General features: G+C 47.8%; 1 protein-coding gene across 3 annotated transcripts; it reads right to left on the bottom strand.

Moving 5' to 3' along the window:
• Positions 1 to 41,809: 41,809 nt before the first annotated feature.
• Positions 41,810 to 276,028, bottom strand: LOC119389207 (laminin subunit gamma-1). 3 transcript variants are annotated; one of them, XM_037656412.1, is made up of 24 exons: positions 275,660 to 276,028; positions 209,250 to 209,380; positions 203,208 to 203,380; positions 166,728 to 166,913; positions 164,426 to 164,543; positions 163,429 to 163,673; positions 160,726 to 160,848; positions 158,342 to 158,644; positions 155,947 to 156,174; positions 152,955 to 153,140; positions 139,815 to 139,944; positions 139,135 to 139,247; positions 134,140 to 134,433; positions 133,629 to 133,766; positions 114,692 to 114,883; positions 113,399 to 113,708; positions 111,744 to 111,881; positions 80,187 to 80,364; positions 78,270 to 78,392; positions 55,044 to 55,158; positions 50,352 to 50,551; positions 47,323 to 47,481; positions 46,169 to 46,268; positions 41,810 to 43,874 (listed from the first exon to the last, which is right to left on the bottom strand). In XM_037656412.1, exons 1-24 carry the CDS (start codon positions 276,011 to 276,013, stop codon positions 43,621 to 43,623), a joined length of 4,491 nt encoding a protein of 1,496 aa, XP_037512340.1. In that variant the 5' UTR covers positions 276,014 to 276,028; the 3' UTR covers positions 41,810 to 43,620. The 3 variants fall into 3 exon arrangements, with proteins under 3 accessions (XP_037512340.1, XP_037512355.1, XP_037512362.1); XM_037656427.1 differs by lacking the exon at positions 152,955 to 153,140; XM_037656434.1 differs by lacking the exons at positions 203,208 to 203,380; positions 209,250 to 209,380; positions 275,660 to 276,028 and adding an exon at positions 175,682 to 175,857.
• Between the last annotated feature and the right edge of the window lie 8,993 nt (positions 276,029 to 285,021).

Here is a 285,021-nt window from a genome sequence, read left to right as displayed (position 1 = left end):
ATGCACTTACGTCCTATGTTATTTCAGGTTAGTTACCTACCTTATGCTGCTTGTGTTAAGAGTGACAATAGATGTTTATTGCGGTGTCGTGCGCACATCATTGTGTGATTGGTGTAAAGCGAGCTACAGGCTTTATTTCGCATATGAGCTGTGTCGTGATCAAATTATTGTTGTTGTTTGCGGGTGATGTTGAATCTAACCCTGGTCCTGAGTCTTGCGCGGTCACCCTTGCTGCTGTTCTTCTGCTGACCCGCGGGTCGCGGGATCGAATCCCGGCCGCGGCGGCTGCTTTTCGATGGAGGCGAGAATGTTTGAGGCCCGTGTACTTAGATTTAGGTGCACGTTAAAGAACCCAGGTGGTCGAAATTTCGGAGCCCTCCACTACGGCGTCTCTATAATCATATCGTGGTTTTTGGGACTTTAAACCCCAGATGTATTATATTATATTGCTGCTGTTCTTGAGATAGTCGCAGAATTGGAGCTGGACAGGAGGCGTACTGGGCGAATTGAGGGCCTTCGGGCTAAGCAGGAAGCTACTGATAATGAAATCAAACTGCTGACCGACAGAGTTAATAGCCTGGAGGCTTCCTCATTTCTCCCGGCGCCGAAGAGCCTGGTGCAGCTAGCTTACCGTTGCGTAACATAGCTGACCAACTAAGCATTATCAATGCGAGGTGCGAAGACACCGAAAATAGGCTTCGACGCCATAACCTGCTCTTCTTCGGCGTTGCTGATGACCACACGGAAGACTGGGCCACCACTGAACAAAAAACAGTGAAATTCTGCTCTGAAAGTCTAGGCGTAACCACAAATACCACGCAGTTCGAGAGGGTTCACAGAATTGGCAAATTCGCTCCAGGTAAACAACGACCCATCAATGCAAAATTAAAATCTTTTAAGGATAAACAAGCTATCTTCGCATCAGCGCACAAACTTAAAGGATCGGCATTCTCAGTTCGTGAAGACTTTTTGCCATCGACTCGTGAGGCAAGAAAAAAATTGGTAGCTTATGCAAGAGCGCAGAACAAACCTTTCAAGTTATCTGTCGATAAACTGCGCATGGGAAGTGTAACCTACACATACTGCAAGGCATCTGACACAGTCGTGTCATGCACCAGATAGCTACAGAAGAAAAAACGCTTACACATGAATAAACCTCGTTCGTCGGTGTTATCGCATCCGCTTTCTTTATCGTTTACAAACATACGCAGTCTTTTGCCTAAACGAGATCTAGTGCGCTCTTTTCTAGAGGACAGTAGCTCCGACATCCTGATACTAACAGAAACATGGCTAAATCTCGATATACTTAACAAATAAGTTCTCGATAATGACAAACAGTACAACATTTACAGGCGCGATCGAACTGGAAAACGTGGTGCTGGCGTCTTGGTTGCTGTTAACAAAAACATTGTATCCTCACTTGTGCATACCAATCGGCACTCGAAATTATTTGGGTTGCTGTTCATCGCCCTCCACTCAAATATTATTAGGCGCTTATTATCGTCCACCGGATGAAGGTCCTTCCTTTGTGGAAGAGCTTAGGGAAAGTCTATCTGAGGCTTCTAAACAGAATCCTGTCAATCACATTTACCTGTTTGGTGATTTTAACTTTCCAAATATTGACTGGCCCCTTTTGTCCTCCTCGTGCAATGCTGCGAAGGACTTTATTAACCTAACCTTGGATTTCAATTTGTTTCAAGTCGTTACGAAACCCACCCGTGGTTCCAACATTCTAGATTTGTTACTAACAAGTGATCCAGATACAGTAGGGCCTATAACCCAAATCGATAGTTTTAGTGATCATAACATGCTACAGCTACAACTTAACATCCCGCTTACTTTTTTGGGAGTTACAGTTAAAGACATTCATGATTACAGTAAGGCTAAGTTTAACGACATAAATGCCGAGTTAGAGGTGTTTTTTAATGAAACGTTTTTGCCCTCCTTCTCGCTCGGTCAATGAAAACTGGATTCTATTCAGAGACAAAATCTCGGTTTTGGTGGACAAGTGTGTTCCTTTAGTTGAAATAACCAATGATAGAGCTAAGCCATGGTTTAACAAAAATCTCAAACAACTAAGAAATAAGAAGAAACGTCTTTACATATCCGCAAAGCGTCTCCAAACTCAGTTTTTCTTGGACAAAATACAGGAACACTTAAATACATATTGTAAGACATTAAAGACATAGACATAAATATTATACCCACGATCTGCCTTCACTATTAAAGTCTAACCCTAAAATGTTCTGAAAAACAATCGCCCCAAATGGCGTGGATAACGACGTTTCCTTACACCGCGATAACCTAACACGACTTTCTGCTCAAGAGTGTGCATCTGAACTCAGTGGTTTCTTTTCATCTGTCTCACTCGGGAAGATCATTCCAACGTGCCAGCTGTTCCCGAAACTGACTTTCGTTTTATGGAGCCGCTTGATATCTCTCTGGATGGCATAATGGGTCTGATTTCCAACCTTAAACTATCTACATCCTGTGGTATTGATAACATAAATTCTAAAGTACTGAGAAATAGCTCTTTGATTTCCGGTCAAATATTATTACACATATTTAGACAGTCATTACCATCTGGACAATTACCGATTTATTGGAAAATTGCTAAGGTTATTCCCGTATTTAAAATGGAAGTCGTCAGTTAGCTGAAAACTATCGTCCCATTTCATTGACAGTATCTGCTGTAAACTTCTAGAGCATATTATTTCATCCCACCTATACAGTCACCTTGAGTCCAATCATTTTTTTTTTCAATAACCAGCATGATTTCCGCACAACCTTGTCATGCGAAACATAAATACTTGAACTAACCACCGACCTACATTTTAACATGGATGAAAACCTTCAAACTGACTGCATCTTTCTGGACTACTCTAAAGCATTTGACCGCGTAACACGTTGTCGCTTATTGTTAAATTATCAGCACTTGGAATTGACAGTCTAACTTTATCATGGATTAGAAATTTTTTATCCTGCCGCCTTCAATTCACAGTTGCAAATGACTTTTCTTCTTCTCTGACTGACGTAATATCTGGTGTACCGCAGGGTAGCGTCCTGGGCCCATTACTATTTTTAATTTACATTAACGACATTAGCGCTAACTTAACCTCCAGTGTAAGGCTCTTTTCCGATGACTGTGTTGTTTATCGGGCTATAAAAATACTGATGATCATCACATCCTTCAAAACGATCTCAACGCTATTAACTGCTGGTGCGATAAATGGCTAATGATACTTAACTCAACTAAAAGCAAGGTAGTTTCATTCAGTCGTAAGCACGCTACAACTAACTTTCCTTATTTATAAAATGCAGCATTGCCTCATGCTTCATCATACACTGATTTAGGCATAAATTTAACTTCTACCCTCTCTTGGAAGGAGCACATAACTACAGCTTGTGCCAAGGCATCTAAAACACTGGGATATTTGCGCCGTAACTTGCGTTATTCTAACTCTAACTTACGTAAATTAGCCTATCAAACCTTCGTGCGCCCACAGCTGGAATTCGCCTCTGCGGTGTGGTCTCTCATCATAAGTACGTCATTAACAAGATAGAGTCAGTACAAATAGGGCAGCTCGATTATAACATTTAACTGCGACCGACGCTCCAGTGTGACTAACCTTAAGCAAGAACTAAGTCTAGAGCCATTAGAAGTCCGTCGCTCTGTTTCACTTTTATGTCTGCTTCATAAATACGTTCATATTCTGCCTCGTCACCAATTACCCATTCACACCCCAACGCCTACATCACGACGTTTACACAACAGCCTGAGCATAGGCGTATTTTTGGAAGGGTTCAAGCTTTTAATTCATCCGCACTACCACGCGCCGTTGCACTATGGAATGATCTTCCCGAAGCCATTGTTATAATCAGTGATCGTAATCGTTTTCGTGAGCAACTAAAAAGACACCTTAATTCACTTGCTTGATATTTACTTGTGGGCTAGCTAGACATTTTGATATTGTGTAACGATTTTCATTTGGACACTGCCTTACTACTTTTGGCCTGTATTGTGCTTTTGTATACATTGCTTGTGCTTAGTTTTCTTTTGTTATTCATTGTTCTGTACCCCCCTCACTCAATGCTTCTTCGGAAACTCTGTGATATATTCTAAATAAATAAATAAATAAATGTTAAATAATACCACATTGCCGAAATTTGGGCAGCTCTGCTACGGCGTGCCTCATAATCATAACGTAGTTTCAGCACTTAAAACCCCACATATTCTCATTGTTAAAAAGCGTAGCTTAAGCACAGAGAGAGAAAGACTGCACACGCACGTAGGTATGGTTAAAAAAACGGGCCAACTGACCGCGTGGATGAACTCAAGACGATGAACTTAAAACGAGCTCGAAACTTCGTCGGCACGGCGTCATTAGCCAGAGCCGCCTTTCGTGGTGTGCTCACAATAACGTGCCCTTTGTACACTGCTTCCCACGTCGTCATTATGTACCTCGGCTACAAGTGCTTCTCGCACACGTAATCAGCCGACTGCAGCAGGCGGTCCTTGCGCGGAATCGCATGGCGCCAAACTTCAGGCGTTCCGCATCTCAGGGTGCAGCAATAAGTGCAAGTCTTGTTCCCAGAGTTACACCGCGGCACAAAACATATTTTGCCCATTTCACGGCTTTCTCACTCGAATAGCATGACCTGCCGTCGCGCAAAAAGAATTAAACGAGAAATAAACGTGGCGACAACTGCTTTGTCACCGTGGCTTTGTCGGAACAGAGGCCGGCGCGCGCCGCTGTGAGACTCCCCAAGCAGCACGCCGGCGTTGGTCCAATCTCGTTCCAACGTCGGCAAACATCGGCAACGACATTGGACCGACGTCGGCATTTCGGTCATGTGCAACTTCTTCCGACGTCGGGCCGGTGTTCATGCCGACGTTGGGCCGACGTCCTACCGTTATGCGTTATGCCGATATGCGGCCGACACCGGGCCGCTGTCGATATGCCGGCAATGGGCCGTCGTATCGCCAATGTAGTTGCCGATGTGTGTCCAGCATCGGGCCGTTCTAGGGCCATGTTGCAGCCAATAAAATGCCATTATTATGCCGATGTTCGCTGAACAACGAATATTGGCTACCAGTGGCTTGCCGATATGCAACCACTATTAATATGGACCTTTCGTTACTGGCATTCTTTTGCCAGTAGGCTCTACAGTACGCCTCGAGAACTTGGCCTTGCAGCTCAGCAGCTCCGTACAAGCTCTGCGGTGCAATTGAAGGCGACAGACTATTGCACGCTCTAGTGTCGAAACGCACTGCACCATGCTTCTAAATCGTCTACTTATACCTTTTTTGCTTGCATTACCCATTCCCCTCCCCACTTGTAGGGCATCAAACTGCGCGAAGTCCAGTTCACCTGCCAGTTTTCCTCCACGTATTCCTTCTCTGTCTTGCTGGCAAGTGCCTCTTATGCTGTTCCATCAAATAGTAGCTAAAAACAGGACTAAAATAACTGCTGGATGCAGATATCCTGCACACAAGCCATTTATAAATGAGGAATACTAGAAGACATTTTAGAAAACTTTATTTATAAAAGTACAAGCCAGACCATTTATTTTCCAGTGCAGTTTTTCAAGTCTTACTGCAGTTAATTAAGCAACACAGCCAAAAGTAGGGGAGGCCCAGCAAGGCTCCATGGGCATAGGGCTGGCCAGGGTTGCAGGGGCAGGGTTGCGACGATGCTGGCTGGCCAGAACCTCACAGGCAGCGGCAGGGGATGAGGTCATGATGGTGGGCTGGCCAGAGTCCTGAAATCAATTATTGGGCTGCTACACTATGAATGCATCTGTGAAGTGCCTCTCCATGCCTCCATTCAGGTCAACAGACTTTGGCAGCCACTTTTTGATGTAGTGCTGTGCTTCTGGCAGATTTTTTTTCCTTTTCCACAAACACCTGCATACAAGAATAGAAATAAAGACCACAAAATAAGTATTAAGCACTGCTGTAGAACACACATGCAAGAAAAGACAACGAAAAACGACTGCAGAAGTCGTATTGCACTATCAAGAACAAATGCCACATGTCCATTATCAAAAGAAATGAACAGCTACTTAAACAGTCCTTGCGAAAATAAAATCTGCCACAGAACAAAATAATCGGCAGTAGGTTTCAATTAAAGTTGGTTGAAACAAGCTTGTTTGATTAATTTAAAGTGGACACAAGGGCTTCATGATTTGGAAGCATACCTTACCGTGTTGCAAGCCAGATGAACAACCCTGCAGCTATTGCTCATGGCTCTATACATTTACACAAAGGGCAACAGAATGCACACAAGTGCACGAACTTTCAACTCTGCGTTATTCACTGGCACACGTCAATACACAACAGGATGACTGATCAGCAGATACAAGAACACAACATGAAAAAATCAATGCAAACTACATTTTTGCACTGACACTTGTGGCTCGATGCAAGGCTCCTCCATGAATCTTATGTATTATCTCCCAACGCCATGGAAGGTGTGCTGCCACACTTTCCAGACTCATTCAACGTGGAAATTTGGGCTAGTTGGTGGGTGTCGAACTTGTGCATCTTGGCAGCGCAGTCGAACGAACACAAGAGAAAGGAACACGTAGACAGGATGGGCGCTAGACATCAACTGAGAATTTATTAACACAAAAACGATGAAATTCTACAGACATGCGCACAACCTTCAAAAAGGTGCAGACGGCATTACTAACACTGATATCTGCAACGTCGCTTCAGACACTATCTCTTTTGCATGCAACGCCAGTGACAGCGTACTCACGCACTTGTCAGCTTCTAAACTTATACAGTATGCTTCGTAGATTTCGCGCGCTTGCTGAGCAGAAAAGCTGCGCAGGATACGGGTGCCCTCAAATCCAGGCGTGCAGGAACACCTACGGCAATGATCTGCCAAATGTCCACCCCCCCCCCCCCCCATGAATTGACAGCTGCGCGATGCTCTCTCACCCTTTCATTAATGCATCGGCCAGTTTGGCCTACATAGCACATTCCACAGGTGAGTGGGATCCTATACACCACACCTACATGGCAATCAATGAATTTAGTGGCGTGCTTTTTTGTGCAGCCAGCCTTCTCAGCCCCATTCACACGACTGAACATGCGTGCGAGCTTGCCAGGTGCCGCAAAAACAACTGAAATGCCGCACTACTCGGCCACCTTCTTGAGGCGATGGGAGAGGTTATGCACGTACGGCACAACCACGGGGCACCCCATTTTGGCGTCCTGCCGGTTGGGGCAAGTGTGTATCCCGTTGTACAGTTCCTTAATCAAGCTTTCGGCAATGGAAGCCAGTAATTCAACGGGGAAGCCAGCCCTGCGTAGGCGGAGCACCTGGAGCTGAAGGCCGCAATTGACCTCATTATCGCAAGACTTTCTGAGAGCAGCGCGCATGCTGTTTTTCGCTATACCCCCTTTCACTATCTTAGAATGGGCCGAATCGTAGCTGAGGACTGGTTTTTTGGTTCTCGGATGGTATCTCCAGCATACCTGACTTTCATGCACACTGAGGCGGAGATCAAGAAACTGCACACATCCTGATTCAGGTAGCTCAAACGTGAATCGGAGCCCTTTGCCACAGGTCTCAAAAATTCTCAGCACTTGTTGCACGACCTCTTCAAAAACCCCCGGCTTCGCTTCCTAAGTAAACGTCTACATATCTAAAGATGTTTCAAATCTTAGCAGAATTCTGCCTTCGCTGCTTGCCTGGACCAGGAAACGTTCATCCACTGAGGACAATTCTGACAAGTCTGGGAAGGTGACGTTTCTTGGGAATTGCCCCATGCCAGAAAATGTGAGGAATGTGTTAGATAATGGTCCGAAGTTTTGCACCGAGTTGGGGGATAACCCTGTTGAACTGCTTTCTGTGGTGAGGAATGTCGCGAATAGAGTGGAGCCCGATGAGCAAAACCGGGTTGTTTCCGAAGGTGTTGACTGCCTTATATCCAGACGTAAGCGTTTCAGGTCCAACTTTCAGGTTCAGGATACCATAAGATTTTTGAAGAAAAATAACTTATCGCTTCTGGTGTCAGACAAAGAGGGTGGATTTGTCGTGCTCTCTACAGATGTGTTCTCAGAAAAGGCTGATTTAGCTGTTAAAAAAATTTTTTGCCCATCAAATGCTCGCGAAAAGAATTAAGGAAGAAAGCTTTGGCTCTTTGTGATGCGATGAGCTTGCAGAATTTGAAGACCATAGGTGGGGCAAAAAAAGACCTCTTAGATATCCGGGTTGTTTCCGAAGGGGCAACTGTTTTGTGTTGTAAGTGAGAGTATAGATGACTTTGGTCTTGTGGCCTTCCAAAATGCTATAGGCTTAAATATTGACAATTTCATGGAAATATTAAGATTTTATCTGTCCTCTACCACCGTTTCTTTTAATGATACTCCTTTCCTTCAAAAGGATGGAATTTGTATTGGATGTTGTATTGCTCCAGTTTTTAGCGATTTATTTTTATCCTTCTGTGACAAGCGTATCTCTGCGTGTATCCAAACAATCTTGTGCTGCTAAGATTTTAAACATCTTTAGATATTCTAAAAAGACAGGGCGTGCAAACACGGAAGCTACATATCTTTAGATATGTAGACGATTACTTAGTAATCTTAAAGGAAGCGAAGCCGGGGGTTTTTGAAGAGGTCGTGCAACAAGTGCCGAGCATTTCTGAGACATGTGGCAAAGGGCTCCGATTCACGTTTGAGCTACCTGGATCAGGATGTGTGCAGTTTCTTGATCTCCGCCTAAGTGTGCATGAAAGTCAGGTATGCTGGAGATACTATCCGAGAACCGAAAAAACCAGTCCTCAGCTATTCGGCCCATTCTAAGATAGTAAAAAGGCGCATAGAGAAAAACAGCATGCGCGCTGCTCTCAGAAAGCCTTGCGATCATGAGGTCAATTGCGGCCATCAGCTCCAGGTGCTCCGCCTACGCAGGGCTGGCTTCCCCGTTGAATTGTTCGCTTCCATTGCCAGAAGCTTGATTAAGGAACTGTACAACGGGATACACTTGCCCCAATCGGCAGGACGCCAAAATGGGGCGCCCCGTGGCTGTGCCGTACGTGCATAACCTCTCCCATCGCCTCAAGAAGGTGCGCGGGAAGGGCGGCATTTCAGTTGTTTTTTCGGCACCTGGCAAGCTCCCACGCATGTGCAGTCGTGTGAATGGGGCTGAGAAGGCTGGCTGCACAAAAAAACCACATCACTAAATTCATTGATTGCCATGTGGGTCTGGTGTATAGGATCCCACTCACCTGTGGAATGTGCTATGTAGGCCAAACTGGCCGATGCATAATGAAAGGTTGAGAGAGCATCGCGCAGCTGTCAATTCATTGGCGGGGGTGGACATTTGGCAGATCACTGCTGTAGGTGTTCCTGCACGCCTGGCTTTGAGGGCACCTGTATCTTGCGCAGCTTTGCTGCTCAGCAAGCGCGCGAAATCTACGAAGCATACTGTATAAGTTTAGAAGCCTTATATATATAAGTATGGAAGCCTGTATACGTTTAGAAGTTTAGAAGTGCGTGAGTACGCCGTCACTGGCGTTGCATGCAAAAGAGATAGAGTATCTGAAGCGACATTGCAGATATTAGTGTTAGTAACGCCATCTGCACCTCTTTGAAGGTTGTGCGCATGTCTGTACAATTTCATCGTTTTTATGTTAATAAGCTCTCAGTTGATGTCTAACGCCCGTCCTGTCTACGCGTTCCTTTCTCTTGTGTTCGTTCGACTGCGCTGCCAAGATGCACAAGTTCCCAAGTCATTCCTTTTGCATTAAATAAACCTCCAAAATTTTTCGTGCTTTTTGAGACCTACATCAATCCAAGACCTTGGTTTCGTTGAGAGGCTTGCAGCTGCATCGTGTGCAGTGTGATAACAAGCGTCCTGGCAACTGGGGCACTCATTTCGCTTATGTATGCTCTTTTTACCCTTGAAGAGTCCATGCCGTAGATGTACAGCAGCACAAACAAGTCCCAAATGATCACTGCCTTGCATGTATGGTGCTGTCTATATGTTTGAAAAACATGCCACTTCAATATTATTTTTGCCAAGCAAGTGCTGTCAACCTAGGAGAAGCAGGGATTTTTTTTTGTCGCAATGTTGACGTTTCGTTTCTACTCCAAGGTCTAGTTAGGCCGCCACATCGGCTATTGCTTGCGCATGTGCACAGTGACAAGTTTGGTTTTGTCTCGAAGGCAGTTTCTGTTTGGTGCGCTAGCAAAAGCTTGTGTCTAATCCGACTTGTAACCAAATCACCTTACCTAGCTTGTATAGTGCTTACAGGCATGAGATTTCAGACATTCGCATGTGAACTATGGTACTGCAAAACAATGCCGTTGCACACAAATGCTACCATGCCTGCATGTTTGGCGTCTTGGAGTGCCCACTTTTATTAGCCTATGAAACATATTTATTCCAATAAACAAGTTTTCATTAATAGCATAGGTTTCTTAATTTTATTGCTCCTCAATAAGCAACGTACCTGTACCCAGTCATGGGCACGTTAGCAGTAAAAAGTAAGTGTTACAGTTACAGCTACCTAAGCCAAAAATGTGACTCTGTTGCAGTTACAGAGTTTCGAAAGGGAACCTTTTACAGTTACTGTGAAAAAGTAACGTTGTAACTTTTCTGTTACTGTATAAAATAATAGATCACAAATCAAATGATAGAATTTATTTAATAACATATGAAGGCATGCGGGTAGTCAAAATTCCAAGAAGTAACTCTGTTACAGTTACAATTACTGTGAAAAAGTAATGTTGTTACATTTCCGTTACTGTATAAGATCGCAAATCAAATGATATATTTTTTAATAACGTATGAAGGCATACGGGCAGTCAAAATTGCACGTGGTAAAAACGTAGACAACGGAAACCTAATTGGGTCCGACACAAGCAATCATTTTGTACGCCTCATACTCGAAGTAGAAAACGTGGTGGAACGACGGCAGTAAGAAGCGCATACGAAGTGCACTGGGGAGTGCATCTCTAGTGGAGACAACATCCATTGTGTCTGTTCCGAATGTTTAAGATGTGTCAGAGTTTGTTCGGAGAGCTTCGCGTCCACTGGGCATACAAACTGTTCTTAAGCCCCGTTACTATACCTCGGAACATGTGTTCGCGAAATCCAAACACCACCCACCTGCGGACAATCATGGGGATGTCATCCAAAAGCACGACACGGGGATTCCGACGCATCGGCGAAACATGCACGAAAGGATTAACGAGGCCTAAAGAACACAAGCGGAATGTTGCTAAAGCAACCCATTCAATGCATTTAAGATGGAGCTTGTTGAACACTGCTGGACGACAGGGCATAGCTTTGACCTAAACAATGCGACGACGCTCGTTTGTGAACGAAGATGGGGGAAAGAACTTCTGGAATCGTGGTTCATTCGCCGTGGCGCATCGGCTTGCAATAACAACCGCGGCCCTCCACTGGACATTTACAAGGACATGTGTGAATGGCGGATTGGTTGACCTCGGCTCAATTTTTTTTCTTTTTTGTTGCCAGTGTATCCTGAGGATGCCACCTCTATAGGAGGTGAAACGTCTGTCATTTTGTTAATAATTGCTGTCACTTCCAAAGAAGTTTTTAAAAATCGCTTCGCTAGTTCATGGTATTTCTGGCTCTTAGCCATTTCGCGTTCGGCTGCTTTCTAGCCACCTGTCAAACACGATTAGCTCAGAACCTCAGACGAAGAATACTGTAAACTAGGCGTCCTAATACTTCACCTGTGCACCAAGAACAGAGCTAGATGCTCAAGTGACAAAGGCGATATATACGCGAAAAAAAAAAATGGACGGAACTTAGCAGCTGTTCAGTTGCAACATGATTGATTTACGACATGTTGCGTTAATGACTGACCTCTGACCTCGGTCTTCTGCACGGAAGATAATCCTCTTAGTGACCCCCTCTCCTAAACTGCGAGGGGCGCCCTATTCAGGAAAGTTGAGAGGTGGAGAGGATATGGTAAAGAAGAAAGTTAGAAAAAGCGAAAGGCCTTTAATGAGAGTTGCTATTGGATAATTTTCTATAAAGACAGAAGTAACTGTAACGGTATTTGCCGTTACAGTTACAACTTCCTCTAACTTAAAAGTAACTAGTTACAGTTACAAGTTACTGAAGAAAGTAACTAGTTAGCAGTAACGCATTACTAGTAACTAGTTACTGTCCAAGACTGACTGTACCTATGGAAAATATTGCCACTTTATAGTCACTCTAAAGAAAAATTTTAGTAATTTTTATTTAAGTCACCCTAAAGATTTGCAATACGCAGTAAAAAATGTCAGTCATGAAAGACCACATATGGGAAAAATGTTCGAGCCTCACAAGGTCACAAACAATTAAGTAGATTAGCCTGACTCCCTAAGAGCAACTTTCTATGCATGAAAAGGGTATTCTAGACAATTGCCGGCACATTTCAAATATCTGTCTGCATGCTTTATTACAGACAAGAAAACAAAGTCGGGCTAGTTGGCCTTGATTCATAATGCGTGGAATTGCACAGCGCGGAATACGGGACGAAACACTTGAAGAAGCACACACGGACAGCGCTGACTCTCAACCGAGCTTTATTGCACACGACACATGCGCAAGAAAAATTACTGATGAGCAAAAGAAAGGAAAAACAAGAAGAACCTCAATCTGTTTACCGTCTGTGCGTGGCTTTCAGGAATTGAACTTATTTATCACTTAAGATGGTAGAAGGGTGGCTGATACACTGTTCCCTATATTTGTTAAAGTTAAGTCCACTTCCGCTCTCATTGCTGACAGGATGACTCAGGACAGATCAGATGGTTTGGCGGTCAAAGTATTTCGGTACGTTGACGATTATCTAGTCCTTTGTGAAGGGAACGATGTCAACAAAAGGATGGGAGATAATCTCGAGATATTTAAAGAGAGCGGAAGTGGACTTAACTTTACGACAGAACTGCCACAGGAATCAATCATTCGGTTTTTAGACCTAAGGCTAACTTTTTACCCGGAGCATGTGGGCTGGCAGTACGTGCCCAGGTCGCAAAAACCTCTATTGCATTACACATCAGCTCATTCCAAAGTCATTAAAGATGGATTAGCTGCATCTTTGGTACGGGCAGCCGTGTCCAAGTCATGTCTACACACGGTGCAGAGCAGTGTTCATGCTCAGATCCAGAGGTTGCAAAAAGTTGGGTTTCCGGATTATGTGGTCACTAGATCCTGTGAGAAGGTGGCAAGATGGATCAAACAATCCAGTAAACGCGAGGACCGAGGGAAAGATACTGAAAGCTGCATCGCCCCGCTGCCCTACGTTCACAAGATGGCGCATAACCTTAAGAATGTAGCATTCAGATATGATGTGAAGGTGGTTTTTACGGCTCCCAAGAAGCTGGGCAGCATTTGCGCGCCTTTTAAGCGCAGAGCAGAAGGCAAAACCAAAAACAAAGGTGAATGTAGTGTGAAACACACAAGCACCTTCATTCCGTGTGCTACAGAAGTAGTATTGGGCGCGAGGCCCACCACTGGAGACACGGGCACTGCGATCGTTGTGACGTGCAGGGTTGGATCACGTGGTTAACGTTGCTTCGGCGAAGAGGAAGTGGACGGTTGAACGCGTTGCTTTTAACCACGATTTCTGGCGTTTTCCCCTTTGAACAGCGTTATTTTGCTCTCACTACATGTGTGCGGACACCTATAGTGACTACAAAATGTGGGACAGCGCAGACAAACTTATCGGCGGCATGGTACTTCATACTGCTCCGTGCCACAGCCCGAGCCTAGTGTGAGCTTTCACTTTCACCATTAGCCTGATTTGCAAGAGCGTGATACCGCTGTCACCTGACATTCCTTTATCGTTATTTCCAGCTCATGGGTTCCTTGCTTATAGAGAATGTCTGTAGAATGAGCCCATGTAGTGTGACTTCATATTTATGTTGCGCTACATGCGAAAACGTGGCCAGCTTCAAACAGTCATTCACGTTCTAAGATTGTTGGGGTTTCGCGTCCCAAAACCCCATACGATTATGAAGGACACCGTAGTGGAGGGCTCCGGAAATTTCGACCACCTCCATGGGCTTTAACGTGCACCTAAATCTAAGTACACCGCCCTCAAATATTGATTCACCTTCTAACAGCAGCCACGAAGCGTCATACTGCTTATCAATGGTTGCAAATGCTGGACACTAGTATTACCACTGGAACATAACACTGCCAACACAGCTATCTGACCTTCTTGGAACCAGTTCATGCTTATGAAGCGCGAAAAAAACAAAAAAACAAAAAACACGGGGACGAAGCAGAGATACACACAGGACAAGCGCTTGTCCTGCGTGTATCTCTCCTTCGACTTGTGTTTTTCGCGCTTTATAAGCATACGATTGCCTCCTAGACCATAGTAAGCCACCCCTTGAAGCATGCTAGTGTATTAAAATGCGCAAAGTAATACGGCCGGATGGTACCTGGTGCATTTACTATCGTAATAGAGCCCATCAGGACCTTATACATTTCGATCGAGATTGGCCCCTTTGTGCAAACTGCAGCGCGCAGTAAATCGTCGAAAATTTTCATCCCGATGTGGCTTGATGGTGGTCGAAAATGCACCGTGTGACAACCGTAGAAAATTCGCGCATTAAGGAGCAACAGATAAATATTAATATCGTGCCGCAGACACCTTGTGCTTATGTAAAATGTTATCTAACTACACAACTCTGAATGAGGCGCGCGCGTGCATAGAGCTATTGTGCGTTTGCCTCCATCTCTGAGCATGTTGGGTCGCTTCCCATAAATAGGAAAAACCGACGCTTAGAATAACAGAGAGCTGAGCTAGTTGGTAAGTATTCATTGTAAAAAGACACGGTGTGCAAACACCCAGGACACCACAAACGCCGATGGCGTTTGCGGTGTCCTGACCTCTTTTTTGTGTCCGTGTTTGCACGCCCTGTCTTTTTACAAGGAGAAACTGCTTGCATCGTGCTTAATAAGGCGATGTGTACTAAAGAGAAATGTCAATTTGATCATGTCTTTCTTTCTCGTGTCAACCACGACCCGTCTTTAGACGCGAACCTACAATGAATGAGGTTACACTGTGGTTACGTTGCACGCATCTCATGCAGCGAAAGTATGTTTTTTTCCATCAAGCACGCGCTAAAGCCCATTAGATGCGGAGTTTCAATTCGAAATAAAAGGGTTCTTCACATTTTACAAAAGCAGCGCGCTTGGCCCCCGTGGCTTCCATATCGGTGGCCGTAGCAGATGACGCCGACAGTCAAGGTGGTGTCTAAGTCATTTTGAGGAACGTATTTTTTTGGAGCAGTTATTTTGCATTTCGTACAGTCAGTGACGAAGCCACAGCAGCATTTTACTGATTTCGTCAAAGGTGAAGCTGAAGCATAATAATAAAAAATAAGGTGCCAAAGCGGCTGCGGGCTGAGCAGCAGAGGGCTGGCGGAGCAATCCAACCTTGCACGTCACACGGGGCCATGGTATGTCCTCACGCCCAATACAAGATCCCTCTGTCAAGCGGCAGCAGTTATATCGGTAGGTGCGCAAATCTCGGATAACGGGAGCACCAGAGGAAATGCGAAAAGAATGACCGATTATCAAACTTAGCAGCTCGTTGCACACAGCATCAATGCAAGCCACTGTTCAACAAGACGGAAGTGATAGATAGGCACAGTAACATGAACAAAAGACTTATCCTAGAGACGTACCACATTAACAAATATAGGGAGCAGTGTATCAGCCAGCCTTCTATCACCTTAAGTGATAAAGAAGTTCAATTCCTGAAAGCCACGCACACGCGGTAAACAGATTGAGGTTCTTCTTGTTTTTCCTTTCTTTTGCTCATCGGTAATTTTTCTTGGGCATGTGTCGTGTGCAATAAACCTCGGTTGAGAGTCAGCGCTGTCCGTGTGTGCTTCCTTCAAGTGTTTCGTCCTGTATTCCGCGCTGTGCAATTCCATACATTATGCATGCTTTATAACACATTTTTTCTTTTTCTTGTGTATTTATCTGCGTTCTTGTCTGCACAATCCTTTCAACTTTCAAGGACTTAAAAAAACCACTTTTGCTCCATGCCTTTCATTAACCTTTTTGAGGTCGTGAGATTTTATGCACATAACGTATCGCAGTTACCTTCGTTTTATGTTCACCATCCTCTGTACAGCTTTTTTTTACATTACATAAACTTGAAAGTTTTTCAGCCACGAGCATTACAAGTGACAGTGTTCCCACTGCCCTTAAGCTTCGCGACTTGCCACTGCAGTCTACTTTAGATCCTAAAGCGACTAGACTTTCTGAGTCCTTGGTTGTTATTGAGCGGAAATTGTTCTTTTTAATGCTTTTAAATTCCCTCAATCGCATGGGAGAAAACTTGTTTTCCTCCTCATTTTACGCTCCCAAGTGTTAGCTGCTCTGCGCATAAGCTTGTTGTCTGAAAATTGGAGGCTATCTTCATCTGGCATTTCAACCGTAAACTCCAGCCCTTGGTGTGTACATGTGAACATTTCGACATTTTCTGTTTTATTCTCTTCTGCAAAACAGTGATATAAAAAAATTAAAATCAACGTAGGGAAACATTTATCTTCTGCAAAGCTATGCTCATGCAGCTGCAGAAAAGCAAATGATGAAGAAAAACCTGTCAAAAAGGAAGCAATCAGCGTGTAGCTGCCTAGGCCACATTTTTGGCTTGAGCCGAATTTTACGAGGTGGATCGGCTTTTTGCAAAGCGAGTTTGGGCATATCGTGGTTTTACCAGGCACATCGACCACACGGCACCTAATTAGTAGCTTATGCTTCAATGTATAGAGCACAGACATCGGTTTCATCAAAACGAAGTGCACGTTACGGTGCGCTGATGTGCATATCACAAAGAGCATTCGTTGACGCATTCTTGCTGGGACGAGGAACACTTGACTATAGCTTGCAGAGTCATAGCAGTACATATGTAAAGTTTATTACACTGCCATAAGAATGGAAAGCCTACAATGCAACCCCAAGTAACAAGACAAGCACCACCACCACAGCTGCTCGTGTAATACATTTACGTACAAGCTTAACCATGTGGTTGCTCACTAAGAGTCACTGCAGAACATTTGTCAGTGCTTGTATGGTACATTAAAATCACCAACTATCATAAATGGTGCATGTTTCTGTTCTCTAACCCAAGCAAAGTGTCTTGAAAATTACCCGCCGAGGTAGCTTGGCACATGAGGCATCGCGCAGCTAAGCTCGAGGGTGCGGGTTCAATTCCCGGCCACAGTGGTCGCATGTCGATAGGGTGCACGTTAAAGGTTAGGTGCACTTAAAGAATCCCAAGTGATCGAAATTAATCGTGAGTGTCCCCTATGATAGGACTCATATCGTATCGCGGTTTTGGCAAGTCGCACTTCAGTGACCATTAACTGTGCTATAACATTTTCAATATCTATTATCACTGTTCTTGGGTTTCACCTGTGACACACTCCCGCACACGAAAGGTGTTGGTGGCTACGTGCCACACGCGATGGGGGGTGGGGGGGTTTCATAACGTATATGACAGGCATGTCATGCTATTCATGTCGTCATCTATCACATTCATCAGGCACTCATGTCCTCGTGTGCCAATTTTCGTATATACCACGTTAGACACATGACCACAACAGCACTGAAATAGGCAGCTAGATATACGGACAGATGGAAATGGCTAAACGTGCCTTTGGTTCGCTAAGAAATGCTTCACATTTATTAAAGAACACAAACAAGTATTTGAAATGTGTCAACAATGTTATTACAAGATCCCTTTCACGTGTGGAAAATCGTACATAGGGTAAACAGGCCGATGTATTAATATTAGGCGAAGAGCATGTGTTGGGGCTAGTTTGAATACCTTACTTATACTTAAAAAGCAACGCTGCAAAGAAACAGACACGGGACAAAACTACACACACTAAGCATTGAATCTGTGTGATTTCGCCCGTGTCCATTTCTACTTTGCCAGCACTGCTTTTGACATACAAGTAGGTGAAGAGGGCGTAAATATGCGACAGGGATGCTTCAGTCACCGGGACACTTGGCATCGCACCGCACACGGTGCAGCTGCAAGCCTATCTTCAACAAAACAAAGGCTTTGAATCGATGCAAGTCTTTTTGAGAATGCCCTCTGCAAATGAAATGAGGAGATGCTGTTAATACCGAGCACTGAGCAGCCTTTCAGTTTGAAGGTTGAGCGCCACTAAGATACAGTGCGGGCAACATTTGCCAAGAGTGTTCTTTAGGCACAATGGGGCAACAGCTCCTTTAAAGGATGGAGTGGGCGGGCTTGAAAAGGGAAAGTGGTTTGTTAGCGTGCGTCTCAAAGCAGCAGCAGGCACCAACACCTTTTAAATGAAGCCACATATCTAAAAATCAGATCCGGCCATTGACTAGGACTTCGTGCACAAGGTCAAGTAAGCCCATTAATCACTGAGCACAACCAACAGCTTTTTGCTTTCACGTTTAATAGCCTGCGGATCACAAATGAAAACACCGGTATGATGTGAAAGTCAATACACACTACAGGCTATCTTATCTCAGCAGAATGGCTGACCCTGCAGCAAGCAAGCAAGCAAGCAATGTCTCTGCGGCATAAAGCACAGGCACTACCCCTCTTGCACAGTGTGCAAGAGGGGTAGTGTACTAAACTTCTCTGAGATGTAGAAAAGTGTACATTGGCCAAACTGGGACATGCATCAATGATAGGTTCAAGGACCATGCAAACATAAAAAATGTGCGTGAAGGTTTCGTTTTCTGGCTCGCCACTGTGCAACTTGTAAGGACTGCTCACCAACTTGGAAAACACTTGTCAGTGAAGGAGTAGTCACACGAATTTTAAAAATTTTTCATTTGTGCTCTAAAAACAAAAAAAACTGGTGTCGAGAACCCTAGAGTATATATAGTGGTGCCTCGAAATGCATTGAGTATAGTTTTAATAGCGCTGCTTTAAAAAATCACTCTGTTTCGATATCGAGGGGGCGGTTTCACAGCGACATGTTAACACAGTCTGGTGTAAGTCTAGGTCATGTGGGGATAGCAACTCACGATGTACAATACTCGAAGACAGCTTATCTTGGCAGTGAAGCAAAGGCTACAGAGGCGAGGCTACCGCACACTCATAGTACTCCGCTAGTATTACGCAGCTTGCAGTCGATTTTAATCTGCTTTTTTTTTCATTATGTCGCAATGCAAGCACCCTCATCCTAGTGGAAAACTTGCAAAATGCGTCTTGATCTCTGAGGCTTTCATTCTGGCGATAGCGGCCGTTCCAGCCCCTACCAAAAAACAGAGGGCAGCACAGGAAAATGAAGGCAAATTTCATGTTATGTTTTGCTTGCTCACAGCGTTAGTGCCTTTACAAAAACATATACATAAAAAATGTGAATCAAAGAGACATTTCAATTGCTCAGTGTATATTTCAGTGTCATGTTTTGGGTATATTTCTTTCTGAGAAATAGAGAGTTTGCGACTGCACAAGGACCAACACATGTCATGAATGCCATTTTTACCTCGAAAAACGGGTGTACAGAATAAGTAGTGCTTCTAAGAAATAAAAAAAGAAGGAGTTTTTGTAAAGTGAGCAATAATATTACCTATGACTCTTTTAGTCTCATAATAAATAAAACAGTATTCGTTGGCACAAGGCTAATGGGAGAATTATCAGTAAAGTTATGTACAATTTCCTGGCGTGCTAGCAGTCATGCGTTTAGGTTCGGTAGAATACACAGCAATGCCAAGAAAAGTTTTCCCCGAGTAAAGTAGAAGCGAAGCTACACTCTATTGTCTGCCATCCGTCTCACGTAAGCAACGATGAGTGAATTTGTTTATCAACTCTGACAGCGATTTTGGCCACATGCAGGATGCAGAGTTTGCAAACACAGCAAACTGAGTTGACTCGTCATCCTAATGCCTATCGTGGTGGCACTAAAGGGCCCCTAAACCGCCTCTGAAAACACAAAAAAAAACAAGTGCATTATTCTGTCTTGGCGTTTCTTATATTTTTGGCACACTTTGTGACGCCAGAACGGTGATTGACGTAACATCATTAGGGTACATACTCTCAACTGGTCTATATACGAGAAATATCAGTTGTGGATTGTCTCCCACCCTGCTTTTCCATGCAGTAGCCCACCCGTGCTTCCTTTGTCTTGCATGATTATCGAGTGTGATCAACTGATTTCACTTAATTTTCTACATTTCTGCCTGCACAAGTGAACATAACAGAGTGTAGCCGACAAGCGTGAGATCCTTATAAACTCAACGCCCGGTGCTGATGTTGTACGCATGCTTTATGAAGAAATATGTGGCGAGAAGATATCGCCTGTAGGAAGGGCGAGACAGTGAAGGCAAGTGAAGGCAAGAAAGAAACCACTCCCTCTTTGAACTCGGAGTCGTTTAGGGGCTCTTTAAATAAACTAAAATATTATAAAATACGTGTTTCCTGCCTTCGATGTTTGGAGTGCCTGAACATTACATGCCAAGGAAATGAAAAATATCCCTTTTGTGATGCCTGAAAATCATGCCAATACTCCTTTAAGAAGAGCAAAACTAGTACGATATGAGAAATCATAGAATCTGAAGCATTCCTAATCATGGCCTCTGTCACATACGCAGATAAAAGCTTGTTTGTTTACACACGGGCAGGTGATGGCACCTCGATTAGACAGCGTATGAACAATCATACCGTATGAAATTCAGAAGTTCAGCGCTGGTTCTTGTCCTCTTGTTTCGCGTGTCTTTTATTTTTTATTTTTTTGCTGCAGTATTTTTAATTATGTACTAACACAGCGCCAGTCTATGTCGTTTGTGTGTCTTCTCTTGTCTTCGTTTCATTGTGCTGCACATGCTCAGTATGTACCAACATGCCCAACTGAATCTAGAGGTGTTTTTTCATTGTGGATTTTGTTTGCCATATCACTTTTAGGCAGCTTTTTAAATGTGAAGCACTTTTTAGCGAACCTTTGGCACTTTGAGCGTTTTTATGTATGTGTCTGTCTGTCCGTCTGTCTGTCTAGCTAGCTAGCCACCTATGTCTGGGTGCTCTCATCATTGCCTCCTTAACTTGGTGTAGACCATAATTGGCATGGGAGGGTAAGAAAATTTGACGAATATGACTGTCGGGTCATGACACAAATAACGTGAAAATCCTATTGTGTACGTCGTCAAACCCTTTCCTCCAGACACGCGTGGCACATAACCGTTTACCATGGGCCGCGGTGTACGGGTTTGCGCCACAGGTGACTGACAGTTTATATATACCCAGGAACAGACATTAGTAATTTAAACGCGAGAACGTTAAGAAAAACCGACATCGGCAGTGTTGACCCGACGAATGGTAGCAATAAAATCAGGATCCCAGCAGGAATCGAACCTAAGCATTCTGTGTGGCAATCAGGTATTCTACCACAGAGCCACGCCATGTCCCTAAACTTGTTAAAAAAAACAGCCTATGCAGGCGTAATGTCTGTGCAACGTCAATTGTCGTTGTGGTGCTCGATGTATGATTTTACAAGAAAGCAATAAGCACTACATATGTACTCCTACGATAGAGGTGTCACATCGGATTAACGTCTGTGGTGCCAATGTTGGCTCCGCTTTTATAGCAGTCTAATAAACATTACATTTGTATTCCTATAATTCAGGAAGCTATATTGAAGCATTGCTCGACACCGGAGAAATACATTAACGAAAGTTACGTATGATATTCGCATGACTGCACCATAAAATGCACTTAGTTTCGATAATACTGATGCATGTACTCTAACGCGATGGCTGCTTTGCACCATAAGTTACCCTTTAAACACCAGTGTTGTCAACGTGCCTGGTAAGCACACAATGTGCACACAGCTACTACACTTACAAAAACACGTCGATCCACCTCGTAACGCTTGGCTCAAAGCCATAAAATACAGCATAGAAGTACTTGCTGACTGCTCCACATGAAACCGATTCCCACAACGCGTGGGATCTGCCGAATTTTGTTGCTTACTGTCTGTGAAACAGACCATGTTGCCTACACCATGTGCTACTTCTCAGATTCCACTCAGACTTCTTGCAAACCATAGTCAAAGGGCAGCGGCTCATGCCAACTAACTTCACACCAGCTGGTTGCCACAAACGCAGCATTTTGATACCATGGTTACACAGGCACGCTAATCTCAGTTACAACAAACCTCAGTTCCCTTAAAGCGTAGTTACATCCAGTGAGACGGAAAGCCTAATCGCAGTTATCCCATTAACTGTGGCAACTACGAACCGAGATCGAACACCTCACTTAAGGAAGCTAATAAGACAGTGGCACCCATATCGGCAGTCGAAGGCAGCGTGGCTGCAACGGAGGTTGAAACGACTTCCTAAAAGTGAGTCAACTGGCCTTTCTCAACAACAGAAATGCTCACATGTGAAACAGTCCGTCAAAGCAAAGCAAACCAAACATGCATGATACCAAACGTATCAAGCAGCGGATTGTCTTGGCTTTCGCATCGACCTCAAGGTGTCTTCGCCTGTGGTTAGAGACCAACCTTTCCTCTTTCATGACCAGTCTGCTTTGGTCAATGCATGTTCCCTTAAGAGGTTGCACGTTTCTCTGCTATTTCAACTTGCTTTATGCCCACCACTGAACACGCTTTTCTCCTGCCTGCACAGTATGAATGGTATTTTAATTCCACTTACATGCAGGAAAACATATCTGGGGCAAACAGGCAGCAACTTAAGTGAACAGCTATGTGAGAACCACAATAATGCGCACAATGCCGTGCAGGGCCATCGTGGCATCTGCTGTTGTGATTGTGGGTGTTCCCTTTTCCGTGATCAGTGTTGCCCTTTGGCCAACCATAGGTACTAATTGCAATATAACTGAGGCTGAAACATTGTGTAATCACACTTCCATAGTGCGAGCGTGATTAGCTGGCCGGAATTTAGGGCACTAGTAGGCACATGCCTGTTTCAATATGATTGTGGTGCCTCGCGAATGTGGTGCTGCATGATAAAAATTGTAAATACAGGATAAGCTCTCATTACAACACACAGACATACAACAGACTTTCATATATAACCGACTGTATACTTCAACCTCAGTTTGGTCAGCCTACTTCATGCAAATTAATTGGCTTTTAAAAACCACATTAGGATGAACTATCAACTACAGCTAACAAAATTAGATATTTCTTTTTTTCTTTAGGTTGTAAAACATACTTTTGCTGCAGTGACAGGGGCTGTCAATAAACTTGACCGTGCCAATATATGCTCGCTTTGCCCTTTGACGGTCATTTTTTCGCCAAATGTGAAACAACACTCACATTTTCTTTTATTGCAGATTTACAATCTTCACAGTCCGACTTCTTTCGAAATAAACTAGCCTTAGTTTTGAAAATGACCACAAAGTGGGAAAAAATATTTTTCGTTGGTACAGATGCAATGTCTATTCACAAACATGTTCCACGGGCTTCGAAAAATGTGTGCACCAGATTACTGTCACCTATGGACTAGTCAGAATCGTCATGCCCTGCACACTTCTGAGAAGATGCCCCTCGGTCAGATTTCAATTTTGAACAGGTTACCCAATTCTGGTCTCTACGGCTAACATCCAATGAATATGATTGCAATTTGGCAGTAGCCTGAATCAAACGATTTAGTGCTTGACTTGTTTGCAGCAGAGTAATCATTGTGCACATCCACAATGTAATCGCAGGATATGTGAGCGTACGCAAGAAAGCGCTATGGTCATGCCCCTGTCAGAAAAACCAAATGAGTCAGGAAATTCTGGTAACTATTCACCTTGTTGCTACCGGGAGGCAATCAATTTTGATGAATGTTAAAGAAAATGCACAAGCATGGCAGCATTGTCTGTATGCATACCAGCGTTTGGCTGTGAGCTGCTGAAACCACAACCCGATGAACCAAAATTCCGACAGTTCCCTCACACTCTGGGAGTCGATGTCATGCGAAGCAGTAGGCGAGTTGCAGCCTATGCCACTTTTTTTATGCTTTGAGCCAAATGTTTAGAGGTGGACGACGTTCTTGTGCACTTTCAGTAGTTATCAGTATATTGGGGGCTTAGCAGTGCCGTCAACTACGCTGGCACCCATAGGGTGCCAGTGTAGTTGTCATGTCGGTACTCATGTTAAAGCACAGATGTCAATTTTATCGAAACGAACTTCATGCTATGGTGCGGTGGTGTGTTTATCATAAGCAGCAGTTGTTCGCGTAGACCTCCGGGGTCACCCAACAGTTGACTATAGCCTCTAGAGTCATAGGACTTCGTATGCAATGTTTATTCCATTGTTATGAAAACGGATAGCCAACACTGCAAGCACGAATAATGCTGCCCCTAAACAACGCCTGTAAAGGATTTTTTTCGATGCAGTTCTAAGCACTGGCATGGATCCATGGTAGAATACTTGACTGCCACACAGAATGCCAGGGGTCGATTCCGGTTTGAAACATGATTTTTATTCTTTGTGTACATCTAATTTTTTGCTCACTGATTTAGCTGCCCACGCTGCCACCAGATTTCCTGCAACACAGGTTCTTCAACACTACCACATTAAGATTTCGAGAATGTGTCATTGCCATCACTGGGTTTATGCAGACTGTGAATAGCTTGTGACTCATAACCACATTCTATGGGCTGCGGTATACGAGTATGCGCCACACATGACTGAGGGAAAGGGTTTCATGATGTATGCAACAAGCATATCACGCTATTCATGTCATGACCTGTTAATAGTGTTTGTCATACACTGTTCTCCCATGCAAATTTTGGTTTGTGTCAAGCATAGCTTGGCAAAAAAGTGGAGATCACTCAGACTCACTCAAGAAATATATGCTGCGCTTAGGGCTCACTCGGACTCAAACTCACCAAAATTTTTCGCCACCGCACTCGCTCCGGCTCAGACTTGCCAAAATATTACTCGCCCGTACTCAGTCAGACTCATGGCTTGATCGGAGTATGAGCCAGTTTGAGTGAATCAGCTTATGGGTGAGTTCTTAGACAGATACATACAGTGCTAAAAAAATTCGCTAAAAAATGATCTGCATTTAAAAAGGAAGCAACTATTGAGAGCTCAACTTTTGAGGGAACCATCACTTGGAGAGATCAGTTTTCATGCGCACGACGAATAGAAACCACCCAAGAGACGAAATGAAACTGGCCACTGTGCACTAGCACGGACATCCGAGCGATAGCCAACACTGGCCTACCAAGCCTACAAATGCAAACCAAAGGTCGACAGCACAAGAAAAAAAAAGTCTTGTATCCTCACAAGATGACAGCACTTGCAGGGCTAAAAAAAAATAAAGAGTTGGAAAACTAGCCTGTTTACCACTATCTCTCAAGAAGGTATATAACAGCTGCATCTTACCGGTACTTACCTATGGAGCAGAAACCTGGAGACTTACAAAGAGGGTTCAACTTAAATTGAGGACGACGCAGCGAGCGATGGAAAGGAAAATGATAGGTGTAACCTTGAGAGACAGGAAGAGAGCAGAGTGGATCAGGGAACAAACGGGGGTTAAGGATATCATAGCTGAAATCAAGAAGAAGCAATGGATATGGGCAGGGCACGTAGCACGTCGGCAGGATAACCGGTGGTCATTAAGGGTAACTGACTGGATTCTAAGAGATGGCAAACACGTGAGGGGGAGACAGAAAATTAGGTGGGTAGATGAGATTAAGAAGTTTGTAGGTATAACGTGGCAGCAGAAAGCACAGGACCGGGTTGATTGGTGGAACATGGGAGAGGTCTTTGCCCTGCAGTGGGCGTAGACAGGCTGATGATGATGATGATGATGGTTTAACCCTTTAAAAATCAGTGACATAAATATCCAGCACTGTTGTGTGTTCACACATTGCAATGATTGTGGTTGTTCACCTGTGTATTCAAATTGTATCATAATCAGCCGCCACAAAGATAAGTGCACTCGAGAAATCATCGAAGCAAAGACCATAATCAAAGAAGGGGCGAAATGTGTCAGCACACCGTCGATAGTGTTGTCAGAAAAAGAAATTATGTTCCTCAATTCGTCACTGCGCTGAAATTGTCACGTGGCCATAAAAGCGATGTATATATGTAGGGCGGATTTTCAATAAAAAACCAGTTGCTAGAGCGCTTCCGTCTGTGTGTCCGTGTGTCTTCCTCTAGCCCGTGTCTACTAGCGCTACCCTTCCAAGTATGAATTTCCAACTCGCAAGAGAAACAGCAGTCCTAAAAGGTTAAATCACTGCTGGCAACTAGGCAACTTTTAGCCGAGCCTCTAGCCATGCCAGTTTTCACGTTATGTGTTGTAGCTTAACGCCATTTTTGTATTGTTTTCCTGTGCTGGTCAGCTGCAGCCCGCAATTGCTCAGACAGTGGCCTCCAGAAAATAAGTGTTTCACTGAGCGACAGGATCAAGATCCTTAACAGAGCTGTGTGACAAGGAAAGCAGGCGGGTGTCGCAGGAACGATGGGACTGTCAAAGCAGGCCGAGAATTCAACTGCGAAGAGCAAAGGAATTGTTACAGGCAAGTCTCGCAGAAAATTCGTCCAATGCGCTTCAGGCTCCGTGACACAGCATACCTAAAGGTTGAGTCAGGACTTCTGATGTGGCTCCAAGATGCATAAGCTTACAACATTCCAATGAATGGAGAATTGTTGTAGAAGTAAGTGGAATAACTAGCTAAGGTCCCCGGACACAATGGTCTGACAATCATCCAAACATTGCTGTAATTTTGCGAGGCGAGGCATGGAGTGAAATTCTTGCAAACCTGAGGTGAATGCAACAGCACCAGTGTGGATGCTGTGCCAGAGTGCATGCTTCTTGTGAGGCACAATGATAAAGGTGTGCTTAATGCCGATGAAAGTGGACTTCTTTTTAGGTGAAACCTCGCACACTCCTTCAGGCAACCACTGTCACAGAAGTGCTCCATGAAGGGTTCGACCAGAAGGGTTTGTTGCCTTATGGACGGCACATGAAAAAAAACTGCTGTTTACTGGGAAGTACAAGCAGCCTACCACCTAGCAGCACATAAATGGCACAGTTGACAGCACTACCAACACAAAGGCGTGGATAAACAAAAACATTTTAACCACCTGGCTGCTGTACTTTGGTAGGCAAAAGATCAGGCAGAAGCTGGTGCTCTTCTTTTTGAACGGGTTCTCAAGTCACAGGAATCTAGCCTATCTAGGAACAATTAAGCTGGCTTACTTTCCCCCAAATACGACATCAGTACTCCTGCCAAATGATCAAGCTATCGCGCCCTCTGTGAAAGCTACCTACCGCATACACCTTGTGGAGTGCCTGTAGCCAAACTCTTCGACATGCAGAGGAATCGGGAATCCAAAAGAATTCCTATCGAAGTGTTAGCAGGCATCTTAAAAAAGCTGAAAACAGGTGTTAAAGGGCCCCTGACAGCAAAATTTTTGTTTCAGACTTTTTTACAGAAATTTGTAGCTTTGTGTCTGGTAATCCTGATATTCAATCATAAATGCTACAATATATCATATAATTAATGCTGGCATAGTTGATTGTGACCATTTTAGCGTCACTTTGAAACGGCTGCCTAAAATCGTAAGCAACTATAGTTGGATACAACTTGAGAAGACAGGAGAAACTCCACCCAGACCGAAGCGCGGCAGCCGATTGCCTCCGCAACTAAAGAAATGGTCCTGCTCATGCACGCGCAGATGTTCTCTGAAGGCGAAGCCACTGGCCGTCCCGCTCAGGACGTCAGTCCCGAGTGCGCGCCCATTGGTGCAGGCTTGTGTTCATCCGTCTTTGAGGAGGAAATGCCACTGACTTCTAAAGTTGTATCCGACTCTAGTGCCTGACCGTGGGGGAGCACCTAAGGTCACATGCGCCCAAGCTGTGGTGACATTGAAAGTGCAGTTTTCAAATCGGGGCTTCGTACACGGTAAGGAATGAAACAATGTGGTTGCTTCGGTATGAGTTGTGCCTGTTAAGTGTGTGTCCCTCACGAAAAAGAAAAGCATTCCTGGCCTAAGCAGCCATAACTGCCTTGAGAGCAGCCCGACAACAAAGCGAGAGGCCCATGCCGGCTGCCAGTCATCGTATTGTGTACGCCCCGCAAATATCCTGTGGCATCGACTATACTCGCTTCACTCGTGGAACGTCACAAAGAGTGGCAATGTCGCGAGGCGCTGCCAAGTAATATGATCACTCACGCTCACTCTAAAACCAAATTAAAATATCTTAAAGGCAATGTACACAACTAACAATCGGTCACAAGTGCCCATCTATACAGGACAATCAAACAACACAAACATGTCGAAGTCTCAGTTTTGATGTCAGGGGTTCTTTGCTAAGAATTGCTTGAGAAGGCCGGTTTCAGGAAAGACAACAACCCTGACAGCGAGGGATTGTTTGACCTGAATGATGAGCCGTAGGACCAGTCAGTGTGGCTTTGATTCAAAGTTAATGACAACTAACAGACAGCAAGGCCAAGGAAAGTATAGGGGGTGTTATTTGTAGTAATTAGAATATAAATGTGAAGAAAGTAAAGTGGACGAAAAGATAACTTGCCGCCGGCAGCGACCGAACCTGCGACCTTCGAATAACGCGTCCGATGCTCTACCACTGAGCTACGGCGGCGGTCATCTTCCCGTCCACTTTATAGGGTATATATGTGGATTGAAACTTAGGAGTGTCAGTCAGCGCCAGTCGCAGCCATGGCGGCGAGTGTGGAACACTCTTTTTTCTGCCTTTTTGGCGTCACGTAGCACGTGATCTATTTACGAGCAGGCAGCTGACCAATAATCCCTCGTATACAACCTGAAGGCATCATGTCTGCCAGAACGAGACCCTCGCTATGAATGAAGGAAAGGAGATTACTTTTAAGGGCTCGTTTTTCTTTGTTAGACACAATATTAATGAGAACTGACAGACAGCAATGCCAAGGAAAGTATAGGGGGTGTTATTTGTAGTAAGTAAAATATAAATGTGAAGAAAGTAAAGTGGTCGAAAAGACAACTTGCCGCCGGCAGAGACCGAACCTACGACCTTCGAATAACGCGTCCGATGCTCTACCACTGAGCTACGGCGGCGGTCATCTCCCCGTCCACTTCATAGGGTATATATGTGGATATATGTGGATCCTGATATTCAACCATAAATGCTACAACGTATCATATAATTAATGCTGGCGTAGTTGATTGTGACCATTTTAGCGTCACTTTGAAACGGCTGCCTAAAATCGTAAGCAACTATAGTTGGATACAACTTGAGAAGACAGGAGAAACCCCACCCAGACCGAAGCGCGGCAGCCGATTGCCTCCGCAACTAAAGAAATGGCCCTGCTCATGCACGTCCACCCATGCATGTGTATATTTTGTGATTCAAGGAGGCATTCAAGCAGAGTGCTTCCCTGACTTAGTCACAATTGACAATCATGTTGTTGACACCGAGCAACAGACAGACAAGGAGGTGCGAGCCATGGCTTAAGATCGTGCTAAGCTTTCATTCGATGGCTATCAAGAAAATGAGCCGCCTGAAGTCAAAGTAACTTCACTGCAATTGATAGACCATAATAAAGAAGTGAAGGAGTACTTTCAGCAGCAGGAAGACGAATGTCACGTTTTCAGTGTTGCCACTGTGAAATACAGCGCAGCGACTGCATCTGCTCTGAAAGTGACCCACAATCTCTTATCACCAAGTCCAGGAATTCAGGTCACTCACAGACCAATTATCTTTGGTCGTGTGTTGCCATTTGACGCTGAATCACTTCAACCCGCACAGGTTACGATCCTGTAGAATTTATTGTGCCCATGATGGCGTGGGTACAAGCAGCAGCACACCACATCAACTTCTCCCACCAAACTTGGAAGTCACGTGCATCACTTTGTGGACCTTTACTTTTTTTTAAGCACAAACTTTAGCAGTGTTCTGATAAAACACAAATGTTTTTTTTCTGAATGAGGAACTGAGGGTCTTGGTTTCTGTTATTAAAGCCACATGAAGCTGACAGACAAAGCAAACATAAGCATTTGGGAAAATTGTGACTGGCAATTTTATGTTTTATTCCTCACATTTGACACCAGTGAATTTTTGGAACGAACTGAAGTGTTGTACTTATTTATAAAGCAATGAAAAAAAAGTGTTAGTAAGCCCACCTTTCATAGCAAATGGATACAAATGTTAGGTGTCACTTTTATTTACTCGTATTGATTTAAGCCACCTCATTACTTGTCACAAAATTATTAAACGTCGCTGCAGATTATATCTGATGCAGCTGACAAGTCACGCGAACCCTGTCTAGCGTACTGGTCTACCACACAGCACTGCCACACGCTGCAATGGGCCGTGCTGCACATAATTACCGTGCTGACGTCACGACAGATTCCAGTAGTTGGCCGAGTTTTAGATGTACAGAAAAGATGTAGTTTTGCAAAAGGGAGCTACACGTGCTCTGCTATGTGCATGCACCATTTGGCTCACACTGTCGATCCACTGCCCAACTTTGACATGTGAGCAGATAAAATTATCCTTAGTGACAAGCATGTATATTGTAGCACGTGGCTCATACTACTAGTCTCTTAGAGGGAAAACGTAGCACAAGGTGGTGAGCATGATCAGAATTGAAATACTAAGGCAGCAGCACAGGGAAGATGGTGACACAAGAATGAATGCCAGCTTACTGCCGGGGAAGATGTGACTAAAGAAAGAATAACAGCATAAAAAAGCATTCTCCTCGTTCTTGTGTACTCAGGTTCACTGTGCTACCACAGTGTAGGGCAAAATTTTTAAAAGATAATTTTTTTTCCTTGCTATTTGGGACGTGTATCCATTTGTGTATATTTTGTGTACTCGTTCTTTTCTGAGAAAGTCGCTTTTTCTGGCTGAAGAACATTTTTGAAAAAATGTACTTTTAGCCAGATTTCGATTAAACTTCTACACTTAAAAGAACGCAACTTTTTAAAGAAAATGATACACACATAAGTTGATACCTCTTTTAGTTACTTAGAAAACGGTTCTTCAACTTGTTAAAAATTGCACAGGAAATATAGAGCTTACCCTGCGCCCTTAATATGAGAACCCAGCGAGCCCATGAACTCATGATCAGTAAAATTTGAAGAACACTAGGCTGAAGCGTGGTGGTGCATTGTGACACCACTTTCTCGCACCAATCACAAGGGACAAAATGTACCGTTTGACAACAACGAACACCAAAAGAGTCTGTTACGTGTGTTTTTCAGGTTCTTTACTGTTCACATCGAATCCACACGGCATTCTTCACTGCACTGTCGAAATTGTGATACTGAAAGTTCTTGCGCGAGAGGCTATCTAATATTGTGGCACTTTTGTAAATGATGCCCGAGACAGAGGGCTGTTGTCATCTAACTGTGCCTTTACGCAAGTTGCAAGTTACGATTACGCAAGTTGCACATGAAATCCCTTAATAGAGCGCCCTACTGTGCACCCTCCGCTCGACATAACAAAGATCGATCATTCGGATCGCACATACGCGACTGATGGCTTAGCCGCAACTCTTCGCCCTACTAACTAGCCCAACACTCGCACATGATGGTGACCAGTTCATTAAAATGCACGTGAACAACAAGAAAACACTCGTAGGGAAGAACAATAACTTATACTCACAAGTTAACGTCAGCTGACTTGCTGTTGCTGATGCGCTGGACAATTCCCGGATGACACAAGCAGGGTTGCCAGGTCTTCGTGAAGAAAGGTCGCCGAAATATCAGAAATATCACGAAATATAGCCAGAGGAGTATTCCACACATAACAAAAGCAAAGAGGCCTTCAAGCCTCTCTAACAAAAGTGCTATTTAGCCGTATTTAGCAGCCAGAAGAAAGGCGATGATGTAATCAACCAGCAAAAATCAAACCCAGCCTGTCGCTCAGCTGGGCGAGTTGGTATGATGGCACAGGGCGGCAACAGAACGGCGCGCTGGCTCTCAAATAGAATTTTATAAAAGTAACACGAAATTGCAAAGTTTCATACAGCGCCAGCTGACAAAACAAGCGAACCACGACTGTGCTAAATACAGGTGTCACAGAGCTCTTTTGATAGCGGTGGGATCAAGACGGTCGCGATCGGCGCGTCGGGATTATCGTGATTTGGCTGGCGTCTTCACCAAACACAACCCGGATTATTTTGGACCGTGTAGCAGCGACCAGTGCCGATCGCAATAAAGAAATTCGATCCGGATAGGCCCGATCACGATCAAAAGACACCGTTACAAAGAATGTTCAACAAAAAGAAAACGCAGGCGATCGATGCAGTCACGTGTAAATCAAGATCAGGTGGCGCGAGAATGCAGCATATATTTTGTTTCATCATGCTGAAGCTCCGGATGGTTGATTTATGCAGCTGCAGTCATCTTGAACTCGACGTATGTGTTAAAAGCCATGAAAGTCACTCTCGTCTAAAGATGCGAACAAGCGCACTTAATTGCAATGGTCTGCTAAGGCTTCGCCATCGTGGGGTTCAACCCTTCACCCCGAAATATTTCTGGCTGCGCCCTTGACAAAGCGACCTAGTTGGTCACATGGCGTGTGTACGTACTTTTCATATCACACTAATACCCTTCCCTTGCGTACAAATGATAAGGCAGCCTGGAAACAACAACGACCAAGAATCCATGGTTTAAGGAACGTGCATATCCATAACAGCCCACCCACTCACGCCCGCAGCCTTCTCTGTTAGCTTAGCCTTAACAAGGTTACGTTTTTTTGACAGCTTAACCGATGAGGAAGACCTTGGATCTGTGCAAGACAGGCCCGTAGCCAGGAATTTTTTTCGGAGGGGGGGGGGGGGCATTTGCTGAAAACCTTGACTGTTTGAGAAAAGCACCTATTTTTATTATTTACTTTTGGTAAAAACACATACTGCACCAAAATCCCCCCCCCCCCCCCCCCGGCTACGGGCCCGGTGCAAGATGTGTGAGATTACTACTGCGTTTTTAGGCTTGACAACCATGCTTCTTTTCGTTGCAACGTTCTCGCGCACTACATCATCACCGTTTTATCTATTTTACCGCGGAGTCAAAATGTCATTACCAAATCAAAACTTAGTATGAAATATGGTCCCTGAGAAAGAGACAGAGAAAAATAAAAATTTGGACAGTTTAGCGAGACCACAGAACTGATACATTGTATTGGAAGGAGGGTTTTGGGCTGCAGTACAAAAGAATTTTTGAGGCAGCCATCTCAAATATATAGATTTTCAGATTTTTCACTGACTTTCACCTGCAGCCCAATGTGTTCTGTGTGTTGATATTGCTCTGCAAATGGTTCTGAAGTTTAAACCAGGAGGCTGACGGCCTGGCAGCAACTACCAATTGAGCCATATAGTTCAAACAAGCAACCATGCCCGATCATTACTCAGTGCACCTCACATTCTCGTGATGTCACAGCCAAACTACATGGTGCAACAATTTTCTCCCAAATTGGCCTCGTACAGTCCTATCATCAAATCCTGGTGGCTCCAAAAGAAATCCCTGAACATGCTAGTGACACCCTTCTGTCTGTTTATGAGTTCCTTCATGCTATTCGCCAGCGAGTTTGTAATATGCAGAGCGCTCAACGCATGGCAACGGCAGCGGCGCGCTATTGGCTGCGCGCACACAGGGACGCCGCTGCGGAGTTCCGCCTAGCAACGGCCGCGCCGCGCTCTCCTTCTCGGGGTGCCTTCCGCGGGAATTTTAAACGGTGAACGCGGCCGCTGGGCCCCGTAGAATTTTCGTCGCCGCTTGTGAAGTGCTACTGCTCTCGCGTTGACCGAATACGCCGTCGTCGCCGTATGGTTCGACTCTGCTTTGTGCATTTTGTTTTGTTATAACGGTGAACACGTTCGCCCATGAACATTTGTGTTGTCGCCACTGTCTTTTGTGCCTTGGCGCTGCAGCAAGACGCGATCGGCCGTTGTGTTCCATTGTGCGTTTACGCTTTTTTTCTTTTTTTAACAGTGAGCACGCTCGCCCTTGAATATCTGTGCTGTCTGCTGTGTCTTTTGAGCCATCGCGTTGTCGCAAGACATAATCGTTGTTGTGTTGGACTGATTGCTTTTGTTTATTTTTTTAACGCTGAACACGCCTTCACCGTGAATATATGTGTTGTCGCCAGTGTTTTTTGTGATCTCGCGTTGTCGCTAAGAAGTGATCACCGTGGGTTCGAGTGTGTCTTGTGTTTTCTTGTTATTATTTTTTTTCGCGGCTGATCTTGCCAACGCATTTCGCAGCCCTGCAACGCCGGTGTTGTACGGCTATGACCACGGAAAGCAGCGCATGTGAGACGCCGGCGCGCCGCGCGATCGAATGCGTTGAAGACAATGACAGTTCATCACCTGACGTTGACGTGCCGCTGCCGTTGCCATGCGTTGAGCGCTCTGCATATTACAAACTCGCGACGTGGTTCGGGCGAACATCACTGATGAACAAGACGCCTGCAGCTGTGTAAAAGATTACGGCTACATCGTGGGTTGTAGACTTCGTGAAGTCAACAGCAAGGTGTGAAAGGTAATACAAAAATGGTGTTTCATAACTTCAAAGTTAACTTGCGGCATCTTCTGTGGTGATTTAAATTCATGCTTTGGGGATAATGTCCAATGATGAGCCGTCTCAATGAGGTCGTATTATGTGTGCACTTGAGCCGTCTCAGTTAGGTCGTATTAGCTGTGCTCGTTCTACTGCCCTAATTGAATTTTGTTTGTATTTCTTTTTTAAATTTGCAATGTCACTCTGGCTCCCAATCTCTGGCCGATGCAACCTTGGGTCCTTGCTGGTTATTGTTTGTAATTTATCTATATTCTGTCAGTCGCGGTGCTGTCAATTCTTTCCAACTGAGCTTCAGTCAATCCTTCTAAGGCGTTATGCATGCCCAGGTGCGTTAATCTTTCTATGCTGGTGCTTTCGGGCAAGCCTAGGGCCTGCTTAAAAGCTTTCCTTACGAAAATATTGATTTTGTCCTTTTCTGTCTTGTTCCATTTAAGACTAAGAATGCTAGCCTCCTTCATTCCGTGATATACTTGTTTGTGATTCTCCTGATCAGCCAGTTGCCTTAGTGACCTTAGTCACTATTTTTATAAGAGCATTGCCGTTAGTTCGCTTCGACTCAATGTTGAGTACAAGGACCCGAACTTGTTCAATGATGGGGATGCCCCCCACGTTTTTCGTGCAAGTCTGTATCTCCTCGCACTCTCTCTCCTTCATGTATCTCTTGGGCCACCTCCTGTTAAGTATGGGTCTGTAAAGGAGTTCTGATTCCTCTGGTCAAAATTCAAGGCTAGTGCCTGTGAGGTAGACTTCCACTTTATCTACCACTTCCTGTAACTTCTGTTCTATTTACCCATCACTGCCTTGCGAGATCCATATGGCAACATCATCCGTGTATACGGAGCGATTGATTCCTTCGATGTCTTCACGTTTTTTCTGACAATCCTGTCATAATGAGATTAAGAGCATGAGCAATATCATGGAGCCCTGAGGTGTAACTAAACTGTCCATGCCCCTCACCTCAGACTCGAGTTCCCCCATGTTGAAGGTAACCTTCCTATTCGTTAGAAAGTATCGGATGTAATTGTATGATATTTCTCCTAGGTTTAAGTTGGTGACCTAAGTGAGGTTTAAGTTGGTGACCTAAGTGAAATGTGCAGGTTTGTGGAATACTTTCGTGAGATCCAACCATAATGTAGATCTGGTTCACATTGCGCTCTGATTGCTCTCATTATTTTCCCATCCTATCGTACCTGCGCCATAACATATGAAAATAACTAGAACACAATTACTTATGTGGCTGCGGCACTTTTTCGATTTTGTTTCGCCAACCGCACGCCACGTATAAGGGGGGCCAAGTGCACACATAATACGACCTAATTGAGAACGGCTGATCATTGGACATTATCCCCAAAGCATGAAGTTAAATTACCACAGAAGATTCCGCAAGTTATTTTTGAAGTTATGAAACACCATTTTTGTATTAAATTTCACACCTTGATGTTGACTTCACGAAGTCTACAACCCACGATGTGTTTGTCTTCAAGCCGTAATCTTCTACACAGCCGCGAAAAAAAATAAAAAAAAAACACAAGGCACACTCGAACCCACGGCGATCACATCTCGCGACAACGCGAGATCACAAAAAACACTGGCGACAACACATATATTCACGTGAAGGCGTGTTCAGCGTTAAAAAATAAACAAAAGCAATCAGTCCAACACAACAACGATTATGTCTTGCGACAACGCGATGGCTCAAAAGACACAGCAGACAGCACAGATATTCAAGGGCGAGCGTGTTCACTGTTAAAAAAAGAAAAAAAGAAACGCACAGTGGAACACAACGGCCGATCGCGTCTTGCTGCAGCGCCAAGGCACGAAAGACAGTGGCGACAACACAAATGTTCATGGGCGAACGTGTTCACCGTTATAACAAAACAAAATGCACAAAGCACAGTCGAACCATACGGCGACGACGGCGTATTCGGTCAACGCGAGAGCAGTAGCACTTCACAAGCGGCGACGAAAATTCTACGGGGCCCAGCGGCCGCGTTCACCGTTTAAAATTCCCGCGGAAGGCACCCCGAGAAGGAGAGCGCGGCGCGGCCGTTGCTAGGCGGAACTCCGCAGCGGCGTCCCTTTGTGCGCGCAAATTATGACAGAAAAGAAACAAAATGAAATGTCCTGCATGTATTGTCTAACAACTTGTACAAAAATCCAATTATAAAAATATGAATGACGTGCAGACAAGCATGGACAGCTTTATGGCACTCACCATGATAGGTCAGCAAAAAATAGTGGAGCTCACTCAGACTCGTTCAAGAAATATATTTTCCTCTGAGGGCTCACTCATACTCAGACTCACCAAAGTTTTCCTCAACCGGACTCACTCGAACTCAGACTCACTGCACTTCTTCTCAACTGGGCTCACTCAGACTCGGATTCATCAACCTATTATTCAGTCAGACTAACTCACACTCAGACTTACGGCTTCACCTGAGGCTGATTGAGTCGACTCATGAGTAAGTTTGCGAAAAATCTACTATTTCGAGCATGGTATCCATGCGCTTTTTTTGGTGTATTCATGTGGGAGGTAGTGGCCAAGCACTACACCAGGGTGGCCAATCCTGCTCTGGTGAGGGAGTGCATTGCTGGCTGTGGTCGCCAGTGAGGCTGCACCCCAGGCCTTTTTACACAATTCCATCATCACGCGGATTTTTTTTTTTTTAATCCGGTTGGGAATTGTCCGGCACCGGGATTCGAACCACGGACCTCTTGCATGCGAAGCTGATGCTCTACCACTACGCCATCGCTGCAACCCTTAACAAGCACAGGACCGGGTTGATTGGCGGAACATGGGAGAGGCCTTTGCCCTGCAGTGGGCGTAGACAGGCTGATGATGATGATGATGATCCATGCGCTTTAACACCAATATCTCACATAATCGGGTGCTCTACAATGCGCCTTTTGATCTTGTACCGTCTAGTACGAGTTATCAGTGTTTTTAAAATCCGGTAAGGACATTTTTAATGAAATACATGACCCGCACAAGATTTTTTTATCAAAAATTTCTTAGGTCTCCACAACACCTGGGAGGAGCTCGTGGAAGCACACAAAGTAAACCAACTCGAGCGACTTAGACTAACTGAAACAGCACGGGCGACACTTCGAAGATTACGCTATCCTGAGGCCGTGCAACAATGTGATGAGAAAAGGCCTATCCAAGCAACAATTCGACAGTACATCTCGGTAGGCCGCATCCCACGAAATATGCATCCTACCTACCATCTAGGAAGAAGAAAATCCAGATGAGAGAAACTGCGACAAGACTACGGCCGAAATCCAGACACAAGATACACTGATGCAGCAAAATATTCAGGAATCCCAGCCAATGCCGTGAGCGTAGTCGACAGTAAAGGAAAAGAGAGAACTGCAGCTAGCACCTTAGCTACGGAAATCGATACGGCTGAAGAAACAGCCATAGCCCTGGCCATCTCAACCTGTGCTGAGGAAGCAATCATACTAACCGATTCACAAGCAGCTTGTCGAAATTTTCAGAAAGGAAGAATTTCCAGGCAAGCCTTAGAAATACTCACAGCTACAGCAAAGAAGAACCTACCAGAAACGTACATCGTTTGGACTCCGGGTCACGATTCCCTGATGGGAAATGAGGCAGCCGACGCTTCCGCCCGAGCTCATGTTTACCGGGCCTTCCCACAGGACGCACTTAGGAGGAAAGATGATGTACCCAAAAAGTACAGCGACATCTTACAGCACTACAGGCTAGACCGAAGAACTTATCCGCCAGCTCACCCCAGTCTAACTAGGGAAGAGGCAGTAACCCTCAAGAAGCTGCAAACAAACACTTACGTTCACGGTATATTACTTCACCGTATCTCACCGATTGAGCACTCGTACATCTGCAAGTACTGTGATGTCCCAGACACTCTATGCCATATGCTATGGGGATGCGTACAAAACCCTAGCACCGCTACACTGACCGAAGAGCAGTGGGAGGCCAAGTTATCGGACCCAGACCTGAAGATTCAGTGAAGCCTGGTTCAACGGGCACGAGAGATGGCGAAGGCCCGCGGCTACCTGGAATAAGGAGGCCGCCCACCTTGGGCGCACAGCGCGCTTGCTCTAAATAAACGTTTATTCTCTCTCTCTCTCTTTCAAAAATTTCTAATGAAAGAGTGCATGGGGACCTCCTGGCACCTCTTCCCCGAACGGACGCGTCTGATCCATAAATATTGAGGTGGTACATGAACTTTAGTGTGCTGAGATACGTGTCAACAGACTTGAGTATAAACATAAGCCCGTATAAGGCTGATACTAATGCTGAAGATGAGTGGATAGGACCATAGGTTGGCAAGAAACAGTGGAGCTCACTCAGACTCACCCGAGAAATATATTTTCCTCTGAGTGTTCAATCGGACTCCGACTCACCAAATATTTTCTCAACTGGACTCACTCAGACTCAGATGCACGAAAATTTTCTTCAACCGGACTCACTGAAACTTACGGCCCAATCTGTGTCTCAGTGGGTCGACTCAGGCATGAGTTTGCTGACCTATGCTCATATAAGTGCAGAAAACGGAATGGTTATATCTTTATTTGTTGTGAAATGGCAAAGGTATGACTGACAGCAACTGCTCAGTAAATGAAAGCTGAGAAGATGGAGCTCAAGAAAAAGGAGCTACAAGCTAAGAAAACAGAACTCGGAAGGAAGCTGGTTTTATTTATCATTTAGAAATGCAGCTTTGAGGCTATCTTGAGCTGCGATCTGTCCTCTTTATGATGATGCCAATATGGAGGCACTGTGCCATGGGAAAGCGGCAGATTTAAATTTCTAGAGCCCAAGTTTCTCATACTTTTTTGATGACAGCACACTAGTGAAATGCTTTTTTCTCAGCTTCTGCTGCTTATTTTGGTCTAATGTTTCACCACGGCGTAAATCATACTTCTTATATACCGATGAGTTGCTGCAGATGTTCACAAATTCAGTGGCGCTTGTAGCCAGCTGCCACATATTATGAAACCACAGCACAGATGACAGTGGCAAACGAACCGTCATGTGGGATTGAGTAGAACAGGTCTTTGATGTCATTCGAAAACCCTGTAGTTGTCATTTGAATACCTTCTTCCAAGAGGCTGGCAACTTCCATTGAATAGTGGACTAGAAAGAAGCCTTTGCTGACAATCAGTTTTACACTAGATTGAATGAAGTTTCCAATTGTCCTTTGCCAGGATTTTTTTTCTGAAGCGATGGCTTGCAAGGGGCAGTCCAGTTTATGGGTCTTCCCAATGAGAGTAAGCCCCAGTGCTCAACAAGGCATCAAACAAATTACACTGAGTGTGCATCGCAGGTGGTGTATGCCATTCCCCTTACGTGTGACAGCTTGTATATTGGACAAGTGAACACCAAATGCATGTAATGAACAATGAAGGAGGCACTTTGGCTCATTGTTGCAACAGATGCAGCGGAAAAGATGAGGGCAGAAGAAATACATCCTGTAAACAAGTTCTTGAAAGAAGAAAGTTCTTATTTAAATTGAGATAACAGACCTAAAGACAGACTGTTGAAGCTTATCATGAAAACTGGTGACAAGTGTATTAGCACGCCATGTCTTTCATTACTGCCAGATGAAGTTGCAGTTTTGGGGAGTGCCCTGTAAAAGTGTGTTGTTTTTGTTGCAATGTCCTTCATTAATTTTTATACTAAAAATATGGACGACCACCAGTCCTTCACTGGGGGCCTTACTGTTTTATTTCATCTCTTTTAAATGCGCCGCCATATTTTTAGTTTCGTGTGGTTTTACGAGATATTCACCTTTAGATATGTTAATCAGCCAATCTTTCATGTTTTCTTCAAGCGATGTTACGCCTTCCTTTTAGCTTTACTTAGATTATTTGTGAAGTGACATCTGGTTTTCCTTTACATGCGGAAAGCTCAGTGAGATTGATCACATGCTATCTTGGGCTGCATCCTTATTAAAGCTATGTTCTTATGTTTGTCGTTTACACGTGCAAGTTTTACAGGTTGGTCACGCGTCCAGTTTCCACAATGAAATATCTCTTCTTAGCTTTCCAGAACGAAACAGTTGGCAGCCTGCGCCCGTGATATAGTGCATGTTCTTGGCTCGTGTCCTCGTCACTTCACTGAAGTTGAATAACGTAAATTTAACACTGTTTCCATCAGCTACTGGCACGAATTGCACAACATTATGTTCGAGGCTATTTGCCACGTGCTCGCTTGTGCCTAATCATAGTGCTCATGATAGTACTTATGTTGAGGTCAAGTGTTTAATAACTCCACGGAATTCATCCGGAGTACCCCCTAACAGTATGCGTTGATATCATACTGCCGTTTTTGCACGAAAAATTTCAGTAGATAGGTTTGCTAGGTGCACGTTTGCCCATTAACGACTTCATTTATAATTTACAGGTTTGACTGCTGCATAGTTCACAGCTGCAACCTCACAATAAAAAGTCACAGTTTCGCCGCAAGGCCGAAGCAATGAATGCGATAGCAAGAAACTAATGCTATACGACGCTCCGGTCAGACCGGCGAATGCACATGAACGCGTAGAAGGAACTGTAGCGCGCGTGACTCAGTTAATACACAAACACGTTGAAAGAACTGCAGTGCGCGTGCGCAGAGCGATCGCGTGACCGGCGGAACGTAGAACGCATCTCTCGCTCCGCTCGTGAAGCCAACTGACCGGAGCGCGAAGGCGCGTCCACTTGGTTTCGCCATCGTTTTGCAACCGAGGTGACCACGTCTCGTCAAAACGCGCTCGTCAAAAACACGAAATCTACGCAGTTCCCTGCACTCTCTCGGGACTCTCCATCTTCGAGGGGCTGAGCGTAAGCGACGCTCAGCTAAAAGAGCCTATTGCTGCCGGATCGTATTGTTTGATCATGTCATCCTTGCGTCTTCGCATAGCCTCTAACAATTCTCACATGTCAATGGCGTAGCCAGGAAGGGGGGAAGGGTGGTTCGGGGTTCAACCACCCCATCCCACGTTTTTCAATTTTGCATGTGTAGATAACACGTGCACGTACAAACATGCATAAAGGGTGGTACATGCATAAAATGCGACGTCGCTCAAGTAACTGCGAAGGCATCGTTGATAGGGTAACAGATGAGCAAGGGGTCCCGTAGCCAGCACGGCTCACAAGCGCTTTCTTCCGGCTCCCATTAAGATGCCCTTACCGGGAATCGAGCCCGCTATACATCGTGGTTCGGCAGAAATGTAGGCGGCGCCTGAGCTCTCTGCTTCGACATCGGTGCGGGAAAGCTTTCCCGCGGGATCGTTGCTGTCGTTTCAAATAAATCTGTAGCTTCAAAACATAAAAGACAGTAGCTCTACGAAACAACGGGTTTAATTGTTCTTTATTAAATGCACACATGACGTTAAAAAAAAAAAATACGCGGCATATTTTTGGGCACTGGTTATCGCTCTGGCATTCAGTACACAGTGGCAGTCTCAGAACAACCAGTACTTTTCATCTTCTACCATGACACTTTGTCTGAGTAGCGAATAAAAAACAACAACAAAAAATTGTATTATGTTCGAAAGGCTATACAAAGAACAAACAAAAATGAGATGCGTCCTACAGTCTAGTAGTCCGGAATGCAATACCAGCTCACCCACCGCTCAGTTCTTCTAATCTCTTAGTACATACTATTGCACTCTGTACACATGATGTTCGCCCGCCCATGGACGCAGAGAATAATAAAAGAGCGGTGGTTCATTTTTATTGCAGCTCGACACATTGTAAAAGCTGCGCGTCGCTTTATGCGCGGCAAGCGCTCGTCGTGGGAAGGAGTCGTTCAGCGCACGACGTGTGGTGGGTGTAAGGCACATAAGAGTTTTGAAATGATTATGCACAGCTCGCGCGGAGTACGACTGCAATAACTTAAAACCCTTCAAATGCAGTTTCTGAAGTGAGGCGAAAAAAAGAAAACAATAACAAAAACGCTTCCACTGGAGACTTCTTTTAAGTATTATAAAAGCACGCAAGAGACGCGACGCGCGTTCTCTAAGCGACTTCAGATGACTGAAAAATGAACGACTTTTGAAGTACGATATAACCTGTAACTGTACAAGAAGAAAAACTTGGTCCACTGCTTTCCTTGAATAAGTTATGTCAACGATGTGTATTCTCCACTGGCCTGAAGAGCTCATTCACAGTGTAAAGAGAAACGCACATTTAAAACATTCATTACATTGCGGGAACTTCATTTCTTTTTTTACTTTTTTTGCTCGTGATTTGCCGATGTAAAAAAGAAACAGAAACAAGATACATTCGTTTACGACACAGACAACGAACTTATGACATTCACAGCTCCCGTAGTGTTCCCATCAACGCGGCTGGGACCGCGGGCGGTCCCTTCAACTACAATCGTTTTTGCTTAAACAGAGAACATCAGACCAAAGAATTACAAGCACCATAATCAAGATCCATTAGCTTTCTCAAACTGCGTATTCACGCAATGCCCTATGAAATAAGAAAAGACTATTTTCCATACTCATTGCGAAGTCCTTCCGTCTTGTTCGTTGGTCGGCAGCGTTCTGTTGTTCATTCCAAAAAACAGTTTCCGTCAAGTACAGACACTTACGTGCGTTTTTTCTTTGTAAGTGGCAGTATTCCCGCTCTTGCTTCGCGAAGTGACCAGGTAAAGCCCTCAATTACAATCGCCGAACGCTCTCGCCATGGCTTACGAATGGTTTACGGATGGTTTACGCCTGTATTCCAACATGCGTAAACCATCCGGTACAAAGTACTAGTTTACAAGTGAGATAAATGATTCGTCGCGTACTGGTCTCTTTTTTGCACCACGAATAGCAACAAAAAACGCAAACTTGATAATGCACTTCGTGGCCAACACTGTTTGTCCCATATCCTTGCCGAAGCTGATTGGTGCCCATAAATTATGTAATGAAGAACGCATTAACATTTTTCAACCCAAATTAGCCGTGACACGGAGGGAAGCGTTGGGAGCACGCAGTTCCGTTGCATGACGCTAGAGGGAGCGAGAGAAACTCAACGCAAACATGCACGTGCGTGACCTGTTCTGAATTACTAATAAAAAGGAAGAGAAAAAAACCACACACACAACGTTTCAAAACGAGTTCCCACTAATGGCGCCCACAACCCTCGTCCCAGTGGATGGACGACACTCATGGCTCCAGCTTGATGCGCCGGAAGCAGCGGTCGGGAAGAGAGTCGCTGATGTCCTTCACGTTGGCCACGTCCCTCTTGAGTTGCTCGATCTGCGCCTCGTAGTCGTGCATCCAGCCCTGCTGCTGCTGGCGCGCTGCGCGAAGCTCTTCCAGCCGCTCGTCCAGGCGCGCCGCCTCGGCCTCGCGCTCAGCCTCCATCAGGCGACGCTCCAGCTGGTCCAGCCGGCCCGGGTCCACGCTGTCCACGTTCGCTGCGCGCACCAACAGACTCGATCGATGTTCTTATCCAAGTGCTACGCACATTGTGCACATTTTAGTGCATCTAAATGTCCTCATAGTTGAGAGTTGTTCAATCATAGCAGTTCCGAAACTGCGTTCCGAAACCCGGACAAGCCATTGGCCGATCCTGTGGGAGTTAACAGATTGTCCCGCCATCTGAGAGCGGCAATACAAAACACTAAAGCGCCACGCCGCCGCTTCCTGCGAGCGCTTCTCGCAAGTTGCTAAACGCTGCACGCAGCGATGGCGTCGTTGCGAGCGTTTATTAGTTTGTTTCTTGTTCAACAGATGACGCGACAATCAGCATACTCCCGCAATTTCGGCCAATGCGTGTCCGGATTCTGATACATGGAGCCTATGGAGAGTTTCGCAACTCGTATGATTAAAGAACTCTGCTCATAGATATGATCCTCTACGAGGGTTGACAGTACTAGTAAATAAATAAATAAATATTGGATGAGGGTGACAGCGTTGGTGGGAAAAACAACGAAGACAGGCAACATTATTCAGCACCAGCCAATATTTCCCGTCATTAAACCAACAATAGCCATCATTACGAATCATCTAGCCCTCTTTAGGCAAAATTAGACAGCTCTGGCGAGTGGTAGTAGTGGGCAGGTAAATACAGCCATTGGAAGCAAGCGAGTGCACCTCCTTAGGGACCGGCCCACATTTTTCATCAAGTATCGAACGTCGCCACAGCCTGTTGTAGAACGCGGGCGGGAGCGGCTCAAGAGAGACTCCTTCGGGAAGACGACGACTCGGGCGCGGTCAACACGCAATGCCAACGCCTCGTCTTTATATATTATGGAAGCGCGGACAATGACGCAAACCTAACCAGTTAACACTGTGAAGACTTGTATCGATGCGTCCTTGAGCTTCGCGTAGTATTCAAGATGCACGATACGCGGATTCATTTGGCACGAAATCAGGTTCGTCGACAAAGTTGATAGGTGATGGGCTCGCCGTGTAAGAAAGTAAGGCGCGAAAACACGGGCCCAAGACACAAACAGGCTTATTTACAGCTCCATATAGTTCCGTCTCCTGAAAAACGAAACGCTTGTAAGTAATAAAGAAAAAACTAATTCTAATTATCCAATGGCAAGGACGAAACAGAATGCACGTACCGCGCGCAGTCATGCGCAGTGCGTGGCTCTTGTGCGACATAAACACTGCTCGAAAAGAAAGAAGGAGCGGCAGACGAGAGGCACAGTTAAAGCTGAAATTTGGGCTAGTTGGTCTTGACTTAAATACATAATATAGCGGAACAAAACAAGGACAGAGAAAGAAGCACACAGGACGACCGCTAGCGCAGTGCGTGGCTCTTGTGCGACATAAACACTGCTCGAAAAGAAAGAAGGAGCGGCAGACGAGAGGCACAGTTAAAGCTGAAATTTGGGCTAGTTGGTCTTGACTTAAATACATAATATAGCGGAACAAAACAAGGACAGAGAAAGAAGCACACAGGACGACCGCTAGCGCAGTGCGTGGCTCTTGTGCGACATAAACACTGCTCGAAAAGAAAGAAGGAGCGGCAGACGAGAGGCACAGTTAAAGCTGAAATTTGGGCTAGTTGGTCTTGACTTAAATACATAATATAGCGGAACAAAACAAGGACAGAGAAAGAAGCACACAGGACGTCCTGTGTGCGGTCGTCCTGTGTGCTTCTTTCTCTGTCCTTGTTTTGTTCCGCTATATTATGTATTTAAGACGAGAGGCGTGAGTGCACGGGGAATAAGATACGGCAAGTCGCCAACCTTGGACACAGAAAGGACGCCGACAAAATAACTGCTTGTGCTAGAGCGCGTTCCGTGGGGTTCATAGTTGTAGAAGATATGTTGGAGGTTCGCCTTTAGGACGCGATAGGATTCCACTCCTCTAGGTTAAAGAAAACAACCCACTCACTAGGTCCCCTTTACGCTGAAAAGACAGCCGTATTGCAGGCAAATGAATGGCAATGACTAAACGAGTCGATAAATTGCAAAGTTCCTTTTAAAACCCGCTGGAGGCAAAATAAGGCGATCTACGGACAGAATCAAGACGCCAGATCTCGGGCTCTGATTGAGCAATCCTTCAAGAAGTATTCGTCAGTAACGTGCAATGTTTGCCAGACTGATTGCTGAGGCATACTGACAAGATGTGGCCTGGTGAGGCCTGATGAAGATGATTATTCGCTCCCGGCCGACGCCGACACTGGAATTTCCGCCACACGCGATTAATTCTATCGTGTTAAACTGAAGCGATTCCATGGTTTTGAGCCACATACCCAGGGCCCTGAGAATGTCGTTGACCGTGGCCATGGCAGCTCTGACCTTGTCCGAGGCCTGCTTTGCACCTGTCCTGGCTTCGTTGGCTTTTTCCAGGGCCTGTCGATGAAGCATTGAACAAGACGAGAGCGTCGTTTTGCTATGTCTAAATACCTTTGGCTTGCAGGTTTGGTATTTTCGTCAACTTGACTTTCTTCACAGCTATATGACAATCACCACACAATGCACTCGAAACAGCACAATCCCCTCCTTGGCTTGGTGCTGGTTTTCATCAGGGTTGAACGAACACAGCCACATTGCGCATTTGCGTTATTTCTACGCGCAAAAAGCTTCACTGGTCATATTAATTACGTCGCGCACAATTACTGACACCGACGATTGAATGAACAAGTGCTAGCACGCCCCGCTGCACTGGCTAGCGCATAGTTCTGAAGAATGTATGAACAAAAATAAAGGTCGCGCAAAGCTTGGCACCGCAAAGCCGGCGATTGGATCCCGCGTGCCTGGCCGAAGAACTACTTGCCACTCTGAATGTGTTCAAATCGCTGTCCCCACCGTCCTTCTCTCCCCTCTCTTAGCTCTGCGAACGCCGGTTATGGGAGGCCAGCTGCGTCGTTACAGGTTGCTAGGCAAGGCCAGGCACGGCGAAACTCGGCTCTGCGCATGCGCGGTCTGCATCAGGCCAGCTGCGGCACGGCGAAACTCGGTTGCACGCGGTGTCTGCGTCGGTAGGCGTGGCTTGACTCCGCGCATGCGCGGCTATGCCAGGTGTCGCCCAGCTTCTGCGCGGCTGGTTCCTAGGCAACGCGAGGCGAGGCTTTTGGCTCACGACAGACATTTTACGTCGAGCAGCTTTGCCCTTAAAAAAAAAAAAAAAAACCTTTTGCCTCGGTTCTTCAGTATGCGTGCAGGAGCATGCACTCTGCTCTCGCGTACACAGTTTGTACCTGACGCATAACTTCCAATGTGCTTACAAGGCACGCAGATACGCCACGCCCACTGACTTGAATAGATGAAAGGGTTTGCATAGACGTAGGTGAGGATCGACTCCTCCGTAACGATACGAACGAGAAATAGCTCTTCTCTGTACACGTTCTGTACTTTCTAAAACGCGTTCGCGCGCCGTGTACACGTAACCCACCGAAGCTCTCACCTCCTTAGCGAGTGCCTCGTCATCACGGGCCTGCTTCTCGAACTCGCGCATGCGCGCATCAGTGTCCTCGACCTTGCGAGCCAGCTCCTCGGCTTCGTCTCCCAACTGGCGCGCCGACGTCTTGGCGTTGTCCGCTTCGTCGCGCACATTGATCGCGTCCTGCAAATGAAAACCGCGTGCATCAGACAGAAAACAGAAAAAGAAGTGTGTCTGCGGAAAAGCCCACAGAAGTAGCTTCAATGGCGCTTTCTTCGCCGACGTCTTTCGCTCCTATGTGCAGACCTCGAGAGCTGGTATGGCGGCGCTGCTGCTGTCGCCCTCTGTTGGGCCAGCGGCGCACTGTCAGGACTGTCGCTTACGTGCGTGTCTGCATGTTTCAGGGCGGCGACGACGTTTGCAGCGGCCGCTGTTCTCCAAGAAGGCAACCTTAGTTGTTGTTTTGTGTGTGTATAAATACAGTGTGCTGACTCCGGTTTAGTTGTGTTTAACTTTTCAACAGCAGAGCTGTTTAGCTGAGCATAGGACGAGTGAACAGAAATTATCATGCACACGCTCTTGTCTTCACCTTCGCTCCCAAACACGGGCGCCGATTTGTCCGGGATGCAATTGCTGGGCGAGAGAACGAGTAGAGAGAGAGAGAGATTCTTGGCGAAGCGGGACTCGAGCCCGCGTACCCGAAGGCGATCGTCTGAACCACTCGGCTGTCCAGGCACGCTAGCAAAGCATAGCATAACCTTGTATAGTATAGTATAGCAACGGGGTGGCAAAGGGAAGTGAGGGTGAAGAAGGAGGGGAGAGTAAAACGCAACATATAAAGAAAGAGAGAAGTGAAAAAACATAGAAAGCAACAGAGAAGCAGAACGGAAGAAATGGAAATAAACGGAGACAAAAAAGACAGTGCAGTCAGGGAGAAAGAAAGGCCTTCCTTCATGTTTGGCACAACTAGTGCGAAGCTGCGTGAATTTTTCGACAGAAATTCGCTCTGTCAGCAACTCAAACATCGAGGCACCCGAGAGACGACCTGTTCGGGCCGCTTATCGCTCGAAACCAAGCTACGAGCTCCCACAGTGAGGAAAAAAGTGAGCCGGAAACGAGAAACAATGGGAGCCGTCTCTCAGACATATGGGTTGCAATGCCAGGCAGAGCAGCGCCAATGAGTTCGTCACGCGTTGTCGTCTCCTGCAACAGTGTCACCAGCTGCCGCGTGGAAATTGCTGCGAGTGCGACCATCGAGTCTTATTCTGCGACTTCTGTAGAATTCAAGGTGCAAAAAAGTATTCCGAAAATAGTTGCTCTTCGATTGGAACAAAGATGTACGCTAGTAATGACGTGTACGCCGTCAGAGAAGAATCGCAGAGTGCTGCAGAGCGGTTTCCAAATAATTGGAAAGTGCATTGCACAGATGAAGACCGTGGGTTACGACGTGCGACTGCAGTGCAGGTGAGCGTTTTATTTTCCAGTGCTCCACAAGCGATGAGCCATCGAACTGTTCCCAACTAAGTGGACACTGCCAATGCGCGCCTGACAGCGCTCGGGCTGGCAAGAAGTCAAGCGTGAAAGCAGAACACGCGGCCAGGCCGTTGTCAGCCTGCTTCTCCCTATTTATTTGTGTACTTGCATGTTCGTGTATACATTTCAAATAAATAATACTGCCGATAAAAAAGCACAAGAGAATGAAGACCTGTTATGGAGCAAGTTGGAGGCGCTGTTTACGCGCAGCACAGCTGCGGCAGAAAGTGGTCTTCCATTTTCGTGCGATTTCTATGGGAACCGGCAGCACTTCACAACTGGAGATTTGCAACGTTTTCACTTCCTTTCGGCGATGCTCCTCTACCTTGGCTGAGCGCCCGGAAGACGACCACTGCTCCGCTGCCAGTTCGGCTCGAAGCAGCAGCACACTCACGAAAGAGCCATCGAATAACTGTCTGAATAATAATAATGGCTGATACGTGGGGTGTCCCAAAACGACACAAATTTCGACCACCTGAGGTTCTGTAACGCGCACCTAAATGTGACTACTCTCCATCGAAATGCGTGGCCAGCAATCGAACCCGCGACCTCGAACTTAGCTGTCTGACGTGCTACTACGGATGGTACAGATCGTAACCCACCCGCGGCCAGCTGTTTCTTCACGAACGTCTCTCATCAATTCCACGCTAGAATTCAGACCAAACAACGTCCTCCTCGGCTTGGTCCAACAAAAAACGGTTCATGTAATACCAGACGTACACACTAAATACTTTCAGCACCTTTGCAGATGTACACAAATGGTACTCGGTTGTCTCGTGGCTAACGCGAGGGCTAAGAACGTATCGTATGCGGGAATAGGTACAGTTTTCTTGTTTGCGGACTTTTGAATGCAAAGTAAAAATTATGATAGCTGCAACCGGCGACAACCTGAAAAGTGCAATAATTCAAGTCACGTATCTACATCACTGCTGAATTGCCGCGTCAGATATTTGTGCGCGCAGCGGGTGGCCAGAGTGATTAGTCTAAATACGCCCTTTTTCACTGTGCATACACTGAGAGCTCGCGCGCAGTAAAACCTTTTACAGTGAAAAGGGTGTCCCCTGTGGGACAATGAAACACCCTTAAGGGTGCAAACGCTTTTAGTATGAACCACTATAGCGGTACGGCAGCGTGCAGATGCACGTAACCCTCAACAGTATTCTTTGCGCACAATTAGAGAGCGCACCTTTCGCGTCCCGCAAGAGATGTCGGCCTGTGTCACATCAGTGCACCCCAGGCTCGCCCCCTCAATTTTGTTCTTTTTTGCTTGGCTTTTACAGTCTGTATAGACTACTTTACGGATGGGTTTAGGTGCCGCCATACTGGACCTTTGCCCTTTCGTACACTCAACTAAACGAACAGTGCGACGGTGAACACATCGTAACAGTCGGACCTGATCAATTCACGACGCGATGAACAAAAAAAATAAGCAAACATTCGTTTCACATAAGCCCAGGGTGGCGACGCGTCTTACGTAAAATAAGTCTAGGAAGCGGCAAGCTCAGCAACAAGTGCGGCACCTTGGAGGCCTGCTCGGCGATCCTCTGTGCCTCCTTTGCGATGTCGCTGGCAGCGTTGGCGTCTGCCTCGGCGTCCTTGAGCGCGCCCCGGGCATCCCGGGTCTTGTTCTCGGCTTCCTCGACGAGCGCCCGGATCTCGGGCACGCGTTGCAGCGCCGCCGATGCCTTGTCCTTGCTGGCCTTGACGTTTTCGTCGAACTCTGCGCCATTCAACGAGAATATTTCAGCGAACCCTCGTGTCATTAGAGAAGCCAGCCGGCCAAGGTATACGAGCACTTGCGAAAGACAAGTTTGGTGATTGCAGTGGGTGCTTGGGCGACATGGAGGTAACCAGGCAGGGAAGAAAAAACTCGCTCGGACGTGCACGGTTAGCGGATATATTTTCATCTACGTTTATAATCCTTTGTTTCGTTTAGGAGTGCGCAAGCGTATATTGCGCGGTGTTTTCTTGTGCTCCGTCAATAAAACTTCTTCGCGGGCTAGTTGGTGTTGTATCCCAGATTTTTAGCGCAAACAGGAAGAAAGAGAACGAACCGGCTGAGAAGAGAAGAAGACAGTGCACAGGGCAAGCGCTAAACAACGACTGGCTTTATTTAGGAAAGAAAACCATGGAAAAGAGATCACCTAAACCGCATGCGCGCAGCCGTAGCATAGCTAATCAATCATCGACCTGAACAGTCTGAACTCGTTGCCGTACAAATGTATGGACGTGTCACTAATACACTCTGTGCCCTAGCTCTTAATATAGAAAGCTTCCAGCAACTCCCTTCCCAATGCAAAAATATCCATGCCAGACCGTACGTGATGTGCGCAATAGGCGTCGTGTATCCCGTACCACTATCATGTTGGAAGACCTACATAGGTCAAACCGGGAGGTGCATCAACGATCGTGCGCGGGAACATGACTTGTCGTTGAAAAATGGTAGTAATGCGCATTGCACAGCCTGCACGTGTGCACCGCGGCTAAGCGAGATTAAGGTTGTGGGCAGGCGTGGTGATACCTTGGGAAGGGAGTTGCTGGAAGCTTTCCATATTAAGAGCAAGGGCACAGAGTGTATTAGTGACACGTTAATACATTTGTACGGCAACGAGTTCAGACTGTTCAGGTCGATGATTGATTAGCTATGCTACGGCTGCGCGCATGCGCTTTAGGTGATCTGTCTTTTCCGTGGTTTTCTTTCCTACATAAAGCCAGTCGTTGTTTAGCGCTTGCCCTGTCTTCTCCTCTTCTCAGCCAGTTCGTTCTCTTTCTTCCTGTTTGCGCTCAAAAATATGACGTCTGGGGTTGCACTGTTGATTCCGCTAAGTTTCGTGAATTCGGCTTCAGAATTTGCATCGCTTGTAAGGGGAAGGCGGCAGGCGGAAAGAAGGACCACGACAGCATACCGGCTTTCCTTTACGCACGCTTGACGCTAGAATTCACTGGCTGTGACGGGACAAAGTCCTGCAGCCCCTGTGCTTGACCGCGCCTATACAGACTCAACATACGCATGCTTGCCCCAAACAGGCAGGAATCCACAGTGATCCACGCCACTGACCGCCTTCGCTAATATTACATCCAGCATCAGAACGCGCTACACGTTTCACTTACGAACGATTCCAGCGAAAAAGCTTCTGAATACGGGCCCCGCCATAGATATCAACGCCAAGCAGATGAGACGCTCAAGACCGTCTTCATGCTCGTAATCTTGATCATGCATAATTTTCGCCTATCAAGCTGTGCACGATGGCGTCCGAAACGAGTTTATGGTAATTTTTTTTTTCTTTTTCATGTTAGCGGCCGTGACATCTCGGGCTTGTGAGTTGATAAATGCCAGACGTCATACTTTCGCTCTCGCGTTGCGATACATTCCTGAAAGGCGACTTGTACGAGTCCTCCACGGCCCAATACGTCGTCTATGTAATCGCCCTTTCACACCAGTGCCATGCGCTACATTGATGACGCATGCGACGTGCTGCTGTATTTTCTGCCATCCGCGTACACGCCGTTATATATATATATATATATATATATATATATATATATATATATATATATATATATATATATATATATAATATATATATATATATATACCTCAGCTCTCGGCGCGTCTGGACGCGTCACGCATGTTGGTGTCGCCAGGATATTAACGCTAGGATATTAACTATACTCGACCATTACCTGGCGACACCAACATACGTGACGCGTCCAGACGCGCCGAGAGCTGAGGTATGCGTAATTTTGTTTCCTCGAGGGATCGTGCGTTCTCTTTTTTGTTTCTTTTTTTATGAGGGGGAGAGGAGGCGCTGGCGCTCGGCGCCCGCTCCCTGTCCGACCAAGTTTGACTGGTTTGGCGCGAGTGAGCTGCGTGAGTCCTGTTAGCTTTTGAGCGCGTAGTGCGAATCTGCGTGGTCGACGATGAGCGTACTGTTGATGTTTCAGGAGCCTATTCTCAGAAGGCACTTGCAGGACTTAAAGCATGAAGATGGCATTTGGTCTGGGTACCTAAAATCGAAAGGGGTTATTCACGTGTGTCAGGTACTAAAGTGCTCGTGAGATAAAGATCAGGCTGTGCTTAGAGTATGTGTTACTTTCGTGTGGGGGTCTCAATGGGAACCAACTCGCAGGATAATTTGTTTTCTCCCTTCAGTATCTTCTGGGATAATACATTTGTTTGTACACTAGCTTATGCCTCGGTTGGTAGTCGGCGCGTTGCTTATAAATGTATCGTGCTTGTAATCAGCCAAGCCATTTAAAAAATACGGCTTTATTGCTAAATTCGAGGCTCTAACTTACTAATGTTGAAGTTTGAAAAACAGCGCATAGACAAAAACGTGCTCTATTTACGGAAAAAGACGCAATTCCATTCCCATTCCATTCCGTACAAAAGGCGCTTAATTCCATTCCCATTCCATTCCACCAAGCGTTGTCCCCATGCCATTCCATTCCATTACAGGGTCGCGAAAATGCGGAATGATTCCGGATTCATTCCAATTGCGGAGTGGCAACTCCGCAACACTGGTAGATATCAAGCTGGAGGAGGCGGCCCAACAACCTAATCTCAATGACATGCTTACTTCTCATACGTTAAGACTGATGGCCTTCAAATTCATTAGCTGCAGTCTACAGATACAAATCCGAGTGTATATGAAATGCACGTAATGCTGATAAATTGAGACTTATTTCCTGTTCAGCATTTCAGCTGGTGGTTAGCTTTGGAAATTATCAATAATTGCGAAATCTACAAACACTGCTACGATGAACACGAGTGGTTGCATGTTGTACACGAGCTCACATTATCAAGCACAGAATATAATGTGAGAAGTACAGGGATCATATAATCGGCGCTCAACAGGATGGATACATAACATCTAGATCCTGAGCCGACCATGCAAAAGAAAATACAAAAAGCCTAGCCGTAAGGGACGTAGTTCCAGGAGTTTCATTCCGGGTGGGAAGGTTGTCTGACTCCTCTTTACATAGTTCTTGCGTATGCTTGTATGACTTCTAGAATGGGCGCTCTAGGTCAACATTGCCGCTCATTAGTACGCCGGAGAAACGTCAAGAGTGTAGTCCTTACGAAGCAGCGCGCACGCGCATGCGCGCCACACGCACACAATGCGATAGCTTCTCCTAGAAACGAGCCTTCCCCCTTCTGATGGTGTATAAAACACACACACACACACCACACACACACACACACACAACACACACACACACACACACACCCACACACACAAACAGAAAATACGCAGTACCAGTAGTACGTGGTGCAACGTCTGACCCGGGACGAAGAGCCGCTTTAAACACACTTAATTCATTAATTCCTTATTTGCCCCGTTTCTCGTAGCTGCGTACGCGAAGTAGTAGCTGAATTAGAGAAGCGAGTGGGACTAGTTTGGTGCGTATTAACTGCGGACGTATCTACTAGCGCGAAAAACACAAAGGACGAGGTAAATACGGCAGATTAGAGCTGCTTTCTGTCTGCCGTGTTTACTCGTCCTTTGTGTTTTTCACGCTAGTAGATATGTCCTAGTTAGTAGCTGACACCAAACTCTAGACGCGCGGGCACGCCGACAACGCAGACACCGAAGTGTGGCCAAACCGGCACTGCACGCGCTACATTGGACAACTGTACTAGTCACCGCGCCCGTGCAATGCGCGCATCAAACCAAACAGAAAAGAGAGAGAGAAAAATAAACTGCCTCGCACGTGACAAATGACGTCGCGGAGCAGAAGCCCCGCCCTAGACGGGCGAGTTGTGAAAACAACGTCTCGGGACGTCCTGCCGGTGGTGCAGGCCGGCGGTAGAACAGCCGTCCGCCCGTCGCGGTTTCCTCCTCGCACTCCTCCCTTCTCTTTCTCGCGTGCGCGATCCCCCGAGGAAAGAAAATTATGCGCCCCGGCACGGTGGTCTAGTGGTTATGGTACTCGACTACTGACCCGACGGTCGCGGGATCGAATCGCGGCGGCTGCATTTTCGATGAAGGCGAAAATGCTTGAGGCCCATGTACTTAGATTTAGGTGCACGTTAAAGAACCCCAGGCGGTCGAAATCTCCGGAGCCCTCCACTACGGCGTCTCTTATAATCATATCGTGGTTTTGGGGCCCCAGATATTATTAATTAATATCCTAGCACTGTTTTGGCTAAACTTCGTAGCCCCAATTGGACAGGGGAAAAAAAGCACTTAGTTGCGCGGTAGACGTACCTTTGAGCACCTGGAGCGTGTTCTGGGCTTCCTCGAGGATCCTTTCGCCCTCGGCGGCCGCTTGTTTCGCTTTAGCGAACGCCGTGTCCACCTCGGCCAGCAGTCCGTCGGTGATCTGAGCGAAAGAGCGCACGCGTTTACTCCCGCTCCGGCATATGGCCTTGCAAACGGCGCAAGACCCATTTTATTTCGTTCATTGCTAGTTTCTTTTAAGGCGAAAGCTTTAGGTGCCTTATCAAACGCGAAAATTACCGTCGTCGTCTCGCGGCGTCGGCGCCAACACGAGTGATGCAAAAAATCACGTAATAACGTCGTCATGACGGCACTGCAACGTCGCATCATTACGTGACGCCATCGTGACTGCACACAACGTGACGTCACGTGACGACATCATCACATGATATCGTCGCTCGGTAAAAGGTGGGCCGATCACGGAGGCAGTGCAAAACCAGGTGAGGAGCAGAAAGCTAGCAATACCTCTGATCCCGGAGGCAGTGCAAAGCCACATTAGGTGCACAAACTGTTCGGAGGAGGCCGGGTCAGGAGCAGTGCATCGACTGAGAAGAAGACAGCTTTGCCGAATGCATAAGCGGGGAGTGCGGTTCTTTTTTCTTTTTTTCTTCCGTTTACTTACTCGAATAGTAAGGGCATCTTAGGAATGAAAGGCAGATCTAAGTGAAATACACAGGCAAAGTTGGATTTACGCGGTTGATATACACCTACATGCTATGGCCTACTCCAGCCCACGGAACCCGATTGCGCATCTTCCTCATAGTGTTTTCTACAGATTCGTTTCAAAGCCATTACGCGAAGTAATCGTCCTGGCTATCAAGTTGGGTGCACACGCTGTTTAGAATAACAGAGAGCTGAGCTAGTCGGTAAGTATTCATTCTAAAAAGACAGGGCGTGTAAACACGGACACAAGAAAGAAGTGTCCGTGTTTGCACGCCCTGTCTTTTTAGAATGCACACGCTGTTGTGTCACAGTCGGGTGACACAAGAGCAGCGGACTTATCCCTGAGATATCTCAGTATGTATATATATCCCCTTTTACGAGCGTAAAAGGGGATATATATATATATATATATATATATATATATATATATTTTGGCAGCTGAGGGCGTACCTTCATCAGAGTGACGAAGGCAGGCCCTCAGCTGCCGAAACGTTAGTAAAGCTTCTTTTGCACGCTTGTCGTCCTCTCTCAGCTGCATTTCCCACCGGATCCATTGAACTTCATCCTCGCATATTATATATATATATATATATAATATATATATATACATATATATATATATATATATATATATATATATATTGCCACGCACGCTTCTTTTATTATTCTTATTTAACAAGTCCGTTGCACACGTAGCCGCTGCTTTGCGCAGGCTGCGCCCTAATATCTGGAAAACTTCCAAGTTATGTTTGAATCTTCTTATAGGTTTAAGCGCGCAAACGCGAACAGCTGAGATTATTCTGGAACTAACGCGGCCACCAGCAATAAGGCTCGAATGTTCGATGCCGCATGTATAAAATGCCGCCGCGCCTTGCCGCGGTTGTTTATCCAAGGCCGACACCCTGTTTGCCGCTATTAGTGTACAGCGCGTATTGCTGCAGTTTGAGTTTTCATTTACCGGCCACAAGTTCGGCCAAGGGTAGCAGATCTCATGCGCAGTTTAAGCCCATTTTGTGCGGGCTTGACAGTGGCCGGCAGGCGTGCCGCGATCATCATCATCAGCCTGTCTATGCCCAATGCAGGGCAAAGGCCTCTCCTATGTTCCACCAATCAACCCGGTCCTGTGCTTTCTGCTGCCACGTTGTACCTACAAACTTCTTAATCTCATCTACCCACCTAATTTTCTGTCTACCCCTCACGCGTTTGCCATCTCTTGGAATCCAGTCAGTTACCCTTAATGACCACCGGTTATCCTGCCGACGTGCTACATGCCCGGCCCATAACCATTTCTTCTTCTTGATTTTAACTATGATGTCCTTAACCCCCGTTTGTTCCCTGACCCACTCTGCTCTCTTCCTGTCTCTTAAGGTTACACCTATCATTTTCCTTTCCGTCGCTCGCTGCGTCGTCCTCAATTTAAGTTGAACCCTCTTTGTAAGTCTCCAGGTTTCTGCTCCGTAGGTAAGTACCGCTAAGATGCAGCTGTTATATACCTTCCTCTTGAGGGATAGTGGTAGACTACCATTCATGATTTGATAATGCTTGCCGAATGAGCCCCATCCCATCCTTATTCTTCTAGTTATTTCACTCTCATGGTTCGGCTCCGCGGTTACTACCTGTACTAAGTAGACATACTCCTTTACAACTTCCAGTGCTGCGATAGCGACGCCTAATTTAGCACCCATTGGCTTCCTGTAGACCCGCACTGGGACCAAACACGTGCGCACAGTGCTCGTTAATGAGACGCGTCCAGTAATGTACGTACACTGTCGGTTCCTCAGTTGGTGCCACGTCGGCGTTTGATTGGATCGCACAGCGCAGGTAGCATCGCCTTCAGCTGACACCCTGCAGCTGTAGCTCGGCAGGAGAGGTGTCAAGATGCTCGCGAAACTGCTCTCGGATCCCCGCCACGGCGGCCGCATTTCGAATGGGGGCGAAATGCTGAGGTTAATCCTCCTGGCTGCTCCGGATTCAACGGCGTGCCTCGTGATCATATCGTGGTTTTTGGCACCTCAATAATAATTGCTATTATTATTAAGCAGCCACGTTTGTCGCAACGCCACACGATTATATCTTGAGCAATCTTATATGCAGGATTCGGTGTTTCATTCCATGAGCGTTGTACAAGAAGAACCTAGTGCCGTAGGTACACGAGAGGGAACGCTGTGCGCGTATGGACAAAATGTGCAGTTGTATACAGTGTGTGTACACGTGAAAATCGTCCTTAATATCATACGTAAGCATCAATCTTCCCACAACACGTGTACAAAACAGCCGAAATAGCGCGAAAGCTAGCCGAAAGGACACAGTCTTCGGTAAATCCTGTTCAAGGAGGTCAGACTAGGCCACACCAAGCACTTCTCGCCCAAGTAGCCGAGCTCTTCACTCACAGATGTAGAGGGAGTACTGCAAGAGTAGAGCGACTGTATTACTCTCGCCAGAGTTCTTCAACGCCCTGGGGGAGTAGTGGAGAGTCAGTCAAGGAACTTACTCTTTCCTTGAAGGCAGAGCAAAAGAGACCGCGAACTCTCTGCTACTCAGATAGAGTTCCCAGTCCACGGAACTCCCGGCCCGACGTAGCGTGAACAGGGTCGGAAACTCCCTGCCAAGCAGGCGGAATACAAACTAGCGCGAGCTTCTGGCCGACGCCGCAGAGCGATATATATAACTGTCTCTTAACCATAATCCTCCGAGCGCAGACGCCACAGATGTCACTTTAATGTGCAAGTTGATAGGATAGCTTTCAGTAATAACAAAAGAAAGTGTTTGTGATCTTCAGCCTTTGGTTTCTGAAACGCCAACAGAGGGAGCTTCGAAGCCTCGAATATCGGCAACTTCTAACGCATCGCCAACTTAGTTTACGACAAAAACTAATTGCCACTGCAATGAGGTAGACACTAATAAGGAGACATTAAGCGATGCAGCGATGGCGTAGTGGTAGGGCATCAGCTTCGCATGCAAGAGGTCCGTGGTTCGAATCCCGGTGCCGGACAATTCCCAACCGGATTAAAAAAAAATCCGCGTGATGATGGAATTGTGTAAAAAGGCCTCAGGTGCAGCCTCACTGTCGACCACAGCCAGCAATGCACTCCCTCACCAGAGCAGAACTGGCCACCCTGGTGTAGTACTTGGCCACTACCTCCCACATGAATACGCCAATTAACCCTCGGCCCTCAGTCCCCAGCGGCTGCGAAGCAACTGACCAAGGCGGCGGTCAGACCTGCGACGCAGCAGAGGGTGCTAAGAATCTCTGGGTCCGGACAGGCCGCCTTCGGAATCTGAATTTGGCTACGTATAACGCTAGAACTTTAATCTAGTGAGGCGAGTCTAGCTGTACTATTCGAGGAATTAGAGGGTGTTAAATGGGATGTAATAGGGCTCAGTGAGGATAGGAGGCCACAGGAGGCTTATACAGTGCTGAAGAACGGACACGTCCTATGCTATCGTGGCTTAGCTGACAGAAGAGAACAAGGAGTGGGGCTCCTTATTCATAAAAATATAGCTGGCAATATAAAGGAATACTATAGCATTAATGAGAGGGTGATATGTATCGTAATTAAGTTTAATAAGAGGTACAAGATGAAGGTGGTACAGGCCTACATCCAGCCATGATGATCAAATGGTTGAACGCTTCTACGAAGACGTAGAATCAGCAATGAGTAAGGTAAAGACACAGTATACTGTACTGATGGGCGACTTTAATGCAAAGGTAGGCAAGAAGCAGGCTGGAGATCATGCAGTTGGAGAATATGGCATCGGCTCTAGAAACGCCAGAGGGGAGTTACTAGTAGAGTTTGCAGAACGCAATAACTTACGCATCTTGAATACCTTCTACAGAAAACGGGCTACTCGTAAGTGGACGTGGAGGAGTCCTAATGGCGAAACTAAAAATGAAATAGACTTCATAATGTGCGGCCACCCGGGCATTGTACAGGATGTGGAAGTAGTTAACAAGATCCGATGCAGTGACCATAGAATGGTAAGATCTAGAATTCAACTAGACGTGAGGAAGGAACGGAAGAAACTGATACGCAAGAAGCCGATTAATTAACTAGCTCTGAGAGGGAAAGTACAGGAACTCTGAGTTTCACTTCAGAATAGGTACGCGGCTTTAACCGAGGAAACCGACCTTAGCGTTGAGGCAATAAATGATAATCTGACTAGTATCATTAAGGAGTGTGCAGTGGAAGTCGGGGGTACAGCCGTTAGACAGGACACTGGTAAGCTATCCCAAGAGACGAAAAACCTCATTAAGAAACGTCAATCTATGAAAGCCTCAAATGCAACAGACAAAATAGAGCTGGCGGAGCTTTCGAAGTTAATCAATAGGCGTAAAGTAGCCGACATAAGCAAGTATAAGATGGAGAGAATTGAGCATGCTCTAAAGAACGGAAGAAGCCTCAAAGCTATGAAGACAAAACTGTGCATAGGCAAAAATCAGATGTATGCATTAAGGGACAAAGAAGGCAAGGTCACAAACAATATGGATAGAATAGTTGAGGTAGCGAAAGAGTTCTACAGAGATCTGTACAGCAGCCGAGGCAGTCAGGATGATAACGTAAGAAGGAGTAATAGCGCAGAGGAATCTGACATCCCACCAGTACTGACAGGAGAAGTAAAGAAAGCCCTAAAGGGAATGCAAAGAGGCAAAGCAGCTGGTGAGGATCAGGTACCATCAGACCTGTTGAAAGACGGTGGAGAGATTATGTTAGAGAAACTGGCCACCCTGTATACGACGTGCCTCTCGACGGGGAGGATACCAGAATCTTGGAAGAATGCCATCATCTTGACCCATAAGAAAGGGGACGTCAAGGACCTGAAAAATTACAGGCCCATAAGCTTACTGTCCGTTGTCTACAAGCTATTTACAAAAGTAATTGCTAACAGAATTAATACGACATTAGAGTTCGATCAACCAAGGGACCACGCAGGATTTCGTACAGGATTCTCAACAATAGACCATATTCATACGATCAATCAGGTGATAGAGAAATGCGCGGAATACAACCAACCCCTATACATATCCTTCATAGATTACGAGAAGGCATTTGATTCGGTGGAGACATCAGCCGTCATGCAGGCACTGCGGAATCAGGGCATCGACGAAGCCTATATAAACATAATGGAAGAAATCGGATCCACAGCCACTATAGTCCTCCATAAAGAAAGCGACAGAATCCCTATAAAGAAGGGCGCACGGCAGGGAGACACGATCTTTCCAATGCTATTCACCGCGTGTTTACAGGAGGTTTTCAGGGCCCTAGATTGGGAAGAATTAAGGATAAGAGTTAATGGAGAATATCTCAGTAACCTGCGATTCGCTGATGACATTGCATTGATGAGTAATGCGGGAGACGAATTACAGCTCATGATAACTGAACTGGATACGGAAAGTAGAAGAGTAGGTCTGAAAATTAATATGCATAAAACTAAAGTAATGTGGAACAATCTTGGCAGAGAACAGCGCTTTGCGATAGGTGGCGAGACACTGGAAGTTGTAAAGAAGTACGTCTACTTGGGACAGGTAGTAACGGCAGAGCCGAACCATGAGAGTGAAATAACTAGAAGAATAAGGATGGGTTGGGGCTCATTCGGCAAGCATTATCAAATCATGAATGGCAATCTACCACTATCCCTCAAGAGGAAGGTATATAACAGCTGCATCTTACCGGTACTTACCTACGGAGCAGAAACCTGGAGACTTACAAAGAGGGTTCAACTTAAATTGAGGACGACGCAGCGAGCGATGGAAAGGAAAATGATAGGTGTAACCTTAAGAGACAGGAAGAGAGCAGAGTGGGTCAGGGAACAAACGGGGGTTAAGGACATCATAGTTGAAATCAAGAACAAGAAATGGATATGGGCCGGACATGTAGCACGTCGGCAGGATAACCGGTGGTCATTAAGGGTAACTGACTGGATTCCAAGAGATGGCAAACGCGTGAGGGGGAGACAGAAAATTAGGTGGGTAGATGAGATTAAGAAGTTTGTAGGTACAACGTGGCAGCAGAAAGCACAGGACCAGGTTGATTGGCGGAACATGGGAGAGGCCTTTGCCCTGCAGTGGGCGTAGACAGGCTGATGATGAAGGTAGACACGAATAAGGAGACATTATTGAAATATAAAAAAAAAGAGCCGTGAAGAAAAAGGAAAAAACATTCGGCAGGAGGAATCGAACCTGCCACCCACAGATTTGCAGCCGAAGTCTCTACCACTACGCCACGCTCCAACGCAACGCTCTTGCCGTAAAAAGACTAGTCAAGACAGAGCTCACCGCTCGGCTTCATCATTACGGGTCGCATACTGAAGATAGATGCGATCTCCCTTTCCAAGTAAAATTCTCTTCTTCATAACACGCAAACAGCTGCCGACCACGAATGACATTGAATAACGTGTATTTTCTCGTGCAATCGACGATACATCGGTATATCGACCGTGTCAGTGTAATGATTTGCATCTCAATGGATAGGTGCAACTACATACATAACCGATCGCCAAGCACCAAATTGAACGTGGAATAAAGTATGCCATCATGTTAGTTCAACAAGGCGCACACTAATTGACAAGTGCGTGTCAGCGCAGTGCCGACGAGTGCGCCCGACTGCTTTCGGTGGCCGCCGGGGTGCGTTTGCTGAAAGCGCGTCGTAACGATGCTCATCGCTTCTTGTACGGACACTCTACGCAAGAAAAAATGGTTCATTCAGGTTAACCGATATTAAAGCAATACTGTACACTCATTCTTACACGTCGGAATTGCGTATCCTTAAACCCAGAAGCGCCGACAGCATGTACACACGGACTCGGCAGGTGCGCTAGGCCTACCTTCGCTCAGAGTTGTGCGGGTCATATTGAGTGTGACCGATCTCGGCGCAAGTGGCTGGCGAAGGTTGAAGAATTCGCATTTTAGCGTCGAAAGCTTTTCACTCTTACATTAAAGTGCAACCGAGCTAAGGGAAAGTGCGAGAATCGCCAGAGATGCGTGTGCATTGTGGTTTCGTTGACCGGCGTTGCTTTTCTGGCGTACATGCCACCTCTTTGAGGGAGTTCATGCACTCTAAGCCCCCAACCAGCATTGTAAAACTCTGCGAGGGAGTAGCGTAATTCCAGCCGAGAGTGTATGTACTCCATTTCAAAAGCGTGACCTTACTCTGGCGAGGGAGCTTGTTCACTCTTGTTCAGACAGAGTTCCAGAACTCTGTCGAGAGAGCATGCGCCTACTCTGTGCAGCATAGAGTTCCCAGTACACCTGAAAAGGGAGTGAAATATGGGACAAGCGTTTACTCTCGCAAAGAGTACTCTCTTGCCGCTGTGAGTGTTGAGCTAACACCTCCGAGAGTCTGAATTCATTTTGCAATCGCGTTCAATAGGCTTCGCTGGCCAGTCATGTCAGTAAGGATGAATGCAAAGCAGTTTTTATGGCGTTGTTCGCAAAAGTGTCGCTTTGAGCCGGGGGCATAATTTATTTCAGGGTGTGTACGGGGTGTACGTTTTTCCTTTTTGCGTGTTTGTGCATGTGTTTGTGTTGGCACTTGTGTTTCGCACGTTTTAGTATGCGGTTGAAAAAGAGGTCAGCAAACGTGCGAAACACAAGTTTTACGAACGCTTCGGCAGGAGGGCCTGCCTTCGTCAGAGTGAATGGCTACAGATGCCACGCAGGGCACGTATATAAGGCACTTCTTTGCGTATCACATGGCTAAGCCATTATCAACTGCTTATCAAACAAGATTATGCATCACCAAAGGCACGTGCCTATAGTGCACATACAACTCAAAACGCGTATCGTTAAACAATTGTGAATTGGCACATATTAAATAGTATAGTCACATAGGTCACCAAGCTGTCATTAAAACCAGTTGTCAGTCAGCGCTTCTGTGTCCGTGTCGCCTCTCTTGTGGGTGTGTGTTCGCGCTGTTACCCCCTTAATCTACACCAAGCCTGTGGCATTTGGTTTCTATATTTCTAGCGTCATCGCTAATAAAATTTAGTTGAAGTCAGCGCCTGTATTGCCTCCTCGTTCTTTCTGCGCTGATCAAATATGTCGATATTTGAACAGCGCCTACACAACCCGAAATAAATTATGCCGCCGGCTCAAAGCGACACTTTTGCGAACAACGCCATAAAAACTGATTTGCACTCATCCTTACTGACATGACTGGCCAGCGAAGCTATTGAACGCGATTGCAAATGGTATTGCAAAATGAATTCATACTCTCGGAGGTGTTAGCTCAAGCGCTCCGCTACTTGGGCGAGAAGTGCTTGGTGTGGCCTAGTGCTAGTCTGACCTCCCTGAACAGGATTTACCGAAGACGGTGTCCTTTCGGCTAGCTTTTGCGCTATTTCGGCTGTTTTATACACGTGTTGTGGGAAGATTGACGCTTGCTTCTGATATTAAAGGGCGCCGCACCAGGTGACATAACGAATTTTAGTTAGATATGGGAAGTTGTTGGGAGCCCAATAAAGAGCATTCTGCCACAAGGATTTTTCTAATCGGTCCGTTAGACGCTGAGAAAAACAATAATTTGCTACGGCGCGAAACCATGATGCGAGGAGGCGAGCTGCAAACCCTTGCCCCTGGCCCCGTGTAGCCTTCGCAAGCAAACTCCCTTCCCTGCCCTCTTCGGCACGCGAGCGGGAGCATCGCATAACGCATACGCATGAACACGTCATACGCAAACAATGTCACGAGCGCATGACGTGCCCGAACCAGCCCGAGCCCCCGAGGCGCGAGCGGTGTTGTGGCGGCGTTCTTTGCGCTTCATCTCTGCAAGTTATGCCGAATGCGCCCTCGCCGATCGCTTGGCTTTCAACCTATTACTGAGCACGAAAGCTGCGACATTTGTACGGACGCGAGACTAGCGGTGTGCCACATGAACATCTAGTTAGACGCGGGAGGATAAATGAGCCTAATGAGCGCTGGAACGCGGCAGAAAATTAGTTTCGTTGTAAGGGGTGGCGTCTGTACGATTCTAACAATGCGGAAAGCGCGAGAACACGAACGCGTGCGAAACGGAGGCAGATTAGTCTCGAATCTCGCTGCGATTCCCAGTAAAAATTAAAAAAGAAAACGCACACAGTCCGTTTGTGTGTTTTATTATTGCTCTCAAGCTTTATTCATCCATTCAAGCAACAAATTACACAAACTACACGTCGTGTCAAATAATTATCGCATTGTCACGTACTACTGTTGGCGAGCACAGTCGTCTACGCAGAGGAGCGTCGTCACTGCACTACCATCTACGTAGGGCCATCCCACCGTGTACGTCATACCCCTCATTCCCTGGGAGCACGCGGCCGCGAGAAGAAGGGCAAGCAGCGTTCAGCTTGAAATTTGACCCATTTACGCGGCGCGTAGCGTTGCAAATTTTGGCAGACGTGATCGTGAACGCCCAGTGCATGCATTGCGCTCGTCAGCTCAATATTGTTAAACCTGGTGAGCGGCCCTTTAAGGACGATTTTCACGTGTACACACACTGTATACAACTGCACATTTTGTCCATATGCGCACAGCGTTCCCTCTCGTGTACCTACGGCACTAGGTTCTTCTTGTACAACGCTCATGGAATGAAACACCGAATCCTGCATATAAGATTGCTCAAGATATAATCGTGTGGCGTTGCGACAAACGTGGCTGCTTAATAATAATAGCAATTATTATTGAGGTGCCAAAAACCACGATATGATCACGAGGCACGCCGTTGAATCCGGAGCAGCCAGGAGGATTAACCTCAGCATTTCGCCCCCATTCGAAATGCGGCCGCCGTGGCGGGGATCCGAGAGCAGTTTCGCGAGCATCGTGACACCTCTCGTGCCGAGCTACAGCTGCAGGGTGTCAGGCTGAAGGCGATGCTACCTGCGCTGTGCGATCCAATCAAACGCCGACGTGGCACCAACTGAGGAACCGACAGTGTACGTATATTACTGGACGCGTCTCATTAACGAGCACTGTGCGCACGTGTTTGGTCCCAGTGCGGGTCTACAGGAAGCCAATGGATGCTAAATTACTTGCTGTATGACATACTGCCGCTAGTAAAAAACACATACACACAAGAGAGACGAACAGGACGACAAAACCAACTAGGCCAAGAAGAACCTCAAGGTGCTGAACTACGCACCGCTATTGCGCCCCGCCTGCCGGCCCCTGTCAAGCGCGCACAAAATGGGCTTAAACTGCGCATGAGATCTGCTACCCTTGTATAAGGAAAAGAGGCGGGCGACCCGTCGATGCGGCATGACACTACCTCTGGCACCGGCCTAAATTCCTAAGAGCTGACGAAAGGAAAAATTCCACCCGACTAACCCCCTCGATGAGCTGCGCTCTAAAGCGATACCATGGCGGCCGTTTCGCAAGACCCAGGTAAGCGGTCTTGCGAGCTGTTCCTCGACGTTTGCGCGGCCTATGTCGCGCTGTGACTGCTCCGAAGTGCGAAGCTTTTGCAAACTCGCCCGTGCTCTTGTAGTGCCCACCGACGCCGAAACGCGCGGAAGGTCGGCGCACTCGGGCGACGTCTTGGCTGCGAGAGCAATGAACACGGGCCAGCCACTCGATGGTTCTCTTGCCTGGCGCACCGCTACAACCGACGCCGTCTTGCGCTAGAGCGCCAGCACGCAAGCGATTAAAAAACACGGATGTATTTCAACAGCTCACGGAAAAGATATCGTGAGAAAAAACTAAGGCGTGGCTAAGATACATCAGACGTTACCATAGGTCGGCAAACTCACTCATGAGTCGACTCACTCAGACTCACTCAGACTCAGATCAAGCCGTGAGTCTGAGTGAGTCCGGGTTAGTAATATTTTGGTGAGTTTGAGTCCGAGTGAGTCCGGTTGTGAAAACTTTCACTGAGTCTGAGTGAGTCCGGTTGAGGAACATTTCAGTGAGTCTGAGTCCGAGTGAGCCCTAAGCGCAAAATATATTTCTTGAGTGAGTCTGAGTGAGCTCCGCACTTTTTTGCCGACCTATGGTTCTATCTGAACAACTTCAGAGTTATTATCAGCCTTATATCGGCTCACGTTTATACTCCTGTCGACGCACACATACTTCAAAGCACTAGTGTTCATACGCCAGCTAAATATTTATTGATCAGAGGAGTGAGTTACGAAAAGGCGGGATGGGGGGGGGGGGGCAGGTGACACAGGTTGTTTTTGATAAAATTATCTCGGGTAAGTAATCTCTTTCAACAAAAATGTCCTTACTGGATTGAAACCACTGATAACCTATATATGAAGGTACGAGAGTAAAGGGCGCCAAGTAGAGCGCCATTTATGGTAGATGTTGGCGTTGACACCATGGTTGAAAAAGCTAATTTGTGCTAACGGACTCGTGAGTCGACTCAATCAGACTCACTCACACTCAGATAGATCCGTGAGTCCGAGTGAGTAATATTTTGGTGAGTTTGAATCCGAGTGAGTCCGGCTGAGAAAAATTTTAGTGAGCCTGAGTCCGAGTGAGTCCAGTTGAGGAAACGTTTGCTGAGTCTGAGTCTGAGTGAGCTCTAAGGGCAAAATATATTTCATGAGTGAGTCTGAGTGAGCTCCACATTTTCTGCCGACCTATGGACGTTACTGTGATCTCTTAGAACTTGCTAAGGGATCGCAATAATCTGGTCTGCCGATAGCAGCGTGTCACTACACTCTAAAGGAGATGCGACTGTGCACCGTTGTTTTGTGTTATAAGGCCCGTGGAAAACTACTGAAACAATTGAAATGCATTCAGAGCGAGAATTCAGTGCACCTTCCTCGTAGCATGAAAAAAACACTTTTTTGTTTGTTTCACGCGAAGACCGGATTTTTAGAATAACAGAGAGCTGAGCTAGTTGGTAAGTATTCATTCTAAAAAGAAAAAAAGAAAAAGTGGTGTCCTGACTTGTTTCTTGTGTCCGTGTTTGCACGCCCTGTCTTTTTAGAATGGATTTTCTCTTGCACCTGCATGTCATCTTCCCTTCAGTCTCGGCATATCTTCTGTAAAGTTTTCATTGAAAGTCACAGGGAAGTAGAGTGACACTTGCTCACAAAGACGTTTAGGATCCTTCGAAGCCGTCTCGTTGTAGAGACTGTATGCTGCGACGCGTGCTTGTTATTCCTTTGCTTACGTCCTGGTTTGCAAGTTTGTTTGTTTGTTTGTTTGTTTGTTTGTTTGTTTGTTTGTTTGTTTATTAATACTGTTAACCCTAGAAGGGTCATTACAGGAATGGATCAACAATCAGATACAGTTCAATAAAAAATATACACGCGACATAAATGTGAACATGATTTCAAGGGCACTGCAGCATGCTTGCTTCAGAGGCAAAAAAAAGAGAAAAGGAAGAAAACAAAACAAAACAAAAAACAACACAAATGTACTCGTCGAGACCACATCGTAACGTTAATGATTAGTGCTTGTAAATGCCGAATGACCGGAATAGGCGAGAGTATGAAGCTCGTTTAAGAATGCAGAAATGGAGGAAGAGGAAACCAGTGAGTCGGGCAGCATCTTCCATTCATTAATTACTCGTGGAAAGTAGCTATACTTAAAGGAGTCGATTCGCGTCAATGGAGGTTCAATATACATACTATGCCTGTGCCTGAAACGTGGATTCGGTGATAATCTGAAAAAGTCGGGCCCATTAATCTTAAGCTTGTTATGGACAATTAAGAACAGGAATTTTAATCTTTCCACTGCTGTCCTTAATTCTAAAGCAGGAAGATTTGCATTTCGGCACAGTTCAGTAGGGGAGTAACAGCGACGATATTTGTTAAAGATAAATCTAGCTGCTAGACGTTGGACTCGATCTAATTTGTGTCGATTCATTGCCGTGTGAGGGTCCCATACTATTTTTGCATATTCTATAATGGGTCTTATTAAGGTTGTATATGCTAAGCTTTTAATTAGAGGAGTTCCACTACGTAGCTTGCGTCTTAGACCCCATAGAGCTCTGCTGGCTTTCTTGCATCCATATCTATGTGGGAGTTCCACCTAAGGTCATCGGTGAATATCACTCCTAGGTACTTGTGTTGCCTTACCTTCTCTAATTCAGTGTCATTAATTGTGTACGTGTAGGAATGAACTGTTTCTTTTTCTTGTTATAGTCATAGACAAAGATTTTTCTGGGTTCAGTGTCATCTGCCATTGGCTGCACCACTCAGAGATTTTTTGTAAGCCAGCCTGTAAGTTCATTTGATCGTCTGTTGATTTTATTCTATTATATAATACACAATCATCCGCGAATAGTCGAAGTGGAACACTTGTACACATTGTAATATCATTAATAAATATTAAAAACAACAGAGGCCCTAATACACTACCCTGTGGTACCCCTGATACTACTGGCAGGGGACTTGACTTATAGCCACCTATTTCGACGTATTGTTCTCTAGAATGAAGATAAGATTCGAACCAGTGAGTTATATTGGGATTTTTAAAGAAGGCATGAATTATGGACAGCAATTTTGGGTGAGATACTTTATCAAAAGCTTTGGAAAAGTCTAGAAAGATGAGATCTATCTGTCCACGGCTACTGATTGTTTCAGATATATTATGAACTAATTCTACAAGTTGCGTTATGGTAGACAAACCTTTGCGGAATCCATGCTGAGCTGGAGATAATAAATTATGTGTTTCGAGATAATCTGAAAGGTGTTTACTAACAATATGCTCCAACAGCTTAGAGCAGGTACTCAAAAGGGAAATAGGCCTGCGGTTACGCACATCGGTCGAAATGCAATCCTTGTGAATGGGTACAATTTTGGCTTGTTTCCAAGCCTTAGGAAAGTCAGAACGGGTAATCGATGACTGAAATATTAATGTCAAATATTTAGCTACCCACTCAGCGTACCGGTATAAAAACTCATTAGGGATACCATCTGTGCCAGCACTTTTCTTAACGTTAATACGCAACAGAAGGTTTAGGACGCCTTCCTCTTTGATCACGATATCGTCAGCAGAGGGACGGTCAGGGGAAACAGGTATGATGGGCACCGTTCCATCGTCATGAGTGAATACTGAAGAAAAAAATGTGTTGAAAGCTTCTGTGCGTTCCTTCGTAACCTTCCGGTTATCTGTAGAATAAGGTTTAGATGATGGGTTGACATATCGCCAGAACTTAGCAGGTGCATCCGCGAGAAATTTTTGCAATGTGACGTTATAAAAATTGTGCTTCGACTCCAGAACAAGTCTATTAAGTTCTTTCCTCATTTCGCGGAGTGTGTTCATGTCCGTGCTCGAGTTTTTGGAACATGCCTTCCTTTTCCTCTGGATTCTTCTTTTCGCGTGTATTATTTCTCTGTTGATCCATGGGTTTTTCAACTTTCTCTTTTTATTACACTTGGGTATGAAACGTTCAATGCAGATAGCCACCACAGACGAAAAGTATTCCCACAAGCTGTCCGTGCTACCCTTGGACTCGTATATTGAGGCAAACTCATCAAACGAATGTTCAAGATAGTCTAATATACTAACATCATCCGCGACATGGAAATTCAATATCTGTTTTGGTAATTCCTTTTGCAAACAGTGTGGAGATAAGTCAAGACATAATATAACCATTTTGTGGTCAGCCAGACCATCACAGACTACTACATCATTCATACAGCTAATTAGGGAGTTAGACACACAAATAAGATCTAATATGGAGGATCTTGTTGCGCATATCCGCGTATGATCCTTTACAACATGTACTAGGTTATAACAAAATAGTAATTCTAAGAAATTTTCACTAAGTGTCACATCTGTTTCACCAGGTAAATAGCATTTCCAATCAATATCGGGAAGATTGAAGTCACCCAACAGCAGCATATTGTCACCGGGTTTAAATTTTGAATCGACGAAGTTACGTAAATGAGTAATTTGTTCTAGCGTCGTGTTAGGAGCCCTGTATACTCCTCCAATGAAAACGCTGCGATTGCTTAACGTTATCTTGATCCAAACTGCTTCGATGTCGCTTGGGACTGCTATGGTGGTGAATTCTATATCTTGTTTAATCACGACAGCAACACCTCCTCCTCTTCTTGATCGGTCTTGCCTAACTATGCTATAGCCCGGCGGAATAATTTCCGCGTTAGATATATCACCACTCAGCCATGTCTCTGTAATAACGATAAGGTCGGGTTCATGCTCCAATATTAGTGTCTCTAGTGCATCTTGCTTATTCAACATGCTTATCGCGTTTACATTAATTATTTTGAAAGATCGACATTCGCGCTGTTCGTGTCAAACGTTGGCTGTTCTTGGTTCAGTGCTATACCTATACCTTTCACTGCTTTCCTCGTTCCACGCGTAGAGAGCATTATTCACTTTTAGTTTATCAAACACAAGCTTAACCTTGCAACCTTGTTTTATCTCCTCAGCGGCTGAGTTCCACAACTTTTTTCTTATTTCCGAAACTTTCTTTGAAAAGTCCTCACCGATACTGTAATTCGTCCCCTTAAGCCTCGAGCATCTACCCAGAATTCTTGTTTTGTCCCTGTAATCCGCCACCCTGAAGATTATCGGGCGGGTCCTATCAACCAACCGCCTCCCGAGCCTATGAATTCTTTCCATAGAAGTAACTTCAACCTCCAAAACTGATATAACTATCTCGTTGTTAACTTTCCAGAGTAATATTTCTTCAGTTTCATGGTCATCTTCCGCCACGCCCCTTATTATCAAGTTATTGCACCGCGATCGGTTATCTAGGTCATCTATTCTGTTGGCCAGCCTCGGCGTTTCGTCACTGGACTTTGAAACGGCCGTTTCTAGTCTCCCAAGCCTGCTTTGAGTTTCATCGATGGGTTGAACTTTGCTTTCAATTGAACAAAGTCGCTTTTGCAAGTCCAACATCTGTACCTCGAACGAGTTATGCTTATCTTGAATCGCCGATAGTTTAGAAAGTATCTCTTTCTGGTTCTGTAGCATTTCCTTGCACATTTGTTCTGTCATAGCGCCAGGATTCTCTTCAATGTCGCCCGACAGGCTCAACAACAATCTTGCCACAGAAAAACACTCAAATATAGAACAAAGCATCGTGCGTTTTATGCCAGTCATCGTACTCGCATTAGGCCCACATCGAAAGCGCATCCGCAGTTGACTGCATTTACGGCTCAGATAATTTTGCGCCCTTGAAGTGGCACGTTACATTTACGAGGTCACTTCTCTCCTTGTAGTCTTCTGCAGAGACATTCGAAACGCTGAATAAAAAAAAAATATTGGCGAAGCTTGCACTAAGCCGCGCAAGGCTTGAAACAGCGAAACTGGACGATTCTAATCTGGTTGCTTCTAGGTTGTTTCTAGGCCTTAGGCGATGCAGATTGTTTCTGGGTTGCTTCTACTTCTTTGGTAGGCTTTAGCTAGGTGACGCTAGGTTGTTTCTACGTTGATTCTCAGCGCAAAGAGGTTCGAGTACAAGCGCAGACACGATGCGCAAACTGCCGAGGCAGAACTTCGAACCTAGCGTTCGCACCGCTCATAAATCTGTGGGCACGTCGTCGTTGGCGTAGGCCTTCCATCGCTTCGGGGCCGCCATTGCTTCGCAGCCATTTGATGGGCTTACTACAGTAAAACCTCGGTGATACGATCACGGCTCGTACGAATTTCGGGGTGATACGAATTTTTCTGTGGTCCCGGCCAAGGCCCATAAGCTTGCAATGTATTGAAGTACGGTTCTTGCGAACCAATTTGCACTCCGCGACGTTTGATACGAACGTACGCTGGCGCACAGGTACGAACAGGTACGGCCCACGCTCTCGCGGAAGTCGGTCACGCGCGCGGCGCGACCATCAGCGGTGCGTCGTTGCCTCCGAGATAGCGCGCGCGAATTTTGGAGGCGTTTATGCGCCTTAGTGTTTAGATTACAGATGACGTTGACGTTCCGCTTTTTTTTTTTTTTTGGCGCGTTGACGCGTGCTCCGGTACTCGCGGCAGCAGCGTCTTTGTACTGTGTTAACACGTGCCTGCCAAGTCGATGCAAGCCATGTCCCCACAGTCAGACATTCTACGAAACAAGACTGAAACTTGGGCTGCGGGTCTGTCATGAAGTCCCATGAAACGTGGACGAAGACCCCCAAGAGACGAAGCGGACGGTCTGGCGAAGGAGCTTGGCCTCAATCTATCGTGTACGAAGCGCTTCTTAAGTCACTTTTGCCGCAGTACTCTGGTGTCATGAAGAAAAGCGTAGTAAGATTAGGAAGACGCCACTAGCGGTCACGGGGCACAACACACCTGGTTCATAATTACACGCGCGCGCATGCACCGTATATTTACGAGTACAAGTATGATCGTTGACGTTTAAAAACTTTACTAGCAATCATTCAGAGCTGTTCATGACGTCGCTGAGGCCCTGAGACACACTAAATCAAAACGTATGCCAACTTTCTTTTGCCGCATACTAAATTTCCATGTTTTCTGGTGATACGAATTTCGGATGATACGAATAATTTTCGTAACCCCGCGAGATTCGTATCACCGAGGTTTTACTGTATTGCCTTCTTCATTTTTAGTAGACCCGCGGTGTTTACCCAATTTCTCTGGCGCATACCCGTTTATGATAGTTTATTGGTTCGCCGGACAAGGAGCGATTTGCAAGGAAAAGAACCTGGAGGCCACCCTAATCCTCGTGCCTGGCACTCGAGTGCTCCTCAACTTAGCCTTGTGGTTCTCGGAGATCACGTACAAACAAGCGCGTGGTTGAGGTGTGCTCAGGTAACGATCCCAGACGCTCTCAATTTTTCAATGAACTCAATGAATTCATTTTAATTAATTATGCCGTTAGTTATTTGGCCCTTATCATAGGTAAACCTGTGTTCCGATATAATTTGTATCCAATATACTGTAAACTCGAACCAGAACCATCCATTTGCATTTTTTGCTAACACGAAAGTGTTTTATGCAGGGGTCCACCACGGCTCCACTGACACATTTCCGTCACGGATACGACGTTGTAAAATATAAAGACAACATATGGCAAAGAAAAAACTACAACGAAAAGTTCCGTCACCGGGAGTGGAACTTGCGACCCCTCGATCCCAAGCGCGCAGCGCGAAACGACTCCGTCACAGACGGCACGTTCTTCGTCATACTAACGGCGTGCTATTTATATACACCACTTGCCGGTGGCGGTACTCAGAGATCGGTGGTACATCAGCGTGTTTTCGTTATCACTAGCGAGATGGCGCGAAGGGCTCGAAGGGCGCGCTTTAAAGCTCATTAGCAGGGACAGTTGGGCGAGTTGGTTGAAGTTCATCTTTAAAAAGCGCGAAAAAAAGCACAACAGACGGGTAGGAAGGAGACAGGACGACACGCTTCTAGCAACCGAAGGTTTAATCAAAAAGCGAAGGAAGATATACACACACATTACAAAAAACAAGATAAAGAAACAGACCACCGCAGAAAGAATATGCATATAAAAGATAAAAAATTGCCATAAAGTGGCTCACAATCTTAAGAATGTGGCCACTAGGTACCAAATCCCGGTTGTATTTTCTGCCCCCCGGAAACTGTCTATGTTGTGCAGGCGTGTTTGTAAAGAAAACAAAAAGCCGCAATGTGAAAAGAGACACCAGAAGTTTGTCGAGTGCAGCGTAGGGGTGGTCTACAAGATTCCACTCTCTTGTGGCAAAGTGTATGTAGGTCAGTCAGGTCGCTGTGTGAATGAGCGCCTTAAAGAACATGAGCGATCCCTACCGACTGGTACAGGCTCACATTTAGCTCAACACTGCAGAAAATACAATTGTCAAGCCTTGTTTAGACTAACCACTATCTTAAAGAAGAGTCGTGACACCACCGCCCGAGAATTATCGGAAGCTTTTTTCATTCAATCATTGGGGTCGCAGTGCATTAGTGTGCCTTCCATTACCTTGTTTTCTGCTGAATTTTGCTTTTTGGATGCGCTTTCATGATTGCGCTCAGGTGTCCAAGGTGTAGTGGTTGTGCGCATAGGGTGCACGGCGCATGTCCTACCGGTATCTGGCTGCTATAAAGAGTAGAGTGACGCAATAAACCATGTCAGTTGAGAGTAGCGCTGTGTTCCGTCTTCTTTCTTGTGGTGTCGTTTTTTGCGCTAAAAAAGCAATATGGATTCTCACCAACTAGCCCGCCAACGCATTTTGTTGTGATAAAACACCAGGCACGTTTTTTGTCACCAGCTTAAGTTATATCGGGGTAATCTACCTCTCGGCTTGATAGCGCTACGGACGGACAGCTTATAGAAGGAACGCCCGATTTAGCAATATCAACAATTTCACGAGTCCTCTAAACTCGGTTCGAAAACAAAACAGACGTTTCCTTAAACAAGCCCAGATGTAGATTACCTCGATATAACTTAAGCTGGTGACAAAAAACGTGCCTGGTGTTTTATCTTTTATATGCATATTTATTCTGCGGTGGTCCGTTTCTTTATCTTGTTTTTTTGTAATGTGTGTGTATATCTTCCTTCACTTTTTCATTAATCCTTCATTTGCTAGAAGCGCGCCGTCCTGTCTCCTTCTTACCTGTCTGTTGTGGTTTTTTCGCGCTTTTTAAAGATTAAAGCTCATCGCCCCACACGTTGAGATGAGCGTGCGCCTCTACAGGGCGTCGTAACTCGTGCGCGCGCGCTTATCTTGTACGTCTTGCGCTCTCAAAGCAAGTTTGCGTTGAAGCTACAGCGAGCACGAAGGTCACTTCGCTCACTGCAGCGGCCGCTTTTGCGAAAAGAGCGCGCTGCTCACCAACAAATAAGTTACAACTGTGACAGTTCGCGCTCATCCTGTGTAGACTTGTGCGTTTGTTTCGTGCGTCCTCTTTTGTATTTGACAGTTGTATTTGACAGAACTGTGACAGTTGTCAGTTCGCGCTCATCCTGTGTATGTTCATTCCGTGATTCCTTTCTGCTTGAGTAGCGCGTTGCAAGTTTCGAGCTGCTTGCCGTTCTTCGCGTGACATTACAACTTGTCGCTAAAGCATTCATTCCTTCGCCCTCGGGGCGAAACAATGCACAGCAAACGCTCAACTACGTCTGTGAAGACATGTCTTACTTTCGTGTTATACCGATTCCTATGACAGAGGGATCAGCCATGTTTTTTTTTAGAAGACTCTTGAAACCGAAAGTGCTTGGAAGATAAAAAAAATGCCCCCACCTGCCCGAAGGGAATCGTGAGGAAATGCGAATGCGTTTCTTGCGCCGAGAGTACACGGCGTAGTAATTTTAATGGCGTGAATTAATGACGAGACGAGGATTTGTACCGTAAATATTTATTTACACATTCATCAGCACCTGTTTGTGTTTTCATTGTACCTGACGGTTGCCTTATCCACTTGCTTTAGCTGAGTTTTGTATAAATTGCAGTTCTCTCCAATCTTAATGCATATGTCTTGTTTATTTTTATGGTGTTTTTCGCGTTAAATTGTATGAGCGTGTCAAAATAAATCTCTTGCTTGTACAAATAGACCTTGGTTTTCGATGCGCAAGTCATAAAAATAACGCATTCAAGTAGAGTTGCTGATACCTTTACCTGCATTGAGACGTCACGGAGGACACTGCGGCATCAAAGTGAAAACTGCACGGACGTTGTTTTGGTGTCAAGCTCACGGCAAGTCATTCGATTCCCTATCTTCCAGCGCTTCGGGGTGCGAGTGGCTAACGTAGCTGATATAAAAGGAAGTAAATTGAAAACATTAGTTTTCAGTGCCAATACACGCCTTGCAGCGAGCCGCCAGAAATGTGCCAGCTAGCCTTTGTTAGCATGGTAGCGTGAAATGTTGCAGCGAAAAGCGGCTGCTACGCGCGCGCGGGCGCGAGGGCGGGCATCTCGGAGCCGACAGCAGCGCCGCCGCATCTGGATGAATTCTCGCTCCCTCTCCGGCGCGCCGATGCTGACACCTCTCCTAGCCACCATAGCCCAGCCAGCGAACGGTCGAGAGTGAGGCGCGAGCGGAGGGGAGAGTGGGGCGCAGGGAGGAGAGAGAGCGAACGGCGAGAGAAGGGGCGGCGAAGCACTGCACCTACCCTCTCCTACACTCTCTCGCACCACATGCTCCGGTTGCTAGGGGCGAGGATAAGCGCGCGCGCCAGCAGCTGTTGCTATGGGAGAGGGAGTGAGAGCGGAGCGATAACACCTGCCGGCGCGCGGACAACGCCGGATGCCTTACATAGCCCGACTAAGAAATGCATTCGCATTTTAAAAAATCCGGGAGATCCCGTGGGCGTCGATGTAATGCGAAGATGCATACATCGCCTTGTTTCTTCTTGAGGAATTATTCATGCCATGACATCTATATATCCCATGTTTGCATGTACAATCTTTCATATAATGAAACGTATATTCTGGTCTATACAATGCATGACCTGTCACTTATGTTCGCCACGCACTCATGTCATGCCATACCAATTTTAGTGTGTATCCAGTTAACAAAACGAACGGCCGGAAGCGCACAAAGACAGTGTCATGTAAATCATGCCCTACACGACATGCATGTCACGATTGTCATGTAACCACCTGTCATTCATGTCCGTCGTACAGTCACGTCACGCAATGCCAGTTTTGGGGTATATCAAGCTGGTGAAACGGCCACGAGCGCACCAAGAGCGTGGCACGTAAATCATGCTGTACATAACATACATCTCATGAGTTTCATGTTACCACTTGTGATTTATGTTCTTCATACAGTCACGTCATGCAATACCAAATTTGGTACATGTCATGATAGCGAAACGGCCGCAAGCGCACCATGAGCGGGGCATGTCATGGTGTACATGATATGCATGTCATGATTTTCACGTTACCAGCTGTCATTTATGTTCACCATACAGAAATATCTCGTCGTGCCAATTTTGGTATATATCCATATAATTAAAGGGTCGCGAGCGCCCCGAGACCATGTCATGTAAATAATGCTGTACATGACATGCGTGTCATGATTTGCAAGATAGGACCTGTCCTTTATGTTTGTCATATACTCTTGTCACGGCACACGAATTTTCGCATATATCAAATCAGCGAAACGGCCGCAAGAGCACCAACACCGTGACATGTAAATCATGCCGTTCATGACATTCATATCATTATTTTCATATTAAGACCCGTCATTTATATTCGTCATACAGTCATGTTGTGCCATACTAATTTTGGTATACATACCATCAATGAAACGGCCAGGGCTGTGCAAAGCCGACCGACCGACAGACAGACAGACAGATACGCTCAAAATCGCAGACGTTCGCTAAGAAATGCTACGCATTTAAAAGGACTCGTGCCGCCAGAAAGAAAGAAAGACCTGCTGTTGGCGATGTGCTTCAGCGAGGAGATCCTCGGCGTCCTGGCGCTGAGGCCCCACCCTTTCCGACCGACCGACCGACAAACAGACAGATAGATACGCTCAAAATCGCAGACGTTCGCTAAGAAATGCTATGCATTTAAAAGGACTCGTGCCGCCAGAAAGAAAGAAAGACCTGCTGTTGGCGATGTGCTTCAGCGAGGAGATCCTCGGCGTCCTGGCGCTGAGGCCCCACCCTTTCCGACCGACCGACCGACAAACAGACAGATAGATACGCTCAAAATCGCAGACGTTCGCTAAGAAATGCTATGCATTTAAAAGGACTCGTGCCGCCAGAAAGAAAGAAAGACCTGCTGTTGGCGATGTGCTTCAGCGAGGAGATCCTCGGCGTCCTGGCGCTGAGGCCCCACCCTTTCCAGGACGGCGCGGTGCTTCTCCAGCAGCTCGTCGGCTTCCTTCTGGATACGACCGGCCTGCAACGATTACAGCAGTTATTCCTCCGAAGCTCTGTCCGTTCTAGATGCACAGATTATACCGTTCCAGCACATTACTCGCGTACGGTCGATAGGTGCATAACGCCGAGGCCTTTTATCAAAAGTCGGCGCTCATGGCTAGTTGCAGGCTCTGGTAAATTCACTGCTGCTGGAATCTGTTAGAACGCTAAGGTGAGCGCCGTTCATTTCAAAGAAAAGGTTGGGCTTCACGGCAATGATACTCTTCTGTTTTTGGCACTCTGTATGTGATAGTAAGAAAAGCTCAGGGAACTGACACCCGTTGAGGACGTGCTTAACTCGTACGCAAGCAATGGTCGGCCTACGCGAGGCCAAGTTTGACCATGCTGGGTTCCGCCGTGTGACATGGGGGTGCACTTTCACACGAACCTACCACTCTATGATTTTATTTCACTAAGGGGGAACGATTTACTCCACCACACAAACATTGCACTCGAACCTTCGCCCTAATTGCACCTCAACATCGACATCGCTGGGAAAGAGCCTGTGAATATACGCAAGCGACAAGCAACTGATGGAGGTCAAGAAAAGCGCGACACAACAAATGAAAGAAGAAGTGCTCATTTTAACGCTCTAACGCTCTGAACCTGCACAATATTATGGGTTATGAAGGACTCCACTGAGCATTTAGTCATTTGGGGCTCTTTCAGGTGTAGCTTCTCAGTCTGAATACACAACAGTTTTTTTTCTTAGTGTTGAAATTGTACCGCGTCAAAATGTGACCATCTTGGGAGGGATTCGAACACGTTAGGTTAGCTTCGTAGTGTCATAGGTTTCCTTGATTCAAAGCTGTATATGCATATACACAGTCATCACAGAATCAAAGCACGAGTTAAAATCACGCCCCTGAGAGACGTAGACGGCTGAAATATTAAAGTGTGTGCTGCGGCGCTAAATTAATGACGTCACACAGCACATGACGCCCGTTCTCACATTTTCTACCAAGGCAACTGCACCACATGTGCGCAGTTTTGAAAAATATCTGCACGAGGTTTGTGCCGCAGGACATGGTCAATAAGTTATTTTATATTGTCACTGAGTGGCGTTATCGCGCAGCAAAATTACGGCGCCATTGCAGTGTGGATAACATATATGCCGCGGTGGAGTGGTAAGTGGTAACAGAGCTGGGTAGGAAATCACCTCGGGAGTGACCTCTCGGCCACCAGAGATAGGCGAGGGTGGTCGCGTAAAAAAAAGCAAAACAAAACAGAAGAAGAGTGTCACGTTAGCACGAGACACGCATGACCCTTCGCCATTTCGCGAGCCGTCATAGTTGGGTGAGCGATAATGCAAGAAAAAAATATAAAAACAAAGAAACCAAAATTAGGCGGCCTTAACGTTCCATGTAAGTGTTTTTAATGGAGCTAGCCCTTAGCGTTTGGTGAACATATTACAGCACTTGGGTAGACTTGCAATGAAAGAAGACGGTTCTTTAGTGGGTGTGAGCCATCATGATGGCACACACCCACATGAAAACAGTATGCTCTTTCAGTGAACTTATTCAAGTAATTTTCATTAATCATCCTGACAGCTACTTGGCCGTTATCTTAATGCTCCGCTATCACACGTGCTCTATACAACTCCCAACTTGAGCCTCCATTTTATATGAGTTTATATTGGTTAATTCGCGTTTCACAAGATTCGAGCCAACGCTCAACTTGCGGTTGGCTCGGGGCGAATTCCGGACAGTGAAATGTCGACAGGGGCTAGCGCCAAGCGCTCACCCAGGTGGTGTGGAAATGGGCGAGCGCATACCTCGTCGATAATTTCCTGCGCCCGGCGAGAAAGCTCTTCGACGTCGATCTCCGGCATCTGGACCGACGTGGCTTCAGCCAGGACTCGCAGGGCGTCGTCGTACGCCTGGCGAACCTCCTCCCTCGCCTCCTCGGCCATCTTCTTGGTGCGCAGCATCAGGTCCATGATCTCGCGCATCCTGGGTGCCAATCATCGTGTTGCGCTGGCCGCCACTAGTACACTACTAGATGCGAGACGGGAGCAACGGCAAATTGTACAAAAGAACGAAGGGTGCAGCAAAGTGTTCTTTTTTTCTCTGTACAGATTACATTTACGAACAGTGGTCGCATCCATAGAACACTGTGAGAGGCGGAAAAGAAAAAAGAAACGAAAAAAAAAAAACACGCGCACCCGCTGTTCTAACACTAGACAAGTCCGTCTAAGTTTTCTTTGGAATGGGCAATTTAAGGCCTTATTTCATTTACTAAGATGGTTATCGCAGGAGTGAGGTACAAAAAAAAAGAAAAAAAAACAAAACCAAATGTGCCACACACATAACAAATTAAAAGAACAAACAAACAAAAAAGTTTCGCTTAAGGGCGAATCAATGAATGCGATTCCAACAAATTGCAATGTTAAGGCTAGCAGCTCACTCTTTTCGATCCGATCGCGCATAACTCTACAAAACGCCGGTGTAAGGGAATACGGCCGCTCTAGTGAGAGAAGCTGTTTTCGCGCCGTCTGTTCGTCTCAACGCGATCCGGTGTGAGCACAGCCCATCTCCCGATGTCTATCGAGATAGCACTCCCGAACGTGCCCTTATTTATTTCTTTTTTTATTTAATCATACTGCCAATCCCAAGAAGGGATTATTGCAGGGAGGGCAAGAATATACAATACATAAATACAATCAAAGAGCGAAAATATAGAGGCACACAAATTTTTGAAATTCTGGGAAAGTAACACAATGCTATAAAAAAAAGAAAAAAAGAAACATGCAACACTACAGAGGCAACAGTACACCATCGGAAACCAAGCATACACAAAACGCAGTGGGTGCGATATATGATAATAGGTTACAGATCTTTTTTAATACATGTGGTATTCAATGATCAAAGTTCGCAGTTGCTGCTCGAGCGATCACGCGTTGCTCATTTATTTATTCTTGTTCTTATTTCAATGTGTATAGAACGCACAAAATTACGAGGGGATACGGTATTACGTTTCGTGGGTTCGAAACAGCACGTAAAGTAAGAGGACACAGAAAGAACCAGACAGGACCAGGCGCTAAACTACCAACAATGCTTTTTATTTGTGCGAACACGAATAAATAGGCTTTTCGCGTGAGAGGAGGGGGAGTGGTATTGAAAACACGCATGCGCCCTACCCTATACAACGCACGACATTAACTGTGCAGATAGCTAATCTCTTTGTTAACGCTATCGAAGGTGAACTGACACATGTTGACCCGACGTTATGCATTTCGAAGGCTTCATAGATTTCTCGGGCTCGGGAATCTCAGTAACTGCGGACGATGCGCGTCTGCTGGAAATAAATATTTATTTTTACACAAATAAAAAGCATTGTTGGTAGTTCAGCGCCTGCTCCTGTCTGGTTCTTTCTGTGTCCTCGTACTTTACGCGCTGTTTCGAACCCACGAAGCCTTACCAACAAGTTCAAGCCCTTTTAGGGTACTACGGCAAACGAACCCGGCAGTATTCAATGGGGCCTAAATATTCAAGGTGACAATCAAAGGTAATAACGTTAAAAAAGCACCCATTTCCAGATTCTTTTTTTCTTTCAGAAGTTTCAAAGAGACTCGCGCTGATGAATACAACTGACTGGAACACCAAGCTTATAGAGACAAAGGAGTAGGCAGTATACGCAGACGTTCGTGCACAACTGCAGGGAGAAGCGTGAGAGAAACGCCGAACAGAATATACTTTGTTATGCATTTCGTGATCTCTGCTAGTTTAAACAATAAAACACACCGACCGATATATCTAAGGGGGGCAACACTTTTCCAGGTAACCATCGAACGACTTCACTGGAGTAGCACACCTGTCGCCTCACGAAACGACTGCCGCAGAGATTTCCAGATTCCGCCGTCGAGCACGAGGGGCGCTTCGAGCCTGCTGTCTCTTTCCTTTCGCCCCAGCGAGCGCGCTGACAAGGGGGCACGAAGACACGTCAGCGCACGCCATGGTAACTGTGCAGCTCACTATGTTCTAATCAGCCAATGGCCGTGGTGTTTATGAGGCGGTCATTTTGGGTTATGGCATCGACAGAAGAGCGATTTGTAGCTCGAAATTCCAGGCCGCGTGCTGCGCTATAATGTTTGGCTCGCGTGTTCCCGGGACCGTGCTCAAAAAGTGCTGCAGGGCCGCGTAAAGCTTACGTTTCGGGACCAACTCGAGGGGCAGTAGTAAAAGCATGCACAGCGGGCTCCTTCCTTCGGTCAGTGGGGACGTTTGTTTGCTGCGACATGGTCGCGTTGCGCGCTAGTTCAATTTTATTTCATATCAAGGATGAAGATAGGCTTCGGAGAAAAGTGACATTCGTCACTTGAGGAAAAACCTTTCCGTACAATGCGCAGTCGGCCACAAAAAAGTGTTCACGGGTGTCATTGCAAATGCCAAGTTCGGCTGTTAAGGCGTGACACGTTTAGGAAACTATGGTGCAGGTCGCAAATGCCGCTACAGATTTCGGGGCTATGCGCCAGGGTTACGATTCTTCCCCCGCCAATCCCGTTTACCATTGCGACCCGCAATGTTGCGGGATCGAAGCCCAGCCGCGGCGGCCGCATTTTCTATGGAGGCGAAAATGCCAGAGGCCCGTGTGCTTAGATTGAGGTGCACACGTTAATAAACACCAGATGGTCAAAAATTCCGGAGCACTGCACTACAGCGTCTCTCATAATCAAATCGTGGTTTTGGGACATTCATCCCCAACAATTATGATATTATTGCGACCCTTCGCATTCGCTTCCCTATCAAGTAGCACAACTCCATCAGCAGGAAATATGCGATCTGCAAGGAAGGACAGACTCGGTCGCTTCCCGTCTCGAGCGCCACGGCGGGAAAGCTGCGTGCAGACGTCGCCGTTGAAGGCGCCTCTGGCGGCCTTGACGGGGTACCCTCACCTAATGTAAAAAAGGGCTTCGCTCTCGGAGCCAACTTGGGCGTGTTGGTTAAGCATGATGAAACACACAGCGCAAGTAAACAACGGGGACACCCCTTCCGGTGTCCCCGTTGTTTACTTGCGCTGTGTGTTTCAATTTTTGCTCTCACCCGCTCGCTCCGGAATTCGGGGCCTGAATGTCCAATGGGTCACGTGACCGGCGAGACAACGTCCAACGAGACGGAATGTCCAACCGAGACGGAATGTCCAATTTAGAAGAGATAAAGGCGCCCTAGTTTGAAATTTCTCAGACAACTGATTCATTGGGTTAAGATAGCCTAACGCAAGATCGCATTTTTTTGTGTGTGTTTTGCAAATAATATCGACTGTCTGCGGCGTCGGGCGTCGTATTTTTGTTTCCGTATTCGCTTTACTGCATTTATCATAATTTCAACTTTTGTTAGTTTTATTTCTATTTTCTATTTTTAGTTTTAGTATGTATGTTGAACATGTTACTTTATTGCTTTATTTTGTTTGTTTGCATACTTTGCTGTTCCTGTTCATGTCTGTCATAAATCGGACATCACAACCCCTTAAATGATTACAGGAGAGGGCGCTCCCTCGTCCACTTTGCGCGGTATCTATGTGCGTTTAGTACCCGATAGTGTTACCAGCGCGACTCGTAGCTAAAGCGGCGAGTGTGAAACACTATTTTTGCCAGAAAGCGTCGCGAGGCAGGACGAAGCCCTTGCTATGAAAGTGCGAAAGAAGAATAGTTCGAGGAGCTCGCTTATTTGTTAGAAAACCAACAGGACATTATTTGTGGCTTTTTTTTAACTGCGATGTAATAATCATAACCCATATTGGAAGGAATCCAAGTGGATGAAAAAGCACCCTTTCCGTCGGTGGGATCCGAACCCGCAACCTTATAATTACGGCAACGATTTGCGCTTGCTAACACTGCCAGGGATCAAGCTCACGTAAATACCCAACAAAGTGGACGAGGGAGCGCCCTCCGTCGTAGAGCATGAGACGCGTAATGCGAAAGTTGTGGGTTCGAATCCCACCGAAAGAAAGTGTGCTTTATCGTGCTGTTTAAGTCCTTCAAATTTAGCTCATATTCATTACACTACAGTTAAAAAACATCAACAAATAACGTACCTATGCTTTCCTTGGCTTGATTGTTGGCTTTCTACGAGCCCCTCGAACAATTATTCTTTCCTATTAAAGAGTGTGGGTCGAAGAAGCTAGGGAGGAAATTTCCCTTTGAAATTAAATTCTTGGGTTTTACGGGCCAGAACCACGAAATGATTATGAAGGATGCTGCAGTGTGGGGTTTCAGTTTTGACTACGACGCTTCTCAAACGCGGGCCGGTCTCGGAAAGGCTAGGCCGTTAAAGAGGTCGTGTCACCAAACTTTGAGGCTATACAAAGCCTGCTGTAGGCTTCCTCTGTAAGCAAGGACGCTCAGCACAAAGTGTTGCACGCAGCAAACATTTAAAATATATTTTTATTCACTTCCAAAGTCGCTTTGCTCATTCTCGCGATCGACACCCATCGAGCGCGACTGACGCCGACGTCACTGTGTAGGAAGCGTACCGAAAGTTTTAGTGACGTCACAGCACATTAGAGTGACGTGCAATGAGCGGTGACCAACAGTTCTGCTGCACCGGGCCAGTCAAGAAAGCATCAGACTATCGGTTGCGAACTGCTCATTTTTTCTGAGTTTATTGCCGAAGCAGCCAAACTTGCTCGCGTTTTGCCAAGTGCTTCGCGTGAATAATTTCTCATTACAACACATAGCATACATGTAATCGTCGGCGACAATAAAACCGTTTTTATGATGTTTAAAATCACTTGTGGACTTTTCAGAACCGGCCTGAACACGAGCTTTTCTATTACTCTTCCAATGACGTCAATATTAATGCTGTGAAAATCAAGCGAAAAAAAAAAACTGGGCCGGGAACAGACTTGCACGCATTACAGTGAAAGAACGTCAGCGATTACAATGACTTAAAAAAAAAAACTAACGGACTACGGCGAGAAAACTGATAGCTAATCGATTATTAATAAGGTCAGGTACCGGGCTAGTTGATTTTGCATAATTGTTAAACTGTGCTAAAGTTGCAGGTACATATTTTTCGGGAGGACGCACATAACAAAGGCATGAGAAGCAGATTTGTTGAAAAGGCATCAAGTAACAAGAACACGAGAAAACGGGTACAAAAGGGAGTTTCGAAAGGGCATAAAAGTCGAGATGTGCCCCTCATTCGGTTGCTCGGTGTGCAGAGGCCTTCTTGGCCAAATCTGAATTTTATTTCGAGGGCAAACAGCGTACAAAAGCTTAACGGAAGATTCAGCACCCTGCGACATCGACACTAGTGCTACGTGTTCGGTGTGAAACATTCCGCACATACCGTCCTGAGTGACGACACGCTAGTAACAATGACGTCGACGATATGAGTCTATATATTGTGGCGCCGACGCCTGGCGAAGCTCTCACTCCCAGCCAGTGGCTCCAAGGTCGATCCAAATAGGTCGCGAAGCTTCGGGCAAAAAGCGGTTCAGAACCTATTGCCAACGACATCAGCAAGGGGAGTTATGGGTGCTGCGATTGAAGCGCGACTGTGTTTGGAGGGAACAAACACTAATAGCGAAAAACCAAGTTTTATTGAAGGGCGAAGCAATCTTGATGTTTTACAAATTACATTTATTTCCTGAACAATATTATGTAGGTGCAATGTGCTAAGAATGTAGGATAGTGTTTAATTATTACGAAAAACCAGTTTCTTAGCGCCCCCTGAAGAGAGACGCACGTCACTGTTATTCAGTGCAGCACTTGCGGTGCATCGAAAGGCGCGCTCGTAAACTCGTCTGCAACGACACGCCCCCTCACGTGTTCTGGTGTTTCGCACTTGCATGCGTTCTGTGAATTATTGTGGTGAGAATTTGATTTTGGTGTTGGCGAAGTTGCGAGGTGCGTTTCATCGTTGGTGAACGTGTTGGCTGCGGTGTTCAACGGGCAACGGCACGACGCGGCTAACATTTCAGGCCGAACGCCTTCCTCGGTACTTTCGGAAACGATGTGGTGTTCCAAGGATGCAACAGCAACACGCGTACGCCTGGCGAGCCCTCTCTTCTATATAAGACACCGGGGCAACGGTTCGGAGTAGTGTGCTTGCTGGATTTTCATGGATCAGTATTCCTGCTGCCCGGTTTCCTTGGTGAACACGCAGTGCCTACTTTATTTCCTGCTATCGGTGAGCAGATCGCTAAGTTATCTGTCGCGCTATAATTCGCATGTCTTGATACGCTACACGTAAGATAATTTATCGGAACATAAGGCAAAACATAGTTCATGTAGTGTACGCACTTTTTGTACTTATTACGGCATTTGTTGCGCATTGTGTAGGGTGTGATATAATTGCGTTATTGTGACCATTGAATAAAACTGAAATATCAATATTTTGGCGTGACCAGGCGTCATTTCTTCTCGTTAGAACTGAAGCACACATGCAATGCGCTCTTTAAGTCCCCTGCGCATGTGCGAAGCAAATAAGCAACGCTGCAAACATGAGTGGTACGTTGCTGCCTACTTTATTCACACTATGGAAGATGACACGAACGCAGAATAAAAGCTCCAAGAATAAGGTTTCCTAGTAAAACCAAGGTGAATTGAACGGCGGTACACTTAAACACCGCTGTTTAGTCACGGGTCGACATTAGTATAGCTAGCGTTGGCTTCAAGCGCGCTCGCGCTTGAAGCCAACAAGTTGCGAGGTGCGTTTCATCGTTGGTGAACGTGTTGGCTGCGGTGTTCAACGGGCAACGGCACGACGCGGCTAACATTTCAGGCCGAACGCCTTCCTCGGTACTTTCGGAAACGATGTGGTGTTCCAAGGATGCAACAGCAACACGCGTACGCCTGGCGAGCCCTCTCTTCTATATAAGACACCGGGGCAACGGTTCGGAGTAGTGTGCTTGCTGGATTTTCATGGATCAGTATTCCTGCTGCCCGGTTTCCTTGGTGAACACGCAGTGCCTACTTTATTTCCTGCTATCGGTGAGCAGATCGCTAAGTTATCTGTCGCGCTATAATTCGCATGTCTTGATACGCTACACGTAAGATAATTTATCGGAACATAAGGCAAAACATAGTTCATGTAGTGTACGCACTTTTTGTACTTATTACGGCATTTGTTGCGCATTGTGTAGGGTGTGATATAATTGCGTTATTGTGACCATTGAATAAAACTGAAATATCAATATTTTGGCGTGACCAGGCGTCATTTCTTCTCGTTAGAACTGAAGCACACATGCAATGCGCTCTTTAAGTCCCCTGCGCATGTGCGAAGCAAATAAGCAACGCTGCAAACATGAGTGGTACGTTGCTGCCTACTTTATTCACACTATGGAAGATGACACGAACGCAGAATAAAAGCTCCAAGAATAAGGTTTCCTAGTAAAACCAAGGTGAATTGAACGGCGGTACACTTAAACACCGCTGTTTAGTCACGGGTCGACATTAGTATAGCTAGCGTTGGCTTCAAGCGCGCTCGCCATGCCGGCTCGCCGTAGCGCGAGTCCTTAGCGATCAGGGGCCTAAGAAAAATATTTCGAGGTCAAATTTTCGCGCTAGTGACAACAAAATGACATCACGTATTTAGCGGATATTGCATCACATCCGCTTTATTTTTTGTTCCGCTGGAAGTGTTCCCTCCCCACACAGATGGCCCTAAGCCCCCATGAGCAGCCCCAGAGAAGAAAAAGAACTAGGAGGCTCACTAGTACATATACGGCTGGTAGTGTAAGCAGTATGTCAACAAAGAGCGTTAAGCGAAAAGCCAGAGAGGCGGAGAGGATTTACTGGATGGCAGCTATGGAGAAAAAACCGGCTTTGAGTAACTACCGAAAGGGCAAAAAAATCACAGCATATCCACGGGGTGAATGATGATGAGTGGGGCGAAGCTACGGAGGGAATCATCTGTAAACCGTGAAACTCTTCCGTGAAATGCGCCCAGTACATAATATAAAGAGTGTGAAACATCGTGTATATATTAAACATCAAACTTTTATTGTACTGTTGGTTTACGTGGTCCCTTCATTATCACTTGTGATCGGTGAAATGCAAGGAAGAAGTCCGCTCCCGAGCGAAAGAGCGCCAAGAGCGACCGCATTCCCCGCTCGCCCTGTGCGAATTAAAGGCAAGGCTAGAGGGAAGACAGGACGCGCGTTCCACGACGCGAGGTCGGTAGCATGCCCAACGAAAGCCAACGGAACGCGATCGTGCAAGTGCTCCGGCTTCGCATCGCCTCATGGTTCCATTTAGCGTCCCAAAACCAAACATATTGCTCAAGGTGTGCCTTGCGTTTTTCGTAGAAATAATTTCTTTATCATGTACATTAAGACGAAAAGTTGAAAGCTCACTAGAGTGTATCGCCCGCAAAGTATGTCTTTTAGTGTGATTTAACTCTCGTACGGCAGGGTCCTCGCGCCGTTGCCGGTCCACCTCGCCCGTTGACGATCGGGCGAGGTGGCTACATATAACTACTACTACAACACTTTAAGAAAAACATCTGGCGTCTTTCGTTGGTTTATTTCATCAATCAACGGCGTTTTGAACAAAATTTTTATTGTTTAATCACGCACAGGAGAAATCTCACCATGCAGGCACTACCTTGGAGGTAAACAATGGCTGCTAATGGCAATGAGAGACACAAGAAGTCGGCTTTTAGCTAACACTTACACTTCTACTTCTACTAACGTTTCCTACTGGAACATGCCAATGGCTGCTAATGGGGAATGAGAGACAGAAGAATTCGGCTTTTAGTTAATGCGCACGCTGCGAATTTTTTATTGTTCAACAACGCACAGGAGAAATCTCCCACCGGCACCACCTTGGAGGTCAAAGCGTAAGACTTGTTACTCACTACTACGACCACGACGACTACGAGGGACGAACGGGTGCCGCCTTAAGGAGGTATGGTAGGGTAAACCCCCCAAAAACTCGAATTTGCAATTTTGACATCGAGAAATCCACTGCACTCTGAGGAACAAACCTGCGGAAGCTCCACGTCGAGCGGCCGCTCCAAGCCGTTTAAATACCGCGCCAAAGTGCGCCACGCGCCCTGGTGTTTAAAAATGGCGGAGGGCGCTCAGAGGACGGTTTGTTTATGGTTGTTTTCCTTTATTTTGGTGTGTTTTTTTGTTTTGTGGGTGTTACTAGTAAGTATGCATATTATTACATTATCGATTGTTGTAAATACTTACTTATTTTACAGATCCGCCGCTAGGGTTGCTTTTGTAGCGTGTTTTGTCTGCCTTTGCATGCTTTTGTTTTCACGAACCCCGTTGCGCTCAGCTCTGCTTCGCTTTTCAAAAGTAGTACAGTGGGGATGGCACGATCATCCAGCAAATGGACCAGAAAGAGAACATTTAAAGGTAATCGCTTCACTAGGGAAAAGAGCACCGAGAAACCAGCACGGCGAAGCGCTAGCCGAATGAAACTTGGTGAAAGAATTGGTGTTGAAAACTTCAATGTAGAAGACGCAAGTACGACTGGCTACCGTCTAATCGACTTGGATCTTCTCCGCAGCTTCCTTGAGGATATTGTTGTGTGTAAAAAGTGCAAGAACGGAACAATACAATTGAAAGAAGCAACTGACAGGCGAAATGGCTTGGCATCTTTCATAAACGCTACTTGCAGCGATTGCGATGCTCTCAATGTATTCGAGACATCCAGGCGCAGTTCCGGCAACATATTTGAAGTAAACCAAAGGTTCGTTTATGCCCTTCGCACCTGCGGAAAAGGATTGGCATCTGGTCGCATTATGCGTGCTGTGCTCAATATGCCGCCACCGCCAACAAAGTTTGCGTCGTACAATGCGAGACTCCTTGACGCATCCACAACCACCGTGAACAACAGTATGGCAAAAGCTGCCGAAGAACTGAAGACAGAGGCATCCACCCAAGAGGGGGAACTGGAAACTGCGGTGACAGTGGATGGCACATGGATGAAGCGGGGTTATTCTTCACTGCATGGTGTCGTAGCAGCAATATCGGCTGACACAGGGAAAGTGCTCGACTTTGAAGTAGAATCTAAGTTTTGCCACTTGTGTGCCCGCAACCTTCACACAGATGTTAATATGGGTGAATGTAAAATTACCTACAATGGACCATCTGGTGGAATGGAATCTGCTGGCGCTGTAAAGATCTTTGGACGCTCTGTGGAAAAACATCAACTAATGTACACTACATACATTGGTGATGGAGACAGCAAGGCGTACATTGCCGTCAGAGACTCACAGCCCTACGAGAAGGCCATAGAAAAACACGAATGTGTAGGACACGTCCAGAAGCGAATGGGCACCAGGCTCAGGAACCTAAAGAATAATCTCAAGGGCAAAAAGCTCGCCGACGGTCTGCCACTCTCCGGGAAAGGACGCCTCTCAGAAAGAGACATAGACTCCCTTCAGGTTTACTATGGCAAAGCTATTCGGGAAAATACAGACAGTTTGGAGAATATGAGACGAGCTGTATGGGCTATATACTTCCATAAGCTATCAACAGACGTCAAGCCAAACCACGGACTTTGCCCGAAGGGGTCATCTTCATGGTGTGGCTATAACCGCAGCCTTGTTGAGGGAAACCAGGAGACTTACCGCCACAAAAACTGCATTCCTGAGGCTATAATGGACGTCATCAAGCCGGTGTTCAAGGCGTTGTGTGATCCAGGACTTTTGAACAAATGTCTTCACGGAAAAACACAGAACACCAATGAGTCCCTTAACCAACTCATCTGGTGTCGCTGTCCTAAGACGACATTTGTCAGTGCTGACACACTGAAGACCGCTACAAACGATGCTGTAGCCTACTACAATGACGGTAATTCAGCACGAAAAGCTGTTCTGTAGGCCCTTGGAATCGTTCCAGGTGTGTTTTGCGATAATGCCCTCAACAGGATGGACAAAGAGCGTGTGGACAGGGCAGAGTTCTATGACTCTGTCGAAAGCAAGGAAACGCGACGAAAAAGAAGGAACACCAAGAAGGGTTTTGGAGACAGCACGAAAAAAGCCAACACTAATTTGTACTCTCCTGGGGCATTTTGAGCAACCGTAAGCAGTATGTGCTCATAAAACTTCGTTTTTCTCAAATTGCGTTTTTTATGAATTTCTCAAATTGAATGTACCTTTTCTCAAAAAGTATTGAATCGATTCCGATGAAATTTTGCATGAATGTGCTACAACAAGTTCGAAATAATCTGAACTAAAACAATTGCAAATTTTATGAAAATTTAACCTGTAAAGAAATTACACACCAACATGTACCCTCTGTGGCTTTGTGCATGTAGTAATTTTATTTTTTTTTTCACAAAAACTCCATTAATGATGTCCTATTTTTTTAGTTCAGATATAACCTACGGGTCTCTAAAATAACACGGCTTAATATCATTAGATTCCTTTCGGTGGTTGCCGAGAAAACGTACATTGAATAATTGAACACACTCTAAAATTTGACAGTAGGCCACAGGAAGGATAAGCAACCTAGGCATAAAAAAGGGTGTCAAGTGATACGCACTGGCATACTTTGTGAGCACGTGAAATTTTATGTGAATACTTGCAGCCATTTCTAAAATATTAAGTTAAAACTGACATATACCATTTACCCTACCATACCCCCTTAACGAGCTTCGCCCCTAAAATGAAATAAGGAGGGAGGCATTTTACGACAATTCAATGGGAAGCGCTTTACTGTTTGAAGCGAGATCGGGTTGCCTTAGAACGGGTAGTTATAAAGCGAGATTCAGTAAAGAAGAAGAACAATGCACGTGCTGCGGGGAAGATCAGGAAACGGCGGAGCATGTTCTGATTGAATGTGGAGACATCCACCCAGGTGTACGTTTGGGCACGAGCCTACATGACGCCTTGGGTTTTAGAGACAATGGAAAGCTGAACACACCCGCGATTGAAATAAGTAAGAGACGGTTAGGGTATTGGTGGCAGAAAACTAGAGAGAAAGGACAAAAATAAATAATGGGAAAAAAAATAAGGACATTCTGCCGTAAAGGGCACAGAACGGAGCTGAAAACTTAAGGTTTTTTTTTTTTTCTTCTGGAGTAAAATAGTTTTCATTGAAGTAAAGACACTAGGCCAACGCTAAAAAAAAAAGAGTAAAGGTTTTGTTTGTTTTTTTTCGAGCCTGGTGGCACACTTGTCACCGCCCCGTTATAAAGGGGACGCTCATAGCATCCATCCATCCATCCAGCTGATGAGCCGCCATTTTCTGAACGTATGGGTTTCTATGGAAGCTTCGCTACCATTTACACTTACCTTGGTGGCTCTCCTTGCTGTCCCGATCCGTGCCTGCGATTCATCGTGTCGCATCGACTGATTTGTCGTGTGCTCCTCAGCGCGACCGCGATCAATCGGAGCGACTACGGGCCAGCATGTCGGGGAACCGCTGCGTAGTGCGGACCTGCTCGTCGAAGCGCGGAAAAAGCGGAAATTGCGTGGCGTTTCATGCATTTCCGAGCCGCGAACCTCAACGCAGCCAGTGGTTTGACTTTGTACGCGCCGTGGGACCAAGGTATTGAACACCCGTGATCAAGAGCCGCATTTTCTCGCTGCACTTTGCGGCGGGGCTGCCCACCGCCCACCGCGCAAACACCACGTCTTCCGATTTACTGAAGCCACCCACTGCTGCCGCAATCCATGCGACCAAGGAAAACGATGCAGAGCGAACATGCCACACTTGCACTCATCGCGTGGCGTACTGTGCAGCAGACACACGATTCCACCTGAAATATTTCTCTTCTGGTGCTTCTTCGTTCACCCGTACACGACACAGTGATGGCCGTATGACTTGCTATGCGAATGAAGTAAATTTTCTGCTATGATAGTCACTTCGTATCGGAGACAGGCGCATAACACAGCCACACAAACGCATACCGAAGCAACACCAACACAGCAATGGCACAGCCCAAAGCACAATGGCAAGTTGGTGTTCCTGTGCTCCGACAGTACGGCCGGGGCTGATAAGTACACTGCATTCAACGCAGAGCACGTCAGGCGAGGACCGCGAGCCTGCCGCTTCTTCTAGATCGTTGTCGATGTTGACCGTGACGAAGCGGCGACGACGACGATGTTGGCAACAAAGACACGGCAGCACATGTGCTCCTAGCGGACGAAATGTCAGCTGGGCGTGACGTCACTCTTTTTTTTGCGGCCGCGGGATCAGCTGGGGTGCGGCCTCGACGTGGCCGCGAGGTGGCGCTACAAAGTGGCGGGCTTTCCACCCGTTTTGAATCGCTTTCGACACCTCCGGATATATTAATCAATATTACATATACTTATTCCTCCCTTCGCTGCATTTTGAGTCGCGAATCGTTACTAGGGGGTCGATAGCTAGTCGCGGATGCAAAAAAGATCCACATGCGGAAATTTGATCTGAGTGCTCCTTTAGAATAATTTTTCTTATCTGTAAATACTTCTTTCAGCGTCTAATTCCTTGTGTCCTTATTTTGATCCCTCATGGCTTTTCACTCTGTCTCTCTTTCTCTCTTATATATATATATATATATATATATGGCTGTTGCTAGGGTGACGTCCAGACGTAACTGTAGTCACCGCTATCGTTACGTCCAGATTAAAGTCCCTGGATTTTTCTCTGTTGAAGAGCAGGGAAAATCTAGGGCCTTTAGTCCAGATGTGGCTTTCCTCAAACGTGAGTACATTATTTTCCTGCTGCTCAGTGAAGCAACGTTTCTAGAACTACTTCAGTTTGAAAACTCGGCTGCGTTGCGCGGCTCCGCCGCAAGCGGAGGCGGCGAGTGGCGCTGTAGTCGCGTCAGGCTTCAGCGAGGTGCGCCGACCGCTGCTACGGCTGCTACCGTATCGGTGCGCCGGATCAGATGGGTCACTGCGTTTTATTGACGAACAGATTCCGGATCTTGTAATACGCCGCAAAATAGATTACACGTGTTACGCGTCCGCAATGCCGACATGTTTTATGCCGGGCTGCACAGCGGCAAAAGGACAAACAAATGACCGCGCCACTCTTAGGCTCAGCATGATCAGGAGGGATAAAAGGCTGCCAGAAAAATCGCAAGCTAATGAACGAATGTACTCTCGAAGTGCTGCTTGCTGGGCCAGTTCTCCACACTAAACTTGTGAAAACCGCGCTTTTTTTTCGCGCTTTTTAAAGATGAACTGGGGTTGCTTAGCGGGCACCGGTATAGCACAGTAGTGCCGAAGGTTGAAGTTTATTTCACCACAGTGTTACACCATTTTTTTTTTTTTTTTTCAGACATTCTTGAAACAAAGATACAATGTGTGGTGTGGAATGCGGGAAAAAAGCTGCGATACAAAACGCAGCTTGACTAGCCCCACATCCCATCAATACAAGGCAGAAAAAGTGACAGCATTCATAAAGTCCTCGAAAGAACTAAACGGACACAAATACATAGTTTAAAGTGGCACCAATAAGAAATATTACATACATAAAATTTTAAGAAATTGACAGGATCGCACTGTTTGAAGAAATACGAAAAAAAGAAATAAGCAGAACATAAAAAAATCTTTGGAACTGCCTAAATTTGTGCAAAAAAAAATTTTTTTTTTCTCTCTTGCGTCATGAAGGTAAAAAAGTATTCGACATATCCTGTCGCGAAAGAAGGCGCAATCGCTCCAATGAAAAAGTGAATTTATTTAGTATGTGGGGGAGTGAATGTTTCAGCATTTGTAGACCATAGTTTGTTCGGCATCGAGGAACCTTCCAATAATCGCTCTGTCTAGTAGGTCGAGACGAGGTGCTGCGCTCTAAGCATGCTATGGAGATAAGATTGTTACTTCCTTTGTTAATTTCAGTTTTTAAAGACGCTAGTAAACAATATTCATACATGTTGTCAAATCTTACGACTCTGAATTTGTTGAATAAAGACAAGGTATGTGCATTATATTCGGCATTTGCAATAGAACGCAATGCATTTTTTTGTAGTGTGAGTAATTTCTGCTTAGAGTGCAAGGTGCCAGTACCCCACACCAAAAGACCGTAGCGTAACTGGGAAGAAAAAAGCGTGTTGTATATCATTAGCATCTGAGTAGTCGGTAAAAATGACTGACATCTCCTAAGCATGCCTAGTACCTTACTTAACTTGTTTCTTACCATTTCGGTTTGTGAATCCCATAACATATGCTCATGAAAAACAATTCCCAATGCTTTAGCGGTCGAAGAAAAATCAATCACAGAATCGTGCAGGTGTAGTTTTGAAGTAGCTTCGTACGTTGTTCCTTTTGAACGAAATAGGACGGCTTTGGTTTTTGAACAGTTGATTTGTAGGGAGTTAGCAGTCGCCCATGCATACAAGTCATCTAGTGTCGTGTTTGCTGCTGAAATTAGGTCATTTACATCCACACCTGTGAAAAACAAGGAAGTGTCATCCGCATATATGACATATTTGATTGTGTGATTTATGTTTATAATGTCGTTGACATAAGTGATAAAAAGTAACGGCCCCAATATACTACCTTGGGGTACACCTTGAGCAAGTTTTTTCAAAGATGATTGTTCTGTGTTTATGCTTACACACTGCAGCCTATTGCTCAAATAACTGGTGATTAAGTTTAGCGCATTTCCTCTAATGCCATAATAGGGCAATTTTTGTAAGAGGGTATTGTGATTTATCCGGTCGAAGGCTTTAGAGAAGTCAACAAATATGCCTAGCGTAATTTTCCTGTCCTCTATATTACCTAATATAATTTCCTTTTGACGTAACAATGCTACCTCTGTCGACAGCCCTGACCTAAAACCGTACTGGGCTGGAGTAATTACCGAATGTTTTGCAAAGAAGTTCGACAGTCTTATAAATATTAACTTTTCTATGGGCTTTGAAAACAATGGTAGAACAGATATGGGCCTATAGTTCTTCAAATCATTTTTGTCTCCTCCCTTAAACAGCACTGTAACTTTTGCATGCTTCATACGTTCTGGGAAAATACCTGTGCCTAAAATTAGGTTATAAATGTATGTTAAGGGCATGACTAATATGTCTATGACAGAACAGACTGGGGCCATCTTTAACCCATCAATATCTTCCGATTTACTTTTCTTTAGTTTTTTGAAAACACCCATAACCTCGTGTTCATCTGTTGGGGAAAGATAAACCGACGAAGCTACTGTCTGTGCGGACATGTAATGTAGTGCGGTAGTGTCACTGACACTGTCTACTAAGGAAGTAAGGTGATTATTGAATTTCTCAGCCAATGCTCTGCCCCTGTATGTTCGATCGCCTTCAGTTATCTCTTCTACACTAAAATTACCTTTATGTAATGCAGTAATTGAATTTAACTTGCTCCACATCTCCTTGACCCCTGAGACGCCCTCGAACATGCAAGAATAATAACTGCGTTTCGCTTTTTTCATAACTTTAGTTAAATTATTTCTATATTTCCGAAAGGAATCCAATGCGTCTGGATCGCGATTCTTCAAGAATAGTTGATACATGCTATTTTTCACATTTATCATTTTTATCAGGTTCTTTGTGACCCATGGTTTCCGCGAACGTTTCAACTTTTTTATTTCTTTGTAGGGAAAACATCGCTTGTAAATACGGGAAATTATCTCCATAAAACTGTCGTATGCTGCGTTTGCTGCTGAGCACGAGAGCACTGCTGCCCAATTTGTTCTGGAGATTTCATCTCTAAACTGCGAAAGAGAGTTTTCAGTTATATTCTGGCACCGGAATTTGTAGGTTGGGTTTGATACGGCACGGCACTTATCAATAACTAAATATATCGGCAAATGATCACTAAGTGTAATGTTGACTGTCCCAGAAAACAGACTTTCACGTGGTAAGTTGGTAATAAAAAGGTCCAGTAACGTAGCGCTAGTTGCTGAAATGCGAGTTGGTTGCAGTATCACATTTGATAACAAATACGAATCAAGAAGCATACAAAATTCGGACTGTTTTGATGTATTTGAAAGCATGTCAATGTTTAGGTCGCCACCTAGGACCAATTTATACTGATGTATACTAACATGAGAGAATATCGCGTCTAGCTGCTCGAAGAACTCACCTAAATTACCATCAGGTGGACGGTACACCACCGCAAAAAGAAACTTCCCACATTTCAAACATATTACCTCAATATCTGACGTACATAAAGATAGGTCATCAAGCAGTTCATAATTAATACCTTGTTTAATAAACATACATACGCCTCCACCTCTTCTAATGGGTCTGTTCAAGAAAACTGCATTATAATCTTCTAGGTGCATGTCATCACCAGCCGAAAACCACGTTTCTGTCAACATAATTACAGAAAACGAGAAGCCGAAATCACTCAGAAATACACAGAATTCATCCTGTTTGCCTCGTGCTGACTGCATATTTAAATGAATAAAAGTAAGAGGTGAATCGCATTTCTCGACCGTATTATGCTTTAACTCTGACGGAGTAACACTAGAAGTGTTCATTTCAGATGCTGATGGGTCAACAGGAAATCGTGCATTGTAAAGTTTATATTCATTGCCACATAAACCGTGCGTTGGAACGACAGGTCAACGACGAAATTTGCGACAACTATTCTTATCGAACAAATCTTATAGCCACAAACTGGATAGCCAGCATCAATGAAAAATAGTAACGAAAACAAGCTACTGCAAGAGCACTGGTGCATCCCAAGGCAATAAGAGGGAGTGAAATGTATTCCCTCAAATAACAACTCACACGCCCAAATTTTTTTGTGATATCGTGAAGCATATATTTCATGAACAAACATAAACCCAACTTCATGAGCATGCGTGGTACTTGACCCACTTAGGAACAAAAAATAAGCATGAAACAAACAACCGAAATTCTCGTTTACAGCGGCGCCGCAATATCTGTGCCCACAACACAAACCGCCTTTTTCGCTGCACTGCTTTCACGAAGAACTGTTCATTTTGTTTACGTCATCACTGCTTTCGATTTTGATCTTGGGTGCGTTTTCAGTCTGCCGCGCAAAGATTTTTCCATCGCGAACCCAGACATATTTCCAACCAGTCTCACGCTTGCGTGCCGTAGCCTGACCAAGAAGTCGTTTCAGTTCTGGGCACAGATGTTCATTTACGAACACCGCTGACCGAGAGTCGATGCCGAGATCAGAACACTTCAGGCTTGCTGCGCGGGCATTCATCAAAAAGTTATCCCGCCTTTGTCTCTGCTCGAACTGCACAACCACGTTTTTTTTGCTTGGGTTGTGTGCCATTGGAACTCTGTGTGCTCGTCCGATATCAGTCGCGACAAGTGGCACGCCCACCTTTTTTCCAATTTTTATGACCATTTCAACTAGGTCTTCGGAGGATTCGTACGGAATGCCTTTAATTTCGACATTTGCCCTCCGGGAATACTGTTCAGCCCGAAGCATTCTGTTCTCATGGTCATTTACCTGCCGTGCGAGATCAGAGCACTGCACCTTTAACTCAGCATTTGAGGCTCTCAGGGCTTGGTTTTCATTTCTAATTTCTTCATATTCCTTGTTTGCCGTAGCCAGAAAGGTTTTAATATCCCTTAGTTCCTTGCGAAAGTCTCGCTCGATTGTTTCTTTGAAATCTTTGAACTCCGCCCTAAGTTCACGCTTCAGCTCATCAAAAAGTGCTCTGATCTCCTTCGACATCCTCTAATGAAACAGCAATGCCAAAAATAGAAATGATACAAATGATACAAATGGCAGCAATGACAGCAGCGGCAAGAGCAGTAAAAGTAAAAAATAGGCTGATTCCCAACCTGCGTAAAAGATGCGCAGAGTCTGTGAGCACACGTGAAGCCTGCTGCCGCCCTTGCTGCCAAGTGAAGGAGCAGACGGTGCGCTCGGTGCTTTTGTACTGTCCGAACAGATGACGATCCAACGGGGCAGGGGGGGCAGTGTCGCAGTCAACTTTCCGTAGCTTGAAAGGTGATGCTAGCGTCGGAAACACAGCTTTCCCATCCGCGGCGTTGCAAGCTGAAACGGTAGTACAGCCACCACAGCCAGAATGCTGGGCACGGTATCAGCAATGCCTGCGTAAAAGATGCGCAGAGTCTGTGAGCACACGTGAAGCCTGCTGCCGCCCTTGCTGCCAAGTGAAGGAGCAGACGGTGCGCTCGGTGCTTTTGTACTGTCCGAACAGATGACGATCCAACGGGGCAGGGGGGGCAGTGTCGCAGTCAACTTTCCGTAGCTTGAAAGGTGATGCTAGCGTCGGAAACACAGCTTTCCCATCCGCGGCGTTGCAAGCTGAAACGGTAGTACAGCCACCACAGCCAGAATGCTGGGCACGGTATCAGCAATGCCTGCGTAAAAGATGCGCAGAGTCTGTGAGCACACGTGAAGCCTGCTGCCGCCCTTGCTGCCAAGTGAAGGAGCAGACGGTGCGCTCGGTGCTTTTGTACTGTCCGAACAGATGACGATCCAACGGGGCAGGGGGGGCAGTGTCGCAGTCAACTTTCCGTAGCTTGAAAGGTGATGCTAGCGTCGGAAACACAGCTTTCCCATCCGCGGCGTTGCAAGCTGAAACGGTAGTACAGCCACCACAGCCAGAATGCTGGGCACGGTATCAGCAATGCCTGCGTAAAAGATGCGCAGAGTCTGTGAGCACACGTGAAGCCTGCTGCCGCCCTTGCTGCCAAGTACACGAGCACGTAGCATTTCGCCTCTGTCAAAATGCGAAGGCCCGACCAGGATCGAACCTGCGTCTTTCGGGTCAGCAGCCGAACAGCTTTAACCACCAGGAGCATAGCCAGAATTTTTTTTTCGGAAGGAGGGGACGGGGGGTGTTCAATCGTACGCTGTGTATGTTTGTGCGTGTAGCACAAGCAAAAGTGAATATTTTCGGGGTTGTGAACGCCCCCCCCCCCCCCCCCATGGCTACGCCAGTATTAACCACTGTTATCTCGGTGACTTTTTTTAGCATTTTTATGAAGCATTTTTATGAAGGATTAAATCATACGCAACATTCGGCACTTAAGTGCGAATTATGTCGTGTGAGCTGAGGGCAGAATCGCACATGTTAAGGCCATCTTCGATCTCAGCTAGTCGCGGCCGGTCTAAACGTAGTTCATATCAAGTGCGACTGGCTCCTTTCCGCAACTTGCACGAGTGAGTCATTTATGACCGACAGATTTGATCCTGGTCACGCTTTATCACGATCAAATTTAATCGAGCGACACATCGATAACACTCTGTATCACGAACTTGCGAGACTGAAATTCTACTAGCGCGCCCTACAATTACGGTGGCTACTACATTGCTTTACATTGATATGGATAACGACAGCGGAGTAATGTACAGCGGCCTTTCGCTGTATTCTTTCCGTTCCTTGGGCACTACACATCATCAAAATCCGAGTTGCAATAAAACCTGTAATTGGGCAAGGCGAAGGCTGTCAGAGGAAAGACAGCACGAAAAGATTCCCTCGCGAGCCTCCGACGAAATTATGCAATGGCCTATTTGTTTCTAAATACCTACGAGAACATTTACAGACTCTTCTGGTAGCCAGGCAAGAAAGGTTTGTGCAATCAACTCTACTGGTATTTCAATATTTCACTTAGCCATTGAGCAACGCTGATGTCTGTAGCAATGAACATGACGAGAGCAGCAGCGACGGCCGTGCTCACGGTGCCTGCTGTCATTAGCGTAACACAGAACACATGCAGACCCAGTCTCAAATATCGTTGCTGACGATCGTGCTGTTTAACACTATTACATAGACGAAAAAATAAGTCCTTTTCGCAACTCTATTGATAAACAATTCAATATTTGCGCAGACAGCCACAGCTGTCCGCCGCCCGTAATCGCGCTTCGCCGTCTGCTACGTAGAGCCTGTTGCTGCAGTAGCGCCACCTGCACCGGAAGTCGGTTGCGCGCCGCTTTCAGAGTACGGCGGAGGCGGGGAGTTTGGCAACTGAAAAAAGTTCTATTAGCCCCTAGAAGTTGGGGTGGCTCCGCCTGGCGGGAGGCGTGGATGACGTCACGGCAAGGACGCCTGCCGTGACGCGCCGGCATATCGCGCGCTTGCTTCGTGCGCTGTTCCGCTGTTGACGTTCGCTTTTTGCCTGTCTCAAGCTTCAGATGAATGGTAAAAACAGCATTGATAATGTTCCTAGTAAAACAACAAAAAGTTATATGCATTTTTTTTTTCACAGTCCCCAACGGTGTCCGCGCGCCGTCGTGCACACTTTGAAAGGGGTGATCAGGTTTGTGTCTGTGTCGTGCTGCTAACTTCGGGGATGGGTCTGATTCCCGACCACAGCAGCCGCATTCCGACGGGTGTGAAAAGCAACATCCCACCGCTTAGATACAGGAGCACGTTAAAGAATTCGAGGCGGTCAAAATTAATCTGCAGCGTGTCTCACAATCGTGTCGTGGTCCTGACACGCAAGACACCTTATTCACATTATCAGTGATGTGATTGACTGAAGCTGTTTTGGAGCAGGTTTTTGGAGCAGCAAAAAGTGCGTTTTGGAGCAGGTAAAAGGGCTTTTGGAGCAGCCAAAAACGCGTTTGGGAGCAGGGAAAACAGCTTTTGGATCAGCTAAAAGCTCACTGCCAAGGTGAAAAATGAACCGTGTCAAGCAAAACAGTCAAATAAGGAGGAACTGTTCTGAAATAAAAAGTTTTGTCCAATGATGGCTGTTTGCATAACACCATTGGATCACCTAACAGGCCCGTAAGCGTAAACATTAGACAAGGGTGTCAATGCAGGCTGCCATTGGCGTTGCTTAGAGTGGCCAAACTAACAATGCAGGTAGGGTTTATTCTCAACTACAGTAGAATCTCGGTGATACGAATCTGAAGGGGGAACGACAATATTCGTATCGCCCAAAATTTGGTATCATCAAAAGACTAGCAATACCTGTTTTCAAACCACGATATACGCACAAAATATTAATTTCTGTCAAAAGAACTCGCGTATGCCTTTCTGGGACCCACGTGAACGGACAAATAAGGGACGGCGCAGCTGGCTGCCGCGAAAGCGCGCGTCAAAGCTTCGCATGAGGCCACTGAAAACTAAGTGAAGTCCGCTCCACCATAGTGACAAGCGAAGATCGACACGGAAGCCGAAAGGCTTCGTGCCAGGAGCGTAGGCAGAAATTTTTGTCTTGGGGGGGCTCGGCACCTCCTTGATTTGAAGTGGGGGCCGGGCAGGCAGATGTGGTCAAGTGTCGTTTTGGGCTCTGTATGCCATAGCAAAAAAAAAAAAATTATATCGGCGGGGGGGGGGGGGGGGCTCCTGGCTACACCACTGCTTCGTGCCTTTTTCTACGACTATATAGCCTTTAATCTACCGCTGCGTTAGCCGCGTACCTTCGGAGCTCGTAATCGCTATCGATGATCGCGTTGATAGCGACCGTGGTGTCGTGCGCGGCGGTTGCGGCAAACGGTAGTTCCGTTTTCAATCCGCCTGCGCTGGCTGCGCACGTGCCTTCAAAACAACGCTCTGCGTCGCCTGTATTGCTATCTATAATCGCATCTGCCGCTGTTTTGTCCGCGGCGTTTGCGGGAAGCAGCGCCACTTGGACTGGGTGGGCGTTGGACGCACGTGCACTTTCGGAGTCCCGTCAGTCTCGTCGTCGCTATACATGATAGTGTCAAGAGCGACTGCGGTTTCGCCCACAGCGGTTATGGCAAACGATAACGACAGTTCTGACAGTGTTCGCACTGGCCGCGCGCGTACTTCCAAAGCTAACAGCATTCTGCTCTCGGCCGTCGCTCGACGGATTCGGTACCAAAGTTCGTATCACCCGCCGCGACGCGGAAAAGTGTTCGGAACATCCAAATATCGGCCCATTCGACACAGTGGAATTCGGCTGGGAAATTTCACGAAATCGTATCAGCCGGTTACGTTTACATCAACGCCTCCTAAATTATTGGTTTACTTGGGTTCGCAAAGAGCCTGGATCGGATTGGGTTGCAATTTTTGTCATGTCCAAATACGTCTGATATGCGGGTCTTTGGAGTTTTCAGTACACCTGCTGAATTCCGATGCGTCTTCGTGGCCTCAATGTCGCTTTATCGCTGCAAAACCATGTTGTTATTTCTGCTGTGTAGCTACCCCTAACCGTGGTCAGCCTTAACCGTAGTCAGCTTAACCACGGTTAAGGTTGTCCGTGTGACATGGGTATAACACTCGTTCGAGTAGCGGAACTTAAAAATGGGTGCAAAAATAAGACAGGCGTGGACGTCGCTGTACTAACTGAAATTTTACTTCTATGTTGCTGCGGCGGTGCGGTCACACCAGCTCGCGGCGAGCCGCTCCTTCCAAGGTGCATTTTTGGGGGGTCACGCCAATTTGCAGCAGTCTGGAGAGGGTTATGTCGGTTATGATTATGTCCCCAGAAAGCGCCGGGCAACGTGCCGAGACAAATGATGCACGAACACATTCCATCGCGGCACGACAATTTTGCCGCGCGGCAGCTTTGGAGTGTCGCGTTTTGCCGCCGGCGGTGCGCTACGCACGTTTTTCCGCTAGTGTGCTTATAGTTTGGCGCAGTTTTGGCGCAAAACAGCGGAGATGTAGCAGGATGTAGCAGCTTTCACTTCTTGGCGCAGTTTGGCGCAATTGGCGCAGCTATCACATCACTGCATTATTAGGTTGCGTTGTTCACGGGCGATTCCTTTAAAAAATATGATGGCTTCGCCTCCACAAGTGTTATTTGCATCGGACGCATCCGCCATCGGCGGACAGCGTTCTTGCCAGTGTGCCAAGCCCCGTGCACGATTACGAAAGCGCATGCAGTGTTGAGATTCGCAAAATATCTCGAAAGCGCTCGCCCGATAATACCGCCGCAGTTGTTGTGTTTGTTTTTCTTGTGTACTCACTCACTCATCATGTTGTTTAGTTTCACGTTTTTCTCGCAATAATTTCGGGGCTTCATTTCACAACAGAAAAAAGTTGAGTTCATTTACTTCTTGCCAACTGCACGGCGATGTTTGCCCTGTATGTTCAGACCAACGCCTCCAGACCTATAAACATTACAATATGAAGTCATTACTGCAACACATCACGGATGCAAAACTGATATATATGAGCATGCACGAAATGTATATTCATTGCTGCTACGTGCTCCGCAAAAAAAAAAAAAAAAACCCGACGTTATTGGCAGTGCATGAGTAAAAAAAACGCGTGGTAGAAAGTAAAATGATCAGTGCTGGCTTCTTTAGGTTATTAACATATCTGTTTTCTCCACATTCGACAGGGAAACATTAAAAGTGACCGTGATCTCACATGTATATCATATCACGTATATCATGAAAATAGCGCGCATCTCCTCGTCTTTCTCTGCCAAGCTAGAATTTGTGACACATGTTTGGGACCCGTTAGGATAGCATCTATCGGTACCATCGAATCAAACATTCGATATTCAACGATACCAACGCATTCCGGCGCGCACGATACTGAAAGCAGCGCGCGGCACTGGCAGAACAGTGCGGGCTCCAATATGTGCCAGCGCACGCCAGTGAGAATTCCAGCGTCTCCAGCGCTTCCCAGTGAGCGCCAGCGTCACAGCGGCAAATCCAGCGCGCCTACCAGTGCGACCGAGCTCTTTTCCAGTGCTTTCAGCGGAGTCCCAGTGAATTCGAGCGTATACCAGTGTTCCCAGCGCGGTCCAGCGCCAAAAAACGTGCTGGTATCACGCTGGGGGTACTGGAACGGCGCTGGTTTTTGCAATAGGGAAATGAACTCTGGCTTCGCGATTCCTCCCAACGGAGGGCAGAAAAACAGCCGTCGTTCAATATCGCCACACCGGAAACGCATCTCGGGCAATTCTTTCACTTCCACTTACTTCAGCTATACGTTAGGTAACAGTTAAAAAGGTTTCGAGGCTAAAATGCAGGAACTTCAACCATCGCAACTCATCTGCGCCGAGATCGGTCCTACCCAGTGCGGCTCCCAGCGAGTGTTAGGCCTATCGTACCGGCCGAGTCCGTCTACATGCCACCGGCGCTTCTTCGTTTAAGTACACGCAATTCCAACGTGTAAGATTTTCTGTAAAGTATAGTCTGGACATCCGTTAACCTAAATTAACCATTTTTTCTTGTGTACGGTGTCCGCACAAGGTGCGATGACCATCGATGCGACGCACTTTCAGCAACGAACGCAGGCTCACCGAAAGCAGCCGGCCGCACTCGCCGGTACTTCTCTGACTCATAGGTCAGAACATATACCTGTCAACTGGTACGCGTTAATGAACTAACACACCGGCATCTTTTTTGAACTAATTGTATTTGTTTTTGCGGAGCGGTTTTATAGTTGTAGGTATCGATAGAACTGCAAGTCAGAATACAGACACGCCCGCCCCGCAGTAATATCGTCGCTCGCGCGAGAAAACTACTCAGTATGAATTCATCTAGGCGCGTCTTTATCGAACGAGTGATCATAAAGCGTCTGTACATGTTCATCGTTTGCAAGGGCGAGAAACGGCTATTAAAAATCGGCAGTAACAGCCGTCAAATTTTACCTGGCTCCTCGATCCATTTGATATTTTTCGGAGTTAAAACGGCAATTCTTAAAGAAATCTAGCGCTCTTCCCATTTTGGGCATTTCATTCGTTGCCGGCCACCCTTTGTTTGTGTCTAATAAAGAAGCAAGCGGGATTTGTAAAGGAAGATCGCGTCTTCCTTGAACACGCGACACCAAACTATGAAACGAAACGCTGTCTTACTGTATTGACTAGCCCTTTTACAGCGATCCAGACGTGTTTCAGCGTCGCGCAGTGGTGGAGTACTCGCTTGGAGATTGAGAGGTGGCGAGTTCGAATCCTTGTGGCGGAGCTTTTTTTTTTTTTCATACGGCTTTTTTTTTTATTGCACTAATGCTTTCTATAAGCCTTTTTTTAGTAATATATTTATGTAGGGAACGTAGGCACCGCTGTTTTAACGCTGTAGAGCCGTTTTGAGCTTGAGTACCCAGCGCCTCCCAGTAAAACGCCGCTCCAGCGACCCAGTACCCAGCGCGACGCTGGGCCCATAATCAGGCATGGCACTGGACGCTGGTACCCAGTGGCGCTGGGTTTTGCAATAGGGCATTACGAAAAAAAAAGTTGAAATTAAAAGCAGTGCAGAAACCGAACCCCAGTTGTTTACGCGCTGGCAACGCCAAAAAAAAAAAAGAAACTTTGTCGGTACACAGCAAAATATTTGCAAATGCATTGCAACGTTGGGAATATTAAGGAGACAAAAAATAGGAAATGAATCAACTGAGTAGTGACGTCAATCATTTTTGATGGCCTATTTTCTGCGTATCTGTTAGGAAATGACAACGTATTCGCAAAATAAGATGCACCTTACCTACCGCACGCCGATTCGCCCGTGCGTTCGGCTGCTGGCGCTCCGAACCGAGACAAATACTTCACGCACAACTTCCACTTACCGTACATACACCACTGCTATTACAAATAACACCCAGCTGAACCGCAAGCATGGTGCGCAAGTAAGGTATGCGTCAGCGATCAGTCGAAGGACGCAATGCTGAATGTTCTCGATGTTCGATAATGTTCTCGAATGCGCTATGAAGTGAACCTGAACACCGACTGCAAAGCCAGCGCAAACAGTCAACATTCACCAAGTGTCAAAGTAAAGGGCATCTCGTACGGTCATTACGCTAATGCAACTATACAACTCCGGACGTTGCGAACACACCCGACCGTGAAACGAAAAGAGACCGATGAAGCCACGAATAGAGTTCGCGAGCACATGGCAACATTCGCCGCTCGTTTCATTAGCTACACCGCTTACCGCGCAGTCGATTCATGACCGTCGATGACTCGAAATCACTTCTCATATCCCTTTGAAGAAACACACACACATATTGCAGCTACGCCGAGCGTAACACGGCATCGGGGCGAAAAGATCGGTCGCTTCTCAACACACGCTACTACACAGTACACGCTACCAACGCGCCGGACGGTCCGGAAGGGAAATGGCCGCCGCCGCCCAATGTTGCCCGCGTGCAGCCTACCTTTGCGGTACGCTGAAATTTTCCAGTGATTCTAAGTAAACGATGCGTCTAACGCCGCCGCGCGGCAGGAGACACGGAGGGGTCAGTCCACGCGCCGCAGTTTTAAAGAAAAAGAAGAGCATTGCGTTTAGCGCGCTGCACAAACACGAAGAAGTAACAACCGCGACAGTTGGCGCTCGTCCTGCCTGCACCTGCGTTCGTCCTGCGTTGTTTTCGAGTGTCCTTCCTTGTGTTTGAGCAGTACGCTGCAAGTGTCGAGATATGACCGTTGTTAGTTCGCGGTCGTCCTGTGTGTGTTCTTTTCGCCAGTCCTTTGCGCTCGAGCGGCGCGTTGCAAGTACTGAGCTGCTTGCCGTTCCTCGTGTGACATTCTAATTTGTTGCTATCGCATTCACTTGGCCGTTGCGGCGAAACTGTGACTTTTTTGTGACTGCCCCAAGGAAGGCCCCATGACCGCGGTTTGCTCGTCTTCGATGCGCAAGTCATTGCAAACGCAACTGCCGCGACGTGTTTACAGCTTCCTGTGACTTCGGCCGGCAGTCGCAGCTCACCGAAAGTCTCTGCTCTCGTCGATGTCAAAAGCATTACATGAACTAAAAACAAAAGCACGAATCGAAACTGTCACGGATCGTCCCAGCGCGTTTATTCGCGTCTGTGGTGTGCACTTCTCCGTGATTGACGCCGACATTATTGACGATCTTCCACGACGCCGTGCCGCGCTTCGAGCTCTCAGGCCGCCCTCCTCGGAAGAAAGCATCCATTGCTCTCCGAACCCAAATGTAATAATAAGTGTCGTGGCTAGCAAAACGCGACGACAAGCTCGACTGCCCGCGGGTCGAAATCGGCGCAGTGAACACCGTGTAATCGCCTGTGTTGACGCCTCTTTCAAGCTGCCGCCAAGTGTGCTGCCGCGTTAGCCTGACACGCTGTGATCGTTTAGTGAGCGAGTTTCGCTCACCTCCGTTGTCCCTCAGCTCATAGATTTTATGCTGCCGCGTTCGCCTGAGGGTCTGGCGAAAAGAAGCATACGCTCTAATATTAAGGGTCTATGGCAGCTGCTAACAATCTAACGTGTCTTGGAAGCCAACGGAAACGCGTCGCAGCAAAACACGGCGCAGTGGCTTGCCGCCGCTTGCGTCGTATGCTCCCATATCCCGTCAAGTTTGCTGCCGTGGCCGCTGTGGCGCTGGAGGCTGCGCGCGACTAGAGTCACTGGAAAATCAGAGTACCGCTAAGGTAGACTGCACGCGGGCAACATTGGGCGGCGACGGCCATTTCCCTTCCAGACCGTCCGGCGCGTTGCTAGCGTGTGTTGAGAAATGACCGATCTTTTAGCCTCTGTGCCGTGTTACGCTCGGCGGAATGGCATTATGTGCGTGTGTTTCTTCAAGAGGATATTAGAAGTGACTTCGAGTCATCGACAGGTATGTATCGACTGCGTGGTTAGCGGTGTAACTAATGAAACGTGCGGCGAATGTTTCTGTGTGCTCGCGAACTCTCTTCATGGCTTCATCGGTCTCTTTTCGTGTCAGGCCCGGGTGTGTTCGCTAGGTCCGGAGCTGTAAACATAGTTGCATTAGCGCAGTGTCATCGTGCGAGATGCCACTTACTTGGACATTTGGTGAATCTTGACTGTTTGCGCTAGCTTTGCAGTCGGTGTTCAGGTTCACTGCGCTCGAGAACGTTATCGAACAACATCGAGAACATTCAGCATTGCGTCCTTCGACTGATCGCTGACGCATAGCTTGCTTGCGAACCATGCTTGCTGTTCAACTGGTTGATATGTGTAATACAAGTTGTGTGTGTACGGTAACTGGAAGTTGTGCGCGACGTACCTGTGTCTTGATTCGGAACGCCGGCAGCCGAACGCACGGGCGAATGGGCGTGCGGTAGGTAAAGTGCATCTTATCTTGCGATACGTAGAAAATAGGCCATCAAAAATGATTGACATCACTACTTAATTGTTCCTTTTCCTATTTCTTGTCTCCTTAACTATTCCCAACGTTGCAATTGAATTTGCAAATATTTTGCTGTGCTCCGACAAAGTGTTTTTTTTTTTTGCGTTGCTGGCGCGTAAACAGCTGGGGTTCGGTTTCTGCACTGCTGCACTTTTTTTTCCATAATACACTCTTATTAAAACTTCCTCGGCAAGCTGCTTTATGTTCCTTTGATCAGAAATAGCACATCCCGGAATTTTTAAAGCGCATGCTACTGCAACACACTATGTACATTGACCTAGGGCTTGCGTAAATGCACTCCCTCAATGCGTGGGATCTGCCTTTTTTTTTTTTTTTCTGTGACCATTTCTCACCCACTAAACATTATCTTAAGGGTACGCTCGGCGCAATGCAGCATTAGCAGCATTTTTTTGCAACAAATTTAAAATACGCTTGATAACATTGCCTTATACCAGGTTTATCAAGAGAGTTCCACGCTTCTGTATTGCGCAATGGACAAATGATCATGCCACAATTGCGTTGAAGGTATACCAGTAAACAGTTATTATTTTAATAAATCTTCGATTTCCCTGTCGTGCGTGACACGCTTATAACTCGGATAGCATGCGTAATCTGATCACGAGATTCCCAGAGTAGCTCACCAGTAACGTTCGATTGCTGGTGAGCTACTCTCTTCTGGCATCTGCATGCAGTGGCGTAGCCAGGGGGTGGCACACCGGGCCCGTGCACCCCCCCCCCCTCCCCGAAATTTGCAGCATGAAATGACACTAGACCACATCTGCCTGCCAGGCCCCCACTTCAGATCAACGAGGTGCCCCCCCTCCCGAAAAAAATGTCTGCTTACGCCCATCTCTGCATCACGCATTTAAAAAAGTGACGAAGTACTTCTGGGGACCGTGGTACTGCTAAATGTCCGGCCATGCTTTGCATTGAACGCGTCTGCGCCCAAAGCGCTTGGAAGGGATATGGCGGCGAGAGGTCACGTGATGCGAGTAAGCCAATCGCGTCGGCGTCGGCGCGCGGAAAACAGATGCGATACTCTGAAATTTTTCTAGTGACTCTACGCGCGACTGGGGCCTCCTAACTTATGCACGCTGCGGGGCGTCCCTGTGCTTTTTTTCGCGCTTTTCTAGAATGAAAACAGGGTGTTATGTCAAATGACCAAGTTTTTACTTACCACGTGTACCTAACTAACTTGATGATAACCTCTGCTGTAACGAAAAATAAAAAGGATGAAAGCCATTATAAAGTACACGAGGAGTGGCCCCGCCGAAGACGATGCAAAATCATTTTCATACTATCGAAAAAAAAAGCCCGTAAAATCTGCGTTATTTTTCCCTTCAATATTCAGCATTACTCATGCGTGCGTAACCAACGTTGTAAATTACGCGAAGGGTGCGACTTCCAGGCAATTGCCACATGCCCCACGACGCCGGGCACACAGCGCACGCCGGGTGGTCAATACCCGCGTGAAACTACTTGGCAGGCAATAAAAGCAGCACTTTTCTTGCAGCCAATTTGGCGGACTAATGGTGACAGAATGAACGTGTATATATATATATCCATGGGATTGCGGAAGCGCAGCATGAAGCACTCAGAGGGCTGACGTTGTAAGCCATGCAACATGCGTCGTGGCATACGGATTCGCATTAATACGCCCTTAACAAGTGGTCGCTATGTAACCGAATCAAGGAATGGGAACGTCGCATGCAGTTGGACTAGTGTCGCGTCACCGAACGTTTTTTCAAACATCTTCTCTGAACCGCTCACGACGCCGCATGCAATATAGAACTGGCCAACTATTCGTTTTAGAGCGTCGGGCGCTAGACACATGGTGCCATTCGGCATCCGATTCGATGTGCGACGCCGCACGCGGCATACGACGATTCAGGACACATGGGGCGAACGAGCAATCAGCGCACAGGCTCCACCCGCACACGGCACCTCGGCTTGCACGCTCGGAAGACATCGTATCCTCTTCATTGAGCACAAAACAAACAACCTTACACAGCCACGCTTCCTCCTGCAAGAACATTGCCAATAATGTGTCGAGTTGGGCTTGTTGGTACATAATTATGGCACACTGCAGCGCAAAAAACACACAACGGATGGTACACTATAACGAGGACGCGACGCTCGTCGTCGTCCTTAGTGTACCGTCCGTTGTGTGTTTTTTTGCGCTGCAGTGTGCCATATTGCCAATAAAGCTATGCCTTCGCGCGCGGCAAACATTTCAACGCAGGCGTGCCTCGTCCATCGTAACCGGGAGCACGAATACAGCGAACGATGAAAGCGAACATGGAGACGTTGAAGCGGACAGCAGAGACTACGAAATGGCGCCACACTCGTCTGTTAGCGGCGGCTAGTGTGTGTCGCGCCCACGCGCTGGCTCTCCGCAACACTTGCAACTTGTTGCAAGAGACAGATTGTTAGTACCAGCCAGTATATCGCAATATGAAAACACGTATATTGTTAAGAAGTATCGTAATCGCGAACTACGAGGCATACGAGTGTTGCCCCCGTACCTGTTTTTGAGAAGGTATATCTCGCTCTCTGTCTTGTCCTGCGTGCTGAGGGCTCCTTCGGCGATGGCTCGTGCTTCCAATGATGTGTTGAGTGCATCCGCAGCCAAATGAGCGATCTCCTGGGCGTCGCTTTCGTGCCTATAAGTGGGAGAAGCAGGCGCATTGCATATGCGACATAGCCGATGGCGCAAACGACTAAACCCGCGGCAGTTCTGGAAGCGTTTCCCATGAAAAAAAAAAAAAAAACAGAAGCGGGAACTTCGGTAAAGTGCAGTGTCTGAGGCAGACACACTTAGCGGCTCGCTTGCAAGGCGCGATCGACTGGAGAAACGGCGCGTGCCGCCTATTGGTCCGGTGACGGCGAAACGTGGAGAGAAAATGTACCTTTGCAATGGCGGAAAATCCCAACTGGTTGAGTCGAAAGTGCCCGCTTCTCGCGCAAGGCCGGGCGCGCCAAATTCGAGCCTTCTGTCAATGAGTTCGGGTTTCCCGACAACTGCTACAGAAACGGGAGACAGAACTACTTTCAGTGTTCAAGTTTCATCGTATACACCTTCGATAAAGGCGCTGCCGTCACCGGAGTTGCTGCTTTATCTGGCCAGTCGCGCCTGGAGAGCGTCCTGCTGGCATAGAAATAGTGACCTTGTGGGGACCACATAAAAATGCGTTCGTAATTGCTTCTGATCTCCGCATATACTGTTCAGAGACAGCATAGTTATTGCTTCCTTACTCATCTCCGGCATCGCCAGCGAACTAGGGTCAAATATGCCAGACACGGCGTGACTTACACGAGACACGGCAAATGTAGTCAAGACTTGAGTAAACTGGTTTCTGTCATCGTGATGCTAGCGGTTATTCAGCGCTGCATGAGACTTGCACCGATTGCGCGGTCAGTGCGGGGTTTTTGTTCTTTGTCAGACGCTGATGCTCTCAAAAAAGCGGAATATCTTGCCTCGCGTCTCAACCGCCGGAATCGGTACACTGTTGCAGGTCATTACTTACTGCGCCCAATCGGGGTTTTTGGTTGATTATACAATTTACCAACATTTCTGCCAGCAGCGCTATTCTTGAGCTAGTGCTCGAGAAAATTGCACCGTCTTCCGAAAACTCGGCGTTGAAGCTTTACGTTAGTCGGAGAAGTTGTTCACGAGGTGGTTTGTCCAGAATGTAACTTAACAAAAATTAAAGGCCACAATTACGCGTTAATATTCAAGGTGATTACTACTGTATCATTATTTACGCACACGCATCTCTGCTTCTATCCTTGGCCACCTCCAATCCAGTATTCAGCTTGAGACAGAAAACTGATGTTGACATAAACGAAAGAGGAAAAAAACCTTCACACAAGAAAGCAGATAACATTGGCAGATGGATGAACCAAAAGGATATATCTGCAACCCTTATAATTCCTCGCAAGAAGGTTACCTACAGGTGACGACTGAGCCTTAAGCGTGCTGCTGCCTCATATGCATGCAAAGGCGAGGAGAGACGATCAAAGCACTCTCATCCATACATTGCCGGTACACGCCAGCTGCAAAACTATAGCGGAGCGCAGTAGGCAAGTCCTGTGCTGTTCTCAAGCAGTTTGTACACTCGTCCAGACTGAGCCACCGGAAGTTCCCGTAAGTAAGTGCGAAAGAACAGAGAAGGGTTACCTGTCGGCCAGCTGTCGAGCGTCGCGCGCGATCTGCGACATCATCTCGGACTGCTGTCCGTATCGGTCGGATCGTTCGAGCGCCCTCTTGAGCGCGTTCTGTGCCTCGTCCTCGAGGTACTTCTGGGCCTGCATCAGGGTGGACTTGATGCGCTCGACGACCGCCTCGGCGCTGGTCATGTTGCGCTCGGCGCCCTCCACGATGTTCTCGGCGAGAGCGATCTCGAGGCCGATCTTTCCAGCGATATCCTGAACCTTCTTGATGCGCCGCAGCAGCTCGTCCAATCGCTCGGCCAGGCTCTCACCGGTGCCTGACAGCAAGAAACAGTGAGTTCTAGAGAATATGCCAGAATTGTGGAATTCTGCCAACTTCTATATCTGTGCATGGCCAGTCATTTAGGCTTCGAAGGAGGGGAGTAGCATATCGAACAACCGCAAAACTATAATTAGCGCGAAACAAGAATATATAATAATTATAGGGGTTTTACGTCACAAAACCACGCTATGATGATGAGGGATGCTGTAGTGGAGGGCTCCGGAAATATTGACCACCTGGTGTTCTTTAACGTGCACCTCAACCTAAGTACACGGGCCTCTAGCATTTCGCCTCATCGAAATGCTGTCGCTGCGGCCGCGAACTTCGGGTCAGCGAACTCTGTCAGCGAATCCCGCGAACTTCGGGTCAGCAGACGAGCGCCATAACCACTAGACCAGCGTGGCGAGTATCCATCGGGTGGCGATGGCGGAAGGTAGTACAAGCAAAGCGCGCTCCTTGCTCTCCCCCCCCCCCCCTTCCTTGCTGTGCGCTCTCTTGCGGTTGTTCGTTTGTTCGTTAAGCAGGAACTGAGTAGCCCAGCAGCGAGTGCTGCTGAAGTAACCTATAACAGTTGTGTCCCGTCAAATAACCACGCCTGGTCGGCATACGCTCTCACCTTTTTGAACATACTTCACAGGCAGCAGCAACTTCCACGTTCCGTGGGGCTGGATTTTGCGCTACGCTGTTTATTATCAATAAGAATATTATTATCAGCTTTCGGTACCCGTTAAGTACACTATACACCGTATAGTAAAGGGCTTTGGACTAAGGGAATGCTTTTAAATCTATCATGCACAAAGCATTCATAGGAGCGGGTGCTACTCATTCGAGTCATCGGACATATTGTTACGAAAGGCGCCTCACTAAGGATAAGCACTGCACTTAACGAAAGAGAAGTTAATGAGTTTGATCACAATATGCATTTAGGGCCACCGCCGAAATTGGTGGCTCATGATTGAGCGCGTGAAAAAAGCTCACCAGATGCCTGCTTGGCGTCCTTCCAGAGGCCGTTCACGATGGTCATCACTTGCTCGAGCTTCTCCTCGAAGTCGACGCTCTTGACAATCTGAGGATTCTTCTCGATGTTGTCCAACAGGCGCGCCAGCTCGGACACTTTGTCGCGGTGCTCGTTGACCGCATCTTGCACAAGGTTGTAGCACGTCGGGCAGTCTGCGTGCGGCCGCGCAAAAGACGTCCAGTCACTATTCAATGTTGATTATATAGGAATCGAGTTATAAAGGTCATGCAGGAATTATAATGGGAGAGTCTCTGTGCGATAACCTGCATGCTATCAAGTTAACCAGCGCAAAAAAAGCACGGAACGAAAAGCATACACACAGGACACTTTCGAACGCATACAACTGTTGCTGTCTTCTGGTTTGAATATGCAAGCGAATACCTATTACCCATGTAAATGTTTGGTAAGCTTAGGCTAGGTACTTTTCTCTTGTTCTCCTGCCGTTTCACCACCATTCGAAGACACTACTTAAGAGATGCACTCAGTAGTGCACTGCACGGGCTAGGGCCTACCCGAAAACCCGGGCCCGGGCCGGGTTCGGGTCTGAAGTTCCGGGCTTGGGGTCGGGCCCCTGTTTGAGGTGTCGGGCTCGGGTCAAGCCGGGCTTGGTCTTTGCTCATTTCTTAGTACTGTTTCAAATAGGCTGTGCATACATTTTTTATCCAGAAAGAAAAAAAACGCTAGTTTTATGTGGGGCAACCTATATAAGTTTTATGAGAGACAAGTACTGAACAGAAAACCTGGCACATTTTTCTCTCGCTTTCGCAGGGCTATATACTACTACCTTGACGAGACTTGGGTGAATGCTGGGCACACCAAAGAAAAGGTGTGGGAGGACGCCACTGTGTCGTCACGTGAGGACGCCTTCCGCAAGGGTCTCACAACTGGGCTTCGCACACCGAGCGGCAAAGGTGGTCGGCTCATTGTCCTTCCATGCTGGAAACGAAAACGGCTTCGTGGACGGGACATCTCTCGTTTTCCGGGCGAAAAAGAGTATTACCAGTGACTACCACAGTGAAATGGATGGCCCACGCTTTGAGAGATGGTTCAAAGAACAACTTTAACCAAACATTGAGCCATGGAGCGCAACTGTCATGGACAATGCTCCATACCATAGTGTTCAGCTCGAAAAGTTGCCCTCGACGTCGTCGCGCAAGGCCGAGATTCAGTCTTGGTTGACTCAAAAAAACATCCCGTGGTCTAATGACCAGTTGAAGCCCGAGCTCATTCAGCTGGTTAACCAAAACAAGCACCGTTTTTCTGGATACCGGATTAATGCCCTAGCCAAGGTTGCTGGTCATGACATTGTTCGGCTTCCTCCTTACCATTGTGAATTCAAACCTATTGAAATGGTATGGAGCCAGGTCAAGGGGTATAGTGCAGCCAACAACAGGTCGTTCACTCTTGCTGGAGTCGAAGAACTTCTGGACGAAGCCATTGCCCTTGTGACTCCAGAAAACTGGGCGCGCGACTGCGCTCATGGGGTGCATCTTGAAGAGGAGGCCTGGGATCAGGATGGTGCAATCGAAAGCACGCTCGACAGCATCATAATTACTCTGGGATCTGACTCCAGCAGTTGCAGTGACAGTAGTGACAGTGAATTGAGTGGTATAAAGGAACTCTGATGAACCCGGTGTGCGCTTGCTCATGCGATGCTGATTGTGTGCAAGATGCTATGTATTTCTTTTTGATGCCCAACAGCTTGGAAGTATGCTCTGTCATTCTAAAAAACAGGGCGTGCAAACAAGGACACAGGAAGGAAGTCAAGACACCACAAACGGCGACTAACAAGTGACGATGTGCACTCTCCGCTTACGTGATTCTGGTTGCATGCAGCACCAAGCAATCATTTAGCATGTTTGTTTTCAGCCTGTGAATTAGTCTTTTGATTGTAAGTTGTGGGTGGCACTTGTACTTCACACATAAAGCGGCAGCTGAGGAGTGCAAGCAGTGCTTAGTGATGCATCACATATCTTGTTTCACCCGAAAGAACCGGTAGCAAAATTTTGATTACAACCCAAGAGACTGTAAACAGCCATTCCAAATAGCTGTTACGGGTGGATGAACTGACAAGACTGTATGAATTATAGCTCAAGTGCTGCGAGATGGAAGTGAATTCCAGAAATTCACTGTCTCATCATTTGTGACTGTTTCGCTCATCTGGCAAAAAAATACCACCATCAGTTACACTACCTACGTGAATAATAATTAGTATCTACTTGCTCATGTTTCGTTTGTCTCTTCGATTGCACATGTTAATTGCTTAAGTAAATGGGCACGTTGAGCACAAATGCTTTTTCAAGTGCGTTTTTACAGGGCCAAATGACGAGGTCTTAAGGGAATACGCGCAGTAATGTGCGCGTCTTCATGAAGTTTTTACTGTACATTGTAGTCAGGTACTTCATATAAGTGCTCACGGAGTCATAAATGCTTCATTGAAAATACACGGCTGTCTGGCTTTGATAGATTAAGTTCGCTTGAAAGAAGGGGACACAGTATTAAAGGTTTATTCCTGTGACTGGTGTGCGTGTGTGTGTGCATTACTACTTTAGCGACTTTTAGATTTTAGTCAGCTGATTATGCAGGAAATATATAACGAAACACCTTGTTTTAGCTGCTGCAATTTTTCACGTGGCACAATTTATTCCTCCTGACAAATACTCGCCGTGTCCCGATTTAAAACTGTCTGCAACAGGCCGTGGTAGCCTTGTGTGTTCAAAGGGTCCTCTTGCTGGTTCAGGAATAGTGTGTGTGAATACCGGCCACAGCCACGAAAATCGAAATTGTAATGTGTAGGGAAGAGGGATGGTGTAATTACCAGGCTGAGTATGGCTCAGAATGTTCGCGTTGGAGAAAGTTAGCTAATGAAATGTGCTTTACGATGTCAGGAACCAATTATTGCTGGCGAAATGGTAGGTGACAATTTATTTTTGAACATTAGAACCAGCGCTAATTGTGTAGATGTTCAGAAAGCATGACATTTTACAGATGTGCAGGGGTTTACACGCCTTCCTGTTCTAAGTAAGCAACCGTAACAACGTGCAACATACGATTGCTATCCTGAGGCGTACATAACTGGCGCCATGCAGTATCGTGAGAAATGACCGCATACCCGTACGGTTTTAATGAAGGAGACGGAAACGGGCAGCGGTTGGGATTGAGCACTGGATTCGTGGGTTCTGCAGCGGCGCGAGGTCGCCGCTATACGTTTGCCGAGCCGCGGAGCGCGTGGGCAGTGGGCCACCGATGCCTTCTGATGCCGGCGTAACTCAACGCGATCCAAACTGAATTTCACTTCGCGCCGCAGGATGTGCGAGCTACTCTTCGGTATACCGCGCCCGCGTTATGTAAGCACGCTACACGCGTCAGTTTTCAGCTCTAGATGAGTTTACATATCAGTGCATGCCCTAAAAACTGCAGCGCTGAAAATATTCACGTCATTTCATGGACGACACAGAATGGCACAGACAAATTAAGCGTAGGGAACGAAACGCCAATATGCCTGCACGCTCGGTACTCGTGGTTCAACGCAATCAACCAAGGAGCACATGCGAAGAAATGAACTGCAGCAAATACGCATGTGTCACGCCGAAACCGAAACACGTTGATCGGGGACTACTTTGGCGCAGTAACACAGAGCAGTTAGATCCGCCCCCGTAGCTTTGCCTTCATTGCCACAGAAAGTTGTCGGTCTGCCGACTGTCGCCGGGAGCGTCTTGTCGTCCCATTGACAGCGCAACGACGCCAACAGTCGGCTGATTGCTCCCAGCCTTCCGTCGGTCGATTCTCTAGTCACAATGGAGGACGACGGGACTTGCGCGAAACAAATTGACCACCTGCTCAGCTCGTTCCCGCTTTTTCAGCTCCTCCTCTACCACACTGTCCCTGTCGGCGTACGCGGAGCAACGCCCGCTGCGTCGCGGACCGAGGGTGCTGATAAACAAACCGGAAGCGAAGCAGACTTCCATATTTACAGCGCGAGACGACACCCCAGAGAAGAAGGCCCACGCGACACACACAGCGCTCCGTGTGTCTTGTGTGCCTTCTTCTCTGGGGCGTCGTCTCGCGCTGTAAATATGGAAGCTAGAAAAGACGTCAGAGGGGTGCGCAGTATGCCCACTGTCAAATGACAGGCGGTCGGCGACATCGTCGGCCGACCGTCTTTGTCTGCCTCCAGTCGTTCTAGTGTAAACGCGCCTTTAGCAAAGCATGCGCCAACAAAACGTGCATATTTGCTACGAGGGTTCGTACAGGTTTCCAAGAGGACTTTTAAAGGACCTTCCAAAAAATATAAGGAACACGATTGTAGTTAACGGTAAATTTTATTGCACAACACAAATGATGTTCACTTCATTTATTGCACAGTTTCACTACATTAGAAGCTCTGAGGCTCAGGGCAGGCCTTTCAGTTTTTCTTTTCTATTTGTGTCTTAATGCTGTCAAGTTCATCGGTCTTAACTTTTGCAGTCTTCGCAGGCTGCTGGATTTCACTACATGTCTGATGTCCCCGGTAGCTTCTGCCTTTTCGGCAAAGCCATCAGCAGAGGTTATCAAATCAGCAACAACTGCTTCCACTTTCTTCCTCTTCAGCTGCATACATTCAAGTTCCTCCATAATCAAGCGCCTTTTTGTTTGATTAGCATTTTCTTGGCCCTTTTCTCTTTTTTGATTCTAAGTGTGCACCACAGTGCTGCCTCGCTGCGGACACAGCCAATCTGAGCTCTTTTGTTATGGCGACATTTAAAATGCCCTCTCCACTGAGTCACATATGACACGCTGTGAAATACACGACTAGCCCTTCAAGTTCTCTACGGAGATTAGGCGGTTGACACTAAACCCCCGTTCAACACTTTCTTGTCCATGGCTAGGAACAAGACGGAGCTTGACTGTTTTCCATAGCTCTTTGTAGGAGGGATGGAAGCTCAAGAGTTCGCGAAAAAACTCATCCAGCCTGCTCCTCTCAAAGAGGCCAAGCTCATGCTTGAACTCTTCCAGTATTTCGGTGTACTCTGCAAGTACACTTTCCCGCCGGCTGTCGCTCAGTCTTCCTGCCATGGTCAAGGTGCCTAGCACCTTCCTTAGGCCCACCAGGCACTGATCCGGCTTTGAGCACATCAGCCGTGGGTCTAGAGAGGACAGGTTTCTAACCAAAGATGACTTCAGGGGACTTCGTTCCAGTATTTTCTTGGTCACAGCTGCCAAAAAGTGTTCGCACTCCATTATGAATTGAAATGCATCCTTTGCACTAGCTTTTGAATCCTTCCGTGCTTGTTCACACTGGGGACCAATACCCACTTTTTCAAGTGGAGCGTGGCTAATGGGGTTATCAACCTCCACCCTCAGCAGACCACCAACTCCTCCCAATGACGACAACACTGAGGCTTTCATGAATTTTGAAAGGAGCCTCCGCACAATACTTTTAAGGTCTCTTCCAAGAAAGAAGATCATGGGTTTGTCGGACTGAAAGTCTTTCAAGAATGGCTGAATAATTGATGCGACACAGAGGGCGAAGTTCAGTTTTGCCAGTGTCAAGGAGTCGCGACAAAAGCTATTCACATTTTCAAAGGATGCACACTTCGGTAAGCTCACCTGCTTGCTTCTTGTGGACTCCACATATTTCTTCATATCATTCAAAAGAAGCAAAGCTCTCTCAATCACAATTGTGTTTTGCACCCATCGATGGGACACAAACGGCAGAGAAAATTTGTTCCGGTTAGTCACGGTTGAAAAATCGTCCCTTCGTGCAGGCGAGTCGTGGAAGAGTGCACTCATGCTTGACAGTAGAATGTCGATGCCCCACTTAGAGGCTGCAATGCCCGCTTTGTAGGCAATATGGACAGTATGGAGGCCACACGTCCCCAAGTCGACACATTGGACCTCATGGTTTTCCTGAAAATGAGCTTGCATGTTCCTGAAAAACTTTAGGTTCACATTCGGCCCGTCCATAGAGATCTCAAGAATCTTGCCAAGTGGCAAAGGCTCCAAAGCCTACAGAAGTACCTCCTGCATATCGTCTGCTGTGGAGTGCCCCATGAAAGCGGAGGTGTAGTACTTAGTGATCACCTTGTGTGAGGAGCCCCAATACCGCACATGCAGGTCCATTTGCTTTTCTTGCAGGAGGTCGTTCATTGACTCGTCAAAAAGCACGACGTAATATTCGGACTTCTGTACCTCGTCTTGCAAGCACGACAAGAAAAATTTGGCAGATCCCACGTACCGTGGGAAACAATGTTATGCGAAGCATGCGCGTTATGGTGACTGTGGCGTAATTTTTTACATTGAGCGAAACGTTACGGGATGACGCTAGAAAAATATGAAAGTGGTATGCACATGCTCATATGATGAAGAGTCGCATATATATTATATAACCAGTTGTTTATAGTTGCGTAACGATGGTAACAGCAACATGGGTGTTACCAACACCAGACGCGGTAAGCTGATATGTAGTGCTTATATTCTTCAATACTGGATAGCGTGAATCTGAACAGGGCGAAGAAGGAACACAGATGCACAGGACAGGCGTTACTGGCAACTAAGCTTCATTCAAGAAAGTTGCTCTAGATGTATACACAGCCGAGTGGCACGTGCAAGCGCACTGCACGTAACCCAATGGACAACGAATATCCTGACGACGTCCGAAGAACAGCCTAACGTCCGCGTCCCAGAACGGCGGTTCACGGGGCGTGCAGCGGACGTCGCGTTTTGGATGTCCAAAAAAGGTCTTCCGACAGACGTCCAAGAATATATATATAGCACGTGGACGTTTTCAATAATCCAGGCGTGGATATCAAGAGGACGTCGACAGGAGATGGCCGTGCGGACATTTCAAAGCTGTTTGGATGCAAACCGCTACACGCTAGTTCATCTGACAATCCGTGAAACTGATTTTGCAACATATAGAAACCGCCGCTAATTTTTATCTTTCGGAAAATATGTGATTGAGGAAATAATTCATGGATAATTGTGCGAGCATGTATGCATTGCATTCGTGGCATTTCTCGCGATTATTTACGTGCTTAGGAGAAAGGTGAATGGGTGACCCACACACGTAAACGTGACTGCAGTTTCTTCCCACGAAACACCAAACCTCTAAAAACCGTCTTAGTTTACGAGAAGACCAAAAATATATGCATTTTTTAAATATAGCATTAATTCGCCCCTCAAATGTGCTTGCATACTCTTTATTAGCATTTTCAACAGCTACGGCATACCCAGAGTCTATTTTGCCAAAGAAGTTCATAACGCCTAGTTCGAGACATTTTTCAGACATTTTGTCTGAAAGTACGAGTGCACAACGACTATCTCAATGATTCTTCGAATGTTTTCTCGAGAAGGGCCAATATACAAAAACGGCATGTCAAAAGAGCGGTTACCGTCGGTTTTACTCAAACAAATGACGCAGACAACCATACCCCCAAAATAATTTGTTTCACAACGATGCCTCTAACAGCACGCTCGCACAGCAGCGACTGACAACAGTAGTAAAACCGGCAAAACGCAGGCACGCACGCAGCGCACCCGGCGCACCATGCGGCGCACCGTGCAATCAGCTTCGGCGGCACTCATGTTGAAACGTGTCCTTCGCGATCGTGCTGTGCACCGGCGACTGCGGAGGCGCCGTTGGCGTCGTCGCGTCGTTTTGCGTTGGCAGCAGCTCGGCTGTCATCGTTTCGCATTTTGTGTAGCGTGCCAGCTTTTCTGTACGGTTCACTGGCTGTTATCTGGCATGAAGTAACTGTGCTCATGCCATTTGCCGCATATTTTCCATCAGTGATTCGTGAAACAAGCTCTACTGTGTGTTTTCGCCGACGGTCCGTTACAACAATGGCCTGATCTGCTCGCCACCTTCGTTGCAGCTAGCAAGCAGCTATTCGGATAGCCTACTTCTTTCGGTAAGTGAAATTAAGTGTGCCTGACTTTTCGTCATTACTGCTAGAACTTTTGACAGTTCTTTGCTGGTGGTTGAATCTTGGTCGAACGCGAAACTATATACGGAGGACGAGCCGTTGCGAATCGTAAGCCAGACTTACTCGCCCTATTCCAGGTCGGTCATCTTGTTCTTCTGCGGGTTACAGCTCGTGTGTGGGTGGGTGTATGCGTGCGAGCGAGTGTTTGCTTGCTTGCTTGCTTGCTTACAACCATGCCGGCCTGTCGCTGACAAATAGTGCAACGATTCTACAACAGGTGCCTCGCTTTGTGAGTAGTTATGATTGTCGTTAATAAATACATGACAGCATTTGTGCACATCTATAATTGGAAATCTGTCTTTAGAATGGCTTGATGCTCAATTATTTGTTGTAAATTATACCTAGCTTACTTGCTTCTTCTTGTATGCAGCTTTTCTTCACCGCTGTTTGTACAAGACATGAGGCCCGAGACCACGCCAGCTTGTGTGAAAGCCAGCGCAGTTTCTTTGACGGGACCTGGAGTGCATTCATGCAGAACTTGAATTTATGTTGCTGCTGCGTCAATCAGCTTCACCTTGTGCGGTCACCTTCTGTCGTATTTTGTGCCACATTCGGTGCGCTTTATTCATTAATAAAGCCGCTTTTACAAGATCATTGGATAATTTATTGTTTCTGATAAGCATGATTATTTGTGCGCCATACACTAAACGTCATTTATGAAGTACGTGTTCATCCTCTGCATGTTCAGATTTATTATTTGTTCAGTAGTAAACCGATGTGAATTCTACATGGAAATTGGATATAAGTGCTGTGTAGAAGAAAAGTAAGGACACAAAGAAGCGCTTGTTTGTGTCCTTACTTTTATTGTCTGCGTCTCGATTTTTGAGCTGTATTTACAATGAGCCCATTGGTGCCCCGCTGGATATAGTGAGGCTTTTGGTCATTATCACGTCCAGAGCTGTACTTTCTGTGGATTTTTGGGCACCTTCAGGATATGATATCCTGAAGGTGCCAAAAATACACAGAAAGTCCAGCTCTGCACGTGATAATGAATAAAAGCCTCACTGTGTCCAGAATATGGGTCATTCCACGGACGTTTTCTGGACGTCGGGTAAGATTTTTACTGAATTTGCATACGTCCAAGCACGTCCGAATATCCGGTTTTGACGCCCGGTGGGATTAACTCGAGATGTTCAATTCCTTTGCGCCATATAGTCCTGCGGACGTCCCGTTGAACGTCCCACGGTATTTGTCGTGCATCCGCCGGATGTACGTAATGTCCAGTAAAGTGGTCCGATAGACGTCCCAAAGTTATTGGTTGCCCGTTGGGAAGTTACAGTCACAGTTACAGTTGTTATGCTTACATTTGTCCGTTAAGACGGAGAGCGCGCGCACGTTTCACGAACACGTGTGTATGTGTTGAAGGGGTTCTTGACAGTTCTTGAGCAAGGTCATCATCACTGTGACCAGTGAGCACCAGCAGCTGGACCGGACTTGTTTATCGGATCCGTTCGTGATCGCGGCTATGAGGAGTGTAAGTGTTGTGAAGTGCGAGGTATAGTGGAGCTGGTGGAAATCCTGGATGCCTCTTACGATGAAATTATCTATGATGCCTCCTGTCGTGGACGTGGCAACGAGGTCTTTTGATGCCCTCTCCATATCCAATCGGTCTTTCACGCAGTATAAGGACCAAGCGTTGTTGGTTCTTGATAAATCAATGTTGAAGTCACCGGTAATGATGAGAGGCCCGGTTCTCTCAGCAGACTTGATGTAGGAAGCCAGTCATACTACCGAGGACTTCTGATTTGGAGCAATTTTTGGAGCAGCAAAATTTTCATTTTGGAGCACTTTGGAGCAGCAAAAATTTCCATCTTGGAGCACTTTGGAGCAGGTAATTTTGCATCTGGGAGCACTCTGGAGCAGCTAATTTTACATCCTGGAGTGCACAGGAGAAGCAAATTGCAATAAAGTTCAAGCACTTGAATAATTATTATGGGGCTCTTGTGAAGAGCTGGAAATATTTCCGTTCATTGCAAATCTCATGGAAAAAAAATCATCTCAACAGAACTCCATATTTCCCTCGATAATGCAAAAATAAGGGATCATGCAGTTGAGCATTCTGGATTAACCACAATAAACAGAATACTGCGTCAATAAAATTGTACTTTATGAAATAACACTCTATAAATACATCTATGTGGTTATCAGCAGGAGGGGCCCGGCCCCCCTTGGCAGTTCGACGGTTGCACTGCGGCACCCATTTGACAAGTGCTGGAGTTATTTTTTTTTTGGCAGTAGTGCTTTGTGCGGGGAAATTATACTCTGCAATTTTACTCTGCAAATTATACTCTGCAATAATGAATTAATCGCGAATGTTTGGTTGACAGGGTGACCGCAAAACAGAACAAAACAGGTATCGTCGTACTGCTGAATACGATTCACTGAGACACTGAACACCACGGGCAGTGCCTCCTGAAACTACGGGTCACCACCCTGTTCGGCAGAGCATCTTGGCATAGCATACTGTTTTACGGGGCGCCTGAGCGTGAAGCCGTGAAGCTACCTGCTCGTGAATCAGTAATGGTTCACCTCGGTCTGTTTAGTTTGCCACTCAATTTTCATTCTTTTAGTTCTGCATCACAAGTCTGCTGTAATTGCAAAGACGCATGTATTTTGCCTACCGTATTAGGCAAGTGGTAGTGAAAATAAAATATACCATTGTCGTGCCTGAGGTTCTGAATCCAGTGAGTCAACTAACGTTACGTACTTTGAGCTCACATATCTTTAAGCCTTTACATCCCGAGTTTGAAAAATCATTCCCAAAATAATCTCATTTAACGCCTGATTGGATTGACACGTTGAATAAATGCCCGAAATACAATCGGGATATTACATGTAAATCATTTCTTCAGTTCTAGAAACAGCTGGCTTCACTTCACTATCATCATAAACACATATCTTAACGCTTAATCTATAGCATATATATATATATATATATATATATATATATATATATATATATATATATAAACAATGAAGTGCTAAGGAAGGACCCGGAAGTAAAAGTTCAAAAAAAATCAAGCACGTAGGAAAAATTGTTCAGTAAAGGACGGATGTCTCGGCCGCGGGACCGGCCGGTCCCGCGGCCGAAACGTCAGTCCTTTACTGATCAATTTTTCCTACGTGCTTGATTTTTTTAACTATATATATATATATATATATATATATATATATATATATATATATATATATATATATAGCCGCTTTAAGAGGGCACCCCTTCCGATGAAGGGAGGCAAGCCCTGGTTACCAGGAGACGTGGTAGGCAAAACACTGTGACGTACATAAGTGCCTGAATGCTAAAGAGTCGCACTGTCCCTAATGCATTCCCCTAAGACAACTCCAAGGCGAAAGCCAGGTGCTGTTTTTTTTTCTCGATTGATGTATTGATCCCCCACCTCCCTCTCTGGAAGCTTTCTGCACCTCTTATGGTTTCGCACTGCCTCCATGATCGGCGCACTGATAACGGAAGCACTGCAAAGCGACGATGTCATGTGATGACGTCATCACGTGATATTATTTTTTGCATCAATCGCCTGACGCCGCTGACGGTCGATACCAAACTGTCCTCCACCATGTCACCTTTGTGCCGTGCGCCACACAGCTTCGCTGATCATCCACTTCGCAGAGTAGAATATGGCTCAATTTTTTCCTCTTATTCTAGTAGCACATATAAATGGACACTCTCGACGGGTTTTTGCCGTCGCCGTTGCCGTCATATTCCGTTTAAAGTAATAACTATATGGTAACATCACCCCGTGCATTCTACCCGCGGGTAAAAGCTCGCGAGCGCTGACGACAAACGCGGCCGAAGCGGAGATTAAACGAATCGGCCGTCTCCGTCGCACGGAGAGCGCATGCGATAACATCTCGCGTGCGGGCCTGCCGTCGATTTCTTATCAAAGAAAGAGGAAACGCCCCGCCCGTCTTTTGTAAGGAGCATGAAGGCACGTGTAAGGAGCATGAAGGGGCGCCAGGGGAGTGGTGGGGGGGGGGGGGGGTGACTGCGTCCCTCGAAGGGCGCAGTGGCTGGCGCGCGCGCTATCTCGAAGCATCAAGAGATGGCTCGTAAAGTTGCTGTGCTCTCAACGCTAACTTCGCGTTCAGAGAATTGACAGCACGAAAACCGCTTCGGTTCCTGTAGCGGCCGTATTCCCCTAAAACAGCGTTTTGTTGAGTAACGCGAGATCAGGTCCAAAAGGGTTAGCTGCTAGCCCTACTTCGTATAACAATACAATTAATTTGTATTAATGAGATCACATTTTTTTAAAAAGCAAGCGACGAATTCCAATTGGGACCCTAGCACTCATGAGCTCGAAAGGGCAGGCCCTTTTAGGGGGTCTTTACCGCAGAGCGATTACAAACCCGGATGTGCTGGTGGAAGGAATTACGAAAAAGCTCTGGTGGACGAAGGTCTATGGATAAAGTATATTTGAGGAAAAGTATTACCGCGTTCACACCGTTGACATGCTCTTCCACAGACGCGAAGCACGGAAAATTCGATATATTTCCATATATATCTATTATTAGCGATCCCAGATTTGACTACAAAAACAGGAGTGACAGACATTTGAGCGGAATGCGTGTAGTTCTTACTGAACATTGTCTTCATTACGTGCCGTACGACGCTTGAAACGAGCTATCAGCAGCGTTTGTGGAACAGACGACGTCCGCCGATGAATCCCCGCCACACTTTCACGCTGCCGATTGGACTAGACGTCACGAGCCTCTGCGGAGAGCGCGTTTTGCCGTGGAGCCAACTTACAGAGCAAAAGCTGAGTTGGCACCGTGCATAGCGTCATGGCTTACTCGATGCGCACGGGCCAGCGCTGTGAATTCAGCGGAATAATTCTTGGTCCGTGGTTGTAACATTGACGACCCCAAGCTCAAGCTGCACGTGCTTTGACGCGCCGGCGGTACGATTGCTGGTGATGGACGCCCCCAAACCCGAGACTCTGGCGCAGTTTGGCGCAATTTTCGTCGATATTATCAGAATGGCGCAGTAAATCCAATTTGGCGCACTTTGGCGCAGTTGGCGCAAGAGTGGAATCACTGAGGAAGCATTCACGCCGGTTTTTGTGTAATCCACGTGGTCCACGTTGCGGACCACGTGGACGAGTGGACGGTAGTTGAGGGTCTTCCATGGGTGTTCTGTCTTCAGTTTCCTCACTTTCCTTGCGTCCGCCGCGGTGGTGTAGCGGTTAAGGTGCTCGGTTGCTGATCCGAAGGTCGCGGGTTCGATCCCGGCATTTCGTTGGAGGCAAAATGCTTGACGCCCGTGTTCTGTGCATCTCGGTACACACTAAAGAATACCCGATGGTCAAAGTTTCCGGAGCCCTTCGCTACGGCGTCTCTCATATCATATCGTGGTTTTCGGACATAAAATCCCAATAATTATTGTTATTATCACTTTCCTTGCGTGTCAATCTGTGTGTTTGTGGTTACTGTGTTGGTTGAGACTCTGTATTACCTGTGGCACATACCCGCATAACATTCTTTGGTTTACGGGTATGTGCCACACGTGACTGAGAGAAAGGGTTTCATGACGTACGCGACAGGTATTTTGCGTTATTCATGCCATGACCAGTGAATCGTGTTCGTCATACACTGATCCCCTGCCATGCCAGTTTTGGTATAATACAAGTTATGGAGACGACAAGGAGAGCGCCCAGACGTAGGCGGTTAGATAGATAGATAGATACGTAGATAGAAAGGGCCAAAGTGCTTGAGGTTCGCTAAGAAATGCTTCGCATTTAAAATGGCCTAAGTCCATGGCACGCAGCATACGCGCATTTTTTCTCGCCGCAAGAAAATGATTTGGCCACCTCGCTGTCAGAAAACATCCGCTTGAACAAGTCGCCAGTTTGAGCCAACGATCTGTACGAGTAGTGGGAGGTAGTCACTTTCATTGTCCACAGAATTTCCGCATCGGTAACCACCTCGTGCGACTTGCAGGCGCTGCTTAGATCGGTCGCTTGGAATGGAGCCGACCTTGTGGGCCGCTCGCTTGTGCTTGCTGTCAGGTAGGTCTGCATCGAGTTTCCAGCTTCCATTTTCATAATTCCACAGTGCTTTGTACTTTTTGCGTGGCTCTTGAGAGCAGATTCGCCCATAGAAGCGATGTAGAAGGTCTTCTTGCACAATGTGCATTTTGCACGCTGGGGGTCAGATGTATCCGGCGCAATCCAACGCTTATAATCATCGTTGCTGAGCCAAGCGCTATGGAAGTTACATTTCCCAGGCATGACTCCAAATTATGCCACCTGCATGCACGATCATGCAAAATTCAACGCGCGCCGCAACCGACACGTGCAAAACTAGACATGTGCGCCGGGCCCAAAATCACCGGCGGCGGCGCGTGAAGGGCGCGGGGTTCAGCGGACCGGCGGCGGCGCGAGGGGGGGGGGGGGCGAAGCAGTGAATGCGATAAGTACGCGCCGTAATGTTACATGAACGGGGGCTAGCAGCTAACTCTTTTTGTTCCGATCTCACTTAACTCTACAAAACGCTGGTGTATGGCAATACGGCCGCTCCCGGGAGAGAAGCGGTTTTCGGTCAGTTTGTCGTATCAGTGGTCCGAGGGCGTAGTGAGATCACATCGCTCACAACGATCACAGCGCGTAGAAGGCATACGAGCCGTTCGCTGGGGGATGTCTGCCAAAAGAGCGCGCGTGCCAGCGCTCTCGACCGCGCCCTTATAGTCAAAGTTCACAGTTGCTGCTCGAGTTACGCAGTCCCTCTCCCCAGACATCCCTTTCTGCTCCTTCGCCCAGCAAATGACGGGCGGGGCGTTTCCTTCTGCTTGAGGAGCAATTGACGCCAGGCCTCGCACGCGGGTTGATGTTATTCCATGTGACGGAGATGGCCAGCTTGTTTCATCTCTCCTTTAGCCATGTTCCTTGCCAACGCTCGGGAGCTTTTACTCGCGGGTAGAACATACAATGCGCGGAGCTATGTTATCGATTTAGAGTTTATACAGAACATGACGGCGACGGTGAAAACCTGCCCTGAGTGTCCATACAATTGCTAACGCAATAAAAAATATACAAAAAACTGTCGAAGCGGGCTCGCCTTTTTTCTGGAAATCTGCATCGTCTCCGCTGTAAAGAGTGCGTCCGTTGGAAGAATCATATAATCCGGCGCCTTTTCAATTGGTTTCGTTCTCGCCTTCAATACCCTTCTTACAGGGGACATCTCCTCACCACTTATTTCTTCATAAAGCACGCGTACAATGTCAGCGCTAAGCGTTGAACCAATCATTATTTCGCGCTTGTCGGCTACAGTCTGTTATCTCAGCATGCGCGGTCGCAAACGCACAAAACGGAGCGAAATCAGTTAATCGCGCACATTAGTCTTGCGAGAGAAGCAAGAGCGGGTGGGCGGCTTCACAGCAAAGCAGTATGGGAGACAATTCACAGGTGTTACTTCTCGTATAAGTACCAGTCGAGAGTATGTACCCTGATGATGTCACGTGAATCACTGTGCTGGCATCACGAAGTGCACTAAAACACAAGAAACGCCAAGAGAGAATAACGCGCTCGTTTTTGTTTTTGCATTTTCAGAGGCTGCTAGGGGCGCTTTATAAAAATAGGAAATGCAAACACGGACACAGGAGAGTAGTCAAGACACCAGAAACGCCGCTAACGACTGAAAAATCACACAGCGGTGGAACCGAAGGTAGACACAAATATTTATCTGCGCATTCCCACATAAGAGGCCATCAATCAAGTGCGAGTAGTGGTCTACGTGAGAGATAGCTGTTCACGCTCTTGACTTTTCTCTTATGTCCGTGTTTCCACGTCATGCCTTCTTAACATGAATACCTACGAACTAGCTCAGCTATATTCTCAGTTCGCCATTCTCTTTACTTCTGTATTTATCGATTTACTGGAGTAAGAATGAAAGGAAAAAGTGTACTAACGCACCGAGAGATATATATATTACTCATCCATTTTATTTATTTATGCACAGTGTACTGGGTCCAAGACTCCAAGTATATGCTATCCAGCGAGTTTGGTCGTCGCCCTTTAAGGCTGGAGGACGCGGCAGCGTTAAGGTCAGGCAACACTCGTGATATTTTTCGAGAAGAAAAAGATACTACAACTTCTGGGGAGCTATTCTCGATGCGTTCATCCAAAGGAGATGTCCATAGTCCATTTCGGCAGAGCGCATTCAGTGATTCGAAGAAGCGGTGAGCCGCGATGTGACCTCGCTCTTGACCACGTCGCCGCACCGAACCCGCCAGCACATTCCAAGCTTAAGAGAGTGGACGAAATGCACAGAAACATGAGCTTTTCAAGTCTGAATTTGCATATGAATGTCTCCCAGATGTTTCAGAACGACGCATGGAATGCGTACCGACCTTACAGCTGCGTTAGACGAGCGGCCGCATTAAACCTAAATCGATGGCTAACACGATCAAAAGACGTGCACCGAAAATCGGATCTCTGAGGGCTGCGTTCGTCCCATTAAAGCGCATTCCGTCTCTATAATTTGTGTCGAGAGTGTTTGAAAGCTTCGTGATGTCATGATGGCACTGCAGAACAAGAACAAGAAACAGGGGGCGCGCTTCTCGCCGAGCGCTCGCTATTCAGCGGCGGCTGAAATGGACAGTTCATTACATGGACACATCGAGAAGAGCTCGTCCGGCGAAGTGCTGTATTTTGTATATTGTAAAAAAAAAAAGAGGATGACCTAATTTTAGGTCTGGCGGTCCCATGCCGCCAATTTCCCACAGGGTGGGTGCCCTCCCAAGCGACTATGAAGTTCGTTCTGCCGAGCACCAGGCCGGAAGTGCGCTTGTCCCCATTTTACCGGTAGATACCCGGCGGCAGCAATTCTCTGCCTCCAACAGCAGCGGCGGATGCTCAACTATTTCACCAAGGCTGTGGTGGGTTAAGGTACGCCCAGGGGCCCTTACAGAACCTTATGGGGCCACCTTTCGAGATGAGTACCCATTAACAACCGAGCGCCAGGTAGGTGCACTCCTCTACTCCTTTGGAAAAACCGGTGGGTTCCCGGTCGGCACTGGGAATCGAACCCGGTACCTCCCGCATTGGAAGCGGACGCTCAACCATGTAGCCACCGCGGCGGTTGTAAGTGCTGTATCTTCAAGAAGGTTCCGTTGATGGGCGAGTTGGTACATGTCTTGAAATATAGTGAGTATGTGCAGCGCAATGAAACGAAGACAAGAGAAGACACACAAACGACATAGACTGTCTAGTTGAATTTATTGAAAAGCACGAAGCCCGCTTTTATCCAAGCGCACATGTTAGCAACAATTCAAATGCATCATGGGTGACCGTACAAAACCTGCATCTCTTTGTGACTTAGATAAACACTTGGCGTACTTGCACACCTGATACCAGATTTCTTAATGTGAGCTGCCTCGATTATTTCTCTTTCTGTTTTAGTTTTTGCATGCTTGATAAACGTCGCGTGATCAAAGTGAGGGGAGCATTTACACTTGCTGCAGTGATCTGCAAGATGTCCGCCTGATTCGTTTTTTACATTCAAGAAATGCTTACGTGCTCTGATGTTGAAACATCGGCCCGTAAAAAACGAATCAGGCGGACATCTTGCAGATCACTGCAGCAAGTGTAAATGCACCCCGCACTTTGATCACGCGACGTTTATCAAGCATGCAAAAACGAAAAGAGAAATAATCGAGGCAGCTCACATTAAGAAATCTGGTATCAGGTGTGCAAGTACGCCAAGTGTTTATCTAAGTCACAAAGAGATGCAGGTTTTGTGTGGTCACCCATGATGCGTTTGAGTTGTTGCTAACATGTGCGCATGCATAAAAGAGGGCTTCGTGCTTTTCTATAAATCAGTTGGAAGTCAGCGCCACTCTATGTCGTTTGTGTGTCTTCTCTTCGTACCATTGCGCTGCACATACTCAGTATATTTCAAGAGCTGTATCTTATTTCCAGATTTCCCATTCGAATTAAAAGAAAACACTAACGGCGGCGCGCGGCAATTATTTCGCCGCGGCGGCGGCGGCGTGATCTCTCTTGGGACTTCGGCGGCGGCGCGAGCGGCGTGACCAAAAACAGGCGGCGGCGGCGGCGCACACCTCTATGCAAAACAAAAAAACCACCGGAGCACGAGCAAGCACTGACAAGCTACACAGCGCACAATGTGGCCAACAGATGCTGCTGAGGTGGCTGAGGCTAGTGAGAGTGTGCTGTATTTTTTTAGCGGGTTGCTGAGGGATACCACTAAAGCCGAAGCCAAAAGAAAACATTTCAAACACTAGTAAAGTCTACTGCAACAAGCGCATTCGTGCAACTTTTCTTTTTTTCCGGAGAGCTCAAGATGCTGTAGCCTCACTGTGGCCATCAGCATATGGCTTCTGGCCAACCGAAACCAAACCAACCCAGATAAAAAAAAAAATGGCGCGATGCCTCGATCTCGCCAATCTAATACAGGCGGTTTGGCCGTGTCTGACTTCGCAATCGCGGTGTCGCGGAACGCGATAAGCAATGAAGTTTGCCCGGCACCACGCTCAACTGCCGTGAATTGCAAGTCGTGCAATCCGACCCTGAGAAAATCCCCAATATTCAAGGGTTTTCAAGGACCGGAACGAAATTCCAGGACTTTCAAGGTCTTGAAAACGAAATTTTCAATTTCAAGGGTTTTCAAGGATTTCGGGGACCTGTGCGCACTACTTAAAACACCGTGCTGTCGATTCCATGTTCGGGCAACAGCACCTGTAGATTACTGGCTCAGGCCCCTGTCAGGCCCGATCTGCGGTCGGGCCGGGTCGGGTAGGTGAAATATTTTCTCGGGTTTGGGTCCGGCCTCGCTCTGAGGCACCGGGTTCGGACGGGTAAAATTGATCGAGTGCCGGGCTCGGCGCGTGCAGTGCTCTAGTACTCAGTGCAAGACACGAGACGATATATAACGCGAAGAGAGCGCGTCAACTTACCAACGCATCCGGCCTCCTTGTTGTACTTGTTCTCCTTGCAACGCTCGCAGCGGCGACCTTCCACGTTTGGCCGGCACTCGCACTGGCCGTCAGGAGCGCACTGCAGCGACACTGAGCCCTGGCTGTCGCAGTCGCAGGCTGCAGGGGCGAAAGGACGACGCACGATTAGAAGGTCGAAAAACGAGAGAGGCTGTTTTCCAAGAAAAACAGAGTTCCTATTTGCTAGCGGTTTCCTTAACTTAGCTATGGTAAGTGCTTCCTGTACGAAGCAGTGTGGATGACGTAGTGGTAAACAAGTCAATGCCTGTCCTCATGTAATGTGTTGAGAACCTTACGATAGAAAGAGATGAGGGAATTGACAACAGTATATTCTGATGTTATTTTTCTTCCGTATGCGTTCTTTTCGTTTCCTAGGCGCGGGGACCACATCCAGAGTGATTCGTCAATCTGGATGTTGCGTACACGCATTGCGCAGATGCACTTAAAGCGTCAAGGACGAAAATATACTTACGCACGCAACCATCGGGCGAGAATCCGTAGTGGTACGGCAGGCACTGGTCGCACTGCTTTCCGGTGACGCCCGGTCGACAGTGGCAGTGCCCCGTGCGCTGGTCGCAGGTGCGGTTGTACGAGCCGACCAGGTTGCAGCTGCAGGCCTCGCAGCCGTCTCCACTCTGCAGGTTCCAGTAGCCCTCGCGGCACTGGCCGCACTGGCGGCCAGCCACGTTCGCCTTGCAGGCGCACTGGCCCGTGCGCGGGTCGCACTCGGAGTCCTCCATCGAGCCCAGCCGGTGGCAGTCGCACGCTGTAGATCACAACAAAAGAAACTGTAGGCGCAAAGCCAAAGCGGAGCCGATGGGCACCTCCTGGCTGTTGCTGTCTCGATTAATTTCCCTTCCTTTCTTCCGACCTCCCTCTCCTTCTTTCTATGCTATGCTTTACTCGTCCTTCACATCTGTCCTCTTCACCCTCAGTTCCCTTTCCCACCCCCTTGCCGTACAAGGCTATGCTATGCTAGTGTGCCTGGATAGCCGAGTGGTTAAGGGACTGACAACCGATTTTTCTTGACCTAGTTTTTAACGGCGCAACAGAAAGCTCACCATTCGTAGTGTTTGTAGCTGCAGCGGTTGGTCCCAAAAGCACGTGGTTATTTTATAAGCAATGTTTTTCGCCCTGAAAAGCCTCTTAAAAATGCACGAGGGCGTCCTCCAGCCACGCTGTGAAGCGACAGCGAGGCCGATAGCCCTACTCGCAAACTGTTGACTACACTCAACGTTCTGCTTTTACAGGAGTGAGCAAAACTGTGGTTAATGCCCTTCATATTTATATTTTCAACAGTTCTTGAATATAAAAAGCAGGCACAGTAAGTTTTCCGAACACTCGTCGTCACGTGAGGTCCCTTTACCGCTTCGCGAGCCAAACGCTCATGGCCTCCTCGATAAGCTCCGGAAATGCATTGCCGGAGCAAATCGAGGTCATGAGGCACTCTTCGCACTTGTCCAACTCGTCGGCAGGTGCCGCTAGGCCCTCAGCTAACAACGTTCATGCTGCCGCTGATGAGCATCGAATCATACGTCAAGCGAAGGCGGCCCCCACTGTTGTGCTCAGTACAAGTGACGGCATATCTGCCCGTTTAAGATGGAAAACATTATAACAAAAAAGTGTACTGCATTTCAGCGCTAATATCGAGACAATTAAGAGCGTAGACCAGTAAAAGGTGACGTGACAGCCATCGAGTGCATATTCACTTTTTTGCCTCGTGAGGCGCGAAAAGTAATTTTGAGTGAAGAAATAAAAATATAAATCCGCGATTAATGAGAAAAACGGGGTTTCTTTTAGACAATATAATAGACAATATTTCCATTGATAAGGTTATCTCAATTCGCGTTTTGAGTGGTTGTCTGTTCCTTTACGACGCTCGGCCTCGGATCGTGGGTACGCGGGTTCGAATCTCGCCTTGCGAAGAAATTCCCCCCCGAAAATTTCTCTCAACCTTTATTCATCTTTCTCTGTACTCGTTGTCTCGCTCATCAGAGTTATTGCATCCCGCGCCGGAAAACGTGTTCTGGGAGCTAAGCAGAAGATGACGACGAAGAGGACAAAGATGATGATAGCTTTTTTTTTTTTTTTTGTGCTGACCGGAGAGATTACACTTGGCATATACTCAACTGACTTAAGGTAGCGAAGGCTGAGTCAACAGCGTTGTTGGTGGCATCATGCAGCGCGCCCTCACTCACCACCTGTGCTCGAGCGCGCGCTGCCATTGGTCGACTCCTTTCACCGGCACAGCCAATCGCGCTCCCGTTTTCTTCTCCTGCTCCGCTCCTGTCATAGCTTCCTCTCTACCCAGCTCCCTTTCTCTACAACTCGCTACACTCATGCTCTCCCCCTGGCAGCTCGGCTAGAAAGTACAATCCTTTTACCAGCTACGCTGTTATGGCGCATTCACACTCGAGAAGCGAAGAGAAAGCGCAAAGCTCGCGCGCGTCGGGAAATGCGCACCCCTTCGTTCTGCCCCTCCTGGATGCTCCGCCTTCGCGACTTGGAGAATTCATTCTATTCTGCCCGTTTCCTGAGCGTTTAATTTCTTACCGAATTCAAGTAATGCATGGAAAACACGGAAAAGGAATAGCTTTCACCTTTTCAAGCCGTTGTTACGGGAGATACGCCAGCAGAAACTACATAAGCGGCAACGCCCACAGCGGCGGCGGCGGATTCACTCGGCTATGCAAAAGCGAGATACGTTGGGGTAAGCCGACTCGCTGCTGCTTCACCTTCTGCGAATTCCAGTCTTCTCGGCAATCTTAATCCAAACCAGACACTGGAGGAACGCGTCTTTGTCGAGGCTGTGAGTTTTGTCGTGCTGCACGGATAGTTTGCAATTGCGCCGATGCGAGCCACCATGTTGAATTTGCGGCCGGCCGTTGTTTACATCACGTGGTTTGAGCTAGCGCAGCCAAAGTACGGCTTCCCGTGAAGCGGAAAGGCGATGCGCTTTGGTGTGGCGGAAAAATCGGTCTCGGACCGACTTTTTTGCGTCGGACTCACCGCCTGGTTTTCCGGTCACTTAGGCGGCGAAGCGAGTGAACTTCCGGTGAGTTTTGCCGCTTTCGCCTCCTTCGAGGCTAATAAGGCCCGTATTCTGAAACGCTCCTTACCTCAGACCATTTCCTTACCCTACGTGAGGAGCCCTTCATGCCTTCTTATCTTAGGAGCTCCTTGAGGGAGCCAGCGTTTTCTGAGCTTCCCTTCCTTTCCTAAGGGCCGCCTCAGTAAGGTAAGGCGCGTGCTTCACAAGTCTGGGACCGAGAGTACGTCTGAAATACGTCCGTTTTCAAGCAAGAATAAGGAATATTTTTTAGGCTGAATAATAACGTGTACATTGCTTTTTCGTGATATGGGAGCACAGCATTTTCCGCTTACTTCGCATGTTGCAGCAGACAAAAACCGGATGGTCGAGCAACCATGCGTTAATTGATGCATTTCAACGGCCTGTTATATGTGGGAGCGAGAAATAAAGATCGTTTAAAAAATTGAAGACGTCGATTGATCGATTTTCATAACCGCGCAGTGTTGAGCTTGTGAAATTTCCTCACTTTGGTGCAGATTTGTCTCGAATGTACTTATGTCCAAGTAAATTATAATGCTTACATTCACAACAAGGGCGCGTTTATCGGGTCGTCGCGCCTTGATGGATAGACCTTTCTTCTTTCTTTTTTTTTTGTAAAACGAGAAAGTCTTACAGCAGCTGTTCCCAGGAACCCAAGTCCTGAAAGTATTAAGATATATGTGGACGATTTCTTAAGTTTGGTGCCTCGGGGTTGCAGCCTGAGCTGTCACAGATGGTCGGAAAATTGAAGAATGAATTATATCGCCCCTAGATGCCATCCCTATAAAAAAAATTACGTATGACACGTATCCAATAATCTAGTATGATCATACAAATGATTCATATATGATTCACATATCATTCATACATGATTCATATATTAACACACATGATTCATATGTGTTCATACGAGATTACTGGATACGAGGCATATGTGTCATATGAGAATTTTCGATAGGGACATCGTTAGCCTCATCCGAACAAGAACTGTCATTCCTGGAAGACGGTGGGCGATGAGGGGGTTTCGCTTTCCTCGAGTCACTTGTGTGTTCCTGTAAAATGCCTTGTCCTCTTCGCGCTGCGCAGTCTTAACGAAACATTTTGACAGCCATTCAGCCGCACGCTAGAAAATAGGCCTGGCAATCAATTTTGCAACAACGACAAGGATAGTTAAAGCGAGCGTGTGTAGAAGTGCAAGGCATCCATCAAAAATAAGACATCGGACACGCTGTCGCTGACAAAGTACTGCAGAGAAGCGCCCTTTAAGTGCGAGTGCCAAGGTAAGGAGGCCTTAAGGTAGCCCTAGAGCTACCTTAACTTGAGGGAGCACCAAGGAGGGCCTCAGTGAAGGAATCTTAGCAAGGAGCGTTCCAGAATACGTGATAAGGCGTCCTCGAGCACTTAAGGCCCCCTCACTGAGGTAAGGAGCGTTTCAGAATACGGGCCTGTGAACGCGCCTTTAATATATTGCCCAGTCGTGAGGTCTGTTGCGTTTCCTTTCATTTTTATAGACTTGCTCTCCTTAGCTATAGCCTTAATCATGTTCAGCAACCTCCAGTCAGCAGCACACAGCGACACCCCCTCCCCACACGCATCTGTTTATAGTTTCAAGGCCAAAGTCGCTTTGGAAGCGACGGTCCGGTATATCGAAAGCATACACACGCCTGCGTAATCTGGAACGCTAGCGTAGCAACGGCCCCTCGTGTCAAGTGGCCCAACATTTGATTAAACAATTTCATGCAACTGTCTTTTACCAATACATTGCCAATCTTGATGCGATTCGCAACCGTTTTCTCCTTCTGAGAGCCACAGTGCAGTGAAAACAAGAACTTGTTTACAAAGTGCAATTGGTAAAGCCGTTCCAGAAACAAACGGTTCCTGCGTAAGAGTCAATTTAACGGACTTTGCGTAAGCATTCGGAGTGCTGCCTCCTTCGCGTTCGAATTTCGCGGGAAGGTACAATTCGACGATGGAACGATACCAGGTTTAGGTGCATTACATGCCTGTTTCTTCTACAGAATTGATCACAAGTACATGGTGCTATAGAGTGATATCAAACGATGTAGCTTTCACGGTAACGATGACGCTGTTGGCCTGTTCAATAACTAAAAAGCGCGCGGCGTGTTCTCGCCATGGATTCGTTTATGGTAGCTGCCAAACAATAAAAGAACTGCTCCGCTTGTCTTTGGCTTCGACGCAGATGGCAAGCAAGTAATGAACTCTAATGCTAAAAATTAACGCACCGCGAAGCAAGGCCTCTATGCGACAACGCTTGAGCCGTATCGCGATGCATGTCCCACAATTTCATATAAGCACACATTCGGCACACTGCAGCCCATGTGCAGACTCGTTTATAGGGAAGGCTATTTCGACACCTATCAAGACGTATATACTCACGCTTGCAGTCTCCCTTGGGCACGGACAGCGCGTCTCCGAAGTGTCCGGGCAAACAGCGCTCGCAGTTGAAGCCCGTCGTGTTGTGCACGCACTTCAAACACTCGCCAGTAGTTCTGCAAAGGGTTTTTTCGTGAATCACATGTCGCGTTCACTTTATTCAATGTGCCCCCCTCGTTCCTTAACTGCCCGATTTTTTTTTTTTCTCTTCTGAATAAATTGTCCTCCTCCTCGACTGAACGCGTTGCTTAAACCTTTCACATTAGAGCAATGAACGAATGCTAAAAAACTCTGGCATATTACTACGCGACACTGACATGTAGTGCACAACGTACTGACTTTCGCCGATCAAGCCACCCTTTTTGAATAGGAGAGCCTCATGAGCACGGCGTAAGACTGGCCACCCAAAACAGCGCCACTGCAGGGGACTCGTGTCCTTAGCACGGCTTTCTCGCTGGCATACCGCGCGTGAAGGTGAGCAGAAAGGGCAGCTGATATCAACGGGGGCACAATATCAGCAAATTGTGAGGCTTTGTTTTAAGGCGTGGGCAGGCTGCAGGCATGTATGACAGAACTTCAAAGACGGCTGCGGACATCACGAAGGTTGGATATTCCGCCATTAAAAAAGAAGCAGCCCTCAATGTCACTTCACTCTAAACGATATGTAAGAAAAGCCCGCTCACGTGTTGCAGTTGGCCACAGCGTTGGGGTCAATGTTGTCGTTGCATTCGCACTTCTTGCAAGGCACCTTCGGCCCAAAGTTTCCTTGCGGGTCACCGTAGTGTCCGTCGAAGCACAGGTCGCATCTCCTTCCTAAAGTGGGACGTCAATTTCGCTTTTGGTTTCCTTTGTCAAGACACTGTCGCCTTTCACAAGTTCCGCACACGGCCGCGTACGGGATACACTCGTAAATGGCGTCGGCATCTGCCAGCCATTGACCAGTTCAAAAGCCGCACAAGCAAAGTGCCCACAAAATGGTGGGTAAGCGGGCTTGTCGGCACGTAGCCAAGGGCAGCATCAGGATACTATCTTAGAGATATTTTCGAGTATCTGCATTTCTATATCGAGATACATTTGCAAAATTTATTTGCATATCAGTAGTGAAATACTTTTACGATGTATGCATTATATCGCGATACAGTGCAGAACCCGAGTATCTCGTTACTTTTTATCGGAAATGAGCTGACGTGTTTTGTCGGAAATGAGCTGACAAGGGGGAAGGAAGACTTATTGTCCCAATCCAAGCAAAGGCGCTTTGCCGCTCGGTGACGCGGCGAAGGGTTCCCCACCCGCGCACAATGGCCCATGTGTCAAAGTGCTCGGCGCCGCTGACGGCAGAATCGCGACAGTAATACTGTCATCATCTGCCGATGAAAGTCGCTGTTTCTCAAGGCAGATGTCGCACTCCAAATTTTTTGGGAGCGGCAAGCCGTTTCGGGAGTTCGCGAGCCTGGTCGTGAGGTCGAGCCGACACTGTCTAAATGGCAGCCTATTTCAGAAGTGACTGTTGCTTAAGTGCAATCAACGTATAAATGTATAAATAATGAATGTATACATTTTGTAAATTTACTGATGTTCGCTAGTGATTTGAGCGACGTATGCTTGCCTCGCAAGTTTCAATGCGCTGAAACGTTAATCACAATATTATTCTGCAACTAATTGCCCTAGCGGAGCATCAGCATCCACGAGGTAAAAAAAAAAATTTCTGTATCTGTATTCCCGGATACTTTTTCCGTGTTTTTGCAAAACGATCTCTGAAATATCCCGTTGTGTCAAAGACTAATGTATCTCACATAATCTCAGTATCTGTATTTTAGGCGTCCAGCATGTGTATTTTGATATCTGTATTCCGTATGAGTATCTCTGCCCTGTCCCGGTACGTACACATAGTTTTTTCAAAGAACGCGGAAAGGGACACACAACCTAGGTCCAGCAGAGGGTTTTATTGCGCGAATGCGAAATATATAGGGATCGTGACGTCGACGAAGGCAGCAGTCGGCGTGTCGAAGAAGAAATAAAGAAACTCTTTATTTGGCCGAACTTGTGGCCGGCAAACGAAAAGTCAAACTACAGCAATACACACTGTACACTGATAGCGGTTAACAGAGCATCGGCTGTCGACAAACTGAACCGAGGCAAGGCGCGCCGGCATTTTATACGTGCGGCATCGAACATTCGAGCCTTATTGCTGGTGGCCGCGTTAGTTCCAGAATAATCTCAGCTGTTCGCGTTTGCGCGCTCAAGCCTATAAGAAGATTCTAACACAATCTGGAAGGTTCCCAGACATTAGGCTGCAAGGTAGCGGCTACGCGTGCAACGGACTTGCTAGGTAAAAATAATAAAAGAAGTGCGCATGGCCTTGCCCCCCTCTGAAAAAGCATCGTCCCGATGCTCGTAAAAGAACATGGAAGGGGAAAAGAGTGCATACATAAATAAACTACAGTGATAAGGGAAAAAGTAAAGGAGAGTCCTAAGGTTCGCTAACGCGGACAAAACGGCTTAAGGCGTACGACATCGACGACTTCAGGTCGTGCGTGGCGCCGCTGAGAGTTCGTGATGCCGTCCGCGATGACCTCGTAGTCTAGAGCGCCGAGTTGTCGAAGCACCTTGCATGGCCCGAAGTATCGCCGAAGTAGTTTTTCACTAAGTCCACGTCGGCGTATCGGCGTCCAGACCATAGGCGTACCAGCCGGGGGGGCAAGGGGGGCGCTGCCCCCCCGCCTATTGTGCAGCCCTGTCTACTGTGCAGACTTCATTTTAATGCCGCGAGTTTTTGCATACTCGTGACGTCGCCTAAGAAGGAGGCGATTTCATGGCACACCGAAAATGTTTGACGAATAGCAAAGAACGAATGACCAATAAAACACCGCATTGAAAATAGTTTATTATTATTATTTCTTTACGCGGTCATGCGTAGATGATAATTACGCGGTGGATCACTTGCGCGTCAATTGTTGCGTCGTGTTACGAGCAGGTGCTGTGCGCGTGACCCAGAAACTTTTGACCAATCATTAACAGCTAACAACTCCTACGGAAGGAGACAATGCGGGGTAGTTTAACGTTATAATAATACTAAATAATATCTGGGGTTCAACGTCCCAAAACTGCGATAGGATTATGAGAGACCCTGTAGTAGATGTCTCCGAAAATTTCGACCACCTGGGGTTTTAACGTTATAATCACGCACATATTTTCAAAGAAAATTTGAGCGTACACAGTTTGCGTAGGCTATCTACTTTGAGGGACCGGAGGGGAGGAGTAAAGGGGCCACTTCACCGCTTTCCCGTCCACCCCCCACACAAGCTGGAAAAATAGGAGGGCAAGGAACGACACCTAGTATACAAATCCGTAGTCATTTATAGTCTTATAACTATGCTCAACCAGCTCAATGTGGTTTCCATAAATATTATTCGACTGAACTTTGTCTTCTTCTTTAGAAACACTTTATATTAGAGGGCTCTAAGAGTAAATAAATTGGCACTCGGATTATCCTTAAGACTTCTGCGAAGTACCTTGCTTCGTCAGCCACATGTTTTGTTTAATAAGTGAGAAATTAAGGTACTACAGTCATAGCAGATTCTGCATACTCATCGTATTTAGAACGCCAAACAGAGACTGTGAAGTTTGAAGGTGGAATGCTCAGATGAAGTACAGGTTAAACGTAGCTGTACTTCTTAAACCTCACGGTAATATTTCCAAAATGTTATTAAACACTGCTGTGTTGTCGCAGTATAGGACGGCCCAACGTGCACAATCTGCTTGTGCAGATTCTTCCTTGATTGAAAACAAACAGTTTTGAAAAACAAATCATCAAATCATCCCTATGATTATAACAAATCACGTCAAATTCAGCGAAAATGTAGTTCCCTCTCTCCTCTCTCTCTCTTTATATATATATATATATATATATATATATAAACAACCAACTGAGCCGCGGTAGCTCAGTTGGTAGAGCATCGGACGCGTTATTCGAAGGTCGCAGGTTCGGTCCCTGCCCGCGGCAAGCTATCTTTTCGTCCACTTTTCTTTCTTCACAATTACCTTACCTTTATTACTAAAAACATCCCCTATACTTTCCTTGGCATTATTGTCTGTTAGTTCTCATTAATATTGTGTATAGAAAACGAGCCCTTGAAATTAACATTTCTTTCCTTCTATATATATATATATATATATATATATATATATATATATATATATATATATATATATATATATATATATATATATACACGGCGGACAGAGTGAGAGACGCCAGCCCCCCCACTCGCGAACGAGTTGGTACGCCACTGGTCCAGACCCAAACACGGTCGCCGGGCTGGTATTCCACGAAGCGTCGTCGAAGATTGTAACGGCGGCTGCCCGTCGTCTGCCGATCCTTGTAGCATAGGAGGGCGAGTTGTTGGGCTTCTTGGGCGCACAGAAGGTAGACAGTCACGTCGAGGTTTTCTTCGTCGGTGACATTGAGTATTATGGCATCGAGCGTCATTGCCGAGTTCCCTCCGTATACCAACTTAAATGGCGTCATCTGCGTCGTTTCTTGCACGGCCGGGTCGTATGCGAAGGTCACGTATGGAAGGATGGCATCCCACGTCTTGTGTTCGGCGTCGACGTACATGGCCAGCATATCTGCGAAGGTCTTATTTAGGCGCTCGGTGAGGCCATTGGTCTGTGTGTGGTAGGCGTTGGTCCGGCAGTGGCTGGTCTGGCTGTATCCCAAGATCGCCTGAGTTAGGTTCGCAGTAAAGACCGTACCTATGTCAGTAATGAGGACCTCTGGGGCGCAAGACGCAGGACGATGTTCTCAACGAAGAGCTGGGCTCTCTCGGCGGCACTGCCTTTGGACCGGGGCCTTGTCTCGGCGTAGCGGGCGAGATAGTCGGTAGCTACGACGATCCATTTGTTTCCGGAAGTCGACGTCGGGAACGGCCCCAGTAATTCCATCCCGATTTGCTGGAACGGCCGGCGAGGTGGCTCGATCGGCTGAAGAAGTCCGGCTGGCCTTTTCGGCGGTGTCTTCCGTCGCTGACAGTCTCGGAGTCTTTACGTAGTGGGTGATGTCGGCAGTGAGGTATGGCCAGTAGTACTTTTCTTGTATTCTCGCCAGCGTGCAGGAAACACCGAGGTGTCCAGCCGTCGGGTCGTCGTGTGAGGCTTCCAGAACCTCCGGACGTAATGCTGAAGGTACTACGAGGAGGTAGTTGGCCCGCAGTGGCGAGAAGTTTTTCTTTAGGAGAACGCCATTCCGCAAGAAAAACGACGCCAGTCCTCGCTTGAATACCTTTGGAACAACGGTGGCCTTGCCCTCGAGGTATTCCACAACACCCTTGAGTTCCGGGTCGGCTCGCTGTTGTTCGGCGAAGTCATCAGCACTTAAGGTTCCCAAAAAGTAGTGACCATCCTGGTCGCCGTTTGGCGGTGGGTCAATGGGGGCATGGGACAGGCAGTCGGCGTCGCAGTGCTTTCGTCCGGACTTGTAAACAACGATAATGCCGAATTCCTGAAGTCGCAGACTCCACTGTGCGATGCGACCTGAAGGGTCCTTCAAGTTAGCTAGCCAACACAAGGCGTGGCGGTCGCTGACAACTTTGAAAGGCCTGCCGTAAAGATAAGGGCGAAACTTTGATGTAGCCCAGATGATGGCAAGGTACTCCTTTTCTGTTGTGGAGTAGTTGGCTTCCGCCTTAGATAGCGACCAACTAGCATAACTGACAGCCCTATCTAGTCCGTCAGTCTTCTGCACTAGGACCGCTCCGAGCCTTAAGCGGGGGACAGACGGGTCCGATTTTCCATGCGATCCGACGGCCGACGCCGCGGTGGGGGAGAGGGAATGGTGGCTGTACGATGCTATGAAAGGTCACCATTCCGGTTTCCCCTCCGCCGTCTCGGACGTCGAATCGCATGAAAAATCGTAACGTCTGTCTCGCCCTTGACGCTGCTTGCGTCGGTGTGGATTTCCGTGTCAGCGTATTCGTCGAAGTGCGCAAGTATCGGTGGCGTCTGCAGGCGTCGGTTCAGTTGTGGAAATCCTTCGACTGTTGCCCACTTGAATTCCACATCGGTTTTCGTGAGGTGCGTTAGCGGCTCGGCGATGCTTGAAAATCATTTGACCAAACGCCTGTAATTAACTGTAGAAAACAGCGCTAAAAGACGGGACGAAGAAAGGACACAAACCACATCGCTGACTAACAACCAAAAGCAAAGAAACAAAGAAAAAGATTATTAGCCTGCACAGAGGCCAAAAAATCCTCAATCGCACAGAAAGGTTAACTGCTTCGGAAGGAGGGAGATCGAGGGGATGCTGACACATGCCTCTCCGCCGTTATAGATCTGGTAGGCTTCATAAATGACACGCGCCCGTTCATCGTGGTACTTTGACAGGAATATCGAATCTTTAAAATATGGCTGGCAACCAAATTCATTACAGTGAAGCGACAATTGACTATCTTTGGCTTGTTTACGGACGTTGTTCGCATGTTCGCGCATGCGGTCATTAGCGCACCGCCCTGTTTGACCAACATAGTAACGGCCGCAAGAAAGAGGTATTTTATACACAACACTACCACAACATTCAACCTACTTCTGACGATGCTTCTTGCTACATCTTTTCGTCTTGGTCTCTCCATTTACTTGCTGACACAGGTTACCAAGGTTATTTCTGGCAGAAAACAACCGTCTAACGCCTGTCCTGCTGACCACTTTCTTAAGATTATGTGCCACCTTGTGCACATAAGGAATGACCAATACTTTTTTCTGCGGGTGTGTCACTGATTGAACAGCTGATTAGCACTTGCTTTTAAAACCAGATACGAAGCTTTCTGCGATGCTGGTCAAAAGCGTTCCTGGGAAACTTGCAAGCTTCAGGCGCGCTACTTGAGAACAAAACCTCACTTCGACTTGGTGGTCACAGGACCTCTCAAGCGCCGCCTTCATGCAAGCCCTTGCAATACCGCGCTTGACAATTTTTGAATGCGCAGAAGAAAACGGCAGGAGGATCTTTTGAGACCTAGGCGCATAACCCCAACATACATGGCTGTTTGAGAGCAAAAGTTCCAAGTCCAAAAAGCGTAGCCTATTGTATGAAGGATGCTCAGTGGTCAATTCAAATGGTCTTAATTCTGTGAGGAACACATCAAAAATTTTCGCAGCAGGCTGCACGTCACGAGAGTTAGTGCTATAAAAAATTAAAAAGTCATCCACGTATCGCATCACCTTTACCGTGCTAGTCTGTCTGAGCTTGCTCTCGAGGTTACGGTCATAGCTGGCTAGTAAAATGTCACTGAGAACAGGGGCGATGCATGAGCCTATGCAGACTCCTTTCCTTTGAATAAAAAGCTTATCGTCTAAACTGATGAAGGTGGATTGCATGGCATATAATTTTAAAAACACTAAAAAAATGTCGACATTGATTCCACAAGCGTTCTGAAACTTAACAACACCGTATCTGTCAATGCAATTACCAACTTCGGCACACACATCATTCTGAGGTAACGAATAATATAAGTCCTTGACATCGACCGAAAAAGCACAAGCACCCACTGGACAGTCATCCCGGAGAAAGGCAGAAACGGTACCTGGGCCCTTAGGAGGAAGGGGTCGTCGATGTGAAGGAAGCACAAAGACCTTTTGCAGGAACACACCAACTTCTCGTGGTTCCGCGCTCAGAAACGATGGCCCGGAACGGGCAAAGTTCCTTGTGAGTCTTGGCGCTGAAGAAGGCTGAAAGGCTGGTTCCTTCGCACGCCTTCACGAATGATGCCAATTTTGCAAGTCCTGTTTTTCGCATAGCTGAACAGCCCTTTTTTTTCAACTTCGTAGGAACCACTCCTTTCACTTGGTTGTAGTTGCCGTCAATGGCCGCGTCTGCTTTTTCCTTGTCCACGAGGCACCACCACGAATCCTCCTGCTTTGTCAGACAGGAGCAGCTTTAGGCCGGCTTCTCGAAGGACAGCAACCGCTGAGCGGAGCTTTACAGTGTTGCCTTTTTTAACCTTCTGAGGCAGGCAGTCAACTCCTTCCCTGATACACCGGTCAACTTCATCTGTCCTTGCTTTACCAGCAGCTGTTCTGACGAGGCCGAGTAGCTCTGTCTTGTCGAAAGCAGGATACTCACAAAATTTAGGCCCAAGCTTGAGAAGGTCAGCCACGCTCTTCGGGATTGAGGCATCTCCGAGTACCCTGACATCTTTACCTTGCTCTGGATACTGATGTCTGCTCCTTGGCAGTCGAACGACCATTCTACGCATTCAAAAATTGTCAAGCGCGGTATTGCAATGCCTTGCATGAAGGCGGCGCTTGAGAGGTCCGTCCTGTGACCACCAGGTCGAAGCGAGCTTTTCTTCTAAAGTAGCACGCTTGAAGCTTGCAGGTTTCCCAAGAACGCTTTTGACCAGCATCGCAGAAAGCCTCGTATCTGGTTTTTTAAAAGCAAGTGGTCATCAGCTCTTCAATCAGTGACACACCCGCAGAAAAAAGTAGTGGTCATTCCTTATGTGCACGAGGTGGCACATAATCTTAAGAAAGTGGTTAGTAGGGCAGGCGTTAGATTGTTTTCTGCCAGAAATAAGCTTGGTAGCCTGTGTCAGCAAGTAAATTGAGAGACCAAGACGAAAAGATGTAGCAAGAAGCATCGCCAGAAGCACGTTGAATGCTGTGATAGTGTTGTGTATAAGATACCTCTTTCTTGAGGCCGTTGGTCAAACGGGGCGTTGTAGTACGGAAAGCCGAGCTAGTTGGTACGAATTCATAGTGCAATAGCGCAAAAACACAGGGACACAGGCGATACAGGCGATTAGCGCCTGTATCGTCTCTCTTGCCTGTGTCCCTGTGTTTTTGCGCTATTGCACTATCAAACGGGGCGGTGCGCTAATGACCGCATGCGAACAACGTCCGTAAGCAAGCCAGAGATAGTCAATTGTCGCTCCACTGTAATGAATGTGGTTGCCAGCCATATTTTAAAGATTCGATATTCCTGTCAAGAGAGAGAGAACACAACTTTATTGGATATTCCTGTCCAAGTACCACGATGAACGGGCGCGTGTCATTTCTGAAGCGTACCATATCTATAACAGCGGCCAGGTGCGTGTCAGCCTCCCCTCGATCTCCCTCCTTCCGAAGGAGTTAACGTATTTGTCCGAATGAGGATTTTTTGGCGTCTGCGCAGGCTAATCATCTTTTTGTTTCTTTGCTTTTCTATTTCCTTGAGATTGTGGCGGGTATATACATGCGGACTTGAAGAAGAAAACACATTTGGTTGTTAGTCAGTGCCGTGGTCTGTGTCCTTTCTTCGTCCCGTCCTTCAGCGCTGTTGTCTACAGTTAATCATGAGCCAACCAGCCCAAATACGTACCTTATCGCCTGTCACGGCCTTCTTGTCGGTGGGAGGCGGGAAGGCAGCAATGGCAGCTGTTTTCCGTGGGTCAACTCCAGACTCACGAGGCCCAACAACAAGAGCTCCTCCTACGCGAAGCGGCACTTTTCTGGCTTCAGAGTGAGTCCAGGGGTTTTGATTGCTTGAAGTACAGCCTCAAAGAGCCGGAGATGCTCGTCGAACGTTGAGGCAAACACAACGACGTCGGCAAGTTTGCCACTTCAAGCCTGCCAGTACTGTATCCATAAAGCGTTGGAAAGTCGCAGGCGCCGAGCCAAGAGCGAAGGGCACGACCTTGAACTCGAAGAGGCCGTCTGGTGTTATAAAGGCAGTCTCTCTCGTCGACTTGGATTTGCCAGTAGCCGGTCTGGAGGTCCATCGACGAAATGTACTTCGCGCTGTAGAGTCGATCCAGGGCGTCGTCTATACGTGGGAGAGGATGCACGTCCTTTGTGATTTTATTGAGGCGGCGATAATCGACGCAGAAACGCAGGGTTCCATCCTTCTTTTTCACTAACACCACGGGTGACGCCCACGGACTCTTGGACGGCTGGATGATGTCGTCGCGCAGCATTTTGTCGGCTTCATTCTTTACGGCCTCGCGTTCTCGCGTTCAAACACTGTACGCGCTCTGCCGGAGTGGTCTGGCACTTTCCTCTGTAATGATGCGATATTCTGCGACTGGGGTCTGCCGAATTATTTACGACGACGAATCGTTAATGAAAGCGATAATGAAACCTTTTTTTCTTCCCTGTAACAATGCCCAGAATATCACTGCCAATAAGAATGGTTTGTTATCTCGAAGCGTTTGGGTGTTTAAAATGTATTACTGTGTCACTGTTTATAATTTGCGTAATTCACTGTTATTCGAGTGTTTTTCTCTTAAAAGTGTATTGTGTATCTTTGTATTTGTTGTAACTATTATATCGATTGCTAACTGCGTTATGTTATTACCCATGTGTACCTCCCCTACGCAATGCCGTACGGCGATGTAGGAAGTGTAAATAAATTTTAAAAAATGTCTCGCTCATATGATGAATTCCCTGACTTTTCCCGGTGACTCAACATTCCCTAACTTTATCCTTTTGACCCAGTTTTGTCGGTCGCTAGACACCCGGAGAATTCATCGTGCATGAATTTTATACCAACGAATTCCTCAGACAACGTAGCATACCTTTCTAGATCCTAAAAATAAAAAGAATAGAGAAATACTTACTTTGTGAACCGTCAACTTGTGTTTGTTCGCTGCAGGATATGCTTGAATGAAGTTGCAAATTATTCGATAAGCTCTAACTTAAGCTGTTTCCTTGAGCATTTGGGCGGTCACAGAACAAAAAACCATACACAGAATTCACCTCTTGAGAGAAGTGTCGGTTACATAGGCATTATATTTAGGGGTGCGCGAATAGTGAAATTTCATCTCGAATCTAATTCGAACCGAATAGTGCCGAATAGTGGCCATATATATCGAATATCGAATCGAATATCGAATCGTGTATTTACATGAAATGTGTACCGCGAGTTGCAGCAGCAAGACAAAGGAAAAATCAGGGACTCTACGGCGTGCCGACAGCTTCATTACGCACTTGTTCGGGAGTGGCTTTTGTTTCCGCTTTTATGGGCGTGAAAGCATGTTGATAAAAGAGCCGCCATTTCAGTCAGCAGCACCACTCCTAACCTCCTAACAAGGGGGGGGGGGGTACGGTAGCTAGTTTTCTTTCCCTATGGTCGCGCAATATGGCTCATCTGACAACGATAATGTTTTGCTTGATCGCCATGTCGGGCGTCCGTTCCCAGCAGCGTTTAAAGGGACACTAAAGGCAAATAGTGAGTCGACGTTGATTGTTGAAATAACGGTCCAGACACCTCGTAGTGCTACTTTTGTGCCAAGGAAGTGCTTATTTTGAAATAAACTCACGTTTTATTGGTCCGCATCGCGTTAGCGCACTTCAAGTCACCCGCCTGAAACGGTGTTTGTCACGTCACTGCTGCCGTGCCCAATATTGCCCGCATTTACTGCGCGGCGGCGTGCGCCATTCGGGCATCCGGCGACATCACATGCATGCGGCATTTTGTTGACCTTTCTGTCAGAGCGACTTTCACAAGCGCGCAAAACACACGCGGCAGTACGCGATGCCGAAACTACCACTGAGACGCGACCGCGTGAGCGAAGCAGGGTGCCGGGCGAAGCGCAGTTCGGCGAAAACGGAACCTTTGAACCACGCGCGCCGTTCCCCATGGCAACGCCAAAGAGGTTCCTTTTTCGATGAATCAAACAGAAACGAACAAGCAGCATTTTATTACGTCTCTTGATGCACGGAAGGTTATTTTTTTATTGCAGCTAGTTTGATTACGAGTGATTAATTGTAGTCGAACTCTCTCACGTCATCGGGATCATTTCCAATATGTGCCGCTCGTGGTGCCCATCGTGTGATACATTTAGCTTGACTTCTCGGTAAGTAGGGCGCTGCTGTTGATAATGTTGCCGTTTTAGACGTTGTCGTACATTGAGCTTTCACTCTGACATAAATTGTTATTTTCCTTTAGTTAACTGAGCGCCGGAACGATGGGAGTTTCTGAACTAGTGGTGCGGCAGTGGTGACTGCCCAGGGTGAACAAATTTTTACATGCAAAGCCAATCACCGAGGGTTTCCCAGGCCAAAGTCAGGTAGTTTTACGGCGCTTGCGGGCATATGCCACCAAACTACGCAAGAAGTCCGTGCCTTCGTTTCGGAAGTGATGTTGTGAAGGACGGTTTTGTCATGTGTTTTTCTACGTACGGAAGTGACATAATCTCCTTTAAGATCAGCATGCGCTCGCTTTTGAACCAGTGAGTCGGTGAAAGTTTAACGAACGGCGACGTTAACGTTAGTTTTAGCCACCCTGCCCTAGCCAAGTAGCACCATTGGCCTTTGTCGCGTTTTAAATATTCGTCCTGTCGAATTATTCGAAACTTGGAATACTAGCTATTCGAAAGTCGAATCGAATTATTCGATTAGGAACTATTCGATTCGAATTCGAAACTCGAATATTCGCACACCCCTAATTATATTAGGAAAGCCGTATTAATCAGAAAGGCCAACCATTTAGTCCTTGTAAAATTTAAATTGCAGCAGAGGAAGGTGCTCGCGTTTAGCGCTCGTGTTGTGTTCTTACTGCCCTTTAAAGCGCTTTACAGTTGTTAGCAATGTTATTAAGAAGCAAGTAGCACACACACACACACAATAGTTAAAATGAATATGCTTGATAGCGGCCTATGATAACAAATTCCGTTTCTTTTCCGTGTTGTTTTTATTGCACTTTCGAAAGCGAGACCAAGGCGACGTTGCCGACGGCGCATATTTTATTAAAGCTTTATTGCCCACCACAAAGAGCCTTGGGAGTCTAGTGCGGCAGTTTACAACATTAAGTATAAAACTTTGGGAGTCTTTGGAAGACTAAAGTTGAGGTAATACTCAGGTCTCTGAGATCAGTTGCAGCCTTGAAGAAGACAAGTCGACTTGTCAAAACGTCGACTCGAGCACCCACCCCCTGTTTACGGATCAGGTCTCTTTTGGAAGACCCGCTGAAAGTGTGTTCATGGGACGTTCGCTTTTAAAGGAGTTACTCTGAAGCAGTGGTTCTCAAATGGGGGTCCATGAAGCCACCTTCGGGGGTCCGCGCCACCCATTTTCGAAAAAAAAAAAAAAACGCGTGTTTCGGAGGCACACTATGACAACGGCCCCTTCTGATTTTTGATATGCTTCATGGCATCACACCTCTGCATTGCGGCGGAGCTGACTTATGCTTCCCCTTCTCCATAAGACTGCAGCAAAACTTTTGTTGCAGTTTTCTACCACACGCGAGCATACTTTTTCTAGGCTTACATATTTAAAGAGCAAACACAGCTAGAAACAGGTTGAATGTGGCTGCAGACCGCACAACTTATTGACAAGCTGTTCAAATGAAAAGTAGCGTGGCACTTTTATTTGACCATTCCTCGCCAGGTATAAATAAAAGGCGCCGATTTCACGCTGCATACTGTATTACTTTATGCACCCCCCCCTCTTTTTTTTTTCTCTCACAGCAAGGTGTCCCTCATCACTTCCACCGGTCCGCGCGGGGTCCCTGAAATATCCATAGCTGAGAACCACTGCTCTGAAGGCTCTGGTATGGTGAATACTATCTCTCTATTTCAGGCTCGCTGGACAGATTCACGCAAAAAGCGCCACAGTGCACTCGGCCATGGCAAAACTGCTTGTCCGATCTGCAGTGAACTAACAGTGAGCAGGACAAGTACTGTTGCGTGTTTATGCAGACTGTCTTTAATGCAACGCTGAAATCGTTTAACTAGGATTTAAAGGGTCCTGATTAGAAAACTCCGATACTGTTGAGCCCGTGGGTAACGCACGCCTTGGTCTCGAGGAAAAAGAGAATGCGGCCATGAGTAGAGGTGTGAAGTGGCGCCACCCACCGGAATATCCCTGCGGGCACTCGAGGCAGACGACGCTCTCGTCAGGCAGGACGGCGCAGGCGCCCTGGTCAGGGCACGGACACGGCTGGCAGTCGTCCGGGGTGCCCGCCAGCGCGTTGCCGTAGTAGCGCGGCGCACAACGCTCGCAAAACTCGCCCGCCGTGTTATGCTGGCAGATGCAGTGCCCTACACCCCCGCGCAACCCAGCGGTTAGCGTGCACCACCACCAAGTCGTTAAAAACAAAGCACCCGCGCTACTGCGCAGGAAAGGAAATCTCGAGATCGGGGCACATGCTGGCACAGCCGTGTGCTTTCTTTTACTAGTCATCAACCTGACTGCGTTCACTGCAGGGCCTCCGCCAATCAAGCCGGCGCTGTGCTTGCCACGTTGTACCCGCAAACTTCTTAATCTCATCAGCCCACTTACCTTTCTGTCTCGCGTGTTTGCCTTCTCTGGGAATGCAGTCAGTTACATGCCCTGCCCATCTCTTCTTCTTGATTTCCACTAAAATGTCACTCACTCTGCTCTGTTCTTGTCGCCCTCTTTGTAAGCCCCCATTTGCTGAATGGCTTGGGCGAGTTGGCGCTCGCTGTAGCGAAGAAAAAAAAGACCGTTTTTTATTGCTGCTCCGTCTTTCGCTGTTGTTTTCTCCCGCATTGTTGCGCTACTAATTGCCTCGTGTGCAGTTCACAAAACGGCACCGGACTTGGAGAATGGACTTCAGAAGGGTCCTTGCAACACCGTCGAATATTTTGTTGAAATCGTCGAAGCATGGCGCATTTTTTCTGTCTTCACGCGAATGCATCGACACGTGCCGCAAATATGTTGCTGATTGTTGTCGGCTGTATACCGTCGAGAAGAAGTAGCCAGTGCTCAGACACCAAGCAGCTCGATTTCCTTTCCTGGTCAGTATTCGAACACGGTATCGCCAAAGGGCACTGTTGTTTTGGCAGCCTCTAGAGTAGAGCTTATCAATTACCTCGGGCCGGTCACTGCACAGGCTGTATGCGCATCGACCGGCTCCTTCATGGAAACTCCCAATGCTGCCAAAACAAAGCGGCTGCAAGTACCGTTAGTCGTGAGGAGCATAGCCCCGTGACAGCGTCAGTAGAATTTTAGTGATAGATGTTATGCGCAGCATGTGTACGACAATGTATACAGCTTCTCACCGCTGCATCTTGTCTTGATCATTTTAACCTTTCCTAAGCAATGCATTGGTTTTCCGCTTTGCGCAGATGTCTGTACACAAAATGCCCCTATACGAAGTCAATACAATTACATTGATATTAATGCGTAGGAGACATCATTATCTATAAAGCCCTACAAAGCAACAGTGTGCGCTAGTTGGTCCATCAAAGCGTAGGGATATCCACTGCCCTCACAATGAACGCGGGAGGCAGCTCGGGTCAGCAATAAGAAGGTACGGTACTGGAACCGGAAATCGCTATGTTATTCCTTCCCAAACTATGTTGTGAAAGGCTACTACGTGAGGGTTCGACTCTCTTGGACTCTCTAGTTAATAGTGAACCGGCTGAACACGGATTACGTCGGCACGTTAGCCTTCACGTTAATTGGACCTGGCGAGGAATATAACGTTCGCCTGGATTAATAAAATAAACGACTAGCACGTAAACTATGCCAGCCTTAAATGAAAGCTGGTTATGCCGCTTTAAAGCACTAACTCCACGTGACCACACTGATCTGGAAAGTGTCTTCATTTATGTATAGCAGCTTACAGGTGAGTACCGACGACATCTGATGATCAACAAACGAGCACTTTTTCAGCAAGAAAAGGCAAGCGTACGAGAAAATAGCATAAAATATTACTAATCACAGTATCGTCACCAATTTGGGTGCATTATTCAAAAAAAGAAAGCTAATTTTTACACTGCCAATCTCACTTTTTTCACCTACAGGCAATTCCATTTTAGGTCATGAGCACAGCCACCTTGGGCGAATGACTTCTCCGTTTTGCATGCAGTGACATTTAATAAACAGCCGTGAAACGCCGAACGAATCCGTACAGCCGTACTTAATGAATTACCGTTCATTTAGTTGTCAGATACAAAACGGCAACGTTAACAGCCCAAGACGGTGGCACTTAATCATATCTTTAAAATAGCACAAGTTCTTGAAAGGATCCTGAAACGGTTTTGACAATTTTGTACAAACGCACTGTGCTGGTAAAGCAAGTACTAAGCATCATTTGCTTATGGATTTAAGCGTGAAGCGTGCAATTTGTTACAGGAATTTAAACATGCGAATCGCAACAGGTCGCCGCGGCTTAGCCGAGCCAGTTTTCGATTTCTACGTAAAACTGTTCCATTAGACGTAGCACCGGCGACTGATCTGATTGGATATGTTCAGTCTACGTCAGTGAGGCTCGGGTGGATAGCGAAAGTCGTCTGCCTGTGCTACAACATGCTCCGTGTTGACGCCACTTTCTTTATGTGGAGGTTTATTTTCTCGGACACCATAAATTGCCCTAGCTGCTAGGTGTGCTGCAAATCTGGCGCTTTGTGATTTGCAAAGCTGCGACATCGTCTAAGGCAACTCGCGAGCGGATGCGCTTCCTCCCGTCGCTTCAGGGAGTGTCGGGTTCTCCGATCAACACCTGCGCTTCTTACTTCACCCATGAAGACACCATCGCACTGCCTGAGTTACAGCTGATCAAATACTTTTTGTTTGTCCGCATACTTTGCAGGTTGTCGGCGTACATGACAATAAAATGGCTTGTGTTGCGCCACCTGGCGGAGCAGATCTCCATGATCTTCGAGCTAAGGAGAAGGAATGTGCCTCGATACAAGGTGTTATTTTATGGTGTGAATGATGTTGTCACCTGACAGCTTCGAACAACCGTTTCAGGATCCCTGCAATAGAATCAATCCCTCTGTCAGTGATGCAATCCTATTTAGTGTCCCACTAAAGTTGGCTCTACAGCATGAAAGTAAGTTCACGTGTCGGTGTGAAAGAACTGCGAGACAGACTGACCGGTGTCCGGTTCGCAGATGAGCGCGTGTCCGTTGCAGTTGCAGGGCACGCAGCGGGAGAATTTGCCTCCGCGCGGCGGATCGTGCCGGAATCCCGGCGCACAGGACTCGCAGAACTGGCCCACGTAACCCTCAGGGCAGCTGCACATCTCGACCCAGGTGGCGGCCTCGGTGCCGTACTGGGAACGCTGCGCCGACTGCAGCTGAATGTTGTCGATGAAGCCCGTGCCTGTAAGGTAAGTTGGAAGTCATCCGTCCTCGAGAGAAGCCCCATTCAGAAAAGCATCTTAAAGACTGGACGACTACGCGATCGTTCACAGCACCTATATACATACGTAAGATGTCAACGTCAAACAACTCGTTCATGTTATATACTTGAGATTGAACGGACACATTATTGATTATTAAAACCTCTTTGATGTTGCCGCATCATAATGCCACGCCCGCTTCTTGTTTTATTTTGATGTATTCGGGTTTGACCATCAAGGACATTTTGTTAAGATTGCGCGCACGACGCAAATAGTCCAGATTATTCGCGTCGTGCGCGCAATCATAACAAAACGATCTACCACAATCGCGAAGCTTCTCGAACACTGCGGCACGGTCAGCGCCGAGCGTTGCTAACCGTCCTTGCTGGTCAAACCCGAATACATCAAAATAAAACAAGAAGCGGGCGTGGCAATATTTAGAATTAAGAAACCAGAAGTAAAAACGAGAAGTGTATTAAGAGCCCAGAAGTATAAGCCGGACGAAAGTGAGAGACCGGAAGGGCACATCCTTTTCTTCGTTTGCTTTCCTTGCTGTTTATTTGGGTCATCCGTCACTGTATGAGGTCGGTCTTCGAAAACGCCCGACGAGTTTTCAACCACACGTTCAAAGAGCTCTCCTCGACCTGCCTGAAAACAGCAGGTGGCTGTTTTTCTCAACAGCAAACGAAAAATAACGCATTTTATATGGTGCTTCATTGGGACGTGGACTCTGTGCAGTGTCATTTTTACTTCTGTAGTGATAAATACGGTTACCGTAGAGAACGATGAAGAAGACGGTTGTTGTGGTTGGTGCTCGTGCTGGCTCCGTTTCGGGGAACTGACTGCTGTCCCGTCGCTGTCTCGCCTCTAATACCCTTGTCACACGGGTAAGCTTAACCGCTGTTATCCCCAACTGCAGTTAACGGACGTAACCATAGTTACCGTAAACCAGACAGAGGCGCTGTCACACGTTTGCAGCACTTCCAAGCGTTCTTTAGTTCATACATGGCTGCGTTCGTGCAACACCGCTATTGTACAGGGCTTCACGCTCGATTATGGACGCGTCAGCAGCGTGTTTTGATGCGCGTCTATCAAATAGCGTGAAACCCTGTTCAATGAACGAACGCTGCTGTGTATCAATCTCGTGAAATCCACACGATATTTTTGCAGCACGGACAAACTGGTACCTCAAAGCCGGTAATTTATCTTCCCAGATGCGTATCAACGCCTCCATCGTCGCAACGGTCCAGTTGACACGCTTTTGGCTTCATATTTCGCTGGGAGCCGAGCTGCTCGCGTCCGACATGGAGGCAGCCATGTTGTCAGTTTACGGCGCTAACAGGGGTTGCCTACCTCCGTTTACGAAAACGGCCGTTAGCGGATTAACTGCGGTTAGGGTTGTCGTGTGACAAGGTACAACAGCCGTTAGACTTAACGGCCGTCGTACTTAACTGTGGTTAGACTACCCGTGTGACAAGGGTATAAGACGTTCACCGTACTTGAACTATTAAATGCATACTATCACTTCTTGTATTTTCTCTCGGGCAAAAAGCCTCTACTTCTGTTAACCAGACCTTGTCCTAACGTTCACCCTGCAGACACGCAATTTTTCTTCAACGTAACGCTAAAGTGAAACAGTGAATAGGTCAAACTGTATCCTATAAACTCTAGTGACGTTAATTTCACCATCATAAGTTTGTCAATAGAGGAGAAAAACGAGGTCCAAGTTTCATTCTTGCGCCGAAATCTCCGCGCGTGACGTCACAGATTTCCAAGTGTCGTGTTTTGGCTACATTGGCTAAACGAAAATTTCTGAAACTTGGTATAAGTCTCTGGCCCTTTCAGAAGACAGTCTACTTAATTTTTACCGACTAGGAACTACGCATCCTCTCGTAGGCGCCGTCAAAATCTACGACGTCACGGCGAGGGGAATTTCCAGGTGGCGCCGCCACCCACATATATTTTTTTTTGTCACTTACCAAGCGTCACCTCGCGGCAAGCCTGGTGATTTTGGTATTGCGAAAGAGTTATTTACTAGTACGAGAAAAAATCATCTTTCTCCACCGCATCAGAGAGAACCTATGCGCGAGCTTTGATTCGCCGGAGAGGGGCACCGCCGCAGAGGGTGCTTGTCCCGGATATACTCGCCTCGTGGCACATATGTGGCCCTTATCCGGATGGCGGTGAGGTTGGAGAGGATGCTGATGAACTCGCGCGAGCTGAGCGTCGGGTTCCACCCGTAGCGCGGGTCCTCGTGCAGCCGGAAGCGGTACTCCTGGTTCCGTATGGAGGGCAGCCCGTTGCCCTGGCCGAAGACGTGCTGCGACACGCTGCCGTGGGTCCCTTCCAGCACGATGTCCTCGACCGAGGACTGCGGTCCTTCCTCGCCGATACGCAGGGTGAACGTGAGGTTCTGGTTGTACGAGGCACGCTGGTCGCCCAGGTACCGGTCTGCGGTGCGTCAAAAGGTACACACACTCTTCGTAAGGGCCCATGTATCGGTACGTGTAGACCGATAAGTTGAGTTGCCGAAGAAAATGGTAGAAACATAAATAACGATTTAAATTATGCACAACCCTTGCAAAAAGTGAATATTCTTTGTGACACTGGGAAATAACGTCCCTCGGTACCTTTGTCTGAGCTAGACTACAGTCGAGCAGGATGGAATAAACGAATCCAGCGGCCGCTTGGTCCCACGCCTGGGCGTCATCCCTTGGGACCTGGTGGCGTCTTCTGCCCGTCGGATTTTTTATTGCTTTCGAGCGCTTTTATTTCCTATCTTTGGGTGCATTTTCTTCGGTAGTGGTCATAGGTCGTCAAAAAATGTGGAGCTCGCTCAGACTCGCTCATGCAATATACTTTGTCCTAAGGGCTCACTCGGATTCAGACTCACCAATATTTTCCTCAACCGGACTCGCCATAATTTTTCCCAACCGAACTCACTCGGACTCACACTCACAAAAACTTTACTCACCCGGACTCACTCACACTCACGGCTCGATATGAGTCTGAGTGAGTCGACTCATGAGTGACTTTGCCGACCTATGGTAGTGGTGGTACGTAAAGATGTTGCCTTGTTTCATGCGGTGTGTTTATCTTAACGCCGTGCTGCAGTTTATGCCGAGGTTACTGAGGATTTGCCTTCCCGTAGCGCTTTGCGCCTCTATGAGCTCTTCAAGTGTGTTTTGGACGCCTAGTGCAAAGAGCTTGTCATTAGCTGTTCTTATGGGCCCTCCTAAGGCTTGCTGACATGCTCGTCTAATGATGGCATCTATTTAGGTAGGGAGCTACGTATGTTATTCGGCTAACAACCAAAGCTTGCACGAGACGACTTAGGTTGATTTCCTTCACGCCATAGCGGCGGTACGCTATTCTCTGTATGAGCCTCACTGTTTGCTGGACACCGTTCTCAAGTATTCTTAAGGTTTCTCCATTGTAGCCGTTCGACTGTACGCGTAGTGACTCGAATGCAGTCTACCACGGGCTTTGGGTTGCCATATGAGCTTTATATTCGGTTCGCAGTTGGGCCTCCCAGCGCCCCTGTATCTTGGCCGGTAGAGAAGGAGCTCCTATTTCTGAGGTGAACCTTCCAGCCCTGTGTGCCGGGCGTAACTTTGAGAATGGCTGTTTCTTTCCCGTCATTCCCTCCAGTTGCCCACAGCGTGGTGTCATCAGCATATAAACTCTGCCTCTGTGGTTCTGCCTATCATCGCTAGATGGAATCCCTGCGGTGTACCCCTAGGAGGCTCACCAGTAAATATACGGCTAGCAGTGCGGGCGATATGGCAACAGGGAGCATTAAGCGGAAGGTCAGGGAGGCGGAGAGGACTTATTGGATGACAGCGATGGAAAAGAAGCCGGCTCTGAGTAACTACCGAAAGGGAAAAAACGAAATAAGGAGGGAAAGGTTTTATGATAATTCAAGGGGAAGCGCTTTACTGTTTGAAGCAAGGTCGGGCTGCCTTAGAACGCGAAGTTATAAAGCGAGATTCAGTAACGAAGACGAACACTGTACATGCTGCGGGGGAACTAAGGAAATGATGGAACATGTACTGATTGAATGTGGCGATATTCACCCAGGTATACTTGTGGGCACGAGTCTACAGGAAGCCTTGGGTTTTAGGGACAACAATGGAAAGCTAAACACGTCCGCGATAGAAATAAGTAAGAGACGGTTAGAGTATTGGTGGCAGAAGAGTAGAGATAAAGTACAAAAATAAATAATGGGGGGGGGGGGGGGGAATAAGGTCATTCTGCCTTAAGAGGCAGAGAGATAGACCGTGAATTTATAAATATTTTTGGTATAATAAGATAGATTTAATCAATGTAGACAAGGTATCAGGCCAGCATGAAACAAGGAAGTTTTTCTTTTTTCTTCGAGCATGGTGGCAGACATGTCACCGCCCCGTTATAAAGGGGACGCTCATAGCATCCATCCATCCATCCTGCTTCCCAGCTCGATGTTCTCCGATTTGATCTCACCAATCGTGATATATACGTAGGTCCAACCTTGCATATTTTCTCAGTCTTACCTGGTGCGAGGAAGTAGACGGCTTCGTTTCCGGGCGCCACCACAGCCAAATGGTGGGCGGCGTACTCGTGGCGGGTGTTCACGCTGCGACCATGGGCGTCCGCCGCCTTCCAGTGCTCCTTATCTGAAGCGCCAAGGAAGGGTGGTGCATCAGTCACAAGTCGCAGGCGGCGTAAAAACAATAGGCTGTCAATGCTCCACGAAGCAGTTCTAGTAGAGCTCACTTGTCGCACCGTATGCACGATGTTTTGAGCTGAAGCAAAGAGCCGTCGGAAGGCTCTCTGCTGATTACGATGTGGCACTTGTAGCGGGAAACGCTCCGCGCGTTCTCGCTACGCAGCGAAGGTTCCGTAAAGCTAGGTGCCATATCGAAAGAGGCTGAGAGGTATATGGACGGCCAAGAAAATACCGCTTATCCTCAATCAGTGCCTCCTCTATAACTTTCAGTGCCTGGTAGAACACCCTCCCGCGGCCGTCGGCGCTTGCGTTTCCCCCGCTCGCCGCGACTGCGTGGTGGCACTGTGCAAACAGGGTCGGGCGCTGAGCCGGTAGTGCTGGTGCGGGCGCGGCCTAGAGCGCCTGTTTGCTTTGCTCTGCCTTGACACGTGCGGTTGGGTTTATCGAGTTGAATACGATAGAAGATTTTTTTTATCCTTTGTCGTGACCACGCAGCTTGCATGAATTGCGATGTCGTACTGCTGCGTGCCGCTGTGCAAGTCAGACGAAAAAAAGAAAGTGCCTGAACTGTATACATCTGGCCAGCTCCTTTTTGTCATTGATACTTTGCGATCTTTTGCAGACGGTGCGCTCAAAGACAACCAAACTTTGGCAAAGCTACTCAGTACCTTGACAAAGTACACAGTTCCAGCCCTCTGTGCATCAAGGCTCCTTAAATGCCAGAGTGATGGCAGCTATGACCACAGACTCGTGAACCTCTTATGTACTTACTTCCTCAGGCCACTCCTCTCTATGTATGCGTTTAAAGGGACACTAAGGAGAAACAATGAATCGGTTTAGATCGATAAATTGTGCTCCGAGAACTCTAATGTCGTTAATTTTGCCATCATAGGTTTATTAATAGAGGAGAAAATCTAATTCAAAGTTTCATTTTTAAATTTCGCGCCGAAATCTCCCGCGTGACGTCACGGATTTCAGAGTGTATTTATCGTATTTTGGCTCCATTGGATCAACAAAAATACGTCAAACTTGGTATGTTAAGTCTATGGCCCCTCAGAGGACAATGTACTTAATTTTTACCGATTAGGAACTACAGTACGCAGTCCCTAGTAGGTGCCGTCAAAACATGTGACGTCACGGCGAATGGTGCGGAAACTTCAAGGTGGCGTCGCCACCTACATTTTCTCGCTTACTAAGCGTATTCTCGCAGCAAGCGTGGTGTTTTTGGTATCGTGAAAGAGTACTTTACTAATATGAGAAAAATCGTTTTGCTCTTTAGTGTCCCTTTAATGTGACTGACAAGCAGGATGCTTGCAAATATTTCGCGAGGAAGCCACTTTCAAGGAAGTATGTAAGGAGTTGAGAAAGGTTGTGTCGTTGTTTATTATATGCGATATTTTATTTGTCAACAAATATTTTCATTGCAAGCCATTTTATGTAACGCTGTGAGAAATATTTTTTTGTGCAATTTATGATCTTTTTTTTCTTGTCAGCAAATGTTTTAACCTTAGGCCATTGTATGCATGGCTCTGAAAAATAGTGTTGTGCACTTCATGATCTTTTTTCTTGTCAGCAAATGTCTCAATCTTAGGCCAATGTGTGTATGGCTGTGAAATATTGTTGCCTAGTGCAGTTCACTTTTCTTTGTCACCAAACGTTTTACTATTAGGCCAATGAATGTAAGGGTGTGAAAATCATTGTGTGTGCAATTTTATATTTTATTTTTTTGTACGCAAATGTTCTAATAGCGGGCCAGTATATGTAAGGCTGCGAAAAAGGTTGCTTTCTTCCAATAAAATTTTTTTTTTCCTTGTCACCTGGTGATTTAATCCTAGGCAGCAGGTAGGACCCTGGACAGAGAAACGGCACGCCTTTTTTTTCTTCACGTTGGGTTAACATTTGAAGAGATATTTTGAATTGGGACAACAAATTGGTCCAGTTGGATTTGGTTAATGGTGGAGCGTAGACTGATTTTGAATCGGGTTTTGTATAAGCTTGCTCCGCGGCCGAGCGCCAAGTCAGCAAGTTCGCCAAGTCTTGTGTTTGTTGCGAGCGAGCTTAGCGGTCGAGTAGGCCTTGCTTCTACCGATCATTGTCAGCATCTCAAGATACCCTGACGTCGAGAAAATCGCGAAACGAAACTAGCAGCCGCACCTGCGCAAGTAATGCGCGGGCAGCGAGCGAAAGACGGCGAAACCCTGTTTGGGTGGCGGTGCCTGGCGGTGAACGGTTGTACTCGCGCCCTCCTCCCCGTCCACCAGGCACTGAAACTTATAGAGGAGGCCTCTGCACAAGGCTTTACAGCACCGCAGGTAATCGAAGATACACGACACGTTATGTGTGCAAGAATGCCGCAAGCGGAAGAGCTCCAAAGAGCGACAGAACCGATCGACATAATTTAACGGTGTGATGCTTTTAACGTGGCACCGCAACAGTGTTCATAGCAACGAGCTACACATCCACGCAGGTCACGTTGGCTTGCCACACGGACTCTGCCCGATAAAATGCACGTCGCGAATGGACGCACCTCTGGCGAAAGTGCTGAGCAGGCTGTAGCGCGAGTAACCGGGCGCGCTCTGGCACAGAGCCGAGTGCCCGAAGCAGAAGCAAGGGGTGCACCCGAACTCGTTGTCGCGCTGAAGGTTAAAGAAGCCGGGTTTGCAGCGGTCGCACTGGCGCCCCTCCACGTTGGCCTTGCAGCGGCACACGCCCGTGTCCGGGTTGCACGACGGAGGGCTGTCCACGCTGCCTGCTTGGCTGCAACCGCATAACCTGCGCGCGACAAGAGTTACGGATGGAATTGCGGATGGCGGTTAACATCGCAATTAGTAACACAAGAACTTGATTGCCTTCTTTCGTTTTCTCCCCTCCATTTCACTTCTATGACTGCTGTCACCAGGGCACACTATGTTTTTTTCTGCTCAGCGACAGTGATCATGCACAATTGTATGTTGGCCACCTCTATAATATGTTGCAGCGCAGTCTCAACAACAAGGACGTGAAAATGCTGCTGAGACAAGGCAAATGGTGCAGCGCGTTGTCTACGCTATCGGAAAAAAGATCATAAAACCGTCTGCTCTCTTCGTCGCGCGAAGGTGTGGCACAATTTTGCTAGCTTTCACTCGGAAGGTTGACGAAAATGCGGAATTTGTAGAACACCCTCTCTCTTCGGGTTTTCGCAAAGTTTCAGCAATTATTGCGGGAAGTATAATTTTCTTTCACTTGGATTTTTTAAACAGCGCTTAAACGGGACAGCTACAAAAAAAAAAAAATACTACCACACTTGTGTGTTCCGTTTATGCACTGTTAAATAGATAGATTTACTGAGGTCTGGAAGGAGTCCGCCCCCGACTTATATCACGGGTCTCTGCAAAAGAAAAAAGAAAGAGCTACGTACCCACAAGCCCGCATATAACTATCATTTTAATTATTTTTTTTCCTGTCTTTCATTTTGCTAGGAAGGAATAGTGCCAGCAGCAGATGAGATCCTTGTTATTGGCCAGCAATTGCAAGCTATACCTTACCTGCATCCTTGCTCTGAGAAATCGTAGAAGTTTGGAGCGCAGCGGTCGCAACGCTGTCCTTCGACGCCCGGCTTGCAAGGACACTGGCCCTTGCTGTTGCACTGGAGCATCCGGGAGCCTGCGGCCAAGCAACGAGAGTCTCACTTACGAAGGATCCAGTAAGGAAACAGCATTGCTATTGCTCCACTTGCGCTTTTGGATACTCGCAGCATTAAAAATAATGCGAGAATCGCTCCGAGCAGGTTACTTTCGAAACGATGGCGTAAAGCACGTCTGGACGCGAGAAGAACAGGGAAAATCAGGCAGCTCTACTGATTGTCACGTATGTATAGCGCAACGAAACCAAGCAAAGATGGAGGCAATGTAATTTTCTGCGCACGTACTTTGGTGTAATTTATTGTCCTTCGACTTTTTCCAGTGACAATATACTAACACGAAACTATATAATACTAACACGATCGAGTGACAACTGAAATTGCGAAGAACGGGTTACAAAACTGGCTCATATATACTGACGTGAACAGGGCAGGAGTCAGCATGCATAAAATGAGGTAAAAAAATTAAAAAAAGCCCGAGAAAATGTAAAGTGTTCGTAACGCAAGCTCCGTGTAAGCAGCCCTAAACGAGGTGATTCTCATTCATTTGCGTATTAAATGCGAAGCATTTCTTAGCGAACCTCACGCAGTTTGGACGTTTTTATCTACGTATCTATCTATCTATCTAGCCGCCTACGTCTGGGCGCTTTCCTTGTCGACTCCATAACCTGCAATGTGCCAAAATTGGCATAGCAGGTGATCAGTGTATGGCGAACACGATTCACTGGTCGCAAAATACATAATAACATAATACATAATAACGCAAAATACATGTCGCGTACGCCATCAGACCCTTTCTCTCAGTCACGTGTGGCCCACATATCAGAGTTCACGTTATGCGGGTATGTGCCACAGGTGATACAGAGTCTCAACAAACAAAGTAACGGCGAAGACACACATTGACGCGCAAAGCAAGTGATTATAATAATAATTGTCGGGGTTTTATGTCCCAAAACCACGACATGATTATGAGAGACGCCATAGCGAAGGGCTCCGGAAATTTTGACCATCCGGTATTGTTTAACGTGAACCGACATCGCACAGTACACGGGCATCTAACATTTTGCCTCCATCGAAATCCGACCGCCGCGGCCGGTATGAAACCTGTGACCTTCGGGTCAGCAGCCGAGCACCGTAACCGCTACACCAATGCGGCCGACGCAAAGAAAGTGAGGGAGCTGAAGACAGAACACCCCTGGAAGACGCTCAACTACCATCCACTCGTTCACGTGGTCCGCAACGTGGACTACGTCAATTACAAAAAAACTGGGGTGAATGCTTCCCTGCAATAAATCTGCCGAGAGAACCAGGCCTCTGATCATTACCGGGGACTTCAACATTGACTTATCAAGATCCAACAACGCCTGGTCCTTATACTGCGTGAAAGACTGCTTGGATGTGGGCAGGGCATCAAAATGCCTCTCTGCCACGTCCAGGACAGGAGGCATCACAGATCATTTCATCGTAAGAGGCATCCAGGATTTCCACCAGCTGCACTATACCTCGCGCTTCACTACACTTAGACTCCTCATAGGCGCTATTACGAACGGATCCGGTAACAAGTCCGGTCGAGCTGCTGGTGCTCACTGATCACGGTGATGATGACCTTGTTCAAGAACTGTCACGAACCCCCCTCCCCCTACACATATACACAGGTTCATGAAACGTGCGTGCGTTCTCCCTCATGACGGACAAGTATAAGCTTAACAACTGTAACGCAACTGTAGCAACTGCAACTGTGACTCTAACGTACGTGCAGTGCGCCTGCGCGTACCACGCGGCTGCGTACCGTATATCAACCGAAACTTTCCTAAATGAAGCTTAGTTGCGAGTAACGCCTGCCCTGTGAATCTGTGTTCCTTCTTTGTCCTGTTCGGATTGGCGCTATCCAGCATTGACGAATATAAGCACTACATATCAGCTTACCGCGTCTGGTTTTGGTAACACCCATGTTGCTGTTGGCATCGTTACGCAACTATAAACAACTGGTTATATAATACCTATGCGACTCTTCAACAAAGGAGTGTGCGTATACCACTTCGACGTTTCCCTAGCGTCATTCCGTAACGTTTCGCTCAATGGGAAAATTGAGCCACAGTCACAATCCCGCGCATGCTTCGCATAACATCCATTCCCACGGTACGTGGGATCTGCCGAAATTTTCATCTACGATGACGACATACATTCCAATATTGCAACACACTCACCGATGGGGTCGCATTCGCACGGTATGCAGCGGCCGTCGCTGTTCTGATAGTAGTTCTCCCGGCAGCGCTCGCAGTTGGGGCCGTCCGTGTTGTCCGAGCAGTTGACGCAGTGGCCGCCGTGGCCCGTGCGCTCGAAGAGCTCCTGGTCGAAGTAGCACTTGCGCGACCGGCCGTTGCAGTTGCACGCTGCACAACAAATCACGCTCGCACTCTTGCTCAAAACACACAATGCAAGTATCCGATCATCCGACGGTTGTGGCCGAACACACCGAATGATTCTATCAAAAATACGGCACCGCAGTTGGGAATTTATTCGCGTAGTAATGCTCGGCAGCGTTGTGATAGCGACTCCGAGTGGGTCCGCTGTTTGCAGCTGCATTTCGCTCAGCCCAGTGTTGGTGGGCTTTGGCTAGCGTTGTTGCAACAACGACAAACTCGCATACACGCACGTGCGAAAAGAGACAAACGCAACGCCAGTTGTGCTTGCCTTGTTGTTGTTTTTTTTTCGTACAAGTACGCGTTTCCTTGACAACCCGTGTACTTGATGAGAGATTACAACGGCAAGGTACGACGATGAGTACACCTTCGTCGTGTTGCTTTGCGATAATGTCTGCTGTAAGAAGGCCTCAGTATATGAAAAAGCTCTGACACAAAGGCATTCAGCTCAGCCGCAAACACCAGCTAGCTGCGTGCGCGTATCCAATCGCCCGTGCACGGAGCAAGACAGACTGTTACGCACGGCGACACGGAAGTGATAAGGCTGCGGCTACAAGAAATTTCCGGTCTCGTTTCCATGCCGTCACGCTCGCCCTGAAAAAAAAAAGAAAAAAAAAAGCCGCTTCCTTCCTCTGGCGTGCTTTCTGTGCCTGTTTAATGGCAGCCACACGTAGTTTGCATAACTCCCTTTTCTTTGTTTTGCCTGATATGATTGTTCCCTTGATCTGCAAATATCAAAAGCAGCCTGCAAGGACAAGAACATGCAGCTTATGCCTTATTGCTGTTATAATTATTATATAAGCATTCACATAGTTTACAATAGTATTAGGCATTAACACTAGTCCCTTTGTATAGCGGGCAGATTTGCTAATTTTTTCTCACCTAAAAGGGAGGCAAGAAGGCCATGGTTACCTCTTCTTTGGCAATGCATTTTAGACGGCGCGACCTTCAGTTATGTAAAATGCATACCGCGACTGTGTCTGCACGGTGGCGAAAATTCAATCGACTGGGCTCCATGAGAGCGAACGAGACTTGACTAAGAAATATGACAAGAAATATTACAAGAGTCCGAATCTCTCCGTCTGTCCTGGATGGGCACTGCTCTTCCAGTGAAGGGTAATACCTGCACGCAGAGCAGCAGCTCAAGTGGGTGCGATTTTTCTTCGCTGGTGCGACAAACTGCAACGCGCCGCAGTAAACGCAGAGAGTGGCGCAGCAAGCACGCCATCGTGTGCCGCCCAGGACGCACCCTGCTGTGCGGCGTCGCCTCTCTCGCACCGCGCCCACCGATCCGGCAACGCGGCATGCACGACCATGGATGGAACTGCCCGTCCCACACGCAGCCTCCTCTCTCGTAGCCTATATATCTTGCGCAACCCAAATATACTACAGCTGCTGGGTGACGCGTTTCAGTGTTCCATGGGTAGCGATATTACAACAGATTGGAAAAAAGACAAAAACTGGCCGGCGGGTTCTGACAAGCGCGCGACTGAGCTTATGCAGTTAGGCGCCGTTTACTGAAGGGGGAGAGGCTCGCAGCGCAGTTTTAAATGGAGCCCCAACAGTAGGCGTGTAAAGAGTACCGGATTGTCTTGTCACAGCACCGATATGCGAGAAAAATGGTGGCTGATCCCTCCGTTATAGGAATCGGTATAACACGAAACTGAAACGTGTCGTCACAGTAGTAGTTTATTGTTTATAGTGCATTAGTATATGAGAGCTTTTACAATGTCTACTGTTGTTTGGCAGAGATAGCACCGCGTTCACGTTCACGCCTAGTGGCACATCTCCGTACCGACGACTAACGCCCATGATCATGATTTAACTCTTGTGGTAGCCCAAGTCCTTAACATACACGTGGACACCGCATATGGTGAATCCCGCGCAAAGATGGCATCAACACGCATATAATAAGCACTGATACTCGATATGCACTCCTTCAAAGCGCTACGCCCGTCGTGTCTTCCCTCTAGTCTGGCCGTTACTTCTCACACGGCGAGCGGGGAACGCGGTGCGACAGCGAGGCCGGCGTTGGAGAGCTATTCATCGACTGGATGGATGCTATGAGCGAGGCTGGGGGTAAAGCTGCCACCTCACGGTGTGTCAGAGCGGTCACCGCCCCGTTATAAAGGGGATGCTCATAGCATCAATCCAAGAGCACTGTGAGAGGAAAGTGGGAGAGATAAAAGGCGCGTTCATGTAGCTTTCTTAATGTGTTTGGCCGCAGCTCAGTGGGCTAAACGGCCGCCAGCCATCGTCGCGGACCGAGTGGTCATGGCTTCGACTCCTGTCAACGGAACTTTTTATAGTTTTTTTTTCTTTGCCATCTGATGGCGTTCATTTCGCTGACATACTTCCGTGACGGAAATACGTCATTAAAGTCTTGGTGGAGCCCGGCATAAAACACTTTCGTGTTAAAAAGGAGATGCAAGCGTTGTTCTCGCACCGCTGTACAAGCGACGCTAATACAATGATCGAGTGTGCGCTTTATGGCGCCGGTCCAAAAAAGATACACGTTAGAATTTCTTGTCTCACGGCGACTGGGGCCTCCAGAACGAAATGACGGCGTTGCAATTGACAAGACGCTAACATTGCGTTACTAAGAGATGGGGTAGAAATGTTTTTTAAATATTCAGAACGCTAGGGAGCGTCAGAAACCCGGCCCAGAGTGCTGGTCACGTGTGGAGAAGCACGAATTCAGGTCTGCACACCTTCAATGGGGCTTGATATAGAGAAGCGAAATTCAGCAGAGAAGGCATGCAAGACCTCTCACTGAAACTATATGTACAGCGTTTCTCTTCACATATATTCATCCTCCTACCTAGTCTAATCATCGTAAAGGTGTTGCACCGTCCTACAGAAGTGACTCAGAGTAAAATGTACAACCGTGTAAAGCCAAAAGATTGGCTACTCTTGACACCTTAACCACATTTGACGTGACGCCCTCCTGCGCATCGCGGCACAAAAAGCACAACCACAGATTGCCTACATGGAGTGCTGTGAAATGTTGTGGCATGCTGCGTTTATTTTAAGTTTTTAATGTTGTGATGACGTGAGCAATTTTTTTTTTATTTGAACATACTGCAGGCTTTTCATGGCCCATGCAGGAGTGGATACAAGAATACAAACTAAACATCGAAAGAAGATACATAACGAAATAACAAGAAAGTGCAATGCCAACAGATCGCAATTCAAACTCGACACACTGTATTATGTTCATAAAAGATTGAATGGTGTTACAGCACACAATATTGTTATCTAGTTGATTCCAATGATGGATAGCTGACGGGAAAAGGGAATGTTTGTGAGCGTTAACACGACTGAAAGGTTGTTGGATTGACTTGGAATGGTTCAGTCGCAATGAGTGTTTAGGCGGGTCTAGCAGGTAATGAGATCGTGATATGCGGAATTGACCATGATATAATTGGTAAAGAAATTTTAGTCGCGAGATAATTCTGCGATGCCAAAGAGGTTTTAAATTTGCCCTTGCGAGCAAGCCTGCAGAACTGGATTGCCTCGAGAAGTCAGAGTATACAAATCTAACTGCCAATTTTTGTATTCTTTCTATTTTAATAATGAGATGCTGCTGATGTGGAAGTTCCTGGCAGGAATCAGCAGCACTTTTCGAAGATGCTTTTCGCGCATGTCCTGGAACTTGAGATCCTCAACGCATCATCCATTTCTCCGTTCGAAATAGGCATGGATAGCGCACATTGGTTATTATTGGCTTACATAGCGTATTCGCAGGGGTGGAAGCGGACTTGAGTGTTTTGGAGCAGCTCAGGGAGCAGGCATAATGCTGTTTTGGAGCAGCTTTGGAGCACCAAAATGTGTGTTTTGGAGCAATGCAAGTTACTTTTGGAGCAGAATTCTAGGGTCGAACATCATTGTTGTTTAATTTTTTTTTATTTCTGGTAAACACTGGAAATTCCAACGATTTTAGAAAACATACAATACCGATGAACCAACCACACCTAACACAAATGATATATATATATATATATATATATATATATATATATATATATATATATATATATATATATATATATATATATATACACACACGCGTACGTGTTATCATGAAAAGATCACAGCTGTGATAGAGCAATGACTCAGAAAAACGAGATAAGCGATGTTTTGAATAGCTACACTTGACTAAACTGACAAATGTAAAACGTTCATGGGAATGAACGTTTTTCAGCAGCGGCGTTTTCGAGCCGCGTTTGCCGGGTTGCTACTTTTTCGTCGAAAGCCTACGCCCGCTTCAATGATTGTTCCTTCGAAATGCGCGGAGGTCAGCGCCGTCTGGAGGCACTGGTAGAAACCAAGCAAACACGCGTCTGCACCCTAAACTCCGCTTGTCGGACGAGCGAGCGCCGCGCGAGGCGTTTTCGAGTGGGAAGACGCGGCGGCGCGATTTTGAGATGGCGTTCGTCAAAATGACGCGCGCGACTCTCCGACCACGCGTGAGTCACGCATGAAATCATGCCATTCAGGACGCAACAGCGCGATTTCGCGAAGGCATTCGTCAAAAAACGCGCGCGTCCCTCCAAACGCGCGTAAATCGCGCCAAAAACTGCGCCATGCGGTTCCACCTTTTCCCTTCAAGTTCGCTTCCAAGATTTGTCAATTATTGGTGTCGGTTATATGCACGCAAATATGGTACATGAGGTGCGATGACATTAGATGTCGCAAGCGCACAATTTGTATGGTGTGGTTCTGTTCTCGTACTACCGCACATTCGTCTGAGTAATAGGCGTTCCAACTGTCTATCTTATTCCTTTTTGTATATTTATTCACTCGCCACCTCATGTACCAAACCACACACAGCAACGGCGGCGAGCGGATGGTACGAGCTACAGCGTACTCAACCACGAGCCGAGCGCAGCTTCTGACGAGCAAAAATCGAACAACGCGACCGATCGCACTGGCGAGACTAAGCTCGTCGCTACAAGAGCACGTTTACATGCTGCATTTATAACGTCTAAGGGCTTGTGTGCAATGCAAAAAATTCTCCACATGGAGAGGCACGCTCTCACTAAAGAAAATTAGTTTCGGAAATGGTCCAACCGACTTGCACTGACCGAAGCCCTGTGAGTGGTTTCGCGGTTGGTAGTGGCTTCATTGACCGCGAACGGATAAAACAAATTTTTCTTTCTGATGCAGACTTATGACACAAAATCCATCTTACACACTCAGCTATACAGCAGTTTCCTTAATGCAAAATTTCTAAATACTGGTCGCGCGTTTACGTCCACGGCAGCTGCTCGCACTATCCTCATAGCCTCACATCATATTAAATATTCGCAGTAAATAGAACCTTTTCGACAATATGAAGCGTCAACGCACTTACTTTTATTCAAGTTCGCAATCCCAGGCCACGATGACAGCAACCGCCTCGTGCGCGCAGCGCGCCAAAAAACTCCGTTGCCGCCGGCGCCATCGAAATATGGCCGCACAACTCACTTTCTTGAATCTAAAAACGTTGCTTTCTTGTATGTTTCTTGTAGCTAGCTCCTGTACAGGCTCGCTAGCTTTTTTGCGCCTTCGACAACGTCACGGGAGCGCGCCATGTGATATGATGATGATATAAGCTCGCATAGGCGCGCCATTACACGGATGACAGCGGCACATGAAGGCACCAAACGTAGCCTCGGTGATCGGTTCCGGCAGCGCACCGGAGCCCATCGCGGAGGCCGTGCACCAAAGACCGCTTGGGAGCAGTTTCGGCGCAATATTGCGTTTTGGAGCAGGATGGCGCAGCAGAAGCGGATTGGCGCAGCGTGGCGCAAATGGCGCAGCGCTTCCACCCCTGTATTCGGAATAGTGTCCTTCTCTGTTGTCGTTCTGTAGTCGGAAAACTAGTGCGATCCACAACACTCACTTATTCAGTTGTTAAAAAATATGTTTACCTAATTAAAATTACGTGTCTAACTAAAACTTCTACCCCGCCGTTCAGTACCAGAAATATCCCAAAACAGTAAAACAATAATCACGCTTTTAAGGTGTAGCCGTAGTCATCTCTGACAAATGGAACAGGTTCGGTGTTGTTTTTCACGTGCTTAAATACTGGTTTGATCAGCTTCAAGAATTGATTTGAATACCAAAAATACAGCGATACCGAGGCTGCAAACAGTTAGTCTTCACAGGAATCGCAACGCTATATTATGGCCATTCCACGGCAAGGACACAGCATTATTGATATGACATTGTGCGTGTTGGCAGTAGAGAAAACAAATTATCTGCCACTAAATGGACCGACAGCAGCTCAGAAGGTATGCCACATTAGAAAGGTCTAAGTGGCCGCGAAGTGCGTATGAGGAGATGAAAACACAGGAAGCAGCGTTAAAAGAGCAAAGAATGACGCAGCTTGATCACGTAGTGGCAAGAGTGTTGAGCCTGGACTTGGCCAAAGAACCGAGGATAGCTGAAAAGATGAGCGCGGTTTCACATGTAATTTAAGTCTTGTGTGGTTGCGCTTTCAAAACTTTGTAGGCAGCACTTTAATTACTACTCAGTTACTCTGTCCTGTATATCGTACGCCTCACTTGTTATTCGTAGATTATGTACATTTTCGTCCAAAAAATAACATCGGTTATGCGCGTGCTACGGCTGTGCATCTGTCTAGCGTAATTCGCGGTACCGGCCCTTATTGTACATAACGAACAGATAGGCAATAGGAGAACGATATGAAGGACGTGCAAGAAGAGCACGAGGCCACGCCCACTATCATCAACTGAAAGGGCGCGCAGTGGCCGAAAAGAAGGCAGACAGCTGCGCATGCAAAGCCGTGTGCTTAGATTTAAGTGCACGTTAAAGAACCCCACGCGGTTAACCCGGTGTGCCTCGTAATTACATCGTGCTTTTTGGGACCTAAAACCCCAACGATTGCTGCAGTCGACCTGTGTTGCACGCCCACCCTCTTGAATGCATAGCAGTTTAAGACAGTGCACATAACAGCTAGATGATGTAAACTCATTCAGAGCTTGGATTACATGCGTCAGTGGCTTACGCCGGACACGAGCAGATAAACTGGGAAATTGGCACTCCCGTATTGCGTACGTGTGGTTTCAAACCGGGGCAGATATGCTCGGACTGCCCATGTATTTCACCACCACTGCGCGACTTTCACAGCGAAGGTACTGAATGCCCCGAGGGTGAAAGAAAAGAAAGAAAGGAACCGTCGGACACCACTGTGAATGCGTAAAAAGTAATTTATATGGTATAGCTTGCATTATACCTTGCGTCGTTGATGACGAATGTGTCACAACGCACTCAGCCCGCGATGTTTATACTGTGAATGCTCGCATGGTTCAGCGCCTGCTGCGAGGACTTGCTCTTTCCCAGATACTGCACTCCCGCAGCTGTTCATTTACTGCGCGTCACTATGGGCGGAAACTATTTCACAAAGTGCGTGCGTGTACGCGCACGTAGTCGATGCAATTGTTCAGAGCAATGTCCAAGCGTTTGGTGACGTAACATATGCATCCGCGATCTCTAGAGTCTTACAGGTATTCTAAGTACCTACATAGAGCATATTCCTATACATGCAGTTTAAATAAGCATTCATTTCGCGGCCAAAGCGCAAAGCGCGCTTGATGTGGGTGCTCCGCGCCGGCCTCGCTCTCTGTGCGTGCACTTGTCTGTGAGTTTGCACGTAATAACGCACATTTCCGCGAGTTTCGAAGGCCTTACGAAACTGCCGAAGCAACGAAAGAGCGCCGCAACAGAGAAAGGACGTAAAATAGGTCACGTCCAGTAAACACGCCCGGCGGCATCCTTTGAATGACACCCATTTGCTAGCGTCGTACACTCGTTCAACGAAGAAATATTAACCGTAGCGTACGAATCACGTACCGGACGCACGTTTTGCGAGCGCGCACGCAAAATTCGTATTCCCAAATGGAAGAGACCAAAGATCTGCGGTCGCACCGCTCTCTCGCTTGTGGCGCTTCACGCAAGGAGAACACGTTTTCCGGTGTTGACCACAGAGGCACTTGCGAGTCAAACACTACGAACGTTACTTGAAAGACGTTCGCAGCGTTTCACAATATAAAGCCTCCAAGAGCCTTTATACTGCGAGTTCTTTAGGAAAATAAACTTTGCTGTGAGTTGGCGTTCTCTCTTCTCGGTTTTAACTCTGCGCCACGTCTTTCAAGTAACGATTCACCAACATAGTGTACTGTTAAGCTACGAACGTTATTAATTGCGGCAAGGCCTTCCGAGTTGCTCAAGTTCGTTAGGTTAGTCGAGAAATTTCGAGCAAATACCGCACCCAAAGCCTTAGCAGCTCGCGTTGATTTCAGGTGATTTGGCGCTGCCCTTCCAGGGGACCTTGTTGCGTTTGACTACGGGGTTCGCACTCTCATCATCGATGAATTCTATCAAATGAGTGTTTAAAGCTGTGACGACTATTCCGTGTTTGCTGTTCCACTGCTCCTGCTGCTAGCTCTTCACGACGTCTTCTTGATGTTGCAGCCGTTCCGGTGACAGCTTCGAGTGCGCCACCACAGAAAAGTTGCCTAATGAAATGACCTCCAAAACTGGAATAACATAGTATACGGAAAGGATTTCGGCATTGCCGCTATCGATACCCGCGCAACGCGCATACACAGCTGCAGCACAGCGGTATCGTTAGATATAGAAAGGTAACGCTAACATTAAATACTGCAATTAGTGAACGCCTTCTCTTACACGTAAGGACATAAGTAGACGCATATCGCGCCTCCACCCACCGGGTCTCTCGTCGGAATCCCGGTGGCGCGACTGGGTGTCGCCTCGGATACGCTGCTGTTGGTGCCGTCCTCGAGGCCAGTTGGTGGCCGAGGCAGAGAGACACAGGTGCGCCAGCAGAAGGAGGAGCAGCTCGCGCGGTGCCATGTCGCGAGGAAGACCGAGAGAGACGAGCTACATCGGCCGCGCTGCATCGGAAGAGTCCGGTCTGCCCACGCGGGAAGCCTACACGCTCGACGCCGGTCCCTCCTCCGCTTCTCGGTCGGCAGTTTCTTTCGGTGCCGCCGCGGCGATCGCGCGCGTGACGCAGAGTTTGCGCTGGGCTTTGAAAAAAAGGACGACGGCGTTTGCTCGGGTCGTCTGTGCTCATTCTGAGCTTTGAAAAATGGTGCGCAAGGGTTATAGCGACACGGACGGGCGCCAAATTCAGCTCGAGCTGAAAGTGTGCGCTTGACCGCCCCCGCCGTAGTCGCCTTAGTACGCAAGGTGCTCAGCTCGACGGGGGCCGCATTTCAGCGGGGGCGAAATGCAAAGAGTGTTAGGCGCACGTTAGAGAGGTGGGGGAGATTGCTCGACGGCGTGCCTCGCGATCAAACCGTGGGAGACCGCAGCAGTTAATGTCATCAGCGCTTGCCCGCGTTCAGGCTTTGTATGCTTCAACCCTCGCGTGTCATAGCAAACCAACGAGCCCAAACTGCCAGCCTTGAAAATGGCGTCGCTACTAAAACTATAGCAGCTACTGCTAAATTACGACACGAGAAAAAAGAACTGAGTCACAGTTTGAAAGAGCCGCCCCACGAGGAAGTCTGACAAATAGTTTCACGCTTCGGGAAGGTGTGTACACATGCGTGCTTTCGCAGAGTGATCGGGTCACTTTCATCTTCCCGTGCAGATCAAGCTAGCTGGTGGTGCGTATGTTACGCTGCTGCTGCTGCTGCTTACGTCACAAGTAGAGCTTGACGGTTAAGCTGAGCGAGCTCGACTGGGAAAACCACAGCTGGCTGACAAAGTAAGAATTGAATCATGCTGCGAGAGAAAACAACACTGCGCTGGTGAAATCAGGATATGTGAGAGAAGTGAATCTGCTGCGTTCGCCAGGGGGTGGCTTGCCAGTTGACGCTATCGACACGCTGTGGCTGCCTTATTCCTTGGCACCAGCCTATACAGTGCGACGGGCTCGTCTTGGGATGCGACGGTCCGCCGGGATCACGGCATGTGACGCCCCTCGTCGCGCGAACTCGTCGACTGCGCAGTGCAAAGTGCATCCAAGCAGCAGCTGCGCAGGGGTAGTTCCTTGACACGCCATTGATAAAAGTCGGACCGGGGTGTGGACCACTGGCGGCAGCACAACTTCGCTCATACCTTGTCGCATCTCTTACAGGTCACTTGCTGTACTGCAGTTCTGTTGACATACGTTGCTTATGGTGCTGCGGCCGCTGATGCCACTTTTCAATACCATACTTTTCGCTACAGTGTGACCACTGTGTTTTGTTTTTGTTTTTTACTTTGACTAAAGCAATGCCCGACACCTCCTTTTCTTGTCAACTCCTCCTGTCAGATGAGTGTGTCGTTGTAAAGTATTCTGAGTGTACCAAACTCTCATTTTGATAAATGTTCCGGAATTTTATAAAAGTCCGACAAGGGAAAACCCGAAAGTGCGAAGAAAACTTGCCAAAACTGCAGGAGTGCTGGAAAACTTAGTGATAATGGGGACGATTCCTCTGAGGTGAATGTAGCAGCGGTTGTAGTTTCAATAAATTCGAAACTCGAGAAAATTCCTCGGCTCACGGAAAATGTTGAGGGTATGGAACAACAGTTGATGTTCATGTCTCGCACATTTGAGGAGCTGAAAAAACCCCGAGTGCTCAAGGAAAGTGAAATGGAGGCGCTAAGAAAGAAAGCTGCTGAAGCAGAAAGCTCAGCTTCAGAAGGACAAAAGTCGCCAACTAAACCTTGCGTCGGCTGCGTGGAACACCACACAAGCTTGGTGTTCTCGACGCCCTTCCCACACAATCAGTGTTGCCTGCACGGCAGGATAACAATCCAGGACCTCTGGATGAGCGATAGAAGTAAGGACGCACGAATTCATTCAGCATAATCGAACCCGGCACAACAGACAACTTTTGAAAGCGACAAAAGACTGGGCTCGACAAAACAGTTTCAAGTTCGCAGCAGGCGCACTGCATGTGAAATGCTGCGAGTGCACTGCATGTGAAATCTTCCGATGACCGTTTGCATGTCACGTTACGTATTCAATCACGAATGCAATAGGCGATGGCTGTGAACGAGTATTACATGCTAAATGAGCTGGGCAAGGTGGTATCTAACCTAGGTCCAGTACACTAACATGTATTCATTTAAACACTAGGTCGGTAATAAATAAAATGAGCTGCCTCGAAGGATGCTTTGGCAAATTTTCGTTTTCTTGTATCATGCTCACGGGAACATGGAGTGCTAGCGAGCACGACGTCTTTAAAATGGTTGGTTATCAAACATATTGCTGCAATAGAGAGGAAGGTCGTGGACGCGGAGTTTCCATACTAAGAGATTCGTGCACGAAATGCCAGATGGCTCTTGCGCTCGCACACCTCACTATGAAATACTCTCCATACTGGACGGTCATGCGTTACTTACCGGCCAGCAATTTCTGAAATTTTCTGGGCTTGTACGACCAATTTCTTGCAGATGTTTCCGATGTAAAATACGAGTCAACCTCTGCGGGGTAACTAACAGCAATGCAATTTCTACGAACTTTATAACATAATCCACTCTAACGGATTCATCAGTGTCATTAATCAACCGGCACGCATAATGACCGAGTCCCAGCCTGTGTTACATCTATTCATCACAAGCTGCTCACAATCAGGCAAGTCAGGCGTTTTGTCATGTCCTATCAGCGATCACTTACCCATATTTCTGTGTTCAGGGAAACGCCGCACGCGTGCATCTACGATCATTTCTTATCAGTCGTTTACACTACGTAGAAATAACTGCGAAGAACACTACGTAGAAATAACTGCGATATAATTCACAGAGCTAGTAACGCTGAATAAGCAGGTGATTCATTCCTTGAAGCATTCAAGCAAATGTATGAAAGGCACCTTCCTGTGAAACTGCGCATGAAAAATATGAAAAATACGCAAACCACGGATAACGCTAGAGCTACGCAACCAGAATAAATAGAAAGACCAGTTGTGCTTCACGGCTTCTCGTCGTCCGAGTTGTCCTTACACGTTAACTAAGAAGCTTCGATTAGCAAGAAAACGCATCTGTTTTAGACATTAAAACAGGAAGACGCGAGGTGTTTTGGAATAGGTTGAATACCTCGCTCAATCCATGGAGACCGAGCACAGTGTGACGCATCAAGTCTGAATATTAATGGTTAGGAACATTCCGGTGCCAAATTGGCCGACGCATTCAACAATTTTCTGACGAATGTAGCCAGTGACCAAATGTCGTCGGATATGCCTGTTTATTTGGAACAGCAAACAGAGAAATCCCTGTTCTTCCGTCCTGTGACATCATATGAGGTCCTGACTGTAATTCAAAAGCTTAAATAGTAGTTGCAGTAGCGACACAGACGGTATCCAGACACGACCAGTGAAAATCGTTGCTGATATCCTAGCGCCTATTCTTGTTCACATATAGAATCCTTGGTTGGCTACTTCCATGTTTCCAAATGAAATGCAAATTGCAAAAGTAATAGTGTTGTATCAGAAGGGTGATCATAATAAATGAGGAAATTACAGACCTATTTCTCTTCTGCCAACTTTTTCCAGAGCTTTTGAGAAGATAGGAGCATAACAAATTTCATTGAAAAATACAAACTGCTCACCGAGTGTCAATTCGGTTTTCGTAAAAACAAATCCGCAGAACTGGCATTACTTCAACAAAAAGAATATATTTTAACGCAGTTGGGAAATAATCTTATCACAGTTGGTTTATTTGTTGATTAGACCAACGCATTCGACTTAGTCAATCATGAAATTCTAATAAAAAAGCTTAGTCGTTACGGCATACGGGGCTGTATACACTGGAACTAATAAGATCCTGCCTAAGCAACCGGCAACAAATAGTAATAATATATGGGGTTTAACGTCCCAAAACCAAGATATGATTATGAGAGACGCCGTAGTGGAGGGCTCCGGAAATTTTGGCCACCTGGGGGTTCTTTAACGTGCACCTAAATCTAAGTACACGGGCCTCAAACATTTTCGCCTCCATCGAAAATGCAGCCGCCGCGGCCGGGATTCGATTCCGCGACCTTCGGGTCAGCAGTTGAGCGCCATAACCACTAGACCACCGTGGCGGGGCGGCAACAAATAGTCGAAATCGATAAGTCACGATCAAAGGCTATGAAAGTACCCTGCGGAGTTCCGCAGCGGAGCATATTAGGTTACCTGTTGTTCATTTTGTATATTAATGATGTGATATGTATTAATTAATAATAATAATATCTGGGATTTAACGTCCCAAAACAAGGATATGATTCTGAGAGACGCCGTAGTGGAGGGCTCAGGAAAGTTCGACCACCTGGGGTTCTTTAACGTGCACTTAAATCTATGTACACGGGCCTGAGACATTTTCCCCTCCATCGAAAATGCAACCGCCGCGGCCGGGATTCCATCGCGCGACCTTCGGGTCAGCAGTCGAGCGCCATAACCACTAGACCACGGTGGAAGGGCGTGGTATGTATTAATTATAGTGCAAAGTTTGTTATATATGCCGATGACACTAGCATTTTCTTTTCTGGCAACAACATACATGACTTGACAGACATCTGGTACAACACATTGCAAAAATCAACAGCATCGTCCATTCCCAGGATTTAGGGATATCTGTACGTGGCGTCATCGCTCGGCGGCAGCAACAGCGTCCTGCCATAACTGAATGGGAAATATGCGAAAAAAATCATATTTCATCAAAAAAAAGCCAGTTATAGAAAACGACTGCGGGTTCCATGCAGCAGAGACCTGCTGGAACATTTTGGTGAAATTGCAGTATGGCACTACAAAGCGTGTGGCTTCCCAGGATAATTGAACACCGCCCATTGGAAGAAACACATGGGGCCCCATTGTAAAATATTAACCACTCTGGGGAGCCACGTGGTTTGTAGTGCAACACTAATTTTAACAGAATGCTCAAATGAGTCTCTGCTGTATAAAACCGGGAGTCATTTTTGATAGCTATCTGTTGTCGTCAGATATATGATTTTTTTCCGCCTATTTTCCTTTCAGTTACGGCAGGCCACCGCTGTCAGCGACGAGAGATGGCGCTACGTGCACATGCTCCCCAAATACTGGTGATAATTATCCAAGGGCATGAAAATTAATGAAAGCAAAACAAAGGCTGTTATTTTCAGGACAACAACAAAGAATTAGCCCGCCCCCTCCCCATGTATACATATAGTTTTAAATGGTCGTGGCATTGAAATTGTGGATAATTTTAAGAGCCTAGGAGTGGCATTTTCTGCAAATATGTCCTGGCACAGCCATGTAAATGTAGTGATCCAAGAGGGTGCTCGCACAACAGGCATAGTTGGTCGCCTCAAACACCTCTCCACACAGGCGAAATTATAATACCTCGAGAAGTTCTTATTTAAATTACTGGGTGATTCCACGTAAGATCGAACAAACGATGGCTGCTCGACTTCTTAAATTTATTTCAAAATGTTATATGTTATTGCCTGATGAGTGGAAAGAAGAGATCCGCAATTTGTTTTGCCGCCAAAAATTTTTTCGAAGCACAGGAAATGAATAATGACGAAGAGGTGGAGTGGAGCGCTCATCCGCTCTGCTGTTTTGGCCAACTTTCGTTATGAATTGCACAAAATATATTAAAGTTAGGTAGCTGAAACTTCTAAATGTATGGATGTTTTTGCTTCTCCTCGGGTATTTTTAGTTTTTATGTGTAGAGTAGATGTTTTTATAAAAAAAACTCAAAATTGGCCCAGGAAACGTTATTTTCTTTACATTGAAGGTCTTTATCTCAAAAAAGCCTTGTAGCAGAGCGACAAAAAAACCGCATTACGTTCTTCGCATACTTATCTACCAAAGTGCCGAATCTTATATTTATATACCTTTTCAGTAAATAGATACGATCGGACTAATTTCAAGAAAACGCCGAACAATGGAAACTTCTGACGACAATTTAAAAAAAAAACACATTTTTTACATTTCTAAAACTTTGTCCACTTCTTCTCCTCCACATCAGCTTTCACAATCATTGAAAACATATTGCATAATTTCGTTGCAATAATAGTTACGGCCCCTTCAATGAGACCCTTAGGCAAGGATTGGCAATTCCGACTTCTTGCCCAGCAAGTGTATAAAATGCAGGCAGGATTGAATTTATTTTTATTAAAAGGCCAGCAGTACCGAAAAAGGTGTCGCCGGCACCGAAGGCGTCAATTTTGAAATTATTTGGTCACTGCAGCGGCCACGAGCGCGGGGCTACCAAGCAGGCGCGCGCGCACCCGAGATGCTCGTTGTAAGAGACGGCGCAGTGAGAGCTCGTTTTCGCGTCCTCAGACCGATTGAGTTCGAAACAGCAACACCTCTCGTATGACTTGAACGCACGTGCACTGGAGCTTCCCTATTCTATCCGCCCTCTGTTCGCATCGCAGCTAGGCGTTCATAACACGGCGGAGATGGAAGGAAGATGAAAGCTCTATAAGGAAGCTATCAGCGCTCGCTTCACGCCCGCTGCTGCCAGAAAACTGCGCTGCGCCAGTTGCGATCAGTGGAAAGCATAAACGTAGCGCTCCAGTGGCAAAGCAAAAAATGGAATGTCAAAGGAAAGAAAAGCAAAACTATCGGTAACCGGATGCGCTTGCCTATCTTAGATGTCGGCAGCTGACGGCCTGAAGTGGCCGCGCGTTCGGTCCGCTCTTCACACTTCATTCGGCGCTGATAGTTCTTGCGCTTTGCTCTTACACTACTCCTCCTGTGAGACTCATGGCGAGAAAGTATAGCTCTGAATGAGTCTATTGTGGAGACTACCGTTCGAAGCACAAGAAGCTTAAAGGAGAACTGACACGAATTTAAAAAAAAAAATTCGGATTGTTGCTGTAAATAAAAATACTGGTGTCGAGAAACCTAAAACGACTATTGTGGTGCCTGGGAATGCATCCTATATATTTTAATTAGCGCCACCTTAAAAAGACACTTTCGGTTTCGATATCGAGGGGGTGAATCCTCAGTGACGTTTCATAGCAGTGTGACGTCACGGGGATACAGAAACTCGCGACGTACTAGCGGCAAATCCGTCATCTGCTCGTGGTGCACATAAACAACGATGAGTTAATTGTCGTCCAGTGACCCTGACAGTGATTTCTAATAATAATAATATCTGGGGTTTAACGTCCCAAAACCACGATATGATTATAAGGGACGCCGTAGTGGAGGGCTCCGGAAATTTCGACCACCTGGGGTTCTTTAACGTGCACCTAAATCTAAGTACACGGGCCTCAAACATTTTCACCTCCATCGAAAATACAGCCGCCGCGGCCGGGATTCGATCCCGCGACCTTCGGGTCAGCACTGACAGTGATTTCTACGATTTAGGCTGCATGCAGGACGCAGAACTCGCAAACTCGGGGGAACTGTCTTGACTCGTCGGGATAATGTCCTTGCAGTGGGGATGGCTTGCAGATGCTCAGCGACGAAAACTTCAAAGTCAAATTAAAAAATTTTATACGTGTTCTCCGACTCCAGTATACGGACAGCGTTGATCCTGCATACCAAAGGAGCAAAATATGTCCCTTTTGCGATGTCTCAAATTCGTGTCAGTCCTCCTTTAATTATTGCAAAGAAGCCAAAATTTCGCGGAGTTACCGACCTAGACATCAATGCTTTGAAAAAACGCTTAACACCGAAAGATCAGTGACTGTCAGTAAAACGGACTACTTGTGCTACGCGTGGTTTTGCTACGACTGCAATCAAAGATCTTCACGGAACGCGCGGCTGAACGATGACATTCTTATGCCCCCTGAAAAAAGAAATCGACGTCGCTAACCAGATCACTGCGACTACCGGTGCACGTGCGTTCAAGTCACCCGAGAGGTGTTGCTGTTTCGAACTCAATCGGTCTGAGGACGCGAAAACGAGCTCTCACTGCGCCGTCTCTTACAACGAGCATCTCGGGTGCGGGCGCGCCTGCTTGGTAGCCCAGCGCTCGTGGCCGCTGCAGTGACCAAATAATTTCAAAATTAACGTCTTCAGTGCCGGCGACATCTTTTTCGGTACTGCTGGCCTTTTAATAAAATCCGGCAGATCCCACGCACTGTGGGAATCGATGTAATGCGAAGCAGCCAGCAAAGAGCTGCATACATCGCCTTGTTTGTCTTTGAGCCAAATGAAATCATTCAGGCCATGGCCGGCATCTAGTTCAACATATATCGCATGCTTGCCATGCACGCATGCATGTACAATCTGGTATATACCACGCTTATGAAATGTATATTCTGGTATATACAATGCATGACCTGTCATTTATGTTTATCACACACTCGTGTCATGCCATACACTTTTTCGGTATTTACCCAGTTAACAAAACGGCCGGAAGCGCACCATGACAGTGCCATGTAAATCATACCATACATGACATGCACGTAACATGATTCGCATGTTAGGACCTGTCATTTATATTCGCCATACAGTCACGTCACGCAACACCAATTTTGGTGTATACCAAGCGAGCGAAACGGCCGCGAGCCCACCATAAGCGCCGCATGTAAATCATGTCGCACATGACTTGCATGTCATGATTTTCATGTTACCACCTCTCATTTACGTTCGTCATACAGTCGCGTCGCGCAATACCTATTTTGGTGCATATAAAGCTAGCGAAACGGCCATGAATGCACCATGAGCGTGGCATGTAAATCTTGTCGTACATGTCATACATGTCATGATTTTCATGTTACCACCTCTCATTTACGTTCGTCATACAGTCGCGTCGCGCAATACCTATTTTGGTGCATATAAAGCTAGCGAAACGGCCATGAATGCACCATGAGCGTGGCATGTAAATCTTGTCGTACATGTCATACATGTCATGATTTTCATGTTACCACCTCTCATTTACGTTCGTCGTACAGAAATGTCGCGTCATACCAGTTTTCATATATATCCATTCATTTAAACGGCAGCTAGATCCCCAAGACAATGTCATGTAAATCACGCTGCACATGACATGCGTGTGATGATTTGCATGTCATGACGTGAGTCTTTAAAACAGACTGCCTGTCTAGAAAAGAGAAAACAGAGTTATGAGACTCGAGGAGGCGCGACATGGATGGTACAGGTCGCGCGTTTAAACACTTCAATGCAACGCTTGCGCCATACCTTGCCTGGCCTTCTCAATTATTATGGATCAACTAATTTTCATCTGTTCTCTTGTGCAGATAACAAGTTACGATGAACACTTGTCAACGCGAGAGCCGAAGTTACTAATATATATATTGTTAAGGCGTTTATTGACGGCGGGATTGACGGCGACGATAGGCCTCCCAAGCTCGGCCAGGGGGCGCTGCGGCGCACGCGTTTCGCCGCCTTTCTAGCGAAAACCGGTGCTCCCCTCTCCGCGCCTGCCTTTTGACTGCGCTGTCTCCGCACGTTCAGGCACCCTGCACGCGCTGTTCTCTGCTCGCCGTGCACGTGCAGCTTCACGTGTCGCTTGCTCTGAAGGTTTAGAAAGATCCCAGAGATGGAAAAAAACGTTTTAACGGTGGGAATCTTACCAGAGGAGGACGGTTGATCGACCACCTTTTCGGGACCGAGCAGGTCGTCAAGGGCGATGCTGTTTGTGCGAGCGCTACGTGCGTGCAGATGCTGAACGGGCACATTTCTTTGACATGAGTAGGGAGGTGACTGCGCGAGTTCTGTAATTATGTTACCGGTAAAACGCACATTCGTTGCGGCAGTCGTGTATACTCGGAGCTGTCGGCAACCAACCAGCACGCTTTCGAGTGCGTTTTCTATTGATAACTTTTCAATTGCTTAGATGCCAAGTTTGTCGTGCGGCTTTAAATTTATTATGAGCTCAGTGTGAAGAGCATAAATTTACATCTGCCCTGTTGAGTCACTGGCTGCATCGCAATGCGCAATGTTCAGTTTCGTGGGAGTTTCACTTTTGCCGAGGTTTGCATCGAATGATAACAACGTCGGATCGCAAGTTTAATGTCGCCTTGGATTTTTTTAGAGCTCCCTTTGAGAGCATAATGATATACGCAAACAAAAAATAAATAAATATTTCATGCCCACTTCGACGATGCATGTTTCTTGCAGAGGCGTGTTTCATTTCGAATAATATCGACGCCTCATCACGCACCGTGTTCGCTTATTCGAATGTCGCTTTGGTTGTTTCGACAGCTCGCTTGGTCAGCATCATATTATACAGGGCGTAGCCAGGGGGGGGGGGGGTCAAACCCTCCCCGAAAATTTTCAATTTTGCTTGCGTATATGTACACGCACACATACAAACGCACGCACAAACATACATAAAGTATGGTTGGACTCCCCCCCCCCCCCCCCCCCCCCCCCCCAACCCCCCCCCCCCCCCCCCCCGAAAAAATTTCTGGCTACGCCCCTGATACTATACAATACCCACTGGGATCGCGCATGTGTATGATTATGCCGAGATTTGTGCCCAATAATAAGCGCATCTGAATTCGCGAAGCCATCGAAAATTCAATTGCCACCTTGGTTCTTTTTTCAGCTCGTTTCCAAAGCGGCATGCAAGGCTTTTTATTACGTGCCGAACGCATGACATTAATACGAGGCACGCCGTGGTGGATTAATTCGGATTAATTTCGGCCACCTGGGTTTCTTTAACGTGTACGTAAATCTAAGTACGCCGGTGTTAGTGCATTTCGCTCCCATCGAAATGCAGCTGCTGTATGCGTGAATCAAACCCATGACCACGATTTTAGCAGCGCAACACTTCAGCCTTCTAAGCAATCACGGCGTGTCGCATGCAAGGCCAATATAAACGCTCAGTGCAAGCATACAGCTTAATTCTGTTCACAGGGAGCCGCGACGGGAAATGTACCGCAATCAGCTGAATTAAACACTTAGTACTCACGGTACGTTATTTAAACTGTGGTGTAATAAGCCCAAATGCTCCGCTGCTGTAACATTACAAATGGTTGACTCGGAAAGCCAGCGCGCAATCTCGAAACGTACAGCGGCTGTCTATTTGTTGTAACTTCGGTTCACAAACGCACTTCCCTTTCAAATGAGCACGATCATCGCGTTTCTCCCCGTTAATAGTTCGTAATACTGTGTACGACAAAAACTGCTTCAAGGTGACAAGACCGCGAAAGCATCGCGGCGAACTGCCATAATCCACTCTTGACGCCTCTGCTCCTCGGACTGCTTGCATTGGAAACGGTAGAACATGACAGGAAGTTTTCGGCTCTTCGACATTTTTAAACTTTTGTGACAGTTCACAATGCAGCAGGACTGCGTGCCTGCTTTCGAGTACGACGAAGGAACGGCACCCATAGCGTGAAAATGCGAGATAAAAGCCCCGGGAGCACGTTCTCCGCGCGCGCGATGGGAAAACCAAGCAAGAGCGACCCGTCCCAGCTACCGGAGTTTTCCCCTCTCTCCGCTGGGGCGGCGGACGGCGCTGCGCAAACTTGAGCGTTGGAGGCCTATGCACAACGACAGAGCGCAGACTCGCAGACTCTCACGAGCACGAGCACGAGGGGCGTGCTCTCCGAGAAGAGGCGAAGAGGGCGACCCCACTAGAAGGCGCTGGAGAGGACGGCCCATTACAACGCTCCAATTCTTCTCTACAATATATATATATATATATATATACACACACGCTATTGCCAAAACCAGCGCCGTTCCAGCGTGATACCAGTACGTTTTTTTGGCGCTGGACCGCACTGGGAACACTGGTATACGCTCGAATTCACTGGGACTCCGGTGAAAGCATTGGGAAAGTGCTGGATCGCACTGGTAGAGCCACTGGCTTTGCCGCTGTGACGCTGGCGCTCACTGGGAAGCGCTGGAGACGCTGGAATTCTCACTGGCGTGTGCAAGCACATACTGGAGCCTGCACTGTTCTGCATGCAGTGCCGCGCGCTGCTTTCAGTATCGTGCGCGGCGGAATGCTTTGGTATCTTTCAATATCGAATGTCTGATTCGATGGTACCGATAGATGCTATCCTAACGGGTCCCAAACATGTGTCACAAATTGTAGCTTGGCAGAGAAAGACGAGGATATGCGCACTATTTTCATGATATACGTGATATGTGAAAGCATGGTCACTTTTAATGTTTCCCTGTCGAGTGTGGAGAAACATATGTTAATAACCCAAAGCAGCCACACTGACAGCCAACACTGATCATTTTGCTTTCTACCGCGCATTTTTTTATTCATGCAGTGCCAATAACGTCGTTAATTTTGGCGGAGCACGTAGCAGCAATGAATACACATTTTGTGCATGCCGCTCATATATCTCAGTTTTGCATCCGTGATGTGTTACGGTAATGACTTCATGTATTGTAATGTTCATAAGCATGGAGGCGTTGGTCTGAACATACGGAGCAAATCGCTACATCGCCGTGCAGTTGGCAAGAAGTAAATGAGCTCTGGCTTCGCGAGCCCTCCCAACGGAGGCCAGAAAAACAGCCGTCGTTCGATATCGCCACACCGGAAACGCATCTCGGGCAATTCTTGCACTTCCAGTTACTTGAGCTATATGTTAGGTAACAGGTAAAAAGGTTTCGAGGCTAAAATGCAGAAACTTCAACCATCGCAACTCATCTGCGCCGAGATCGGTCCTACCCAGTGCGGCTCCCAGCGAGTGTTAGGCCTAGCGTGCCGGCCGAGTCCGTCTACATGCCACCGGCGCTTCTTGGTTTAAGTACACGCAATTCCAACGTGTATGATTTTCTGTAAAGTATAGTCTGGACATCCGTTAACCTAAATTGACCATTTTTTCTTGTGTACGGTGCCCGCACAAGGAGCGATGACCATCGATGCGACGCACTTTCAGCAACGAACGCAGGCTCACCGAAAGCAGCCGGCCGCACTCGCCGGTACTTCTCTGACTCATAGGTCAGAACATATACCTGTCAACTGGTACGCGTTAATTAACTAACACACCGGCATCTTTTTTCAACTAATTGTATTTGTTTTTGCTGAGCGGTTTTATAGTTGTAGGTATCGATAGAACTGCAAGTCAGAATACAGACACGCCCGCCCCGCAGTAATATCGTCGCTCGCGCGAGAAAACTACTCAGTATGAATTCATCTAGGCGCGTCTTTATCGAACGAGTGATCATAAAGCGTCTGTACATGTTCATCATTTGCAAGGGCGAGAAACGGCTATTAAAAATCGGCAGTAACAGCCGTCAAATTTTACCTGGCTCCTCGATCCATTTGATATTTTTCGGAGTTAAAACGGCAATTCTTAAAGAAATCTAGCGCTCTTCCCATTTTGGGCATTTCATTCGTTGCCGGCCACCCTTTGTTTGTGTCTAATAAAGAAGCAAGCGGGATTTGTAAAGGAAGATCGCGTCTTCCTTGAACACGCGACACCAAACTATGAAACGAAACGCTGTCTTACTGTATTGACTAGCCCTTTTACAGCGATCCAGACGTGTTTCAGCGTCGCGCAGTGGTGGAATACTCGCTTGGAGATTGAGAGGTGGCGAGTTCGAATCCTTGTGGCGGAGCTTTTTTTTTTTTCATACGGCTTTTTTTTTTTATTGCACTAATGCTTTCTATATAACTTTTTTTAGTAATATATTTATGTAGGGAACGTAGGCACCGCTGTTTTAACGCTGTAGAGCCGTTTTCAGCTTGAGTACCCAGCGCCTTCCAGTAAAACGCCGCTCCAGCGGCCCAGTATCCAGCGCGACGCTGGGCCCATAATCAGGCATGGCACTGGACGCTGGTACCCAGTGGCGCTGGGTTTTGCAACAGGGTATATATATATATATATATATATATATATATATATATATATATATATATATATATATATATATATATATATATATATATATATATATATATATATATATATAATGCCACGCCCACTTCTTGTCTTATTTTGATGTTTTTTGGGTTTGACCAGCAAGGGCGGTTATCAACGCTCGAGGCTGTCCGCGAAGCAGTGTTCGGCGATACTCCTTCGGCGATACTTCGGACCCTACAAGGTTCTTCCACGTCTCGGCGCTCTTCACTACGAGGTCATCCCGGACGGCATTACGAACTCCCAGCGACGCCGCGCACGACCTGAAGTCGTCCATGTCGTGCGTCTTAAGCCGTTTTTTGCACGTTAGCGAATCTGGGGACTCTACTTTTACCTTTGTTATTGTAATTTACTTATGTATGCACTTGTTTTTTTTTTTTTCTCTCTTCGTCGTTCTTTCACAAGCATCGGGACGATGCTTTTTCAGAGGGGTGCAATGCCACGCCCACTTCTTGTCTTATTTTGATGTTTTTTGGGTTTGACCAGCAAGGGCGGTTATCAGCGCTCGAGGCTGTCCGCGAAGCAGTGTTCGAGAGACTTCTCGATTGTAGTAGATCGTTTTGTTAAGATTGCGCGCCGCCCGTGAATGTTCTAGCTTTGTCGAGAGATAATGCCGCCACCAGCGATATTGCTGGAAAGTTCGATAGCACCTGTATAAAAACCGACGCACTTCACCGCTTGTCAGTTCATCGACGGACGACGCCCTGTTCGCCGCTATCATTGTACAGCGTGTATTGCTGTAGTTCTAGTTCTCATTTTCCCGGCCACAAGTTCGGCCAAATAAACAGTTTCATCCTGCAAACGCCGACTGCTGTCTTCGTCGACGTCACGACCACGTGACAATATATATATATATATATATATATATATATATATATATATATATATATATATATATATATATATATATATATATATATATATATAAGTGTAGATATAGTTCAATGGGCCAGTTCTTCTTGGGTAATAGGTATAATACAACGGAGGCGTTGTCAACAGTGATATAAATATTTACTTCCCAACAGTTTCGGGAGGGGTCCTCCCTTCTTCGGGGGATGAGTTAAAACTGATGTCGAAGTTCGGTCTTGCTTCTTGCCGCGTCGCTCTCTCGCCTTCAAGGACATTTGAGAGAGTGGGGGAGATAGATTACGAAAAAAAGAAAGAAAAGGGGAAAAAAAAAAGAAAAAACGAAAAAAAAGGAGAGAGAAGAACACCGACGAAGTCAGAAAACGAGGCGAGAAAAAAAAAAAAAACGCTAACTGTGTATGGCATGAAGTCGTGGAAGGTGTTTCTCGGTTCGCGTCGGGCGCAGGGCCACCCAAAATTGTTGTCGCGGAGGGCAGAATGAGGCACCTGAGGGAAGCGTCCCCTTAATGGGTCGGCATACCGCCTTTCATCTTCACCCGCTCCCTGTGAATAGGCTCCAAGTGGTGGAGGAGCGTAAGCACTTTACATTGTACAAGTAGTGAAAAAACATGAACAAAAAATAAGCAAAAAAACAAAATAGGGGAGAAAAGAAAAGCAAGAAAGTAAACGACACTGCACTCGTACGAGCCAGTCAAGAAACAGGCATGGTCCCAATTATGATTCCGTGTTGCCAAATTCATTTTGGCTTATCTCTCGGAGGCAGGAGAGTCTTCCAGGGTCCTCATTGATGCCGGCTGTTAATGTTCTAAATTTAAAGATAAAATATGCCTCACGTTGTTCGCGCGCGCGCGTGTTTTGGAAACCGGACTGTAAAAGAGTTACGCTGATATTTTCAAAGCTGTGGTTTGGTAAGCGCAGATGTCTGGATAAGGGTAGCTTCGGCAGTGAAGTGGCGTGGTACCGGTGATTATTAAACCGCAGCCGAAATGGCGTGTCCGTTTGGCCGATGTATTCTTGCCCGCAGACGTTACAATGTAACATGCATATCACATTGCTGGAGTCACAATTTAGGTTTTGGGTGATGTTGAATTTGAAATCTGAGAAGCTTGCCTTTGATTCACGCGTTGTGACCATGTGTGGGCATACCTTGAAACGAGCTTTTCCGCAGGGGCGGCACCCTGGCTCAATTTTGGCGGGGTTGGTTTTTGCTCTGACAAGAATGTCCTTCAGGTTTTTATCCCTGCGGTACACCACGCGAGGTGGCTCCGCGAAGATGGAAGTCAGTCGTTTGCTTTGCCTAATTATGTTGAAGTGGCGGGAAAGTATGTTGTTAACTCGTGGCACCGATGACGAGTAAGTTAGTACAAGATTTGTTTGGGAAGTTGTTTTGGATACTGTTTTTGGCTCCTTAATTATGTCATTCCGGTTCACGTTGCGAGCACGTAGTATGGCATCGTCAATAATGTCTTCGGGATAATTTTGTTGTGATAGGGAATTCTTTAGGCGTTTTGCGTGTTTGTCAAATTCCTGTATATCGGTGCATATTCTTCGATACCGGTAGGCCTGACAATATGGAATACCCGTATAGAGAGAGAGAGAGAGAGAGAGAGAGAGAGAGAGAGAGAGAGAGAGAGATAATGTCACGTGACGTCGATGAAGACAGCAGTCGGCGTGTCGAGATGAAACTGTTTATTTGGCCGAACTCGTGGCCGGGAAACGAAAACTCAAACTACAGCAATACACGCTGTACACTGATAGCGGTGAACTGGGCGTCGGCCGTAGATCAACTGCTCATGGCTGGGACGCGCCGTCTTTTTACATCACGCATCGAACTTTCCAGTCTTATCACTGGTGGTCGCGCAAGCTCCGGAATAATCTAGACTATTCGCGTCCTGCGCGCAATCTTAACAAAATGATCTACTACGATCGCGAAGCTTCTCGAACACTGCGGCACAGCCAGCGCCGAGCGTTGCTAACCGTCCTTGCTGGTCAAATCCGAATACGTCAAAACAGAACATGAAGAGGGCGTGGCATTGCCCCCTCTTAAAAAGCATCGTCCCGATGCTTGTGACAGAACCTGGAAAAACAAGTGCATACGCAAATAAATAACAACAAGCAATAAGTACAAGCAAAATTACAATAATAAAGCAAAAGGTACAGTCCTAAGGTTCGCTAACGAGCGTAAAACAGCTTAAGGCGCACGACATGGACGACTTCAGATCGTGCACGGCGCCTTTGAGAGCTCGTAATGCCGTCCAGGATAACCTCGTAGTCTATACCGCCCAGATGTCGAAGCACCTTGTATGGTCCGAAGTATCGCCGAAGAAGCTTCTCGCTAAGTCCCCGACGGCGTATCGGCGTCCAAACCCACACACGGTCACCGGGTTGTTATTCCATGTGGCGTCGTCGAAGATTACAGTGGCGGTTGTCGACCCTCTGCTGGTTCTTGATGCGCAGGCGGGCGAGCTGTCGAGCTTCTTCGGCGCGTTGCAAATAGGCAGCGACGTCGAGATTGTCTTCGTCGGTGGCTGTTGGCAGCATTGCGTCGAGCGTCGTTGCTGGGCTCCTTCCGTAGACCAACGTGAAAGGCGCCAGCTGCGTCGTTTTTTGCACAGCGCTGTTGTATGCGAAGGTCACGTACGGAAGGATGGCATCCCACGTCTTGTGCTCGACGTCAATGTACATGGCCAGCATGTCGGCGATGGCCTTATTTAGCCGTTCGGTGAGGCCATTGGTCTGAGGGTGATAGGCAGTGGTGGTCCGGCGGTGGCTTGTCTGGCTGTACCTCAAGATCGCCTGAGTTAGCTCCGCAGTAAACGCCGTACCTCTGTCGGTGATGAGGACCTCTGGGGCGCCATGACGCAGAACGATGTGTTCAACGAAGAACTTCGCTATCTCGGCGGCACTGCCTCTAGGTAGGGCCCGTGTTTCGGCGTAGCGAGTCAGGTAGTCGGTAGCTACGACGATCCACTTATTACCACTAGTCGACGTTGGGAACGGCCCCAAGAGGTCCATTCAGATCTGCTGGAACGGACGCCGAGGTGGCTCGATCGCCTGAAGAAAGCCCGCTGGTCTTGTTGGCGGTGTCTGACGTCGCGGAACAGCCGCGTCATTTCTTCCGCGAAGATGGTCACGTTTTCGTTCGGGAGTTGAACCCGTGTCTCCAGCAAGGTTGCGGCCCTTTCCTTTCGGACGAAGGTCGTGAACGTCTCCAAAAAAGCACTCCGAAAGAGATCCCAGGTTCGTAGTGTGGACTCCCGGTTCTCGAGCCATGTCCTTGCTGCTTCTTCCAGGTAGAAGTACACGTGGCGCAGCTTGTCGTCGGCGTTCCAGCTGTTATATGTTGCGACCCTTTCGAACGTCTCCAGCCAGGTTTCGGGGTCTTCACATGGCGAACCACGGAATGTCGGCGGCTCCCTGGGCGGTTGCATCACTACTTGCGGCAGGGTTCGCTGCGGCCGTCATCGTTCCTGTTGTCTTTGTCGCCGTGGCTTTTGTCTTGTCCGGTAGGGGTCCGTATTCAGGGGGGGGGGGTACTCCTTTCAGTCTGCGGCTAGCTCGCTGTTGCACGAGGTCTTCGACGTGGGCTTGGTTCCCGGCTCTTCGTAGGTGTCCGGAACATCAAGGAAGCAGCACTTCCACCATATATATATATATATATATATATATATACATATATATATATATATATATATACACATATATATAAGTGTACATTAATAGTTCAATGGGCCAGTTCTTATCGAGTGGTGCGTATAACACAACCATCGTTAAAATCTATTGTTTCGAAATGATGTACCTTTTTTTCAATTTGTTACACATAACTGTCCCTGTTGCTGCCATGAATCCTTGTAGTGGGGCGGCGGGCTCGTCAGGCTGTCAGCTTTTATTCGACGCACTTGTGTTTTCGAACTAGACAAAAATAAAATTGATTGATTCAGTGATTGCCTGATTGATTGATTGACTGCCAGTAACAACAGATGCGAGATGCCTATTCCTTACTCTGCGCGGTCACCGAAAACGAAACCAAAAGTAAAATAAAGCCAAAAGCAAAGTGAAAGATGGTGAAGGAAGATGTATAAGCAATCTATAGTTTATTTTTTTATTACTGACATTTGACGGTGTGCCTGTACATACATCTTTAACATAATGAAAAACAAGGACAGACGGTGAAACTAAAGGACCAAGCGCTTCCTCGCCTTTGATGAATGGTAATATGCAATTCTTCAGTTCAACCAAATTATTCAGCTCGGGTAAGCACCTCTTCTTGCAGTCTGCCCCGCCACCGCGGTCTAGTGGTTATGACGCTCGACTGCTGACCCGAATATCGCGGCATCGAATCCCGGCCGCGGCGGCTCCATTTTCGATGGAGGCGAAAATGTCTGAGGCCCGTGTACTTAGATTTAGGTGCACGTTAAAGAACCCCAGGTGGTCGAAATTTCCGGAGCCCTCCACTACGGCATCTCTCGTAATCATATCGTCGTTTTGGGACGTTAAACCCCAGATATTATTATTATGTTCTTGCGGTCTTACTGCCTCAAGAAATGAGGTTGCTGCCGACTATAGTACCACGCGCGTTTATTGCATGTATGCGGGTTTCAGCCACAAAACTTGTCAGCAACGCTCGGCGCAGCCCTCGCCGCATTGTTGTGGAAGCTTCGCGATTGTTTGAGATCATTTTGTTAGATTACGCACAGGAGGCGAACAGTCGAGTTTATTCGAGAGCTTACGCAAGAACCAGCGATAACGCTCGGCGGTTCGATGATTGTTGTATAAAACACGACGCGTTCCTCCGGAGATAAGCGCCGACGGCCAACGCTCTGTTCGACGCTATCACTATACAGCGTGTATTGTTTGGACTTTACACTTCCTTGGCACAAGTTGGTCCGAATAAAAAGTTTCGTCTTGAACCCACCGACTGCTGCCTTCCAGATCCAGCTTTCAGGGATGGATGGATGGACGGACGGACGGATGGATGGATGCTATGATCGTCCCCTTTATAACGGGGCGGTGACAAGTGCGCCACCACGCTCGAAAAATAAAAACTTTTCTTCCTTTCTTTCTTTAATGTTATCTTACTACAGGAAAAAAAAAACTGTTAGCCAAATTATGTGCCCTTTACGGCAGAATGACCTTATTTGTTCCAATATTTATTTTTGTCCTTTCTGTGTAATTTTTTGCCACCAATACTCTAATCGTCTCTTGCTTATTTCAATCGCGGTTGTGTTCAGCTTGCCATTGTTGTCCCTAAAGCCAAACGCTTCATGTAGGCTCATGCCCAAACGTACACCTGCCTGCATATCTCCATATTCAATCAGAACATGCCCCGCCGTTTCCCTATCTTCCCCGCAGCATGTGCATTGTTCTTCTTCTTTACTGAATCTCGCTTCATAACTACGCGTTCTAAGGCAACCCGATCTCGCTTCAAATAGTAAAGCCCTTCCCCTTGAATTATCGTCAAATGCCTCCCTCCTTATTTCATTTTTGCCCTTTCAGTAGTTACTCAGAGCCGGTTTTTTCTCCATAGCTGCCGTCCAGTAAATCCTCCCCACCTCCCTGACTTTTCGCTTAACGCCATTTGTTGACATATTGCTTACACTACCAGCCGTTATATTTACTAGTGAGCCTCCTAGTTCTTTACCTCCACTGTGTGTCCGCGCTCTTCCTATACAAATAACGGAACACCTTCTCTGCCCATCTACTCTCCTTCGTATTCCTTAGCCTTACTTCGAACCTTATTTTGCTCTGAGCCTCCCTCGCCTCAAAACCTGCCCATGCCATATCGCCCTTTACAGCCTCATTTTTCGTCTTCCCGTGAGCGCCCAACGCGAGGCGTCCCACAGTCCTTTGATTTACATCAATTTCTGATTGCACCTCTGCCCTCGTGCACACCACTGAGTTCCCAAAAGTAAGCCCTAGAAACCATTACACCTTTCCACAGGCTTCGAAGCACCTCGTACCTATGGTATCCGCACAACGCTCTGTGCTTCATTATTGCAGCATTCCTCTTTCCTTTTGCTGCCGAGGCTTTTTCCTGTACCTCCATGTATCTATCACTCTCATTTACCCATACTCCGACGTACTTGTATTAGCTTACCCTCGGTATTTCTTGGCCCTGTATTGACACCGCCTGATTACAGGGATCATTGAATACCATCAATACACAAAAAATGCTAGTCCTAAATTCACCTTCCCTTCCGCATAAATCCACCAGCCGCTGCATGTCATCTCAACTGTCCGTAAGTAAGACAATATCCTCACCATCGAATAAAGCTGGAAGCTTCTGCTCAATCATCACGCCGGCCTGTTTGCGTGACAGATTCAAACCAATGTTGCTATAATCGCGCACAACTTTTCTTGGCAATGAAGGAAAGGCTACGGGGGCGGAGCTACTGCACATGCACTGCTCCGCGAAGTAGTCCGGTTCGGCGCGCGTTTCGAATTTAGTTATGGTTTGTGAACCTTCCGTATCTCCTGTGACGGCCGCTTGATTATTCGAGCGGCCATCACAGGCAGCCATTTGTTAGCGAAATTCTTCACACGCTCCCTCGGCGATTCGTCGGAAGAGCTGGACGAGCGCTTGCCTGAAGACGAAGACGCCATTTTGACTGTGAGCTGCACGTAAAAGGTGAGACGTTTTCACGGGCTCAAAAACGCGAAATGACACTGCATGAATTAAAACAAATATAAATATCTCCTTGGTGCGTGCTGACCCTCTTTTCAAACAGCGCCCCGTAGAAAATAAAGTAATGTCATTTTTTTATTCTCACGCAGAAACAGGGACGCCGTAGCGGGACTATATTCTTCAGCGGTAGCACACACGTAGTTCGGCTCTGTAGCCTTCCCTTCATTGCCAAGAAAAGCTTGTCCGCGAGTATACCTAATAGCGCGTTTTCCATCCTCACCATGTACAGCATGAATAACAGCGGGGACAAAGGACATCCCTGTCTCAGCCCCTTGCTAACATCAACGATCTCTTTGCTACAAACTCCTTCCCATTCTATGCAAACTGTATTTTCTCGGTATCCCTCAAAAGCTGTATACAGTCGTCGCGTATGCCCATTTCTTTCAGTATATCCCACAAAATTTCCTGATTACCGTTGTTGTACGCCCCAGTGATGTTATAGAAAAGCCACGTACAAGGGCCTGTTGTCTGTTTTATATATTTATATGCGCTAAGTAAGAACTAACAGATTTTCGTCTAACCACCTGCCGATTCGACATCCATTCTGAAGTTTTCCCAGAATATCGCTATAATCTGCCCACGTGTATATCTTAATTTTACTGCCTGCATCGTCAACCTGTATAGTACCGATCTATACGAGCCAGTGCTATCCATTCTTCTTTCCCTTGCCTTTCTAAATTAAGTTGATTCTTTTTCGCCAACTGTCCGGTATTAGCCTGTCCTGTAAGCATTTTTCTATGGCTTTCAGCAGTGCTTCTTTAGTGTTATGTCCTAGTTCGTGAATGAGGCTAACGGGAACCCAATCTAAACCCGCGGCAGTGCGCTTTGGAATTTATCATTCGGCCTTTTTCCAGTAGAAATCCTCAAGTACTAGCTCTTCCTCGCTTGCGCTCTCCATCATACTTTTACTCAACAGCGAAATCCTCTGGACGATCGTTTTAAACGAATCGACTTTTAGCTATCGGATGTAACCTAGCGCTTCGTACCCTTCGAATCGATTTCCTGCTTCATCTACAATATATTGTTGCATTGTTGCAGACTTCCTACCTAGTGTCTTTATGTGGCTCCAAAATAGCCTAGGCGCGGCCTTCTTTTTTTTCGTGAATCTCTGTCACCCAGCGTTCACATTCACCTTTAATATTTGCGTCGACCGATTTCTGTACAATAGATTTTTTTTTCTAAATATATTTCCCATATTTTCTTGACTTCGTCCTGCGGCTGCTTCTTCTTTATTGCCTTTCTATGCTCCCGTGATTTTTCGCGTCGCTTCTTGATCACTTCCCGGATTTCCCTGTTACACAAACTACTTGGCTTTCCTTTCCCTTTCCAGCAAATAGTTTTCTTCTCTTTCCCTATCTCTTTCATCATTAGATGTAACAGCTCACTATACTCCCAGTCCTTGCCTGGTATTTTGCCTACTTCTTCCTCGACTATTGCGGCTATATTTATAATTTGTTTGTCATTTAAATACGAGCTGCCAAACTCTCAGTCTATGCTCTGATTTCCAGCTTTATATCCCATTTATAATGTTGTTCGTTTATGACCCAAGCCTCTAATCCCTTCCTCGTCTATTCTCATTTCCCTCAGTTTTTGATGAATTCCTTCAGTCATGAGACAATAATAGATGTACGATTGCTTGTTTCCGACTACCCACGTGATCTGCCCATCACATTTAGGCCCCATATGTTAACTATCTCCAGACTATGTTGCTCGCAGAGATCTAGAAATAACTTCCCATTGGTGTCTGAATATCCGTCAAGGTCATGTATGTGGGCATTCATGTCCTCTAGAATGATGATTTAGGCCCCATTACCAAATTCGTTAATATCCGCACTCATGCAATCCACTATCTCCTTATTCTTTTCTCTGCAGTTATTCCCCGTCCACACACGTAGGCTACCCCTAGCCACGTTTTCTTTCCGCCTACTGTGCCCAAAACCCAGAGGCGCTCTGAACGCGTCTGTTTCACTCTATCCCATTTGGCTCCGCGGTGAATGAGCATTCCAACACCCCCACCTTTCCTTTCTTATATGACCCTGTTGCACCCTTCCCAAACATAATTTTCAATATGTGGTGGCTCTTCCAAGTCTCTACGGTGTGTTTCTGTAACCGCATAAACGCCTATCTGCTCTTTGTCTAACTGCTCCTCAATCTCTAACCATTTTGCCTTTTTTCTCCTACCTTGCATGTTTATGTAACTAATTCCAACACGCGCCTTCTCCTTTTTTCTTTTACCTTTTTTGTTTTTTTTTTTTCGCAATACTAGCTGTCAATGAGTTCTCCTGGTTCTTTTCCCTGTTACTAGCTACCCTGGACCAAGAAAGCTACTGCGCGTCCTACCAGCCGCCAGCCCACCTCATGACCAAGCCTTCTATCGAAGTGAATTCTGTCTCCTTGGAAACCAGCCCACCTGTTCACCTGCCTCTTTATTTCCACTACCCCGAAACCTTTCTCTCGATTCAAACGCCATTTCTCTTTGTTTGCGTCGACAACCGCTCTTTGCAAGTTGCCGTTGCGCACCGGTAACTCCGGTACTGTCCATACCACTATCTGCAACTGGGGGGTGTTGCGCTTGGGGTCGCGTTTCTTGTGCCCAGCTTAGGATGCGGGCCGTGGTATCCCCTCGCTGTCACCGTTGTTGCGACTCCGGTAGCGTAGCCGTGGGGACCACGAGTGGGTGTCATGCCTGGAGCCGTCATGATGACAAGAAGATGGACGAAAATACTTTATGTACAATATTTACATAGTTCTGATCTCAGTGAACAGGCCTTCCAGCACAACCAAGTCGGCTGGGGCGACTCCTCTAACTACGGACCGGCACGGCCTTAAATCTGGTAGCAGTCTATTGTGAGGTGCCCTCTCCAGGCAGGCGCTGGCAGGTCTGCCGCATTGCAGGTGTTGCCGGTCTGCCGAATTGTGACGGCGTCCCGCATTGCTGGACGGTCTGCCGAAGTGCTGAACGCTCTGCCGCAGTGCAGGTACTGCCGGTCTGCCGAATGGCTGGACGGTGTGCCGCATTGCTGGACGGTCTGCCGCAGTGCAGGTGTTGCCGGTCTGCCGAATTGCTGGACGGTCTGCCGAAGTGCTGAACGGTCTGCCCCAGTGCAGGCGTTGCCGGTCTGCCGAATTGCTGGACGGTCTGCCGAAGTGCGGGACGGTCTGCCGCAGTGCAGGTGTTGCCGGTCTGCCGAATTGCTGGACGGTCTGCCACATTGCTGGACGGTCTGCCGAGTTGCTGGACGGTATGCCGCATTGCTGGACGGTCTGCCGCATTGCTGGACGGTCTGCCGCAGTGCAGGTGTTGCCGGTCTGCCGAAGTGCTGGACGGTCTGCCACAGTGCAGGTGTTGCCGGTCTGCCACTTGCTGGACGGTCTGCCGCAGTGCAGGTGTTGCCGGTCTGCCGAATCGCTGGACGGTCTGCCACGTTGCTGAAAGGTCTGCCGAAGTTCTGGACGGTCTGCCGCAGTGCAGGTGTTGCCGGTCTTTGTTGACCTTTTCTCGTTGTTGCCGAAGTGCAGTCGGAGTCCCAACGAAATGCAGGTGTTCTGGCACAACAGGGGACACGGCGCGCATGTCGTTGACCCCTTTCACCAATGTCGTCGCTAGTCCTGACGATTCTTTGTTCAGGGCGTCATTTAACCCTCCCGCAGTTACCACGAGGTTAAGTCTGTGAGCTTTAGCTGCGAGTTTTCCACTCGCTTGCCTTATGACTGACCCCAGCGCATGTCCTGGGAAACTCCCTATCGAAACTCTTTTATCGCCTTTCACACTTTCGTTGATTGCCTCTACGCATCGAACTAAATTCGAATCACCAGCGATAATAACCTGCTCCGACATTCCTTCTGAAACTTGCATCTGGCTGCTGACTAGGTGACTAGCGTGAGTCACGTCTACCGCTTTGTCCCCTCCCTCCCTCAAAACTACTTCCCGCAAGCTGGCTCCTGTGACCACTGCATCTGCCTTCGTGTTGGCAGATGCTCCTTTCACCTCTCCCCCACGGGGGGTCGTCGCCCTAATGCTTCCACCGTCACCTGCGTCTTCTTTGTTCACATTGACGACCTTCGATAGGGCTTCCTCGGCTCACCTAAGCCTTTCTCCCATAGCCTTCGCTTTCTCTCGCTCTGTCGCCAACACATTCTCCAGCTCTGCCATTCTCGTCATAAGCCCACTCTGGACCACCATCATTTTTAACATGAAAGTGCTTTATGCCGCGGTCCACCAAGACTTTCATGACGTATTTCCGTCACGGAAATACGTCAGCAAAATGAACTCCATTGGATGGCAAAGAAAAAAAGACTATAAGAAAAACTTCCGTTGACAAGAATCGAACCCATGGCCTCACTGCCCGGGACCAATGCTAGCGGGCGTTTAGCCCACTGAGCTACCGCCAAACACATAACGGAGGTGCATGAACGCGCCTTTTATCTTTCACACTTTCCTCCCACAGCGCTCTGGATGGATGGATGGATGGATGGATGGATGGATGGATGGATGGATGGATGGATGGATGGATGGATGGATGGATGGATGGATGGATGGATGGATGGATGGATGGATGGATGGATGGACTGGTGGATGCTATGAGCGCCCCCTTTATAACGGGGCGGTGACATGTGTGCCACCAGGATCAAAAAAAGACAAAAAAAGACGCGTCGTTGCTACGAATGTCCCATTCGGCGCGTTTCCAATAGAAGTGTAATTTTGTCAACGCTTTAACAAACCGCGAGGTGGTGGCTTTGGCCCAAGCCTCGCTCATAGTATCCATCTATATCGAAAAATAGCTCTCCGACGCTCGCCTGGTTGTCGCACCGCATTCCCCGCTCGCCCTGTGAGAAGTAACGGCCAGGCTAGAGGGAAGACACGACGCGCATAGCGTTTCTCTTCGCGTTTCACAACGCTTTGAAGGAGTACATATCTTCTATCAGTGTTTATTATGTGCTTGTTGATGCCATCTTTGCGCGGGCATTCACCATATGCGGTGTCCACGTATATGTTAAGAATTCAGCTGCCGCAAGGGTTAAATCATGATCATGGCCGTTAGTAGTCGGTACGGAGATGTGCTACTAGGCGTCAACGTGAGTGCGTCCACATCAAGCGGTGCTATCACTGCCAAACAACAGTAGACATTGTACAAGCTCTCCTATACCAATGCACTATAAACAATTAACGACACCTTTCAGTTTCGTGTAATACCAGTTCCTATGACAGAGGGATCAGCCATCATTTTTTTTTATTTTCTCCTGGTACTCGCATTGTCTACACTTGCCGTCAGCTTCTGCTTTCTCATCCACACAAACTTCCATCTTCCAACGTGTCCCGCACCCTGAACGTTTTACGGTCTTTCTGACCATGACTAGATCAGTTCACCGATGACCACGGATGAGAAAATTATCACATAAAATAATGACGGCGTACTAAATACACTGCCATAAGCCAAAGGGAACCACAAAAATCAATGAATACGCTACACTTCAAAGCATCTGTGCATGCACGTGGTCCGTCTACGCGCACATCTCAACCATGTGTGGCAGGGAAAAAACAGTACCAAGTAATAAACACACAAAAAAAGAAACAGTACAGAATAATAAACCCAATCAAGCTTTACGCTAGCGCCTTATGTACTCGTAAAGCTACAGACAGAGGCAAGCTCAAATCAGGCAAGAACACTTGTCTGTCGCTGTCGTTCCGAAGCCTTCGAAAAAGATGTCCTTCCTGCCTTGCTCTGGGTGCCTTGCTCCGCGAGCAAGGCACCACGGCGCAATCAGCGCTCCTAGCGGCCATTGCTCGAAGTTCCCCGTTTTCAATGGCAGAGGTTCATTTTTCGGCGATAAGAAACCATACAGGCGCAAATTCCAAAAGTTCGTATGAATACATGTTTTGGGAGCTGCACCACACTTTCAAAATACAGAATTATTAACCTTAGGGATTCCTTTCCCATTCAAGTTCGAACAATGGGAACCGAGGGAATGCACTCACGCTGGCACTCGTGGGCGTCGGTGGAGGTGGCTCTGCCCCATGCCTGGTCGTTGAAAAGATCCATGCAGCGCTCGCAGTTGTCGCCTGCCGTGTTGTGCTCGCAGCGGCACTGCAGCTGACGCACGCCGCCGGGTCCCGGGTCGCAGGCCATTGCGTGGCCATTGCACTGGCACCTGTGAGACACATTAAAGGAATGCGCTTTCCACAGGAGTCCTCGACAGCGCCGGAAATAACGAGTGTTCCCAAAAAACGTGATGGTACAATGCAAACATGCTGACACCGGAAAGCACGTTTTTTTTAATGGCTACACCAGCCGTACTAAAGACTGTTGAGTCTACTGCGGGAAAATGTTGGCGGGAAACGCCATGCTTCGTCAAAACTAGGGAAAAAGCGGGAAGGCACGCAATAAATAAAAGAAAAAAGAAGCGTTCGACTAGGGTAACATGGGTGTCGGTCTCAGTCTCTACAATACTGGTGCCGAAACCCGCGACAATGCTGACATCCTCCACGCCGATATCATACCGAGGGTGGAAAAGTTGGCAAGCATCGAGGCGTCCTTCGTGGTGCCGCTACCCGACTCTTTTCCGAGACTAGGGACATCCTCCTGCATAGCACACTACCGTCTTCCGCCGACCTGCAGAAAATCATCGATCGCGACAAAGACTCAGCTCTCGCCGAACTGGATAAACAGATCGCCCTTGACGGTGAAGGGTTTGACGAGGAAATTAAGGGCGCTATGGAGTACCACGACAAGGTCACCAAAGCCGCCAGGAAGCTTCGGTCCGCGATGAACGCGCGTGCATCGGTTGGTCCTACCGTCATCGAAGCCAGCCAGTCGAGGCACGCGGGGACGAGTGACGCGTGCCAGTGCGACTGCTGCTTGACACCGGCAGCCAACGGACCTTTATCCGTAAATACTTCTCGCAGAAGCTTTGCCTGCCTTGCATTGGAAGAGATGGGCGTCTTTACATTCGACCCCTCAAACCATCCACGACATTACCAATGCCGAAAGGTAAACGTCACGCTCTGTGGCCAATTGAGCCGATAGACGTAAATCTTGAATCTCTGGAGTTGCCAGATCTCTGCTCCGTAAAGGGTCCTGCTGTAGAGCCAACCGTTATTAATATGATGCGTGACCGCAATCTGGCCTTTGCTAACGAACCTCAAGGAGACCAACCTCGGGACTCCCCAATAAGCGTTTTGATCGGTTCTCCCCAATAAGCGTTTTGATCACTCACTGGAGGGCAGTGACCGGACGCGTCCCACGTTTCACCGACAACCTATGTGCAGTAGACACCTTATTTGACTCGGTCATTCAAGGAATATGCGCTAACCTCTACCATCCTTCGTCATAGTGTAACATCAGTGTAACTGCCTTGTTTCTGGCTTGTTCCGACGACTGGAGCACCGACGTCCGACCAGGAGACCCATCAGAGATGTGACGACGCTTGGACGCCATCGGTATATCTGACGGACAAGAAGACGACGTCAGCAAGCACCCAGCGCTCATCCAGTCTCATAGAGCAGTACACAAAAGCGCAGGACCCTACGTAGTACCGCTGATGATCAAGGCGCCATGTCTCGCGTCTTGTACTAACAGAAGTGTGGCTGAAACCAGGCTCAAGCGTCAGCGGTTCGAACATCACCCAGAAGTTCTGCAAGAATACCATGCCACCATCAGCTAGTATTTTAAGGAAGGTCATTAAGAGAGTAGTGCCGTCTGCCCTCCTTGGACCGACCATGTACAACTTGCCTCATCATGCGGTAATCCGACGCAAAGGCGTGACTGCAAAGCTCCGCGTCATGTTCGATGCCTCATCGCATGAATACGGTGCCGCGTCTTTGAACAATATGCTCGATGAAGGCATCAAGGTGGGGCCCGAACTCCTGCAGATGCTCCTGCAGTTCACCAGCAGCAAATTCGTTCTCACCGCGGATATCTGGAAGGCATTTCTCCATATAGGCATCCGATCGGAAGACAGAGACGCTCTTCGTTTTCTGTGGATCGACCAACTACCGACATGTGAACATCCCGACAATCGCCGAGTGGCGCATCACCCGGGTTCCATATCGGAGCATCCTCTAGCCCGTTCTTGCTGTCAGCAACCATGCAACCCCACCTCGAAACATGGTCTCGGAAGACAAAACACCCGTACATTACCCCCCGCCTACAACGGTCATCTACGTGGACGACTTAGTTATAGGCGCGTGTCCCGAAGAGGAGGCATTGAAGATTTACAGGGAAGCGAATGCTACCGTTAGCGATGCGGGAATGGAATTGACAAAGTGGTGCTCAAACTCCCGCCTTCCCTTCGTCCAGTTCTTGAGTGACGGCCTCTTACTGGAGAAGGTTACTGAGCAGAGCTCTAAGTCAAAGGTGCTTAGTCTGCTTTGGGACCGCCCATCAGATGACATCATCACCACTACGCAAGCCCTACTGGCATTCGTTTCAAATCAACCATCAGCGAAGCGAACCGTTTTCCAAGCCTTTGCCAGGCTATTCGATCCATTGGACTTTGTTGCTCCATTCAACGTAAGAGCTCGACTCCTATTACAACGGCTAGGGTGACAAGGCATCGACTGGGAGAAGCCTCTTCCACCTGACATTGAGGAATTGTGAAAGAAGTGGGTACCGGGACTGCCTGTTCTGTCTACCTTTCACATTTCACGTTGGCTCGCATTGACATCGCAATATCTAGGATGCGCGACAATAATTTCTTTCCTGACGCCAGCCCTCGTGCGTATGGAGTCGCAGTGTTTGTACGCCAGCTCCTAGCCTACGGCAGTTTTACCGTGAAAGAAGGTGAGCCTGAGCATGTGGGTATTCCATCTTAACACCTATAGCGCAAAGAAGCGACAGGAACACAGAGGTACGACGACACAGCGGTAGCGCTGTGTGCTTGGTTCCTTTTGTGCGCTGTAGGCGACTGTCCGACTCCTCATTACCAAGTCTCGCTTTGCACCATTGAATGCAATTTCTCTACCACGCTTAGACGTTCTAGCCTGTCTTCTAGCGGCGAGATTATGACACCACACCAAGAAAATGTCCGAGTTCTCGTCATGTGTCTCCTCCTTGTGAACCGACTGAACATTGGGTCTTTGTTGACGCTAACCGTGTGAAGACCTTCGTAAGGAACCATGTTCGGGAGATTTAGTCTTTCACTCGAGGCTACACTTGGCGGCACTGCGTGAGCGCAGACAACCCGGGAGACCTTTAGACGCCCTGAGTAGCAGCAACGGTTCTTACACGAGAGACAAAGTGATGGACTGCGCCTCCTTGGTCGACCGATCCAGAAGGTAGCTGGCTATTGAATCCTTGCGCTGCGCGGACGGTGCATGACCGGAACAGTGAACTTGCGTCCGTGTGCCCAGCCACAGCCTCAACGCGAGCCACAGATCCACCGACACCGCTACTCGACCTCGTAAACTACAGCTGACTCTCCCGGCTTCTCAGAGTAACCGCCTGCATTTTGAGCTTTGTTTCCAATGCCTAACGAAACCAACTATCCTTGTCTGGGCCGCTGACGTCACTGGAAATAGATCACGCGGAGCGGTACTGGCTGAAGTTGTTTCAGAAAACCACTTTCTCAGCAGAGGTCGTCACGCCGGCCAGCCGCGTTGCGATCACGTCCCAGTGTTCTGACCCTACGGCAAGATACTGACCAGGAAGGGCTGCTTAGTGTTGGAAGCCGCTTACAGGAACTTGAGAGGCCAGAGGAACCTAAACACCCAATCCTGTTACCAAGTGACCACGTGTTTACACGCCTCTTGAAATCCGCGACACATGTCCGTGTTCTGCATTGCGGAGTTCACGTTACGCTTCTGGACCTCCGATCAAGATTTTAAAGGGAAGACTAGCCGTTAAAAAGGTGCTTCAGTCGCGCTCGCCGTGTCACCGCCGGCGTTTGCGACCAGCGTCGGTCCCGGTGGCACCATTACCGAAAGCCAGCATAACCGGGGCGTCACCTTTCGAAGTCGTGGGAGTAGACTTTGGCGGCCCGATTCATTACCGCTCTACTCAACAGTCTGCGAAGCCTTATATTGCCGCTTTCTGTTGTGCGGTGACACGGGCCTGGAATTAACCTCGGACATGACAGCACGTTCATTCATCCTGGGGCTGCCAGCAAGGACCAGCGCCTGTTTGCCTAGTTCCACCTCGCATGACTTGCGCAGGCCGATGAAATACAGAGACGAGCTTCTGCGCCGACTGTGGAAGAAGGAATATTTGCTTCTCCTGCACTCCGCTCATCACTGCCAGCCCTCGTCTTCGTCCCACCTGCGCGTAGGTGACTTGGTGATTGTTAAGGACGACATCATGCCAGCGCGCAATGCAAGCTGGGCAAGGTGGTCGAGGCGTTTCCAGGCAGGGACGGCATCGAAAAGTACTTCAATATCACACTCTCAAACGGCCAGCAAGCACGCCGCGCCGCTTTGGAGGCAAGCGGCCACACCGCGGCCCCGGGAGGATGTTGAGTCTACCGCGGGAGAACGTTGGCGGGAAACCACATGCTTCGCCAAGACGAGGCAAAAAGCGCGGGCCTGCTCGTGAGCACGCAATGAATAAAAGAAAAAGGAAGCGTACGACCAGGGCAACGCGAGTGTCGGTCTCTTCTCTATCTCTACGAAGACTATACAAATGTTATCCTACACCACAGCCTGCATAAACTAAACCTGCAATAAGAGGAGCCGTAATCTACGCTGCACTAGTACTCACCACCTCGAACGCACCAAACTAGCCGCCATGCAAAAGTTTGACAGCGACGGCTATCGAATTTTATTTTACATAAGCCTGGCGTCATCTCTCACCGCTATCATAACGTTCAGCTGCCAGAGAATTCACCAAAATATTGCATATTTTATCATCGCGTTTTTGCCAGTTTAATGACGAGGGTGTTAGCCATGAGATAAGCAAGCAGCCTCTGCACATGTGTAACGATGCTGCTAAAACGGCTAGGAGTCGAAAACCTAATCTCAAGCCCTCCAGCAAAAGCAAACAAAGCAAAGGAAGCAATACATCCGCTAGAGATGTTCGCAAGCATAGGCGTCCGCCGATCGTAGCAGCGAACTTATCCCAAAGACGGTTGGCCCGGTGACAAACACTTCTTACTAAAAACCTCTGTGAACAGTTACAAGGGGACCTAAGGCTGGTGCGCTACTGGTGCGTCGACATGTCGCTGACCCGATGCCATGTACACTGCATGCCTTGGAATCCGATGGTGTTGCCCATATAGGCCGTTACTTACAAAGCGACTGAGTACGACAAAGTGGTTCGGTATATATGTTTTGGGGCATCAGCCAAAAAGCGAAAATGAAGCTCGGCGTGCTGAACAGCAAAGCAACGCGGCGCCATCTATTGTTGCGGCTAGCGATGAGAACTTGAGACACGCCATAGACCACGGCGTCGAGTACATGACTACCGAGGTGGATGGTTGGCGAATCGAGCCGCATGGACAGCTTCTAACGTGTTTGAGACAGCAGGAAAGAAGTCTACGAACTTCTTGCCTACTGTCAACATCCAAACATCGCAGCCGTAGATGCCACCTTAGACATTGGAGAAATAAGTCTTAGTCTTGTTCTCATTATTTTACTCCAAATATTCTGCTGTTAGCTGTAGCTCAAACACTTTTAAGTGCATATGTATCACTACAGTACGGGCAGATAATTTTTCTATATTGTCCTTTCTGCTAAGGAGACCCAATTAAGGCTATTATACTTCTACTGCGTAGTTGTCCTTATTTCACAGGCTTCATGGTGACGACTGTGCATCTATAAGTCTTACGTTATCGAGTACGAAACATAAAGTGTCAGTCTGAGTGAGTATATTCAGTCGGCCGGAAGAAGGGTTAAGAATTATTTTAAAGTATTCCGCCAGGGGCCGGTGCCCCGCTAGCGTGACTCAAGATTTGCTCGCAAAAACGAACGCACTCGTACGGGGATACAACAGCCTTATTAAGCCGCATGCGGAGATTATTTCAATGTGTTGCCTGGCATGCAATGCAATAGCGTTCACAGCATTCGGGGATACTAAAGAAAGGCTCTCACCGTCCTCCAACAGCCAAGTCCGCGATGGCGTAGTAGTAAGACCGCAGCACCTGTTTGTCGCCGAATATCTCATCGCCGAACGTGTTGAGGCGAGTGAGCACGATGCGAATGGCAGTGGCTGTTACCCATTCCTGCCGACAAAGAAGAAAAACAAGGCGCTCTTTTGCACCATCATCTTTGGACTGGTCTTTTCAATTTGCCTATTTTTCAAGCAGAATTACTTGCAATTGTCTTGGCCTTACGCAAATTCCCCCAGCTATATCATAAGCAGTCATTCTGACAGACTGTCTGTTCTTCATTACTGCACCTAATTCGTCAAATAGCTTACAAGTATTGCCACGCGCGCTACTTTTTGTGTTACGCCACCGGTTCGTTGCACGTATAGTCACTGTCTTGCGCAAACGGCGCCCGAACGTCTCGGAACCTTCCAGATTATTTTAGAATCCTGTGTTAAGCTTCAGCACGCCACGCGAGCAGTAGACTTGATTCTGGAACTCCCCCGGCCATCAACGATAACGCTGGATTCTTCGATGCCACAGGTATAAAATGTCGACGCGCATTTCTGCTGAGCAGATTACTCGACGGTCAACGCTGTTCTCGCCGCTATCAGTGCCTAGATGTACTCTAGTGGCGGTAGGCCGCGCCGCCCCTCTCGCCGGTCCGAAACACCACGGACCGCCGCTAGGGTTTCTCGTGGCGCCACTGCGCCTTTTCCTAGGCGCGGCGCCTGTCACTCACTATATATTTTCCTCTTTTTGTTTGCACTATGTCGTTCTTTGTTCAAAAGGAAAGGTGTATATAGGCGTCATAAGCACGAACCTAGATCGCGCTGTTATACAGCGCGGCTGCCCGAATCTCGCAAATCGCTTCGTCGGCGGCTAAAATTTGATTACTTTAAAAGTGCCGGAGTGTTCTCTTGCATTTTCTCGCACGGACCATGGTGGAGCAGCTGTCTGTATCTTGTCAAGTATACCGCTCAAACAATGACACGACCTCAGGTTAAATATTCAAAACTGCGAATCAGTTTCGTTGGAATTCTATATACTCTAACTTTCTCAACATCAATAACAGAAACTTCATTTTTGGTTGCCTTTACCGATCACTTTCTTCCTCAGGTTCAGATTGTTGTTTATCGCGAATAAATAATGGCAAGGTTATCTTCAGATAATAAATAAAATATTGTAATTATGGGTGATATACATCAATTAATGGACTTATCCCTGAACTCTGTGAGTTATTCATCTTGTTTTCATGGTTTTAGTTATGAATGTCTTATTAATACCCCTGCTTGCTCAATCCTTGGCGGCTCCAGCACTGTAATTGATCATGCATTGTCTAATCTTTTGTTGTCCATCTCACGCAGGAGTCTTTACCAATTGACATTACTGACCACTTCCCCGTCATTGCGTGCACCGTATATCTGCGCACAATTCTTATTCAAGCTCTTACGCCAAAGATGGTTTCTATATAACAAATCATTGTCAGAAACTGTATCTAATGCTGGCTGTTCTTGACACCAATGACTCTTTTAGCGAGTTCTAATGAAGCTGCTGCCGCTCTCCTGGTCGCATCCGTCCATTTCTCATCTTCTCAACTTTCTCTTCAGCACGCCCATCTCTCACCTGTCGCTTTCCGGCACACATTTGTTGTAGACATCAAAACACTTACAAGTCACGAATTCAAGAAACACCTAAAAGCATAGACGTCGGAAGGATTTCGTCTTGGGTGCAAACCAGCCGTGTTGCATTGTGGTTGTAAGTGCTCCTTTTGCACCCCACTGCCGACAAAAATTTTTTTCTTCAATACTAATGTGCAGCCCACCACTATACTTTCAGTGTCCTATCATTTCTTCTAGCCTGTTCGTTTTGTAACAATATATTGTTGCTTGCAATCCTTGTCGTGGAAATGTCTTTTCCAGTATATGTATGCCACATGATTTATACTGCTATTTGTATGTCATGCATATGTATTTGCAAATTATCCTTTGTACTTCATGTCATTTGCACTGTTTATTAATCTTCTAAACATCTTATATTCCTTAATTATAGCATTCATGCTAAAAACCAGCTGTTGTTTTTACTCGGCGTAAACCGCTGTAACATGTTTTTTATGCATAGTTTCAATATAATGTCCCATTCCAGTCTTCGGGAGCTTCTTCTGCATAAAATCCTAGCTGTAATCTTTTAGTCATCTTTTAATCATCACAATTTTGAAGAGGTGTCCGTTTTTATTTTCCATCTGAGCACTTTGTCCTCTACCACGAACTCCTATATAATAAGCCTACACCACAACTATAATGTAATAGGGCCGTATACACATTATGAGCGATCGCTGTGTAGCGAATGTTCTGAGCGCTTGCGGTAAATATGGGAAAATATGCGTACCTGGCCAAAATAAAGCCGCTGAGCCATGCAGTGAGCAAGCTGGCTGTTTGATGTTTGCAAGAACCAGGAAGCAAAGACAAGTGTTAGAATTAACCGCATTTGCAACTCTGAAGGGGCCCGCGACGGGCCGACAACGCAGCCACGGCCGCTGGGTGAAAAACTGGCCGCGTATCTGCGTGCTTCGCTACAAATGTCGTCTAAAGACGATAGAAGAGGCGCTGCGTGAGATATGGACGCCATGTGGCAATACGTCGGGAAACATGAGTGCTGTGTTGCGGGCTGGTAGTCCCGGCGCAGCAGCAGGCGAACACCGGCGGTGACCAAAGCGACCGGCGGGGACGCCAGCCAGCCCGAACACGCGGTTTGGCGCGAAGCGCCGAAGCAGAAGAAACGTCCGCACTCAACGAGTACTCTCCACACACTCTTTTATGTACACGTCGCCTGGGTAAAACAGGAATGCCAGAGTGGCGCCCCATGACATTCGTACAGTGCAATACTGAACCGAAACCGAAACACAACAATGAGCTCGTGCAGAGGGCACGGAGGAAGGCAAGTTTCAGCGCAGTCGCATTTTCAGCGCAGCTTAAGAAACTAGGGTCTCTAGAATTACGTATCTATGTTTTCTATTAAAGGAACACACCCCCTAATACTTACCTAGTGATGTAGCGCCTCAGATATGCGTAATGTTTGCTTTTTGATCGACAATGTACACAAGTATGAACCTAGTCAGCCGTTCAAGATGGCTGGCCCTTGGGCAAGTGGTTCAACTTTGGCCGAGTGGCTGAAACGAGTGACGTGCCGACAAACAGAAAGACAGACCGAAATTTCTGCGTTCCCCAAGTTCCCCAAGAAAGACTATCGTCTTTAAAAGCGCACGGTACGGCTTGCCGCGTCGGGCGGCTTCCTATGGGAGAGCGCGTGTTGGCCCTAGTTGCAGTTAGTGATTCTTTATTCTTTTAGTATAGGGGTAAGAAAGAGTAAAAGGGGGGAAGAGTGCTCGATAACTGTCTCTGTAAAGGACACCTCAACCAAAACACTCGTTGGGGGGGGGGGGTAATGAAGGCGGTAGAAAGAGAGAAGAGGATGAGGTAGTGATTAGAGCGAAGGCGGGAGATAGGAGTCTGGTTAACCGTGTCGAGCGGCTTAGAAAAGCCGCTCCGCTGCGGCGCGGCGCGACGGGGACGGGGAATCGGGTGCCGGTGGCTCCGTTGGGCCAGCAGCCGCAGCAAATTAGTTGGTGGTGGTCACAACAGCGATCTCACTCAGCTGTTCTAAGCGGTTTTTTTTTTCTATCTCATCTATCGCAGCCATGACATATCATGCATTCAGTTGAGTCCGTTCGCGTAATCTGGTTAAATGGCCACTTAAGTTTCCGTGTACGTGCCGAGCTCCTGGTATTTTTTTTTTCCAGGACTAACTTTTTGCTTTGTGTCTGAAAGAATATTCCACAATGCGCGTAGCAACATTATATGGCGCTGAATGTGTGAAAAAGTGGTTGTTATATTTATGTGCGTGTAATGAATGCATCGTTTGTTATTTTAACATATTGATTCCCGTGACATTTCTTCGGCACTTTTTTTACTTTTCTTAGCTGGAAATGCTTGACAGGTATTTATTTGGAACACCTGACAATACACGTTCATGTTCTTTATACACAGAAAGTGCATGTAAAAACATACGTCGAATCACGTTGCACACCAACGTGATTGTCCTCTGGCAGTCTCCGTCAGGTGGTTCTGTCATCTATTACTGCTTATTTTTTCTATTCTATATTGTCTACAATGGCACCGTGCTCGCTCCTACAAGGGCACGTACTCAACCTCAACTGTCCTACAGCAGCCGTGGCTTTGCGTGCTACTATAGTATACTTGCGTAATTATGAAAACGTGGTTGTCACTTGTCTCGAAAAAAAGTGGGTGAGCGATTGTCACGCATGCATATATAGGGTCATTCCACGCCAACTGTCCCAGTCGGGGCGCTCGACAAAAATCAGTTTCTCTAAAAAAATCTGAGAAAATTACGCACATATAGACATTAGTTCTTCAGTATTTTCCCAAAATATTTTGAGCGGCAAAAATTTTTCGGACACGTTAGCGCCATTTGAACTTCTCGATATGGAGGAAAATTAGGTACGAAAGAAAAATTCGCTATAAATGGACCGTTTCACGTATTCTTTCGAAACTTGTTTTTTGTGTTCTTAGAGCATCGCGATTTTATTATAGGACAGTTGCTTAAAGTAGCTTTATATTTTTCACTCCTTAGCGCTTAGGTAAAAGTGAGTAAATTGCAGCGTCTTCGGGATTTTTTTTACAAAAGACGATTGTAGACCAAATATATCAATTATTTTTACAGAACTCTCCATAAAACGTACTATCTCCTAAAGTTTTTGTTTTGCCTGTGTGCAGCGCACAGGCCCCAAAATAAAATCCTGAACTTGGAAAAAACGCCACATTGGCCTATGTTCAGATGTCTGTAGCACCCTAAGGTGGTCCAAGAAAAAGTAAGCAGAAAAGCGCATACGATTGAGAATCAGCAACTTCGTCCGCAGAAAGTTTAATCGAAGTAGCTTTTGTTTTAGTCAAGAAAAATATTTTTGAAGTTTAGTCCCACCATTGAATTATTTTGCTATGGGGGCAATACAAACCGACTGAATTTACTTCATAAAGAACGACGCAGTGTATTCGTATCACATGGTTTTCAGTTCCTTTTGTTAGTACTTTATATGTATATTATATACGAAGGCCATAATAAACAGAGGTAGAAATATAATAATATCATTGGCTTATATACATGCCGAAATTCCCCAATAATGAATCGCGTTACTTATTGCATTGTTGACGCACACCGGAGGCGGCGGCGGCGCCGCCGGACAACTGCGCCACAAAAATAGGCTGTTGTGATCTTATAACAGCTGTAAAACAGTGCATGTCAACAGACAGACAAATTCTACTTTAACCAAAATCTGCTGCCTGCAACCGTCCATATAAGGATGTGAAAAAATTACACCATCTCCCGTTAAAGGGGACCATGAGGCGATGCAAAGCCGGAGCACTTGCACGATCGCGTTCCGTTGGCGTTCGTTGGGCATGCTACCGAGCTCGCGTCGTGGAACGCGAAGAGGGACGCTACGCGCGTCGTATCTTCCATCTAGCCTGGCCGTTAATTCTCACAGGGCGAGCGGGGAACGCGGTCGACAGGCGGGCGAGAGGGGGGCAGCGTAGGAGAGGAGAGAGAAGGGGAGGGGACGCGCATGCGCTCGAGCTCATCGCGGCGTTGCGCAGGAGAGAATTTCGGCATGTCTAGCCCGCGTTTCAGAGGAAGAGTGGAAAGGGGGATGGGAGAGGGGGATGGTAAAGGGAAAGTGGAGAGGGGAAGGGAGAGGGGTAGAGGACATGGGGAATGGAGAGGAGGTGTGTGGAGAGGGTATGCGCATGCGCAGTAAGGGTGGTCACGCCGCACACCACCACCTGTCCGTAGTGTCGCGGACGACGGAAGCGCCGCGTGAATAAGCGGCGCATCGTCACATCATGCGCCGTTCGTTGCGGAATACATAAACTCCATTTGGATCCGCTATTAATGACCACGCTCACGCCTCCTTTTGCATGAACTTCGAGACTTAACTTATTTTGGCGCCAACTGATTCTCAGAGCCGCATGCAATAAGTAATTGGGGAATTTTGGCATCTAAGCCAATGGTACTGTTATATTTTTGCCTCTGTTTATTATCTCCTTGATATGTAATATACATTATAAAGTACTAACAAAAGGAACTGAAAACAATGTGCTACGAATACACTGCCTCTTTTTTTATGCAGTAAATTCAGTCGGTTTGTATTGCCCCCATAGCAAAATAATGCAATGGTGGGACTAAATTTCAAAAATATTTTTCTTGACTAAAACAAAAACTACTCCGATTAAACTTTCTGTGGACAAAGGTGTTATGATTCTAAATCGTATGCGCTTTTCTGCCTACTTTTTCTTGGACTACCTTAGGGTGCTACAGACATCTGAACATAGACAAATGTAGCGTTTTTTCCACGTTCAGGATTTTATTTTAGTGCCTGTCCGCTGTACACAGGCAAAACAAAAACTTTAGGAGATAGTACGTGTTATGGACAGTTCTGTAACAATAATTTATGTATTTGGTCTACAATCGTCTTCTGTAAAAAAAAAAAAAAAATCCCCGAAAACGCTGCAAATTACTCACTTTTACCTAAGCGCTAAGGCGTGAAAAATATAAAGCTACTCTAAGCAACTGTCCTATAATAAAAGCGCGATGCTCTAAGAACACAAAAAAGCCAGTTTCGAAAGAATACGTGAAACGGTCCATTTATAACGAATTTTTCTTTCGTACCTGATTTTCCTTCATATCGAGAAGTTCAAATGGCGCTAACGTGCCCGAAAAATTTTTGCCGCTCAAAATATTTAGGGAAAATACTGAAGAACTAATGTCTATATGTGTGAAATTTTCTCAGATTTTTTTAGAGAAACTGATTTTTGTCGAGCGCCCCGACTGGGACAGTTGACGTGGAATGACCCTATATATTGTGAGCACAATATTCACAACATGCTTCCTTCATTCTCTTCACCTGTATGTAATCATCATCACTGTCAGCGTCATCTTCGTTCTGAGCGTTGGTCAGGCGGCTCTGCTGAATAAAAGGCGTCGAGACCACGACTGTGCTGCGGTCTTTCAAAAATAAAAAAAAAAATATATATATATATATATATATATATATATATATATATATATATATATATATATATATATATATCTATATATACATATACACAGCGGGTGTCCCAAGAAACCACCGTTAACTTATCGGCCTACCGCTGAGGCGGAGACGGGGAGTCGCGGCCGCAGCTGATTTCGTTCGCTCAAACTACGGCTGAGGGCAGCATTCTCGCGGCGCGCGAACGCGCTAGTCACGTGGTTCTTTTTGTATTTCGCGGGCTTTCTTTGCAGCTTGGAAAAAATGGTATACGTGAGAGTTTCTATATCGCAAATAATGCGATAGGGGTTCCTGAAGACGCTCTCGAACTTTGCAAGCCGCATTTATAGCCTAAATTCAATATTTAGAAATTTAATTAAATAATTATAATTAAAATTTAGTTAATTAGAAAACAAAAATTGTCTGTAGTGCGCAAGGTGGCTGTCAGCAATTTACAACTGATTTCACTCGCCTGCCTCTAATATTGTATTTTTTAACCGTTGGCTAAAGATAGCTGGGACACCCTGTATATTCATGCGTGACAAGTGCCAACCACGTTTTGAAAACGTGGTCGTCACTTGTCTCGATGGGTGAGCGATTGTCAAGCATGAATATATATATATATATATATATATATATATATATATATATATATGGAATGAAGAAAGAAACTACGACTTTCGTTGGTTTGGCACTGTATATTTTCACTAACGTTTCGTCTGGTGGACCAGACTTTGTCAAAGTCTCGTCCACCAGACGAAACGTTAGTGAAAATATACAGTGCCAAACCAACGAAAGTCGTAGTTTCTTTCTTCATTCCTTATTCTATCGGGGTCCGCGCGATTCTTTTCCCACTACTATATATATATATATATATACATATATATATATATATATATATATATATATATATATATATATATATATATATTGTAGCGAAGCGTTCGTAGTCGGTAATGCAAGCCGTACGTTTACTAAAGCCGAGACCAACTACACCATCACGGAGAAAGAATGCCTGGCAATCATCTGGGCCCTTACGAAGTTTCGACCTTATTTGTAATTTGTATGGTCGCCCATTTGATGTCACCGACCATCATGCACTGTGCTGGTTGTCGTCGTTGAAGGATCCCTCAGGCCGTCTCGCCCGTTGGGCACTTCGCCTGCAAGACTACGACATCCGCGTGCTGTACCGCAACGGACGCCAGCACGCTGACGCCGACGCCCTGTCGCGCTCTCCCTTGCCTGACGAAATGCCCACAGCTCAGTGTCTCACTTTGCCGTTTCTTCCTTCGACATTCACACCATTGCTACCGAACAGCGCAAGGACCAATGAATTGCCTCACTGATAGACTTGCTCACTGAGCGTTGCGTCGTCAAGCCCACCATTTCGTCATTAGCGACGACCTGCTTCATCGACGCAATTACAACGGCGACGGCCGCCGGTGGCTACTATACGCCGCAGTCTGCGTTCTGACATATGCGAGTCGTTCCACTGCGATCCGCAGTGTGCACACTCTGGGGTATCGAAAACCTACCACCGCATTCGCCAACGGTACTTTTGGCGAGGAATGTACCGCTACGTGCAGAAGTTCGTTCGCTCCTGCATCGATTGTCAGCGCCGAAAAACTTCAAGGCACCTGTCGCTGGCAGGTCTTCACCCTCTACCTTGCCCTGACCGACCGTTTGGGCGCGTTGGCATCGATCTGTATGGGCCCCTTCCTCTGACGTCCGCTGGTAACCGCTGGGCAATCGTCGCTGTAGACCACCTCACGCGATACGCTGAAACTGCCGCCCTCCCTGCGGCTACAGCGCGCGATGTGGCCTCCTTCCTGCTCCACCTATTCATGCTACGTCACGGTCCGCCCCAGGAGCTGCTCAGTGATCGAGGCCGTGTCTTCTTGTCGGAAGTGGTGGAAGCCATTCTCAAAGAGTGCAACGTTGTTCACTGCAAAACTGCTGCTTACCACCCGCAGACGAATGGCCTTACCGAACACTTTAACCGCACGCTCGGCGACATGCTCTCGATGTACGTCGCCGCCGACCACACAAATTGAGATGCCATTCTGCCCTTCGTCACGTACGCCTACAATACCGCCCCTCAGAGCACTACAGGTTTCTCACCATTTTTCCTATTGTACGGCAGGCACCCGTCGCACACAATCGACACAATCCTTCCATACAAGCCGGATCGATCTGAGTGTGCGCCTATTTCTGCCACAGCCAGACTTGCTTAGGAGTGTCGCGAGCTTGCGAAGACCTTTACTACGCAGGACCAAGAGCGGCAGAAAAGCATCCGCGGTGAGACCAACACTTCTGCACCCACGTTCCTACCTGGAGCACTCGTATGGCTCTCGGTCCCTACCACTGCAACTGGCCTCTCTTCCAAACTATTGCCCAAATACGAAGGCCCCTACCGTGTCGTCGAACGCACATCCCCGGTCAACTACCTGATCGAACCCATCGAACCATCTTCGGACATGCGCCGTCGAGGGCGCCACATTGTCAACGTGGAGCGCCTGAAGCCCTACCATAACCCGCTCATAGTGACAAGCTGCTAGGTCGCCAGGCGGCTCCCTTTTCGTACCCGTGGTAGATGTAGAGAAGCGTTCGTAGTCGGTAATGGGTCGTCCTCTCGAGCGCCTTCTAGTGGGTCATCCTCTTCTCTGAGAGCACGCCCCTCAACTGAGAGTCGGCCCCGCCTTGTCTGTCGCTGTCGAGTATCGTCGCCGAGTGCCCGCTAATAAACCTCTTTATAATTTACATATGTGACAACCACGTTTTCATATTTACGCAAGTATACTATAGTAGCACGTAAGACCACGGCTGCTGTAGGACAGTTGAGGTTGAGTACGTGCCTTTATCAGGGGTGAGACGGCTGAAATCGATTTGGGAGCAGTTTTGGGAGCAGCAAAATTTCAATTTAGGAGGTCATAATGGTATTTAGCGCAAACAGTAGACAAAAAACAAAGGAGAGGACGTGGACGCAGCGCATTCTTCCAACTAAAATTTATTCGAGAAGAACACACATATAAATACAGACCAGGTGATCAAAAAAAAGAGAAAAAAGAAGAGAAGACAAAAAAGGAAAAGTATATACATATAGTGTATATAGGCATAGCGCTGACATGTTATTCTTTTCCAAGCGGGCATATTTTTTGCTTGTATATACTTTTCCTTTTACTCTCAGGTTTTTCTTCTTTTCTCTCTTTTTTTTATCACCTGGTCTGTGTATATATATGTGTGTTCTTCTCGAATAAATTTTATTTGGAAGAATACGCTGCGTCCACGTCCTCTCCTTTGTCTACTGTTTGCGCTAATTACCGTTATGACTCACTTGTTCCAACTCGCCCAACAAGCAACGTTGTTCAATTTAGGAGCAGGAGAACCTTGTTTTGGAGCAGTTAGCGGCATTTATTATGTCGTTTTAGGGGCGAAGCTCCTCAGGGTGTGGGCCTGTCCCTCCTTTGTAGTATATTAATGAGAACTAACAGACAATAACGCCAAGGAAAGTATAGGGGGTGTTATCTGTAGTATTTAGAACATAAATGTGAAGAAAGTAAAGTGGACGAAAAGATGACTTGCCGCCGGCAGGGACCGAACCTGCGACCTTCGAATAACGCGTCCGATGCTCTACCACTGAGCTACGGCGGCGGTCATCCTCCCGTCCAGGGTTGCCACTGACTTTCAAGTAAATGTCGCCAAACGACGAGCAAAAAGTCGCCAAAAGTCGCCATTATTTTACAGATTTCGCCAAAAAAGTAGCCATTCTAGATATGTGCGGCATACCCAGCAATAAAATTTTCCACTCACGTATAGCACCGTAGAATACAGTACCATCCAAGACCCTTAAATTATATTGACGTTTCTCGATGCCAGTCGCATCGCCCGCTTCACCATGGGAGTGCATGGTGCTGCTTCTCCGACTAGCCGCAAGATGTGCGTGGTGGCGCAAGGGTGAATGAACGAAACGCTCATGTTATCCTTCCATCCATGTCCTGTCGTTTCAAAGCTAAAAGTGTGGGATAAACCTTGGGCGAAAACCGTGAAAGCATTATTTGTAGACAGCTTTACGTACCCTTATTTGAATTAAAAGGATTAAAAGGTTTATTGAAGGTAACACGACAGAATTCTTACAGGAACCGATGATTAGTGAGTCTTACACCTTTTCAGTGTGAACTAATATGATACCGGACATCACCGACCCTTTCTTATAGTTACTTATATCTACACGCGTCAATCCGATGTGTTATTGCTGTATAACAATGTAAAATGTTATATAGCAATTGTTTTTATTGCACACGCTCACCGAGAACAGTGAAAAATGCCTAAATAAATAATTTTTATTGCAGAAATAGCCGAGTATCCGCCTCTCTTCGCTATTCCAAAACAGTCTTTACGAGCTGAATTGGGGGTACTGCAACAGTGAATAAGTCGCCAAGCTATTCACAGCAGTTGGAGCTTTGGCGGAACAAATGGTCCGAATACGCGGCCAACCCGTCGTCTTGCCTCTTCAGATGCGAAACTTCAGATAAGCTTAAAGCACCTAAAGCCATAAACCTATAGTCAATCACTGCCCCCTCGCGGTTTGCAAGGCAGTCCGCTGACTTACATTTTGCTAGAATGTCGCTGGGGGACGTTCCAGTACCTCCTGCATCTAGATGGCATCCCGAACTAAGGATCCCACTCACTGACGTTATTTTCACAGAACATCAAATAAACGTTTTATTATCCCTCTAGATGAATTGAGGAGGTACACACGAGTTACAGGATGGACATACCGAATGACGCGTAATATGCACATTCTATTCGTGGGTCTAAAACCACGAAAAATACAGAGAATGTTGCCGCTCATCCGTTGGGAAGACACTGAGCTTAGGATTAAAAACTCGGTGGAGACCTAAGCCGAAAATCGCCAAAAATTCGCCATGTCGCCATTCATAATTTTAGGTCGCCACGGGCCTCTCAAATTCGCCAATTTGGCGAGAAGTAGCCACCATTGCCAACCCTGCTCCCGTCCACTTTTTGGGGTATATGTCGACTTTTTGTGGACAGACAATGCCAAGGAAAGTATAGGGGATGTTATTAGTAGTGAATGTAAGGTAAATGTGAAGAAAGAAAAGTGGACGAAAAGATAGCTTGCCGCGGGCAGGGACCGAACCTGCGACCTTCGAATAACGCGTCCGATGCTCTACCAACTGAGCTACCGCGGCGGCCATCCCCCCGTTCACTTTCTATGGTATATATGTACATTTAAACGTGGGAGCGTCAGTCAGCGCCGCCAGTAGCCATGACGGCGAGTGTGGAACACTCTTTTTTTCTGCCTGTTGGCGTCACGTAGCACGTGAACTTATTACGAGCTGGCAGCTTTATCTTATTTTGTGTAAAATAAACAGTGGCCGCTGCAATTTTTGAGATCAATTTTTTGAAATGAAAGGATAAAATCTGAAGCAACATACTCAGAGCCAAAATAGAGAATTTCGATGCATTAGGAAAGGTGCAACACCTCCAGGTTGGTTAGTTGTGGTCTTCTAGGATACCAGAAAAATATGCCCACGCGATTACTTCCGCAAAAAGCGATCGGTGCGCGAAGTTGCATCTTGGGCAAGGCGAGACCAAAAATTCCCAAGAGCTGCAAGTATGTACAAGAAATATCGGTAATTAACTTATGTGTATACGCTAGATGGATTTTAGAAGAAGAGCCCCGCCTCAGTCAGTGGTCTAGTGGTTATGGCGCTCGACTGCTGACCCGAAGGTCGCGGGATCGAATCCCGGCCGCAGCGGCTGCATTTTCGATGGAGGCGAAAATGTTTGAGGCCCGTGTACTCAGATTTAGGTGCACGTTAAAGAACCCCAGGTGGTCGAAATTTCCGGAGCCCTCCACTACGGCGTCTCTCATAATCATATGGTGGTTTTGGGACGTTAAACCCCAGATATTATTATTATTATTATTATTCAGAAGCTTGCGGGCGTCACATGAAGACGCACGCGCTCAAGCACAATTACCGCAAGCGCGCCGCGCATGTGATCCCGCGGGCGTGCGCGAACCCCCCGCACCCCCGGTGGCGCCGCAGCGGTGGTCCGGGTTAACTATACCCGTCACGCCGGTTTCGGAACACGCGGCAGGCCGTACCCGTGCGCTTTTTCATCCAGCGGCCATGGCAGCCAAAGCTGCTAGGAAATGCAGCAGTGGCACCATCTCGCGGCATCCGTGTAATTAGAGGACGCGGGAGCCCGGCGGGTCGCGCCACTAGAGTATATTCTATTTCACTATTGTGTAGAGCTTCAATTGCTTGTACTTTGACCAGTGGCGTAGCCAGGGGGGGGGGGGCATACCGGGCTCGTGCCCCCCCCCCCGCCTCCCCCCCACCGCCCGCGAAATTTAGTTTTGCCATGGCATACACAGCACAAAATATTAATGAGCACTAAGAGACAATAATTCCAAGGAAAGTATAGGGGATGTTGTTAGTAGTAAATGGTAACGTAAATGTGAAGAAAGAAAAGTGGACGAAAAGATAACTTGCCGCGGGCAGGGACCGAACATACGACCTTCGAACAACGCGTCCGATACTCTACCAACCGCCGTTCGATGCTCCTGTAGAGCATCGAACGGCAGTTGCAACGCTGAGCAACAGTTGAAGGCAGTTGAAGGCTGAGCAACGCGTTCGATGCTCTGGTAGAGCATCGGACGCGTCATTCGAAGGTCGCAGGTTCGGTCCCTGCCCGCGGCAAGTTATCTTTTCGTCCACTTTTCTTTCTTCACATTTATCTTACATTTACTACTAATAACATCCCCTATACTTTCCTTGGCATTATTGTCTGTCAGTGCTCATTAATATTGTGTATAACACAGAAAAACGAGGCCTTAAAATTAACGTCCCTGAAAATCATGCCGTGATTTTGAGACGTTAAACACTAAGAATTATTATTGCTCTTAGCGTCACACGTTATAACAGCCGCAGCGCGTGACAGCCGTAACAGTCTGCAAGAAGATCAGAGTTGCGGCGATGAAAAAAGCCACACAACCGCAAAAAAAAAAAAAAAACAGGAGCTCCTATGACTGCTATCGCCTACTTGCCCCGGCGTGCAACATCGCAGACGCGTTGTGGGTGCGAAAGGGAGGCAGCTGACCGAGGAGTGTCACCCTCGTGAAGTTCGAGGGTGCCACTCCCGTGTCATTAGATATCTGTTTTTTTTTTTTTTGTGAGTTCTGCCACTCTCTCTCTTTCTTCACTCTCGCTCTCTCTCTCTCTCTCACACACACACACACACACACACACACACACATATATATATATATATATATATATATATATATATATATATATATATTGCTAACGAGTTCAGTTGAAGTTTGCGCCATCCGTGTCTTTCTCGCCATTCGTCGAAAAAATATTTGCGCAAGTAGTAGTAAAGTTCGGGGGACCCTTCCTAACACAATCACCGCGCACCTAGGATGTGATATCTGCGCGTCGCACCTTGAATGTAAGGCCGGCGGAAAGGAAAGAACTTCGCAGTGCACGTAGAAAAGTGTGCGCCATTCGAACTTCACTACGCACGCACACACTCACACACACACACACACACACACACACACACACACACACACACATTATATATATATATATATATATATATATATATATATATATATCAGTGGCGTAGCCAGGCATTTTGTTCGGGGGGGGGGGGGGGGGGGGCTCACGTTGCAGCGCGACCTCCTCCTTGAATTTTTCGAACGACTAAGTATGTGAATAACATGTATTACCAGTGACAATCTGTATTAGATGCTGCAAATCACTTCTTGAATGCTGTGCACTGTCAAGAACGAGTAAGAAATGAGTTTTTTCATAAAATTATTATGTTGGCATGCCCACAAAATCTTTCCAGGAATAATTGTCTTCAATTTTTTCCATTTTTTTTTGTGTGTGTAAGAGGTACGGCAAATATCACGTAAACTTTGGAACTGCATCAGTTTTCAACTGAAGAAGCGCTTGATAATAAAAAAGTGAAGTCCACAAAATGGCCATGACGAGGTCAAATATTTTAATGCAGATTGTTTACGCAAAATGTTCATCTTCTTGCACAAATGGTGCGGCCAGGGAAAAATAAGAATGGGAAAGTACACCGCGAATACGGGCAAAACATAAGTCACTGGAAACTGTGCGCAGTATGCTTACACAATGCATCAGAAATGTACATTTAAATATACAATCAATATACGGAACTAAGCAATGATCACTATACATAATGCCCAAAATAAGGCAAAAGAACATGCTGCACAATCACAGAAACTGATATGTCCTTGGGCCAAGCTGCTGTCTCGGACGCACCTTGTGGACAGAACTATAAAGGAAGAGCGCAGAAATAACGAAAGAAACTATTCCAAAACTCTTTTAAAAGTGCGAACCACTATTGTGCACTCAATATAGGAAGAGAGTTGTCGCTTCTAGTTTAAAAAGCAATGAAGAAAAAAACGACAAATGAAAGTAACAAACAATACCGCTATTACGGCTTCCCAATAGCTGAATTTGTTTGGTAACGCCGCGTTTACCGACCTCTCAGTGAACAAGGTAAAGCTGTCGATTGGCTGTTAATGTCCACTTGATGCCCGTATTCGTATGCTTATATTAGGTCACGGTGTTAACTGCTAAACGGTACAAAATCCTCACTGCTTTAAAAGGTGGTGACATTGACCTGAACACTGGAACAGCAGTGTCTTTTCTTTTCGTTTGCGCTGATTTTTGTCCTGCTCGCTATCAAAGGGCAAAATTGACCCGGCGAGGAAGCTTAGCGAAGCGGTCCATGACTTCCGACACGCTCTGTCGACGTTTCTGTGGGCGTACAGAAGTGCCAGGCCAACCATGCGTTCCTCAGACATCTCGGAGCGTAAGTAGTTCTTAAATAACCTCATGCTTGAAAACGTTCTCTCTGCGCTGGCAGTGGTAACTGGAAGGGTGATTAGAATCTGGAGTAGCTTGTACACATTCGGATAGGACCTGCTGTCGCAATGAAAGAGGGTATCGGTTCCTGTATTGGGGCGCTGGTTTGCTGCTTTGTTCGCCCACTTTGTCCACCATAGTCGCAGTTCTCCCAAAGCAGCCCTCGTTTCGACGTCATGCGCAAAAACGGTCAGGAGATTTTGTGCTCCTTTCTCACGATCATCTTGCATTGGTGGTATTGCGGATGGTACAATTACTGAAAAGTCCTTTAGAAGCGCCCTGTGCTTTTTGAACCGCTGGTTTAAGTGGGCTACTACGTGGTCCATGAACGGAATGAACAGGGTTCTGCGAAAATATTCTTCCGCGCTTTGGAATGCATTGCTCCCAAGATTTTGCTTGCGGACACCGGCTCGACGGCTGGTGATCACCACATTCAGTTTTTCTGCTAATACCTGCACTTGTGCAAATATTTTTGAGAAAGAAGCATTCACGTTGTTGCGGTCATTTTCAATTGACTGCTGTACCGCTTCTATGTCGTCAGTGGCAGCGCTCATGTCGATTCTCCTCGTATGCAGCTTCTTTGACAGTGGCAAAGTCAGTGCTAACACGTGCTCCGCCACATGCAGGCTTACAAGGAACGCTGGTGACAAGAGTGCGAACATTTGACTGTTTGCCTGCGCTGGACTTTCGCCATTTCCGTTAAACTTAATCTCCTCTAGTGCTGCGATCAACGGCTCAAAGATGCTCACAATCGAAAGCACTGCATCGTGCTTCTCGATGCAGCGCGTTTCGCACAGTCCCAAAAGGCGCTGCCTTGTAGACTCAGGACACCTCAAACTTATCATTTTTCGCAAAACGTGTGAGCGGCTAGAAGATTTACGGAAAAAGACTGACGTCGCCTTTAGAGTCCCAAAATAGTGTCGGATGTCTGTCATGGAGCATGCCGCACACAGAACTAGATTAAGGGGGTGACTGTTGCAGTGAGTGTAGAGTGCGGCTGGATATTTCTCCCGAACAGCAGCTTGAACACCATTCGTTTGCAGGCCATCGAGCTTGCACCATCCTATAGCCTTGACCACGGAGATGCTGCATGTTAATTCTAATGTCTGTGAAAACCTTATGATGGCGTCGGTGACACAAAGCCTAAGAACACTTCTTCGATTTCATTCGCATCCTTATTAAGTTACCTTGCACAAACAGTAAGCTGCTCGATACCAGCAATATTGGTCGTTTCATCAGCAAATACAGAGAAGCAGCCTGCAGCGTTTACTCTTGCGACTAGGCTTTCCTTGATGGTTGCAGCAGAGATTTCTATAATCTGGTTTTGTACATCTGGGCTTAAGTACGAGGCATTATTTGCGCAAGTTTCCTAATGTTTTTTTTTTACATCTGTGTCGCCACGATCCGCTCGCATGCGAAGCAGCGCTCTGAAGTTGCCTGTATTTGTAGAGGAGGCTGTGCTTGAATCCATGGGACCACTGTCTCCCTGGCCACGGAGAGCCAGATGTTGCCGCCCGCAAAAGAGAACTGTCTCAACAATAGGCTGTAACTTCCTTCGGTTCTCTCTTATTTGAATTTGCCTGCCATGTTCCAGTTGATCAACAACACTGGGCACACATCCTGAGAAGGTTTGAAGAAAATTATCGGCTACCAGCTGAGCGTCAGTGTGATATTTAGTGGATTCATGTGCACGAAGACTTCGAGGGCGTGCTTCCACTATTGAAATGGCTTGGATACGAGGGCCCCAGTGCGCGCATGTTGGCCCTTGCCAACCTCACTTCTACTATAAAGGACACACACTCGGCAAAATGCACCCTCTTGAAGCGCTGAGTAGCTAAGAAATCGGTACCGGTCCAGCCAAGCCACCTGAAACCTTCGTTTCTGCTTCAAATAGTTCATAGCCTGGCGGAGGAATTCAAGAAGTTAGCAGTTGATGTTTTGTCTGATCATCCACTTTTGGGTCATCTGTGTAGCGCCCGAGATCAAACTTGCTCTTGGGAATATTTTGAGGGTCTGAAAAAGATAAATAATTAAATAAATAATAATAAGGCTGAAGCTCAATAAATCCCACCCGCCGGGTGACGCCCCTGGTCGGTGGTGTATGAGAGCACGAAAAATTTCGGGGGGGGGGGGGGGGGGGGAGGGGATGAAGCCCCATATATATATATATATATATATATATATATATATATATATATATATATATATATATATATATATATATATATATATATATATATATATATACAGAAACGTCAAACAGACGCGCGTGCGAAGCAACTTTATTAACGTTTCGCTCGGGGTCCGCGCTTCATCAGAATGAAATGTGTAGCGACAGTCCTGTTAATATACATGCCCATATCAAGCGGAGTGAAGATTTGTCAACACAAAATGATGTACAGACGTATAGTGATGAGATAAAATGCTACATGAGCCGCACAAGACAATCGTTGATACATGTGATAGGCTGGCGACGCTGAAAAATATACACATATGGAAATGAACAAGTAAGAAAAAGGAAAAATTAAAAAAAAACGAAAAAAAAACGATAAGGAGATCAGGTATGCGCAATGAGAAACAAGAACTCGAAATATTCACAGGTCAATCTGATGTGCAAGTGCACTACACTTTTATGCCTATGTAGGTTAGATGGTTTAAAGAGACAAGCAACTCAATTTGCCAGCGCGTTCGTTTAAACCAGACGCAATGGTGTCGAATTTGTGAATCAGAAAGGATTCCCGGGCTTCCCGGTCATAATTTGAGCGAAATCCAGATTCAAGTAGCGTCACCTTAAGGTTATTAAAACTGTGACCGGGGAGATGCACGTGTTTTGAAATGGGTAGGTTCGGCATCGTGTTAGCGTGGGATTTATGATTGTTAAATCGTAATCGGAAAGGGCCCTCTGTTTGTCCGATATACTGCTTGTTGCATACCGCACATTCAAGCATATAAATTACATTTGTAGTGTCGCAGTCGAAGTCACCTTTAATTTTTAAACGAAACTTTGAAGGCGTACTGGTAACTTGTTGGGAAGTGCACACATGAAGACATACCTTACATCGCGGTTTGTGGCACGGATGGCGTCCGATGGCGTTGGGGCGGTCAGTCTTGAGTAATGATGAAGATGATAGAATGTCGCGAAGGTTTCTAGCTCTGCGGTACACTGCTCTCGGTGGTTCGGTGAAGATGTTTTTCAGGTGCTCACTTTGCATGAGAATGTTATGGTGCTTGTTTAGTACAGCCGATACACGTGGGACTGATGCACAGTGGGTTAGCACTAGGTTTGTCTGGGATGGCTTAGCAGGTGGCTTCGCGGTACAAAGAAGGGTTCTGCAGTCACGTGTATCTGCGTGCTTGATCGCGTCGTTAAGTAATTGCGGCGGATACTTTTGTTTCGACAAGGCATTTCTAAGCGTTGCACAATTTTTTTGGATTGCGGCGGATACTTTTGTTTCGACAAGGCATTTCTAAGCGTTGCACAATTTTTTTGGATTGCGGCGGATACTTTTGTTTCGACAAGGCATTTCTAAGCGTTGCACAATTTTTTTGGAACTCGGATGGGTTCGAGCAGGTTCTTTTGAAGCGCAATGCTTGGCTATACGGAATGCTGGTATTACAGTGTTTAACATGGCTGCTGTTGAAATGCAAATATTGCTGTCGGTCTGTCGGCTTTCGGTACAGTGCAGTAGACAATTTGTCGTTTAAAACTGAAATGGTTACATCGAGAAAGTTAATGGTGGATGCAGAATACGCATGAGGAAATGATATTGAAGGGCGGGCATTGTTAAAGTCATTTATGAATGAAAGAAGCTCCTGTTCACCATGTGGCCAAATAAGAAACACGTCATCAATGAAGCGTTTGTAGTAGAATGGTTTGAGTGTGCGGTTTAGCAAAAGCTTGTTTTCTAGGTGGCCCATAAAAATATTTGCGTAATTTGGACCGATGCGTGTCCCCATAGACGTTCCACTAATTTGAATGTAGTGTGTCCCATCAAATTCAAAATTGTTGAGATCTAAAATAAGCTTCAGTAACGTCGCTAATGTGCTGCTGTCAATCGGTTTCTCGGCCGACATTTCTTCGTAGTATTCAACGACAGCACCAATGCCGTCAGTGTGCGGAATGTTAGTATACAGGGACGCTACATCAAGTATAACCAGTAGAGAGCCCTTTGGAATAGTGATGTCAAGTATGTCGGACAGGAAATGAGTAGTGTCTTTCACGAAAGACGGGAATGTAGCTGGAATATTACTAATGAGTGAATCTACATAGCTCGATAAGTTTTCCGTAACAGTACCTATACCGGATATAACAGGACGACCGGGATTGTCTTTCTTGTGTATTTTCGGTAGAAGGTAAAAACGACCGGCGACGGGACTTAATGGAACGAGCGAATGAATTGCGTTATCAGCCATTTTCTTCTCGGTAATGAGGTCTAGAATAGTGCGTTTGACCAGTAACTTATGCTCTTCGGTAGGATCATAATCAAGCTGTTTATAAAACTTCGTGTCCGATAACTGCATGTGGGCCTCTGCGGTATAATCAGACGTATTCATCACTACAACAGCGCCACCCTTATCTGCAGGCTTAATGATGATATCACTGCGGGAAGACAGCGAATTGAGGGCTTTAAGTTCACTGGAAGAAAGATTACGGCGGAATGGTACTTGTTTTTGGTACACCTGCATAACGTCACGTTCAACAGCTCTAATATACATATTGTCACGTGGTCGTGACGTCAACGAAGACAGCAGTCGGCGTTTGCAGGATGAAACTGTTTATTTGGCCGAACTTGTGGCCGGAAAATGAGAACTAGAACTACAGCAATACACGCTGTACAATGATAGCGGCGAACAGGGCGTCGTCCGTCGATCAACTGACAAGCGGTCAAGCGCGTCGGCTTTTATACAGGCGCTATGGAACTTTCCAGCAATATCGCTGATGGCGGCGTTATCTCTCGAGAAAGCTGGAACATTCGCGTGCGGCGCGCAATCTTAACAAAACGATCTACCAAAATCGTGAAGCTTCTCGAACACTGCTTCGGGGCCAGCGTCGAGCGTTGATAACCGTCCTTGCTGGTCAAACTCGAACACATCAAAATAAAAGAAGAAGCGGGCGTGGCATTGCCCCCCTCTGAAAAAGCATCGTCCCGATGCTTGCAACATGGAAAGGAAAAAGCAAGTGCATACACAAATAAATTACAATAACAAAGGAAAAAGTAGAGTCCCCAGGTTCGCTAACGCGCAAAAAACGGCTTAAGGCGCACGACATGGACGACTTCAGGTCGTGCGCGGCGTCGCTGGGAGTTCGTAATTCCGTCCGGGACGACCTCGTAGTCAAGAGCGCCGTGACGTCGAAGCACCTTGTATGGCCCGAAGTATCGCCGAAGAAGTTTTTCACTGAGCCCACGTCGGCGTATCGGCGTCCAGACCCACACACGGTCACCGGGTTGGTACTCCATGTGGCGTCGTCGAAGATTATAGTGACGGCTGTCGACCCTCTGCTGGTTCTTGATGCGCAGGCGGGCGAGCTGTCGAGCTTCTTCGGCGCGTTGCAAATAGGCGGCAACGTCGAGGTCGTCTTCGTCGGTGGCGGTTGGCAGCATTGCGTCGAGCGTCGTTGCCGGGCTCCTTCCGTAGACCAGCGTGTACGGCGTCATTTGCGTCGTTTCTTGCATGGCCGTGTTGTATGCGAAGGTCACATACGGAAGGATGGCATCCCACGTCTTGTGTTCGACGTCGACATACATGGCCAGCATGTCGGCGATGGTCTTGTTTAGCCGCTCGGTGAGGCCATTGGTCTGTGGGTGGTACGCAGTGGTCCGGCGGTGGCTTGTTTGGCTGTATCTCAGTATTGCCTGAGTTAGGTCAGCCGTAAACGCCGTGCCTCTGTCGGTGATGAGGACCTCTGGGGCGCCATGACGCAGGAGGATGTTCTCAACGAAGAACTTCGCTACCTCGGCGGCACTGCCTCTGGGTAGGGCCCTTGTCTCGGCGTAGCGGGTGAGGTAGTCGGTAGCTACGACGATCCATTTGTTCCCGGTATTGGACGTCGGGAACGGCCCCAGTAAGTCCATCCCAATTTGCTGGAACGGCCGTCGAGGTGGCTCGATAGGCTGCAGAAGTCCGGCTGGCCTAGTCGGCGGTGTCTTGCGTCGCTGACAGTCCCGGCAGGTCTTGACGTAGCGAGTTACGTCGGCGACAAGGCGCGGCCAGTAGTACTTTTCCTGTATTCTTGCGAGCGTCCGAGAAACACCCAGGTGTCCAGATGTCGGGTCGTCATGCAGAGCCTGGAGGACCTCTGGTCGCAATGTCGAGGGCACTACGAGAAGGGAATCGGCTCGAAGCGACGAGAAGTTCTTCTTAAGGAGAACACCGTTGCGCAAGAAAAACGACGTCAGTCCTCGCGTGAATACCTTGGGAACGACGGTGGTCCTGCCCTCGAGGTATTCCACAAGGCCTCTGAGTTCTGGGTCCGCTCGCTGTCGTTCGGCGAAGTCTTCGGCACTTATGGTTCCCAAGAAGCAGTCATCCTCCATGTCGTCCTGCGGCGGTGGGTCGACGGGGGCGCGGGACAGGCAGTCAGCGTCGGAGTGTTTTCTTCCGGACTTGTAAACGACGGTTATGTCAAATTCTTGAAGTCGTAGGCTCCACCGTGCGAGGCGACCTGAAGGGTCCTTCAAGTTAGCTAGCCAACACAAGGCGTGGTGGTCGCTCACAACTTTGAAGGGCCGGCCGTAGAGGTAGGGGCGAAACTTCGATGTAGCCCAGATGATGGCCAGGCACTCCTTTTCTGTTGTGGAGTAGTTGATTTCTGCCTTTGATAGCGACCGGCTAGCATAACTGATGACCCTTTCGAATCCATCGGTCTTTTGCACAAGGACGGCGCCGAGTCCTACGCTGCTTGCGTCGGTGTGGATTTCCGTATCGGCGTATTCGTCGAAATGCGCAAGTATGGGAGGCGTCTGCAGGCGTCGTTTCAGTTCTTGAAATGCTTGAACTTGCGACGTGTCCCACCTGAATTCGACGTCGGCCTTCGTGAGTTGCGTCAGTGGCTCGGCGATCCGTGAAAATTCCTTGACGAAACGTCTGTAATAGGCGCACAAGCCGAGAAAACGGCGTACGGCCTTCTTGTCGGGGGCGTCGGGAAGTCAGCGATGGCAGCTGTTTTCCGCGGGTCCGGGCGAACACTATCCTTGCTGATCACGTGACCCAAGAACAAGAGCTCCTCGTATGCGAAGCGGCACTTTTCAGGCTTCAAGGTGAGTCCGGAGGTCTTGATTGCTTGAAGTACAACTTCAAGGCGCCGAAGGTGTTCGTCGAAGTTTGAGGAAAACACAACGACGTCGTCCAAGTACACGAGACACGTCTGCCACTTCAAGCCGGCCAGTACTGTATCCATAACCCGTTGAAAAGTCGCAGGTGCCGAGCAAAGACCAAAGGGCATGACCTTGAACTCGAACAGGCCGTCTGGTGTTATGAAAGCAGTCTTTTCTCGGTCTCTCTCGTCGACTCCTATTTGCCAGTAACCGGTCTTGAGGTCCATCGACGAAAAGTACTTTGCGTTGTGTAATCGATCCAGGGTGTCGTCTATCCGGGGAAGGGGATACACGTCCTTCTTCGTGACTTTGTTCAGGCGACGATAATCGACGCAAAAACGTAGAGTCCCATCCTTCTTCTTCACTAGCACCACCGGAGATGCCCACGGACTCTTCGACGGCTGAATGATGTCGTCGCGTAGCATTTCGTCGACCTGTTTCTTCACGGCCTCGCGTTCTCGAGTCGAAACTCTGTACGGGCTCTGACGGAGTGGTCTGGCGCTTTCCTCTGTTATGATGCGATGTTTTGCCACGGGAGTCTGCCGAATTCTTGACGACGACGAAAAGCAGTCTTTGTATTGCAAGAGCAGGGTTTTGAGCTGTTCTTTTTTGTGCTTCTGAAGGCTGGGATTGATGTCGAAAGCTGGTTGCGGCGCTTTATTCGTCGGAGTAGGCTCGGGAGAATCGGAGAGGCCGAAAGCATTGCTGGCTTCTACGATTTCTTCGATGTAGGCGACCGTCGTGCCTTTGCTCACGTGCTTGTACTCGTTGCTGAAATTCGTGAGCATAACTGTTGCTTTCCCAGCCCGCAGCTCTGCTACTCCTCTTGCGACGCAAATCTTGCGGTTAATCAAGTGGTGCTGGTCGCCTTCAACAACGCCTTCCAGGTCTGCTGATTTTTGAGTGCCGACGGAAATGATGACGCTGGAGCGAGGGGGAATGGTGACCTGGTCTTCCAGCACATTCAAGGCGTGCTTTCTTGGCGGAGTGTGCGGCGGTAGTGCGTTTTCCGTGGACAGTGTTATTGACTTGGACCTCAGGTCGATGATTGCACCATGAAGGCCTAAGAAGTCCATACCAAGGATGACATCTCTCGAGCAACGCGGCAGGATTACGAAGTTCGCGGGATAAATCCGGTGTTAATGGTGAGTCTCGCTGTGCAGATTCCCTCCGGGGTTACAAGGTGACCTCCAGCTGTCCGGATTTCGGGGCCTTCCCAGGCTGTCCTAACTTTCTTCAGCTTCGTGGCGAACGGTCCACTGATGACAGAATAGTCGGCTCCGGTGTCGACGAGGGCTGTGACGCTGTGGCCGTCGATAAGAACGTCGAGGTCGCTAGTTCGTCGTCTTGCGTTGCAGTTAGGTCGTGGCGTCGGGTCACGGCTACGTCGGTTTGTTCCGCTGCTTCCACGTTGCGTCGTCAGGTCTACTTCGGTCCGCGAGGTTTCGTCGTCAGGGGTTCGCGTCGTGTCCTGAAGCCTTCGTCGTGGCGGTGGCGTGGGCGGCGGAGGGTCTTCGGTAGTTCGTCGTACAGCAACCGCACCTCCATCGGTTGCTGCCCTTAGTTTTCCGGATGCGGGCTAGGTGACCGGCCCCGGGTTGGGCCAGTGTATGGTCGGCGTTGGGGAGAGGCGTAGCGGCCTGGCGACGGCGATCGGGAAGGTCCTAGGGGGGTCCACTGCGTTCCTGCAAGGTAGTCGGCGATGTCACGTGGTCGTTCCCCCTGCTGTGGACGTGGCGCGTCGACGGCGAACCCACGCAATCCCATCTGTCGATAATGGCAGCGGCGGTAGGTGTGGCCGGCTTCTCCGCAGTGGTAGCAGAGTGGACGATGGTCGGGGGCGCGCCAAACGTCGGTCTTCCTCGGTGTGTATCGCTGACCGGCTGGCGGGCGATATGACGTCGGTGGTGGCGGCGGTGGTGCCTGGCGGCGGAACTGCTGGGGCGGCGCGACGTCTTGACGTGGGCGAGGAGGGGGGGGGGTTGCGTCGGGCTGCAGCAGCATAGCTCATTGCTTGAAGATGCGGCGGTGCCGGCTGAGGAACACCCAGTGACTCTGATTTCCTCGCGGACAATGTCTGCGATCGAATCCACTTGAGGCTGCGGCGAAGGTAACAGCTTGCGCAACTCCTCCCGCACGATCGCTCGGATGGTTTCGCGCAAGTCGTCGGTGGCTAGTGAGTGCACTTCGAAATTGGTTGCAGACAGCGTCGAGCGGTTGTATTGTTTCGTCCGCATGTCCAGTGTCTTCTCAATAGTCGTAGCCTCGGTGAGGAATTCGGCGACCGTCGTGGGCGGGTTACGGACAAGTCCCGCGAAAAGTTCTTGTTTGACACCCCGCATGAGCAGGCGAACTTTTTTGTCTTCCGCCATCGCAGCGTCGGCCTGACGGAAAAGTCGAGTCATCTCTTCCGTGAAGATGGTGACGTTTTCGTTTGGCAGCTGCACCCGGGTCTCCAGCAAAGAAGCGGCTCTTTCCCTGCGGACGACGCTTGTGAACGTGTGCAGGAATGCGCTGCGGAAAAGATCCCAGGTCTGCATTGATGACTCCCGATTCTCAAACCAGGTTCTGGCCGCGTCTTCGAGGTAAAAGTACACGTGACGCAGCTTGTCTTCATTGGTCCAGTTGTTAAAGGCGGCGACACGGTCGTATGTTTCAAGCCAGGTCTCCGGGTCTTCAAACGATGATCCGCGGAAGGTTGGCGGCTCCTTGGGATGCCGAAGAAGGATCGGCGCAGGCTGCACGGGGTCGGTCATCGTCGCTGCGGTCGATGTTGGGATCTGCGGCTGTCTGTCTTTTTCGGGAAGGAGCCCGTGCTCTGGCGGCAGTCCCTTCTGCCTGCGGCTTGTTCGACGATCCGGGTTCTCCTTGCCGTCGTCCTCGTCGCGGCTTGGGCTTGGGTCAGCGCTTCGCGGGGGCGTCCGGATCATGGAAGAAGCAGCACCTCCACCAGATGTCACGTGGTCGTGACGTCAACGAAGACAGCAGTCGGCGTTTGCAGGATGAAACTGTTTATTTGGCCGAACTTGTGGCCGGAAAATGAGAACTAGAACTACAGCAATACACGCTGTACAATGATAGCGGCGAACAGGGCGTCGTCCGTCGATCAACTGACAAGCGGTCAAGCGCGTCGGCTTTTATACAGGCGCTATGGAACTTTCCAGCAATATCGCTGATGGCGGCGTTATCTCTCGAGAAAGCTGGAACATTCGCGTGCGGCGCGCAATCTTAACAAAACGATCTACCAAAATCGTGAAGCTTCTCGAACACTGCTTCGGGGCCAGCGTCGAGCGTTGATAACCGTCCTTGCTGGTCAAACTCGAACACATCAAAATAAAAGAAGAAGCGGGCGTGGCAATATCGAGGCACCTATCGCGTTGTGAAGGCGGCACCCAGTGCTTGTGTGAGGGCAGCTTGTTCTTAATATTACTTTCATTTGACCTGTCTTGATAATATACTCTCGTAAACGCAAATTACGGGCGAAATTATCCAAATCTTTTAGCAACTGAAATTCGCTGTGTTCACCTGTTGTTGGACAAAAATTCAGACCGCGACTAAGAACGCTGCGTTCATCAGTCGTTAACGTTGTGTCTGAAATGTTCACGATATTGCTTAGCTCTTGGTTTATAGGCTCCACAAGAGAAGGCGGCTTCGAGGCACCGGAGTGCAATACTGTGGGATTTTTAACCAAAGGAACTACACGTGCAGATTTGTCAGTCGTTTTCTGACTGGAAGAAGAACAAGGAACACCGTCACGGGATAATTTCTTGACGTTTTTTAGATGCAAATGATTCAACCTCAGCAGACTATGCAGATGACAAGTCTGAATTTGCTGCGAGCGTCTTGTTTAATAAGACGCACGCTGGAATAAGTATAACGATCTAACACAACGCGAGTAAGTTCTAGGGAACTATTCTTCAGTATGTCATTCCATCTGGATAAATGACACTGAGACACGTCAGACAAAGCAGGTTTTAGGCAAATGCCTTTGGGGCAACAGATGCAGCTAGGTAGCTATTCAACGTATTGATATGTAGATCACAACGAATCTTTTTTTCAACCACCTTCCTTAGCTTTAAGAATCCCTTAAAACATAGAGACGTAACATTGTTACCGGTAGTGAAGGCCTTTTGTCAATTGGCTGGCGATGCCTGGACGACTTGGGCGTAGGTACTACGAAGTTCGTAGCGCCGACCTTTACGGGAGGCATCCGTTGCGTGCAGAGCTGAAGGTGAGCGCTCAACTGGCGCAGCGAGTGCTGCGGTACATTCTGGACGATTCTTCGAAGCGTTGTTTGTGTACGGACGTTGGAAGGACGGTGACGTACTTTCAGAGGGGCTGCCATTCACTGTTTGGCTTCTTGGCGGTGTGGACATGGGAGGCTTGTTCATTTCGGGTGCTGTCCTTGCACGTTCTTGACGAGGACTGCTCGGAGCGCCGTCCGACCAGGAGCGAGACGTAACGTTGAAAGTCTTATAAAAGAGGTGGCGTATATGGCAGGCCATAAGAGAAACCCCTTCAAAATTCGGGTGGAGACCGTCCGCTGCCAGCACTCTGTGCGGGGGCAGCCATTTGAAGCCGTGATCCAGGAAATACGCGAGCCGAGAATGCGCGCAGGATTTTTTCACCAATTCGTTGAAGTACCATGCTTCTTCGTTGAAACAACGAATGAATGCCGCGTTCGAATATCGTTGTCGGCGGTTCGTGGTCCTTGGCAATATGAGACTGGCGTAGATCCTCGTAATTTCGGGACGCATCTTGGCGATTTCGTTAACAAGTTGACAATAGTTTTGGAAAGCTTTTTGCGCCGAAACTCGGACGATGTCGTTTGTGCCTACATGAAGCACAATTGTTAACGTGGTCCGGGGCACAAAATCCAGCAGCGCAGGCACGTCACTGATCAAGGCACGGCACTGAGACACTAATGCTGACGTATCGACGAGTGAAGGATCGAAGTACTGGTAGATATGCTTGGTTTGGGAGTCACTGACGACAGTCAAGGACGGGGAGGCATTCGGGTACTTCCAGTTGATGCGCTTCGACGCGGTCTTCTTCGGACCCATTGTTTCAAATACCAAAACAACAAAGCGTTTCTAGGTCCGATGAAATATTCACAGAAACGTCAAACAGACGCGCGTGCGAAGCAACTTTATTAACGTTTCGCTCGGGGTCCGAGCTTCATCAGAATGAAATTTGTAGCGACAGTGCTGTTAATCTACATGCCCATATCAAGCGGAGTGAAGATATGTTAACACAAAATGATGTACAAACGTATAGTGATCGGATAAAATGCTACATGAGCCGCACAAGACAATCGTTGATACATGTGATAGGCTGGCGACGCTGAAAAATATACACATATGGAAATGCACAAGTAAGAAAAAAGGAAACATTAAAAAAAACGAAAAAAAAAAACGATAAGGAGATCAGGTATACGCAATAAGAAACAAGAACTCGAAATATTCACAGGTCAATCTGATGTGCAAGTGCACTACACTTTTATGCCTATGTAGGTTAGATGGTTTAAAGAGACAAGCAACTCAATTTGCCAGCGCATTCGTTTAAACCAGACGCAATGGTGTCGAATTTGTGAATCAGAAAGGATTCCCGGGCTTCCCGGTCATAATTTGAGCGAAATCCAGATTCAAGTAGCGTCACCTTAAGGTTATTAAAAGTGTGACCGGGGAGATGCACGTGTTTTGAAATATATATAATTTATGTAATATATATATACCCGTCGCAATTATATATATATATATATATATAATTTGCGACGGGTATAAGCCAGTCAAGGAGCAGATGAAGAAGACGTAAGTTGGTGGAGTCTGCCGACGCCATCATTACCCGACCATCAACCTCTCCTGTAAATAACCACACATTATACTTAAACCTTAACCGTAACAGTTTTCTGGTGGCAGTGCTGGGTAGTCCGACCAAGACGACGGAGCCGCTACCGCTAGCTATACGCCGAAGCCGACGCCTTGTTCGACTGCCTCCAACGCTACCGGAGATCCCGATGTCCAACAACGGCGACCCACAGTCATCTTCGACTCCTCCGTCCCGGACAACCGGAGCCTGGATGCGTCAGATGTAGCCATGGCCTTTCTAAAGAAAGCCCGGTGAGAACGTGGAGGAATGGCTCATCCACTACAAGCGTGTGAGCAATTGGAAAAGCTGCAATCCCACGGCTCAGCTAGAGTATGTCTCTCTCTTGCTCACAGACACTGCGCTGTGGTGTTTCGAAAACCGCGAAGAATGTCTAATGACCTGAGATCCCTTCGCTTCTGAAATCATAGAGTGCTTCGGAGATTCGACCACGAAAAGAAAGCGGGCAGAGCAGACACTGCTTCAGCATGCTCAAATGCTAGATAAGACCTGTACTACGTACATAGAGGTGATCCTCAAGTTGTGCAAGTCGGTGAATCATCAAATGTCCGAAGAGGACAAAGTTGGGCACCTTCTGAGAGTCGTTGCCGAAGATGTGTACAACTACTTCATCGGCAAGGACAGTCTCGCTTTGGTCGCTGACGTCATCAAGCATTGCCGCACATTTGAGACCTTGAAGCTAGGCCGTATCGCGCCAAAGTTCGGCCGGTTGGCTAACGTGGCAATGATTGCGAGCGTCGAAGACAGCTACACTTTCCAGTTTGAACTTACGGTAACAGTACGGCAAATTGTCCGCAAAGAACTCGAACGACACAACAAATCAGTGAACGCCGAACAGCTCGGTTGCGATTATAGCACCCACAACCGACCTCATGAACCTGCATCCGCTGTATCCTCGCTGTCGGCCATGTCCGGCGTTGCAGACTGTCGAGTCGATGAGCAGCGACAGCACCGACGTTCCTTTCCCGATGACATGGCACACGCCGAATATATATATATATATATATATATTGTCACGTGGTTTATTCACGTACAAACGTGAAGGAACGATGAGGAACGTCGAGGAACGTCGAGGGTCCAAAATCCAAGCAAGCGCAAGCTCGGGTCGCGTGGCTACCACTCACGATGTGGCTTGCTTTCTTGGCTGCTTCGTCGTCGTCTCGTACTCTTCACTACATTGGCCCCTGGTGAATAGCGGAGCCATCCTGGCGACCTAAGGCGTTGTCAGTATAGCGGGGTCGTAATAGGGCTTCAGGCGGCTGACATGGACGATTTCCCGACCACGACGACGTAAATCGTGGGATGCTGTCAGAGGCTCAACCTCATAATTGACAGGAGACGTGCGAGAAAGAATGCGGTAGGGCCCCTGATATCGGGCACGCAATTTCGAGGAAAGGCCAGGAGTGCTCGATGGGATCCAGAGCCAAACGAGGTCACCAGTCGTGAAAGTAGAGAGAGGTCGGTCGGTGTCGTGCCGTAGCTTTTGGTGGCCTTGGTCCTCGGTGGTCAGCGAACGGGCTAATTGTCTGCAATCTTCGGCGTATCTGGCAACGTCAGAAATCGCAGTATATTCAGACTAGTCCGGCGTATAGGGAAGCATAGTGTCCAGCGTGCAGGACGGGTCGCGTCCGTATAAAAGAAAGAAAGGTGAGAAACCGGTGGTCGCGTGCGTTGCGGTGTTGTACGCGGACGTGACGAACGGCAGGACGGTGTCCCAGTTTGTCTGGTCTGATGCCGTGTACATTGTCAACATATCACCGAGTGTGCGATTAAATCGTTCCGTGAGGCCATTCGTCTGCGGATGATATGCGGTGGTCATTCGATGAACGATGTTGCACTGGACGAGCAAGGCCTGAATAGCGTCAGACAGGAAAACACGCCCTCTGTCGCTCAAAAGTTCACGGGGAGCACCGTGGCGAAGGACAAAGTTGCGTAAGATAAAAAACGCAACCTCTCTTGCGGTAGCCGTTGGAAGTGCTGCAGTCTCTGCGTAACGGGTGAGGTGGTCCACGCCAACAATGATCCACCGATTCCCAGAGGAAGTCGGGGGAAGCGGGCCATATAAGTCGATGCCGACGCGGTCGAATGGACGTCCCGGACAAGGTAGAGGCTGAAGTGGACCGGCTGGGCGTTGAGGTGGAGCTTTACGCTGCTGACAAGCAGTACAAGCACGTACGTACTTGCGCACGAACGTGTACATGCCGCGCCAGTAGTATCGCTGACGCAAGCGGTTGTAAGTCTTCAGAGCGCCAGCGTGAGCGCTTTGCTGGTCGTTGTGAAAAGCAGTGCAGACTTCTGTGCTCATGTGGCGCGGGATCACTAGCAACCACCTCCGACCGTCAGGTGCGTAATTACGCCGATAGAGGAGGCCGTCGCGGAGTGCGAAATGCGTGGCTTGACGACGGAGAGTTCTTGACGCTGGATGAACCAATGAACCAGTCAGAAAGTCGACGAGTTCGGAGATCCACGCATCCTTGCGTTGCTCCGACGGCATGTCTGCGAAGTCAAGGGGCGTCAAGACAGCTGACGTGGCTGACGGCGAAGCTGTGTCAGGCGGTAACGGTGAGCGGGATAGCGCATCAGCGTCCGAGTGCTTCCGGCCGGATCTGTACACAACACGAATGTCGTATTCCTGCAGCCGAAGCGCCCAACGACCGAGGCGGCCTGAAGGATCTTTCAGAGATGAGAGCCAACAGAGCGCGTGATGGTCCGTGACTACTTCGAAGGGGCGGCCATAAGGTACGGACGGAACTTGTTCAAAGCCCAGATTATGGCGAGGCACTCTTTTTCAGTGACTGAGTAGTTGCACTCCGCTTTCTTCAGGGTTCGACTCGCGTACGCAACAACGTACTCGTCGTATCCTGGTTTCCGTTGAGCCAGTACAGCACCAAGACCGACACCGCTGGCGTCAGTATGGACCTCCGTAGGCGCATTAGGGTCAAAGTGACGGAGTATCGGAGGTGACGTTAATAAGCGCCGTAGCGTCATGAAAGCTTCATCGCACTCTGGTGACCAAGCCGACAGGCCGTTAGAGGCTGTCAGTAGGTTGGTAAGAGGTGCGATGATAGAAGCGAAGTCGCGCACAAATCGACGAAAATATGAGCACAGCCCAATAAAGCTTCGGAGCGTCTTGATGGAATTGGGCTTGGGGTACTCGGCCACGGCACGAAGTTTAGCGGGATCCGGAAGAACGCCTTCCTTGCAGACGACGTGACCTAGTATGGTGAGTTGGCGCGCAGCAAAATGGCACTTCTTGATGTTAAGTTGAAGGCCAGCAGAGGCGAGGCACGTGAGAATAGCGCGAAGACGAACAAGATGAGTCGGAAAATCGCGGGAAAATACAACAATGTCGTCAAGGTAGCACAGGCAGGTATTCCACTTGTGGCCACGAAGGATGTTATCCATCATTCGTTCGAAGGTAGCTGGGGCGTTGCAGAGTCCGAAGGGCATCACCTTGAACTCATAAAGCCCATCGGGAGTAACGAACGCAGTCTTCGGGCGGTCAGGGTCAGCGAGTGGAACTTGCCAATAGCCCGATCGTAAATCCAAGGACGAGAAATATTCTGCTCCTTGCAAGCAATCGAGGGCATCGTCGATGCGTGGCAATGGGTATACATCCTTCCGAGTTATCTTATTCAGGCGGCGGTAGTCGACGCAGAATCTGATAGAGCCATCCTTTTTGCGCACAAGCACGACAGGGGACGACCAGGGGCTCTCAGATGGCTGAATGACTCCGCGCGTGAGCATATCATCGACTTGTTCATTGATAACACGGCGCTCTTCCGCCGAAACGCGATATGGTCGTTGGCGTAAAGGGGCATGACCACCGGTGTCGATGTGGTGCGTGACGCTCGTTGTGCGACCCAGAGATGGCTGACCGCAGTCGAAGGATGAGCGGAACTCTTCTAGAAGGGCCAATAGTTCGCGTCGATGGTCCAATGGTCCAATGATAGATCCGGGGACACAGAAGGGTGAAAAATGTTTGACTTCGGAGGTGCCGCAACAGGGGCTGTCATGGCATTCAGCTGGTGGTGAAGTGGGGCTTCAGCGAACTCCAGAAAGCGAAGCAGGTCAACGGCATGTATGCTTCCCAAACATTCCCCGCGAAGTAGACGAACGGGCGAGGTGCGCAAGTTGGCAATCGGCATGATGGTAGCGCCGGATTCGACGGTGAGTACGGCAAACGGCAGTCGTAGGGCGTGGCGGCGGAGAAACAGCTCTGACGGGGCGAACAGGACAGCGCCGTCAGGAGCGGCCGGACAAGTCAAGGCGACAAGGGTGGACGTGTTTGGGGCTACGTCAGCGTCGGCAGCAATGACAAGTTTACATGCGTCAGATATGGTAGGCCCCGAAGCAGAAGATTGCAGCGGCGTAAGGGCGACTTCTGCTCGGGCGCAATCTATGATGGCGCGATGACGTGAAAGGAAGTCCCAGCCGAGGATAACGTCGTGAGAGCAGGACGGCAGCACGAAAAACTCAATGACGTAAAGTTCGCCTTGAATATTAACGCGCGCGGTGCACACGGCTGAAGGTGCTATGAACTGCGAGTTCGCAGTGCGGAGCATGAGTCCTGAGAGCGACGTGGTCACTTTTTTTAACTGGCGGCAGAGGCTCTCGCAGATTACGGAAACGGCGGCCCCGGTATCAATTAGCGCTTGGGCCGTGGTCCCTTCAACATTGACGTCGATAACGTTTTGCGGCGAAAAAGACGGAGGCCTTGGGCAGTTCGCTTCGCATGCAGTTCTTGCCTCCGGAACTGCAGCGATCAGTTTCCCTCTTGCGCAGCAGGTCGGCGACGCATAGGTGACAGGGAGCGTCGTCGAGGGGACGGTGACCGGTGGGTGTCGTTGGGTCGTTGATCACGGCCATACTCCGGTGGCGACCGGGACGACGACGCGACCGGCCTGCCGTCGGCGTCGAAGTGAGGAGGGGCGTAGTTTGGGGGCGACCTGGACGACGACGCAACTGGCATGCCCACGGCGTCGAATGTTGGAGGAACCAGGCGACAATGGCGAGCGACGTGGCCGGCGAGGCCACAGGAGAAACAGATGGGCCGATTGTCCGGGGTTCGCCACGCGTCGGAGCGGCGGAAAGACGGAGCCGAGGGGTTTGGGATGGGCGGCGACGAAGCATACGCGGATGTTGGCAAGACACGGGGCGGCGTAAGTGGCCGAGGTGGAGCGTAAGGCATAGATTGGTGATACGCAGTGGTCGCCAAGGCATGGGACGGCATCAGTGGTCGAGGTGGAGCAGAGGGCATAGGCTGTTGAGGGGGCCGCGCAGCAACGGCGGCGTAGGTAAGCGGCGCAGTGACGGGCGGTTGTTGGAACATGGGTGGGAGAGCCTCAGCAACTTGCGTCCGAATGGCTTGTTGAATTCCCGGAGCCAGAGGATGCGCCGGCTCGTGAGTGAGCGGCAGTAAGGACAGCTGGCGTGCGACTTCTTCACGGATGAAGTCTTTGATCGTGGGCTGGAGAGTCGGCTGAGTGGCCGGAGGGACAGCTAGCTGCAAGCTGGAGAGCGTGTCGGGGGTCGGGAGGGCCTGACGGGCGATCGCGCGCTGCCTGCGCAATTCGTCGAAACTCTGACAGAGGGAAACTAGCGCAGCGACTGTGGTGGGATTCCGCGCGAGAAGCAGCTGGAAGGCGCCGTCCTCGATGCCCTTCAAGATGTGGTTGATTTTGGCCTCCTCAGGCATAGCGGGGTCGACGCGGGTGCACAGATGGAGGACATCCTCGATGTAACCCGTGTAGGTCTCACCCGGTTGTTGTGCACGCTGACGCAAGCGCTGCTCGGCGAGAAGCTTGCGAGCCGCAGGCCGTCCAAAGACGTCCTTGATAGCAGTCTTGAAAGCTGACCAAGATGGAAGCTCGGCCTCGTGGTTGTGATACCACAGTTGAGCTATGTCGGCAAGGTAGAATTGCACATACCCAAGCTTCATTGGATCGTCCCATCTGTTGCTGGCGCCGACTTTGTCATACCTCGACAGCCACTCGTCCACGTCCGATTCACCGGAGCTCGAGAAGATGAGGGGGTCCCGCTGAGGATACACGGCGCCACAAGTGACGTGGACAGCCGAAGGGCCAGGCTGGGAAGGAGTCTCGGTGGCCATGTTGGTATCACGAGGGGGGGAAGCTTACGGGAGCGAAGATCCAGGGTCGTAGGGGAAACCCACGTACCTCCACCAAATGTCACGTGGTTTATTCACGTACAAACGTGAAGGAACGATGAGGAACGTCGAGGAACGTCGAGGGTCCAAAATCCAAGCAAGCGCAAGCTCGGGTCGCGTGGCTACCACTCACGATGTGGCTTGCTTTCTTGGCTGCTTCTTCGTCGTCTCGTACTCTTCACTACAATATATATATATATATATATATATATATATATATATGTCGAGAAAGATGATTCTAGGTCCGGGTAAATATACGCAGTGAAACAGACGCGCGTACGGAGCGATTTATTGACGTTTCGGCCGCGGGTCCGGCCTTCATCAGAATCGACGTTTCGGCCGCGGGTCCGGCCTTCTGATGAAGGCCGGACCCGCGGCCGAAACGTCAATAAATCGCTCCGTACGCGCGTCTGTTTCACTGCGTATATATATATATATATATATATATATATAGTTTTGAAGTCTTCCTCGCTGTTTTCATTCGCTCTGTTGTACATTGCTGCTGACATGGGTACCTGTTCCGGGAAATTCAGCAGTAAAGACAACACGCATGTGTCCATGCCTGAGGTTACCTCTAAGTGATTACTCTTTCAACGGCGTGAAGTGGCGTTGCGGCAACAAAGCCATTGTGTCATCGGCTGATATTCCAAATGAAATTACCTATGCTGATCAGGAAAGCAGCGTACACTAAAGAACGTGTTGAACGTGTCGTTTCGAATCACAAAAATTCGGCAGATCCCACCTACCGTAGGAATCGATGTTATGCGAAACATGGGTACGAAGGTGGCTGTGTCGAAATTTTTCACATTGAGCGAGACGTTACGGAATGACGCTAGAGAAATGTGCAAATGGTATACGCAGACATATTTTGAAGAGTCGAACATGTGTTATATAACCAGATGTATACAGTTGCTCAACGATTCCAACAGCAACATAGGTGTTACCAACACCTGACGCAGTAAGCTGATATGTAGTGTTCATATTCTTCAATACTCGATATCGCTAATTCGAATAGGACAATGAAGGAACACAGATGCACAGGACAGGCGTTACTCGCAACTAAGCTTTATTCAGAAAAGTTTCCCTAGATATATACACAGCCGAGTGGCACGAGCAGGCACACTGCACGTACGTTACAGTCACAGTTGCAGTTGTTACAGTTGCGTCACAGTTGTTATATGCTTATACTTATCCGTTATGACGGAGAACGCACGCGCGTTTCACGAACTTGAATGTGTGTGTGGAAGGGGTCCTTGGCAGTTCTTGAATGAGGTCATAATCACCCTGATCAGGGAGCACCAGCAGCTGGACAGCACTTGTTACGGATCCGTACGTGATCGCGGTTACGAACGGTCTAAGTGTAGTGAAATGCGAGGTATAGTAGAGCTAGTTGAAACGCAGATGGCTCTTGCGAAGAAGTGATCTATGATGCCTCCTGTCCTGGACGTTGCACCGAGGTCTTGTGATGCACTGTCCACATCCAAGCCGTCTTTTATGCCATCTAAGAACCACGCGTTGTTGGGTTTCATAAATCAATGCTGAAGTCACCGGTAATCATGAGGTACATGGTCCTCTCGGCAGTGTTACTATAGGAAGCATTGACCCCGGTTTTTGCATAATCCCCGTGGTCGAAGTTGCGGACAACGTGGACGAGTGGATGGTAACCCAGCGTCTTTCAGGGGTGCTCTGTCTACAGTTCCCTAACTTTTCTTGCATCCGCCGCTGTGGTATAGCGGTTACGGTACTCGGCTGTTGACCCGAAGGTCGCGGGTTCGATCCCGGCCGCGGCGGTCGCATTTCGATGGGGGCGAAATGCTAGAAGCCCATGCACTGTGCCATGTCAGTGCACGTTAAGGAATACCAGATGGTCAAAATTTCCGAAACCCTTCACTACAGCGTCTCTCATAGTCATATCATGGTTATGGGACGTAGAACCCCAGCAATCACTGTTATTATCACTTTCTTTCCGTGTCAGTATGTATGTTCGCGGTTACTGCGTTGGCTGAGATTATGCTATCACCTGAGGCACATAGCCGCATAACATGAACTGTAGTATACGGGTATGTGCCACACGTGACTGAGGGAAAGGATTTCATGACGTACGCGACACGTATTTTGCGTTATTCACGTCATGACCAGTGAATCGTGTGCGTTATACACTCATCCTATGCTGTGCGAATTTTGGTATATTACAACCTATGGAGACGACCAGGAGAGCGCCCAGACGTAGGCGGCTATCTAGATAGATAGATAGATACGTAGATAGAAACGCCCAAAGTGCCAGAGGTTCGCTAAGAAATGCTTCGCATTTAAAATAGTCCTGATATCTTTTATGCCTCTTGATTGCATTATTACCGCGCGCCGAGCACTCCCAGGTCACGAATGGCATGCACGTTATCAGCGTGAGACAGCATTCTTCATAGGAAAGTGGCGATCGCCGAGAATTCAATAAAAGAAACGCAAGCCAGCAGCAAAGCAGCAGGAGGAAGATCACTCCGTTGTTGCTATGGCAACGGCTCGCGGCCAAGTTTTGTCGCGTTTCCGCGTCTGCTTGCCTACCGTTTCGTCGTCTGTTCCGCGCACACCGGCCCCGCCGCCGTCACCGGCGGCCTGCGCCACTCAGCAGAAGGGGGAGGGGGGGGGGACGTGCACTTGCAGGAGGCCTTGACAGTTTGAGAAAAACACCTATGCTCATTATTCATGTCGCTAAAACACCCCCTCCACCAAACTTTTGGGAGGGGAGCTAGGGGGTATGCCCCTGCGGCATACCACCTAGATTCGTGCCTGGGATCTGGACTCCTAGGTGGCCCCGGTCGGTCTACGAAACTTCTTTCGAAGTACCACGGCCCGTACCGTCTGGTCTAGCAAGCCTCGTACTTGATCTAAGCCGTCAAGTCGCTTGAGACTTGTTGCAATCAAACAATGTCGTGGCACGAGATTGTGCATATGGACCTGCTTAAAGCCTTACTGTCACTGTGCATCTGTCCGTAATTAGCCAGGATGGCTATTTTTCGGAGAAGTAAATGTAATGCAAAAGAGCAGCACTACTTGCAGAAGCAGAGAACGCTGCTCCCGTAGAAATAAGGCGACCATTCGACAATACAAGCTTCGCGTTGTTCTACAATTGCTGGTTACGTTTCTGCGTCTGTCTCTAATAGTAGAGTACTTCTTTAAAACGCTTCATTATATTATCAATGGCTGCCCTCATGCTTGCCTTGGTTTCACTGTGTATTGCCTTCTTATGGTTGAGGTTAACTAAAATGGTGCCCGGTGTTTCCTTTTCTTCGTTATTAAGTAATGGGTTGCGTGATAATAAATATTAAAACATGAGAAATTAACTTGCTCCATTTCCAGAAGCGAAACCGAAACTGCAGCAAATATCTCGGGTGCAATGCTCCAGCGAGAAAACAAGCAAGTAAATCTTCAGCAGTGTTGCATTAGTAATAATAATTGCTGGAGTTCTATGTGTCAGAACAACAATATGTTTATGAGGTGTGCCGCAGAGGAGGGCTGCGGAGATTTCGACCGCTTCGGCTTCGTTAACGTGCATCTAAAACCAAGTACACGAGCCTCTAGCATTTTCGCTTCATTCGAAAAAATGCTGCAGGCGCCGTCAAACCTGTGCCCTTTGGGTCAGCAGCCGAGCACTGTAACCGCTGTAACACCGCAGGCAAACATAAGCAATTCTGAGAAAGACAAAAAAAAAAGAAGAAAACAACGCATTGGGATTCGAACCCGCGATTACGCGCGAACTAGCCAGCACGGTTGATCAACCGATTCAGCCACAGCGCGCGGCGGCTGGCACGTGATAAGATAGGTATTATAAAGATACTACGGTCAAACGCTTCCTTGCAACGCTCCTTGCGAGTGTCCCCACCTTCCAAATAGTAGGAACGAAATGAAGAATTGAAAACAGCTGCTTTCTGTCTGCAAAAATGCACTGTAGATCATAATTCGATGTTTGACAGCGTAAGGAACGAGGACGATATCGGAAGACAGCGCTGAACTTACAACTGGCTATATTTTCAAGCTTCCAGCAATATATACGCGCTTTTCACAAGGAAAGAAAAAAGAATAGAGCAAATGAAGCATACAAAAACTCGTAGAAGCCCAAGAAATTTTTAAACTGTCATAAAAAGGTGCATGAGTGCAGCTTCGCTTGCTCTTTCGAGCAACGAAAGTGAATTTCTCGTGATCGTAAAATATATGTGATATCGATGATGGGTTGTTGTTTCCTGTGACTGCAATTTTTTGTACGCCAGGCCTGCAATTGTCGCCTGACTAAAATCACGTAACATCGCACAACATCTACTTACGTGACTACAATCACGTTAAAACACGTAACAACTAGTCACGTGACTAAAAATCATGTAAGATCATTTAATTAGTCACGCGACTAAAATCCCGTAACGTCACGTAACTACTTATGTGATATGTTTCCGCCAAAAACTTCGGAACAACCGGGTGGCGCGGGGCAACCTCAGCGTGTCTGCACTGGACTCTAAGAAAGTTGTACTTTCCTCTAGATGACTAAAATCCTATCACGTAACTACTAGTGACGCGACATGTCCCCTACAGAACCACGTAACAAGTGCGTAGCGTGGGGAACCGACCGAAACCTGAGAAGAATAGAATATCCAAGTCTAGGCATATCCTACACCCACGAACAAGATCGAGTAAAAAGGGCGCCTTTTTGTCCCACAACAATAATCATCATCTGGCTTGCTTGCGTTTCCTTTCTTGAAAACTCGGCGCTGGCCACTTTCCTACCAGGAATGGAGGAGGAGGAGAAGAAAAACGGAAAGACAGGGAGGTTAGCCAGTTCTCAGACCGGCTGCCAAGAACGTTATGTCACGCTGATAGTGCACATGCCGTTCGTGACCAGAAAGTGCAGGGCGCGCGGCGATAACGCGAAGAAAGGCAAAATAAATGACGATCATTGTTGTGGGACAAAAAGACGCCCCTTTTACACCATCTATTCTGTTAGTGTACACTCTAAGACAAAATCGAGTATTTTGGGAGTGTTTCTGCCACACAACAACAATCGTCATCCACTTCGCGTGCTTTCCTCGCGTTATCACCGCGGTCGCGGCACTTCCCGGTCACGAACGGCGCGCGCGTTATCAGCGTGACATAGCATTCTTGACAGGAAAGTGACGAGAGCTGGGTTTTCAAGAAAGGAAACGCGAGCGAGCGCGTGCCGTTCGTGACCGGGAAGTGCCGCGACCGCGATGATAACGCGAGGAAAGCACGCGAAGTGGATGACGATTGTTGTTGTGTGGCAGAAACACTCCCAAAATACTCGATTTTGTCTTAGAGTGTAGCAAAAACTTTGCACCTCTAGGAATAGCTTGGTATTACTATTACTAGCAAAACCTTAGAAGAAGCTAGGTCGAACACTAGCTCCGCTGTCGGTTCCAGCCTTGCGCAACTGGTACATGCCGTGCACGTTTTTATTTATAGGTGTTTAAAATGGCATCTTACTGCGGTACGTTGAGGTGGGCTGCGAGTGCGTGTGAAAAGCTGCTGAACCACAGGATTTTCGTTTTGTAACTGGCAGCACCAGTCCCTGGACTTCCCCAAAGCTTTGATCCACACGCGTCATATCACACGGACCTCTCTGATGCAGCGCACAGTGCTTTGTGATGTTAAAGGAGAAGGCATGCTGGTCTTTTTCTGTTCACGTAGGACGATAGATATGACAAGAGATGAATAAAAATCCCAGTTTCACCGCAAGGACGATGCAATGAGTGCGATAACAACAAATGAAGTAAGGCTGGCAGCTAACTCTTCTAGATCCTGCAGTCTCGCGCAAGGAGGTTGGTCTCGCGTAACTCTACAAAATGTTGCTGTAACAGAACACAGCCACTCCGGGTCGGAAAGGAAATTTCGCACAGTCTGTTCGCGTTGAGAGCGCAGCATGTAGAAGGGTATGCGAGCCGTCCGCTGATGCCTGTCGAGATGGCGATTTTGATTTCTTTGAAGTTAGGGCGAAATCACTGCACTGCTGTTGAAAAAAGAAGAAATAAAGTTTCCTATTCTTTGCTTGGCTAAATTATCTGTTCGTTTCATTAGTTGTGTCTAACAAAGAAAAGAACCCCTCGAACAATTCGCCTTCTTTCGTTCAGATTACGACAGACACTTGCGTTAGCCCTAAAGTAAAAAGCAAGTGCAAAAGCGTTTAACTTTATCATTTCATTACTATATGCCTCGCTTTTCTAAGCTTAGTTCGTTTCCTTTGCGTTGCTCAATTGTAGGTACCTGAGAAGATCGTAACGAAATCATGAGAACGGAGAAATAAGCTTTCCACCACAATACGCGTACGAGAGTTCGAAAGAGCTTCGTTCACCATAACTTGATCGGGCGTTGTGTTCCTTAGACGTTTATCAAAGAATAAAGTAAGAATTACAAATGTAGATGTGAACGATCTGATACGCGTGGAGTGTTTAAACATGCACTAAAAAAGTCATAAAATAAAGAGAAAAAGAAAAGGCAGCTCAAGATTACAGTCACGAACCGAAACCGAAACGAAAGCTCTTTTTTGTTTCGGCGGCGACATCCTGTGCGAAGCTGTGGAACTAAGTCACGGGTTGAAAAAAAAATGCGGATCTGTCACCAGGAATCGAACCGATGACGGCGCGGTGAAGCCGCGCTCTGAACTTGAGCGATTAGCTCGCTCAGCCACGGTGGACGCCTTGTGGCTGGTGGTAAGCAAGGGTTTATCAATTTACCACAAGCATTTGAAGGACCGCGTTTCAAAAAACGCGTTAGGGAACAACGTTATGCCAATTGCGGCAAGTTGAGAATGGCTTCAAACGAAGGCTGAATGTCAGGACTACATGTGATTCCTGACCACTAACATGACTTGCTTAGTTTTACGACAGTGACCGCTTTTGTCTCGAAAAACAGGCCACATTTTTCGCCATTTCCATAGACTCCCATTGTACAATTTTTAACTGCTCTGGGAACAAAATTGAAGCTTACTGCAACATGATCGCTGCACTCTTCTCGAGCGTTTATGTTCCCAGAAGCGCTCTGTGGTCTGCGTTTTTCAACATTCACCCTCTACACTTAATTATTCGAGGAAAACTCGCTATTTCCATTGAAAACGCGCTAGCTTCGCGCCGCGGCCGCCAGGGGCGCTGGCTGTTAAGTGTCCACAAAAGCTGGATGTCTAAAAAAATGATGATGTGATGTATTATGAATGCGTTGCTTATTTGCCCACAGACTGATGACTATGCGGTTAACAGTGTGAATAAATGAATACATGAATAAATAAAACTTTAAGGACGCCTTTTATTTTTCGCCACTAAACGTAACGTAGCCGACAAGATAACAAGGGCATCTTCCACAACCACTAGGCCCTGGCCTTCCCTTTCCGCGCGACTCCATAGCTGTCTATAGGCCTTCGTTTTAACTCAGGCGCTTAGCGGAAGCTTTCCATGACGTGCCAGAGGATCGCCTTCTTCTTTATCGCCTCAGCTTGCGCGCATTCACAAGCACGAAGCTCCCGCGGGCCTAGCCACTCTTTAGGGGTCATTCAGGCTTTCTACTTCAGGCTGTCGCCTTAATAATCCATCTCGAAAGTTCACTAACACGACCATGGGCCGGTAGAAACCTTGTCGCAGCCCAACGATATGCGCGGCACGGTCGTGTTATGCACTGAAGTGGTAATGCAGCGTTATGCGAACCGCACTGCAGGAGCCAACTTCCGAAATTCATGCGTCACCTAACACGAAAGGTAAAATGAGATACTGACGGATATGGACCGCCTATAGGCAGGCACGCCAGTTCATACTTTGAACTTCACCATGCGAGAATGACCGTCGAAAGTGAACCAGACTTTCTGGTATGTCTGTCACGCTTTTTTTTTTCTTGGGGGGGGGGGGGGGGCTCACATGTGAACATCTGCGTATTATATATACACACGTATGTAAGTGTGCGTGCGTGTGTGTAGAACTTCCGGCGCATGACAGTGCGAAAAAATTCGAGGAGGGGGAGAAAGAGCTGAAGACCCCCGCCCCCGAAGTGTCCGAATAGTGAAATTTCATCTCGAATCGAATAGTGCCGAATGGTGGCCAAAAATATCGAATATCGCATCGAATATGAATACAAAAGATTTTACTAAAAATTCAAAGATCAAAGAAATGAAATCTGCTCATGTCCTCAAGCACATAACGTGGTCAGTGACTGCTACCGAAAGACTACAAATTGCCGTGCAGAAACACGAGCTGTTCCAAATGACCTGGCTTCAGGCTCTCTCACCGTGATGTTGCGGTGTTTCCTGCAGTTGAAAACATGCGCTCACTGGGCACCTCAGTAGCAGCGATGGGAGAAGCAACTCTGGCGACACCTGGATAACGTGCAGCTCCATGCTCTACACTGCGGCATTGGCGACTGCACAGCGTGAACAAATGTTCACATGTGAAGCCAACCACCGAAGGTTTCGCGGGCCAAAGTCGGCATGTTTTACGGCGCTTGCGACATACGCGACCGAACTGCGCAACAAGTCCCTGCCTTCGTTTAGGAAATGATGTTGTGAAGGGGTTTGCAGTCTTCTCATGCGTTTTTTTTTTTTTACTGTGCGGATGTGACATAATCTCCTTAGTATAAACATGAGCTCGCTTCTGAACCAGGATATCGGTGAAAGTTTTAACGAAACAACTACTGTAGCGACGTTAACGTTAGTTTTAGCCACACCACCCTAGCCAAGTTGCACCATTGGCCTTTCTCGAGCTTCAGATATTCGTCCCGTCGAATTTTCCGAGACGTGGAATACTAGCAATTCGAAAGCCGAATTCGAAACTGGAATATTCACACACCTCTAATGTTTAACATATAAAGCAGGGGTCTCAAACACGCCGCCCGCGGACCTCTCGCTTGCGGCCCTACCCTCACACGACTGTTTTCGTCCCGTATGTTCATCTTTTTGTTTCATGCCGGGGTCCACCAAGACTTTGCTGACGTACTGAAGTGGCGAGCTGGTTCGTGGCGACACTTAGCCCGTGGCAAACAGGACACAGGTGTCGTGTCCCCTGTGTCCTGTTTCCCAAGTCTCGCCATGAATTCGCTGACGTATTTCCATCACGGATATGACGTTGGTAAAATGTACGCTAGCGGATGACGAATAAAAAACTGGAAGAAAAAGTTGTGTCGCCGTTAATCGAACCCACGACCACTCGGTCCGGGGCTCAACCCACTGCGCTACCGTGCGCGAGACTCCACAAACGCGCCTTATATCTTTCACACATTCTATTTCGCACGGTGCTCTTGGTTGGCGGCACGGTGCCGTCTGGGAGCAGTGCGTCATGGCACTAACGAGCGATGACAGGCAGCGATTCGGCAACGACGCAGTTGCGGCGTCTCGATGGAACGCCGGCCGCGCTAGCATCGAGGAGTCGCCCACGTTCTTTGCCTTTCGCTTCGTGTTAGCGTGTGACGGCTCGTTGTCGGAGCAGTGCAGCTTCCACAAACACCAACGGTGTTCCGCCTTCAAGTGCGATAGCACCGACTAATAAAACTGTTGCAAAGACGATGTCGACGGCGAATGTCGCGCCTTGGTGGAGGGAGACAGACGCATTACGCGGCAGCGCACACCTTGCCGTATCTCTCGTCACGTAACGACGCTTTGAAGGAGTGCATATCGAGTACCCGTGTTCATTATGTGCATCTTGGCGCGGGATTCACGATATTATGTCTCCAGGTTCCATCGTCACAATATGCTAAGAACTTGAGCTACCACAACGGTTAAATCACGATCATGGGCGTTAGTCGTCGGGATGGAGATGTGCCACTAGGCGTCAGCGTGGGTGAGTCCACGTCAAACGGTGCTGCCAAACACCAACAGACATTTTACAAGCTCTGATTTATCAATGCACAATAAACACTTCTGCGAAGACACGGTTCGCTTTCGTGTTATACCGAGTCTTGTTTATTTCCTTAATAAGTACGTTCATGAGCTACACAAACGTGAATGGTCTCAAGGATTTTTTTCTGAGGCACCCCATGCAGTGTGTTAAGATATAACCGGGAAACAAAAACTATATTTCGAGACCGGCGTCCAGATTCCAGTCATTCGGGAGAGCAGTATCGATTCGATAAGTTTCTCGAAACCTGACGTGAAATCTGACATTTTGTTAACGACCGCCCACTGCAACTTTTTCACTGTGTCCTTGCGAGTTTCGTGACAGCAGGCCGCTAGCTAATGTGACCTAGCGACCCCTGATACAGCTTATCTCTCTACAACCGTGCAGTGCGTTAAGAGCAGCAACAAAATCTGCCGTATATTTTTTATCTGAGAAAATTGGCATTTCAGCTAAGTTTGGGAAGAATTCAAGGACGAATAAAAGACATTTCCGCCCTGCACTACGCGATAAACTTCGCTGCATATGAAACGCTCCAAAGCCCAACTTTTGCTTTTTCCCGCCAAATCAAATAAATTTTACATGAATCGTTAGTATTCTTTTTTTCTGCGTGTGTGGAGCCGTGTTACACACAGATCAGCGAATTTTTAGGCATGAAAATTTTTAAGCATGAAATGCTGCTACCTGCTGTTGTCGGCGACCTTCTATTCGCCGCGAGGTCAGGCTACTATAGGTGGCAGCACCGTCGCCGCGTTTGTGTGGATAGGCGGTCGGCGGCGCGTATACAAATGTACGCAGCGGCGCTTCGCCATCGGCGGTTTGAGTCGATTGTCGGCGAATAAAACGCGTTGACTGCAGCCTAATGGTGTTGTATACGCCCTCCATTGCCACATTAGCGCACGGAACCGGCCTAACGTTCCTATTACATATGAGAGATGCGCAATCTGCCAATCAATGGGCTACTGGCCTTCGGTCACATTTGTGTTTTGCATTGCGATCGATGTTTTTTGTTGCTTTACTTGCACCTGTTTAAATTGTCTTTTGCCTAAACCACAATATAAATAGTGTTGCTCGACTGAGCCAGTTAAGTATTCACTTCTTGCTCTAGCGGCTCCAAAAAAAGAGAGTGTGTATTTCTGCGTAATTAGATGAAGTAGAACTTTGTGCACTCTGCTTTTCTGTTTGCGTGAATACGCGTACTGCTGTAGAAATGCGTGGCTTCAGGTCTTTTTTACCGCTAACCGTCCTCTGCAGACGCTAGTTCATGCTTTGCGGAATCATAAGGATTTCCATATCGCCAACACATCACGAGGTGGTGTCGCTAAAGTTCTGCGTTCACACCTCGACATTTAGTTTTTTTTTTTTTTCGTTTAGGGCGGCGCTAAATGCCCTGTGTGATGCGCTTGAACGAGAAAGTGGCACCCACATTGAAATGATTTTTGGCGAATGGACGGTACGATGGTTAGACCTAGCGCCATACCGACACGTGCATGTACTCACATAATAGAGAGCATACAAGTCTCGTAAGGCGAAATGCTTATTTATATTGTGTAGGCATACGTACAAGCATTCGATACTGTTCTAGCACAACGGAATAAGCTATAATCTGAGGACGTGCATGACGTACGCACACATGCGAACACGGTGTGGCTAGCAGACGACGCAAGGAGCCATCCACACCACGGGGTTTTGTCCGCTCGCCGCTAGGTACCGACTCTCGCGATCTCGCGGCCAATAATGACCTCCCGCTACGCACCAGAGCCGTTATCCGGCACTCAGACGGGATCATAAGGGCATAGTTGCATGCCGAAATTGCTATCGCTGCTACTCGCCTGTGAGGGTCACCGCCATTCCTGTGACGTCATATTTTAGATGCGAAGCATCTTATCAGCGAACTCGATCCGGTGGTGTCCACGCTCCACTGCGCATGCGCCTACTCTCTCTACCACTCTCCTCCTTTACGCAGGCGTTCGGTCTCCTTCTCGCCCCCCCCCCCGGCGCTGCAGCCTGTAAACCCACTCTCTCCTCTCCCTCCCCCAATTCATATAAGCGCGTGCGCTCGGTAAGCTTCCGTCATTCTCGCTTCGCTCCCCTTCAGATGAGTTGTAACGTCAACGTCGGCGTCATTTCGCTTCGCTCCCGTTCACATGAGTTGTAACGTCAACATCGGCGCCAGTTGCAGCAGCACTCCAACCTCTGCCGAGATCGTCGCGGAGCAGCAGCGCAGGTCTCGCTACGTAATGATAACACAAACATTAAATACAAACAGCACACACTAACGGAAACGCCGAGTGAACGTAAACGGAGACTTGGTGCGCCCCCAATGCTGCTTAATATCCCCTCATGGTTCCCTCTAGCGAGAGATGGTGTAATTTTTTTCGCACGCCCGGAGTAACCACATTGCAAAATGAACGCCCAGACTATTTCTTTTTTTCTTTTCTAGACCAACAGGAGCTGGTGGACAGGGCAGGATATGCGGCTTCCTGGACTAAGAAGGCTGCCCACTTTGGGCGAAGAACTTGACTTGCCCTCCAATAAGTATTTATTCTCGCTCTCTTTAACTCAGTTCAGCATTTTTTTTTCGCGACGTACATAGGTGCACTACATTAGAGACACGATTCCCACCACCTGATCAATACGCAACGCAAGTGCTTGCCACACGCAAATAAGGTGACTGGCTTTTTAAGTGCAATGGTCAGACGGTATAGAGCAATAAGAGGTGCACGAAGTGTACATGTCACTTGGTCGTGACTGTGAAGAAGACAGCACTCCGGCCGTCTTCACAGACAGACTAAACTCTCTGTTTGGGCGCACTTCTGCCCGAGAAATGAAAAGTCACGCGGTACAGTGATATTTCCTTGAATTCACGCGATACACACATAGCGGCTAGAACACTCGTCGGGCGTCGAGTAATCTGATCAGCGCTAAGGTGCGTCAGCAATTATGCATGTACTGTCGAAGATTCCAGGCTTATCGTTGGTGGCCGCCCTAGTCCGAGAATAACCTCTACTGTTCGGGTTGCGCGTTCAAGCTTATCAGAACAATCCAAAACAATCGGGAGTGTTCGACATTCCGGTGCGCGCAAGACAGTGGTTACGCGTGTAACGAGTCCGGTTACATAAAAAATAGCAGTAGAAGCATTGCCCTTCTCTGAAAAAAGTATCGCCCCGATGCTGCAAAAGAAAAAGAATTGAAAGGAAGAAACGTATACATGAATATAAGAAAGGCACAAAAACAAGTGTGAAAATAAAGTCCTAAAAATTCCCTAGCGCGCACAGAAAGGCTTCAGGCGCACCACATGCAGGCCCTCGTGGCGTGCCCGGCGCCGCTCAGAGTTCGTCATGCCGTCGGGGACAACCTGGCATTCCAGTGCGCCGAGACGTCAGACTACCCTGTACGGTCCGAAATATCGTCGAAGAAGCTTCTCGCTATGTCCGCGACGGCGTATCGGCGTCCACACTCAGACACGGTCACCGGGCTGGTATTAGACGAAGCGTCCTCGAAGATTGCAAAGGCGGCTGTCGGTCGTCTGCTGATCCTTGATTCGTAGGTGGGCGAGCTGTCGGGCTTCTTCGGCGCGCTGAAGGTACAGCGCAACGTCTAGGTTGTCCTCATCACTGACGGTCGGCAGCACGGCAATGTTGTATGCGAAGGTTATGTGCGGAAGGATGGCACCCCATATCTTGTGTTCGACGTCAACGTACGTTGCCAGCATGTCAGCGAGGGTTTTATTTAGCGGCTCTGTCAGGCCATTCGTCTGCGGGAGGTAGGCCGTTGTCCGGCGGAGACTTCTCTGGCTGTATTTCAACATCGCTTGCGTTAGGTCCGCCGTAAAAGCCGTACCTCTGTCGTGATGAGGACTTCTGGAGCACCGCGACGCAGCAGGACGTTCTCAACGAAGAATTTCGCTACTTCGGTGGCGCTTCTTTTAGGCAGGGCCCTGGTTTCGGCTTAGCGAGTAAGGTAGTCTGTGGCTACGACGATCCACTTGTTGCCGGACGTTGACGTCAGACTTGGGCTCAGTAAGTCCATCCCGATTTTCTGGAACGGTCGTAGAAGTGGTCGATCGGCTGAAGAAAGACTGCTGGTCTTGTTGGCGGAGTCCTGCGTCGCTGACAGTCTCGTCATGTCCTTACGTAGCGAGTGCGGCAAGTCGCGGCTAGTAGTACTTTTCCTGTATTCTCGCAAGCGCGCGGGAAACACCGAGGTGTCGAGCCATCGGGTCCCCGTGTAGGGCCTGGGGGACGTCTGATCGCAATGATGAAGACACCACGAGGAGGCAGTTGGCTCGTGCTGGCGAGAAGTTCTTGTTTAGAAGAACGTCGTTTTAACGACGTCAATCGTCGTCTAAATACGTTGGGTACAACGTAGGTCTTGCTTTCTAAGTATTCTGCCAGGGTCCTCAGGTCCGGACCACTTCGTAGTTTTTCTACGAAGTCGTCGAGACTGATGAGTCCCAGGAAGGTGTCTTCGTCAAGATCAACAGGAGCGTGGGACAAGCAGTCGGCATCACAATGTTTTCAACCGGACCTGTAAACCACGGTGATGTCAAATTCCTCAAGTCTGAGGCTACACCGTGTGAGGTGACCTGAAGGGTCCTTGTGGTTTCCTAGCGAACAAAAGGCGTGGTGGTCGCTGAGGACCTCGGAGGGCCTGCCGTACAAGTAGGAACGAAACTTGGACGTTGCCCAAATGATGGCAAGGCACTCCTTTTCTGCCGTCGAATAATTTGTTTTCTGGGAGAATCTGGCTATCGTGCACCAATATTGACTGCTGTGGCTGAGGGTTTACAGAGGCGTAGCCTACTTGCACCACATCTCCCATAGCCTCAAAAAGACAGGTAGTAAAGCAGAAGTTCAGGTGTTGTTTTCTGCCCCTGAGCGCCTTCAGGATCTATGTGGACGCGTAAATAAAGATGGGCCAGCGGCCACTTGCTCCGCGCAGCAACGCAGACGTTTTGTGGAATGCACGCGCAATGTCGTCTATTGTATATCCTTGTAATGCGATCAAGCGTATATCGGGCACAGTGGCAGGTGCTTGAACGGCAGACTCAGGGATCACTATTATAACGTCAACACAGCTGTTTCCGGTCAAGGCATTGCCTAGAAGGACTGACAATTGGGCACGTTGGTACGAATTCATACTACTGAAACGGCGCCACAAGGGAACACGAATGCGCACGAAAAAGAGGACACGAAACACAGGCGCCGGCGCTTGTGCTTCGTGTCCTCGTTTGCGTGCACATTCGTGTTGCCTTGTGGCGCCGTTTCAGTAGTATCATTGCATGGCCGACATTGTGGATACGTCCCACGCTTTGAAGGTACAGTCAACCACAAAAGTTTGCGGACCACGCGAGCGCGTGCCAGACTGCCTATCCGCGCCACCTAGCGGTACGCCACCTAGCGGCGACAGGGGCGCTCTCCCGGATATGAGCCCTCTTGGTACTCGCCTGCATGTTAATTTTTTATTCCCGTGCATGACATTGTTAGTTCGTTGTGTTGACGCAGAGCGCTGTCTGCGATAAGACCGCCACATATCTGCCTTGATAGCAGTATCGGAGCAATCACTGCAACCTTTGTCGACTGGTGTGCCAGTGGGTAGATAAGTTTCACGAAGCGCTGCGACGATTTTTTTGCGCGACGTTTACTGGCGCACTTTGGTTGGCAGCATCTTGGTCCAATGAGTGTTGCTGCTTCTGCGTCTTGAGAGAAATGGTAGGGAGGTGTTTCACTGTCATCAAAAATAAAGAAAAAGCGGATGCATAGAAAATTTTCTTTCACACATAGGCGCATCTTCGCATCAGTCGCTGAAAACGTAGTAGACTTGCTTCTCGCCACGTGGTGATTGCCTATTTGGAAAGATGCCGCTCCGTGTTCCACTTGACGAAAGAAGGCACATGGTGCGTTTATTTATAGAGGGAATACCTCAGCGCGAAATCTGCCGCCGAACCAACAGGAGCCGGACTGCCGTGAACAGGATTATTCAAGCTTTCCGCGACGATGGCAGATATGGAGTGGGCGTCCAAGGGCCACGACTGAGGAAGAGGCTGATCCTTTTCAAAGTGCAGAGGATATCCGAGAAGCGCTCTCGCTCACGGTGTCGTCTGAGACTGTAAGAAGAAGGCTGAGTGAGCTTGGCCTGCAGTCTTTCGTAGCAGCCCAGAAGCCCTGCCTCTCAGACAGCCAGCTACAAGAACGACTCATGTTCGCTACAGCAATGAAAGATTGGACAACAGAGGAATGGGGCGATGTCATCTTTAGCGACGAGTCAACTTTTTCCACGCGCTGGGACCAACGGAAGCGGGTTTGGCGTCCACTAAACTGCAGGTGTATTTACAGTGTATTGGCAGTTAATTCACGAAGCTAATTCTGCATCACAACATGTTTCACGTAAAATGAGGTTTTGGATATTACGAGATTTTTCTGTAGTGGTATTATGTTGAAAACATGAACGATTGTTTCATAGTACTACGTACTCTGAAGCTAATTAAAAGCTGATAGTGGGTCTTTCGGTACTATCTAATGATGTTCGCACGTTTTCTATTGCAACTCTTTAACAGCATTATAAAGTTCATACGCAAGAGGAATCACAACATTTTTAGACGCGCCGCTGGAACCCAATTGTATGCTATTTCTTGCAGATATCTGCCTAATTTCACACAGAGTGTTCTATCCAGTGGACGATGTTCCGTGAGCGTGTGGGGAGCAATCAGCAAAGATGGCCTTGGTCCCCTTGTGCGTCTGGAAGGGCCCTTCACCGCGTCACGGTACTGCGACGTCATAACCAGACACCTCGTTCCGTATGCGCTGGATGGTCCCTTCAGCGACGGCTGCTACTTTTTTCAACACGACCGCAGCCCGATCCATAAAGCACGTATCGTCCAGTCATTGCTAGAAAAACATGCTGTTTGCCAGCTTGAGTGGCCTCCATGTGGCGCCGACTTGAATCCCATAGAAAATGTCTGGGGCATGTTGAAGAAACGGCTGTCCACACGAGCCAACCGCGGCCGCACGGCCGATACGCTGTGGCAAGCGATCGCACAAGAATGGGAAAGCCTGCGCGGTCGACCGGAGATTACTGAATATTTGTACGAGTCGATGCCCACACGCATCAATAAGGTGCTAGAAAACGGCGGCACTTCCTTGAAGATCTTTGAGAGATCTATGTTTCATGACACTTCTGTAAATGTCTTGTGAATAAATTCATCCCCTTCAGACACGAATTATGATGCACTGTCTGCAAATGCGTCAAATGCGCATGGCATCTTTCAAGACGCTCACTATTACATTCCAAGAAAGAAAACGAAGCAATGTGCTGTTTTGTGCCAGTTTCAGTAAAAAAATTTAATTAGCGTGTAACTCATTATCTAATTATTCTGAAATCAGTCAGCTTCAATGCTTTCATAAAAAGAATCAACTATTAGGCCCGAAACGCACGCACACTTGCTTTTTCGGTTGTATTCGTGTCGACCAGAGAAAAAAAATACTCTTGACGTTGGTCTTGGAACGCGGCACGTCGAACGATCGTCTAACATGGTAGTGTCTCCAGCAAAGTGATCATCTGCAGCAATACGCAGGACAATGAAGTTAACTGACCGCTAGTTGTCCAATCAGGAAGCGAACACGAATGTGCACACTGAGTTTTAGGTCATTTGAAGAAACACGTAGCGTGGGACGCGCCTCCGAAGTTCGAGTCCCCAAACGAGGACGCCGTGTCGCAAAGGGTTATAAAAGAGTCATCGCACCCGATTATTTCTTATTTTTCTAAATGTAACCACTATAGCAGCGCGGTGGTTCGGGCTTTGCGCAGCAAAACCTGGGCGCAGGCGATCAAATCCCGGCCGCTACTGTCACTTAGCGAGGGGGGAGGAACGGAAAAATTCTGCCTACTGACTAAGCATCTGTGTCCCATGGCTGCCTCACCGCTCACTCACGCACTCACGAAAAAAAAAACAGCGTGGCTACGCGAAAATAGAACTGATAACAGCCGAAGAATACGCTGTCTGATTACTTGTACTGATATTCTGCTCTCAAAATATAAGCAAGTAGCCCTGGCTAACAAAGAGCGCGTCACGTTGACAGAGATAGGTAGAAAATATTTGCGCACAGTGCGAAAATAGACAGGCCATAGATTTAAGGAGGGATGTGTCTTCAACGTAGCGCTGCTGTCGATCGCTGGTGACGTAGCGGAAGTGTCGCGAAGAGGCTCTTGGCCACGCGCTCGCGTGGTCCGCAAACTTTTGTGGTTGACTGTACGGCAGTGCTTAGACGCTCATCCCACAAGATGACCAGATTAATAATCGAAGCTGCACACATAGAAAAATATGATTGCGCATGTGTAGGCAAGGCGGCGCTAGCGCTGATCGAGAAAGAAAATCAGTCTCTTGATATGTATAGTTATATAAGTGAGCGGTTGTAACGAGTGCACGAAAAGTGCACGGGGTTGTTGAACAGTAGTTTATTTTCGTGTGTTGATATATATTTCATGCACTGCTGCAAATAAGAGCAGTTGTGAGTCCGCGCTCGAGTGTGTGCTCCTTCCGTCCCTGTCTTCTTGCGCTTTTATTTTTGTTACAATGGTAGCAAACTAACTAGCCCACAGGCAAGCACTAACAAACTTCTTTCCGCCTTTGAGAAGGACCGGCTAGCATAACTTATATGACCTTTTCCTTGAATTAACAAAGCGCCGAGGCCTACACCACTTGCGTCAATGTGGATTTCGGTCTGTGCGTCTTTGTCGAAGTGGCCAATTATGGGCGTTGACTGATAACGTCGTTTGAGTTCTTGGAATGCTTCTTCTCGGGGCGTTTCCCATTTGAACTCGACGTCTGTCTTCGTTAGGGGCTCGGCGATGCGGGAAAAGTTATTTACAAAGAGCCTGTAATAGACACAGGGACCGAGACCTTCTTGTCCCCGGGTGGCTGGAATGTAGCGTCTTCTGGGAGTCGAGGCGCACTCCAGCCCTGCTGATTACATGTTCTAAAGAGAGAAGCTCTTCGTATGCGAAGAGGCACTTTTGTGGCTTCGCTGTAAGCCCTGATGACCTGATTGCTTGGTGTTCGTCAAAGCTTGATGTGAAGACGACAACGTCATCCAAGTAGACAAGTTTGCCACTTCAAGCCTGTCAGCACTGTGTCCATCACGCGTTGTAACATTGCAGGTGCCGATCAGAGTCCGGCATGACCTTAAGCTCGAACAGGCAATCTGGCTTGATGAAGGCGGTTTTCTCTCGGTCCCTTTCATCGAGGCCCGTATTCACAAACCAACCTTATCGTAACGCTATAAGGCGGCCTTTCGTAAGGAAGGGAGAAGTGTAAGGATAAGAAAAGGCCGCAGTGCGTTTCATAAGCTCGCCTTATTCGGTTTTAAGGTAGCCTTATGGAAGGCGGCCTTGTCGTCATAAGGAACGAGCATGGGAGCGAGGCTATGAACATTTACTGGCTCATTGTTGGTTTATTAGCAAGAAAAAAAAATGCTGTATGCTGCTCAAAACAATAAGAAAAATGCAGGAACGCATACCCGTGCAAGTTTCGGTAAGAACGCGCCTCGTCTTGCCGCGCCGTTTGCTCCTTTTCTTTGTTCACGTTTTACCGTTGCCATAGCAACCGGGGGCTCGCGTAGACGCGCCGCCACATGCGGAGACAGATGCGCCGGTCGACGAAGCGCTGGTTTCAACGAGGGCACCGACAGGCGCATGAAGTTGCGAGCGGTTTTTCTCCGTCTGCCTGCGTGTGTGGCTGTTTGCGTGGGTCATGCATAAGCTTGTTACTGAGTGCGACAGAAAGGCGAAAATTGAATTTCACTGAAGATCCAGCGCTTGTAATCGACTTGAAAGCGTCGCATTGTCATAGCGAAAAATTGTGTTAGCACGCGGTGTTAATGAACGACAACACGAGAAAGTGGGAGCAGCTCAAAGAAGCAAGAGCGATGTGCGCACCGAGGACCGGCTACGTGAGTGCAAAAATGGGTAAAAATATCCCATCCTGCAGTGAAACACGCAGGATTTCGCGCCGTACCCGACCGGTTTTGTCACACGTTTCATAATGCGGGGCAGTGTGGAAGTCAGCATTCGCAATTTGAAAAGTACCTGCGCCGTAGAAACAGAGCGCCACCAGCAGCTGAAGGAGTGGTGGCACGGGCAAACCAACGTAGTGGGGGCCGTTTGGAGCGGCAAGGTCGGGGACATGAAGTGCCCGCTTCGAGAATCTGCTCCGCAGCCCATCGTCGCTGAACTATTCCATTTCATTATGATGGTCGCCCAACACTCGCAGCGTTAATTGCACATATGGACGCCGATCGCGCACGTCACCTATTCTTTAATGACACTGTAAACTTCTAGCGGAATCAGCCATAGCGCGCCGCATAAGTGGCGCCTTAAGGCCCGTATTCACAAACCGACCTTATGTTAACGCTGCGGCCTTTCGTAAGGAAGGCAAAAGTGTAAGGATAAGAAAAGGTCTCAGGGCATTTCATAAGCTCGCCTTATTCGGTTTTAAGGCAGCCTTACGGAAGGCGGCCTTGTCGTCATAAGGAATGAGTATGGGAGCGAGGCTATAAACTTTTACGGGTTCATTGTTGGTTTCATAGCAAGAAAAAATAGCTGCATGCTCCTCAAAAGAATAATACAAATGCAGGAACGCATGACCGTGCAAGTTTCGCTAAGAACGCGCGCCGTCTTACCGCGCCGTTTGCTCCTTTTCTTTGTTAACGTTTTAGCGTTGTCATAGCAACCGGCGGCTCGCGTAGACGCGCCGGTCCACGAAGCGCTGGTTTCTACGAGGGCGCCGACAGGCGCGTGAAGTTGCGAGCGGTTTTTCTCCGTCTGTCTGCGTGTGTGCGTGTGTGGCTGTTTGCGTGGGTCATACGCTTGTTATTGAGTGCGACAGAAAGACGAAAATTGAATTTCACTGAGGATCCAGCGCTTGTAATCAACTTGAAAGCATCACATTGTGATAGCACGCGGTGTTAGTGAAGGACAACACGAGAAAGTGGGAGCAGCTCGAAGCAGCAAGAGCGACGGGCACACCGAGCAGCTGCTACGTGAGTGCAAAAAGGGGTAAAAAGTATCCCATCCTGCAGTGAAACACGTTCGCTTCCCCGCCGTACCCGCACTGATTTTTTCACACGTTTAATAATGCGGGGCAGTATGGCTAGGGTATGTCCACCAAGTCACCATTGACAATTTGAAAAGTGCGTGCGCCGTAGAAACATAGCGCCAGCAGCAGCTGAAGGAGTGATGGCACGGGAACACCGACGTTGTTGGGGCTCGTTTCCAGCGGCAAGCTCGCGAGCATTAAGTGCTCGCTTCGAGAGGCGGATTCTGCTCAGCAACACACCGTCGCTGAACCCTTCCATGGAATTTGGACGGTTCCCAAGCACTCGCAGCGTTAATTGCACATATTGACGCGGCCGGTAGCGTACGTCACCTTTTCTTTAATGATTTTGTAAAGTTTCTTGCGTAATCGGTCATAGCGCGCCGCATAAGTGGCGCCTTAAGGTACCTGCCGGGCTACCTTATCGAACGCCACCTTTTCACGGCGATAAGGTTAAGGAAAGGTTGGATTGAGGCATAAGGTTTGTTTATGAAACGCGTTAAGGGGCCGAAAGGGTAAGCAGAGCAAAATATAAGGATAAGGTTGGTTTGTGAATACGGGCCTTATGCTTCAATCCAACATTTCCTTAACCTTATCGCCGTGAAAAGGTGGCGTTCGATAAGGTAGCCCGGCAGGTACCTTAGGCCCGTATTCACAAACCAACCTTATCCTTATATTTTGCTCTGCTTATTTTTTCGGCCCCTTAACGCGTTTCGTAAACAAACCTTATGTCTCAATTCAACCTTTCCTTAACCTTATCGCCGTGAAAAGGTGGCGTTCGATAAGGTAGCCCGGCAGGTACCTTAGGCCCGTATTCACAAACCAACCTTATCCTTATATATTGCTCTGCTTACCTTTTCGGCCCCTTAACGCGTTTCATAAACAAACCTTATGCCTCAATTCAACCTTTCCTTAACCTTATCGCCGTGAAAAGGTGGCGTTCGATAAGGTAGCCCGGCAGGTACCTTAGGCCCGTATTCACAAACCAACCTTATCCTTATATTTTGCTCTGCTTACCTTTTCGACCCCTTAAGGCGTTTCATAAACAAACCTTATGCCTCAATCCAACCTTTCTTTAACCTTATCGCCGTGAAAAGGTGGCGTTCGATAAGGTAGCCCGGCAGGTACCTTAGGCCCGTATTCACAAACCAACCTTATCCTTATATTTTGCTCTGCTTACCTTTTCGACCCCTTAAGGCGTTTCATAAACAAACCTTATGCCTCAATCCAACCTTTCCTTAACCTTATCGCCGTGAAAAGGTGGCGTTCGATAAGGTAGCCCGGCAGGTACCTTAGGCCCGTATTCACAAACCAACCTTATCCTTATATTTTGCTCTGCTTACCTTTTCGACCCCTTAAGGCGTTTCATGCCTCAATCCAACCTTTCCTTAACCTTATCGCCGTGAAAAGGTGGCGTTCGATAAGGTAGCCCGGCAGGTACCTTAGGCCCGTATTCACAAACCAACCTTATCCTTATATTTTGCTCTACTTACCTTTTCGGCCCCTTAACGCGTTTCATAAACAAACCTTATGCCTCATTCCAACCTTTCCTTAACCTTATCGCCGTGAAAAGGTGGCGTTCGATAAGGTAGCCCGGCAGGTACCTGAGAGTAGAGCGTCTTCAAATCCATCCATGAGAAATACCTTGCGTCGCACAGCCGGTCCAAAGAGTCTTCTATCCGTGGGAGGAGGTACACGTACTTCATGACATTGTTCAAACGACGACAATCGACGCAGAACCTCAGGGTTCACTAATATTAGAGGCCACGGACTCTTGGATGGCTGTATCTGCATCACGTCGACTTGTTGTTTTACGCTTCTGGTTCTCGTGTCGAAACTCGATAGGGACTCTGACGGAGTGGACGAGTACTTTCTTAGGTTATGATACGGCGCTTTGGAAGTGGTGTTTTGTAGCGTTAGCTACACTGGGCCTAGCCGAGCCAGTTTCGCGCGCCTCCTCAAGAGCCGTGCTGCGCATGCGCGTGGATCAGTGATGTGACACAGCTGGAGCAACAGGGCCGGCACATCCCGCGCACTCCGCCGCCGCCGCGCGCGACTCGCCGCCGCCGGTCTGCACTTTCCAGAGGAGTGCCGTCGTAGCCGTGGCAGACATACTAGCGCCGGCGCGCGCGCAGCTATTCGCCTTCACTGCGCTGGAGCCGCTTGATAGCGCCTCTGACTGGCGTTTGCCAGTGTGGTATAGCCATAGAGAAGGAGAGCGCAAATGCTGCTCAACGGCGCAGAAGAGCGGAGAAGCTTAAGTCATCGGATCCCGAATAATTGCCTGGCAAAATATTGTCACGTTTAATACAAAGGCGACGTGCACAAGGCGGCGATACAAGGCCCCAAGTCCCGAACTGGGTCGGCACAGCACAGCCAAAACAAAGGCACTGGCGCGAGAGCTACTGCGTCTTCGTCTGCCTGTTTCTCGCTGGCATATTAAGCGCGTGGCATTGCCCCTCCTCCCGCAGGAGCATCGCCTCGATGCTCAACGAAGCATTCACGGTAAACATAAACGAAAACCTAATGTCATCAATGTCACAATGTGTAGTATGGTTTTAACCGCACCACGTGCACAATCTCGGGTCGTGGCTGTCGGCGTCGTGGTGATTGGCTTCCGTCCGGAAGGACTTCGTAGTTGACGTCGCTCACTCGTCGTAGCACTTTGTAAGGGCCGAAATACCGACTGAGAAGCTTTTCAGAAAGACCTTTGCGGCGCACGGGGGTCCATACCAACACTTGGTCACCCGGTTGGTAATCGACTTGTCTGTGGCGGAGGTTGTAGCGCCGTGTGTCGACGTCCTGTTGTTTCTTGATGTTCACGCGGGCCAGTTGGCGTGCTTCCTCGGCTCGTTGCACAAAACACTCAGCATCTTCGTCAAGATTGTCGATGTTGTCAATGTCGCAGGGGAGCATTGCATCCAACATCGTCTGAACATCACGACCGTATAGGAGACGAAACGGCGTGAAGCGTGTGGTCTCTTGCGTAGCGGTATTGTACGCGAATGTTACGTAAGGCAGCACCTCATCCCACGTCTTGTGCTGTACGTCTATGTACATAGACAGCATATCAGTTATCGTTTTGTTCAGCCTTTCGGTCAATCCGTTTGTCTGTGGGTGATAGGCTGTTGTCTTGCGATGCGTGGTGCAACTTAACTGAAAAACCTGCTCAAGGAGCCTTGCCGTAAACGCCGTTCCTCGGTCTGTGATGACGCAGGATGGAGCGCCGTGGCGTAGTACAACGCTCTCTGTAAAAAACTGAGCGACTTCGGAAGCTGTGCCTTTGGGAAGAGCCTTCGTTTCAGCGTAGCGGGTTAAATAATCTGTAGCGACGATTATCCACTTGTTTCCCGAAGACGACAAGGGAAACGGGCCCAGGAGGTCCATGCCGACTTGATCGAAGGGGGTTCTGGGTGGCTGGATAGGGTTAAGTAACCCCGCAGGCTTAACAGATGGGGACTTTCGGCGCTGGCATTCGCGGCAGGCTTGAACGTATTGTTTAACGCAAGCGGCAAGTTTCGGCCAGTAGTATGACTTGCGTACCCTAGCGAGGGTTCGGGTGATGCCCAGGTGGCCAGATGAAGGTTCGTCGTGGCAGGCAAATAGAATTTCGTCACGAAGCCCTGCTGGAACGACCAATAGATAAGTTTTGTTGCTGGCAGCAGCGTTCTTCTTGTACAACACGCCCTGTCGCAAACAAAAGGATGACAATCCGCGGGCGATATTCGGGGGCAGAGATACGTTGCGGCCTTCTAGATGTTCCATTATAGGTCGCAATCCAGCGTCTGCTCGCTGCCGTGTAGCTAAGTCTGTTATGCTTACGGCTCCAAGAAAAGGGCAGTCATCTTCGAGGTGTTGAGCGGGAGGTTCAACTGGCGCGCGTGATAACGTGTCTGCATCTTCGTGTGCGTGACCTGACTTATACACGATAGTGACGTCGTACTCCTGCAGACGTAAGCTCCACCGTGCTAGTCGTCCGGAAGGGTCTCGTAAGTTCGCGAGCCAGCACAGCGAGTGATGATCCGTCACTATCTTGAATGGGCGGCCATAGAGGTACGGTCGAAATTTAGCAAGTGCCCATACGACGGCAAGGCACTCCTTCTCCGTGGTACTGTAGTTGGACTCCGGGCGTGATAGGGTGCGACTTGCGTAAGCGATGACTCTTTCAACTCCCTCCTGCCGCTGCACGAGTACCGCGCCCAGACCGATGTTACTGGCGTCGGTGTGAATTTCTGTTTCGGCTTCCTCGTCGAAGTGCCCAAGAACAGGAGGTGATGCCAGGCGATGGCGAAGCTCGGTGAATGCAGTTTCTTGTTCAGAGCTCCAAACGAATGGTGTGTCGGCTCTAGTGAGTCGAGTAAGTGGTTCGGCAATTTTCGAAAAATTGCCTATAAAGCGCCGGTAGTATGCACATAGCCCAAGGAACCGCCGAACACTTTTCTTATCGGCAGGAGTCGGGAAGGCTGCTACAGCGGTGGTTTTCTCGGGGTCAGGACGAACGCCTTCCGCGCTCACAAGATGCCCAAGGAACTTCAGTTCTTCGTAGCCAAAGTGGCATTTCTGTGGCTTTAACGTAAGGTTAGCCGACCGGATTGCCTCGAGTACTTGTCGTAGTCGCTTCAGATGTTCGGAGAAGCTGGCTGAAAATACGACCACGTCATCTAAGTAGACAAGGCAGCTTTGCCACTTTAAGTCGGCTAACACACTGTCCATCATGCGTTGGAAGGTAGCTGGCGCAGAGCAGAGACCAAACGGGAGCACTCGAAATTCATAGAGGCCATCCGGCGTGACAAAGGCTGTTTTTTCACGGTCGCGTTCATCAACCTCGATTTGCCAATAGCCACTCTTCAAATCAAGGGAAGAAAAATACTTCGCTCGCTGTAGCCGGTCAAGAGAGTCATCAATACGCGGCAGCGGATAAACGTCTTTTTTTGTGACGTTGTTGAGCTTTCTGTAATCGACACAGAAGCGAAGCGTACCATCCTTCTTCTTGACCAGGACGACGGGTGATGACCACGGACTGTTCGAAGGCTGGATAACGCCATCGTCGATCATTTCCTTGACTTGCTCCTTAATGGCTGCGCGTTCTTTCTGCGAGACACGGTATGGCTGTTGGTGGATAGGTCTTGCGTCATCGTAAGTGATTATCCTGTGCTGCGTGATTGGCGTCTGACTCACTTTAGACGATTGAGCAAAGCACGTCCTGAATTCAAGTAACAGCTCTCGCAAGGCCTTCTTGTGCTCTTCTGACAGTGCGTTGTTGATGTCAACATCTGTTACGGCTTGTCCATCGCGGCTACTGTCTTCACACGTAAACACTCAATGACGTCCTCCAAGGCTTCAGCGTAGGCGACGGCAGTGCCACGGAACAGGTGACGATGCTCATTTGTGAAATTCGTGATCATGACCTCGGCTTGACCGTTCCTAATGTCAACGATGCCTCGTGCCACAGAAATTCCAAGCGCCAGCAACAGGGAGACGTTGCACTCTGCCAGTGTTTCACCATCACTTGTTCCTTCGGAAGACACCTGAATCATGATACTTGCACGAGGTGGTATTGTCACACTGTCGTCGGAAACACGAAGGGCGGCTGTACGGCGGCAGGTGTCCTTTGACGTAGCCTTGACTGTAGAAAAGGAAATGCAGCGTCTGCGTAGGTCGATTATGGCACCGTGTTCCCGAAGAAAGTCCATTCCGAGAATTAATTCGCGGGAGCATTCGCGTAGCACGAGGGAGCTGACCAAAAACGTGGAACTTCGTATTTGTAGCCTCGCAGTGCACACACCAAGCGGCGTGACAACATGTCCTCCAGCAGTGCGTACGTGGGACCCTGTCCAAGGCATGATAACTTTCTTCAGTAGGCTGGCCAATTTTCCGCTAATAATCGAGTAGTCAGCGCCAGTATCTACTAGAGCAGTTACATTCCGACCGTCGATAAGCACAGGTATGTCCATTGAAATGTCGCCAGGCTGGGATACATGCGTCGTCGAATTTCCGTCGGTCCGATGTCTCGTCGATTGGAGGTCGAGGTCTTCATCACGTCGATAATCAGCGGCCTCGCCTCGAAAGGTCGCTGGCGTCAGTTTTCCAGGTGAGGGCTCGGAGATCGTCCTTGCGGCATCCGACTCCTGTTGCCCGAATAGGATGGCGACCGTGGTGATGGTGAACGCGACTGACGCCTGGGTGGTAGACGCTGCCGAGCGATAAAATCTTCAATTTCGGGTGGTCGCTGTCCGAACCGGGGACGGGGTGAATTGGCAGGAAAACCCTGAAGGCCAAGTCGCCGGTACTGGCACTCTCGGTACACGTGACCCGCCTCACCACAGTGGTAGCAGAGCGGTCGTCGGTCCGGCATGCGCCAAATGTCGGATTTACGCGCTGCGGGCCGAGTGTCCTAAAATAAGGAACCGCCTGTGCAGACTGAAGTGTGGCATACGGGGTTGCTGCCGATAGCGGCACTGTTGCGGGTGAGATGTGTCCGAATGTGTCGGCATAACTGGCGTGCTGGAAGCCGCTCACCGGAGGTGGTGTCACCGACGACGGGACGGTGCGTCTCAAAGCGTCGGCGTAACTCACACGTCGAGGTTCACTTGAAGGTGCGAACGCCTGAAGTGGTGCAGGAACCTGAACAGGTGCTTCGCGACGATGCGCTCCGAGCGCATGCTGCACTTCTTCGCGTATGATGCTGGCGATGCAGTTAGTGGTAGGCTGCTGCTGCGCCTGGTGCAACTGTTGCAGTTCGTCGCGGACAACCGAACGTATAAGCTGCCGAAGCGTTTCCACGTCAGTCGGGAATGATCCTAGGCTGGTAGTATAGGTAGCATTCACTTGCCGATCATACTGGTTCCGCTGCTGCAGCGCCTTCTCCATGGCGACGGCTTCAGTGAGGAACTCCGCAACCGTCTTCGGCGGACTACGAATGAGTCCACCAAAGAGCTGCTCTTTCACACCTCGCATCAAGTGTCGCAGCTTCTTGTCTTCCGGCATGTTTGGATTGGCTCGGTTGAACAGATGGACCATATCCTCCACGTACATAGCCACACCTTCATTAGGCATCTGAATACGGGACTGGAGGGCCCATTCAGCTCGCTCTCGACGATCAGGGCTGGAGTACGTCTCGAGGAGCCTGCGACAGAACTCGCGCCATGATGTTAGGAGGCCCTTGCGGTTCTGGAACCATGTACGAGCACCATCCAGAAGACTGAAGTAGACATTCCTGAGTTTCGCGTCTTCGTCCCATCCATTGAAATCCGCTACGTGCTCGAACTCAGCCAGCCAGTCTTCCACGTCTTCAAAAAGACCACCACGGAAGGGACTCGGCACGCGCGGTTTTTGCAGTGTGTAGTAAGCGGGTGCACCTGCAGCTGCAGCAGCAGGGATGGCAGCAGGGGTGAGCGCAGTAGTATCCTCCATACCTGTCGACGTTGAAGTTGTACAGCAGGGCACAATCTCGGGGGCCAGTCCCCGAATTCTCCGGCTAGCACGGTGTACTGGCGTAAGTTCCGGTTTCTGGTTCGCGTTCCTGCTACTGGAAGGGGTCTGTTGCATAGGTGAGATTACCCAGCGCCTCCACCAATAAAATGTCACGTTTAATACAAAGGCGACGTGCACAAGGCGGCGATACAAGGCCCCAAGTCCCGAACGGGGTCGGCACAGCACAGCCAAAACAAAGGCACTGGCGCGAGAGCTACTGCGTCTTCGTCTGCCTGTTTCTCGCTGGCATATTAAGCGCGTGGCAATATATATACATGTGCCACATAATACGTATACCGTGTGTGTGTCATTGGGGCAGCAGTAAGCGTGATAATCAAGCTAATCCGAGACAATCAGGAAAGCTAAGAATAATCAGCTGAACCTTTGCTAACGCTACGTTATCCTGGCATAGCCGAGCTAAGCCACTGCAACATTTTTTCGAACTCTTGACGACGACGAAGAACAGACCCTGTACTGTTGGTGAAGGCTTCGGGGCTGTTCGTATTCACAAGTGTCGTCTAGAGCGACGACGTTGTGACCGTCGACCACCAAGTCGAGGTCACTAGTTCGTGGTCTGGTGTTACAGTTAGGCCGCGGCGTCGGATCACGGCTGTGTCAGCTTTTTCGGCTGCTGCTACGTCGAGTCGTGAAGCCTTCTTTCGGCAGCCAAGTTTTGTCGACAGGGCTCTGCAGGGCTGGCGGCGTGTTCTGAAGATTTCGTCATGACGTTGTCGACGGCGACGGAGGACCTTCGGTATTGCGACGGATAACACCACACCTCCATCGGTTTCTGCTATTAGTTTTCCGGATATGGGCTCACGGATCGGGCAGGGCTGGTGTACCCGGCATTGCAATGAGGTGTAGCGGCCTGGTGACGGAGAACGGGAAGTTCGTCAGGGTGTCCACGGTGTTCCTGCGAGGTAGCCGGCGAGGTAGTCCGCGATATCGTTCACCGCTCTGAGGACACAGCGCTTTAACAGCGAAGCCACGCAGTACCATCTCGCGGTACTGGCAGCGGCGGTAGGCGTGGCCCGCCTCCTCGTGGTAGCAGAGAGGCCGGTGCGCGCCAAACGTTGGTCTTCCGCGGAGCGTAGCGCTGGACGACCGCCGGAAGGCGTGATGTCGATGGCGGCGCTGACGACGGAACTGCAGTAGTGCGGCGTCTTGGCGCTGTCGCGCGGGTGGGTGCAAAGGCTGACAGCGTAGCTCATGGCTGTAGGCTGGGGTGACTGCACGGGCTCAGGTGACTGCTGAATTTCCTCACGGACAATATCAGCAATTGCCTGTACTGCGATTCGGAAAACATCTTACGCAGTTCTTCACGCACCACCGCTTGGATGGTCTCGTGCAGGTGCTGAGTGCTTCAGCTTCGGCGTAGTTGGTTGACGGTAAGCGGCGGTTGCACTGCCTTGTCCGCATCTCAAGCTCCTTTTCTGTTATCGTGGCCTCCGAAAGAAAATCGTTGACAAACATGGGCGTGTTGCGAACAAGTCTCGCAAACAGTTCTTGCTTGATTCCTCGCATTCGGAAGCGAATCTCCTGAGACATAGCGGGGTCGGCGTGACGGAGGGCCATTACTTCGGTGTACTACATCCCGACCTTCTCGTTCCCTAAGTTGTACACGGCTCCCTAGCAGTGTTTCGGCCCTTTCCCTAATTACGACACTTACGAAGGTTTCCAGGAATGCGGTGCAAAATAGATCCCAGTTGGTCAGGGTGGCTTGTCTGTTCCTAAACCACATCCTGGCGCCATTTCGCGGGCGAAATAAACCTGGCGAAGGTTCTCGTCGCTGTTCCAGTTGTTGAATAGGACAAGCCGGTCGTATTTTTCCGACCAGCTTCCCGGGTCTTCACATGGTGATCCGCGGACAGTCCCTGGGCATGACGACTGTTGTGGAGGACACAGCGGACGTTGCCGCAGTGCTCTAGTGGTAGACCTTGTTGCCTACGGCTAGCTCGCTGGATGGGGTTGGCGTCGATGTCTTCCTCGGGACTTGGGCTGGGTTCACGGCTTGACGAGGGTGTCCGGAACATGAACGAACAGCACCTCCCCCAGATGTCACGTAGTAGTGACAGTGAAAAAGACGGCACTCGTGCGATTAAGGACTAAACTCTTTATTTGGGCGAACCTGTGCCCGGAAAATGAAAATCCAAGGTACAAGCAATTCACGCGGTACACTGATAGCGGCGAGAACAGTCGTTGGCCGTCGAGTAAACTGATCAACGCTAAGGGGCATCGGCATTGATACATGTAGCATCGAAGCTCTACAGCTCGCTTGCGCGCTCAAGCTTATCAGAACAACAAAACAATCGGGAATGTTGACATTCCGGCGCCGGGCGCGCACGACAGTGGTTACGCGTGTAACGTTCACATTAGGAATAGAAGCGCGCGTGGCAAAGTATAACCCCGTTTACATGAATGCGCATCGCTTTTGCCGTCGCGCTTGGGAAAGACGATGCGACGTCGTTTACATGAGTCCCATTAACTCTTCGGAGGCCTTTTCTCCCCCTTGCAGCGGCCACGTGATGTCGCGTTATAGCGAGAAAGAGAAAACGGGGCTCCACGGTGACTCACCTGCAGTAGCTTGCTGTGCTCGAAGTGGAAAGCCGAGGGCCGTCCCTCGAGCGTCGAGAAGGCCACGTTGCCTCCAGACAGCGGGGACAGGCCGCTGTACTCGCCCGTGCACAGCGCCTTCGTCTCGTCGTCGCGCGTCGCGTACGTGCTCGACTGCAGGCCGTACGTGTCGTGGCACGTTGAGCTGTAGTACTGGTACGGCACCCAGGGCGAGCCCGGCCGCGTCCGCTTGTAGACCGCGAAGCTCTCGGGTCGCATCGAGTGAAACTTGAGCCGGATGTACGTGATGTCGAAGGCACGTCCTAATGAGGGGCAAAGGAATAAATAAAATGGGGACCAGGTATTTTGAGGCATTCCGAACACATCTCTCAGTTTTCGGAAGCTTTGCTTGCTTTTACTCAATCGTCATCGAGGCATACGAGAAGTGTTACCGAGAGCAGGGGGCTACGTGAGCATAGGAAATAAGCAATGGACGACAGCAAAAGTTTGTGTTCCGAAAAAAGAGAGAGAGAGAGATCCAGCCAGTATTAGCTGGCGACCAACAAAACGGTAACCACACTATGTTGGTCGCGTAACTATAGTAACAGAACAGATTTGAAAATTCAGGCTTTATGCCTATAGACCCATGAAATATTCTGTTTTTTCTCCCATAGCATAATCCATAATCTTTTGACCATGCTTGTTATAGTAAAGGGTAGCATCGGAAAGCAAGAGGGAGAGAGCGAGAATTTATTTGAAGGCGGAGAGGTCGGCCTGAGCTAGTGCGCTCTAGCCTGCTCTGGCACGTACGAGAAAAACGGGTGTGCCCGCGAATGTGAAACGTTCAATCGCCGAAATTGAAACAAACTACCAGGAATACTCGCGATTCCGCGAATATAAGGACGTCTAAATTGCTTCGCTTATTTAAAGATAACTTAGGTCAGTGTGACACAGAAACGTTACGAGAAACGTTATGTTGGCTGCACCTGCAAGTTCATGAATCTAAGCGCGCTTTTTAGTGCGGAGCACTTTAGGGGCCCGGGCTGTCGTATGCTCTCGTCGCTTGACGTAACGCAGGCAAAAACACGTATATACATACAAAAAAAAAATAGGAAGCGAGCAAGAAAAAGAAAGGCAGAAAGGGGGAAAATTTCATAGCATTTTTGCGTGCTGCTTTTGCGCAAGTGGTCCCGCCACGGTGGTCTAGTGGTTATGGCGCTCGACTGCTGGCCCGAAGGTCGCGGGATCGAATCCCGGCCGCGGCGGCTGCATTTTCGATGGAGGCGAAAATGTTTGAGGCCCGTGTACTTAGATTTAGGTGCACGTTAAAGAACCCCAGGTGGTCGAAATTTCCGGAGCCCTCCACTACGGCGTCTCTCATAATCATATCGTGGTTTTGGGACGTTAAACCCCAGATATTATTATTTTACGCAAGTGAATCTTTCACTTCCGCACGTCTGTTTGCCGGTGACGTCACTCCAAGACGACCTGCCTCCCTCTCAGTGGCGTCTTTTGCTTGGCGAATGTACCCTCTCGCGGTCACAACCGGTTCATATCGCCGTCCACGCGAACAACGGAATGAAGGGTAACATTTTTTTTTTTTTTAAGAAACACCCGCTTCGTATTTACTACATGTCGCTCACTGTGCCGACACAAATTGAATCGTCTCTCTTAGAATGCATGAAACACGTCAAATTTACTCATCGCATTGGAATATAATACATCGTGAAACACACTATAGTCACCATCGATATAGCTAGAACGTTTCGCAGATTTAAGAACCGACATTTCTTAGACTGAAGTCTGCGACCGCGTTTGAATGTGCGGTGTAGGCTGCTGTGTGCGTGCGGGAGCATCACAAGCCTCTTTTTTTTATTTTCCTTTTTTTTACATCCTCACGCAATGCAATGTAGAACCAGGTCTTCTTGTCGGTTCAAACAAAAGCAACCAGGCTTGCAGACGATATTACTGCGAGAGAGGATTATACCTGAGGACGCCCGAAAGAAGCATCGGATGCGCACAGTGCCGAAACGCATAAGAAATAAGAGTCTTCTTCTTAGGAGGGCGAAACCCTCCGCAAGCCACTCCAGTCGTGCAGAGGGTCAACGGTCATTTGTAACTCGTCAACTTTTTGATATTGCCAGGGCTCGCTCGCTACTGACTACCAGGTCGGCAGCTTCACTGCAGAAGACGGTTGGCTGCGCCTCATGCCACGGTGTCTTGCGGTGAAGCCCTCCGCTTCCAAACACAAAGCATGGGTCGCTTTCTGCCTTCAGTCTCTGTAGCGATTTCAGCGTTCTGAAAAACGTGCTTTCTTGAAACCAAAAACCAAGTTTTGCAGGTAACAAGTGATACGAATATGTTTCCCATCAAGACAGGGTCATGGAATGCATGAGACTAAAAGCGAGAACGATGATTTTTGGGAAACACAGCCACGGAATATTTATTAAGTCCCCTTCACCGTGGCCACACATTCATTTAGATATCGCCACAGCGTGACGACCAAGAGGCTGATCATGCCGATAATCCTGCATATTTACGATGGACCCTTTAACAGCCACGCCGCTGCCAGCATCACAAGAGTTTTGCCAAACATCGCATAGTGTTGGCCACTTTCCGAATAGGGTGCAGAAACAGCGTAAACCTCGTCTCAACACTGCTCCCTCAACAACGCCACGCTATTCATTGCCACGAAGAGCTCCTTTCACTTGGATGATGCATAAAAGGAAGCACACCTTAAGATTGTTACCACATGGGTGCATAAACTTTGGGGTACATGAGAGAAAGTAGAGAAAGCCCCGCGCGTCCTATATGCTCTTATAGAATCCATGAGACTGTTTCACGAATATTTTTCACATACCAACGTGTGCGTGGAATGTGCTTTCTTGTTCTTACTGTACTCGGCATAAATAACTTCCACGGGGCGCTGACGAAATGACGACGGGTGCCGCTCCTTCGAGAGAACCACAACGGCGTCGCTCTCTGGCGACCGATTCTTCCTCTTCTCACGACTACAGAAGACGGCAGTTACGGTTATGCCATATATAATGATTAAACGCATTAAAGGAAGGAGCGAACGCGTGCTTTGTGCAGGCTGGACACTGTTTTCGATTCGCACGAACATGTAACAGGATCTAGCTGGTTAAACCTCTGGAGGGCTAGTTGCACAGGAATCGTATTGGCACAGAACCACGTAGGGCCGCTATTGGCTGGGGGCAAAACTTTTCGCAAGTGTGAACACCGTTTGCCGGATGTGGGGTGGAAGGAGAGAGTAAATAATTAAGAGCGCCAGTGCCCCGACGACCGCTCCAGTTTTCTCCGCCATTTAAGCGCTAGCATACGGAGAACGCATCGGCTTCCTTCTCCTCCCGAGAGGCGCAAAAGTGCAGCCATTAAGTTGTCCATCTCGCTTCAGACAGCGACGCGACTCGTGACGCAACGAGACCGCCGCTGCCTCTGGATTCCGGAGCAATGGGCGCACAAGGTCTCGAGAAAGCTCGCGCCCGGATCTCTTCGCTGCAAGGTCGGGAAGAGCCCGGAAGCAGGGACACGCCCCTCACTCGCCAAACGGGGGAAGCCTTGGCGCCACATGGTTGCCGCTTTTCGGTGGGTTGTGCGTACGCAAGCCGACCGCCTCAAAACAGTCGAAACGCAAGTGACGTAAAAACCACGAAATTATCGTGAATTTGGATAGGAAAGGTGTCATTAAACATCGCTCCCTCTCTGTTTATACCGTAATTTTATTTTACGCCTTATTATTTATTTAATTCATTTAGACAATAGGGCAGGCCCATTTAGAGGCCCTCGCAGGAGTAGATACAAACACATTTAACTAATGCATTGTGCATGATGTACAGTTAAATCAATAAAAAAAAAGCGCCAACGCTGTAACAAAAAAAAAAAGATAAGGTAGAAAGACGGATAGCATGACAGAAATACGCCTGTAAGCTCTACAATGAACACAAACGCAGCAGAATACCACAACTCTCTGAGCACCTGTATATGAGATTATGCCTGTACAAAATGAGCCGAAACTACATAAAAAAATTCGGCAGATCCCACGTACCGTGGGAGTCGATGTTATGCGAAGCATGCGGCGGGTAGGTGACTGTGGCGTAACTTTTTTTACTGAGCGACACGTTACAAAATGACGCTAAAGATTTCTATATATATGTTGAAGAGTTGCATATGTGTTATATAAGCAGTTGTTTACGGTTGGGTAACGCTGCCAATGACAACGTGGCTATTACCAACATCACAAGCGGTAAGCTGATATGTAGTGCTTATACGTGTCCCGAGAACGCACGCGCGCTTCACGAACCCGTGTGCATGTGTGCAAGAAGTCCTTGAGAGTTCCTGAACAAGGGCATCATCACCGTGATCAGTGAGCACCAGCAGCTGGTGATGACTTGTTATAGAATCCGGTCGTGACCGTGGTGAAGAGGGGTCCATATGTATTGAAGTATGTGGTATAGTAGAGCTGTTGGAATTCGTGGATGCCTCGGTCATTTCGTCGACAAATTGTCTGTCGACAGAGCCGGCGACATGTCGGAACCTGAAGCCACCTTTCACGTTGGTGAGGCATAGGCTGTCGAGGCTGGTAGGCCCGGATAGTGCTACGTAAACCAACATCAGGGGACGGTGTTTGTCCTATTCGTAGACTACCTGGGCGTGTGGGGCCTACGTAGCCTAGTCTACAAATGGCTGTCAATCAATCTGACATTATCTTCGGTCAGCATGAGGCCATCGCCCAGCCTGTTAAGAAATGAAGAGGACACTTCGTCGTTCTGATGGACGAAGTGCACTTTACGATGCGGTGATGTGGATATCATATGTAACTTTCTTTATTGTATTCGTCCGGGGTCGAGCAATGCTTCAATATAGCTTGCTGAATCATAGGAATACAAACGTAATGTTTATTAGACTGCTATAAAAGCGGAGCCAACACTGGTACTACAGACGTCAATCTGATATGACGCCCGTATCGTAGGAGTATCATGTAGTGTTTATTGCTTTCTTGTAAAATTAGATAGTCAGCACCACAACCATAATTGACGTTGCACCGAATTTACGCCTGCGTAGGCTGTTTTTCCAAACCAATTTATAGACCTGGCGAGGCTCAGGGGTAGAATACCTGATTGCCACGCAGAGTGCTTGGGTTCGATTCCTGCTGGAATCCTAATTTTCATTATTTCCATTCGTTGTGTCAACGCTGCCGATGTTGGTTTTACTTAACTCTCTAGCATTTAAGTTGCCAATGTCTGTCCTCGCCGTTTCTGGGTAGACATAAACTGTCAATCACCTGTGGCGCATACCCGTACACCGCGGCCCGTGGTAAACGGGTATGTGCCACACGTGTCTAGTGGAAATGGTTCGCCGACGTACACGACAGGATTTTAACGTTATTTATGTCATGACCCGCCAGTCATATTCGTCAAATCCTCTTACCCTCCCATGCAAATTTTGGTCTATACCAAGTTAAGGAGGCGATCATGAGCGCGCCCAGACGTAGGCGGCTAGATAGATAGATAGATAGATAGATAGATAGATAGATAGATAGATAGATAGATAGATAGATAGATAGATAGATAGATAGATAGATAGATAGATAGATAGATAGATAGATAGATAGATAGATAGATAGATAGATAGATAGATAGATAGATAGATAGATAGATAGATAGATAGATAGATAGATAGATAGATAGATAGATAGAAACGCTCAAAGTGCCAGAGGTTCGCTAAGAAATGCTTCGCATTTAAAAGCAAGGTACCTACATCCAATGATAAATGAACAAGCGGGGACGCATATGCATCAGGTAACAAGGTAGTACCCGGGCTGGGCAAGGATACTTTGAAATTGCATCGCGATACGATACAAGATACTCGGGCAAGAAGTATTTGAGATACAGATACACGATACTTCCGAAATTATTCTATCCGATACGATACTTCCCAATTGTGTATTAGGATACTTCGATACATTTGCAAAGCACAGGACCGGGTTGACTGGCGGAACATGGGAGAGGCCTTTGCCCTGCAGTGGGCGTAGACAGGCTCATGATGATGATGATATTGTGGTTCGATATAATGAAGCAGCAAACGCTTACGTATAAAAATGTTTACTCGAAAGTGTCTGAAGTGCGACCAGCTTTGTTTAATTTTAACGAAATATCTTTTGTATCCCAAGATTTCTGTATTTCTTGCTAAAGGTGTATTAGTTTCATTCCGAAACAACTTATTAATATTTGTTTAGCTGCTTAACACGACAGCTCTTTATGCGCTGCGCTGTCAGCGCTTTTTGCTTGACACTCCTGTAATTGATGGGTGTCGCTGTTCTACTCGGCTAGCGGGTTGCCATCTACTTACAAGAATATCAATAAGAAGCACGATGGCGCAAGGGCCGCTGTGCAGTGCTTACTTTGTCCGCAAGCGTATTACTGTTTTCGCAAAAAACCGAATCACCCGACAGGTGAAGAACAGCAACAACGCTGGTAGCAATATTTTTTGTGACGCATCGTGTTTACGTTGAGAACCTAAAACTGCTATGCTTTTTATATTCTACTTATCTGCTGGCGTAAAGCGTTCGTTAGCAATATATTCACTGACTCTGTTAGCATTTCTTCTCTGAGAGAACTAGTGCCGCCCAGAAAGGTCTCAGACGTAGTGGCACAAAGCATCGAAGAATACCACTGTTATACACACTATTTCCACTTATAGCTCCGATTACCTGGTGACTTGCAACAGCAAAAAACTTGACGGTGACCTAAAAAAATTACACCATCTCCGACTAAAGGGAACCATGTGGGGATGCGAAGCAGCGCATGGGTCGACCTAAAGTTCCGTTCATCACGGGCACCTTGCCCGATGTTAACGCGTACTTCTAAGTGGAGTACACCATGAATTCACTGTAGTTGCTGTAGCTGTTACTCGTCCCGAACTCTTGTTGGAGCACGCCACGTGGGTTCATCGCGCGTCTGCAGACTCTCGTTCCCCGACGCCATCATGTGATTACTGAGAGAGTGTAAGGGGGAGAGGCCACAGCGTCTTACCCAGCCCCTTACACAGGCCCGAACGGGCTAGCGCGTGCCAGCGCATTCTGACTAGGATACAACGCGTTGGTTCATGGCGCGTCTGCAGAATCTCTTTCCCCGACGCCATCACATGATTGCATAGAGAGTGTAAGGGGGAGAGGCCACAGCGTCTTACCCAGCCCCTTACACAGGCCCGAACGCGTTAGCGCGTGCCAGCGCATTCTGACTAGGATACAACGCGTTGGTTCATGGCGCGTCTGCAGAATCTCTTTCCCCGACGCCATCACATGATTGCATAGAGAGTGTAAGGGGGAGAGGCCACAGCGTCTTACCCAGCCCCTTACACAGGCCCGAACGGGCTAGCGCGTGCCAGCACACACGGTTTTGTCTGCGTTACGCCAAGCTAGGACAGCATACGGCAGCCCGGGACCCTAAAGTGCTCTGCACGTATCATCATCAAGTCGGTCGAAGAACAAGACGAAGAAGACTTCTCCTTGGTGCGAGCGAGCGCGCACTCAGATGGCTATGCTAGGTGGTAGAAAGCGGACGGTCCCCAATGGAACTACGGACACAGCCCAGCGCAAAAGCTGCTTCGCATCTAAAAAGGAAAACGAACATATTGCCACGCCCACTTCTTGTCTTGTTTTGATGTATTCGGGTTTGACCGGCAGGGACGGTTATCAACGCTCGACGCTGTCCGCGAAGTAGTGTTCTAGAAGCGTCGCGATTGTAGTAGATCGGTTTGTTAAGATTGCGCCCCGCACGCGAATGTTCCAGCTTTGTCTAGAGATAACACCGCCACCAGCGATATTGCTGGAAAGTTCGATAGCGCCTGTATAAAAGCCGACGCGCTTGATCGCTTGTCAGTTGATCGACGAACGACGCCCTGTTCGCCGCTATCATTGTACAGCGTGCATTGCTGTAGTTCTAATTCTCATTTTCCGGCCACAAGTTCGGCCAAATAAACAGTTTCATCCTACAAACGCCGACTGCTGTGTTCGTCGACGTCACGACCACGTGACCACGTGCGGTCGGTGTTGGGACCTGGGGCTGCCTGGTGTTTTCGGGAAGGAGCCCGTACTCTGGCTGCAGTCCCTTCTGCCTGCGGCTTGTTCGACGATCCGGGTTTTCTTTGCCGTCGTCCTCCTCGCGGCTTGGGCTTGGTCGGCGCTTCGCGGGGGCGTCCGGATCATGGAAGAAGCAGCACCTCCACCAGATGTCACGTGGTCGTGACGTCGACGAAGACGGCAGTCGGCGTTTGCAGGATGAAACTGTTTATTTGGCCGAACTTGTGGCCGGAAAATGAGAATTAGAACTACAGCAATGCACGCTGTACAATGATAGCGGCGAACAGGGCGTCGTTCGTCGATCAACTGACAAGCGATCAAGCGCGTCGGCTTTTATACAGGCGCTATCGAACTTTCCAGCAATATCGCTGGTGGCGGCGTTATCTCTAGACAAAACTGGAACATTCGCGTGCGGGGCGCAATCTTAACAAACCGATCTACTACAATCGCGACGCTTCTAGAACACTACATCGCGGACAGCGTCGAGCGTTGATAACCGTCCCTGCCGGTCAAACCCGAATACATCAAAACAAGACAAGAAGTGGGCGTGGCAATATCTCGATCAAATACAGTATCCAGAGTGTTTGACGCAACTAGAACCAAATATCTATAAAAGTGGTCAACCGCGACTACCGTCATGTGGCGCTCGTTGTGGTATTTTTTGTATCGCGCTTAACTGGTTGAATAACCAAGGTCAATTCTGAAACATTTCAATATTCACTTTAGGACAAAGTGCGAGTCGTCGCGTCGTACAGGGTATTCCAAAACGACCGATTCAAATTTCTGTGCCGAAGTACGTGCTGCGTGGTGAAAAAGAAAGCCCGCGCGATATAAAAGAAAACCACGTGACTGCGCTACCGTACTGCAGCGCTCTCCAACCTGCTTCGGGCGAAACAACCGGTCAGGGACGATGGCGTTTCTGTGCGGCCGTGAAAACGCGCTGCGAAGCTGAGAGCCGCTCATTTCGCCGCGGTACAGTTCCTACGGTAGAATAGCGCAAATACCACGACGAGAGAAGATGGGAGACGAACAGGCGCAAACTATCGACTGATTTTATTCGAAAAGCACGCACATATATAAACGAGCAAAGTCATAGTCACGAGTCACCTTAGCAAACACTAAACTCGATTAGTGGCAGGCGTTCAAGTAATCTACCTCTGTGGCATGCAACGTGATAGATGGCCTCGCCCGATCTGTTAATGAAAAAAGCCTCCTCACTTTCTCGCGCAACCTTCTCTTTTAATCTGGAGAGCACCTTAGCGTCTGATAGCAAGGGTGCGCA

The sequence above is a fragment of the Rhipicephalus sanguineus genome, chromosome 1, assembly GCF_013339695.2.
Source record: "Rhipicephalus sanguineus isolate Rsan-2018 chromosome 1, BIME_Rsan_1.4, whole genome shotgun sequence".
NCBI lineage: Eukaryota > Metazoa > Arthropoda > Arachnida > Ixodida > Ixodidae > Rhipicephalus > Rhipicephalus sanguineus.
This window is presented reverse-complemented; position numbering and strand designations above follow the sequence as displayed.

Excerpts from the sequence above, each read along its gene's own strand:
- LOC119389207 (XM_037656412.1), bottom strand. The coding sequence starts at position 276,013 with ATGCCTCAAAATACCTGGTCCCCATTTTATTTATTCCTTTGCCCCTCA. Across the intron at positions 78,393-80,186 it reads CGCAGGAAATTATCGACGAG|GCCGGTCGTATCCAGAAGGA; the intron begins GTATGCGCTCGC and ends TAATCGTTGCAG. Across the intron at positions 43,875-46,168 it reads CGACATTCTCAGGGCCCTGG|CGAACGTGGACAGCGTGGAC; the intron begins GTATGTGGCTCA and ends TGGTGCGCGCAG.